Source organism: Talpa occidentalis, unplaced genomic scaffold, assembly GCF_014898055.3.
Source record: "Talpa occidentalis isolate TD23 unplaced genomic scaffold, MPIMG_talOcc4v2.1 talOcc4.13, whole genome shotgun sequence".
NCBI lineage: Eukaryota > Metazoa > Chordata > Mammalia > Eulipotyphla > Talpidae > Talpa > Talpa occidentalis.
This window is the reverse complement of record NW_023601322.1, coordinates 30,943,715-31,232,072: the sequence shown is the minus strand read 5'-3', so window position 1 is coordinate 31,232,072 and position 288,358 is coordinate 30,943,715. Positions and strand designations below refer to the sequence as shown.

Here is a 288,358-nt window from a genome sequence, read left to right as displayed (position 1 = left end):
TAAAACTGCTTCAGGTTTTTCCTCTCAAAATAAGCCATAGATCATTTCCAGAAAGTTAGGGGAGTTATTCCCATTAAAGGCAAGTAGCAGTCATATTAGTTAATAAAATGAGAATAGAAATTGAGTAGTTAGAATTTTCTCTTTCTGTGTCTGTCTCGCTCACACACACACATACACAACTACAGACGTCAGTTAATGTGATACTATTTAAAAATAGACTAGAATGTATAATTAGAGTGTATACTAAGTAAGCTAACTCACTCTAAGTCACTTGATTTAGATAACATGTCATTTACATAAATCAAATTATTTTCAGGAAACAAAGAGTAGAGACAAGATGGAGATGACATTTTACAAAATATTGTAAGAGTGAAAATCCTAAAGTGTAGGAGTTATATGCCTTTGTTTTCTTTATTTCTCAAGTATTTATCAAGAACCCATCCTAATGAATAAATTACTAACAAAGATATTTTGTTAGGTTCTGCACAGTGCTCTCTAAAAGTGCACCATGGGGAAGCCATCTTTAGTCAAAACTACAAAATCTTTTGGGCCTTCCTGGTGGCGCAAGGGGTTAAGCACCATACTATGAAGCAATCTGCAGCCTCTGCAGCACGAGTTCCATCCCCAGCCTGCCAGGAAGCAACCCACGTGGCGCAGCAGACCTCTCAGGAGAGGACTCGCCCCCTGCTCCCCTCAGCAGTGTACTTCAGTCAATCTGCCTGTTCTGTTCACCACTGTCTGTCCCCCTCTGGTGAATCCTCTCACCCCCTGCATCTCTGACCTGTACCCCAGCTCTTGTATGCATAAATAAATAAATCTTTAAAAAAAAGCCAAAAACTACAAAATCTTTTAAAATGAAATCTTAAGTACTTTAGCTTATGCCCAGGGACTTAAATCTGAGGTCACAGAAACTCAAACCAGGAATCTTTTCGTTTCTTCCCCATGTCAGGCCACAGACTCCGGAACTTAAGCAAAAACCTTTCACAAATTCAGCATTTGTAAATTTGTCCCATTTTTCTCAGGGTCTTCCTATGTCATAGGCTAGTTAACTGGGGAGATTAATTCCAGCTGTGAGTTGGTAAAATCCCATAATACTATGCTTATTAAATTGCACTCTGGGCTGGGAGGGCAGCCAAAGCCACAAGACAGATATGAAGCATTACCATTGATTTTAAACTCTCAAAATACCTTCATAAACATAATTTCATATTTTGCCCTAGAAAAATTCTGTGAAAGACCTTATCTTTCTTAAAAACCTGAATTCAAGCTTTTTACCTTAAATATAATGCATTGATATTTGTCTTTGAAATATTCATGTATTACAAGCTGGGAACCAAAATTATTTCAAGAAATTATGAAAGTGATATTTAGAAAAAAAATTCTTATTATTTAAAAAAATAAGATATTATGTGATGAGGTAACTGAATTATGGGTAAAAATTTATTTATTCTAAGAATATCAGGAGTGACTACCGGATTTCACCCTATGTTAAACCAGTTTGAGTGATTACTCAAAATCCCATTGAAAGAAAAAATACTAAAATAATGTTTACTGAAAACTGATGATATTTATAAAGTAGACAATCTCTATTCCATTAATATTTTTTACAGAATCATTGTGTTCCATGAGTATAAATAATTTTAAATTTTGCAGGAAAAATATACACCTAATGTTTTTCCACATTCAAAGACCTAAGTAACGAATTTGGATAGTTTTGAACTGTCTTGAAGGTCCATCTAATCACAGCATGGTTCATTAAATAGATTGTACCACGTTAAGATGGACTCAGAAACTAAATCAACTGAAAAACAGCTGATTTGCTGATATGGTTGGTCACAGCCTAAAAAAGTATTGTAATTTTGCCCCAGATTTTTATAGGACTATTTCATTTAATAGAACTTTGATAATCCAAATATATAAATAATTTTTTACTAAAACTCAGACTTCTCCATTATCTGTGAGGAAAGAAGAAGGCTAAGCAATTCACATGTGAAGGATATCCCAGAAATGTTTAATATCTTTGCTATTGTTTTCAAAAACTGTAGTAATAACCATTTGTACTAAAGCAATTTATGCACTAATTACAGATAAATGGACACTTCTCTATCCTTAGAGTCAGCAAGGCCCCCATTTGGCAGAGCTTTTTACTTAGTTTGAAGAACTGAATGTACTTAGACAGAAGATTGCATTTTTTTAACAAACAAGAAAAACTCCAATTTCATATGGCTGATTATTCCCCAAATTTGGGTATCTCACTCATCAAATTCACACTATGAAATGCAACAGCTGTCTGGCATAAAGCTCTGTTGCAACATAATTATAAATTGAAAAAACAGGTGTAGCTCCTACTTTTTCCAGTCTTTAGTCTGGTTGTTAAAAAAGAAACTCAACTGATTTATAATTCAAATATACCAGTTCCCTCATTGGTTAAATTTTACCAAACTTAGCTATGTAATGGGAAAATTGTATGTAGTATTTGAAAGTGATGAATTATTGATTTTTAATCTAAACAAACTCAGAAGGAGCATACGATAAAGAATCTAGGAGAGATATTTGAGGGTGTTTTCTTTTTTAATACTGCTGCCATTTCTGTTTACAGTTTTTGACAGTCTGCACAGTTTTCTTCTAGTCATATGACATTTTATTCTAACAGTCATAGTTGTAATGCATGCTGAGAGCTACATCTGCATTAATTCAACATGATCCAAAATTTTGTTTTCCTCTTCACTGAGCACCACCAAAATCTTATTTACTCACCAGACCTCTTTAATTCTTTTTAACTGCATATCTAACACACAATTCCATTTTCCTTCTACATTTTCAGATGTGTTAGACCTAAATCTAAAATTCTCCTTGATTCCCATTTTCAGTGCTACATCTTCTCCCATTCCAAGACATAACAAATAGCAACTCTTTGGTGCTTATTTCCTTTTTTTTTTTTTTTTTTTAATCCTTCAGTTTAGTAGGTGCATATTTGTGCTGTTTCAAATTATTGTTGTGCCTGTTTTTATTTGGTGTTTTCATATTGTATTGTACTGTATGATATATAACTTTTAGAGTCCTTTGTGTTTAAGCCTGTGGATTGTGTATTTTAATTCATAAACAGTATTTCATAAAATGTACATTCTGTGTTTGATTTAAACTTCTTTTGGAAAGACATTAAGTTTGCTTCAATGTTTTGATAATTTATATAATGCTTCCGTGAACATTCTTTTGCACTCAAACACAGATATCTAGAATTAAAATTGTAAGTTCACAGATTCAGAAAATTTATTTTTAATTGTAGTTCTGAATTTCTGTCTGAAGTAAGTAAATCTATGTATTAATTCTCTAAAAATAGTTTCAGAAGGAACCAATTTTCCACATTTAATTGGCATTTTTTTAATTGTCATTTTTTAATTATTTTTTTCTTTTGTAGAGTTGTAAAAATAATTTCATTTTTTGTTTTTGTATACATTTCTCTGATTAACAAGCAACTATAAACCAGAGACACACTACGGGGGCGGGGGGGGTGGGGAGGGAAGGAAGGACTAGAGTCAAAATAAGGGGGAGGGGGTGCAATTGTATGGGGAATATAACCAAAATGAAAATGCATACATTGTGCAAAGATGAAAAAAGATGTAAGAATTATATAAAATAAAATATTTTAAAACAAACAAAAAAACCCAGTCATTTATATTTCTGTTACTGTGCAAACAGACTTTTATTCTCTATTTTATTTTCTTTTCTTACTCATGAAAAATAAGAAAGCTAATTTTTTTATGGGGAATTTTATCCAATGAAATTACTAAGCCCATTGTTTAATTGTTGGTTCTCTCAAATATTCTAGGAAGACCATCGCCATTCCAATTACAGCCATTGTTTTACTGTGTTAGCTTGAATCTCTAGCATAATGTTAAATAATAGTGATGATAGATATTTTGTTCTTATTTCTAACATTACTGAGAATATTTCTAATATTTAATTATTAAATAGTGTATTTGTGTAAGTTTTATCAGCTAAATTTTAATAGGTTAAGCAAAATATCTTTTTATTATTTATCATTTTTGAGTTACCTTGAATATGCTAGATTTTTATAAAATTCTTAATTAACATCCATTTAAATAATCATACAGCTTTCTCCTTTAGTCTGTTAACAAAGATAATTACCCTGATAGATTTTCTCATATTGATTCATCTTTTCAAAACGTGCATATAAATCCTGATAGCTGTTTCAGTTAGGAATTGTATTCAATGACTCATAAGAGAGACCTGGATAAAACACACAAGAGTTTATTTTTCTGAAGTCATCATCTGTAGTTGCTGATATTGGCTTAGCAATTTATGAATAGAAAGAAGAAAGTATCAGTCTTCCCTTTGTTTTCTTTATATTCCCAAGATTACCACATTAGTCTTCCATCCTCCAAAAGAATGAGAGGAGTGTAAAATTTTTAGTTCATCATATTTGTCAGTGTATTAAAATTAGAATTTTGTTACTAGCAAATAACTCTGAGTATTAAGTAATCACCTATTATCCTCACCACAGTCATCCTATATTGCTGTATTGATTAATTGCTTCATTTGAATGGCTAATATTTTATTTGTAATTCTGCATTGTCATCATTGCTATAGCCTGTGAACTTATTAAGATTTCACAATTTGTATATGAACTTATTTGTGTGTGTGGAAAAAGGGGATCTAATTCTGTAATTCTTTCACAGTTATCAGTAACCACTGCCATGATCAAGATATGTTGTTGTGGGCCTCCCCAGTGGCACAGCGGTTGAGCTCTGGGTTGCAAAGCTGCAGCGCTGGTTCGATCCCCGGCCACTGGGTGAGGGGCCCACATGGCACACAGAACTCTCCTGCCGCCCGCTGCTCCCCTCAGCAGTGTACTTCGTCAGTCTGCCTGCTTTGCTCTCTGCTCTGACTCTGGTGAATTCTCTCACCCACCCGCGCTTCTGACTACCCAGTGCTTGTATAAATTAAAAAAAAAAAAAAAAAAAAAAGGATACGTTGGTGTTCCATCACCACAAATCTCCTTCATGCTATTTCTTTACAACCACACTAATTCCAGAGTCTCCATCCCATCCCTCAGCAATTGAAAATCCATTTTACATCTCTGTAACTGTGTCATTGTACAGATGTATGTGGATAGAATCACACAGCTTATAAACTTTTGATATAAACCCTTTCTGTCAGCATAATTCACTAGGTTCTTGGAAGTTGTTGTGTTTCAATTGATTGTTGACTTTTTATTCCTGAGTAGTATTCTATGACACAAAGGTATCATGTTTCATTAACCATTTACTCACTGAAGGGCATTTGGAGCCTTCCTGGCTTTTGACTAGAATAATAAAGCTGCTAACAATATTTATGTACAAGGTTCTGACAGAAAATAAATTTTCATTACTTTGGCATATATACACAAGAGTGCAATTTATGGACCATATGGTAAGTCTGTTTTTAGTTTGAAAAGGAACTACCGCACTATTTTCCAGACTGCCTGAGAGACATTTTGTATTCCCACCAGTGAAATAAGAATGATCTGGTTTTCCATATCTTCACCAGCATTTCATATTATTACATTTTTTATTTGATTATTTCAATTCTTAAATATTAATGTCCCATTATAGTTTTAATTTGCATTCATTTATTGACTAATGATGCTGAACACACTTTTATGTGCTTATTTTCCATCTGTATTTGCTCTTGAGTGAAAAGTAAGCTCATCTTTTCTTCTGAATATTGTTTCAAATTTAATTTTGATATTGAAATTCTTGAGTTCTTTATATATTCTCACTGTGTGGCTTATTTTGTTATTCATAGCAATAATAATAGAGAAAATGTTTAATTTTGATGATTTTCAACTGTTATTTTTTTCATCTTAATAGGTAATACATTTTTTATTTCAAATCTAATAACTATTTTCTGGGTGATAGCAGTAATGGTACAGAAAGGACTTCTTATCATCCTCTCCCCTATACAAAATTATCAAAATAAAAATTTTCAGACGTGTGGAAATTAACCAAAAATACTCAACAATCTGGAGAGTATTTATTCAGGAAAACTGGCTGAATCTTGAAAAGAACAGTGAACTCTACTGTTTTTAATTCTCCTGGTTTCATTCAAGACCCTCTCAGCCCCAGGGTAAACTTGAAAACCAGCAACTCCACAATGATGCTGACAATGACCCCTTTTCTGCGTTTGTTTTCTTCATCGAATGTGGGGAAAGATTTGTTGGACTGATACAATTCATTTGGAATTTAGTGCTCTTCCAGATCTTATTATGTTCTCCCAACCCCGCTGGCTCCTTCTCCTTCCTTCAGTCTATCTATTTAAATCATATTGATTTCCATCTGCCTGAACTCAGACTAGGTGTTCATGTCTAACTCTAGAACATGTCTGAGCATTATGCTCACTATAAAAGGTTTATTTCTTATTTGCTGGTAGCTATTGCTGTTGGTATTATCATGGAAGCAAAGGTGTATCACAAACTTCCTACATGCTAATCAGAAGCATGTTTATCTATTTGTTTTCTAATATGTATATTTAAATTCTGCATTTCCCTGTGACCCGCAATATCCCACCTGCATTGATATATAGCAGTTAGCTGTCAGTTAGTTTAAATCTAAATATTAACAATTTCTACTTTGACATCGTATTTGACCCATTACTTATTTTTTTCCCATATTCATTGACCGAAATTGCTATTAGGCAATAAAAATTTATTTTGCTGTCTACTTTTATATTTATTGCATTTTGGCCACTATGTATATTGCATAGGAGGGCCTCCCCGGTGGAGCAGCGGTTGAGCGCTGGGTTGCGAAGCTGCCCGCAGCCTCTGCGGCGCCGGTTCTATCCCCGGCTGCTCCCCAGCCAAAGGAGGAGGGTCCCACATGGCGCGCAGACCTCTCCTGCCGCCCGCTGCTCCCCTCAGCAGTGTACTTCAGTCCTTCTGCCTGCTCTGCTCCCCACTCTGGCTCTGGTGAATTCTCTCACCCTCCCGCGCTTCTGACTGTACCCAGTGCTTAGATAGATAGATAGATAGATAGATAGATAGATAGATAGATAGATAGATAGATAGATAGATATTGCATAGGTTATGTTGCAATTCTTAGAGATTAGTTCAAGCTTCTATGATTATAGTATACAGTTACTTGTATTTATTTATTTTTAATGGAGGTAACATTTGTTCACAACATTGTAAATGATGCAGAGGTATCATGTTACCAAACCACAGTATTTTTGTCTTTCACAGTTCTTGAGTGTTTCAAAAAAGTATAACCTCTATTTTGTGTGCAAATAATGCTGTAACTAACAACTACTTAGATCAAACTCGTTTATGAGATCTAAACCTTCTAGAATTTTATTTGATTTGTGGCTACTAACCTGAGAGAGCTATTTTAAAATCTCTCAATATTATTGGATTTGTATTTTGTTCATTGAGTTTTACTAGTTTGGGTATTTTGTAGGGATCATGACTATTAGATTATTTTGAGGAAGAGGGTTCCTTTTATTTAAAAAAAAAAAAACTCTCTTCAATCTTTTAATGTTCTATGTTTTGAATTCTGAATATTGTTGATAGAGTTAAAGTATTTTCTTTTCATTGGTATTTGCTAGAATATTTCCTCCTGTCTTTACTTTCCATCATCCTATGTTACCTTGTTTGTTTCTAGCAAATAAAATATTGCCCTATTTTTAATACAAAGAATTAGCATACTTTAATTCCTATTTAGTGTTATCCTAATTTATTTGATTGTACTACTACCATATTATTTGGTGTTCCATATTGATACTTTCTTTTTACTCTTTTAAATATTTCTAACTATTATTGGCCTGCTTACACTTACTTCTCTATATGTATAGACGTTTTACAATCTATGTCTAGAATAGTGATTTGTCTTGAATTTTAAATAAATATTCAGGATCAGATTTTTTAATAGCATAGTGTTTAATCTGTTTTTTGTCTTCCCCATACACATAGTGGGCCATCTTGAAACCAGATGTCTTTCCCAGATATGTGAAGTTATACTTTGCTGAACTTTTGGGGGGAGGTACATTTTACTCATATGTCAGTAATCACTTATGCCTTGAAAATTTCTCTTCTCCAGATCTGCATTTCAGTTCCCAACACTTTGATGAGTCCTTGCCCTAATAAAAAATGACAGTGAGACAAGGAAAATTTCCCACCAACCTAGAGAGAAAGGGATTCAGTCAGAATTATGACAATTAAAAACTTGAAAGAAATTTACTCTCTAATTTTCTTTCAATTTTATTAAATGTCATTTTTTTTTGTTCTCACACAGTTCTGGAGAGGGGGTGGTTAACATAATTCCTTGATACATGCTTAAAATTCAACAGGAAAATATTTCAGGAAAAATATACCTTGCATATAAGTTGTATATAGATGCATCATCCCTAAAATTATAAGAAGCAGTACAAAACTCAGAGATTGAAAATATATTTACTGAGTACCTATGATGGCCCAAGGAATGTGCTAGGGTTTCTATACAGAAGTAAACAAAAAAAAAAAAACATGATTTGAAGTCTTTAAATAAATAAACCCACAAATAACTGTATTTGTATCAATAGTCCCCAACAGAGATGAATGCTTTCATTTCTTCTCTTTTACATAGAGAGACGTATCAAAAAAAAAAACATAATAGAATAATGGAACAAAATCTTACCGCCTCTACAGAATAAATTTAGGGACCCTAGAAGCAATCAATATGTTATTCAATTCACATGTCTAGGGTAACTTTAAAAATTTTAATTTTTTACTCTAAGGTTTGAGAAAAACAATGTTTTACCTTCAAGGAGTGGATTTCCCAGAAACAATGTTTAAATATATATAATTCTGTATTTTTCACCTGCTCTTCCTCCCATAACAAATGTGTATTCATCTGAGTTACTGGAAGTACTTATCACTAATGGAGTTGATAGTTATGCATATTTAGGCAATATTTACTAAATGTAATTCCTTTGGAAATATTTAGACTTAAAGCTTCCTAATGAAAAGCTGAAAACAAAATGGATACAGCACTATTTAGAGAGCATCAAATTAGCAAATCAGTACAATAGGAAATGGTGATGGGTGGACCATGCCTTGATAAAAGTTCTGCTTTCTGAATGAGATTATGAAAAGCTGTGAAAACAGGAATTATGTATTTGTCGACACGAACAATTAATTAAACTAGTGTCATTAGAAAATAATTAAACCAGGAAAACTAAAGCCAAGTTAATTAATCATTTTAAATTAATTGTGGCAATGATGTTAATAACAATTTGGCATTTGCATTTGCATGAACATTTTACAAAGGAAATATCTGTATATCAGAGAATTAGGAACAGTAGCTCTCAAGATATAACATGAATCATTATCTTCTGGGAGTGTAAACTTGTTAAAACTATAAATTATTGGATCTCACTCTGAGAAATTTAAATTTATTAGTGGTGAAAAGGACCCATGAACCTGGATTTAACAACTTCTCCCCACCAAACACACATAAACACACACACACACACACAGAAAAGAGCATTCTGATGCATGTAACAGGCTATATAACACTTGAAAAACATTGCTCAAAAAGTGAAACACTGATAAAAATAAAATGTGTTATTATGTATTGAATATATATAAATATATAATTATATATATATTTAAATAGTTATTCCATTGTTAGATAATGAGGTTTATTTTGAGTACATTTATAAACTAATAGCATTATTACAAAAAATAAGCTAATATAATTAAGAGGAGTTTTAGATCTGTAGTCTGGTAAGATGCTAAAATGCCATGGTATTTGACTCTCTCCTCCAAGGATAACCACAGAGAAACACAGAGAAAATACAAAGATAAGAAAAAAGCTGTAAAAGTTCTCTTTTTCTTCTGAAGTAGTAGGGGCATTGTTTTTGGAACTATATATTTTGGAGGGGATCAATTTTAGACTTTAGTCAGGACAAGGGTGGAAATGGGTTATTGTGAGAGGAAAACATTGGAAATCTATAGCTAGATTTCTGCTTTTGCTTCTTCCCCACCACTGCCTTGATACAATAAGTGTCTGCCCACAGCAGGAGTGATAGAGAATTCTGGTGCAGGCATCTGCAGAAGGAAGTTCCCACATGGGAAATAGTAGAACTTTAGGTTTTCAAATTAGCTACCGTATCAAAAGTGGAGACAGTGGAGCCACAATAAATGGCACATTTGCTGAATTTTGAAGCTATGTGGGATAGGAAGCAAATGAACTATAACGGAAAACAGAGGTGAATTGTATGTAATCTCAGGAAACAAAGACCTTGAGAAGTGACTCCTGTGAATATACTAGGACCAGTGAACTGATAATCTGAAACCAATTTTACCAGGGGGATATTTTAATGATTTGGGAAGGTTTGGCACTATGGACTGAGACTAGTGGCTTCTCAGAATAGAGGGATTCTTCAGGGAAGGCACAGGTTTCACTCAGCAAACAGGATTGGAGAGGCAAAGCTACAAAAGTGGTACTGCAAATGAAGAAGTTGTTCCCTTTCATACATATACATAATTCTGAGGTGCTTTTGTATCAGAAAACCAAAAAGTTAATCCGCAAAAAATCCCTCAAAGCAGCATACAATTTTATGTTATCTTATGATGCTGACAGGACAAAGGTTGATTAGCAGGAGGGGCCTTGAACCACAAAAGCATACTCTCCTTGAAAAGTCCCAGAAGGGGGCCTCCCTGGTGGCACAAGGGCATGTGAAGCTAACCACAGCCTCTGCAGCATGATTTAATCCCCGGCCAGCCAGGGAGCTACCCACATGGCGCTGCCTTCCTCTCCTGTCTTGCCTGCTGCTCCCCTCAGCAGTGTATTTCAGTAGATCTGCCTGTTCAGCTCCCCAGTCTGCCTCTAGTGAATCTTCTCACCCCCACACTACACTTCTGGCCTGTACCCCAGTTCTTCTATGCATAACGAAATTTAAAAAAAAAGAAAAGTCTCAAATTTTGGGCCTCCCTGGTGGTGTAAAGGGTTAAGCACAGCAATATGAAGCGATCAGCAGTCTCTGCAGCATGAGTTTTATCGTGGGCTGGCCAGGAAGCTGCCCACATGGCACAGCAAACCTCTCCTGTCTGGCCAGCTGCTCCCCTCAGCAGTGTATTTCAGTCAGTCTGACTGTTCTGCTCCCCACTCTGTCTCTGGTGAATCTTCTCACATCCCCCTCACCTCTGGCCTGTACCCCAGTTCTTGTATGCATAAATAAATAAATCTTTTTTAAAAAAAGGTCACCCAAGCACACAACTCCATCTGCCTATCATTAGAAAGAGAAAATACTCTCAGAACATGGTAATCCCCTCAGAAAGATTCAATAAAAAATTATTAGCTCTGGCAAGAGACAAGATAATAACACAAATCAAAGGAGGAATGAATAGACAATAATAAAAAAAAATGTAGTTCAGATGTTAGACGTAGCAAGCAAACACTTCAAAATAATAAAATTGATCTATTCAGGAGAATAGGAAAAAAATAGAAAAAACAATGAAAATATTGACAGCTTTACAGACACTTCACCAACACAAGAAAAATACATACATAAAACTGAGATTTTAGAATTTAAAATATATCTAAAACCAGAAATTTATCTAACAGATATAAAAACTAGTTAGCAATAGCAGAAGATGGGATTAGTAAACTGAAGTACAGATAAATAGAATCCCAAACTGAAGCACAAGAAGCAGCATATCCAATGTGTAATAAGAGTGTCAGAAAAATAGAAGAAAGAATAGACAAGATGCGGACCTCCCCGGTGGTACAGCAGTTGAGCGCTGGGCTGCGAAGCTGCCCACAGCCTCTGCAGCGCCAGTTCAATCCCCGGCCACCGGCGAGGGTCTCACAAGGCATGCAGACCTCTCCTGTCTGGCTCGCTGTTCCCCTCAGCAGTGTACTTCATCAGTCTGCCTGTTCTGTTCCCTGCTCTGGCTCTGGTGGGTTCTCTCACCCTCCTGCGCTTCTGACTGTACCCAGTGCTTGTATAAATAAATAAATAACTCTTAAAAGAAAAAAAAGAATAGACAAGATGTAATGCTTGAAAAAATCATGGATGAGCATCTTCAAAAATCCTAGGCATTCCCTAGAAGGATAAATCTAAAGCTAACCTGTCCTATGCCATAGTAAAATCTGGACAACAAATGGCAAAGGGAAAATCCTAAAAGCAGCAGCAAGAGGGTAGAAAAACACATTACCTTCAAAGGAGGAATAAAAAAACTTTTCATGGAAGCTGGAACACAATGGAATGACACAATTAAGGAATTAAAAAAAAAACAAAACTGTCAACCTGGAATTATTTACCAAGTAAAAATGTTATTCAATATACTCCAAAAGGTAAAGAGGCCTTTAGATGAGCAGAACCCACGAGAATATCTTGCTTACAAGCCAGAACTAATTAAAGCAATTAAAATTCTAAGTCCCAGTAACAGTACTATTACATAGATACGAGACATTCAGGAGTAGAGTAGGAGAGCAGAACACAAGCATGTGGAGGACAGCACAATGAATTATGGTGGAGGACCACAGGTGCTTGGTGGGAAACCACAGACCACAACAGAGGGAGAAAGCCTACATTGTGAAAAAATAAACAAGGAAGTTTAAAAAAGATTTTAAGTTGAACAAAAATGTCAGTAAAAGAGTAATAATATCAAACTCATTTTTAAATTTACATGACAACACATAGGGAAATATTGCAAATTCTATCGAAAAAGAACATTTATTTTTTAAAGATTTATTTATTTATGCATACAAGAACTGGGGTACAAGCCAGAGGTGTTTGGGGGAGGTGAGAGGATTCACCAGAGACAGAGTGGGGAGCAGAATAGGCAGACTGACTGAAATACACTGCTGAGGGGAGCAGCAGGCAAGACAGGAGAGTTCTGCTGTGCCATGTGGGTAGCTCCCTGGCTGGGGATCGAACTCGTGCTGCAGTGGCTGCGGATAGCTTCAAAAGTTGCATCTTAACCCCTTGCACCACCCAGGAGGCCCAACACAGAACACTGAAAGATAAAGAAAGAAGCCGTGTCACCAACAGTACTTGGGGACATGTGATAATGAAAAGGAGACCATCTATCAGATAGATGTAAAAATCCTAAGTTTATGTTCACACAACTACATATTTGAAAATATATCAAACAAAACCTAACAAAACTAACGGATGACTTAAACAAATCTGCAAACACTTAGATTTTAATGTGCCTCCTTCAATAGTTAAGAAAACAATATAAGGATTCATCCCTCTTAATTTAACTTGTCCCCAAAGGAATAAACTTGAAACTCTTCTAAGAAATATTTTCCCAAATGAAAGGTGATTATTTGTGGTTTTCTGGTGTCTGGGCCTCTGTGACCACAGATCATATCCATTCTCCTCCCTTGGAACTTACCGGGATTTATAATTTGAGACCTGATCTCCCTTTCTCATTTTACAGTATATTTGATACCTCTAGAAGGAAATGTCCTCACAGAATGAAATTACAAGATATTTGAAAAGAACAACTATTTGCAAAGAAAAAGAACACATGGGATAAAAATATTTCAGAAACAGAAACATTAAAAAACCAAAAATTTTAAATAAATTGAATAAAAATCTATAACATATTAAGAGGTAAGCAACACATTTTAAATGTAAAGCAGAATAAGAACACATTAAAAGAGAGGAAATTGATGTAAAAATAAGGTAATTAGAATAAAGGGTACAATAGTAATAGAAATGTGAATTGATATAACTGAGTTATAAACTACTAATGAAAGACCACTTGAGCAAATGTCCATGTGAAGGAAGTAAATGTAAATAAAAAGAAAAAAATTATTAAATGTTAAGCAGTATGACAATTAGAATGAAAGTAGTCTTTTATAAAACACAGATAACAGAACCCCAGAAGGAAAATATAAATGAAACTTAAAGGAGAAAATATTAAGGAAATAATGGATAAAAATTTCCTAGAATTAAAAAATATATGAATTGGTTCACATTCTAAGGGTCAATAGGGTGTTAAAGTGAATAATCAGTGTGGGAGAAAAATGCCTGGGAAATAAAGAATATGTCAAAGGCAATAGACATATTTCTAAAAACTTCAGGAAAAAGGAGCAGATAAGGAACATGATCAGATCAACAATATATTTTCAACATGGCTAGAAACAAAATGAAGATGGAACAGTGTTTTGAAGGTAAGAAAGAAATTTAAGCATAGTTGTTTTGATCCGGCCAAATTACTTCAAATATTAAAGCATGATTAATAATACTCAGGTGAATTCAAGACTTCGATTTTTTCCCAAAATAGACTCTCATTGAAAATAGTTTTAAGGGGCCTGGTGGCACAAGTGGTTAAGCACAGCACTGTCAAGCTATCCACAGCCTCTGCAGCACAAGTTCCATCCCCAGCCAGCCAGGTTGCTGACCCACATGGCACAGTAGACCTCTACTGCCTCACCTGCTGCTCCCCTCAGCAGTGTATTTCAGTATATCTCCCAGTTCTGCTCCCCACTCTGTCTTTGGTGAATCCTCTCACCCTCCCCACCCCATACCTCTGGCCTACACCCCAGCTCTTGTATGCATAAATAAATAGATTTTTTAAAAAAGTTTTAAATGATTTTCAATGTCATTTTAAAAGTGATATTTTTATCTTTCAAGAAATTTCTGAGAGGCCACAAGAAATATAAAGATATTAGCTATGTCACTAAGGTTTGTTTTCTTTAAAAACACAGTGACTATCAGAGAAAAGGAAATAATATGAATATATTATGCCAGAACATCAAACAGTTAAGTGTGAAAAGATGGCATGGTAGAGAAATTAGGAGGAATAGTAAATATATTAGCCTATTATTAGAGATGAGAGATAGATATCAGTTGAAGATAAAAAATAAAACAAGTTTTCAATAAACATAAGGCATGGGGTGAGATAACAAGCCAAAATATTAAAATTCAATATAAATATATTCAGAAGTGGACTAAATGCAAATTTTCTAAATGCACTATTTTTTTAAAAGACCCATTTTTACTTATACAAGAACTGGGGCACAGGCCAGAGGCGTGGGAGGGTGAGAGGATTCACCAGAGACAGAGTGGGGAGCAGAACAGGCAGACAGATTGAAGACACTGCTGAGGGGAGCAGAAGGCGTGACAGGAGAGGTCTGCTGCGCCATGTGGGTATCTCCCTGGCTGGCCTGGAATCAAACCCACTCTGCAGAGGCTACGGACAGCTTCACTGCATTGCGCTCAACCTGCTGCATCACCAGGAAGGCCCCAAATATTGAATTTCTGAGAAAAAGACTTTCACAAGAACACTCTCCCCTAAACAGCATCAATGGTAAATTCTATGAAATGTTTCATAAGAAATAATATCATTCCTATAAAAAATCCTACAGAAAATAGAGGAAAATGGAACAAGTGCCAACTCATTTAATAAAAAAGAATTGCCCTGATATCAAAACTATTAAAAAAAAAAGAAAATTACAGCCCAATCACCCTGACTGATAGTTCAGGGACACTTTCCCAAAACTATATTGTCTCTTTCAAAGTTGATGTTTTCAGAACAATGTGAAAGATTCTGAATGTTGAAATGTAGGTGAGAGAAAATTCAACATAATTTTAAAGAAATAGTATGTGTCAATATTTGTGATCAAGAAATTGATATCCTTAAAATTTGCTTTCTGCACTCCCAAACTGCAGTTCTCCAATGAGATTTCAAAGATTGGTTTTATTTTTGTTTTGTCTGTTCCTTTGTTTTTTTTTTTTTCTTTATATTTCACACATGAGTAAAATCATCAGTTATTTGCCTTCCTCCTTCTGACTCAACTGAAATCAATTTTAAAATGTTGATTCATTGGATTGATTTTTCAGTACTGCATACATAGTGGTTCTGCCATTTCAAATAGAAATCAAGAACATTTTTTAACTTGAAAACACATACCACACCACTTCTTTGAAACTGCAACCTCAGTGCCAACAAAGTTCCTTGGGGGCTTTAAAAACATCAATCAGTTTCACAGTTGGAGATAAAGTACTTTGTTAGAGACCAGTTTTAGCCGAAAGAAGAATAGGCTTTTTCATTTTCAAAGGCAAAGAATGAGTTAAATTTAAGACTTGCAAGAAATAGCTTTTGATTCACAACTGACTTTATTTGAAGAAAAAAAGGGTAGGCAAAGTGACTAGAAATCTTACATCCCACTAAAGTCTCAGGCTGGAGATGGTGAACTGTGGGATGCCCATGGGATGGCCTGGGCCTGAGTTCTATTTCACTCTAGTCCTACAGAAAAACCTAGATGTAATCGTGCTAAGACAAAAGCTCTTTATGATGTCTACTTTTCCTTGCAGTTAAGTCCCAGTTCTGAACATTGGCAGAAAAAGAAATACAAAATCTCAAATGAAAGCATTGCCCTTTACTTAGTTTACAACTTGTGTTTTATTTACCTTTCACTAAGACTACACTGCTTGTACTCACAAATATAACATAGAAATTTCATTTATAAAATAATATCTATTATAATTTTATCTTCAAACATTCATTACGGTTATTATTAGTTCATTTTGGCAGAATGTGGTCGTGAATTAATTGTATCTTCCTGGCATTTACTAAGAAAACAGTTTTCTTTATGGGTAATTATCTGACATACCTAATAAAGCTTGCTTGAGAGTAACTTTATTTTTACAAGTATTTCAAATAGGATAATTTCATTCCTTATGTCATTGTCATAATATTTTGATCACTATGCAGAAGAATCAAGGGATACTTTTAGCAATTAAAATAAATGTGAAAGTGTACATTTGAAAAGACTTGTTCATTTTTTTATTAGTTCATACATATGAAAGATAACTACCATGCTTATGTAACAATTGAGCTGTTGCTTTTTTATGTTTATAAATCTTTGTGAAAAAATGCATTTATTTTTGTGATTAAAACATGAAAGAATAATTTGATAACAATTAATTTCACCAAACAATTGTTTTAATAAACTTCAGAGATTTTCCTCAGAAAAATCTATCAAGCTTAGAAGCAAAGAAGAAAGCTTTATTTCTTTATAATTTTAATTAGCTTTTATGTCTGAAAATGGGGGAAATATCACCAATTGTGAAGATGGATTAATAATAAAATCAAGTGAAACCAACAATTTTATGTTTAATGTATAGGATAAATTTATGACTAATAAGAACTCAAGTATACATGGAAGAACTTGAAACTTCCTTCTCTATTGAAGATGTTTACTCATATCATTTGTCTTGTGTTATTTGTTCTGACTGGCTATAGTCTTTGAAATTATCCATTTTATCCAGAATTTATTTGCTAGAATTATCTTTAAAATTCTCATGTGCTATTATCGCTAACATTTATTTGGATAGTTTACTTTTTTCCATTAACAAAGAAAATATGGGCTAAATTGGAAAAAAGAGAATCTGATGGTGAGTGGGGAGCCAGTGAGAACGGTCAGGAGGAATAGCAAATATTATAAAGAAGGAAAGCATTAGTTGAGCATCTAATGAAATTATTTGGGGACTTCATTTTTAACCCTCACAAATGTGTTGTCAGCTCATTATCACTTTGCAGTTTTTATAAATAAGAGAATTGGGGATCAAGAAGTTTAGGTAACTTGCCCCAGATCAGTTAAAATGCAGAACTATGGCATGCAAAGACATATTTGCAGCTAATTTCAAAGTCTAGGAGATAATTAGTACAATGCTCTGCTCCTTCAGAATTGAGTAGAATTGAGCAAGAACTTTCTCCAGTAAAAATTGAAATGGACAAAACTTTGATGTAGTGTCTCAAGGATTTTTAATGCTTCAATTCCTATTCTAAACTCCAAATGCAAATATATCCATTCAAGTTCAACCCTGGAGATATCAGTAATGCTCTCCTACAGCTTCCACGTCTTCCTCACTGTTCTTCATTATCTAATCATCTAATTTCTTATGCATTCATGTATACATTCATTACCAACTTTTCAATGTTCACTCTGCTAGCCACAGTTTGGCATTGAGTACACATATGAACTAGGGGAACCCCAACTAGAGGAATCTCACCATCTGAGAATAACCTTATAGACATAATCTAACTTCACAAACAGGAAGTACTTAAGAAAAGCTCCTATACCTCTAAATCACAAACAACTTTGTAAATCAATGTTACCTCAATAAAAATAAAATTACAGTTACACCTCTGTTCTCCCCATCTTTATCATCAACTCCAATCTATATTATTTTATAAGAAACAATCTAAAATCTAAAAAACTCAAATAAAACGTACATATGGCCATTTTATCCTGCCACATTCTCATAAAACTTCAGATACCAACTGAAAGAAGGGACAGGACACATATAAAGAGGGATCTCTGAAGGAAGACAAGAAAGACAATATTAACCAAAGGAGCAAAAAGAAATTGAAAATGCATAGATGATTAGTCAGACCTGATGGAAAAGGACAGAAATATAGAGAGCCTAGAGAATTGGATTAAGAAGAGTCCTGACTGGCAAAATGAGCTGTGTACCGTCTGTCTCTGTGCAAGACCATAAACCCCTAGAGAAGGAATCTGGGTCTTATTTCTTACTTGTATAGCATGACCACATCATTTTGTCTTGCATATAGTATGCATTCTGTAGTATTTGTGGAATGAAAGGGAGAAAACCCTGTATTGGCCTAAACTGACTTATTAATATTAAACACTAGGGATAACTGGTAGGCAAGTTAAGATTTTATAACTCTATGCCTCTGACTCCCACAGTAACAGTGACTTTGGTGATCTGCTTGTGGCATTTAACTCCTTGACCTGTTTTCTACAATAATAGCAAAGTCCATGCCTAAGTCAGGGCTAAGAATTTTAGTTGTGAATTCAGCAGAATTCACATATTCATAAATTTCCATATCCATAAATTTGCAAATACGTAAAGTTTATAACTGACACTGTAGACTCCTGATCCTTTGTCATGGTCCCCTCAAACTTTCTATATATCCAGCTGGGATGCAATGCTTTCAAGTTAGGGTGATCCCACTCAAAGGGGAAGAAATTTCTTAAACATGATCATTTTTTCAACAGCCTCTACTGCCCTGCACTAATCCAATACACTCCTGATTTCTCAACTTTTGACTTGGCCTCTTCTATCTAGACCCATGCTCAAACTCTGATCATGATAGAATTCAAGCCTCATCTTTGGATCTCAGTACTCTCTAAATCTGGGCTTGAATTCATTCGTCAGTACTTCTTATTATCAGTTGCTTTGGATAACCATAGCATGTAAGCCAACACCCTTCCTGGTGCCACATTTCATTCAGCATGACCTGATATTCTTCTCAGGTCTATGTTATCTCCTCAAGAAGAGGAGTTAAATTTTCACTTGCCTAGACCTCTTTGAAGTTCGTGACTATGTGGATGAATCGTTTGAATCTTGAACTTAGCTTGGATTCCTTTTCATCTTGTTCCCATTATCTCTTCAGGTTTGGCTTAATTCTTTCTTTTTTTTTTTTTTGCCTTTTTAAAATTTTATTTTATATTTTTTTACATCATTTTTCATTTTTGCACAATGTATGCATCAGCACAAGAACATGTTTTTGGATTTACTCAGAATTTTTTGCTGCCATGTATTCCTTTGCCTTCTGAAAATTTTTGTCCTAACATCCTATAAAAATATTTGGAAAACCAATTGATTCTCTAGTTGGGTTGATTATAGTTGACTGATAGAATTCTTATGCCTCTAATAATTTCAGACTTTCCTCATCTATCTAGAATTTTCAAGAAGCTCCAAATAAGTGAGGTCAACACCGTCAGTATAACTACCACATCTTGAACATTTACCCCAATTATCCTAGAAAAATATCTAGCAAGAGATGGTCAGTGTGTCCTAGATTTTAGAACAATTTTAGAATACGAGGGGTTGACTCTAGAAAACTGACTGACTACTAGAGGAAAAAATATAAGCCCTGTGTTGTCTCTTCTCAGATGGCATTTCGTAATTGTGATTTTTTTTTTAAAGATTTATTTATTTATGCATACAAGAACTGGGGTACAGGCCAGATGTGTAGGGGGTGAGAGAATGCACCAGAGACTGACTGTACCAGGAGAGGTCTGCTGTGCCATGTGGGTAGTTCCCTGGCTGGGATCAAACTCAAGCTGCAGTGGCTGCAGATAGCTTCATAGGTTGCATCTTAACCCCTTGCCTCTCCAGGGAGACCCTGTAATTCTGAAATTTAAAAGGATGTAAGAGAAGCCCAGGGATTATCTCCTTCATGACTGTTGGTATTGGTCTAAATGTCTGTACCCATTTTTTTTTATCATTTCTCTTTCCTTGGGGTACAGGAAATGGAACATATTGACTCTTTAGGTATTATTTACTTTACTAGTGAGGCTAGTATAAATTTATTAAGGTGAAAAAAAGTATTTTAGCTCCAATTGGTGTCAAATTAAAATATTTGAATATTTATTTAATTGAAGGACTTTATCAATTAAGATGTATTTGCCTAAAAGAAAAAAAATAAATGCACCTAAGTTTATGCAAGGGAATCTTTCATTTTTTATTCCAGAATATCATTGTGCCAGTATGCAAGTTACCATTTTTTCAATAAATATACAAAAATACATAAATATTTATTTATTTATTGTGTAAGAGGAATGTTGTATCTTTTTTTCCATTGAATAAATGAGTATTTAGTTGTGTTTATAGAGGAATAGAAGAACATTTGGGCAGAAAAAAAGGAGGGTACTCAAGGGCAAGTGTGACTTTCTGACCTGAGATTTATGTTCTCTCCTTGATGTGGAGACAGTTATGTGCATAAATCTTTGTGCACTAAGAAGTGAATCTATTCCCCATCCTCTGTTAGGGTGGGGGTAAAGAGCCCAGCAAGAACAGATGTGGTCATTTGCTCAGTTAGCCGATGAAAACAAATAATTGCCAGGGCAACTACAGATTATGGGGGACAAAAACTGATCTCTAAGACTCACAGTGCTTTATGCTATAGGAGTTATATATATATACTTATGATGTAGATTTCCTTCCTATATAAGAGTACTACAGTGGTAAAAGAATTACATTTTTTGTTCTTCCTCTGATACCTTCTATATTAGTTTTATTTTTGATCCAAAAGTGAACAAACTGGAAAGAATACATAGCCCTTGATGTCAGACTATAAAATGTACTATTAAAATATGTAAATAAATGGTGAACTACCATAAAAGATGAAAGATGAAAGACCCCTATTTACAAACAGCTCAAGGAAGAAAATGCTAAGGCTATATTTGAAACCATTTCAGCTACATCCCAACTCAACACTGTATTATTAGTTGTATTTTTTCAATCCCTGTACTGGCCACAGTTTCTTTAGTTGTATAAGTAACGACAGAACTAAATGGATAAACTGATTCCTATAACAAGTAGATGTATAAATATAATGTTCATACTCTAAAGATAGAAGTATATTTAGTGCTTTTCCAGTTACAGGAAATTGTTGTAAGCATTGACTCAAACAGGATAATTACAGTGTACTTACTCTGTGATTAACATTCTCTGTATTATACACAATAGCCAACACTTAAGTTTTGTATGCAGAAACCTGGGATTATTTCAGGCTTTACTAGAGAATTTCTCTGACTATGAAAGCAACTTTACAGGGGCTGAAATTGGTAAAACTACATATGTGGCGCATATGCACACTAGCACTTTTCTTTAGTTTATTTGTGAAAAGGACCAATTTAATAATGTTCTTACCTTCCACTATTACAAAGAAAGTTGGTGGTATTTAAATTCTGAGTGCTGACTCATTTCTGGAAGGAAAGGAAACATGCTAGTGAGAAATAGTCATAACTTTTGGGGCCTCCCTGGTGGTGCAAAGGGTTAAGCACAGCATTGTGAAGCTATCCACAGACACTGCAGTAGGAGTTAGAGTTCAATCCCTGGCCTGCCAGGGAGCTCTCCACATGGCACAGCAGACCTCTCCTGTCTTGCCTACTATCCCCTCAGCAGTGTGTTTCAGTCAGTCTGCCTGTTCTGTTCCCCCACTCTGTCTCTGGTGAATCTTCTCTCCCCCTGCATCACTGGCCTGTACCCCAGTTCTTTGCATAAATAAATATTTTTTTTTAAAAAAGAAATATTCATAACTTTTATTCTGAAATGTGAAATGTATCTACTGACTTTGATTTTTGAAGCTGCTTTGATTGTGGGTCAGTGAAAACAATTCTGAACAAGGAACAGAAGATGAGTCTGTCTGTGTGTTCCCCATGGTGATTGTGCCTTTGGCCACACATTCCTGGCCTTTAGTTCTATTATTTCTAAAGTGAAAAAAGATAAGCTTCAAGGTTCCTTTCAGTGCCAAAATATAACAACTTTGTGAAACTAATCAGTACTATATAGTTGCTTATCTTCTAGGAATTCAAAGCTCATTGATGTCATTCACAGAAGAAGAATAATTATAGTATATATTCCCAAAAAGGTTATTCTTTCACCTACATTTTTTTCAAAGATTTATTTATTCATTCATACAAGAACCGGGGTACAGGCCAGATGTGCGGGAGGGTGAGAGGATTCACCAGAGATAGAGCAGGGAGCAGAACAGGCAGACAACTGAAAACACTGCTGAGGGGAGCAGTGGGAGTTAACAGGAGAGGTCTGCTGTGCCATGTGGGTATCTCTCCGGCCGGCCCGGATCGAACTTGTGCTGAAGAGGCTATAGACAGCTTCACAGTGCTGCGCTCAGCCGCCTGTGCCACCAGGGAGGCCCTCAACTACATTTTTTAATAAAAATTAAAATATTGCTTTTCAACCTAGATGTTAAATTGAAATTATAAGTTAAAAATAACTGGAATAATATACTGATATTATACTTTCAGGATCAATCAGATAATCTATAATTTTAAGAATTAAAATTAAGCAAGTCATATATATGTATATATAGACACATACATATATACATGCACACACACCTACACTCACACACAATAATCCATATTAAAAGTTAAGTAACATACAAAAAGATGTTTGCAACTAGTAAAAAAAGATATTATGTATGCCTAGAATATCTAACAAATTTTTGAAGATAAATAAGAAGAAAGACAAAAGATACAGGAAACCAAAAAGAATATGACTGGGTAATTCACAGAGAGAAAAGTCTGAGTATCAGAAAACATGGATTATCATAATGAAATCTCTCACTTACTATGTTTGTAACAGTGCGATATCCATACAAAGAGTAGGTTCCAGTTTCCAGGTCCCACTTAAATAAGGGTGGAGCTACGCAGGGAGGTGAAGCTAGAAAAGAAGGCAATAGAAAGAAAGGAAGAAGGGCCTCCCCTGGTGGCGCAGCGGTTGAGCGCTGGGCTGTGAGGCTGCCCACAGCCTCTGCAGCGCCGGTTCGTTCTCCGGCTGCCGGCGGTGAGGGTCCCACCAAAAAAAAAAAAAAAAAGAAAGGAAGAAGAAGACCTGGAGGAGGCACATGGAGCAAAAAGAGATGTGAAGAAGCTGCTCTTGCTTCTCCACCTTGGACCTGCATCAGGGAACTTGGGGGACTCGGAAAGAGATGCTTCAAAGAGACAGAAATGTGGGTGAGACCCGTGGGGAGGCTGACAATGGCAGTCTTTATCTTGACTTGTATTTTGATTATGCTCTTGTTCTTCCACGCTTGCCTGGCCTCTTCTGCTCAATGAACCATATGTCCCCAAGGAACAAGTCACAAGCTGCCTTAGATTTGTAACAAACTTTTGGGCCTCAGTGGCTCTGCGTTGGATCAAATTGTTTGACAAGGCGTTTACCCATGAGAAGATGGATAACTTTGGGCATTTCATTGAGAAGCTATTTTTTTTTTTTTTTTTTATTTATTTTTTTTTAATAGAGGCATGTTTTTCTTTATTTGTTTGCTTGTTTGTTTTGTTTGTACATGCACTGGGTATAGTCAGAAGCGCGGGAGGGTGAGAGAATTCACCAGAGCCAGAGCGAGGGGCAGAGCAGGCAGAAGGACCGAAGCACACTGCCGAGGGGAGCAGCGGGCGGCAGGAGAGGTCTGCGCGCCATGTGGGACCCTCCTCGGGTGGCCGGGGAGCAGCCGGGGATCGAACCGGCACCGCAGAGGCCGCGGGCAGCCTCGCAACCCAGCGCTCCACCGCTGCGCCACCGGGGAGGCCCGAGAAGCTATTTAAACTATATTCTTTGGGGGCCTCCCCGGTGGCGCAGCGGTGGAGCGCTGGGTTGAGCGCTGGGTTGCGAAGCTGCCCGCAGCCTCTGCAGCGCCGGTTCGATCCCTGGCTGCTCCCCGGGCACCAGAGGAGGGTCCCACATGGTGCGCAGATCTCCCCTACTGCCTGCTGCTCCCCTCAGCAGTGTACTTCGGTCCTTCTGCCTGCTGTGCTCCCTGCTTTGGCTCTGGTGAATTCTCTCACCCTCCCGTGCTTCTGACTGTACCCAGTGCTTGAATAAACAAACAAATAAATAAATAAACAAACTATATTCTTTCTCTCCTCTTTATTGCATACTAATTCTCTATTACACACTAATTCTACTTAAGTGTTTTTCTATTGAAATTATTAGGCACTAACAGTATATTTTGTCTTTATGTAGAGGAAGACAGAACCCATTTAATGCATGCAGGATTGGGAGGGTTCTATGTGCCCCTCATTCTGCCTGCTAACATGTTGACAAATGCTAAATGTCTGACGTTATCACATATTGAATAATAAATAAGGAAACTGAAATTTCATTGACAACTGGTGGGAGTGTACATTGATACAGTCACTTTAGTCAACACTTTAATGGAATCTACCAACATTGAAAATTATCATAAGTTATGATCCAACAATTATCACTGTCTATAACAGAAAAATATCTACTACATGGTCATAAAAAGACATATACATGTTGTTAACTACAAAATTGCATAGAACAGCAAAAAACTGACTGTCAATAAGGAAATGGGTTAAACAATGTAGATTAGCAGAATAGAACAGTGTACAGCAGTAAATTAAATAAAGTAGGACAATATAACAGCAAGTAATAGAATGACTAAATAATATGCCATTTATATAAAATTTTTAAAATGCTTGAAAATTGTATTTTATTCATGGATGCCGATATACATTTGTGAAACTATAAAATAAAAACTAATAGAAAATAGATCATTTCATAATGAAAAACTAAATGAATATAAACAGTAGATAAAGGGATTTTTTGACAATGCAAATTTTAATTGCACTTGCAAATGTCCTTTTATTAAAGTTTATGAAGCAAATGGCACAGAATACTAGATTTATCCCCATGTGTGCATGTTATTGTTTATATTTCTTTGTAGTTTTCTATATTTTAATTATAATTTTAGAAATATGTTACTTATGCACATGCTTACATATAAATACTTACATATTTCAAATTACACAAATAAATCTTTAAGTGTCTAAAAATATGTTTAATTGAATCAGTCATAGAATATTTAACCACTTCTTATGTATTTACTCATACCATTATTTTTCTGATCCTACTCTTGATAGTCAAAACTAAAATGAACATACTGCCTTTTTACTTAAGTTAATGTGGGAGAGAATAATTTAATTCACAAAATTAGTGAGAATCAAATATAAGCTAGGGATACAAAAATCTAGAGTGCCAAGAAATGCAAATTGCTATGCCTTTCATAATAACCTGAATTATGTCTATTTAAGAAGTAAGAAAAATGAGCTGTACTTCTTTAAGAATGATAAACAAAAAATTTTGGTGGTTAGAGACTCTTTAAAGGACAGTTTTAAAGCTTTCTGGCTTTGAGAATTTACCCTCCAAATGTCATAAACCATTAAACAAACAGGAGGGGGGGAATTCCAGCAGATCTAGTTCTCAATAGGGTAAGGTTTTTATTTTCCTGATTATCTGAAACCAGAACCAATAATCTCATTAATTTTTAATGCTAGCAAGTGTTTCTCTGAATAAGATTAGTGCATTTACAAAAAGTGTACTTATCTGTGAAGGAGTATGCTTTCAAATGTGGATCTTAAAAGAGTATGTATGATGTTTCCATAACTGGAGCCAGTCAGTGCCTGACAAAAGAACTAGGATAAAACCAGAATAGCAAAAAGTGGTAGGATTAGAAAAAGAGAGAAGGGGAGAAATAAAATTTAAGTTAGGGTAAACTGGAGAGAAGTGATTTGGGAAAGAATCTAACCTGGAAAGAGAAGCAATAATATCTGGGAAAAAGATGTATCATTGTTTACTTTTGCCTTAGAGTTAGTCTAAAAAGACCCCTTACATCAAAGTTTTAGGCTAGGGATGCTAGCAGAAATTTCTGGAAAAATTCTCCTCACTCTTTATTAGCTGCAAAATAAACACCTCTCTAAACCCATGAAATCCAAAGCTACTTCTGCTGTGTTTAAAGTGGGATTAAATGTAGTTGAAGTGGCTTGGAAATCCTAGAGGATTCATGTAACTTTTTCTCAATAGAATGAGTTTATCCTGGAAGTACTGTATCACAGAGTTAGCAGCTTTAAAAGGGAAATAACATTTGAAGCTTTTGGTTAACATAGGAGCAAAAAATCATTCTAGATAAGGAAAAAAAATATCAAGAAAAATGTTCTCTATATTTCTTGAATCCAAATAGGGAAAGAAGAAGTAAAACTATAGCTATTGGCAGATGACGTGATAATATCATTAAAAATCACTAAAAAGATAACAGAAATAATAAATCAGTAAAGTAGCAGTTAAAAAATCAACATATAAAAATCAGTTGTGTTCCTATATGCAAATGCCCTGAAAAAGAAAGAAAGTGATTTCATTTATAATCACATCAAAAAGAATTAAATACCCAGGAGTAAACATAACAAAGGTGAAGGAACTGTACAATGAAAACTGTAAGACATTGTTAAAAGGGATAGGAGACTCAAATAAATGGAAAGATATTCCTTGCTAGTGGATTGGAGGAATTAACGTTATTAAAATCACCATTTTACACAAAGCAATATACAGATTCCTATCAAGGTCTCAATGGAATTTTCCAAAGAAATAAAACAAACTTTGCTGAAATTCATATGTACCACAAAGCCAAAGCAATCTTGGAAAGGAACAAGAAAGGTGGTGTAGTTCTCCTAGACTTCAAACGATGTTACAAACCTATAGTAATAAAGAAAAGTATGGTACTGGAATAAAAGAAAAGACAGACAAAAGAAACAGAATTGAGAGTCCAGAAATAAACCCACATATAGAGAGGTGGTTAATCTACAACAATGTAACCAATAGTCAACAAAGGAATGTCACCTCATCATATTGTTTTGGGAAAACTGGATAGCCACATACAAAAGAAGAAAGCAGACCACCATCTCACAATTTATATAAAAATTAACTCAAAATGGAGTAAAGATTTGGATGTAAGACCTAGAACTATAAGATGCATTGAAGACAACATAGGCAAAACACTGCAGTATTGACTTCACTTAAGTCTTGGTGGATTCATCTCTAATGGCAAGAGAAACAAAGAGAATGTAAACAAATGGGACACTAAACTAAAAAATTCCTGTACAGTGGAAAAAAAAAACTATCATTAAAACAAAAAGATACCCTGTTGAAAGTGAGAAGATATTTGTATATCATACATCTGACAAGCAATATATATAAAGAATTGATATACTGCAACAGAAAGAAAAAATAAACCAATCAAAAAAATTGGCAGAAGAGCTAAATAGACACTTCTCCAAAGAACACATACAGATGGCCAACAGGCAAATGAAAAAATGTTCATCATCATTTATCATTAGGGAAATGAAAATCAAAACCACAATGAGATACCATGTCCCAAGGACAGATGAGTGGATTAAGAGATGTTATATAAATATAGCATGGAACACTACTCAGCTATAAAAAAAAAAAAAAGAACTCTTGCCATTTGTGAAAATATGGATGGGTCTGCAGGGGATTATGCTAAGTGAAATAGAAGGAACAAGACAAATACTGGATTGTTTCATTTACATGTGGAATATAGAGAAACAAGACAAAGTGTCAGTCAAAACTAAACCAATACCAAACCCTAGAGAGCTGTCTGAAGGTTTAAAGTTGCTAGAGGAACTGGGGGCAGGTGGAGAGCAAACTGGGGGCAGGGGCAAGTGAACTATGGTGGAGTAATGATTAATGTTATCTTGGTGGTGGGTGTGGGTGGTGATATACAGCCGAAGAGGTGTGACACTATACTTCTGGATCACATATAGTATTGTAATGCAATTTTACCTCCAATACATAAATAAATAAAATAATTTGATTTAATAAACAAATGGGGATGAAATGGAAAGAACAAACTTCTTCAATATTAAAGATAATTCTCCTAAGACAATGATTTTTAAATCTGAGCCTGCATTAGCATCACCTGAAGACCTTATAAATCATAGATTCCTACATTCCATTTCTAAAATTTCTTATTCAGTAGATAACATGCAGGACAGAGAATCTGTTCCTATGTGCTACTATTTCTACTTCACAGATCTCCTTTGAAAACCATTGATCTATGAGATACACATAATGAAATGTTGCCAATTTTGTAAAGGACTGTCCAAGAATTTTACTAGATATTTTAACAGAATTTGGGTTTGTTTGCTTTTTTTCTAACCTTCCACTTTTTGGTGGTGGTGGTACAGAGAACTAGGGTGACATAGAAAGGACCGCATATTAGAAGGGATGAGTAATTTCTCCTCGTCGAAGGATGTTTCCCAATTTTTCAACACAAAAGAGCCCTCAGAGATGGCGAGAATATCCTCTTAGAGCAGATTCGTTTACGAGATCCTCCACAAAATTTTATCAACAAACCATTAAAAATTGCTGTGCACTGTCATTCTGACACCAGTATCTGGACAGACAGGGTCAGTTTTTAAAGATCATTAGTGGGCTTAAACAGGAGAGTGCCAGGTCACCCAGAGTCATGACTTAGAAGCAGTATTCCACACTGCTCCAAAACTAGTTTTAGTAAAATATGTTAAAAATACCAACTCCAGGGCCTCCCCGGTGGCGCAGCAGTTGAGCGCTGGGTTGCAAAGCTGCCCGCAGCCTCTGCAGCGCTGGTTCTATCCCTGGCAGCCGGGTGAGGGTCCCACATGGCGCCACAGACCTCTCCTGCTGCGCCCGCTGCTCCTCTCAGCAGTGTATTTCATCGGTCTGCCTGTTCTGTTCCCTGCTCTGACTCTGGTGAATTCTCTCACCCTCCTGTGCTTCTGACAGTACCCAGTGCTTGTATAAATAAACAAATAAATCTAAAAAAAAAAATACCAACTCCAGGGAAAATTCTAAATTAATCTCTATTTCTTCTATCACAAATAACTTACTGATGTGTTCAAAGAGAAAGGATACAAAACAGAAGACCTCAAAAATGGTTTTCAAGAGGATAAGCAGTTAGACATTTATTTCATTGAACCTGCACTTCTAATGCCTGCTCTTATGATGTGTATCATTTTACTTGTTTGACTTCTTGCTGCTAGACTGTAAGCCCCTGGAGAACAGAAAGCATGTCTAACATGTCTAATTTTTTGCCACGATCATATCTTAGCTCTGATTTGAGATGGAAATTCTATTCGTAGGATACAAGAAAGATCTCTTTTACCCACTCAAACTTAGATTATCTTGGATTTCTGTAGGCTCTTTTTCCTGTGGAAGAATTCTGACTAAATTTGTAGCTGAATGATTACTTCGTAGCTCTATTTCTGAATGTTTTCTGTTAAAATGAGTACGGGGGAAGCAGGAAGTTTTCATCTATTTTTACATGCTTCAGATTTAAACTGGTTATGGATTAGGTGAAAATATCAAGTGACCCAGGTAAGAAACAAAGGCTAACCTAAATCTAAAAGTATATGCTCAACTACCCTTCTCTTATCGCTGCTTTCAGACTTTTAGAGATTAAAGGCAAATTCCAACCTGTGCTATACTAGGGTTGAATTACTCTGGCCCATAGGATGCAATTGTTCACATTTCTTCTCAATTCTGTGTTCAGTGACAATCATATTGGAAGCTTGAAATCAGCCATGGTGAGAATATTTCCAGAAAACAGCTATCAAAATCAACAATTCAGTACTCCTGGTCTTCTGGAGAGCCAACTATTAAATATTTGCCAGCATGCCTGGCTTCTAACTTAAAACAAAATTATAGTATGTGTTTGTAGAAAGTCAACAAGTTTACTGACTGATTATCCAGAGTATGTTACCATTTCTTATCTGTGTAGAACAGTTCGTGAAGTTTGGTGAAAGTATTCCAATTAGCACACTACTGAGAACTACCCAGGCAGAGAACTTTAAGAAATATCTGGAAAATTTCTCACTGAAGCATGTGTGGATTCTGCAAAGGGTTGATAGATTATCTAAATCAAAGAAGCTAATGTCAGATGTTTGTTTTATGCAATCTGACTCGACAACTTATGGAATACACTTTATTTTACATAGGAATGCTGTATTTTATAGGAAAGACTCAGCAATATCAGAATAGTTTCTTCTTATTTTTTTTTTTAAAGATTTATTCATTCATACAAGCACTGGGTACAGTCAGAAACACAAGAGGATGAGAGAATTCACCAGAGCCAGAGAGGGGAGCAGAACAGGCAGACTGACGAAATACACTGCTGAGGGGAGCAGTGGGCCCAGCAGGAGAGGTCTGTCATGCCATGTGGGACCCTCACCACTGGCCGGGGATCCAACTGGCGCCACACAGGCTGTGGGCAGCTTCGCAGCCCAGCCTCAACTGCTGCACCACCAGGGGAGGCCCAGTTTCTTATGTTTTTTAACCTCTCTTAGAACCTTTGTTTTCTCATCTTGAAAATAGAATAAAATATTTTATCAAGAATCAAGAGATATGTGTGTAAAAGTACCATATAAAATTTATATTGTTATACAAATATTTAGTGTGAAAGACCTTTCTTAGAAGTTGGAATGATAGTCATGCATTCCTCTTTAATTCACATTTTAATAGTAACACATATATTCCCATAGGTAATGTAAGTTAAAAATGCTGTCTTTCAATTTTAGGATACTATTTGGATTAAGGATACCATTAAGATCATATACCAGCATCACATACTATTCTCATATATATATATATATATAAATATATATATATATATATATATGATTTAAAGAATTGACTGAAATCATCTTGGAGCAAAATAGCAATAAAAAAACAAATTTATTAATCTGATAATTAGGGAAAGAAAGAAGTGATTAACATCAGCAGTATACATTTTCACTTGAGGAATTTCAAAATACTTTGTAAACAATAAAATTACTCACACCTTACAGTATTTACTCTGTTTATTCTCTTCCAACTTGCCTCATTTAATGAAATAAGCCACTTTACTTCCTAGTGCACTTCATTAAATTAACTCTAAAATGTCTTGTTAGAGGTAATTTAGCCAAGAAAAAGCTCAATATTGTATTCATTAACATCCATTTAGTCAAAGAGACTGTGGTGGATTTACCCATAGATTAGTCCAGAATGTGTAGAAGAACTTCAAAGACAGAGCTGTAAATTGATTAGGGGATGAGGGAAAGACATTTGTTTTTAAAACCTGAATCACCTGGCCAATTAACATAAAATCAGGATGTGGATATGACTTTTGTAATTAAGTAATTCTCAGTTCAATTTGCCAAAAGACAATTTTGCCTAAAGTTCGGTATTGTGAATTTATAGCACACTTAAATGTAATTCAAACAATGAAAATGTGTTTTCTTTAAAACTACCACAAGGATGATTCCATAGGAAAGATACACAATTATGACAAAATCATTTCAGAAATGAAGTGATAACTTGCTCTAATACCTCTAGATCTATACCATCGCTATGAAGTTAGTCACATTTTTTATATATTGGGGACACTGAATTTTCTTCATTTTTTCCTGTCATTAGTTTTGCCTCATTGTGTTTTTGTCATGCAAAGCTATTACTTCACTATAGTAAAATTTACCAAATTTTTAATTTTATGTCTGGATATTTAGAGAAACTCTTCTACACATAGGTTATTGAGGAATTTGTCTGCTTCCTTTTACTACTTGTATATCTTTTTTTGTATTTGTCTGATTCCATTTGGAGTTTTTTTCTTATATAGAGTGTGCGACAGGTAGCTGTCTTCCTCTTTTTCACTATGACTAACCAGATATCTTGGCAACATTTATTAAAAAGTTTCTCTTACAGGGTCTCCCTTGGTGGCACAGGCGGTTGAGCACAGCACTGTGAAGCTGTCCGCAGCCTCTGCAGCACCAGTTCGATAATGGCTGGCCAGTGAGGGTCCCACATGGCATGACAGACCTCTCCTGTCTCGCCCGCTGCTCCCCTCAGCAGTGTATTTCGTCAGTCTGTCTGTTTTGTTCCCTGCTCTGTCTCTGGTGAATCCTCTCCCTCTCCCATGCATCTGGTCTGTACCCCGGTTCTTGTATGAATAAATAAGTAAGTCTTAAAAAAAAAAAAGTTTTTCTTACAGTGTTGTAAACCTGTTGGGGGAAATGTAGGTCCTGAATGAATTCCACCCGCTCTCTTTTTTTTTTTTTAAGATTTATTTATTTATTCATACAAGCACTGGGTACAGTCAGAAGCGCGGGAGGGCGAGGGAATTCACCAGAGCCAGTGCAGGGAGTAGAGCAGGTACACTGCTGGGGGTAGCAGCGGGTGGAAGGAGGGGTCTGTGCACCTTGTGGGACCTCGCCGGGGGCCAGGGATCCGGCTGGTGTTGCAGAGGCTGTGGGCAGCTTCACAGCCCAGCGTTCAACCGCTGCGCCACCGGGGAGGCCCCCACCCTCTAATGTTTTGTGGACTCCACCTCCACTGCCTTGCCAAAAAGATCCCAGCTGCCTAGGACTACAACCATCAATCATGCCATGGATCTGCCATAACCCTTGACTTTTTAAAGGGGACTGCTCGGAAGGCAGAAGGGTGGGGTTAAGCAGCCATGCTTGATAGAAAAAGCAAGGTCATGGGGTTGGAGGGAGAGGTCCCAGCTCAGCAAACTTACTGATAGGATACATTGACCAATTGATCTCTCTCTTTCTCTCTCTTCTCCCTCTTTTCATTTTCCATACATAAATCTTTTATTAACTTTTCTATGTGTGCCTGCTCGTGTATCTTGTTCTGAGTTCTTTTTAGTACGTGGGTGAGGACTCACACCCAGGCCACCTATTTCCTGTTGGGGTTGGCCTGCAATAAACCAATGTTACCTCAATTTAAAAAATAATTTAATTAAAAATACATATATTTTTAAAGATTTATTCATGCATACAAGAACCAGGGTACAGGCCATATGTACGGGAGGGTGAGAGGATTCACCAGAGACAGAGTGGGGAACAGAACAGGCGACTGATGAAATACACTGCTGAATGAGAGGAGCAGTGGGTGAGACAGGAGAGGTCTGCTGTGCCATGTAGGTTATCTTGCCCCCTCCCCGGCCGAGATCGAACCTGTGCTGCAGAGGCTGCGGACAGCTTCACAGCGCAGCACTCAACAGCCTGCACCACCAGGGGAGGCCCTAATTAAAAACATTTTTACAAAACAAGTCTCTCTTTGTTCAATTATCCGTGATGCAAATTTTATTATACAATCTTTTAATTTTTATTATCTACCATGCATTTTCTTTATTGAAGTAATATTGGTTTACATTGTTGTTTGTGTTTTAGAAGAAAGGATCTCCACTCTCAGGTGTTGCTAAAACACTGCAGGCACCTTTTCTAAATACCTTGGCCTATTGCTGAAAATTCTATTATCCACTTATCTATTTATAAACCAATACTGTGCAGCTTTCATTTTACAAGTTATCTCATATGTTTTAATATCTTTTTTAAGAAGATTTATTTATGCATACAAGAACTGGGGTACGGGCCAGAGATGTGGGGGGTGAGAGCATTCACCACAGACAGAGATGGGAGCAGAACAGCAGACTGACCAAAATATACTGCTGAGGGGAGCAGCGGGCGAGGCAGGAGAGGTCTGCCACACCATGTGGGTTCCTCCCTGGCAGGCCGGGAATCGATGGTGCTGCAGTGGCTGCAGAGGCTGCAGACAGCTTCATAAGTTGCGTCTTAACCCCTTGGGCCACCAGGGAGGCCCCTATTTTAATATATTATGGGATTACTGTTATAGTTTCTTATTTTCTTTTTTTTAGTTATTAATGAAGCAGTATTTTGCCACATGAAACTTAGTGACAAGTTTTTTATTTATTTATTTATTTATTTTTAAATTTTCTAGAGGCATGTCTTATTTATTTATTTATTTGTTTGTTTGTTTGGTTTATACATGCACTGGGTACAGTCAGAAGCGCGGGAGGGTGAGAGAATTCACCAGAGCCAGAGCAGGGAGCAGAGCAGGCAGAAGGACCGAAGTACACCGCTGAGGGGAGCAGCGGGCGGCAGGAGAGGTCTGCGCACCATCTGGGACCCTCCTCCGGTGGCCGGGGAGCAGCCGGGGATCGAACCGGCACCGCAGTGGCCGCGGGCAGCTTCGCAACCCAGCGCTCAACCGCTGCGCCACCGGGGAGGCCCAGTGACAAGTTTTTTAATGGCCTAGAACTAGTTTATTGAGACTTTAAGTATAAAATTGTATCATATAACATTGAATTGTATAAAATTCACAAATTACTTTTGGGAGAACCGATATCATTTTTATGTTGATTTGTTCTATTGTAGAGTAAGGATGTGTTTTCTTTTTTTTTAATAAATCATGGTATGTTCTTTTTTTAAATTAATTTATTTATTTATACAAGCACTGGATACAGTCAGAAGCGCAGGAGGGTGAGAGGATTCACCAGAGCCAGAGCGGGGAGCAGAGCAGGCAGAAGGACCGAAGTACACTGCTGAGGGGAGCAGCGGGCGCAGCAGGAGAGGTCTGCGCACCATGTGGGACCCTCACCTGGGGCCGAAAATTCGAACCAGCGCTGAAGAGGCTGCGGGCAGCCTCCCAGCCCAGCGCTCAACTGCTGGGCCACCAGGGGAGGCCTAAGGATTTGTTTTCTTTTGTACAAACCTACATATTTGCTTTTTAGGAGCATTTTAAGCTTTTCTTTACATTGGTTTACTCATTTCCTGTTGAATTTATTTTTTAGTAATTTATTTTAATGATTAAAATAGGATTTTCACTAACATTTATCTTCTAATGAGAAGTTAAAATACAACTTACTTTTACAAATAAATTTATTAACTTTAAAATATAAAATAACATAATTTTTTTCTACCCTACTTATTTTTTATTGAATTGTAAAGGGCAGGACTGGCCACAGTGCAGGTTTTCTGATCCCATGCAGACCGGGTAAAGGAGGAGTCAGAGTCCTCAGTAGTTTTTTGCAGGTTTTTTATTTGGGGTTCACCAGGCATATGGCAGGCAGGGGTGCTGGCTGGGGGGCTGGGAGGCTGGCAGGCCTCCCAGCCCCCAGCAAGTCTTCACTCTATCTGGGCTCTCTAGCGTTCGTTCTGCTGCTTCTCGGCTTCTCTTTCGGCTTCTGCTTCGGCTTCTACTGCTGCTGCTGCTGCTGCTGCTGGCGTCCCCGTGACGCCAGCCTTAAAAAGCACAGTCTTAGCTCAGCTGAATCCCATCTACCTATGCCCACACCCTATTCCAGGTGCCCGCCATCAGGCATGCATTCAGGACAAGGATCCATCATCTATCCTGATGGCGGAAGGGCAGAAAAGCCTGACATTTTCTTTACCCTACAGTCCACCCTCTTAGGGTTTTCTGCCATATAGTCTATACATATATATACAATTTTCTAAGCAAATAAACAATGCAGCCATGACCCACAAAAGCAAATACATCAAATATAACAAAATAAAACAGAACACAAATAAGTCCAGGCAGGGCACCAACCTAGTGCAAAAGACAATTATTGGTTCCAGCAGATGAGCCACCAAATCTGCTGCCGAAGGCACTGCTCCTACGAGGGAGGGGAATCACTCATGGCATCTACTATATCACACTAGGAGCCGTCAGGCTTCCTGGCCTTCTCTGGCTGTAGTCTCGGCTACAAGGCACACACAACATCCACCCCCAGGATGCACTAGCTCTGGGATTGGTAATTTTATTCTGTTGGGGGTAATCACCAACCCTCAGGGTTTCTGTCTGCAGTCGCTCCAACACTCGGACTTCATGGCCACCCATGCGACTCACAGACCCCTGCACTCAGGCCAACCCACTGCACAATCACATGGGTCGGGGATCCAAACTCTGCATTCGGCTTGGGCTCCATCCCAAGCCACATTCCCCACCCATCCCCCAAAGACGGGTTCCTCAGTTCCTCACCCTCACTCAAGAATGAGCAGGGCATCACCCACAGGTGATTTTACGAGACTCGCAGGGCTTCAGCATACCCAGGCTGCTTAACAGCCGCTTAGGGCTTCTCAACTTAGCATCAGTACCAGCTTTTGCCTTCTTAGTCGGCTTTTCTCCTCCACCTGGCTGCTGGGCATGCACAGGCTGCTTTTGGCCATCAAGGCCCACTGGCCACCCCCAGATTCTCAAAAAAAAAAAAAAAAAAAAAAAAACCTGCCAAAGTCCTCCGCCTTCTGGCGGGATTGTCAGTCCAAGATCATCAGTTCATCAGTCTATCAGTCCAAGTCCATCAGTCCATCAGTCCATGTCCATTGGCCTCTCCCTGCTTCAGCAACGGCCTGCTGCCTCAGGGGTCATTGGCTGGTCCTTTCCGGTGTTGTTGGCTGGTCCTATCCGGTGTCGTTGCCTGGTCCTTTCGGGCGTCTCCTCCATGCGAGGTCTCATCCCGTAGCTCGTGGATGTTGTCCACCTTCTGTGCCACCATGGCGCCTCCAGCATCATCACAGGCAAACAGTCTGTTCTCCTTAGTCCCTCCAGGTCTTCGGAGGGCTCCAATACCCGTCTGCGTGGATCTTGCCGACTTATGCCAATTGTAAAGGGCAGGACTGGCCACAGTGCAGGTTTTCTGATCCCATGCAGACCGGGTAAAGGAGGAGTCAGAGACGTCAGTAGTTTTGCAGGTTTTTTATTTGGGGTTGACCAGGCATATGGCAGGCAGGGGTGCTGGCTGCAAGTCTTCACTGTATCTGGGCTCTCTAGCGTTCGGTCTGCTGCTTCATTGCCGCTGCTGCTACTGCTGGCGTCCCCGTGATGCCGCCCTTAAAAGCCCAGTCTCAGCCCAGGTGAATCCCATCTACCTATGCCCACACCCTATTCCAGGTGCCCGCCATCAGACATGCATTCAGGACAAGGATCCATCATCTATCCTGATGGTGGAAGGGCAGAAAAGCCTGACATTTTCTTTACCCTACATGAATACATAAAAATTGATTTTTCAGGTTTCTAGTTATACTGTTGTATCTTTTGCTAATAAGAGAATTTTTCTTCCTTCCTAATCCATGTGTGTCTCTCATTGATTTCTTCTATCTAATTCTTTTGGGATACCTCCAGGTACAGTGCTTATCAGAGGGGATACTGGAAGTATTTCCCTTTTCCTGATTAGATGCATTATAAAAGGATAACCAATTTCACATTCCTGAAATAATTACTACTTAATTGTCACTACATAGTTGGTTTTTGTCCATGTAGAGACAGAATGAGCACAGAACTGGTTCTTTATGATTCAGCAGACCAGGTAAAGGAGAGTCCTAGAGCCCTCGGTGGCTTTCTCAGGCTTTTATTGAGTCTTTACATGTAGTGCATTAACAAAGTACACCGCAGGCAGGGGTGCAGGGTTGGGGCGGGGACAGGAGACCTCCAGGTCCCTGGCAACTCTTCACTCTGGGCTTCTGCGGCTTTCTTTCTCCTTCTTTCTACTGCCTCTGTCTCCTGCTTCTGCTTCTCTTGGCAACTATCCCAGTACTGCAGTCATGGCCCATAGCAGTAAACAATACAGCTTACAGCAATGTAACAACTGCAGGTGCCCCATCAGGTGGGCAATCCTAATGGTGGGAGGGCAGAAAAGCCTGAAAACCATTTACCCTACAATCCACCCCCTCATGGTTTTCTGCTATACAGTCTATATATGTTATATACAATTTTCCCTTAACAAACATGAACTCTACAGCAATGGATCACAAAAGAAAATAGAATACAGCTGAATAATGAAACAATACAACAGAACACAAATAAGTCCAGGCAGGACACCAACTGTAGGGTAAAGAAAATGTCAGGCTTTTCTGCCCTTCCGCCATCAGGATAGATGATGGATCCTTGTCCTGAATGCATGCCTGATGGCGGGCACCTGGAATAGGGTGTGGGCATAGGTAGATGGGATTCAGCTGAGCTAAGACTGTGCTTTTTAAGGGCGGCATCACGGGGGGACGCCAGCAGCACCAATAGCAGCAGCCGCAGTAGCAGCAGTAGAAGCCAAAGCAGAAGCCGAGAAGCAGCAGAACGAACGCCAGAGAGTCCAGATAGAGTGAAGACTTGCTGGGGGCTGGGAGGCCTGCCAACCTTCCAGCCCCCCAGCCAGCACCCCTGCCTGCCATATGCCTGGTGAACCCCAAATAAAAAACCTGCAAAACTACTGAGGACTCTGACTCCTCCTTTACCCGGTCTGCATGGGATCAGAGAACCTGCACTGTGCCCAGTCCGGCCCCCTACAATTGGCGTAAGTCGGCAAGATCCATGCAGACGGGTATTGGAGCCCTCCAAAGACCTGGAGGGACTAAGGAGTAAAAGACTGCCTGTGACGACGCTGGAGGCGCCATGGCGGTATAGAAGATGGATACGTCCACGAGCTACAGGATGAGACCTGGCGTGAAGGAGACACCCGAAAGGACCAGCCAAAGACACCGGAAAGGACCAGCCAACGACACCGGAAAGGACCAGCCAATGACCCCTGAGGCAGCAGGCCGTTGCTGAAGTAGGGAGAGGCCAATGGACTTGGACTGATGGACTGATGAACTGATGATCTTGGACTGACAATCCCGCCAGAAGGCGGAGGACCTTGGCAGGTTATGTTTTTTTTTTTTTTTTTGAGAATCTGGGGGTGGCCAGTGGGCCTTGATGGCCAAAAGCAGCCTGTGCATGCCCAGCAGCCAGGTGGAGGAGAAAAGCCAACTAAGGCAGCAAAAGCTGGTGCTGATGCTAAGTTGAGAAGCCCTAAGCGGCTGTTAAGCAGCCTGGGTATGCTGAAGCCCTGTGAGTCTCGTAAAATCACCTGTGGGTGATGCCCTGCTCATTCTTGAGTGAGGGTGAGGAGCTGAGGAACCTGTCCTTGGGGGACGGGTGTGGAACGTGGCTTGGGGTGGAGCCCAAGCCGAATGCAGAGTTTGGATCCCGACCCATGTGATTGTGCAGTGGGTTGGCCTGAGTGCAGGGGTCTGCGAGTCGCATGGGTGGCCATGAAGGCCGAGTGTTGGAGCGACTGCAGACAGAAACCCTGAGGGTTGGCGATTACCCCCAACAGAATAAAATTGCCAATCCCAGAGCTAGTGCATCCTGGGGGTGGATGCTGTGTGTGCCTTGTAGCCGAGACTACAGCCAGAGAAGGCCCAGGAAGCCTTACGGCTCCTGGTGTGATATAGTAGATGCCGTGAGTGATTCCCCTCCCTCATATGAGCAGTGCCTTCGGCAGCAGATTTGGTGGCTTATCTGCTGGTACCAATAATTGTCTTTTGCGCTAGGTTGGTGCCCTGCCTGGACTTATTTGTGTTCTGTTGTATTTTGTTATATTGTATTTTGTTATATTTGATGTATTTGCTTTTGTGGGTCATGGCTGCATTGTTTGTTTGCTTAGAAAATTGTATATATATGTATAGACTGTATGGCAGAAAATCCTGAGGGGGTGGACTGTAGGGTAAAGAAAATGTCAGGCTTTTCTGCCCTTCCGCCATCAGGATAGATGATGGATCCTTGTCCTGAATGCATGCCTGATGGTGGGCACCTGGAATAGGGTGTGGGCATAGGTAGATGGGATTCAGCTGAGCTAAGACTGTGCTTTTTAAGGGGGGACGCCAGCAGCACCAGTAGCAGCAGCCGCAGTAGCAGAGTAGAAGCCAAAGCAGAAGCCGAGAAGCAGCAGAACGAACGCCAGAGAGTCCAGATAGAGTGAAGACTTGCTGGGGGCTGGGAGGCCTGCCAGCCTCCCAGCCAGCACCCCTGCCTGCCATATGCCTGGTGAACCCCAAATAAAAAACCTGCAAAACTACTGAGGACTCTGACTCCTCCTTTACCCGGTCTGCATGGGATCAGAGAACCTGCACTGTGCCCAGTCCGGCCCCCTACACCAACCTAGTGGCAAAAGATGATTAATGGCACCAGCAGGTGATCCACAGCTTCTGCTGCTGAAGGCACTGCTCATTCAAGGGGGGAACCATCCAACTGTTGCTCGGCCACAAGCCACACACAGCATCCACCCCAGGATGCACTCACTCTTGGATTTGGCGATTCTGTACTCTTTGGGGGCAATCACCCAACCCTCAGAGCTTATGTCTGCAGTGGCTCAAACACTGGGCTTTCACAGCCACAAATGCACACGCAGACCCCTGCACTGTGGCCACCCCTTTGCACAAGCACATGGGTCAGGGATCCGTGGATACAAGCTCCACATGCTTCCTCTCTTGGGTCCCCTCTTTGGCTGTGGGCTTCACCACAAGCCATGTTCCCCACCCATTCCCCAAGGACAGGTTCCTCAACTCCTCACCTTACTCAACAGTGAGCAGGGCCTCACTCAGGTGATTTTAAGAGACTCATTGGCCTTCTTTACTTAGTCTGCTTAACAGCTGCTCAGGGCTTCCCAATCTTAGCACCAGCTTTTGCCTTTCTAAGTTGGGTTTTTTCCTCTGCCTAGCTGTTGGGCAGTACATAGGCTGCTTTTGGCCACCGAGGCCCACTGTCCAACCCCAGATTTCCATCTCCTGGGGTGTACTAACAATACCATCCTCCCCAGGGTCCCAAAACATAACATTACCCTGCCAAAAGTCCTCCACCTTCTGGTGGGATTGTAAGTCCAAGTCCATCAGTCTTTTCCTGCATCAGCACTGAGCAAGCTCCAAATCATGGTCCTTTCTTCCCCGATGATTCTGCCACCTCAGGGGTCTCGGGCTGGTCCTCTTGGGACATCTCCTCCTCCACTTGAGGTCTCGTGCTGCAGCTCCCAGTCCTTGTCCACCTCCAGTGCTCCTACAGCATCTTTAGCTCTTCCCACAGCTCCTGGACTTTGGTCACTACCTGTGCTACCACGGCACTTCAAGTGTTGTCAAAGGTAAACACAGTCTGCTCCTCAATCCCTTCTGAGGTCTTCGGAGGGCTCCACACCCATCTGCATCGAAGAATCCTGCCAACTTGCACCAACTGTAGGGGCAGGATGGGCACAGGGCATGTTATGATTCAGCAGATTGGGTAAAGGAGAGTCCTAGAGCCCTCGGTGGCTTTCTCAGGCTTTTATTGAGCTTTTACATGTAGTGCAGCAACAAGGTATACTGCAGGCAGGGTTGCTGGCCTCCTGGCCCCAGCAAGTCTTCACTCCAGGCTTTTCTGGCGTTCTTCTTCTTTCTCCTACCTCTGTCTCCTGTTTCTGCTTCTCTTAACAACTATCGCAATATTGTAGTCATGGCCCACAGAAGTAAACAACACAGCTTACAACAATGTAACAATTGCAGGTGCCCCACCAAGCAGGGCAATCCTAATGGTGGGAGGGCAGAAGAGCCTGAAAATCACTTACCCTATGGTCCATGAATGTTTTAATTTTTGCTTTGTAGTGGTCATTATGTGCTATCTTTATTCAGTTAAATTACCTATTTTAAACTACCTTCAAAAAATTGGGGCATTTTTCATCACTTCACTTAAAACATTTTATATAACTTTGTGATTATATGTTCTTTACAATTTTGGTGTTTTTTTCTGGAAAAATAAGAACTGGGCCTGGTACTTCATTTTAAAGTAGTTTCTGAATAATTCTTAAAATTTCTTTAACAGTTAATATTATATATATCTAACTATATATATATATATATATATATATATTTTGAGGTAACATCAGTTTGCATCACTGCAAATGTTTAGGAGTATATTTTTTAAGCTGTCGATATTTTTTAAGCAGCTCTGTTTCACTGTCATTCACTTCATGTCATTTATTTGTGTTGTTTGCTCAACTTGTTTCTGAAATCAACTAGAAGTTTGAATGTTTTTTTATTTTTCAAAGAGCCAATTTATTTATTAGTTGTCACTTTTCATGCTTTACCCCTTTCATTTATTTTTCACCACTTTATTGAGGCACTATTGACATACAAAAGGCTAGATATATTTAACACATACAATTTGATGATTTTGAGAATAATATCTATATGTATGTGTATATACCAAAAAACCATAATATTCTATGCCATAAACATATCCAGCACCAGTAAACACTTCCTCCTACCTACCCTTTTTATTTATTATTGCTATTTTTTTTATTTTATTTTTGAGTAGAAGAACTGGGGTGTAGGCCAGGGGTGCTGGGGTGGTGACAAGATTCACAGAGACAGAGTGCGGAGCAAAACAGGCAGATCTGCTAAAGTACAGTGCTAAGGGGAGCATCTGGCAAAACAGGAGAGGTCTGCCAGGGGATTGAACTCAGGCTACATTGGTGATAGCACTGAAACTTAACCCCTAGGCCACCAGAGAAGTACCTTTACTACTGTTATTTTTGTAAGAAGAGCACTCAGTGTAAGAGCTACCCTCTTAACAAATGTTTAAGTGTGTAATTCAGTATTGTTAACTATTGGCAAAATGCTGCATAGTAAGTTTATTCATCTTGCATAATTGAAACTTTGTACCCTTTGACTAACACCTCCTGGGATACTCTGTCCCCTGTCCCTTGGCAAACATAGTTACATTGCATGGTGATCTTAATGTGTTATTTATAGCTCTTCTCTATAAAAATTAATGATATGGTTTGTGACCAAGTATAGGATTAATTTTTGCAAATGTTTATGTTTCAGTTTTATTCCATACTCATAGTGTAAATCTTTAATATATATGATATATATAAATAATATATATAGCTATACATACACACACAAACCTGTAAGATATACTAATTCATTACATTGTTTAGGTCTTCTGTATCCTAATTTATATTCTGTTCTTTTATTAAGAGTATTATGTTAAAAAAATCTCCTATTATTATTATCTATTTTTCTTTCTACTTTCTGTTTTTTAAAGGTGAATGCTGTGTTATTTGACCATAAATATTTGCCTTACATCTATATTGTAAAATGTGGCCTTTAGAATTAAAATGTGCTGTGGTTTAATACTTTTTTACTTGAATTCTCAACTCCTATCTTGTATTGTGTCACTCCTCACCTTTGCTTTTGTGTTAGATCTACAACCGTCTATGCTAAATGCTCACCACTAGTGTTTTTCTCAAGTTTTCCCAGTCAACCCTTAGACAATTTTGTGAAAGTATGAAGTTAAGTCAAGGTTCATTGTTTTGCCTAAGGACATCCAATTGCTCCAGCACCATTTAGTAGATAGAAATATTCTTCTTTCATTGCATTACTTTTGGAATTTTGTCAAAAATGAGTTACTTGGACTTTGAATTATTCCCTTTTTCTCTTGTCTGTTCCATTGATCTGTGTACCTATCCCTCTGTTAATACCACCTAGTCTTGATTAGTGTAGCTATGTATAATTTATAAAATCAAGTAGACTGTTTCCTTATGCTTGTTTCAAAATTTAGTAGACTAATGAATCTAATTCCTTACCTTTTCCATAAAAATTTTAGAATAATCTTTTGTATGTCAATAAAAAATATCATTTTTCATGCCTTCTTGGGGGCATTTAAACAGAAGAGTTCCATTTTGATTTATCTATAGTACTTTTAGTGTCTCTTTAGAGTTTTTTTAGTGATTGTTCTAGGCATTACATTATAGGTACATAACTTATCATAGTATACTAGTGTTGAAATTCCACTAGTTTAAGTAAAGTTATAAACATTACCTTCCTTTATGCATTTATATATAATAAATTTTCCTTCCTCCATTTATAATAAATTTTCTGTAATGTAGCTACCTACGTACATTGAGAAACATGAGACAATGTTATAATTTTTCACTAAATTGTAAAAATAATTTAGAAAACTCAATAGAAAGAAAGTTTATTATATTACCCATATTGTTGGATACTGTGTTCTCCCTTCCTGATATTCAAAGATTCTGTCTTTTATCATTTCCTTTTGTTTTGAGAACTTCCTTTAACCATTCATTTAGTGTAGGTATGTTGGCAACATATTGTCTTAGTTTTCCTTTATAGAGACTGTCTACTTGTGGATTTTTTGCTAGATATAGGATTCTGGGTTAATTATTCTGTTCTTTCAGCATTTTAAAAATGCTGTCACTTTCCTCTGGCCTCCATGGTCCTTGATGTGCGCTTTGCTGTTCTTTCAAATTGATGATCCCTATAAATAATATATTGATTCTGTGTCTGCTTTTCAAGAGTTTGTGTTTTTTGTTTTTTGGGTTTTTTACCTTTAGTTTTCTAAGTGTAACTATGACTTGCTTTAATGTGAATTCTTTAGGTTTATAGTTCACACAGCTTGAATCTATACATTTACTTTGGCCCAGTTTGGAAAGTTTTCAGCTTTTATTTCTTTGAGAACCTTTTCAATTCCACCTTAATTTTTCTCTTCTTTGGCAACTCTAGTACTAAATGTTAGGCCTTTAGCTAAACATACCCTTAAGCCTCTGTTCATTTTATTTCAGTCAATATCTCTATTTTTCTAGATTGTGTAATTTTTATTGTTCTATTATAGACTTCTCCATTTGGCTGTCAAAAGTTCATTCACAGGTCTTATTTTTTCAGTTAATATATTTTTGCTGAATATAATTGTTGTTTATTATTATTATATACCTACATTTTCCACAGCATTCTTATTTATATTTTTTATTTCTTCCTGACACCTCTTTTTATAATTTAGTCCATGTATTTTTAATTACTCATTAAATTAAAGCCTTTTTTGATGATTACATTAAAATCTTTGCCAGATAATTCTAACATCTGTGTCATCTCAGTGTAGACATCTATTCATTGTGTTTTCTTATTCAAGCTGAGACATCTTGGGTGTTTGTATGAATGATTTTTCATGGTTACTTGAACATTTTGGGTTGTGAGGCATTATGTTAAGAGACTGGATCTTATTTAAATCTTGTTCTTAACAGACTTCCTCCAACACTGCTTCTTTGGGAGGGGAGGGAGACAGAGCTTCCTTACTGGCAAAGTAAGTACTACCAGTGGCAGTATAGGGCCTCCATTCAATCTCCTTCAACACTCGGGAGGAGGGGAAGGATTACTTGTTACTGCTTGATAGCTTGGGAATATAGACTGTCTATATAACCTCCACCATGAGGGAGTGCCTATTATTTTTGAGCCCAGGTGAAAAGTCATTACTCTTCCTTAGGCCTCTATTTATACCACCTCGGCAGGGAAAGGAACAATTTCCTTGTTATCACCAGTTGAGAATAAAGGTCCAGGATACCTATGTGTTCTCTACTAACAGTGCAGAAGTATGGAATCTTCCAAATATCTGTCATGGATGGAAGTGCATGATCCCCATTCCAACTTTTCTGACAGTCCTGGCTTGTGTCAGAAGATGCAGGGGATACAAGAGCTTGATGTACTTCACTCATTACAAGCAAGCAAGAATGGAAGCACGGGCTACCCATCTTCTTACTGGCATGGGTGGAGATGCAGCCAGTTTTTTTTCTGGGGTTATTTGCCTGTAATAGCACACATAGCCTTTGTTGGAGCTTTGAGGGTTTATTTATTTATTTTGTGAAACTTTTACCTTTTCTAACTAGTTTACTTCTCCAATACCCTGTTTAAAATATGTGAGGCTGGACCTCCCTAGTGGCACAAGGGTTAAGAAGCAACACTGTGAAGCTATCCACAGCCACTGCAGCACAGGTTCTATCCCTGGCCAGGGAGGTGACCCACAAGTCATGGCAGACCTCTCCTGATTCGCTTGCTGCAGTGTATTTCAATACATCTGTCTGTTCTGCTCTCTACTCTGTCTCTGGTGAGTCCTCTCAGCCCCTCTGCATCTCTGGCCTGCACCCCAACTCTTGTATGCATAAATAAATAAATTTAAAAAAAAAGATATGTGAGGCAAAAACACCCCAAGGAATTTGTCATTGTGTTTCCAGGGGTCTCAAAGTTTCCAGCCAATCTTTTCCCTTTGCTTTACCTTCAGAGTTTTCTTGTATTTGTTTTCGTACAATGTCCAGGTTTTTTAGCTATAGGCGGAATAGGAAAAAGGATGTTTAATGCGCTCTATCTTTTCCAAATCTGCAGAGCCCTGAAGTATCTCTTCATTTTATAAATAGGTTCAGTGTGAGCTTAGATAGTTAATTTTAAAAATATAACCACTTTAAATAAGATGTATCAATTATTGAGACATTATAAGTATAATAACAATAGCTACCAGTTAGTAAGTACTTAGTGTATGTCAAACACTGTGTTAAAAACATAAAAATTAATCTATTTAATAATGGGAGAAAACCTACAAAGTAGCAATAAGAAATACGAGATTCATAATGGTTACACAACTTTCTTAGTCCACAAGGTAGTAAATGGTGGGATTTAATTCCAATCCTGATCAGAATCTGAGGTCCTTTTTATTCAGAGCCACTGTGACCATCTTTAAGAAAGCATAATGATAATATATTTGATAGATATAAACATTTTATAAAACAACTTAACAGTTACAATGAATATGACGTTTGAATGGGTTTGGTAGCTTTTACCATATTACTTTCCAATGGCTCGTAAACATTTTAGTAACGTCGGACAGAATGTTAGTGCATTTATTTTTCATATTGCAATGTCTTTTTCTTGTTACTTGTTTTTGTTTTTTTCCCGGTGGGCCACAGGCATAATCTCATACAAATTCAGAGCCAGTGCTGACAGGGGAAACAAGTGTATAGCACAGACCCTGTTATAAGATCCAATGGGTTATGTATAGTTAGTGTTATACCTTTGACTTAATGGCCTGCCATGACTACTGCCTTCCTTCATATCCCTTCACTTCTCTCCCATCAGACTTCTCCATTGTCTATTTGGGTACACCAGGGTAAACCCCACATGCACATGTGGCTCCAATTTCAGTACTACCAGCATGTTGATTTGCAACCTATGAGCTGTGGTGCAATACTCTGTTGTAGCAGGAATGACAATTTTTTGAATGACTATCCTTTCTCTTTCTTGATAGATTCCCCTTTCAAAAGGGCTAGATGTTAGACTGCTGGGTTTCTATCACTCCTGGCAGATATCCTGGAACTATTCCTTCGTGAGTCTTGATCCAGGGTAAGTCTTCGTGAAATAAATGTTCTTCAAGGCACATTATACCTACTGCTACTGAAGAATGCCTGAATCACACCCAAGTGTGAAATATCCTTTATATCTGTGGTGTCAAAAGATTAAAAAAAAAAAGAATGCACTATCTCAGGGAAGATATATGATCATGTATTGGTGAACTATCAACAGAAACAAATAGTAGGTTTTTCATGTTTGTAATTGTTTCTGAAAAAAAAAAAAAGAAGATAGAAAAAATACACACCTTCCCACTCCTTAGTACATAGAGCGATAATGTTATATATGCCATGAAGAGAGTGCCAGGTATCCTGAAGGAAGAGAAAAAAAGAAGTAGCAGGATATGAATGGCTTGGTTGTGACCCTCTAAATCATTGACTCAGCTTCAGTTCATTTAGGGTACTGTGAAGTATATATTATCTTAACTAAGAGAATCACAAAATACTTTGTAAAGAAATCAGTAGTAACCATGAAAATCTTTAGTATAATGCAGGAGTTTGAAGACTATTGAATAGGGAAGTACTTTAAAAAGTCATTGAAATATCTGATGAATTACACATTTCTTTTTTAACAAAGATACATTTGTTTCAATTTTTGAGACCTTTCCTGCGATAATAAATGGCTGTTAGTGGTATGATAATTAATAGGTTAGCTACAGTAAGCCAAAAAAAAAAATTCTCATTTATTGCTTTATGTAAGAGTTACTTTTTAAGCAATAGATGAGAAAATAACTACTTTTTCAAAAGAATCTCATAAACTACGAAAATATTGAAAATAGAAGTATGAAAATGTTGATTGTAAATTTTGTGTGATATATTAAGTACTTAAAGTCTAAGGAAAAGATTGTCATAGTTGGCTGATTTTTTTTTTTTAAATTTGAGAACGGAATTTTCTAATTTATCGATCTTACAAATGAAGAATTTCAGGAATTTATTTTTAGCCAGTTTGCTAGAATAATTAAAATGCAATATTTTCTGATTAGTTTGCTAGTGCAATTAATTGGTATTAGAGAAGATGAAATAGATTAACTGAAATGCAACAAAAAATCTTCCTTTATTGGTGAATGTAGTTGAAGAATGTGTATAAATATTTACTAAGTGTAATTGAAACTTTTCTTTCAGCTTTGGGTAGCTCTGTGAACTATCTTTTTTAATTCTATAGCCATTAGAAATAGGACTTGAAATTATTTAGAACTAAACTACCGTTATTTTTAATTTAAATAGGTAATTTGTAATGATTTAGAATTAAGCTAACTTAAAAAATACTTTTAATTACAGTAGTTCTCACTAAAAAGTACTACTGATTATTTGTTATTTCAATGAGAATGAATATATACCATTGATAAATTAAATGAAAAATAAATGTCTATTTAACCTTTTTAAAATTTGTGTTTTATTTATGTTTGATAGTGTGTAACTCTTTGTAACTGTCCAGTTCTCGCAATACCATTTATTGTAGAGTCTATCTTTTCCCATTGTATACTCTTGCTTCCTTTGTCATAAATTAATCAACCATACATGGATGGATTTATTTATGAATTCCCTATTCTGTACTCCTGATCCATGTATCTGTTTTTATGCCAATATCATATTGTTTTGATTACTATAGTTTCATAATATAGTTTTACATGAGGGAGCATTTTGCCTCTAGTTTTGTTCTCCTTTCTTAAAATGGCTTTGGCTCATCAGGACCTGCGGTGATTTCATATAAATCTAAGAATTTTTTATTCTATTTCTGTAAAAATTGTCTTTGAAATTTTGATAGGCATTGTATTAAATCTATGGATTGCTTGGATAATATGAACATTTTAACAATATTAATTCTTCTAATCTATAAGCACAAAACTACTTTTCAATTTCTTTGTTTCTTCACTGTCTTTCATTGGTGCTTATAGATTTCAGTGTGTAAGTCTTTTAACTCCTTAGTTATATTTTTCTAGGCATTTTATTCTTTTTGATACAATTGCAAATGGAATTTTTTTCTTAATTTCTTTTTGATCTTTTGCTGTTAGTATATAAAAACACAACATATATTTGCATGTTGATTTTGTACCCTACAGCTTCTCTGAATTTATCATGTACAGTTTGTATGTGTGTGTTTTTTTGTGTGTAGTCTACCATTTTCTGAATATGAAATAATTTTGCCCACAAATAGTGCAGTATTGCTTTTTCCTTTAAATTTGGATGCTTTTTCCCCCTCCATGTAATTACTCTATCTAGTATCTAGGAATTCAAATAGTGTGATGAACAAAAGACAAAAACGGAGTCAGTGCCCACAAACCCTGTTCATCAGAGAGCGCAGGAATTACTATGGCTCACACAGCAACTGTAGCAAGTCCACTCTATTGTACTAGCTGAGGCAGTGAGCCAAGGGATTGTCCACCAGGATAAGGACTTTTGGCCATCAATAAGACCTATGGAGTAACTGTATATGGTGACCTTGGGTTCCAACTCTGTGTCAGTGATGTACTATCTACCCTGACAAAGATGCTTCATGGTCAAAAGGCAGAACCCCAGCATCTGTGTCACTAACTGGACAAAGAAACTGCAGTTGCAATGGAGCTGACTTGGTGTTGAATGGACATCTTTGTCTTGTTTCTCATCTTAAAAGAAATGCTTTGAGAATTTTGCTCTTAGCAGGATGTTTGTTGGGCCACCAATTACATCATACACAAAAATTAACTCAAAGCAGATTAAAGATATGTAAGAACTGAAATCATAGAAATTCTGGAAGAAAATATAGGAAGTAAATGCTTTGATATTGGTATTGGTGGTGCTTTTTTTGAATATGACTCCAAAGTCAAGGACAACAAAACCAAAAATAAACAAATGGAACGACATTGAACTAAAAAGCTTCTTCACTGTGAAGGAAATGAACAAAATAAAAGGCAACCTACTGAATGGGAGAAGATATTTGCAAACCATGTATCTATAAAGGGTTAATATCTAATATATAAAGTACTCACACAACTCAATAATAAAAAGGCCAACTAATCCAATTTAAAAAATGGACACTGGATATAACAGACATTTTTCCAAAGAAGACAGAGATGGCCAATAGGCATGCAGAAAGATGTTTAGCATCACAAATCATAAAGAAATGTAAATCCAAACCAAAATGAGATATCACTCCATAGCAGTCAGAATGGATATTATAAAAGAACAAGAAATAAATAGTGTTTGTGAGGGTGTGGAGAAAAGGAAATCCTTGTGCACTGTTGCTGAAAATGTAAGTTGGTGAAGTCACTATGCAAACAAAATGGGACTTCCTTTAAAAAATTGGAAATACAAGTCATCTATGATACAGCATTTCTAATTCTAGGTATTTAATGGAAGAAAATAAAACGTCAATTTGAAAAGATGTGTCAACATTTTTGTTCATTGTAGCATGTGTACACACACACACACACACACACACACACGATACTACTCAGTCATAAAAAGGAATGGAATTTTACTATTTGCAACAATATGAATTGATGGACCTTGAGGGTATTAATCTAAGAGAAATAATTAAAGAAGACAAATACTATAGGATTTCATTTATATGTGGAATCTAAAAGTCAAAACAAAGCAAAACCAATCTCATAGGAATAGATTGGTGGTTTCCAGAGCAGGTCTGGGGACTGTGAAATAAGTGTAAGGCACCAAGAAGCACAGACTTCTAGTTATAAAATAAAATCAGTCACAGAAATGTAATATACAGCATAGGGACTAAAACCAATAATATTGTATTGCAAATTTGAGAACAGCTCAGAGAAAGCCATAAACAGACATATTGTGATCACTTCATAATGTATACAAATGCTGAATCACTATTTATACCTGAAACTAACATAATGCTATATGCCAATTACACTTCATAGAAGAAGAAATCATGAAAAGAAAAAAGTATGGTGTTACTATGCTATAATATACAGTAGCATAGTAACAAATGTAGTAGAATTTGATATATTTTTTAGCTCTGTGGGGTGTGCTTAAAAAATGTTATAAGACCATTTGCATTTCACCATGAAACTACTCTCTAGATTTTTCCTGAATATAATTGTACATTAGGATAGTTAAATAAGAACTTATCATCATAAATGTACAAATTCATAGTTTAAATATTTACACATAAAGACACACAATCACATAAAGCAAGTGCAAAAGTAAACATATATTAGCAGTAATTATTGAATCTAAATGGAAAATATAGGTGTTCATTCTTTAAGCGTTGACTGTTTAAACACTCTCAAGGTAAACAGTTTGCAGAATGAAAGCTCTTTTTTATACATCTACAGTATAAATAATTTTTCAATATTATTTTCTAAGTATTACTTCTAGTTAACAAATAATAATTGAACTTCTATTATGTGAAGACCCTTGCTTGAAAGGATATTTTCCTGATATTTGCCTTAATTTCCCACTTCATCCAACTTATGTGTATATATGATAAACATACTACATAAATATGATATTAGACATATATAGTGAAATATGGAGAATATGTGTAAATTGGATTTTATATATATATATATATATATATATATATATATATACACACACACACACACAATCCTTAGTTTCAACTACTGCTGGAGCAGAATCTTTGCTGTATAAGAAATATCAAGAAAGTACATGTTTCTTATAGTATAGTTCCAGTACATCAGCTATTCTAACACAGGATTCATTCTTGGCCGAATCCTTTCTACAGCTTCTGTTTATATTTACCCCATTTTAATATTTTCTTCATCAATTTGTAAACAGGAGGGCAGATAAAATAGATGAAAAACTCATGAGGTTTGATATCTGGAAAAAATATACTGAATCTTCTTCACCATGGGAACCATTCAAAAAACAAAAATGCACACAGATTTCCAGAATAGTCTTCCAAATCTTCAGTGACATTAAAGCTGAATTTTATATTTTCTCCCTCTATATATGTATAAACTGAGAATAGAAACTATTCCCTGTAAGGAGACTTCCATAAATATATCAAAGGATTTTGATGACATTGTAATAACCAGTAGAGTGGAGCTGGGGCAGTTTGTGATGAGTTTTGGAATCTCAAGACATTTACTTCCTGTAATAAAATATTAATGTAACAGCTGACAAACCAACAAAATTGTAAAGGAGCACAACTCACAGGAGAGAAATTTGTTGACACTGATGTGAGTTTTATGAACTAATAGTTATGGACATGCCTACTTCTACTTTGTGTTAATTGTGTATTCAAGGAAGAGATGCTGCACTTTCAAAAATGGACATCATCATAACTTCTTCCATTATTCAATGTATTTCAAAGTTATGGGGCAGGAGAGTACTTGGACTAGTGCTTTTAAATAGAAGTGGCTTATTTTGCAAAATGAATGTAGATATGTTTTTGTTATTTTACTATTAGTTGCTTGTGGTTTAAAATTTTTATGACTGCAAGAATTCCAAGGCTTGCTACTTTTTATTAGGAAGAAAAAATACATGATGATGATGATGATGATCAGAAGCACTTTCTGGGGAATGCTGTAGTATAGTACATGTAGATACAAACTTCCTAACTTCTGGAAGTTGAAAAGCTTTTAGATAATAATACATCCAGCAGCATTTAGGAAAACTGTCATAGACAAGGAGTTGTAGGAAACATGATGACTATGTAATATGATATCCTTGAAGGAATTCTGATACAGAAAATGGTATTAGGTAAGAACTACAAAAAACATGTATAAAGTATGGGCTATAGTTAATAACAATATATCAATATTAATTTGTGGATTGTTGGCAATGTACCAGAATAATGTAAGATTAATAAATTGAGAGATGCGTGTAGGGAACAGGGGATCTTCATATCTTTGCAGTTTTTCTATAAATCTAAATCTAAAATTGTTCTAAAAGGTTCATAGTGAAAGAAATTATCTCAAAGGTCCTAAGGAAGTTAAGCACATATTGTGTATGTTTCCTAAATAAATTACGTACAGACATGATAAAAACAGGGAGACATATGTTTCTTGTATAAATATATGAGGATAAAGGTTGCCAATAATTTAACTTATAGGGTATATTTGTGTATATATATGTATATATACTACAAAGAATCCTAGATATAATGAAAATACGTAGCCTTATTCTCTCTGCTTAATAAAAGGGGAAAGTCTTTAATAAGAGAAAAACTGTACACTGTTGTGCTGACCTATGCTTATTTGGAGTAAATTAAAGAAATTTTGAATCACTTTGACTAAAGTTTCATCTCAGCTCCGCCACTTGCAAGTGTATAACTTTCTCCCCTTAATCTCTCTGTATACTAGGTAAAGCAGCAACAGTAATCATGAAACTCTTAATATTCTTGTAAACAACAAGTAAGACAAGTACTTATGTCATTGTCTATGGCATAATAAATGCTTGATAAATGGTTATTTTTACAATTGGAACAACCCCAAGAACTATCCATTTTCACATATGTAATTTCTTAAGTTCGCAAATATTTGAATATATAAATATATGAATATATAATATACAATGAATATATAAACCACGTCAATAAGATGTCTCTAAATGTATCCTTGCAGAATTGAAGGTCAGATAATTCCATACAGATCATGTATGCATTGAAGGGGAGACTGGAACTGCATCTCCTCTCTTCTTCTATCTCTCCATTCCTTTTTCTCTCTTACTTTTTCCTTTTCCTCCTTGAATGGAATAAAAGTGATTATGAGAGAAATACAAAAACAAATACAGAAGTCATATTATATTAGAGTGTCCTGGCCTGAGATGATTAGACTTAATTGGGCAAGTCTGAGAATTAACCTAAACTGGTGGTATATAAACACCTATTTCTTTCTTTCTTTTTTTAAAACACCTATTTCTAACCAATGTAATAAAGTTGAGAGATACATAACGCAATCAAAATAGGTAGAACAAATATATGTAACTTAAAAACATATGTGTTAGTTCATTTAGATGTTGATTAACAACAATTTGGCCCCTGGCTAATTATGGTGCTATGCCACTGGCAATAAAGACATTACTCTTTTTTGTTAGTAAATACTAGTTAGTGGTGAGGATAGTGAGGATTAAATATATAAACCAAGTCATTTGAAGACATAATGGTTGAAACATTTCCAAGCCTGGTGAATACTATAAATTCAGAGAATACAAAAACTTTGGGAATAACAATTGGGTAGGCAAAGATTCATAGGCAACACTCAAAGATCTAATCAAAAAAGAATAAAATCACAAACTAGACCCATTAACTATACCAGATACCATAAAAAATGAATAGATAAGCCAAAGGCAAAAGAAAATATTTTAAAATTCTTATTAAGTTTTTTTTTTAATTTTCTTATAGTGTTGTTCATTTTTGTACAATATTTAATATCTTCCCTGAGGTGTAGTCCGCATAATTCTCCCATCACCACAGCACCCATCAACCCTCACCATAGTCCCTTCTGCTTTTCCCTTCCCTGTTTTGATCTCCTCCCTCAGATCTATGGTCTGCCTGCAAGTTTTGTCTTTTTCCTGACCCTTTGTTCAGTTTCCCTGTATTCTATGTATAAATGAAACCATCCAATATGTTTCTTTTTCCTTCTGATTTATTTCACTGAGCATAATCCCTTACAGCTCCATCCACGTTGCTGAAAATGGCATGAGTTTATCTTTTTTGATTGCTGAGTAGTATTCCCTTGTGTATTTATACCACATTTTCTTGACCCATTCATCTGTTTTGGGGCATTTAGTTTGTTTTCATGTCTTAGCTATTGTAAATAGTGCTACAACAACCATAGGAGTGAAGGTTTCATTTCAAATTAGTGTTTTGTGTCCTTTAGGTAGGTTCTAAGGAACTGAAGCCCTGGATCATAAGATAGATTTAGTATTTTGAGGATCTTCCACACGGCTTTCCACAGTGACTGGGCCAGTTTACATTCCCACTGGCAGTGTAAGAGGTTTCATTTTTCTCCACATCCTCACCAGCATTTGTTGTTTCCAGTTTTTTAATATGTGCCTTTCTCACCAGTGTGAGGTGGTATCTTATTGTAGTTTTGATTTGCATTTCCCTGATTATAAGTGATGTTGAACATATTTTCATATACCTATTGGCCATTTGAATTTCTTCTTTGGAGAAGTATCTTTTTAGTTTTCCTGCCCATGTTTTGACTGGGTTGTTTGCTTTCTTTTTGTTGAGTTGGGTAAGGTCTGTGTAGGTCTTTGATATCAGTCCCTCATCAGTTGTATGGTGTGCAAATATTTTCTCCCATTCAGCAGGGTGTCTCTTCATTTCGGTTACTGTCTCCTTTGCTGTACAGACAATTTTAGTTTGATATAGTCCCAGCTGTTTATCTTCTCCCTCATTTTCTTTGCTTCTGGTGATGAGTCCTCAAAAATATTTCTGAGGTGTATGTTATGGACTGTTTTACCTATGTTTTCTTCTATATATTTTATGATTTCAGGTCTTATATTCAAGTCTTATTCATTTTGAGTTGCTTTTTTATGTATTTATATGAGCTAGCAGTCTATTTTATTCTTTGCATGTGGCAGTCCTGTTTTCCCAGCACCATTTATTGAAGAGACTGTCCTTGCTCCAGTATATATTCTTTGCTCCTTTGTCATCGGTTAGTTGAGCGTATATATATATATATATATATATATATATATATATATAGCTTTATTTCTGGGTTTTCAATTCAGTTCCAGTGGTCTGTGCATCTGTTTTCATTCCCAGGCAAAAGAAAATGTTATTGGTCCATATACAGACTAAACTCATAATTGTGATTGAAATTTGAAGGTGGTTGTTTCTGTGAGGAGTGGAGAATGACTAGAAATGGCATAAGAAAACATTCTGGGGGTGAAAAAATATTCTGTATCTTGTGGATTATCACTACTGAGGTATATACAAGTTATGGAAAATCATCACATAGAACACTTGAGACCTGTGAATTTTATTTTTTGTTAATTTTACCTCAAGTGAAAAAGACTACAAATAAAAAAAATTTAAATATTTTTGCCAAAGAAAAGTACTCTTTCCCAGGGTAAAGAACTTCAAATAACTCCACATACAGAAAGAACAGAAATTAGTTTTATTAAATGAAAGTTAACTAAATGATTATGGGTTAGGTAAAAGACTTTTGGTATACACAGTCTGGATCTACTACATAGTTAATCACCTCTTGGTCTAAAAATGGGGAGAGTCTCTAGAGAAAAGAATTTTCTACTGAAAAATGAACATTGATCAAAATTCTTACCAGCAACTCAATTCAAGTATTGTTAAAATGCATGATTCATTATTTTGACATCTAAATGTCATAACTACCTTTGATCCTTTTCCTTGGGGATAACTTGCTTAAATGTGATAGAGTGGTAGAAAGTCAGGGGGAGTGGGTGAACAAGAATCTCTTTTTCTGGATATCTCTATTCTAACACAAAGGGTAAATATGATTAAATCTACCCATGCCCCAAGCCTCACTGGGGCTATAAAAATCCTGGACCGAATTCAGACACTGCGGGGTCATTATTTGCTTTTCAGACATATAGTCCTGCTGCCTTCAGACACTGGTAGGTGGGTCTCTGAGCAGAGGTGGCAATTCCTGCACATCCCCTTTCTCTTCTCCCATCACATAAAACAGTAGACAATTAGATGGCGTTTCTTTGGCCACAATGGGCTCCTAAGAGATCTTCCAGTTATTCCTGCTATTTAGTTAATCAATCATGTCACCCCATGGTTACTGGAAGCGTGTTGGCTAAGATGATCAGCCGTGTCCCCTGCAATAAAACTCAAAGGGAATGCAATAAGAATTCTTCAGTTACAAAAGGAACCCTATCTTCCCATCACCTCAATCCATCCTTGTAAAAGTTGCAGAATGGCCTTATGTCTTCCTTTGAGCCTGTGGTGCTATACATGGCAAGGAGAGGAAGTTCCACTTTTAGATTAATACCTACAGTGTAAACTTTATATTTCTTACTATATATAAAACTTAAAGTAACAGCTGGCTGAAAAATTACTGGGGGCAATTACTTGTTTGTAATTCTTCCAGAATTCTTTTTATGGGTCTCAATTGTAAAAGTTACCATTTTGGTAAACATGGAAATTGAGGCAAGCAGAATATCAGCAATATGGCCAAGATTCCTTTGAATTACAGTTTCTGAGACAGTAGTTATAATCAAAATTCTACTCTTTTCCTTTGTGAGATAAGAACATTCTTTCCACACAAAGATGAATTTAGCAGCATGTAATTTTCCTTCTTATCCACTAAATGTGGGATTGAATTAGAGTTTACCTAGAGAAATCTAATTTGTAGTTTTGAAAATAAGCAAAAAGCTGGTAGACTGCAATGTTGATATTCTGATCACATTATATGCATACGAAGATAGTATCAAGCAAAGCTTTATTTACATTTCCTAAGTGTTTTTTCACTTTGTATAAACTAATGAGTGGTGCTGTTAGAGAATATGTGTATCCCTCTTTGTGTAATGGATTAAGTGTGAGTCCTGTTAAACACTAGGTCATAAATCAGACTGTGTTCTCTATGCCTAATTAAGGGTTTAAAAGGGGAAAAGGTAAATTCTTGAATGAAGGGCTCTACTCAGAAGCAGAGTTTGTTATTTCACAAAGGAAGTAGATAAAGCAGAAAAAGAAGCAATTTAGGAAAGTGAAAAAGAAAACTATGAAGATATTTAGCTACTTTATTCTACTCAGATTTAAGGATGCTTGAGCTGCTAAAAGGTCTGGATGGAACTTAAAACTTTTTATTTTTCACTTAGACTACTGATATATAAAAACACAAAATGACCAAAAAATTAAAAATGAGTATCAAAATAGCTGTAATCAACTGAAAATTTAAAATTATATACACGTAAAACACAAATAAATCAGTTACAAGAGGATTTGAAGAATAAAGTATTTTTTCTTTTTACCTATACAACTCTCTATAATTAGAGTATATTAAAATATTAAACTCATAGATTGCAAGTAAAAAGACAGTTAATCCAATTATCTCCTAGTTGTCATAAATGGAGATAAAATTAATCTCAGATAATATTATTTAGACATTTCTGTTTGTTTCTAGAGCATAGTGAATAATTAAATTCATGCTGTAAACTGACATTAAATGAAATGACTATATTAAGATACAAAGTTTGTCACTTAGCGTATATAGGATTAGAACAAAGGTGATATGTCAAAATTAATTGACAGGAGCATCATTTATTAATATCTAACTATACATAATTAATAACACTGTTATTTGGCTTTATTTCACTTTGTGTAACACATGAACTACTCAGTGAAATATAGGGAAGGGAAACTTTTGATACTAAGAGGAAAAGACTGATACTATGTCTTGATTGACTGGATGTTTATTGTATTTCCAAAAGAAGAGACCAATTTACTAACTTTCCAATCATTTGTTTTTCATTCAGTGAATATTTATTATGGCCTAAACTATGACAAAAAGTTTGCTTAGCACTAGCAACTTAGTGAGTTGGGCAGTGGGTGAAGGAGACAGGGTGACCACCTTTATGAAAGGTCTAATTAGATTCTAGTTGATCATTAACAAAAGGTATTAAAAAATAAAATTATTCAATGTTCATACTTGGCAGAATTCAGAGATTCTCAAGTTAAGCATAATAAATATTTTTCAGAAATAAAACTCACATTACAAGGTCATCAAGACCACCTAAAGATCTTTTCCATCTCCCGGGGCAATCATGTTTCCATCCTCTCTCCTCAACTTTTATTATTCCTTCCCCACCCCACCTTCTGCTCTGTGCTGGGCTTGCTGGTGGGCATGTGTGGGGGAAGGGTGGAAAACATTTCCATTCATTCCAGACTTTCACAGGCAAGGGCATATGGAATGGCTATGAAAGCAGTCCTAGTCCCTTACTCCTGCCCCAATCACCTAAACTTCCCCATATTCAATCAACATTAAGATACATTGTATCTTTATTTGCTGAGCAACTACTTGTGACAAAACAACTTCTGTCCCCAAATTCTTAAGTCTCTTTCTCTTAGTATTGGAGCCTCCTATGAACTTTAGCCCTTTTCCAGTGCACTGTCATCACTATTTTATTTTCTATAAATTGGCATTTATGACTATTTGGATTTGATCTGTATTGAGCATATACCAGTTGTTACATATTTAAAATATAAAATAAAGTAACACTGCAAGAGATAAAATTATCTGCAGGAACTGATGGAAGGAAATATGAACAATAAGAGTTTTAATGGTTAAATTCTGAACATAACGACAGAAATGGGAATAAAGCAAGCAGGGGAATGCAGCAAAGATGCTGATACATGCCAACCAAACTCTGGAGCTTCCTTTTTGTTAAATTGAGACAGAGATCTCAAAAAAGGAAGAATTTATAGGGCAGTTCTAAGCAGAACATGTACTCTTTGAATTATTCTTCTCTCCTCGTTTAAGGAAGGGTTTTTGAAATCATGTCATCTTATATGAAATTTAAATGAAAATTAGTAGTGCTTCATAGATGCCATTTATTCATTTGAGTATTTTCCTACTTTTAAATTGTCCTGACTTTTTCGGCACTCATATTTATAAAAGTTTCTCTTCATTTCTACAAATTTGAATGTTCAGATCCTATTAGCAGTCCTTCAAATCTTATTTCAAAGGATATCTGTTTTAAAACATATCTTTGCAACATAAATTATTTAATCTTTGCAACATTTTCCACATGATTTTACCTATATATACATATTTCTGGGGATATTTATGACCTTCTCTCATGGTTAAAAATATACTCATGTAATTTACTAAATTGTTAGAGAAAAGTTTATAATTGATTTATATATTTCCTACTCCCACCACACTTGGGAAGTTGAGTGAGTCTTAAGGGAAAGTATGACTGAATGTACACAGGATATACAAAGTAGAAGAAAAGCATTAATGTAACAACAGCAACAGCTTCTCTGTAATGATAACCCACCTCTATTCTAGTGCTGTGAAATATATGCCATTTTAGCATAGAATATTCACTAAGGCTTTAACCAGACTTACCTGCTATGGACTATTTATACTCAAATACACAAAAATAAAAGTAGAAGCTAGGAGTTCATTATTGTTTATTTTAAATTGACTCACCATCAAAGAATGGGTGCACAAACTGCTTTTAAAAAATATATACAATAGTTTACATATGCTTAATTTGGATGATATATTTCCTCTGCTCTAATACCTAGAATTGAACATTAAAGAATAATATCACTGGGAAGCAACTAAATATGTTTTCCTTTAGCTGGCTCTAAAACTTATTAATAAGCACTATTTCACAGTAAATAACAAATTATGTGTTACGGTTTGATTTCTTAAAATAGGTATTTTTGAGTAGAAGAGTAAACATGAGAATGAGAATACTTTGCAAATATATCAATTACTTTAGCCATAAAGAGAATTCTTGAAAATAAAAACAGATGTGTACGTGATTCAAATTTAATATATTTGAAATGTAAAGTAAAAATATAATACACCTGGATAGAATTATGCAAATTGCATGGGTAAATTTTCCCCTTAGGGATAACTTCACTGTGTTCTCTAAATCCATTTTAAAAAGAAAGAAAGAAAAAGTGGAAGTAATCTTTTGATATTTCCTTAAACTAATGCATAGCCTTTTCTTATTCTAATGAATTGATAGAGCAAATATTTTTAGAGAATTAACATAACCAGTTCTTTATGGTTATGTACTGCCTTTGCTTAATTTTGGTCATCAAACGTTTTTACTACTTCAGTCATTCCACAGTATTCTGAAAGGAATCACCTTACTATAATTGTTCTCATTCTTAGACATATGTCTTTTCATTGACTATAGGTGTTCATTTCTAGTTGAGTATTTATTTTTAAGCAGTGCAATTTAGAGTAATAGAAACAACATGGGATCAGGGTCAAAAGACTTGAGTTCAACTCTTAAAACCGATTTAGCAAAAAGACCTTGAATACAATGCAGTGTTTTTAATCTTCATTTCCTCATTTGTGTAAGAGAGGGGAACTACATGTTTAACTGGTCTCTTTTAAGGAACAAATGAAATGTAAATGCGAAAACACAAATTACTATTTACCTACCATTGTTATTACATACAGGAAATAACCTTATATAAATAATCCAGTAGGAGTGCCCTTATTGTTTTTTGTTTTTACTCAAGATAAATACGCAATAATTAACGTATAGCTCGTCCAGTCATTTCTTTCTTTGTTTAACCATAACTTTATTAACCGAAACGATTCACCAGCGATCTCCCAAGTTGGAAAGGGTACAATAAACTTTCAAGTCTTACCGCAGTTTTTGCTAGTTCGCTAACAAGGTTAACCATCCAACTCTCCCTGCATCCCGAACGTGGCAATTAAAAATAATTTTAAAATAAGCAAGCGTTCGCCCTGCAGCTGTTTACATATGCCTCACTATAGAACGGTGACGGCAAGCTATTTAAAAACAAATAGCTCCAAGGCACCGCACGGCATTGATTCACCACGGCACAGCTCTGTAGTGCTGCATTGTTTAAGACCACGTCGTGGCTCAATGTTATGTCAAGTTGCACGTTCAATATTAGTTATTCAGTGCATGGGAGAGGCTGGTTTTTTACCCTCAAGCAGGCGCTGGGAATCCACTGCAAGCGAAAAAGGGGTTAAAGTTGTCCACCAGAGGGAGTGAGTGTGTGAGTGCGTGTGTGTGTGAGTGTGTGTAAGTGTGAGCGCCCCGGACAGAGGCGTCGAGTTGGGAAGCGGACTCGTACCCAAGTTCCAAAGGCCGCGGTGTCCGCGGGGTCCGGCCCTGGCGGGCCCGGGCCCGGGCGGGCAGGGAAGGCTCGGCCTGCAGCGACCCCGCCGCGCCCCGTGGATTCCGGGGCCGGGGTCGGGGAGGGGGTGGGGGAGGGGTGTGGGGCGGGGGTGTCTCGCGAGGGTTCCAGGGCGTGGCCGGAGTGGGGGGCGCGCGGCGAGTGTGAGCGGGTGTGCGCGCGCGAGGGCGAGTGTGAGCGCGGCGAGTGTGCGGCCGCGTCGCCATTCCCCGTGACGTCAGAGTGTATTGTTGTGCGCGGGGCCGAGCGGAGCATCCCCGGAGCTGTCACCGCGGCGGCCGCGCCGGCGGCGCAGCCCGAGCCCCGCACGAGCGAGCCCGGCCGGCGCCGCCCCCGCCCCGTCCCCGTCCCCGGCCCCGCCGCCCCCGCCCCCGGCCCGCCCGCCGCGCGCCGCCGCCGCCCGCGCGCCCCCACCCAGCCCACCCCACCCCCTCGCTCCATCCCTCCCACCCGCCGCCGCCGCCCGCGCGCGCCTCCCCCCGCGGAGCGAGTGCGGGTCACCGGGTCACTGGGTCATTGTCTCCGCGCCCGAGCCCCGAGCACCCCGTGGAATCCCCCACGTCATCAGCAGAACCATCAATGAGATGCAAACATGAAAGACAAGAGGAAGAAGAAGGACCGCACCTGGGCCGAGGCTGCCCGCCTGGTACGTTCCGCCCCGCCCGCCGCCCGCGCCCGCCGCCCGCGCGTCCCGCCGGCCCCGCGGCTCGCCCCGCGCGGGTCTCCGCGGCGCCGACGGCCACTTCCAGCCCGAGCCGCCGCCCGCCCGCCGGCTCCGGCTCTTTGTTATTCTGCGGGAGTGGGCTAGCCCCGGGGCCCCTGTGTGTGTGTGTGTGTGTGTGTGCGCGTGTGAGTGTGTGTGTGTGCGTGCGCGCGCGGAGGGGCGCAGCGATTATCGCGGGGAGCTCCCCGCCGGCGCGCCCGGGACCGCCCGGGACACTTCCCCGGTACTTCTCTCTCCGGGCTCCGCTGTGCCTGCGCCACGGGTGAATTTCCGAGCGCTCGGCCCGGCTCGACTTCCCTCTCTGCCACTCCGGAGACCTTTTGTGTGGCAATTACCACTCCCTCCCAACCCCTCCACCCCCTGGAATTTCATCAATAACTCTGTGCACGGTCTGTGTGTATGTTCGGCGTTTGTGAGTTCATACATTTTACACGTGCATGCACGGTGTGTGTCCGACACGGACTTGTGGGGCGTGTGCATGTGGGCTAGGTCTGTGCGTGTCTGTGTGCCGTGTCGTGTGCATTGTGTATGCACACTGATACGTGCATGTTTTGTGTGGCTCAAGTTCGTTTGTGTTTGTAGGTATTGTGCTCTGCTCCGTATTTGTGTGTATATTCTGTGCACGTGTGTGCAATTTGTGAGTGTGTGTCGGGTGTGTGTGTGTTTGGTGAAGTTGGGTGGGTGTCATTTGTACTGGGAGGTGATTAAGAGTGTACAGCTAGGTGTGTTTTACTGCTGGCTTCCTGGGCGGTGTTACTTGGCAGCTTTTCCTTTTCTTGAACCTTTCCGCGGAGCTTACGTTTTAATCATCGAAAGAATGTCTCTATAGAAATGCTGGTTGGCGGAGGGGCGTCGGCGTCTTTGGTTTGATGCATGTGTATGTGTGGGTTTTTCTTTCTTCATCTTTTAAAGGACAGCTGTAAACGGATTTTTTAAAGGATATTTCTGTACAGTGTGTCTCTCGGGAACGCAAGACATTACATTTGAAGCTCAGCCTTTCAGGGATTTGGCTACCAAATTAAATATTTATTCACCAACTTACTGTTATAAATTGGCCAAAAGAAAGCAGATTGCATGCAGCATGGGGAGGGGGGGCTGGAGGGGGGTAGAGGGGGAGAGGCCCAGGGACGTGTTATTGGGTTGACTTTGTAAAGATTGTTTGACTATAACTGTGGTCTTTTTTTTTTTTTTTTTTAAAGCTTTTGAGTAACTACATCATGCCCAAGGAGAACATTTGTCAAAAGTAATTATCTGAGTTTGGTTGAAGGGCCTTGCTGGTATGTCTCCAGATTCTAGCAAAGGATTTTAGATAATTGGCCGGATTGCCCTGTGAAGAAGTGACAAAAGTCCTTGTTAATTGCAATCTAGTTATTGGTAGCAGAAATGGCCAGGCCCCTTTGCTTCATCTCTTAATTTGTAGTAGTGTTTGTTATGATTTCTCCCCTTATCTGTGATTGCGTTAATCACTAAATCACTCACTCTCTGTGGATGAATGGGCAGGTGATAGTCGTTCTCTAATGAACTGCATCTGGGAGAGGGAACTTATTTGTGAGGAATATGTGAAAAGTAAGCAGTAAGTGCTAAGTAGATGCCAGATTGATGCTATCACTGAATTTTTGCTAGAGCATAGTGCATTACTTATTGTTTGCTCAGTCATTAATTCAGAATTTGTGGGGGTGTGCAAAGCTTCTGAAAATGCATTATTCAGGCTCCGTGGAGTGGCAATCAAGTATTATTATAGAGTTTCAGTTTATGTATTTTAAATAAATGAACAATGAGTTGATTTATAAATATTTTAAAATAATGATTCATGAATTAGCCATATCTGCCTGCAGATAATAATTTAACAAATGACATGTTCTGATGGAATTCAAATCTAACCCTTTATATGCAATTAATGTATGTTACTATTCTTGAAAGTACTGTGCTTTATTTGATCTAATCATAATATGTCTCTATTGATACATCTTGAAATAGATTTCTGAGTCACAGTTTTTGTTAAAAGTTGCATTTTCCTCTTGCAAAGTTCATTGATGGGAAAAGACACACTAGTAGTCATCAACACAAAAGAATTAATGATAGACCAGATGTCTCTATTTTAACCAGACATATTGAACTAGTAGTTATGGTAATTTTTCAATTTGGTTCAAGTTATTTTTCCCCTGGTAGTTGTACAAATGTGTATGTATTAAAAATGTGACAGTTGAAATAAAATACTGAATAAAATAGAAAGTGATTGTACTGGAAATATCTTTTTCAGAAATTTGCATTAAAGTGACACGATCATTAGTAACTTATTTTGTGAATAACAGAGAAGCAGGTTTATTTGAGTAATGGTGACTTTTCATTTTTTATGATTGCATCAAAGTATACAGACTTAAACTCTCTTCCAAACTTGCTTGAAAAACATCTTTACTCTTTTAATTGACACTATTAATTTACATGTAATGGAAAAGGAATGCTTTTTCCTTAGCATTTCTATGATGTGTACTATTAGTTCGTATTTCATAGTGCCCTTGCTGATTTTGCTGTGGTTATTGTTGTTAAGGACTTTTAGCTTTTCTCTAGCAAATGTTAAACAAGATGTCTGATTTTAAAAGTAAAGACTGAAGGATGGAATGAAAATAAGCAACTTAGTATGTGGTTCTTGCAGTATGTGAACTAAAGAGTGTCCTATTAAGATTAACCTTCCAATTCCTAGTGTATAAATATTATATATATAAATAACATGTGTGAATATATGTTCTACTGGAGTGTGTGTATGTGTGTGCATGAGAGAGAGAGAGAGAGAGAGAGAGAGAGAGAGAGAGAGAAATTATTGATATCATATCAGCATAGAGGAAATGTAAGAAAGATTTCTTGTACTGTGACCAAAAGCTTATATTTAAATGTACCTTAGATTTCATTTTTAAGAAAAATATATATGAAAAAGGACAGTTCTTTCTAGAGTAAGAATTTCCAGTTAACAGCAGAATTTTTGTTTTCTTTCTTTGTGAGAAAAATGTCTGTCTTAAAATCTAAAACTCTGAGTGGCAACTCCAGGGATTTTGTTTTAAATAGAGATGCAGCTATCAAGCTCTACCAATTTTCTCATAGAAGTAGATAATGTTTGTATGTGGTGGACTTGCTTAGCTTAGGAAAGAAATGGTGCTGTAATTTTCCTGTGTTGTCAGGGAAGCAGTGATTATTAACAGGCTGCCATTTTAAAACAGTAATACTACATCTTTTCTTTCTTTTTTTTCTTTCTGCCCTGCATCAGTTGCAGAAATTTCAGCCTTCAACCTCTCCCCTCCCCCTAGGCCTTCTGCAGTTGTGGTTGTTACTTTGCGCATTGCCATTTAATATGGAGCCTGCTCCCAAACCAGATGCATTTTCATCTGTTTTATCTGCTCTTCTAAGGTTGTAGAGTCTCAGAGGATCCCACAATCACATGGAAGTATCTTCTGTCTTAATATTTGTAGACCACAATAAGAATAAAAATCAAAACCATAACTCATGTCGAGCTGGGGCTTTGACTTTAATCCTTTTGACTTTTATCTCAAGTCTTCACTCTGTTACTATAAATACAGTTTAAACCATTGTGAAAGGATCTTCATGCTTCTTTGTAAAAAATGGGGATTTGACAGGACTTTGTTTTACTGCACTAAGGGGTTTCTTTGTTACTGGCTTAACACAGAACATACTGTTATTTATATATTTATTCTAGCTTAATTCTTTTTTTGACATGCAAAAATGTTGTTGCTTTGAGAAGTGCTTTTTGATACTTTCATCACTTTGTTCTATAGGGAATGCTGCTGTTAAGATAATGATCCAAATGTATTAATTTGTTCCCTGAGTTTCCTTCTATTTGTTTTATTCCTTTCAATCTTTGTTTAGTCTTAGTGGCACCTGAAAATAAATCTTAACAATCTTCAATAGCTTTGGTAACATGGCTGATTTATTTGCTCATAGTTTAGGTACATTCACACCGATAATGAATGTCAGTGTTTTTTTTTTTTTTTTTTTTTTTTTTGGTAGTTCAAGGTGACCTTTGGAAAAAAAATAATGACAAATTTACCTCATTGTTGGAGAAAACAGGCACGTACCCCTTTATGTTACAGCAGGGTTACTGAAGGTTTTAAATAAATTGAGAATTTGTAAATCACAGTGTATTAAAAATTAAGTAATAGATTTACTAATTAAAGGAAATCTGTGAATTTTTGCACAGTGAAGATTCTTTTGCATAGTACATTATATTCTAAACAGTCTGCAAAGATTTCTATAAAATAAAGGTGAGTGGTATTGGTAGCTGTTCACATGGAAAGCAATTCATAATTGTTAAATGACTGGTTGCCTTGCCTTTTGTCTTTGTATTGTAGAAATAAATAGAATTTTTTTAGGAATGGAGATGGAGGGGAGAATATGAGGACTGCTTTTGGCATTTTCTCAGTATGCTAGTGATGCTTACATTTCAGATTATGATCAGATGTTAACAGTTGAGAACATTTTGACTTGTGATTTGGGATAAGTCCCAAAGGTACACATGAGCATAATTGTGACAATGCTTATTATAGGCTTTTATTTTCAATCACTTACATTCCAGTTGGTTTGATTCAGCTGGTTTCTGTGATCTAAACACAGTCTCTTCCATGTCTCCATTTCATCATCTGCTTTAGAGATGGAACCTAAATTTTCATTTTGTAGTTTGAAGGACCAAAAAGAGTTTATCTCTGTCTATTTAGGAAAAAAATCAGTTTGAAGTTGGAAAAATTTATTTGAAATAATGTGAAATATGAAATTAGACCTGATGTTAGCATTTGCTGATGTTCTATTTCCTGGTGATATGAATGGAATTTTAAGAATTAATTCTTTAATTTTTCTCTTCTTTGACAAAATCTTTGGTAGCAGATGATGCCTCAGCATGTCAGGAATAGACTCTTTTCTTGATATACTGTAACTTTTGACTTGTAATACCTGTAAAGGAATTTTGTCACAGGAACCTAACTCATAAAGTAATTACATTTAATATTTAATAATATCATAGTTTCAACTCTTAGACTGAAATGCATTGGAAATGTGAACTATGGTCCCAGACATTTTGTGGGCTCCTACATACAGGATTTAAATGCTGGAGAGCATACAAAGAAATATCCTCAATGAGTGTAGAGGAGGCAAGAAAGACTGGAGGGTGACTGAGCAGACACCATCTGTAGGTGTTACATGAATGATCAAGCAGGTGCTAGTTTACAGATTTACAGAAGGGAGAAACTGTGTGGTATGAGTAATTGTGCAAGGCTTAATGGAGTAGATGAAGCTTGGTTTGTCCTTGAAATATGAGTAAGATTAAACAGACAACAAGAGGACAGCAATGTAAGAAGAGAGAAATTCATGGGCAAAGGTGTAGTGTCAGGCAAGGGGAGGAATTCAGGGGTCAAAGAGAGTGAGTCTAGAAATATCAGAAGACTTGAGGGAGTAGGCATTGCCATAAAATTGAAAATTAAATTGTGATAACAATGGATAGGGATTTAAAAGTCTGTTGAAGGCAGTTGCACCTTTTGCTAATTGTAGCATGGGGCAGGTGGGGAAGGTGGTAGTAGAAACAATTAAAAAAAAAAACACAAAACAAAATGAATATCCCTTAGAGAGAGGGGCTACCAGTGGTCTGATTGCATCTCAAATGCTTCCATTACTTGGTAATAAAGAGTCTGGGAATAAAACTGATGTTAGAAATATTTTATTTTAAATAACACAATTTTACGCTGTCCATATCCTTGGCCAAATGAGGCAAAGTAAACATCAGTAAATAATGTACATAAAATCTGTAGAAAACACATAGCACTTTGCTTTTAAAACACTCTCTTGAGATCAGCAGGTAACTGGTGTTATCTCAGAAATTCCATCTCCCAGCATAGTGTCATTAATGATGTATCCAGCATCATCACCCTGACTATAAGGACAGCACCAGCATAAGATCTTTTTTAAAATTCGGCGCTTTCTGATGTTTAAAAAAATAATACAGACATTTTAACTGATAGGGATTTAGTAGAGTTGTTGCATGGAGGCCTAGGGAAGATCTTGCTTTGCAGAACGCCTGCTTTTCATTTCTCTCTCTCTTTTGAGTATCAAAAGTCTGCATGAAGTTGTTGTTAGTAATTTATAACTTAAATTCCCTCCCTCTCCTCCAAAGTTTTTCAGTAGCAGGTCCTGGCTCCCTCCCCGCAGGACTGGGAGGAGGGGCATCTGTAAAGAACCACTTTCAGCTATTTGCCAGCACTGAGTGCCCTGATTGTTCTGCTTTTGTCCCAGCACAGTTGGTAGCTGTGGAAATCTAGCCCTTACTAAAACTTTCCCTGAAGAGCCCTTGGGGAACAAATAGAAACATTATATGATTAGCCACATTGTTTTCATTATTAAACAAATCTACATAAAAGGGGAGCAATTAACAGCTTTATCATCCTGAACTTAGACACCTACCTCTCTTCTCCCCTCACTGTTATTCCCACTTGAAGTGGTAACAATTAACTCTAGCTAGTTTTAATGTCAGCAACTGACAACACTAAATTGACAATAAGCACTTCTCCTGGTTGATTGACATATAGCCCTCTGACACATTTTTATGTTGGTTTTTTAAAGCAGATTCCTGCCCTGGGGTTAGAGCCAAAGGGCTTGTCAGACATTGACTTTAATAGCTGAATTATATAACTTAAATGACATGCAAGACCTTAACTTTGGTAAAACTTTTAGAACTTGAGGAATTCTCCAGGGCAGTACAGTTTATACTTAGTGGACACACTTAGAAACTGCAAGATTTCTTAATATATAGGTGCATAACTTACTTTATGATAGTTATTTGCCAGGAGCTTGTTTTCCATTTCTTAAGCATAAAAGAACCTATGAAAAAGAGATGATTGAAAAAGATTTAACTCCACAAATTGGTATTTTTTGGCAAGTTTTCCTTTCTCTTTCGGTTATGCAGTGGTTGATTTCTGAATATATCTGTGATTTAAAATAAGGGGATAGGATGAACTCTTCATGTTATTCACAAGACATATGGCATTGCCAAATTTTTATTAACTATAATGTATTAGAACCTATTTTAATAATGTGAAGGAATTAGAAACTGAGATAACATCTTTGGCCTTGTTTTCCAATTCAGACTTAGAGAAGAGACACGCAAAAAGAACAGATAATCTTTTATTTTAAAAAGGGTTTGTCAGACAATCCCCTTCCTTTACAATATATTTCAAAACTTTGTAATCAGAAATTCTTTTAATGTCTTTCCTAAATCTTTTCTGTTTAGTTTGATTTCCTTTCTCTTTTAAATCAATCCTAGGAAACCAGTGAAAACATTTTACATCACACTTTTTCGATCTTTTCCTTGTTCTCTTTCAAGAACTTTTTTGTTTCTCCTCTTGCTTGCTCAGGGTCCCTTTCTCCTCTCAGTTTTCATTTTGGTGTTGATGTACTTCAGAATTCTGTTTGACCCTCTTTTTTATTCAATTTCCCCTACCTCTACACATATTCATACCCAATAGCAATTCTCCCTTGATGAGGACGCCACCTTGAATAATTCCCTAAATTTCAGGCTTACATTGATAATTCCTATTATTTATCTGTATATATGATAGCTGTTTCTAATAAATCAATTTAATTCTTTTAAATATTTATTGGATAACTCCCCCAAAACTGCCATACATTGAACACAAGAAGGAATGTGACAGCATTCCTGTTTTGGGGTTTATCTGAATGTACCTAAACACATGCTATCTGTGGAAAGTGGCAACTCTATTTCCTAAATATGGCTAATGTTTAGCTTCTCCTGTTTCCATTCACTATATTTTATATAGGTCTGCTCTTCCAACTAATTTTGTTTCTAATCTCTTTTTCAAATTTTACCTACTGAAGTTACATTTATTGTTTTACATCAGATCTTAATCTGACTGAATTATTTGTCTTAAAAATTTTTGTGATTACCTTTAAGACTAAGAGGTCAGGGGAGCCCCTCTGATATTGGCAGCACTTTTGAAAAAAGTAGAATATAGTTCTTTTTCATAAAAAATATGCAGAATTAAGGATGTTCTGTCCATTATATATCATACAAATCTTTCCATCTTGTAGTAATATCTATAGTCTTAGTTTTAGTTTATATGCTTCTAAAATTTGCAACAAAGACGTTTTTAACAGTAATTAAAATTATTAATAATTTATCAGCTTCCATGCAGCTTTCTTTTATCACATTCCCTCTTTCTAAATTTTTCTAAACCTCTTAACTATTTTTCTTTTTAAGTCAGGGTCACTGGGTTCATAAATACAGTCTTTGTATATCCAAACTGCTTTTTGGTTTGCTCACTCCATTAAAATATCAAATCTTTATATTTTGAGTTATAGATTTACATGAAGTTGTGAGAATAAAAAGTGAATGGACAACTGCACAGAGTCATTTATACCCTCTCCTTAAATCCTCCTATCTTCGTAAATTTTATCTGAATATTATCTAGATTGGGTATTCAAAAGTTGTCGAGAACACTTTGTAGGAAGCATAACGTCACCCCACCCCAATGTGTGGATTGCAGTTCAGAGATCTCTTTACATAGCTCATCACATCTTTTCATTTAAAAAAAAAAAAATGAAGAAACTTGCTAAGAGATCTCATGTTGCTCTCATCTTTGAATGATAGCTTAGCTAGTTATAAAAGTCTTAGTTGAACAACTTTTTACATAGGGATTGTTTCTTCATTACTTTTTGAGTCAATAATAGTGATTCCTTGTCTGAGGTGAGTTTAGTTGTTATTACTTAAGAGTTTATATGTGTTTTAATATCTGGGATTTGTTAGATTATTCTTTGTTCTTGAAATTCTGCAGTTTTAATATTCTGTTTTAAGTTGTTTATGAATGAATTTGTCTTTGTTTCTTACAGTATAATTATCTACAAAGTATACATAATCATTGCCTTTTTTATTGCATAAAATTTTAATCATGTTGTGCTGTAGAACCTCTTTGTTACATTGTATCCCCAGTTAAGTCTGAATTCAATTCTTGGACCTTTTCTAAGAGTTCCCTCAGCATCAGAAAACAACCTTTTGCAACAAGTAGAAAAGGAGGTTTTTTTTTTTTTTTTTTTAAGGTCATAAAGTAATTCATATAATCATCATGATGGATCTAGAATAGAAGCTGGAAAAAACAGCAGGGCAACAAAAACACACAAAGTCAAGCTACAACAATAGTCTAGTTAGAATATTGATGTGAGCATACTACCATCACTGAATGTCTGTTCCTGAGTCATATCACAGGTAGATGCAAATAATTGGCAGAACCTGATTCCCATATCTGTATCCTAGCTTGTAGAAACTGATAAGGAACTTTATAAAACCTCTTTATACTATAATGGAAATATCTCCCTTTTCATAGCAACCATAAAGTCAGCAAGATTAAACCTGAATGCCTCATTATTCCTAACGCCTACTCCTAGCATGTCTGCTTCCCCTTTCATCTTAGGAAAACCACTATCACCTCATAGTTTGTTCAAGTCAGAAACCGTCCTGTCAACATTAATGCCTTTTTCTATTTTTCCTTTTAGCTAGTAAATCACGGAGATCTGACAGTTTTATTTCCCTTTCTTCAAATCTTTATATCTTATATATAAAGACTTCCATTGTCATTTACCTTAACTGAGGTAGTGTATGGTCTAGAGAAAAGGGTATGTATAGTTTAATGATCGACTGCTTTGTATTTGAGTCCCAATTCTGACAACTTACTATGTATTTGACCTAACGCAAATGTTTTTTAACATCTCAACTTTATTTTCATGGTCTATTAAAAGAGAATAGTAGCATTAATGAGCTATTGGGACATTGAATAATTTAAAGTGTATAATGTATTCAGTATAATGTCTAAAATTAGAAGATCAGGTGGTGTTTTTGTCTGGTAGTTTCTATCTTCTTGTTGTTATAGCAGTAAGTTATAGATTACACATAACTAGTTTAAGCACCTTTAGACTTTCCTCCACACAGAATCATTCTCTTAATTGCTTTCAAAATGCTTCTTTAAAGGTATTACTGGTTCATGGTATCTTTAGTATGACTTTGTTCCAGTAGAAAACAGATGACATTATTACCAAGGAGTGATTAAATAAAGTTAATGTGCAGTAAGAAAAGCTCAGGGATAGTGAGACAAATAGGGATATCACCAGCAGAAAGCATTACCACCCTTAGACTTGCAGGGGCTAGAAGAGCAGGGAATGGCTACCACAATGACATGGGTTGTGATTGCAGGAGAAGGGTGTCTTGAATGCAGCTGAGGCAGGAGATAGTGGGTTGTAGCCAGTGGCAGCCTGCGCTCCATTTATAAAGGGAAGTTATGGACATCAGTTTTCTGATTCCTCTTTCCTTACTTTTATTTGTCTTCACTTGGTACTTTCTAATGGTTGAACTCATCTATAAGCCAGACTTTTCTGTTGAGGAAATTATAGATACAACTTACTGTATCACAGATCTGAGTGAAGGAAGGAAGTGAGTGAATTTGAAGTTGCCAGTGGAGAGGGGGGATATAAAAAATATCCCTTTTTCAAATAATGTTTAAAAGCTTCTCATTATTCTAAGAGTATAGTCCAGTAAGTTTCAAAATACTTTAGGTTTGTTTTCTGCATACTTCTCTACTTTCATTGCTTGATTCTCTTGCCATTGGCATTCTAAACTCCAGTCATATAAAAGTACAATTAGATCTTTGAATTTATCGTACTGTCCCATGTTTTGATTTGACTTATGTATGTTGTTCCTTCATTTGTAAACTCTTCTTCCCCCCAAGCCTGCCCTTCCCCCTACTATTCTCCCCCTCTTTTTAGCCTGCCCCCCCCACCCGCCTTTAGCCTGTTCATTCCTGGGCTTTCTTCAAATTTCAGCTTCCTTTGAGAAACTTTTGCATCTTCCCAAAGCACTTTGTAGTTGTGACAGTGTATTATAATTAATTTTTATCTTTTCTTTTTTTTGGTTTTTTGGGTGAGTGCTTAATACAGTACCTCATCTTAATTTGATGCTGATTATAGTTGAATAAGTGAGTGAGTCAAAGAAAATTTATCAAGGCAGCAGTTATCATCTAAGTCTTCAGAAGTTTTTCAACAGATCTGTAGACCATAAAATTTATATATTTTAGATTTATTTCTGAGTGTCATTGATGAATTGCCGCTAAAATTTAGAGAGGGGATCAGGTTTCCCAAAAATCAATTAGACAACTGGTAGATTTTGAATGTCATTTTCTGCTTTCAGTATGCTCAGTGACACCTTTTTATATCAGTACGATAATAATATGATAGTTATCCTGCTTAATAATACTGGAAAATACTCCTTCCTGTCATTAAATTGTTAGCTGCTATGTAAATGAAAAAAGATACCAACCCTGACCTTTGGGAAATTAACTTAAAAACAACTCTTAGGACCCAAATGAGCTACTTCTCTATAAATTTTAAGTTTTATAGTGTAGTAAAAATTCAATAACCTATAAGTAATCCTCTTTTGTGTTTGATTTTAATAAGATAAAATGATGATCTATAAAGGCTTGTTATGAGTTCCACACCAAAAGAATAATTATCTATTACATTAATTACAACACATATTGAACATGTTTACAAAATTAATAATCTCCTTTATAAATATATATAAAATACTTATAAGCTTAGTGTCAGAGCCTCTTTTTAGAGCTTAGGAATCTGATGTAATGTTGAATTAGTCTTAATGTATCAATTATCATAAAATATTACTATTTCTAAAGGGATATTAATAATAATGGCCAATAACAGGTGATACTGGGCCTGACACTACCGTAACTTGTTATATGCATTACATTATTTAATCCCAAAATCAAACCCACAAAACACATTGTAATTTTACTCACATTTCTAAGAAGACATTGAGATGTAGAGTGTTCATTAGTTGATTTTCTTTCAGTATTAAGTGAAGTAAATTTAATTCAAATTACTTTAAGCAAAGAGGTTTGTATAACTTGAGAAATCCAAGGGTGAAATTCATTTGTGAGTAAGTGTAGAGATTTAGAGAAAGTCATCAACATATTTGTTTTCTTCTCTCTCTCTCTCTCTCTTGTCTTTGTTTTTTCTTGCTTTCATACTGCAGGCAAGGGTTGATCCTTGATCCAAGTCTGGGGCAAAATTAGGTGGTGACTGGTTCCCCGGATCTGTGTTCTCCATGTTTGGCACACTAGCATAAGAAGAATCTCTATTTTATTTTTTCAAAATATGAATTGCAGGGAAGAATTCACATTGTGCTATGTGGCTAATATACTCACCCTTATCAGTGGCAATGGCCAGGATCAAGTAACATGGTTGCCACACAAGGATCACAAAGTACACAGGAAATATACACAAAACTATTGGTAACAGGCAATCAGAAAGTAGTTGGGGAAAAATTGTAAATACAATTGCCTTCTCTATAGAGAGGGTGAATTGTTGGACTACTAAGTGATGGAGCAGTGATGAAATCCCGTAGATAGTGTTTTATCCTTTTGACCATTGTTTTTCTGGTATTCATTTTACATTATAAAAAAAAAAAACCCTGAAAACTAAAGCAACCATTGCAAAGATTTAAAAATATTTCTTTGGTCTGTATCCTCTGAAACTTACTTTCCTGATAGAGGCTAGAAATTACAATCGGTACTTTCTTTCTATCCCTGCCCCCATCCTTGGCCCTGCACAGACTAATTTCTTTTACAATTATATATGGATGGTCCATATATGATATTTATAACATAGGTTTACACTCTTCAGTATCTGAATACACAGAATCTGTAATTCTGGATGAAACTCAGGTACTTTCTTGGTGTAAGTACATGTTTCTATTTGCTATCTAAATGATGCCAAGTTTTCTTCACAGGGTTGATTATGCTCCTTAGAAGATGTTAGTTGAGCAAAAGAGGACAAACTCTGCTCTTCCATCATATAAATGTTCACTCATTTCTCTGAATATTGTGACAAAGTCAGCATCAGATGATGATTTCTTATTTCATGTTGGAGTCTATGGATAGCTCAGTCTTAGTACCTCAGTCTTAATACTGTCAGTTCTTGTTTATCTAACAGCATTTTTCTTCTTCTACTGCCTAATTGAAACAGAAATAATGCTTCAGAAAATTTTGTCTTTTCCTTTTCTCTCTTTGTCCCTCAATCTTGTGAAAATTTACTTAGCCCTTTTCAGTTTGGAAGGTGGATGATGCTAAGAGTTGATATTTATTCATCATCAGCTCTGCAGAGATGCTCCTGTGTATAAACAGAAGAATGCATTTAGTCAACCAGGATCTTTAATAAGGAAATGATAAAAAAAAGGACCCTATTAAACATAAGCCTAAATTGTTATCTCTTGTTCTCATTCTTTCACTAATTTTTATATGTCTTGTCACTTTTTAGCTAACGCTATCTTCACAAACCAAGTTCCAGTAACTAAATAGGAACAGAGGGACTCTCAGCAGGGGAAGAAAAAAAAAATCACTGCAAAAACACAGATATTACATTTCCTCATAATCTTCTAATGACTCTGCTTTTTTTGTTCCTTTAAAGAATTCATTATTTACTGAGCTTAGCTCATGGTAAGAAATGCAGGATTCATGAAGATTGATTTTTTTTTTTATTTGTTAAAAGCTATAATGGAAATTGAGCTTTTTTCCCCTTAATTTGTTCAGTCTTCCCTCTCTATCTTTTCATGAAACTTTGTCTGTTGTTTTCTTTGTATTAGGTGATAGTGGTAGACACCTTTAGGAAGAGGAGCAATTTTAAATACATTAGATGTGACATCTAGAAAAATGACAAAGAAATAAATAATAAGGATTTAATATAGCTAGTTTTGTTAATTTTTTTCTGTTTGTGCTTATATCTTTATGTTGGATTGCATCCATAGAAAAAAAGATAGTTTTTTCTAAATTTTTAAAGTCTTGTCTTTAGTGCAAGATTGACTAGATGTTTCCTTTCAAGCACTAAGCTATGCAGTTTTTCCATATTTCCTCATTAGCGATGTGGTTCACTTGCACTTCTTTGCTCACTTATAGTCAGACATTATGGGAATAGATTTGTTCCCACTGGCCTGAAACTTTTAAGTCAGTGTTTGATTAAACTTATTTCTTTCCTGGCTGTGTTACTGATGACAAGATGATTTTCATCAATCTTGTTCTTGGTTGGACATATAGATGTGAATGGGAAATAAGCATTTGTTTTAATCCACTAGGATTTGGTTGGTTTTTACTGTTTCACATCCCTGCTTATCCTGACAGATACAATTCTCATAGCCAAACAGGTGTTTTCATTCCAGGCCACCTTTTGCCTTTGTTGGTGAGACACTAAATACATAATTACATGCTTGAGAAGCAAGTAAGGCAAACAAGCTTAAGTCCCTTTTTTTTCTTCTTCATTACATTAAGTTACTTTGTAAAATCTCCCTCTCCAGTATTTATGCTTTGCTATATTTAAATCCACTAACAAAAGAGAATTTTCATTACAGGGACCTTTTTTACATTCTATCTTAAAATAATTCTGTTTATATTTTTTGCCTTGTAAATTAATTACTTTTCCTTCCATCTGTCTACTGAGGAGGAAAGTTTTGTAACCAGAAAGAGTAGAACAATCATTATTGACTAGGGAATTGAATCCAAGATAGTTGCAGAGATAGAAAAGCACACCTGGACTTTAAAATGAGTTCAAGTTCCCAAGTTCAGAGAAACCGTTTCATAGAAAAGGTATAGGCCGACTTCCATACCATTGAGAGGATAGCAGACACAGTCACACACACACACACACACACACACACACACACACTCTCTCTCTCTCTCTCTCTCTCTCTCTCTCACACTCCATCTCTCCTCCTTCCCCCTCGCCCCCATCCTTTCCTTCCTCTCCTCCCATCCCTCCCAGAAATGCTTGTAGCGAGGAGCAACCCCACTAAAGGATTGTATTTCCCAGCCTGTCTCCAAGATTCCTGTCTACATTTCCCTTCCATTGAGGTCTCAGTCACCCTCGGGCTGTTTCCCACCAGTTTCCACTCTTTCTAAGAGACAGCACACAGAAACTCCTGACAGCTGACAGACTCCCCAGTGAGCCCTAGCCCTTCATGTAGGAAAAGGGAGGGGGCATGAAGAAAAGTTATCTTGAAAGCCGGCAGACTTTCATACCACAAGGAATGTGTTGACCATATGCATCCTAAACCAGATGAGCTGTGTTTGTGCAGCCTTTTACTCTCCAATGTGTCTGCTCCACACTCGAAAGGAAAACTCAAAACTAGATTTCCTAGAATTTTCCACCAGTCCTTTGTTTTAGTGGGGATGGAGTTGTCAATGCGCAGTCTCTTAACATATTAAATTACATATTTATTATGGCATAATTTCTACGTAGGGGACATTGCTTTTCACAGTCAATTCCGTATCTTCAAAATATTTTGGGCTCTAGATGGAATTATAGCAATTTAGTTGTAATTATAGGAAAAGCCCTTTCTGATTTGCTAGGGTCACAAAATAGAATTTCATCTTCTGAATTTAATTCCCAATAATATGGAGATGATATATTTTGTGTTTATATCCCCTTTGTTCCAGAGCATCCCAGTATTTGTTCCCCTAACATGTTCTCCATGCCTGAGGGCAGGCATCATTGTCTCTTAAACCTGAATGCCAAAGTAGTTACAGAACTCGCAAAACTTTTCCTACAGATGCTTCCATGGGAAAGGTTTGATTCCTTGTACCTATGGGATTTGATGCCTACTACCTATAGTTGAGTGAATATAAGAGAAAAACATCTTGCCTAATTTATCTTCAGGCATAACTCATTAATGGTATGTGGCAACCTCTGAGGAAAAGTCTTAGTAAGACTTTATGTAAGCACTAATTTAGAGTTGGTTAATACATAAATCTTATTTGTATTTCTTCCACATACATAGATATTTGATCATGTCAGCTAATAATATTTCTTCAGTTTAACATCTAACTGTGGTGTTACAATACAATGAGCTTCCAACCTGATTATATGCAGAGCTTAACTGGTAAAATCTGGACCTAAGAGGGCTTGAAAGCTGTAGGGACTATCTGATTTCATAAAGAATCTTTTGTTGGCAAAGTTAAGTTTTAATGCTTCATTGACTCCTTAAAAATACTCAGCCCATATTTCATATCATCAAATATTGACTGATTGAAACCAGTTCTGTTTGCTTTGTGTCCTGATAAATAAGGCCTTCATTCCTCTATTACATAGTTTAAGTAATAGAACTGGAGGAGAAGGTAGAGTAGGCATGGTTTGAAAGCTTGACTGAAATTAAGGTGGGTAGTACATTAATTAAGTAGAATATAAAAGTATATAATTGCCACAAGAATATATTTAGCATAAATATTGATGCAGATACTTTAATTTTATCATAATTACTTGAATACAGTAACTCTTATGGGAGCTCTTTGACTGGATTTTTAAATAAATATAGTGGATTTTTATTCATGACGTCAGTTAGAAACAGGGAAACACATAGCATATAAGCTTATTCGCCTAAGGACCCTAAGTCATATCGCTAAAATATTAGGACACCTGCTTTGTATTTTTAAAATGTTGGACTTCTTTCTGAAGTCTGAGAGTCAGATATTCTTTTAGCTATTACTCATCAAACTGGAGTTCTTACAAAGACCTCTTAACTATTAAAATTATTTATAGTATTACTTGGTGGATTTCTAATGTTAAAAAATTGTTAAATGTTTAAAATATTGTCTCTGACTGGATCAGAGTGCATATTTGAAAAAGTAAAACATTCTGCATTCCTAAATTTTATTTAATCAAAAATTTGGTTTGCTAGTGACGAGGAAATGAGTTTTACAGTTTTACAAATCTGAAGACTTCAGAAAAATTAAAATATGCATTAGAAACATTTATTATAAATCTTGCACTTTAAAAAAATAATCCTGTGAAAGGAACCAACTATGGGCTTCACAATTAGTATAATGAACACATTGGTCATGAACAGTATGGCTATCAATGACTGAAATTCAACTCTGATTCAGTGAGGAGGAGGATTTATAGGAAAACTCATAAACAAAAGCCAGGATAGGAGAGAAAGGCCCTAACACCTGCTAGGAAGGAGTGAATGTATCCAGGACTCACTTTGTTCTGTTCAGAACCTGTATTTTCAGAGCCTGGCTTCTTCCAGGTGTCTCTGAACTGACTTCCTCCAATCCTCAAGTCTCATCACTGGGAGTTCACCAGGAAGCAAACTGAAATGTGTTTTCATAACATATATGCTGGCAAAGGTTGATAATTCATCCTCCTTGTGTACCCCTCCCCTGTGCATCCCTCCATTCTTCAGATACTCTTCAGTATCTACAGGAATGTGACAACTCTCATTATATCAAAGTGGGAAAGGATTTTTTTTTTTTTTTTAGAATTTTTAAATTTATTTATACAAGCACTGGGTACAGTCAGAAGTGCGGGAGGGTGAGAGAATTCACCAGAGCCAGAGCAGGGAGCAGAACAGGCAGACTGATGAAATACACTGCTGAAAGGAGCAGCGGGCGCAGCAGGAGAGGTCTGTTGTGCCATGTGGGACCCTCGCTGGTGGCTGGGGATCGAACCGGTGCTGCAGAGGCTGCGGGCAGCTTCACAACCCAGCACTCAACCATGGTGCCACCAGAGAGGCCCAGAAAGGATATTTATTTATAATATAAAGAGTAGTGCAGAGAAAACAGAAAATTTAGTCCCATTTGTTTGTTTTCATTTACTGAACATTTTACTGACTGCCTCCAAAGTGCTAGAAATAAAGTGGTGGCCAAAAAGGAAAGAAATACCTTGATACTTTCATAGAGTCTGAATTATAATACCACCACTGGAAATTGGGTGGACAGAATTATTTACATGTAGAATAAATTAGCATTTTTGAAAGAGTGTGGAAGCCATATGGCTTGGTCTACTTGTTTTTATTTTAATTCCATTTCTAAGTAAATTAGATGTTTGCACCCGTCCCTCCTCATCTGGAGGATAAGTGTCTCCAGAGATGGTGAAGACATGTTTTATTGTCTTTCATTTTGGTATATGTGTATGCTTGGTAAATATTTGTTAAATCAATGAATTATTGAGGTGATGCTGTTGTCTAACTATAGTCAGCAGAGAGTTGTTATTAACTGTGACAAAACCAGCATCTTTATCTTTGTCATTCTTCAACATTTAAGTGGTCAGAATCAAATAATTCCACATAACAAAATCATTTTCTACAATTATCACAAGATATATTTTGCAACTAATTCCTTCTGGCAGTTACATCTGGATGCTGTGTCACTTCAGACTAGTCTTTGAGAATAACACTGAAGAATTTCCTGACTCAGATTGAATGCTGAGTAGTAGTGTTTGCTTTGGAAAAAATTCAATATACCTGTATTTTATTTTTGGCATTTTTGTTGTTTGAAAATTATTTTTAGGATGATTTGAAATTAGTTATGAAACATCTTATATTTTTGTATAAATTATAGATTGTATTAATGTACAGTTTAAAAATATGAAAGCAGTTTGTGCTTCTAAAGATGAAAGTATAAATATAAAAAAAGAATTTCCTCCTATAATTTTTTTCTTTTTTACCACTATTCAGTGTTAAGTGAGTTGTTAAGTGAGAATTTTCATGTGTTAAATATAATATGTATGAGAGGGGTTTGTGGTATGTGCATATGTAATCCACATATACTTAAATATGTGCTTCCTCTATATGTGTTGTTCTTCAACTTGCTTATTTTTACTCATCATTTTCTCATAGACATACGTCTATGTTACATGTCAGTACATATTTTCTTCGTAATGACTGTTTTATTTATGGTATGTTTTGCCTTCATTTTCCTTAACTGCCTCTCTTTTAGATTGTATCTTTCCCCCCCTCTATTAATGCTCCATTGCTCATTCAAGATGGACTATAGATTTCTGTAATAAAAGTCCTCAATGATGGGCTTGTTTCAACAAATGGAATGGCTTACCCTTTATATTTTAATAGTACTGCTAAATTGCTCTCCAAATAAGTTTTCACTGTTTATTACAAGGTAGTAAATTGTGACTGTGAAACATTTGGAATCCAATGGCGTGGGTTCAAGTCCTAGTTCTGTTTTTTTCTTAGGAATAACCTGAAATAGGGAACTCACTACTCAGATACAACATCTGCCTTTCTAGGGGATTGTGAAAATTAAATATTTTAACATAAGTCAAATTGTTGGGGGAAAGGATGTCCTGAACAAACTCCACAAACAGGCTTTATGGACTCCACCCCCATCCCAGACCAAAGAGATCCAAGACACCAAGGACTACAAATCCCATAATGTCACCACCGAAGTGAGGATTGCTGGGAACTAAGGGTGGAGTTAAGCATCCAGGGTTGGTATATAACCAGACCTGTGGGCCTTGGGGTCCTTGGTTTTTTCGCCAGCCTTCAGTGTGCTATTGGGGTTCCAGCTCAGCAGAACTGGTAGGACATTTACCAATCTCTCGTCTCTCTCTCTCTCTCCCTGAGTTACTCATTTATTCATTTTCCCTTTTTTGTAAATAAACTCTTTATTACCACTTTTTTGTGTGTACCTGCAGTTAAGTCTCATTATAAGTCCCTTTCAAGCACATGGGTGAGGACCCACAGTCAGGCCTACACATTTCACATTGGGATTGTCGTTTAACAAAATTTTTATAAAAGTGCCTAGCCTATTTTCATTATGAAATTCTTTTTGAACTTTGTATATGTACTTCCTGCTTTTATTAACATATGTACCTTGTAAGGATTCCCAAGATACGGAAACTTGGGGTCTCAACTAACTGCTGCTTCAGAATGTTATTCTGAGGAGAATGCTAATTTTGATCATAGATTTCTGTAGGGACAGGCATTTAGTCTCCCATCTGTGGGAAAAAAAATACACATTAATTACCTTAATTTTCATGACATTATTTTACTTTATTTCTTTAATCAAATTTTGTTAGCTTATCATTTGCTTACAGAACTATGTAATTTCAGGGCTATAGCTTCACCCCTCAATATGTGTATGTGCTTCACTCACCCACCACCAAAAAACCCTAGTGTCATTACACTCTCACATTTTTAAATCATTACACTATCACATTTTAAATCTTCCATCTTCAAGATTGGTTTTCAAAGTTACCTTGTCCATTCTTGGTAATGAAATATAAATGAACTCCCAAGTTACTGTCAGAGTGAATACTCACCTTAATCCTACAGGACCATCGGTAGTCTATCTACTTGGATTATTTCATGACACATTTCAATTATATTTTTATGTGATGTGTAGATTTTTATGGTATATTTCACAGAGTTTATATGTTTGTTTGCTTTGCTAAAACTCTCATGAATATATTATCCATTAGCACCCAGTGTCTCTATATAAATTTCCATATGAGACAGTTCTCTGAGCTAGGAAAAGGAAAATCGCTGTTTTGACAAACTGTGTCTTTCATTCAGCTAATGGCAGTTAACTTACCTTTGCGTCTGCATTTTAGCTGCTGTAGAATCAGTATAGTGTTTTTAATCAGAATCATGGTAACTATCATCAGGCATTATTTCTCATTTTTAAAACATTGTGTTGTATTTTTTTCTTTTAAACTAGTAAATATTTTTAAGAAGGTATGAGGAGAGTAACAGAAGTTATATTCATATGTCTTACATGAATAAGAAATGATGAAAACTGAGTTGATGATAAAGACTCTACAGATAAAATAAGAAGTTCTGATAATAATCATGGGGAAAATCACAGAGAAAGGGCAGTAATTGTCTCAATATTGAATCACCTGGATTTAAATCTTAGATCTACTTTGTAGCTGTGTGACTTTGGAAGAGTTAAATTAACAGTTACTTCATCTGTCACTATAATATGAGGGTAATAATAGTCCCTCTATGATAAGGCAATTGTTGTAAGGATTAAATGGATTTAGGTGCCTGTTAGAATAATGCTTGATGCAAAGTAACTGCTATGTAAACATTCACAAGTGTTAGCGTTATAAAAAGGGAATTTTTCAAATTAGTCTATTGAACTGTATTTCAACTCTGAGTAAAATCCTAGAGTGTATTATTAAACAGATGACTCTGTGCATTTAGTAATGGAAGGAGTGATCCCTGGAAGGCATTATGGATTCTCTAAGTTAATTCATGTCAAACCAAATTAATTTATTTTTGATAGGATTATTAGACTTATGCATCATGAGGATGCTCCTGTTGGAGCTGAATTTCAGCCATTCATTTCACACAGTGTACTGTGAAACTCTTAAAAGTGATAGACAAATATGAACTGGGTGACAGTATAACTGAATGAACCTGTAGCAGATTGAACATCTATAGACAAAGGATATTGATTGGTTAATCAGTATCTGTCTAAAAGGAGGTCCCAGTGACAGCCACAATGGTTTGTTGCTTTGTCTTCCATTCCCTTGTTCAGTTCTTAATGAATAACTTGGAGGAATATATCAAAGTCATGCTTGTCAAATATGTGACTATCACAAAATAAAAAGAGAAACCAAGCAGTTCGATAAGAGACTGATGATTCCAAAAGAACTTCATAAGCTTGAACAAATAACCTGCACCTAAAATGATGAAATTTAACTAGGATAAGTAACTTTTCACATTTGTGAAAGTTACAAAGTTTAATTACTGCCTTTGATGATTGGAATAATAAGATTTCAGAGGCTGAAAACATATACCGAAACAAACACTAGGGCATTAAAAAGTGTACATTGATGTTTGTCAAGTTTGAAAAATACGTGATAGAATTATGCATGTGATTTGAGAAGCAAATGTTGAAAGATTTGAAGTTTTACTTGATTGACAGTATGAAAACTACTGAAAGAGCAAGTGTCATATTAGTCTTTATTGTAATTATGGGAGCTAGAAAAGGGGAAGTAATAGTTTCACTCTATTACATTTTAATCAAAGTACGTTTAGGATACTTATCAATAAATAGTATTTAGCTAATTTATTTCAGCTAGTATGATTCTTAAAGTCGTGTTTTAAAAGTGACATTGGCAAAGTGAAGAATATTCAAGGAAGGGTGATTCAGAAGGTGTGGTGTCTGCAGACTCTTTTATGCGAGGATTGATGGAAAAACTGAGAATCCATTAGTCTGAAAATAAAAGGAGACTGGACCCCTAATAGTGCTTTCAAATAGGTGGCAATATATCATGTGAGTGACTTGCTAGATCCAATTTTGTAAATTCATATAACACACCAGACTTTAAGCTTACATGCTAGGAAAGTGCTTGTAATTTAAAATAAATAATAGTCACATTGAAAGGCAAAAATTATGACTATATAATAGAAGTAACAGGAAAGCAAAATCTTGACTTGGGTACAGATTAAAACTTTTTAATAATCAGTAGGTTCTGAATAGAGTAGACTGCCTGCAAATTTTCTGTGGTGGAAGGATTGCTTTTTCATTAAAAATATTTTACTTTTAAAACAGATTTCATATGTATTTAAATAGTTGGGTTTTTTTTTTTTTTACCTTTTACTATATTTTACGGTATGTTCTCATTTTCTGTTTTCTTTCTGTGTAACATAGAGAAAAGTTGCCAGATCCCAAAGGAAATTAGAATTAACTTTCAATAGCATAGCATTTTGCCTGAAAATTCAGGTAACATTCTTTTACCTCTTCTAGACCTCAGAAAGCCATCTTTTACTCTCAGCTGGGCTCAGGTTTTATGAAGATAGGCAACTAAAATAATTTTGCCCTAAGAAAGAATTTCTTTTGGATGGATATTCTATGACACTATATATCATAGTTGCTTGAAAGTTTGTCCAAGCATATATTGTTGGAAGTAAGTTGTTACTGTTGATATTCTATATTTTTTACTTGATTTGTATCACAGGTATGACAGGATAATTTGTCCCTGTAGTGTGCTATTCTTCCATATCAGAACCGTGTCTAAAAGAGTGTCATATTGTATAATCCCTCTTGATAAACACAAGGAAAAAACGCTGTATGATGAAACTAGACATGGTGTAGTGCTGATTCACTTGTGACTGTGCAGTGGAACACGTGAGACAGTGATGAGTGTTGGCAGTATGTGGTCAACATCATTTATAGAAGCCATATCTAATGTACAATTTTTAACTCTCTTCTTTATTTTGAAAAAATTCATATTTCTAGGCTGTTCTCAAAGTGGGCTTCCCTCCTTCCCTTGGAACAGTAGTATTAGTTCATGTTTATTAATGCATATTGCTGTAGACAGTCATTTGACATATCAGAATAATAAGTGCTTCACATTTATTATCTCATTTAGTGCTCACAACATTTTTATAGATGAGAAAATGAAGAAACTGATATTCAGAGAAGTTAAATATTTAAGATCAGACACCTGGTGAGTAGAGATTATTAGTTCAGCTGACTCTAAAGATCATAGCCTTATTTATTAATCTATAAAAATTCCCAGTATAATGACTCAAACATCTCCCAATATTGACTCATTCTTCATCAAAGCCTACTTAGTGGTGCTGTAGTCTGGGGATAAAGACGTAAATGAGAACCAGCATCTTTGTTCTCATGAGACTTGCAGTGTAGCAGGAAAAATATCATTAAATATCATTAAACTGATAATGCTAATTAAGGACAGTTTTAACAGGTGCCACCAAGGGAAAGTACAGTTTAAACCATTATCTGAAGTTCATTGAGACAGCTGATTATTTTTAAGGGTGAGATTGCCAAGGTGAGGATTCTGAGGTGGATACTGTGTGTGTGGGTCTTCAGTCTCTCTCAAGCTCCGGTACTCATGATCAGAAGAAATGTAACTTAGGAGGAATGAACTTCAGTGTCATAGCCTCTGTCAGTCGCTAGCTGCTGGAGTTTGGGGTCACTTTATCTTCCTGGAGGCTGGTTTTATTTTTCCCTGTAGGAATTAGACCCAGTGGCCTGTTTCGCAAAGCTAATATAGTGAGACTTTGTGTATCTTTTAAGTCAAATATGTGCACATGCTATTGCAGAGTGTAACTTTCCCATAAAAGGAAGCAAGTAAAATAGAAAATTGTATCATCATTAAGCTCTTAACTGGTAATCATATATGTTGGAATAGAGAATAACTCAGCTGAGCTGCAGATGCCAGGGACTTGGTGAGCGCTGTCACATTTTATGTGATCGTTTCCTCATCTGAATACTACCTAGTGATCCAAATTTTTGTTTCATCAAAATGACATGGACCTTTGAGGTTTCTCAAGGATAATGGGAATATGGAATGTTTCATTTATGAAGACTTAAATCTTTTGTAATATACAGAGAGTCCCCACAGACTTAGCAGGTGGCTAGTATGTATTTGCTGCTCTTAACTATATTTAAATATCTTCGGGGGCTGGGGGGAAGGAAAAAAATAAATATTTTCATCAACAGGACTAGCCTGTCCTTCTATTTAGTAACTTTATTATGTTGGGCCATTTACCTCAATATTGTGAATCTCAGAGAAAGTTAAACCTATTCCTCTTTACCTCTTACTGAGTTGCTACTGTTAGGGTCAAATAAAGTAAAATAGGTTATATGAAAGCAGACAAAACAGTATGTGTTGTGTGAAAGCTCTTCATAGCAAATTACTGTTCTAACCTCAAAATTATTTGTCTAAGACAAGAGGCATTAAACACCTAAACATTTTAATGAACTGCCAGTATAGACTCAGGGACAACATATTGTTAGAAAAAGGGAGAGAGCCTGGTGTGTGATGTACATTCCGCATACCAGTAATCTAAACATATATAATTGACATGATTCTCAAATTATTGAGTGCTTTTTATTTTGCAGTCAAATAAGTAAAGTCTCCTAGAAAATTTTATGTAGGGCTGATGGGCCAAGATTTTACCATTACATGAATAGTGGTCTAATATGCGTATCTTGGGGATACTTGAAATGATTTTTCTGTCTGAGAGACACCAAGAAAATCTTGAATAAGTCTTGAAGTGGTGTTCTTGGACCAGAAAATTGCTGAAAGACTGAATCTAAAACAGAAAAATGCATTTTTTTTTAGATTTTATATATTTATTTATTTGTTTATTTTAATATACATTCTTAACCTGAACTGTGGCCTCAATGATTTGTTATCTCTCCCCCTCTCTTAACTCTGTCATTATCCCTTTTTTTTTTTTTTTTTTTGCAGGCTTTTTTCTCCCTCCTCCTACTGAGATATATAGAAATCTGAGGTAGGAGGTGTGTGGAATAAGGCTGTTTTGCCTCAAAGTCGCCTGAGTATAGCTATCTTTGAAATAGGCCCTGATACAATCTGTAAAAGAGGTGAAATCCTGTGGTGCATTTGGTTTTTCTACACATCTTTGCATGTCCTTTAAAAATTCAAGAAATCTATTGCAGGAGGGTGGCTGATGGTGTGTATGTTTTGTGTCCCTAGCCATGAAAATTTCCCTTTTTAGAGAGTCTCGAATTTGAAATCTGTTGGAGAGTAACAGTGCAAAAGAAAGAAGGTGGTTAAGAACTGAAAGGACTTCAGTAGATGAGGTGTAAGACACAACTCTGAGTGAGAGAGAAGTGGAATCACAAGTATAGCTCTAAATACAGGAGAATCATAAAATCTGACAAAGAAGGAGAAGACATTTTATGTAAAGAGAGAACACTGTGACAGACTCTGATTTGTATAGAAGAGACAGTGCTATCTTGTCAGTGGTTTATAATTACAAGTTTCCCTTGGCAGTGCTAGTTCTAATGATTACAGATACAGATAGTCCTAGGGCAACTTGGCAAGTTAAAGGAACTTGTTTGGGGAAAAATAAATTATAAAACAGCTCAATTTTTAGCAAAAAAAATTGAAAGGGGATAGAAAAAATTAGTTTTTATTTAATACAAATAATGTATGAAGGAAAACAGCTATTAGAAAAGAGGCAAAATTAAAATTACTTGTAGAAAATAACGATTCTGTGCTTCTATACTGTTAGGTCTTTTAAGAAATCAATTAAGCTGTTCAGTAGAGAATTATCATAACTCAACAGTTTTGTATGCATTAGCAATAAAATAAATGTTATATGAAAAGTTTATTCATACTTGGAGCCAAACATATAAAACACATAATAAAAGAAGCTTATTACAGTTGATAAAATAAAACTTAAAGACATGGAATAATGTCTGTAAATTTCTTAAAAATTTAATTAGATATTCATTGAGTTCTATCTAAATTTCATCTAGAAATATAACGATGTGAACAATTAAAAATTTAAGAAGGAATAATGAGGGCAATGTCCTCTCCAGATAATGATGTGTATTGTAATATTATAGCAATTAAAGCAGTGTAACTGGAACCGTAACTGATTGAAAGATCAGGGAGACCTAGCAGGACCTCTGGATGAGCCCCAAGTACAGTGGTTTCAGTTTATCCCCGAACCCTGCAGACTCCCAGATGTGCCTTTTAGCTACAAGAGGGAATAAACTCTGGGGGCTCTGGGCATTCTCATCTTCACTTCAACAAGATCAACTCTACTTTTGTGCATTTTATATTTTGTGTTCCCATATTTACATATTGGTTCCACAATCAAAAAAGCTCGCATTGTCCTAGCTTTGATGTGTGGTAGAAGATGCCTCAGTAACTGGAAGTGGCTTATGAAACATTATGCTGGGAAAACTTCACTTACTAATGGGAGGTGGGGACTTAAGTGAGTGTTTCACTTTGGTACAGAAAGATAAAGTACAGATGAATTAAAAAATAAAGACATTAAAAAGACTTGAAAGGAATATTTGTAGACATTTGCTTGCTTTCTGAATTAAAGGAATTTATAAACATGAGCAGTAGAGTCACAATGGAAAAACCTGATGGAGTTGTTCATACAAACAAAGAAAACTGTGTATCTCCCTAACTATCCAAAGCATAATCAACAAAAGGAAAAATATCTATTATTACTATGCAAAACAATGAGCTTTTTACACACTAATAAGGAAAACTGAAATATCCTGTCATATCCTCATGTCCTATGTGACATCAATTTGGAAAAAAATCTTTAGCCTCGTTAATATTAAGCGTGTAATTAAAATAACAATGAGTAACTACTTATTTGACCTACCAAGCTGGCAAGTATTATTAATACTTGTGATGCTTAATACTTACGAAATTGTAGTGAGAGAGGCAGATTCATTTCTTGATGAGTGTAAATTGTTAAATTATTCTAGAAACAACTGGCAGTGTATCAAGAGACTCAATAGAGTTCACATTCTTTTGACTCAGTAATAATCTAAGAATATTACACTTAGTGTAGTCTTTGGAAAATTTATTTTTGTTAATTGAGCTTTTAAAATAATGCCAATGCTTATCCCCAGTGATGTGTTAGGATGTGTGTTTTGAAGAATTCAAATTACATGGAGAAAGATAAGATCCTTAACTATATACACATGTTCTTTATATAATTATATTAAAACTAATATGAATAAAAAGCTAGAAGGAAAACAAAAATATTAGCAGTGGCTTATTCTTGGGGGTAGGTTTGTGTGTACATTGTGTTTTCTATTGTATTATGTATGAGTTTGCATTTTCACAGTTTTCTCAGAAAGCAGTATTATTTCAGATATTCTCCATGGCAAACTTTAAATTTAATTTCCTATTTTATCATAATTACATAATCTTGCCCAAGCCAATGTGAGCCTATTTTGATTATCTAAAATATGCATTGGTCCTATTTTTAGAAAAATCTCACTATGGAAAATAATGTTAAAAAATGATTTCGCAGTGGGTATGGTACAGTGGCAGTACCTGGTTGGCGGGGTGGGGGTGGGGGTTTCCTAAGGCTACTTCAGTTAAAAGAATAAATAAATAAAAATTAAAAACAATTTTTAAAAAAGGAACAAAAATTGTGAGCTGTCCACTCCCTTCTCTACTCTAATGAATCCTTGACTCCAGTTGCTAAAGAGGTAGGTACAAGATAGAAAACAACTGGAGGAATGTATTAAAATTAAGCATTACGGGGCCTCCCCTGGTGGTGCAGTGGTTGAGCGCTGGGTTATGAGGCTGCCCGCAGCCTCTGCGCGCCAGTTCGATCCCCGGCCACAGGCGAGGGTCCCACAAAAAATAAATAAATAAATAAATAAATAAATAAAGAAAGAAAGAAATAAAATAATTAAGCATTACATAACCATAAAAACATTCAAATACTAGTTGAATCTGGTGAAGTCAAGAAGTGTAATGCAAAGAATAATTTTGGAGGGTGCATGAAACTGTACGCCTTTATAACCAAGTGGCTGTTGGGGTAAGGGGCAGTTACTCTAGAATCTAAAGTTTGGGTCTCGTAGTAGGATGCCATTTCACCCTGAATGTGGCTTCTTCCTGCTGTCATGTTTGCGTATGGCTGCCTGCGAGTCTGATTCACGTCTTTGCCATTTGTCACATTATTTTGATGGTATCGATGTTTTGTTCCGTGAAGGTATTTTCTCCCTATCTATTGTTCTATTAATGTTCACACAGTTAGTTCAGTGAAGCTCATTCACACCCAGGAACCTCTCCTTCTGTCTCCTTTCTCTGTCTTGCAGGAACTGAGGGTGGCTTCTGGTGTTTTGTGTGGCTTCATCATTTCCTTCCTGCCTCTCATCCACTTCATGATGTAATTCTTGGCACTTTTACTTCCTTTGTAGAGTAGGATGTGATGTCATAGAGAAGGGGACAGGGCTATCCAAATTCTCTCAATTGCTGGGAGGAGCTGCCCAGGTGTGCTGAGGGGCCTGTACTCAGGAAGAGAAACAGGGAATCCTCCACAGTGAGTAACCCCACTTTCGAGTGCACCCAAATTTCCATTAAAACGTTGCCTAGTACACTGGAATTTCCTCTTCGGCCCTTTCTAGATTTAATCAGTTTGTCTTTGGACATTCCCAGTTCAGCTCAATTTTCCTCCTTTTTCTCCCTTCTCTGCTGTCCCCCTCCTTCTGCCATCCTGTGCCTCTCCCTGCTAGTTTCCCTCTTCCTTGCTTGCTTACTTGTGTATGTTTGTGTCTATCGACCTTCTGCCCATGTCTTTTATGAGAGACCATTAGTGTTTCTAGCATTGCCTGTCATTTGGGGTGATGCCCACTCTCTATATACTCCATGTGACCACAGTATATCGCCTTTCAGTAATTCATGAGTATGCACTGTTCTACTTACAGTTCTTATTTTAAAAACGCTGTCAGCCTTTTTGTTTTCATGTCTATTTCTTTCTCGCCTTTCTTTGTGATCTAATCTTTTCCCCTTTTCAGCTCTATTATGCAGTTTCCTTCTTGCCTTTTTTTTTAACCAGTATTTTTACATGTTAGTCCTCTTCCCTATACAGCTATTGCCTATGTTTCTTTTTTTCCCCTTCCCCAGTTATAATTCAGCTCTCCAGCGCCCTCCTCTGTGGGGTCGTTTTTCCTTCTTTCCAACTGACGTATTTATTGCTGTATACCCTCTTTCTAGAGTAGCTCATTTTTCTATATTCTTTAAAGAACTTACCAGCTATGACTATGGGACTGATCCAGTCTGAGAAAATTGGAAGAGTGGAGGAAACAGATAGGAGGAGAACAGGAAAGTGGCCCTAATGGGGAGGGGGGACAGGCTGTATTTAAGGACTCTGAGGAACTAAACTTTTGCTAGTGAGCTAGTTGAAATTTGGCCATTAATAGTATAAGAGAGCAACACGTTTTTTGAACAGATGTGCAAGTATTTTCAATTTTTAGTTTTTAGAGTGACCCTGTTAATTCTAACTATGGTTATCCTAGTCAATAATCACAAATTAGAACTCTAGACTCTTTAAGTGGCGTGAGGCCATGACTTGTGCAAGAAGCTGCTGTACAAACAGCATCTTTAAGTAGGAGTCGTCTGCCCTTGGAGGAGGTCATTGTCTGTAGACTTGTTTTTGTACCCAAGGTGGTCCCTGTGGTCCATGTTGGTGAGCAGTGTGGACACTGTTGTTTCACTCTGTCCCTACTTGTAGTGAAGTCCCTGGGTAACTAAAGGAATGTCATTTCCAGGGCTGATGGTCTAATGCCTATGGAAATAATTAACTATATCCCAGGAATATCCCATACTTTGTTTAAAAGAATTCCCTTACAAAAAGCAGGACAGAAGGGGAGAGAAAGAAAATGGGACTCAGTTCATAAACTGAGATGGGCTGAATGGGAAGATGAAGGGGTTTATTGGAAGTTAATTGGAAAAGGCAAAAGAAAGGAAACTGAGCTGAACTGGAAAACACACTGTAATGAGTATGTTGGGCTTCTCTATGCTTCTTTCATATTTTGACCATGATGGATTTTTTTCCTCATTTTTTTTAAACAAAAGAGATTCATGGAAATACAAATCCAGTGAGGTTATTTCTGATGAGCAATTTGCCTTCTACTACTGATAGTATTCAGGCTCCATGTTTCCTAGGCCCTGGACATTTAGGAAACATGTTAACAGCCTGAAAAAGTCTCTAAATATAAAATATTAGTAATTTTTAATAAAGGGAAATTTTAACTTGGTTTCCTGGGTTTCACCTTTCCTCTTTTTTGGTGTGTGTATGCTTTTGTGATATTTTTGAAGAATGGCCCCCTATATGTTGCAGAAATTGCCATAAATGTCCAGGAAAAAAGTTGCATACTCACTTGGACACCTGAACTTTGTGATGGGACCTTATTTTGATATAACTACCCCTTCCCTTTAAAATTTTAAGAAACCATTGCATGATTCACATGCATATTCATCTTGTATGCTTCCATACAATAATCAAGGAATGTTATGTTTATCTTTATTTTTTAGGCACTAGAAAAGCACCCAAACTCACCAATGACAGCAAAGCAGATATTGGAAGTCATTCAGAAAGAAGGGTTAAAAGAAACAAGGTCAGTATTCATATTTACAGCATTTTCTGTTTGTATTGATTGATAATTGCCACTAATTGCAAAATACGGGTGTATCTAGATTTTTTGACTTGTGATTGGTTGAGAATTAAGTAACTACCTGAAAACTCTTTTGTGATTGCCAGACATTAGGGATACCAAAGATTTCCTTGGAATTATACATTTGCTTAATAAATTGCATTAGCTGAATTGATAGAGAATACAGTTTATTAACAAAGAACAGTACTATGGCCGTTGGCCCCTTGTTGGAGTTACTCCTGTCTCTCTTTCTCATAAGAGGGGATTGTATTTCTGAAAATGAGTACTGAAGGCAAAACACTTTAGCAGGCTTAAGAGATAAACCCCAGGATATAAATATGAGTTCACTGTGATAAAATTCACAGTGCCAGTGAATGTGGTTGGAAATTTAGTTATCTTATACTTAGACCTCCTCTGCATGGAGCATCATGAATCAGCTATGCAGCCCCCCCCCTTTTTTTTTTTTTACTAACAGCTTTATTGAGATATGATTCATATAATGTAAAGTTCACTCTTGTAAAATGTACAGTTCTGTGGTTTTATGTATTCACAAGTTGTTAATCATCACCATTATCTAATTTATAACACATCTCTAATTTTAGAACATTTTCATCACCTTAAAATGAAATCCTCTACCCATTAGCAGTCATTTCCCATACTCTTCCCACCCTTCCACCCCCCCAGCCTCTGGCAACCACTAACCTGCCTACTGTGGACAGTGCATAAACAATGCAGTGATAAAATATGTAGCCTTTCATAATTGGCTTCTTTAACTCAACATCATGTTTCCAAGGTAAATCCATGGTGCAGCATCAATCAGTACTTCATTTCTCTTTGTTGCCAAATGATATTCCATTGTGTGGATATACCATATTTTGTTTATTGATAATGATTCCTTATTTATTTATTTATTTATTTTTGGGTTTTGGCTTTAGCCAGAAATTTAGAGTCCTTAGATATTACTTGAGTGAAAAAGAGGTTTGTTACAATATAAAATAACCATGGACTTGTCACATATGCATACAATCATCCATGTTACCTAGAATATTTTCTTTGCATGAGGTTGTCTTCTTGCAAGCCATTGAGTATTCAGTGGTTACACGTGGTGAAAATTAAACCTTCTGAGCTATTTTTTGAATTTTGTTGACTGACATTCAATATACCTGGGGAGAGAAATGAATATTCATTTGACATGAGGCCAACTTTTCCTAAATAATTGGTATTGCCCATAATTCATGCCTGTCGAATGCAGATAACATCGCTTTCTAACTCTTTAAAGTACATCCTTTGCAAGTTTATTTTATGAACATCCTAATTTAGCGGAATGAAGGACACCTAGGATGAAATTTTCAGCTCTGGATGCATTTTCTACCTATTCTAAGGAAAGGATGTGAGATAATATAACTGCACTGTTTGTAATAATTGTTCCCCCACAAAGTGGAGGTAACAATGGAGAGGGAAGCTGCTGACAGAGCCCCACTGCTCCTTTAGAGAAGATTCTGTTCTTCTAAGCCAGATGTCAGTATGAAGAGTTAGGGAACAAAATGGGGACACCTGGAAATTACTTTTCTCCTTACTGTCTGTCAAAAGCCCTGAAAATATTTATACTATTTTGAAAGCACTGAAAATGTTTGTGCTGCAGAAAAAAGAAAAAAAGAGGGTAAAGAAACTTTGGATATCAACTCCCGTCGAATGTGGGCTCCATGCCAGAGGAATCTGCCAACGCAGAGATAAAAAGCATCTCCTCTAAGCAGACATTTGAAATTCATTCATTAAGATATTCTTCTCCACAGGAGTGACTGTGCTATCGGTTGTTATGTACCTTGAGATATAAAATTCCTGTACCATGGCTCTGAATAGCATTTTAATTACACTTATTATTGTAACAACATTTAATCTTTTTCAAAATGCTAGTCTTCCCAGAATGGTATATATTAGAGATCTTTAAGCATGTGTGGTAAACAAAACAAAATCCCTGTTTATTTAAAGAGAAAAGAACATTGAAATGAAAAACATAATCCCCTTTTCCTCTAAATATAACCCTCCCTCCCATCCATTAATAGATTCTTCTGTAAAGAAAAAGTGTTCACCATTACAAATACTGGTGAACCAGCCTCATATTATTAGTACCTGCAAGGAATCTCCAAGTTGAATAAGAGAAGGAAACGACAATGAAATTGACCATATTTCTATTTAAGTTCTTATCTGTCAAATCAGCTCTACATTGAAGGGTCTCAGACTACACATTTAGTGTTATCATTTCTTTTCACCTTTCTTTAAATCACCTCCTTCCTGTCAATCATTACTTGGAACTGGTGTACCTGTGACAAGTCTTGCCTTATAATTTAGTTCTAGTTTGCTTATCAGAATCATCTCTAAAATAAACATATATAAATTTTGAGTGAATTTCAAGCTTTCCTGTATATTAAGTATATTAGGGAGCATATGTTGACATTTATTTTGCCAAACCAATGTACTGTTTTGCTACCTTCCAAGTTCCTAAATGTTTTCCAAACATTTAAGGTAGCTAAGTTAATAAAGTGTAACTGTATCTGTTTTTAAGTTAGGTTACATTTAGAAATTCAATCTTTATAAGGTCAAGCACAGCTGTTTAATCTCTAGGTATTTATTAATGACTTGCTCTTCAAGAAATGCAGATTCATGATATAAGTGATTAAATGCAGGGGAGTGATTGTGAAGGTTACTAATGTAGCCACAACCTTCTGGTGATTTCCTTCAGTGGAAGCCTACCACTGTACTAGCATTTCTGGAAAAGTGAACATTGTATCCCTCATCATTCCCAACCTGGATGTAAATTCATACATTTATTTCAAGTACCATGGGGGTCCTTCGGTCTGTGTGCCAATAGATTTCCTTAACACTTACCTTATTATACTGTAATTTTGTCCTTGTTTGTCTTTGTGCCGCTCGCTCTAGAGCTCTTTAAGAGTAGGGTTCCTAGCTCTCCCGTACTCAGCCGATACTCAGTAAATATTTGTTGAGTAAATAATCTTCTTTCTCAAGATGTTAATTGGCTAGCACTTAGTGATGACTTTGGCTTTCATTTAGAGTTAGAAGCTTCTTTTTAAAATAGCATGTTGTATTTTTCACCCTATTCCAGTTTGCTTGTAATCAAAAGGATGTTGGGAATCCCATTAAATATTTGCTTGCTGGTAGTCGCTGCAGATTTTCTGTGAACAAGTAAGGTGATTGTACTGTTGCTTGTTTAAAAATGCTGTATGTGCCACTGGATTAAGCTTGTAACATAAAATAACAACTATACCAATAATTTTGGTAAAGTTGATGTGAATCCTTGATTGTGTTCTGTATATGAGATATTGCTAATTGAGATGAAGTTCCTGATATTTCAGGCTATCTTTTCAAGTAACCTGTAAATTATATAATTTCATGTAGACATGATAAAGATGACAACTTTCCTATACATTGTGTATCCTCATATTATTGATGAAATTTGTAGCGTGATTAAGGTTTATTGGAAAAGCCAGACTGAAATAAGTTTTTATGTGGTTTTTAAAAGGTATGTAAATAAAATAATACATTGTCAGAGGACATGTTTTGTTGAAAAAAATAATATGAACATGGCATGAATTCTAGAATTTTTTAATGAAAATGCATTAGGTAAGTTTTAATTCTCCTCTATACAATAGCATAGACGATTTTGTCAACATTTTTTTATTCTAGTCCAGCCATGTGCTTGCTTTACTGATTCTGAGTATTTTCAGGCTTCTGTTACTTTGTGCTTATCAGTTGTCAACAATTGATAAAACATAGTTGTTTGAAATGCTTTTCAGACCTGATAATCAGATAGCCATGTGCTTGTATAGAAGGGATTAAAATGTGCATATTACCATCAGCTGCTTTTGTGGGTGGATATTCCATATGCATGTGTGGACTGCTTGGCTAAACATTACCCCTGCCTCTGGGAGTTAGGATGCTGCTGTAGACCGTGGTCTTGTCTGCAGTATTTAAAAATATGTTCATAGAAAAAGAGGAGTAACGCCAATTACCAGATTGGTTTGGATGACTTTGGGGTTACCCTGATTCTGCTTTTCTGTTTTTGATTTGCTTATTCGGAAGTTATGAATCCATTACAAAGAGAACTGAGGAATATTTGATACCTGAGGATATGTGTTTCTCTGCTCATGTAATTTTTAAAGTGATACTTACAAAGAATTTGCTTTGTTTTCCTGACACGTAAAGGTGTGGCAAGGTCAAGAAGTGAGGCTTGTGGCACTTACCTAGGGAGAGCAGCATAGCCATTCATCAGTGAGGGAGAATTTCTTAATGTGCTTGGCACTCTTCATTACAAGGTACCTGCCATGAATGTGGCATGAACCTTGGTATAATTTTCATTTAATTTTTAATAGGTAAATAAATTTCTAATAGAGTTAAGCAGTCATAAAATATAGGCTTCCTCACTCCTCCACCCCAATACCTGACAATAAAATCTCTATTGGATTGGTGGCAAGGAATATTTACGAGATAGCTTTTTTACAATTTTACATATTTTTTAAAGATTATTTTTCTTTAAAAAATTCTGTTAGATTTCATCAACATTTACAGAATACTAGCCCCAATGTTATATATCACAGTAGGGACATTTGAAAAGTTTTATTAAAAAAATCTCTGTTTAATGTTACTCAGAATATGGACATATTTTCAGTTTCGCAATGTGGAACATGTAATTGCCAACATAAAACATGTAATTATTCTATTATCAATGAGAATTTTTCGTTCCCAATGAAAATTCATAGGATAAATTTGTTTTTAGTGACTTCCCTTAAGGCTTTTTAATGTTTTCTTGTTTTGCAATATTTCTTTTGATTTGCTGATGTTAGAATGTCCACTATGTACTGTGGTTTATTAACAACGTTGCATTTTTCTAAGGGGATAAAATGTCAGAAAATTCTATTACCTTGTATTGTGTCAAAAGATAAAATTTCTTGTCATTTCTCTTTGTGAGATCTACGTTTCTAATTAGTGCTATAGGAGATGATTCTTGCTGCTGAAATGTTTTGTCTAGAGATAAGAAAGAAATACAAATAATTTCTATTGAAAAATCAATTCTTATCGCCAGATTCCATGTTGGCATCATTCCTATCATACTGAAATGGTGGTCTAGTTTTGTTTATGTTGGACATTTTAGAATTGCAGTGTTAGCTCACAGTGTCATCCTTGCCATTTGCTAAATTCTAATTCATTGTGGAAGTGATACGCAGTCAGCTACAGAGAGAAAAATGTATGAAACAGTAGTGTCATTAAACAGAAACATAGGGAAGTCTGCACGTTTATATGTGCTGAGGTGTGTGTTCATGATTGTGTGTGTTCAGGATAGCCTCTAGAGTCATCTGTCTCATAGATGACAATATTTTACTTGTCATCATTACTCGGATTAGAGTGACTCTCAGAGTCATTTCTAACTCTCTTCTCCTATATAACCATGGCCAACTGGTTCCTGGGAAGTGTTCTGATTTCTAACTAAATCTTTCGTTCTCTGTATCCTCACTCTTTGCTGTTCATTCTTTGTACTTATAATTTCTTAATGACTATCACTAATTCCTATATAGTCTCTTTAACATCACTGCCCCTTTTAAAATCCATTTTAATCTCTCAAATACTGCTGTTTATAGTAGTATTTATTAACTGATAATGCACATTATCACAAATAATATATGATAGCTATTAAACAATGAGTCAAACGATCTTATCAGTAGTATTTTGGTACTAAGTAGATGGAATCAGAATGGTACTTGTTTTCCTAGTCACATTTTCTGAATATATGAATATATGCATGTTTAGGATATGAATAATGAAACCATGCCTTATACCTTCCATTTTGGTGAGACTTTGAACTCTAATCTGATCATTTTTATATATATTTGTTTCTTCCAAAATGTGTCACTTAAGATTTTTTTGCCATTATATGCTTTTTTTATACATAATCAGTTTCAATTTAAATAATATAAAATATGTTAAGTTAGAATGCATACTATACATGGATAACATTTAAAAATTAGAACATTTTTGTAATTAAATGATAACATTTGTAATCTGTCATAAATTAGTTTTTTTTAATACTTGCTTTTATAGTGACAGTGTGACAGTGTGTGAAATAATTCTTCAAGTGTATAATAAGATTATGTATTACTGTGGAAACATTTCCTGAGTTAAAACATAATTATATGAAAATACCCTAATAGACCAGGTTCTAACTCCTCAGAACACCCCTGGTCAGCCTCAGCTTGGGTAATTTTAAAGCCTTTGTAGTCAAGCATCTGAGGTTGTAAATGTAGTTAACTGCTTGCCTTTTGCTGTGAAATATCTTCCATTATCTTTTCATGCTTTGGAAAGTAGAATTGCAATCCACCCTGTAGGCATTCATGAACTGAGTGTGTGTGTGTGTGTGTGTGTGTGTGTATGTGTATGTGACAGAGAAGGAGGGGAGAGAGGGAGAGGAATGAGGAAACATGTGTGCTGAGTTATTTTCTGTTTCATAAGAACTCAGATTCTTTCAGAATAGGATGCCATCCTTATAACCTCATTCAAACTTAGATAACTCAGTTCCAAATGCCGACACCCTGGGGGCGGGGGTGGGGTGGGGCTTCAATATGTAATTTTGGGTGGACATAAACATTCAGTTCATAACGGTGATTCAGAATTTTGAACTTTACATTTCTAAAGTTAATGGTGTGCTATAGGAATATTTCTAGAATTTTGAGCATCTGATTCATCATCACAGGTATTCATAGCAATATGCTTAACACTGTACTAGCTTCATTCTTCCATACTCTGAATATGGGTTTTTGTAAGTCAGTCCTAACATATAAACCAATGCAGTACTTGGCTTAAGTTTCCTTTTCAAATATAATGTGTATATTCACATAACAAATTGATTTGGATTTTATTTGACGCCTTTGGTAAAAATAGCTGTGGTGACTGCATACAACCCTCAGGCATCAATATTCACTAAGGTATGCAATTATAGCTACGAAATGGCCATTTCTTAATACATCTTTTTATTCTGTCAAGCTTTCTTTCTCTATTCTTCCATATAATTGAACAAAAAAGGTAATTTAGGTGATTTCAGCTTTATCAAGATCTAGGTATAATTTACTCCAGAAATACTGTGAGCACTCTATAAATATTTCAGTGCAGAAATAGAACCAGAAATGGATACGAAATTACATTGTATGTGAGACTTTCTAAGCATCCTATGCAGGTGAAAATCTTGAGGGAGAAATAGGCATTTAATTTTTTTCTGAGTAGTGCTTTTCTCTTTATCTCTTCATTTCATTGCTTGTGCTCTTAATTGCCACATGCCTAAATGATTTTAGTTTTGCTTCCTTGTTTTGAACTTGACAACATAATTCAAATGCAAAACAGTTGATATGCTGACATGGGACTTCTTTTTATAGTTGATTTGTTTTCAGAGGAATAAAAATTATGACATTTTGTTAAGCCAGGTTTTCTGAAAGCTACAGTACAAAATTCCTGAGAATATGTCTTAGTTCTTTCAGGATAATTAAAGACTATTTATCCTTAAACCTCCTCAGACACCTAGACAAAACCAAATTGTAATTGTTGACTGAAATCTGTCTGACATTCGGGTGATTTCACTTAACTTTTTTTTTTTTTTTTTTTTTTAATTAAGGCCTGTTCTCAGGGTTTGCAAGCCTGGCATAAGGGCGCTGCCCTCGCTGCAGCCTGTCAGGAATTGTCTCTCAGGCATCTTAGTTCTCAGGTGTGTGGATGCAGAGCTGTGCCAAGTGCTTAGTAGTCAAATTAGAGGACATCAGAGAAATTAAAATAAAGTTGTGATGGGCCTCCCCTATGGCGCAGCGGGTTGAGTACAGTGCTGTGAAGCCTCTACAGTGTGGGCTCGATTCCCGGCCGGCTGGCCAGGGAGATTCCCACATGGCGCAGCAGATCTCTCCTGTCTCTCCCACTGCTCCCCTCAGCAGTGTACTTCAGTCCTTCTGCCTGTTCTGCTCCCTGCTCTGTCTCTGGTGAATTCTCTCACCCTCCCATGCCTCTGGCCTGTACCCCAGTTCTTGTGTGCATAAATAAATAAATCTTAAAAAAAAATAAAGTTGTGAAGATATATAGGGGCTCACTGTATAATATCCCAGGGCCTGTGAAATATTTAAAGCATATATTTATTCCGTTAACACTGAGTAAGCACATGCTGTCTTCTTGAGACTGTAGAAGTTGCCTTTGAGGACCTAACAGTGTGATTTTAGACCTGACTAAAATCTCACATCTTTGTATCCATTGATTTGTTTAGCATAGTGCACAGACAACATGCTTTATGCAATACATCAAGCACATTAATGAGTGGGGACTTGATGAAAAAAATACCTGCTATGTTTGGTCATTTACTTGTGTTAAGCCAAATGCTAAGGACTTTACATGAATTATGTATTAAAAGAACACTGAAGTAGGTATATATTATTATGTTTCACATTTTACGGATGGATGACCCTGAAGCCAGGGAGGTTAAGTAGCTTGAGAAAATTCATCTAGCTAGTAAGTGACAAACCTGGGATTTGATGTCTGATTCAGGACCAGTTGCACTTGACCTTTTAAGTACCCCTATCTTGACCCTAATAAAATTTTGATTAAAAATGTATTGGTTATATATTTCTATAAAGTAAATGTTCTTCACCCTCCACCCCCACCTTCTTCAGCTGAGCTTTTCTGGCTAATTATTGAGGGTCTCACATGTTACTGATATTGCAGTCTAGCTTTTGGAAGGTGACAGAAAACTCATTTTTTCCAATTTATAACCTAATTGTAAATAGGGTTGAAGGGGAAAAAAAGCATTTTTATACCCCATTTAGAGTTGGAGGATGCAATACCTGAAAGGAATTTAAGTTTGATGCTTGCCCAAGGTAAGGAGGATAATTTTGAGTGAACACTTGGGTTTATGGGCAACAACAGGACAAATCTGAAATGTCACCTGTTTGTTTTAGAAGATAATTTTGTGAGGGCAGAAAATACACTGTGATGTCTGGAGAACTAAGGATTCATAAGACTCTCACCTTCTTCTTGTTGACTTTGAATTTATAGATTGATAATCTTGTTTCTGGGGAGCTTGCTAACTGGGCAAAACATAGTTGTTAACAAAATGTACATAATCCAAAAGGCAGTTTTAGTTGGTGCAGTGCACTTATGGAACCATGGAATGAAAATAAATGGAATTGACTAAACTATGCTTAGCTAGGTGTAGGAGAGGCTAAGTTGTCAACACTGTTCTTTTCAAAAGTACATGTTAGGAATGAAAAGAAGGCTCAGATGAATAAGTGAGTACAGTTTTAGAAGCAGCATTAGTACATTCTTCAGGAAATTTTCTTAAGCAAAGAATAATCAGAGATATTTTAATGTTACTGGTAATCTGTATCATGACCACTTCATCCATCCATCCTCATCTCATCCATCTATGTATTCCCACTGGAAGATATAAAAGCACCAACCTTTCCTTTAAAAAAAAATTCCAAAAGATATATGTGACATTTCCAGACAGCCTTATCCTTTTGGGTCACTGCAGTAGCCTGAATATCATGACTCAGTTCTTGTCCAGCTTGTCTGCACTAGATACAATAATTTGCACAATGATTATTATTCAATTTGTTGCTTACGTTGTAGTCAATGTTGTATTCATTGAGAGTGACCTGCTACTTGCTAGGTATAGAAAAAAAGACATCCACAAAGATTTGATGGAACAAGTTGTTACAATCAACAAAAATTACTTGGAATCTCTTGTATGCCTCCCTCTCATCAAGAAAAGTGTTGAATCAGAAACATAGAATACACTATTTGGATATACTTGGAACAGTTTTTACTGTGCATTTCTTTCATCCATCTTTAATATTGGAAAGCTAACTTAATTTTTGAATTAGAATTTCTTTCATTTACTATTTTAGACAGCGTTCTTTTGAAATAGCCAGATTTTTAATCTTCAAAATTAGGTTGTCTATTAAATTTAGTGATACATTGTTATTTTCTTTTCTCATGAGAAAGTGATAAGGAATTGTAAAATAGTGTGTGAAGTATTTTGAGTAACTTGGAGCAGATAATTCTCTAAAATTTTAAATCTGGTATTTCCCTTACTCAGATTTCAACCATCTAGTCCCCAGGTGCTTTCTAGTCTTTATTAGAATTGTGCCTGTGATAAGAAAATAGTGGGCTGAATAATCTAAAAGCTGAGGAATTACAGCCTTTGGTAAAGACTAGACTAATATATACAAAGGATCAATTATTGTTGTTGTTATCCCAACTTTAAACTATGCTTTTAAGAATATATTTGTAAACAAACTTCTTTGGAAAAAAAAAACCTCTGTGTATTAGAGTGCAATCTATGATGCAAAAGAAATTTAACTCCAAACTAGGACATTTTGTTTCTGGTGAGGACTTTGCAGATCACATAGTCTCAAGCTTTTATTTTACAGATCAATAAACCAAAGCTAAGGAAGGTGAGTTATCTACCATAATAGAACTAGTAAATATTGAACTCATCCTTAAACTTGGAAGAGGCTAATAATTTCAGATACTTGAGAAGTTATGCAAAGCCCAGTAGAAAATAAAGACCAGACCATATAAAGAGAGGAAGATAAATCTTTTATTCTAAGGTACTATTAGTAGGGACATGTCTTTCAATTGATTTTCCTGAAATGATGGGTTTTCATTGATCCAGTCATCTTCTGTTACCTAATTTTATTTGCCTCCAGTAGTACATATTTGTAATGCTGTTGGCAGGAATTAAGGGTGTACAAGAAATTTTACTGTAATTTATACTTAAACTGGTTATCTAAAAGTTTTTATTCTGGCCTCATTGGCTCTTTGTTGCCATCAAGACCATGCCCAAAAGGAAGAGTATGAGAACAGGGGAAGTAGTTGTGGCTACCTTATGTTTCTGCCTTTGTGCCTGATGTAGAAAGCATTAAGTTTAAGTAAGTTTAGATGCCTTTAACTGAATATACTTATTCCAATTTTTCTTTGAGATGCCTGCAATATGAGGAAGAGCGATAGGAAGAAGGGAGAATGCATTTACTGTCGATAATTTAAGACAAACAGGTCATCCAACACCCTTTGTTCTTTTTTCATACTTTCCTTCTGGACTCTTGCAGACAACTCTCTCTTGTTTCTTCATTCGCTGTGATGTATATTTAAGTTCACATTACATTCTCCTCTATTCTCCATAAAATTAAAATGGGTAGCAAGTATTTAAATGTAATCACAATAAAATTGAGGAGTCTGAGTTGTTCAGTGGGTCAATGAAAACATTGTCTATTAATGTGAACTTATGGCAAAATCTAGTTTTGTTTTATGGATTCTTTTTATGGCATTAATAACACATTTGACTTTTCTTTAAAAGTGGATATTTTGTATATCAGTGCAGTAGGGAATATATGTAATGTTATTTTGCAGATTAAATTCAGTACAGTTGGTACTATCAAATACTTTTGTATTAATTTCTTGATATATTATCTTATTCTTCATTTATCATGATAATTATCTCTGAACTTTCTACTGCCTCAGTTAGTTATATGGATTGGAAGGCCTGTTAGAATTGTGTGCTGCTGACTTTATTAGACACTTTTCAACGTAAATATTTTTCTTAGGTTTTGAGAATTGAGATCCAACAAAGTACTTTGATTTCTATTTATATAAGCTAGTATGTAAGTTTTCACAAGTATTATGGAATACTATAATCCCAAAATAAGTAGTTTATCAAAAAGAAGTTGATTTCTCAGTGATAGTCTGAAGGTAGGACTGATGAGATAGTTTTGCTATACTAGAATATCCAGGGAGCTTGGGTCTGACTGTCTTGTTGCTCTGTTATCCCTGGATTTTGTCCCCATCCCCATTATCTAACATTATAGGCCACCAAATCCATGTTCCAAGCAGCAGACAGAGGTGTCTGTGCAATCTGTTTTTAGAAATATTCTGAAAGTTGAGTGCATTTGCTTTCCTTTTGCTCCACTGGTATATGCATAGTTGCACTTACTTGAAGAGGAAACTGGAGAATATAGTCTTTATCACAGGAGGCATGTTAAAATTAGGGAGTCTATCTTTGTGTCTGTCTTTAAGTGAGTCTTATTCTTGGGCTTCATTTAGGTTAAATATGTATTTTTTTGACATTTGAAAAAAAATTACCTCTATACATGACTTTATGCAGTTATCCCATATATTTTCAATTCTCTGACTGCTCAGCTTGCAATGACTATCATTTCTTGCCTCAACCCCCCAACTACAAAGTCCAATTCAAATGTCATATACCACCTCCACAGTGAAGAATTCTTTTTATTCCTCAGTGAAGAATTCTTTGACGCTGACTTCTATTCATCATTTTATCCTTGCTATTCCATTATACCATAATATGTGTGTTCCTTTATTGTAGTATCTAATAAACTCTTTCAAATTTTCTCTTGTTATAATAGGACTGCAATTTCCTTAATGGTAGAGTTCATGTCTCATTGATCCTTTTCTTCCCCATGGTGCCCTTCATATAATAGGCTCATAATATTTTCTGATTAAGTGACTAGAAATTTGAATTCAGCTTTATTTCTGCTTCTAACATTTTGTGTTATCCTGGATAAGTCACTCAGTCTTTTTTTGTTTGTTTTTCTTTACAGTAAGGTGAATGAAAATTGTAAAATAACCTACATAATCAGACTATTATGATAATAAAATAATTTGGAAAAGCTGTTGTCAGTTGTAAGATAATTATGAGATTTAGGTTTTGCTGCTATGTTATGAATATTGGAGAAATTAATCAAGATTGAAGGGATTATCCAGCTAAATTTGCACCCCTAAGATATTTGCAGTACTATTTTTGCATACTGATGTCAAAAATTTTATTATTCTTGGGCCTCCCCGGTGGCGCAGCGGTTGAGCGCTGGGCTGCGAAGCTGCCCGCAACCTCTGCGGCGCCGGTTCGATCCCCGGCTGCTCCCCGGCCACTGGAGGAGGGTCCCACATGGTGCGCAGACCTCTCCTGCCTCCCTCTGCTCCCCTCAGCAGTGTGCTTCGGTCCTTCCGTCTGCTCTGCTCTCCGCTCTGGCTCTGGTCAATTCTCTCACCCTCCTGCACTTCTGACTGTACCCAGTGCTTGTATAAACAAACAAACAAACAAATAAATAAATAAAACATGCCTCTATTAAAAAAATTATAAAAAATATTTCATTATTCTGTTAAGAAATATATAATAGGTAGGACTTCCTTTTGATCTGAAATTTCATGTGAAGTTAGAAAAGATTCTAGTTCCTCTTAACCCAGATTCAGTGATTAGATTAAAACTATTGTTTTAATAGTTTGTTGAAGCAGTGCCTGATTTGTTTTTAATATGACATATACCAATGATGTTATGACTGTAAGATCAGGAATTTTCCTCATTTACCATGTCCCAATTGGTGGATTACTTCTCATTAAATGAATGGTTTTTGGGACTCTTATTTCTAACTCAGAAAGTTTATTTCTTTAGCTCGTTTTCATAGTTAGGCTACTTTAACCTTTTGAATGTGCAATATTGTGCAGTATTTCCTCTGCGTCCTGCTCACCCAACATGTATGTGTTAACATGTACTATCCTAACATTGCTTCCATTAATTATCTACTAAGTATGCTTTTGGAGGACAAAGAATAGTTCTGTGTGTTTATGCTGTTACCCAAATTTTGTTTGAAATTATGACGCTTCAAATACACAAACTCAAATTTTGGAGAATAGACTTTCATGAATAAAATCACTTTGCTATCTTTGAAAAATATGCATATATATAGTAAATAATAAACTATTTAGAGAATTTATGTCATTATATATGTGTTTTAGTCATTAAGATTTTCACATTTTTTGGCTTGTTTAGTATTGACTGAATGTTCATGGTATGCTAGTTGTTTTCCATTATACTGATATAGTTTTGTCATCTGTAAATATATAGAATATATTGACAATATATTTTACTTTTGAGTAGTGACAGGAGTTCTCTATTTTTGTAAATTACATATATGCTGATGCATTGGCCTCATCACTGCCATTCTAATAGTTATCATTTAAGATGCACAGGATCTTTCCCCAGTGTTCCTAGCCAGAATTATGGTTCTTGTGTACTCCCAGGAAGATTTTTTTGTGTATCTTTTTCCCAGTTCTTTTTGATTGCTTGCCTTTTTCCCATTTAACCTATGAATTTCATAACTGGTGGCATTTCTTACTGTCTTTGTGTATCCCATAAGGTCCCTAGATCATAGCTGAAACATCAGCTAATGTTTATTTGACTGAACATATATTTATAGACATCTTAAAACAGTATCTGCATAAGGGATAGTTTGAGAAAGACCCATAGTTACTGCAGAGATGGTTAGATTTTCAGGTTATGCAGCAGAGGGCCATATGTTGAATATAAAGATTTAAATTTTTAGTAGGAAAGGTACAATACATTGCTAGGCACAAAGTGGACAGTAAGTTTGAGTTAAATAACCCAGTGGTCTGTCCTTTTCTGCATAATATTTTTTGAGTTCTTTGCCTAGGTTAGCCATGCATTCTTTGCATTATCCTTATGAAAGACTTGCCTTTTTTTAATGAGATACAGTGAAATTAGTCAAGAGAGTCCAGAAAGACATAGTATTGGTATAAATCTCGGGTCCATAACTGGCCAAAGGTCTCTGGTTATTTGAAATAAATGGAATAATTAACTTGGAAATCAGAGTATATATGAGGGGGTCAGGGAGACAGCATACAGATGGACATTTCCAAGTTTTTTTTATCTTAGTGAAGAGTGAATATAGCTGGCAAGTACGGAATGAACCTGGCCAGTGGAGCAAGTGAAATGGAAATTAGAAGACAGAATCCTATTAAACTTAAATGAAATTATATATGACAAGCATTCCTATAGCTAGCCATCCACTTGTTGCAAATAGTAATTTAGGTTAAGTGCATGGAAAATAATGATTAGTGATTTAATCCATTTAATTTCATTTTAGGTTCATTCTGAAAATAAACTTGGCAAAAATTTGTGCTGGGATTGAAAGTTTTAACTTTAGGTATTGTATTATTTTAGGAGAACAGTGCCAAAAAAAAAAGAAAATATATAGTTTTTGATCTTGTAATAAAGGTTTCAGTAACCAGTTTAATGCTTTGAATACTCTGTATGATATATATCACTTGGTTTCTAAAAAGCCTATTTGTTAAGATATGAGAATGAATATTGATTTTTAATTGTTTTTTTTCTTGTTCTTTAACATATACTAGCTCTTGTGGCTCCATTGATCATGACTTTATTATTCCTAATACTTGAAGTTGTATTCATTCATTCATTCAGAGTTCCCTGCTCCTGTCTGAATGATGAGCGAGTACAGTCAGTCTAGAGTTCCTTGTTCAGTGAGAGTCTAATAAGGCAGTAAGGTGATGGTAGGTAGGACTGTGAAAATGCTACCCACAGAATAGCATTCTGAGGAGGAAGGCATGTTTGGTAATGCCAAACGTAGTTTCAAGGGTTAATCTGGCATTGGTTTCCCATCTCATAAAAAAGCCAAGGTTTTAAATTTTTTTTGATTAAAAAAAAAAAAAGAGTAGTTTGATCCTATACACCAAGTTTGGAAGATTAGCCTCGGAAACCAATATTGTGTTTTCTCTCTTCCCTTCAGGACAAAGTATATTCCATTTTGGACCGCCTCAACTACCTTCCCAGGCAGCACCAGGTCTTCCTATACTTTCAGTTTACCTTCTACTATGGAAAGATCCTTTCTTTGAATGTTCATATTTTCACCTTGAGAAGGAAATATATATATATATGTATATACATACATATATACATATATATAGGATGGGTTAAGCAGCTGTAAATAAATATGACATAGTAGAAGAGTGGTTTGTGGGAGTTTTACTATATATACACATATATAATATTTTCCAGTCTGGTTTCAGACCCCGGCATGGCTTGGAGACAGCGTTGGTGTGTATGAAGGATCTTCCTCGAATGAAGGATTTGGGACAACTTTCCATGATGATTATATTAGAGCCTCAGCAGCTTTCGTGTTGGTCATGAGGTGATGCTGAACCGAATGCTTGAACTAGCAAGAGTGGATGGGATTGCATTGGAGTGGTTCCGTTCATTCCTTCCGGGTAGGTACCAGCTAGTGATGTTGGGTGAAAATGGACATTGAGGGTCTTCCCCTATGGAACCTCGTAGTTGTCTCTCATTCTCCTGTTCATGTCTAGTGGGTATGAGAAGACAACTGGACACCTGAAGGCAGCCAGTGTGATTTGAATGTTTGTGTAGAAGGTTATGAGAGTGATTCCCAGATTGATGTCGCTCACATATGTTACTTGTTTTGTCAGTGTGACAGTGCAGACTAGAATCGAAACTAAGAAAGTGCGAATTGTCAGAAAGTGAAAATTCCGGAGGCCCTGGTTTGCTTTCTGATTTCTCTGTCTAAATTACAGTTTGTGTAAACTGTGGCCATATTTTGACTACAAATTTATCGACACATGAAAATCCTATTGCAATACTAGCTAGAAATATTTTGTTTTCCTTTCTGGTATATATGCGGAGCCTTCTTCCCTGTGAACTTTGACTGCATCCCCATGACCTTTCTTGGTGAAGTTTAGTCTGCTTGTTCAACCTCTTGCTTGGGGCTCTGGTAAGCAGAGTAGCCTGACTACCTTAATAAATATTCTTGAGTGTTGTGGCTGATTTTTCCCAGTGAAGGTTTTGCTTTATCTTCACTGAGAACACTTCATTACACGTAACCCTGTGTTTACTAAGAATCAAATTGGGTCATACTTTTGAAGAATTTTACAGAATAAATATCACCTCTCTTTCTTAAACTGTTCAAGCATTTTAAGTTTTTATAGGAAATATATTAGAGTTTCTTTAATTTTGAATATGTTTCCTAGAAATTTGGTGCCTTTTCTTGGCTGTTATTTATGTAATATTACTTCACTTGTGTTCCTTTAGAGTAATTACAAGCTCAAGGAGTGTTGAACATGGAGAAAGTTTATTACTTCTAAGAGTAGAGTGCAGGTAAAGAACGGAAAAGAAGAGACAGAGACGAATGTGCCTATAAATATATTAGAACTGTCTGTTGAAAGAAATTTTGGCAAAAGGGCAGGAAACTAACATTTATACAATAACTGACCGGTGTCAGGCACTGAGCCAAGCAGTTTCTGTTTTTCAGTTTATGTGATCCTCACTGTAACATTGAGAAGTGGGTGTTACTTCGTCATTTCACCAGTGAGGAAACCGATGCCCGGAAAAGTTAGAAATTTTGCCTAACTTCACACAACTATAAGTGGAAGATCTGATATTTGAGTCTGGGTCTGACTGATTCCAAAACCCATTCTTTCTATCACAGAAAAATGTTAGGTCACAGGCAATGTTAGACTTGAAATAAAAAGAAGTAGGAATAATAAAGAAAGAATAAAGGAATAAAAGGAATAAAGAAGTAGTAGTGCCCAGTAGAAGGGATGAAGGAGAAATGGAGACATGGGTGTATACTAGCAAAAAAGTTTGTTTTGAAATTCCCAGAGTTTTCTTAAAACCCAATTCAGAAATCAAAGTGACAAAAGGAACAATTTTAGGATTATCAAGGTTTATCATTTAAAGAATGAACAGGTTTTGAATTTTAGAGTTTAGCTCAGTTTTTGGACTATTCATTCTTTTGAAAATGAAGTTATGATAACTCTGTATTGAAACCTAGGAAACCATAAGGATCAGTGCATAAAAGTAATCAGGTAGTTAGTAATTATCTGAAAAGGGAGACGTTGAAGACTGTATCAGTGTTTATTGTTTATAAAGATTTTTTTTCAATATGTTTGTGAAACTACTATGTAGAATCTCAGCTTATCAGTGCCTTTCATATATGACGTACTTATCAATGAAGATATAGGGAATTTTTGTGCTTTTGCATAAATAGTGATATATCTGGATTCCAGTAAATACTTGTTTTCATCTTTGGATAAAGTGTGGATCAATATTATCATTTTTCCTTTTTACACACATGGGTAGCTCTCTCCCGCCAACACAATAGATTCATTTCAGTCAGAGCTAGAAAGAATGTTGTTTCTCTGCTTACATACTGACATTTGGCAAAGGTACTACATCATACATTAAAGCAGTTATTGTTATCCTAATGTGACATGCCATTATTAATTATGCCTTAGAAAATAATCCAGTCTCCCCCCACCCAGAGGTAAATCTCTTTAACTGTAATGATTTAATGATTTTCAACTTCAAAGCTATGTTTTATCTACTAGCAGCTCATAAAGTATCAGTCATAACTGAATCCTACACCTTACCATTTTCTGTTTTAGCTTAGGTGAAATATTGATTTCATGGAATTAGATGGCAGGTACATTGAGGAACTATTTCCTGAAAGTTTTAAGTGGCTATATATAAAACCTTGAGAATATTAATTTGGGTTAATGGAATAGGTTGAAATTATGCTTGCTTAGCATTTGCCAAAATGACAGAAATCGTGATATCCTAAGTTATTTTTTATTAAAGTACTAAAAAATGAAGAAGGCAGAAGAACATTCCTGTTTTTGTTACATAAACATGGGTAGATCTCCATACTTTTAGCAACTGTTCAGTCAGTTACCATTTATTTGGTTGATTAAATATAAGGGCTCCAGATTTAAAATAATATTTCTTGAATTATTATGTTGACTCAACAATTCTCTACTTTCCCATCCTTTTTTGTTAGTGGAGTCATTGTGTGGATGGTCTCTGTATGCTTGGTTGTAACACTGATATTGCTGTAAAATAATATACAGGAAATCTTGTTTTGTCTAAAGATACATTTCTCCCCATGGGTCATCAAAATGCGCATTTTCCTAAGTAAGATGTTTATTTCAGAGGTACTGAATCAGAGTTAATACATATATAACATATTGCTGCTTTACTTTTGGAATTTATTAATATGTTTGTGTGTGTTATTTCATAGTTTTCAGAAACCACTAGCCTGAAACTATTATTTATTCTCTTTTAACATTTGCATTGATCCTAGCTATTCCTGTCTTCATTTTACTGATTTTTTTTTTCTTTTTGTATGGAAGAGTATTAATACAACTTGTAGCAAACATCAGCATTCCTGCAATCCCTGTTCCCAACATGTGTCTCTTATGAATCATATTTCCCTGAGGGTGAAATTAAAACAAGAACTAGGTATATTAAATTTCTGTAAGGCCTATTTCTGGATTCTTACATGTATTTTTAAGTGTCAAATACTAAGTTTGAAGAAGGGAAGGATGCTTACATTCACTGGTCTTTGTATTTATTTTCCTTTCTCCAAGCATATTGTTTCCATTAGAGAGCTTTACCTAGAAATTAGACCTTTTGTATAGTTTGTTTTTCCTTTATAATTCTATCTGATTTTTGCCAGATGTATATTATGCCATCCCAACAACTGTGAGTTGTTGAATTTCATAAAACTTCTATTTTATAGCAGAAAGCTGAGTTTATTAAACATCTCTCTATGGTCACACCTCTAATCAAAACAGAGAGTCACCACTGAACAAATTACCTCGAGATTTTAAGTGGACAAAGAAAGGGGAGGAGGAGAGAAGTAAGCTAAATTAAATTGACATTTGTCCTGTGGTATGAATGCCAAACTTAACAGTACTGGCCAGTATAGTTATTTTTAGACATTTCCTTTATCAAATATTTAAAGGTAAAAAAATTTCCCATAGCCAGCAAAACTCAGCTGATTTCTTTTGACATTTTGCTGATCAAGGAACTTCCAGTGAGTAGGCCCAGAGTCTTCTGCAGACCAGGAATAGGATGATGACTCAGAAATGAAAAAATGGACAAGGGAATTCCACTCTTCTTTCTAAATAGAAAGCCATTAAAATTGATAATTATTTATTGAGCATGTAGTGTGTTAGTTGCTTTATATTGAGGAAGATACAGACATGAATTTAAATGTGGAAAGCCATACCATTGGTAAAAAGTTGGGAAATAATTCATTTCTAACAATTAAACCACCTTTGGCAGGGAAATGACTTTTACAGTTGAAAGCTATAAAATAACCATTAAGGAAAAGATAGATATAATAGACTACATGAAATTGTATATGTCTGCATATCAAAAAGAAAACATTAATCAACAATAAAGAAAATGTTCTTAATACTTTAATTAATATTCTAGAGTAATTAAAGAGAAGTTTCAAATATCATTGTCAAAGGACATGAGTAAAGGCACTCCAGTGCATCAAACTAAGAACAAATATGTATGGGAATAAGCATTGGTATTTACTATTAATCAGAGAAATACAAGGTAAGGTAGCCACTGGAGGTTTTTTTTTTTTTTTTTTATTTTACTAGGTAAATCAATCAATCCATGTTCTTTACTCTGACTCCAAATAATGCTTCCTGTGTTTATGCTACTGATGGAAGAGTAAACCAGAACAACTCATTTGAAAAACTAGTTGGCATTGTTCACAAAAGGTCATTCATAATTTGTGTCTCATGAATTAATAATGCCACTTCTGCAAGCCTATCTAAAAATATTCTTGAATATAAGAAAAAAAAACTATTATCTATACGGAGAAATCTGCATCAGTGCTATTTCAGTTACAAATAAAGTACATAATTTAAATAAGTGGAGGAAATACCAGTGGTTCTCAAATTTGACAGTACATTAGAATCATTTGGAAAGATTTAGGAAAATATTGATGCCTGGGCCCCACCCAGAGATTTTTGAAAGATTTGATATTTCCTCAAAAATTGCATTTAAAAAATTGCCCCTCAAAATTTTAGTGTATATCCAGACTCAAAACCACTGACTTGAAACAAGTTGATAAAATATTTTTAATCATTTGGTAAGCTATTTAAGCTATTTTTGTTGTTTACATAGTAGCATGGAAAGTATATAATATAAAATGAGATATTGTGATTCACTCTTTAGATAAATTATAATTTAATAATGGGTAGCAGAACAATAGTCTGAAAGGAAGTTTGCAAAATACTGAGTTATTTTAATGATTGGGATTTTGATTAATTTCCCTCTTCTTTAGTAGATATTTAGTAATATTCTTATATTACATTTTAAAATAAAAATGGTATTTGAAAGATAGATTGCTGCCAGAAGATCTTCTAGGTAATTTCCTACTTATAGGTTATTTCTATCTACAATATAGAGATTTATGCTGACTTTTAAAATAATCATTCTGAAATTAGTTACAGATCATATTATTATGAAATTGTCCATAATATTCTTTTTTCCTATTTTTTATCTCAGAAATAGTTTCTCCTGTAGAATTTTTTGACTTTGGTAATATAATAAACTCATCACTCTTTTCCCCATCTTTTATTACTCTGTCTGTGCTTATCTGTTCTCACCTTTCTGAATACCCTGTATATTCTGATGACACCCCATTGTTTATCTCTAATCCAAACAACTCTGTGATGCATTATGTATTCAGATTTTAAAGGCATGTCTTTACTAAGTCCAGAACTATATTCACCACATTTTCCCCCAAACCTTTATTCTCTATATCTTAATAAATAATCCCACCATTCACCCTAGCTCCTGAAGCAATCTTAAGTTCCTACTTTTTCCTTATCTCACACCTCTTGCCAGTTTCTGTGTTTTACTGATGATCCCCTTCATTTCTTCTCACATGTTTCTGACTCTTTCTGCATATCCTTGTCCCACTATCATTGCCCTGGTGAGGTCTTTGTTATCCTCAGTGCAGACTCTTGATTTACCTGTCTTCTAAGTATGTCTCATTTTAGACTCGTACTTATGCTAATAGAGACACATGGATATTTCCCTCTTTAAATCATCTGGGGCCCTTCATTGTTGCATGCATGAAGTGCAGACCTCTTGACATGGGGTTAAAATGTGCCATCCATTTGTACCTTCCCTCTAGACTCTTGACCGAACTTTGCTCTACATCCTACTCGCTGCTCTGGAAATACCAAATAATCGTATTCCTGCAAGCCACATTTAGTCCTGTCCTTCTGTGTCAGCTCCACGCTGCTGCCTCCATCTGGAATGACTTCTTCACCTGCTCCCTCTGATTAGGCTAGTGAAAGCTGAAGAATTAATACTGTCCAATGTTGATGAGGATGGGGAAAATAGTTATTCTCTAGGAAAAGTAAATTGGAAGTTAAATGTCAGTCTTTTAAAAGCAACATTTTAATCTAAAAATTCTACCTTTTGCAGTCTATCCCAGTGAAATTGTTATATATATTGTCTTAATCTGTATGAGCTGCTGAAGCAGAATACCATAGGCTGAGTGGTGTAAACAGAAATTTCTCACAGTGTGAGAAGCTACAAAGGTCAAGGTGAAGGCACTGGCAGATTTGGAGTCAGGTGAGGGCACGCTTTCTGGTTCATAGATATTCCTCTGTTTGAGTCCTTAGATGGTAGAAAAGGGTGGAGAGAAATCTCTGTGTGATTTCTTTTATAATGGCGCTAATCCCATTGATGAGGGTGGTACCCATATATGCACACGCACACACATACACACACAAAATTGAATAGCACAGTATCGTGCTCTCTCTATATGTTTTGAAGTATATGCTGGATTCTATATTGCAGCAATATTTCAATGGGTCAAGTTAGATGCAAACTGAGTGTTCAATAAGAAAATTCTTAAAAATTAGTATATATCTACTCTGTAGAACATTAAAAGCATTATGTGAATGTTAAGAATATTAAATATTCTATAGAATATTAAGAGCAAAAAAAATGTTCTGTGGTAAAATCTCAGTCATATCATTAAGTTGAGTATTTTCAGTATGTACTAAATGCTCTCATTTGTGTTGAAAATAAATATCAAACCATAGAGTTGAATTATATGCATATATATATTAATGCAAATAGGGAAAAGCATGATCTTTAATAGTCATTACTTCTGAAGCTGTGTGTAAGGTTGGGGGCAAGTTAAGAGGGACTTAATATTATGCTGTTACACTTTCCATATAATTTTCTTGTATTTATTTGCTTCTATAAAATGTTTAATGAAGGAAGAATGAAGGAAGAATCTGATAGAATTTAAGAAAATTCAAATTGTGGGTAAGAGAACAAAACATCATTTTCTTTTGTTTTGGAACATTTTGAAAATATAATAAAGCATCATATACCAACATATAACAGCTAAATTTTACAGTTGTTGATATGCTGTCATAGTTGCTTCAGATTTCTTTCAAATAAAGTGTAGCAGAAAAGGCTGAATTTCCTTTGATTTCCTTTTCTTTGTCCTCAGAGGCAATCAGTATCATAGATTTGCTGTATGTTTCTGTAGTTCAGAACTTTATACCTTAAAATAAGTGGAAGAGTATCTGTGTTTATAGTTGCAAACGACTATATATGGACTATGGACTATGACTATGTGTGGACTGTTTTTCCCCTAAAACAAATAATGCTTGTTCATGCATGTGAATTTTTCTAGTGTTTATACCAACAAGTAGAATAGTTGACCTGTAGAGTGTGCACATTTCTTTTTTCCCCTATAGATATTACCTTGTGTCTTTCCAAATTAATTGTGTCAATTTGCATTCTCACTTGGAATAATTCATAGTTCATATTTCTGTATCCTTAGCCAATATTTGGTATTTCTAGACTTCAAGTTTTGTTCTACTTTATAAACTGTGAAATCTTGTGTTGGGGATCCTGCGGGGAATACAAAGAACCCTCATGCAGTTGGCATCCTTAAGGAGCTGGCTGTCCCTGAGAATATGGTGTTAGATTCTATAGAACCAAATCCCACAATTATAGGACAGGTTGTGATGCCTGTAGAGATTCAGAAACCATCACTATGGGTTGCAGAAGGAATTAACAGTTTTTAGAAGGCAAAGGCAATAAAACCGTGGCAAGTGAGTAGGAAGAAAGAACAGAGAGTGTTGAAGAGGAAGGGAGTATGATGGCAGGCAAGGCAGTTGGAATAAACAATAAGTCAACAGTCAAACCATTATTAATTGCCCTTAAGACCTATACCTGAAAGATATTAGTAGATCTTTAAAGCATACCTATTTTAAACTCATCATTTTACAAATGAGGATATTGAGGTCTAGAAAAATAAGGTCAGTTTCTATAAATCACTTAGCATCTCTGTTAGTGAAGAATAAAAAATAAATTAAGCAGGGCATTTACTAGCTTGTTAAACTTGGACATCCAACCAGGTGATCCTAACATAACTAGATAATGCAATTCAAATAACAATGTCTTTTTCCATTTTCTTTTCTTTGTATGTTTTGTTCTGTCTTCCTCTGATTAGCCATATTCTCAGTAGACTCATGTTTTTGTAGAGGCAGAGGTAGGCACCACTGATTTTTTTTTTAATTTATTTATTTATACAAGAACCAGGGTACCAGGCCAGATGCGCGGGAGGGTGATAGGATTCACCAGAGACAGAACAGAGAACAGAACAGGCAGAAGGACCTAAATACACTGCTGAGGGGAGCAGCGGGCCAGTCAGGAGAGGTCTGCTGCGCCATGTGGGACCCTTGCCGGCCGGCCAGGATTGAACCAGCGCTGCAGAGGCTGCGGACAGCTTCACAATGCAACGCTCAACCGCATGCGCCACTAGGGGAGGCCTGGCACCGCTAATCTTTTTTGTACTTTTATAGCTTATGTTCCTACTTTAAATAATGTATATACCTTTTCCCTTTATTTCTATGTCAGCCCCTTAAAATATGCTCAGATTCCCAACATTTTATCTGGTGGGAAATTCAGCATCTTGTTATCCATGGCTAAATGAAATCATGTTACTGAGGAAGGAGAAGTTCTTATAATAAAGAATATAGTGGCCACTGTAGCCTGTGTGGTGTGGAGGGTGTTTGACACACGGGATTGTAGTCATGAGTTTAATAGAATACAGATAATACTTTTTGCAGGTGGTTTAATGTCCAAAAATCTATAATTGTAAAAACTTTTATAGTAGTGATTAAATTCATTTGAAAACTTTTGAGTACATTGGCGTCACTTGCCAGGTAATACAAAGATAAATAAATATGTGTCTGTGCACTATGGGATATTCAAACTTGGAAATAGTAATGGCAGGAAGGTTAGAAGTATAAACAATTTTGATAAAAACAAACCAGGAGAGAGATGCAAAGTGTTGAGAATTTAAGAGAGGAAGGGAGATACCCCATGCTCACAAAAAGCATCACCATAAAATGGTAGTTAAACTTTGGGAGGGGTGAAATAAGTAGTAGGAGGCAATTCCAGTCAGAGAATCTCATGTGAACCAATGCAAAGAGACAGAAAACCATGAAGGCATGTAATTGTGGAAGTGGATTAGATTTTAAGAGAGGGGTCTTCTCAGAACTGGAAGACTCACCTGAGAGAGAAGATGCAGAATGAGGTATGTGTCAAGGCACCTGATACCAACCTGAGGAGTTTGTGCTTCCAGTGGTAGACAGTGAAAACTGCTGATTTAAGAAATTGATTCCAGTGTATAATATGACCTATGGAGTCTGAGCAATGTTTTGTGTTTGTCTTAATTTTTAATCAGAAAATTGCTTTGATGCTGGGATGTTGCCTAATTGAATTGGAATGGGGGATATTGAAGGCAAGGTTAGGGTTATGGGCTATAGAACTATGCTCTTGTATGTAAAGATTGTTTGCCTAGAATGTGAGGAATTAAAAAGACAAATTGAAAAATGACCCTTATTGAGGCAGATTACCTCAATAAAGCATTGAAAATGCTTCAATTTTGGGTGATGAGGGAAAGAAAATAGTACTCATCACTGAATGAGAGGAATAGGAAATCACAAGGCAGATCAACATTGGGGGGGAGTCTTTTAAAAGATTTTTGTATCACGGGCCTCCCCGGTGGCGCAGCGGTTGAGCGCTGGGTTGCAAAGCTGCCCGCAGCCTCTGCAGCGCCAGTTCGATCCCCGGCTGCTCCCCGGCCACCAGAGGAGGGTCCCGCATGGCGCGCAGACCTCTCCTGCCGCCCGCTGCTCCCCTCAGCAGTGTACTTCGGTCCTTCTGCCTCCTCTGCTCCCTGCTCTGGCTCTGGTGAATTCTCTCACCCTCCCGCGCTTCTGACTGTACCCAGTGCTTGTATAAATAAATAAATAAATCTTTAAAAAAAAAAAAAAAAAAAAAAAAAAATTTTTGTATCAGATGTGTGTAATTGTTGTATAATAAATTATTGCAAATACTAAGTGTTTTCAATTATATGTGGATATTATTTGTAAACTTTTCAATGCTATTTAAAGTTCCTATGTTTTTCAATTTATAAATTTTATAGGGATAAATAATCATCACATTGCATTTTTCCACAAAGAAATGCATTTTTAATTCACCTTTAAAATGATTTTTAGAGCTTTTGGCTAATAAAAATCAAACATTTCTGTGAATGTGACTGCTAGTTATTTTTTCCTAATAATAATTATAACTATAGCATAGCATTTCCCTAAGTATATATCTTGGCATACTAAAATAAAAGATGTTTCTAAACATCTTTTAGAATGGTGGGGAGTATTCTTCTATTAGGCATGCTTAGGAAACATGAGTTAAGAAGGTTTCTTGAGGTAAGTAGGATTTTGCAGAGATTTTAATACACATTGTTATTGTATATATTTGGTGAGTTTGCAAAAGGAGAATGAAGCATGCTGTTTTTCCCAAAACTCATTTGAAACATTTTTTGAGCATGTCTAGGGACTGATACCCATAGAATGCATTTTGGAAATGCTGCAGTATTAGCCATTACTAACAAGATGGGAGAGTATGAGTAGCTTCAAGTAGAATATAGATATTTATATTTTTATATGAAAAATTATCATACCAGATATAATGTATAATATCTTATATGAACGTCACTGTTTTGTTTCAAAAGATAGATTTTGTGGCCTCCTTGGGAATAAGCTCTTAGAGATGTCAGTGGTGAAAAGATGGAAGGAATATTGTCTGGGAGAATCACTCATGGCCATGGGTTGGCTATCTTTGCACTGGAATTGGTGACTTAAGAAATCCTCACCTGATACTATCTTAGTCATATCCTTGAAATAAACTAAGGATAATACTTAAATTCCAAATGTTTTTCCTTTAGTTGTACAGCATGCCTCCAGGCCCCTTGCTCCTGATTTCCTTGTCATTTCATATGTAGTCAGAGAATTCAGTTCAGTTCCACCAGCATTTCTATTATGCACAAAGCACTGTCAGAGTGCAAATTTATTTCAAGATTAGCTTGACATATATAATGTGCTCAATAAATGTTTGTTCAGTTAATGGATTGTGTTATTCTTTAATGATATGATTCTACAGAGCAGCGTCTCAATTATGTATCTGAATTCTCTACTGTATTCTCACAGTTTTTTCTTCCTTAGTATTCATAGGTAGCATTACCTGAGAAAGATAACCAATAATATCATGTTCTGCAAACCTGCTCTTTATTTTTAATATTTGAAATCTAGCCTATAGGAGTCATTGCTCTTCGGTGACATTGAGTGAAATTGGAGCCAACCATTTGTTGTTTGCCTGCATCTGGATTTTCTTTGTGTTTTCTTCTAGTGTTAAATTCTCTCTTTTAATATCCAAAGTTAATAAAGTGGAAGAAGCAATTGTGGTGGCAGAATGTAAAATAATGGAAAGTGCATGGACTTTCGAATCAGAGTAGAATTTTTATTTCAGCTGTTATCATATAGTTATTATTTGACAGTGATAATAACCCCTTAACATCAGTCATCTCTGTACAACTGGGAATTGTGACTACATGTTTTATGCTGTTTCCTATGAGAAATAGAGATAATAATTGTGAAAACTGAACCACATCAGAGATGATCAGTAAATGGCAACTATAATAATAGATATTATTACCATTGTCCTGTACTTTTGCAGAATCTTTTATTTTCAGAATAAGTGAATAAGTGTCATTCAGATGTGAAAGACTGTGGAATGGGAGTATATGAACACCCAGGTCTTCACTTATTTTTGCTAGTGAAATGAAAATGAAATTAGACAAATTCTTACCTGAGCTAGTTCTTTAGACAAGCTATGAAATACTTAACTTCTTTCCATTTTCTGTTCTTTGTAATTTAGATAATGATTAGTTTGAACATTTGTAGTAGTCATAATGGTAATTAGCTCACAATTTTTCAACATTTATAATAGTGAGACAGCGTCAAGCATTTATGTGTTGTAAATTCATTACATCTTCAGAATAATCCCCTATGAAATAGTGACTTTTATTGTCCACATTTTGTAATTTAGGAATCTGAGACCAGGAGAATTTAAAGTCCAAAGTCACACAGCTTGAATATAGTTTAGCTCAGTTGAACTCAGGTTGGCTGGACATAGTCCAAAGGCCTCCAGAAGCCATGGTCTACTCACTGTCATCTGTTACCTTTGAAAGTATAGTAGGGTTACCATCACATGTTGTAGAGAAACAGTTGTCAGTATTTAGCTAGGTTTGCGGCATGTTTTTTACTTCACATTCTATTATCAAAGATAATTATTTCACCTCCTATTTTAGTTGCGTGTCTTTAAAGGTTATAATTTAGATTTCATGGTTTGAGTTATAATTTTATAGGGCTATTTAGTTTCCTTATAGTTGCTATTCTAAAATAATCCTAAGCAAACTTTTTTCTTGCATTGTTTTGAATTCTTATCTCCTAAAACAAATGGTGAATTTCATGATTCTGACTGTATGAAGCACTATATATAGTCTGGTCTAGTAGTAGCTTGGTAGTGACAATGAGGTTGATATAAGATCTAAGTTCAAATGTTTGTTTATATTCCAAGAAGAATGTCCTTTAATGTTGTTCATCCAGTCAGACACATGAGTTTAGGTTTGGGCATCTGAAATTGCTTCCTAAATTTAAGAATTGAGTTGTACAAGATATGTCCTTTGGTAATTATTTCTAGCCCCAGTTTCCCCACCTAGTGAGTACTGGGATACATTTCTAACTTTACCTCAGGTTGAATATTGAAAATTGTGAGCATATTCTTCATATAAATATGTATTCTCTTACATATGGCCCATTTCTTGAATTAATCAGTTGTTCCTCTTTGTTTTGATATTTTAAAATCTTTAATGTGTTATTTCTCATGTCAGTGTTCAGTGACAATTTTCATTAGTCATCATCTTAGAGGGAGCATGGAGATTGGAACATTGCTCTTGGTTTCAAAATCAAATATTAAGGTAGCTGTAAGTCATTTTTGGCTGAATTTTATGTGCTGGGATTATGTAGGAAAAGTACAGAAAAGATTTTGGCTTTTGAGTTTGTACTTTTCAGTCATGTTAAGGGGCTCCAGACTAGCAATATTTCTCAAGAGCAAGAAGTTATTTTGGCCTTGATTTTTTTTTTTAAGATTTATTTACTTATGCATACAAGATCTGGGTACAGGCCAGAGGTGTGGGGGAGTGAGAAGATTCTCCAGACACAGAATGGGGAACAGAACAGGTGGATTAACAGAACAGGCAGATTAACCGAAGTACACTGCTAAGGGGAGCAGCGGGTGAGTCAGGAGAGGTCTGCTGCATCATGTGGGTTCCTCCCTGGCTGGCCGGGGATCGAACTCATCCTGCAGAGGCTGCAGATTGCTTCATAGTGCCATGCTTAACCCCTTGCGCCACCAGGAAGTTGGCCTTGATTTTTTAAGAGAACTTTTGATCACCTGGGTTTTTGATCACCTGATATGCACTGTCCTGTGTGCATTTTGGAGGTTTCTTCATTCATTGGTAGAAGCAGTTTATTCTATGTTAGTAGAGACATATCTGTTAAATACATGAATAACCACATCCATATTTGTATTTTTTAACATTTATAATTGTTTTGTGATGTGTAACATAGTTAAAAGCACAAAAGCTAAGTAAATAACTTAATTTTCACATAGTGAACACAAAGATCCTATGTCAAGAACTAATGTATTATCTGTACCACAGAGGCTCAGATATTTCCTCTTAAAATACATGTTCTTTGTAATTAAGATATTTTCTCTAAACTATCAACACTGGAAATACTTGAAAGGAGCTGTTATTAATGCATCTTTTGGAAGAAGAGAACATGTAATTGTTTCTATTAATTTATATTAATAGCACTCAGCACAAGATTGACTAATAATGCTGCTTAATGATTACTTATTGAATTTGTTGAAATTTTAGATTTATTTTGCTCAGGATATGAAAAATGAAATTTAAAAATGTTTTCAGGAAATAACTCATCTAAAATTTTAAACGAAGAGATACTTAATAATATTAAGTATGTTAAGATTTGAAACATTTAAATATTGTGTTTCAACACAGTATTACTTTATATATAAAGGAATGAATGACCACAATTATGATAGTTTATTTGTCATGCCTACAAATATTTTTCCGATTGCATTCCCCAGGTTTTATTCCTTGTTTTTAAATTTATTAAACTAGGCCATCCATTCCTTTCACTAAGTATACACCATTAGTAAAATTTCATGTGTTTTGTCAGCAATTTAATGTGATAAAGCAGTGATCTTTCTGTAGTTCACACAGCACTGGGCTCTGCAAAGTATCTCTGGGGGTTCTTTGATGTCTAGACAGTTTAAATTATGCCTGCTCTCCTGCCTCCAAATCCCACCCCTGTTCTGCTTCAGGGGGTGTGGGAAATGAAAACAAACGAGAAGGACTCCACAACCCTACAGTCTCAGGAGAAAAAACAAACAAGTAGAATAAGCTGTATACCTACCCTGGCAGGTATATCGGAGAGGACCCAATTACAGGGAATGGAAGAAAGAAAAGAATGGGTGACAAATAGTGTTCTGCTTACTTATTTTGTAATATATTTCTAATATGAATATGCAAATACATCGTTAACAAAATGGACACATTGTAGAAGTACAAGGGAAGAAAAAAGAAGTCACCTTTCTGGTTCTTTCCTCCCCACCAACAGCCAAATCTAAGAATTTGTGTGTTTCTTGTATAGTGCTATATTTATTGAATAGTAATATATGGAATTGTGTTTTTAGCTGGAAAAGCTAACTTCCTTTTCTTTTCTCTCTCTCTTTTTTTTTTTTTTTTGGTTCTCCTTCCGTAAATCGTAAATCGGGATGTCATGGTTCTTCCAACTCATCATTTTAGAAAGTAAGTAACTTGAAGTTTCAAGAAATGTTTTTGTTAAAACATTGGTGTTTTATGCATATACATATGTACATATCCTATTACAGAATTCCTATATTTTAAATTTTGAGATGATTGTCCCTTGCATCAAGTGAGGAAAATTTATTTCATTAATAGGAAATAGGAAATGTTACATAGAAGCATAGAATGTATTCCTGTTATCTAAGAATACAAAATTTTAGTGTACATTTCCCTCTTTTTTCATGCAGTTAATCATTGTGAAACATGTATCTTAAAACAAGCAAAGACATACTTGCTTGTTCTATTTTTTAATATAAAATACATAAATTACACTTATTTAACCTGTTCAATAGCTGCTAAGATATTCACTTCATCAGGAAAAGAAGTCCAGTTTTTTTTTTTTAGGTTTTATGGAATTGTTGAAAATACTAACAATAAGTAAATGGTATAAAAGTTTAAATGTTTTCTTATGCATATTCTGCATTGAATGAGTCACTTATATTTTAATAAGCATTTAACTCTTGATGTTAATTTTTTTAAAGAAAATGGACCATATAATTAGTTTTTTTTTCTCTGAAGAAATGCAAGTGACTTACTTAAAACTCAGTGCCTAATTCAGTGATTTTAGTTGTAAAACTGGATGTGCTTGCAAAATCCTAATTCTAAGATGTAAATCTAATACAGTTTTTAAAATAAAGCAAATTCCCTGTATAGTTGTTTTGGGAAAGATTTGGGAAAATTATAGTAGTCACTTTTGGGGATGTATGAATATGAGTTAAATATTTCTTAATATTTCTATAGTAAATACCAAGCTTATTGAGTTAATAAACTGTATAATTTGATAATATATTCATGCTCAACAGAGCTTATTATTTATGTGAAATTGTGTGCTCATCACTTATGTTTGTAGGAAGCACAACATCAAATTGTTATTTAATTGTCAATTTATCTCTACAATTATCTTCATTTACTATACCTTAGAAAGAAATGTAAATTACAGGGATGGTAAATAATATTTGTTCAGTATTTTTTAGTTGTCTTTAAATTCATGTTAGTCTTTAAGGATCTAAATTTGAATTTTCAGAGTTTGTGTCTATTAGGACTTCAGGAATAAAGAGCAGAATGTATGATGTTGGGTGGAAACATTATTGTTATTTTATTTTTAAAAGTCTAGATCATATAATTTTATGTATAGATCTCTCTTTTACTTGGAGTGTTAACATCTTCTTGCCAAGGCCCTGTAGAAAATATGTTCTGACATTCTTACTAAATTAAAATGCCACAAATCTACATAATAATTCACAGCTTCCACTTGTCTATGCTTTTGTCTGAAGAAAATGATAAAAAAAATATATTTTGCAGTAACATGTATAGCATTATTTATCTGGAATTTATTCATAGACAGGCATTTCTAGGGAGATGAATATATTTGACATTATAAGGTATGCCTGTCCCACTTTAACTATGAGGAAAAAAATCTTTTGTAAAAAAATAATGAAACGAGCTCTGTAAGCTTGCAGGATCCTCATGAAGAAAGATATTACATATATGCACAGTATTATTACCATGTGTACTTTGGTGTTATAACTGCATTGTTTTATGACCAAATTTATATTAGGGCTCTTACTTCCTGTCAAATCCAGTAGAATCATATTGATATGTTGGCACATAGAAACCACTTCCAAAAATAATGAGAATACTTATTATTATGATACTATAAGCCTTTATGACCATGATGTGTGTCTGTGCTGACTTATTATTAAGTGTGTGGTAGCAGCTCAGGAAATTTGACTTGTTCATTTTACTGGTGAGTTTCATAGTAAATGTGGGTTTACTTGGTTTTTAGAAAAATTAAATTTAGTAACCTAAAATTATGTCCCTGTCATAGATACTCAGACTTTTAAAATTTGTGTTTCTCTTGTCCCAGCATCTTTTGGATTAAATACCCAGAACCCCTAAGAGGCAAATGAGGTGGAATAGAGCTTCTAATCAATATTTATTTAACCAAATATTGATCTTTTAGCATATTATGAAGTGAAGTGTTTGTGGAAATATAAATGAATAAAAGTAACAATCTAGCTCTAAGTTCTAGTTTGTAGAAAATAATCAGTCTGCAACCAAAACACACAAAAAAGGCTAAATTCTCTTCCAAGAAATACATACATACTACATATTTCATAGACATCGTTCTAAGTATTTGTGTAAATTCAATGTTTATACATATGCATGTTCATATTTTCATCAATAATTTAATGCTGTTTGATTTATTTAAAAAGTGTGCTGATTTCATAGTTTAGTCACCTGCATCTTTGCTACAGAACACAATTAATTGGGCATAATTCCCAAACACGTTTCTTTACTTGACAATCTGAGGAAAAGATGTCATTTTAGAAGCGGTATCAAAGATATAAACTCAGATACAGGTTTTTCTTTGGCCATGTGAGAAATGCAATCCTGTGAGTAACTTAAATACTTGTAATTTCAAATCAGTTCTTCCCTGGTTTCTTATTATTCTTTTGTTAACTTTTCAACCTATAGGATGGAGCTGGCCTTGAACTTGGTTTATTTGATCATTCAAGTGCAACCATCAAGTTGTCTGTAATATTTAAAAGCTGAGACTTCATGTTATTATTTGTAAAATAACACCACATAAACGTTTGGGCTTTGGTTTCTTTGAAATATAGTGTTGGTTGCTCTATGAATAAAAACATAATTTCAATTCAGGAGACTTTTTGCCTGAAGCCTACAAGACAGATGCATCTGATTAAGTTTGTCGAAACTGGACTGGCCTGTTATTGTAATGTAGATGTTTTCTGGGTTGGGAGGATATTTTAGAAAGGCATGCAATGGTCTTTTTTTTTTTTTTTAAGAGACTGAGAGAACAGTTTTGCACAGAAGCTGTGTCTCAAACTGCTTTATCTTTGCACACTTTTATTTTCTAGTGGAACTTCTCCATTAGCCTGTTTGAATGCAATGCTTCACACTAACACTCGAATAGGGGATGGAACATTCTTCAAAATCCCTGGAAAGTCAGGCCTCTATGCTCTCAAAGTAAGTTGGATCGTTCTGCATATTATGTCTAAATTATTGCTATGTATCATGCATTTTTTTTCAGAAATTTGAAGGTAAACAAAATTAAATTTGCATAAGGAGTAGGAGAATGACCCCTATGCCTTTTAAATCTTTTCAGATGTCTTAACAATGATTTCATATTAAGAATAAACAATGACATTTTTCTTTAAGTAAAGCATATCTGTGGTTTTACTCCAACATATAGTAATGGAAAATAGTTGTGGCTTCCTTAAAATTCTTGATTCTTAGAAATTTGCATGGAAGAGTGCCATAGATCATCAGCCAAGAGTTTAAGATGATCACAGTTGCCATAAACTGTTTGACTTAATAACCATCAGTTGATATACAGGATTCACACCTGTATGCCTTTTCTCTTTCACAAAAATAAATTTTATTCTCATTCCTTGAAAACTTGCTGATTCAAATCAAGTATTCAGTTTTGAAACAAACAGTGATCTAAAGAAGTTTTACTGACAATGGTTACTTGTTTTGTGGGAAGCATAAAAAAATGAAACAAAGTCTTCAGATAACTGCATATTGTTTTAATGTAATTCCCATTCCCATCATCTAAAATAGGAAATGTTATCTCATGCAAAATTCCAGTGGACAAATACTGATGATCTACAAATAGTCATATAACTTGGGACAAGTAGAATCAGCATATTTCTTATAAATCACAAAGAAGTTACTGCTTTGATAAATGATGGGTTACATTTAAAATTTGTTATTTTCTATCATTAAGTTGCTTTTCATTTTTTAATGCTACTCATTAAACCTGGCAAAAAAGAGGGAATTATTAATGTCTAAGTATCAAGCTCTTGTCATTGTTTTAGAAAATAACACAGGTTATTCAACATAACTTGCATTGTTTCAATAGCTTTTTGTGGCTACTTGGTGTTTAATTTTCTAATTAAAATTGTGAGTTGTTAAGCCATTTCCTTACATAAGGAAGAATACCATGCGCCATTGGGAAAAAAACAAATGGCATATGTAAAATGGAAATTTCGGTTTTGTACAGAAATTGGCAATGGCCATGTGCTTTTCTCAGTTTTCCACCTCCCCAAGGAGTGATTTTGCTTTAAAAAAATAAATCACTATTGAAATTACAAATCAAAAGTAAGTGATAATATTTTATGACTCTGGAAATATGTTGAATGTTCTTAGTTGCTAATACGTCTCCATAAATCATTATTTTAAAAAACAATTCAGAAAGAGGAGTCATCAGGCCCCACAGATGGAACGTTGGATTTAGGCTGTGAGTCTGAACTGGATGGCACAGAAATGGCGGAGGCCAGTGCCAATGGAGAAGGAAATGGAGGTCAGTGTGATTATTTCACAGCTATAACTCTGTTCTCTTAAAATTTACCTAGACTTCTGATAATTCACTAATTTAACTCCCTACCACTGTAGAGAGGATTTTTCCTAAGTTTTTACCACATACTTGGATTTATAAATAAACAATTTTAATTCAAAAGATTTGTACCTAAGAAAATCATAATTATTTGCTTTTTTGTTTTATTTTCTTTTGTTTTTAATAATATAGATTTCCCTAGATAATGTTCTTGAGTGTTCTAAGTATATTTTCCCTGCAAGATGAGGAGGTTATGAGAATATCTAGTGGTTTTATACCTATATGAGGACTGAGAATACTAACGTTTTATTTCTGTTAATGCTGATTTTTCCTGTGATCACAAGTAATTTTATAATAGCTTTTCCCTTGGTTTGTTCTCAGTAAATTAAGCTTAGTGTTAATATTCCTCACAGTGAAACAAGGGTCTAAGTTATCTTCTTGTGAAATACTTTTGAAAAGTGAGCTATGCTTCCGAAATTCTAAGGAGCATTTTCCACCTTGAATTCTATCCATGCTGGTTCATTTTTATCTTTCTCAAGACATTTGCATTATTCTGTTGGTGCATTTAATTTTTGTACTGCAGAAAGATTTTGGCAAATCTTTGCTCAACAAATGCTGCTGTACTTTATCCACTTTATACTCTGGTTCCCACAAGTCAACTCAAATGATTTGAAAGGAAGGCTGTCATTAAAGTCACTATTGGTACTCCTGAAAATCAGTAAATTATCTTTAAACAAACAAACATCAAAGAATCCTTGAAGATGTATCATATTTCAGTAATAGTTCAAAATCACTCATTTTACTAATGGTCATAGGAGTCCCTTTGTATTCTGAGTGGACACCCTGGCCCTTGCAACTGAGGTGCTTTCTCACATGCCCAGTGAGATGGATTCTGCTTTAGAACCTATCTTTATTTTTTTTTTTTATAAAGGACTTTTTTTTAAAAAAAAAAATTTATTTGTTTATGCATACAAGAACTGGGGTCTAGGCCAGAGGTGCAGGGGGGTAGAGGATTCACCAGAGACAGAGTGGGGAACAGAACAGGCAGATTTACTGAAATACACTGCTGAGGAGAGCAGCAGGTGAGACAGGAGAGGTCTGCTGCGCCATGTGGGTCCACTCCCTGGCCTGGGGATCGAACTCATGCCACAGTGGCTGCTGATAGTTTGCTAGTGCTAAGACTTTAACCCCTGCGCCACCAGGAAGGCCCCCTGAGCGCCTATCTGTTTTGCAGCAGATATTGTGAATTAACATAAGAAACAGAATTTTGTCTTAGTAAAAGCCTGAAGTTGGCTTTGAGAACTTTTGTTTTTAAAACCAACTTTCATTTAATCTGATGTTCTTATTACTATATCTTTTGAAAACTCAATCTCCCCTTGTTGTGGTCTTGGTGAGAACTTCAGCAAATTCTTGTGTTAGAGAACAAGGTAGAGCCACAGTAATTTCTGGCTTTCTGGACAAACGTTGCTTCATGCCTCATGAGCCTGCTAGAGTGAGCACCCTCATGCACTCTCTCTACGTATGCATTGAGCGTCTACAGTTTGCCAGGTAATGTTTACATTGTTGCAGTTCCAATAGTGAAAAACAGGAACAAATGGTCACTTTGTATGGGATTTACATTGGTAGATAGAAAATAGCAAAATACATATAAAAACGCGATATGGTGTATCACCAAAGGTGTGTATAGTAATCACAAGTGACATGGAGCAAAATAAATAAGGAGATGAATGGGAGAGAGGAATGCATTTAAGAAAAACCCAAGGGGAGTGAGGTTGCTTAATGAGAGAGAGTCTAGGAAGGAGAAGCAGTGAGTGTAAAGTTCTTGAGTCAAAAGAGTGCCTGGAATATTTCAGAAACATAAAGAGGCCAGTGTGGTTGGGGTCAGAGAGCAAGGGAGAGTATGGTAAGATACACAGTTAAAGAAATATGGGGCCAGATTTTATATTGTCTTCATATCAGTTTTAGTTTTGTATAAGATGTTAAACCATTGTGGGATTTTGAGATATAGAGACAATGATATCACTTAGATTTTAGCAAAATATGAAGTTTCCTCTTTCCCTCCCTCTCCCTTCTTTCACCCCCTTTTCCTTCTTTCACCCCCCCCTTCTCTCTCCCTGGCATACATATTTATGTGTGTGTGTGTGTGTATGTATAAATGTTTCAGGTGCTCTACAGAAGCAGTAGGAAGTGTTAGGGTGTTTGAATACAAATGTAGGTGAGAACATGTGGAAGAGGCTTATGGAAGTTTATATTTTATTGCTTCCTTTGTCTCATTGTCTTGTCTTTCTTTGTCTCAATCCTTGTCTCATCAGTGGGGCATAAGGATAGAGGGGGTAATTTTATGTAGATTTAAAGAGATAAAAAATGTTTGTCTAGGGTCTGTAAGCAATAAGGATGTGCTTTAGATGGCTAATCATGAATTTAATTTGAGACCTGTGAGCATGGTGTACATTATTCTCCGGTCATGTTCAGAATCACTACAAGATCAGAGTAAGTAGAAAGGCAGATTTGCCTAGAGCTGCGGTTTTCCCAAGTGTGAATGATGAAGCAAGAGACAGACATGGGTACATGGAGTAGTTAATATCAATCTCCGTGGAATCTCAGCAGATTGTGGATGCGAGTGAGGACACAGGATTGTGTAAGGGGTGATGTGAATAGGCGATCTTCTTGGAATAGAAAGGTTATCTAATTTTCTACTAGGTAAATAAGTGAAGAATACGTGTTATAAGTGTGGTATGCATGGAGTTGAGTTTAGGCAATTGGAATATATGCCTGAAGTGAGAGGAAAATAGGAATCTATGTTCAAGGTTGTTGTGAACAGTTACACATTTGCGTACTTTTTAGAATGACCTGGCCGAGGAGTTCATCAGTGACTGAAATTCACAGTCCTCTCTGCCTAGCCTAGTGTCGTGGATTTGAGCAGGGTTGACCTGAAGGAAATGCTGCCTTAATTCTACAAAGTTATAAAGGCTAGTGTTGACCTTGACATAAAGATTAGAGAATTTTGTGTGTATATATTTGAACAGATAATTATTACAGAACTAGCCTTGAAAAGATACGACATTTTGGAACTAAAGGCTTTAAAAATGAAGGTGAATCCCTCAGGAGTTGATAATAAATACATTAAGAAGGAGTATCATCTGATGACATGAGATACAATGCTGAAAGTATCCAAGATGCAGTGGGGAGAAAAGAGGCCACCTGTCCTGTTTCAAAGCTCAGTAGTCAGTGGTACAGGGCGTATGGGACAAAAAAAATACAGGGCTACTGCTACCTGAGATGCTTCCAGGAGTAGTGTCCAGGACAGAGCCAATTTTTGCTGATCAAGGAGTGTTCAGAGAAAGGATGGAACTTTTGATAATGACTAATCCCGAATTCCAGAGGAAATAGTGGAAGGCCATTAGTGGTTGGGAAGAGGGAGGGGTCAGCATGAGAATACTTCTCTAATCATTAAAGAAGGGATAAGCAAAGTCTCCTAATTTGAAATGTCAGTAGATACTTTATAAAATAACATACCCACACTTCTTCGGCTAATGTCACCAAAACTAGATTTCCTGGCCTTTCCTTTGAAGTTGCATTAGGGAAATTGTTCTGGAGAATCACTGAAAGCATAGTAAATAGCTTATTTACTTGAGTATTCCTTGACTTATCCACTTTTGCATTTTAAGGACGACACAATTGCTTCTTGCAGGACAGTTATATTCCTATCCATGTAAAAACCATGTACTTTTGTGCATAGGCCATTAACGTATCTTTAGGACACATATTCAACCCTAGGTATTAAAGTGATGAGTGCTGACAATGTCAGCCGATATAGCAGTATATTCTTTAATCCTCCCAACAGTCCTGTAAAATAGAAAATTTCCTAGGCTTTGTTTTTTTTTAAATTTATTTTGATTCTAATTTATTCTCTGTTAATTTATTCTTTTTTGAATCTATTTAATTATTATTTTTAGCCAATAAGGAAACAAACTCAGAGAGGTTTAGACTCTTTCAAGTGGCAAGCCGAGGTAGATAAATATGGCACTAAGAATCAGAGCTCTGACCACTGCGATACTTTATCTGGATCACAAAGAATACCGTAAGCCAGTACTCATTGATCTACTCTGCCTTCCTAACATTTTCCCAAGACTTTTCTGACTACAAACATGAGAAAATGACAGAGGGAACCACTGGTTAATCCAAATAAAGTAGTGGGGGATGCCACATTATTTTGTACAAATCAATAATAAATTCCATGAAACTCAACTGGTTTAGGTGATTTCTTACTTACACTTGTGTTTAACACATATTTGAAGCAGAAGTTAGAATGGATATAATTTCCACACTTCCTACAGCTGTACAAATATACTTTGAAAATCTGATCAGAGAGAGAAGGTGGTAATGTGTACTTGTGGGAGGAAGGGGGGGCGAGGAAAGGAAGGGGGGAGGGTCTCACCATCTGTTTTTTATCTTTATTCCCCTCCTCTCCCGTTTCTCCTTTGGGCTGAAAAAGTGGGAAGTACTGAGGTGAATAATAACTATCAAGTAGTAGGATACCTTCAAGACAACCCAAAGCATAAACCACTGCTACTATAGAGTTATTTCAAATTAACAAAGATTAATTGACATTTGTAGCAGCATTAAAAGAGATAAGCAAAGAAGTGTTTGAGAAGAAAGCACTTAGAAAAACTGATAACAAGAAAGACATCTTAGCAGCTTGGTTCCTGTCAGTAACACTTGAGTCCTTAAGTAAAGTTAAGATAATAAAAATCATGTTTTAGTCCTGTTCTTGGAATCTGTTGGCCAGCAAAACAGATTCTTTTTAAGTGGGAGATGATTTGCCAAGATTTTTTTTTTTCAAGTTCTACTGAAAAATTTTACAGAGTGGAAAAAGTGGTATAATATTGATCATAGAATTTACAAAACTATATTTATGCATTACGTCTCACTGATTCTTAAACAGTTTTTCACATGAATAAGAATTTGACATACAAACTGAAGAAAGTAAACTCTTCAAATTTTACAGGCTTAGCTCTAGAGATCGAAGAGTGATTTAGGTGAATCACTTGATATATCTGTGTTGACAACCCATGACCATTTATGCCAATATAAGTATAGATCTATGTCACCCAAAGAAAATATTTTGAATTTTATGGGCTATTTTAGTCAGAGATTTATGGGTATGTTTGTGTCTAAGTTGTTTTCCAAACATAATACATTGGTATACCGTGAGTTTGCTCACACATATTAAATTGACTTACAGTGTGTTGCTGACTGCAGAACCCATACATATTTTATATAAAAATGATACTGTCAGTAAATAGACTTCACCCTCTTCAACTTTTATTTATAAATTGCTATTAATGAGAAGAAAATATTTTACTTTTTGTGTCTTTAATATATTTCATGTTTAAAATCAACAGCAATCATTCCTGGTTTTTTTGTTTTTTTGTCTTTAAAAAAAATTTGTTTTCTGGAGAATGTTCAGTTTTATCCACCGAGATCAAAAAAGTTTCTGCTTGTTATTAACCCAAATGACTCTCAGGGAGGAAGAAGCACTCTGGTGGGGGGAATAAGTATTTAAAAGTCGCTATTTAGGGGAAAATTATAAAGAACAGATATCCTATGTTTTAGTTCTTAGATCCCAGGGTAAGTAATGACTCCAACATTCAAAGAATTTTATATGGTCCCTTTTCATTATTCTTTATAGCCAGTTTTATAAGTGGGTTTCTGATTGTATGATTCTTGGCAGAATTGTGTTAACTTAATGAAACATTTTTCAGCTCACTCTTTGTTTTCATTGGCTCAGAGGCCACAGTTTGAGGGGTCTTTTTTTTTTTTTAAGTGCAAAGTGTTTTATGATGGCTTGAAAGTGTGTGGGTAGGATCTCTGCTGAGACATCAATTACATACAGATGAGGAGCTTTGTGGAGGAAGTGCGAAGTGTACTAATGAAGGTTTAGGCACCCTCAGGGAGTAGTTGCACTGACAGTTCATCAGGGGCAATTTCATACAAGGGTAGGAGGAAGGAATATGAGGGCACCCTGGGTTTGTGAAAGGAGTGTTTTGAGTTATTTTTGAAGATGTTGCCAACCTATTTAGGGGGTCTTTTCCCTTGGTGTTGTTATGTTGAAGGTTTTTCAGTAACTTTCGTGACTGTTCCAGTTTGAGTTTACATGGGATGGTGTGTGTTTCTTCATCTTTGTGTTCACAATCAATGTGTACCAGACAGCTATTCCTAAGAGTCCTGGAAGTAAGGGAAGGAAATTCTTTCTGTGACTGTACCAGCTCCCTTAACTTTTTCAGGTTAAGCAAATTTGTCTTTTATCCAACATTTGCTTGTTCACTGTTAGCTTTGCTAACTCATAGAGACACGTGCTCTATGTTGGTGGCCTAGAGAAACTTAAGGCTGTGAAAATTATGTTGTTTTAGTTACACATGGAAGAAAATACAGAAGAAAGACAATACTATTCAGTCAGAAATGACCATTGGCAGGATGTAAAACTTCCTCTGCCCACGTTCATTTTCCCTTCTTTCATCCCATTCTATAACTTTCACAGTTCAAATAAGTATGAGGAACTTCAAAAGTTCATGTAACAGCTGATCCTTTTTCTTGTCAGCATTTTTCTTAAACCAGTTGATTTAGTTAGACATTATTCTCATAGTACATGTCTAAAGGGATAGGAATCACACACTGTCCTTTATATTCATTTCTTCATGTTTTTGATAAACTTTATATCCAACTATTTTTCCATATGCTGAAATCTTCTGTGCTAAAAAAAATGGTATTTCTTATTGAGTTAACTGGTTTATATCACTATATATGACTTAGTGGTATAGATTCACACCTCTTCAAATGTATGTTACCACATGTGGAATCCTCCACCATAGTCCATTGGGACTTTCCTCCTTTACCTCACACCCTTACTCTGCCCTTCTAGGAGCCACAGTTCCACAGTCATATTTCTAGGCCTTCTTTTGGTTTAGTTTTGCCTGTTCCTTTTTTTTGTTCCTCTGTATTCCACACATGAATGAAATAATCTAGGATTTATCTTCCTCCTTCTAAGTGACTTATATCACTTAGCATAATCCCGTCTAGTTCTATCCACGTTGTCATGTTGTCACAAATGACAAAACTTCATCCTTTTTTATAATTGAGTAATGCCTGGATCATATGGAAGATCTGTTTTTATTATTGTGGGAAACCTCCCTGCTGTTTCACATGGGGGCTGTACCAGTCTCCATTCCCACTGACAGTGTACAAAGGTTCCCTTTCCTCCACACTCTTGCCAATGCATGTTGTTTCTGGCCTTTTGATAAGGGCCATTCTCACAGGTGTGAGGTGGTATCTTTTTGTTTCATGAACTATCATTAAAATGAAGGACACCCTGCTGAGTGAGAGAAAATATCTGTGTGTCTTATATCTGACATGGGGCTAATATCTCCGAAGTGGAAAGAGCTCACAGAACTCAACAAAAAGAAAACAACCCAATAATAAATGGGCAGAAGAGCTAAATGTACACTTGTCCAAAGAAGACATACAGATGGCTAATAGGCACGTGAAAAAATCTTTTGTGCTCTCAATTACATGGATTTTCTCTTTTTTGCCCCCCGATGATGGAGAACAACTGGAACCATCTAGATACCATCCCCTGCATCTTAACTTTTCTAAGTGACTTATCACATTCTTTCAGACATTACATACTGATGCTATTTTACATTTTTTAACCCGTTGGGGACCTCTTTTTCTTGTTTTCTCTTGAACTGTAAACTTTGTTCTTATGAAAATGGACTCTGTTCAATTTTAACAGACCAGAGTTATGGAAGAAAATATTTTTTTTAAGCACAGATAAAGTGACCCATTTAAGTGCACTTTTCCTGTTTTCTTATGCTATGGGAGAATTATGTCATAATATAGGGATAAAGATTGCAAAAAGTATGCTTTCATAGTAAAAACAAATTTCCTCTCAAAACCAAAATTAAAGGTACTTCCCTAATATTCAACTAGCCGAATTACTATTTGATTACTATACTCTGTGTTTAGGATACAGGAACAAGGGTGATTTCACTTATAACAGGAATATAAGGGAACCAAATAAGACATCAGTGTAAAAAAAATAGTAACAGTACAAAACACAACAAAGCAAAAACAGACAATTATATGGAGACATCCTGCAGGGGAGGAGGAGGGAGAGGGATCAGAGGGAGGGAGTGAGGAGCACAGGGGACTGTGGTGATGGTGCACGGGTGACTTGGGGAAGGAAATTCAACCTAAGGGGGTGAGGGGAAGCAAATATTGTTTAAAAAAAGGGGGAAAAAAGCATATAGGAACAAAATATCAATGTACTTAAAAAAAAAGAGTGCATTTTTCAGTGCATTTTTCATTGATGCCAAAAAATCTATTGTGTTTTTCCCCTTTAAAATGACAGTGTATGGGGCCTCAGCCTCTGCAGCCTCTGACCAAAGCCTCTGCAGTGCTGGTTTGTTCTCCAGCCACCAGGGAGGGTCCCACAAAATAAATAAATAAATAAATGAAAAAATAAAATGGCAGTGTATCATCATTTCTCAAATAGCACCTACATGCTTTAAGTAATTTCACATACTGTATATGGAAGTTGATAATTTCTATGTTGAAGTGTAATAATTAGTAGCGATACCCATGTGTGAAACACTTCCACCTGGGCCAACCATTTAATGATATTCTTCTTGCCGATTTCTGTTTTTTCATTTCTTAGGTCAATTACTTTATATGTATATGTCTCAGGAATCTGATGCGTGAGGTAGGATACAGGATCATAAGTACTGTGTCTGTATAAAAGACCTAGCTTCTTATGTGTGTCCCCTACACAATCAAGTTGTTGTGTTGTTAGTCTCCATAATTCCGAGAGAGGAATCTATAGAGGTTCTGTGGTAGAAGGTTAGGTGGCTTAAGGCTGATGCCTATGGAATATGCTTTCCCTATGAAATACTCTTATTCTGCCTGAATTTCACTTTGTCATCTGAGTTGGAAGGGCTACTTTTATGCATAACCAGATTTATTAGTGTAGTTAAATTCCCCTGGTGATTAATTGAGGTTTTGTAGGAGGCGTGCCTATGTCTTCAGTGTATAAAATGTTTCTTCTAGTTACTTATAGAGCTTCAGGACCCTGTCCAGTGCAAACCACAGTGTTTGTGAGCTATCTGTGGACATTGCAATGAAATTGCAGTATGGGATCATTCTCTGAAGTCCAGTGAAAATTGTTTGCATCATGTCACCAAGATTTTTAAAGTATCTGGCATGATTACATCTTACAGGAGCACGTTATTACCTGTATAGCTGATTCATCATTCCATTTGACTGACATGGCCTTTTTTTCTGTGTACTCTTCCAAATAAGAAGAGGGCTTTATTGGACTAGTGAGGTAGTCTATAATATATAGTGAAAATTTCAGTTCTGTTAGGTATATTTAATCATGATGATAGTGTTCAAAATATTATCTAGTATCAATACTTAAAATGTCTAGACACTTTCTCCCTTGAAAATTTCTCAGGGGAAAATTATTTCCATTGCTTTATTGCTAGTATTCTCCATATAATTTACTGGCCTTTCTTGGCATCTCATACCCATTGAATGTTTTATTTGAATACAACTTGGGAACTTGGCTCAATCCAAATATTTAGACCTCTCGGACTACTTTGAGAGAACAGTTCTCCTTTGTCTGGATCAAAAAAGAACTATGGAATTATCTTTCCTCTGAATTACGTAGAGTTAAGGGATGATTCAGTTGAGGGCAAGTGGGTTTCTCTGGTTGCCTTTTAGTCATTTTTAACAGTTTTGTGAATGTATTTCCAGAATATCTGATAATGCATAATTTCAAATGTAGGTAGTCCAATCCAATCATCACATCTCTTGTTTGTTTGCCATTTGGGGATACTTTCAATTATGTTTGTTTATTTTTTAAAAAAAAACTTTTTTTTTTTTTTAACATTCACACTTTAGTTGTCACTGCTGGGATTTCATAGACTTGGTTTTCCTCAGGTAGAACTAATAGTTCTGTATTATTGTCCCTTGAAAAAATGTACTTAAAAAACAATCCTGTGTTCTCAAAGTCATTTCTTGGGTATTTCCGCCTCTGAATTTTATGCAGTATTTCACATGAATGTGCTCAATAAAAATTTTGTGATCAAATGACTGATAGTAAGTAAATAAGTTCCTTTTAAGACTCACCTGCTAAAACTTAATTGAACAGTATTATCCCTAATAAACTCTGTTCTCTTTTATTTATAGACCTTGTATTAGTCCTATTGTGTATGTCAGGACAATTTCTACAGAAAACTGTTATGATTTGAAAACATTGAGTTTGATTGTTCAAAAAATGGAGAACTGATAGAAGTGGAATAATTGGTCAGAAGGCTGCTTTCCTCTGAGTGCTGAGCCAACCCTCAGCACCTGTCACCTCAGATTGCCTGTTCCTTGCTGTGTGGTTTAGTGGGACAAAAGCAATGGATAGTAGGGAATGTCCTGCTGCAGTGACTATATAAAGCCTGTATCCTGGTCTCAGTTGTGGCTCTGCCCCCACAGCTCCTGTCACTTGAAGTAAGCACTGGAATTTCTAATTTGGACTTTCAAATTATATTTATTTTTATTTCACTATGCAAAACCACCAAACTGTGACTTCCTTCCTAAAATAAGGCAATGAATAAGGAGAGCATAGGAAAATTTATCTACATTTAGTGATAGGCCGTACGGCTTCCCATTGGCTTGCATAGGACATTTGTGGTTTGGTTTTCATATCTCCCCTAGTTGACTTTAGGATGATTTAAATATATATAAAATAATGCCTCTATTTTTCAGATAAAACAATTAACCTTTTATATGTAATTTTCCATAATTAAAAAAGTATGCTTTGCTAACTTCCCCTTCCATAAATTCTTATTAAAAACAGCAGTTGAAAGTTAGCTTTAAAATGCTTTAAATTTAATGTAAATCCAATTCTATAGTTTAATAAACATTTATAGATTAACTGCTCTGAACCTGTCTTTGCACTTAAATAGGTCTCTGAGTTGCTGAACGCATGGGTAGTTAGGCAGACACAAACACCAACACGGAGGAAGCTGTCATGAGCTCAACACCGAGCTTCAAGGAAACATTAGTAGAAGCGGTTTGTCTACCTTAGAGATGAGCACCAAGAAAGCTTTTGTAGAAGCTGTTTGTGTTTGGTTTGCCAAGATGAGTTTGCTACACTAATTGATAGAGGAGGGTATTTGGATAAGGAGCAATCAAAGCAAGTGCAACAAATATAGCAAGAAAATACCAAAGTGTCTTGACTGGCTTGATCAGAGAGTTTTGGAGACCGGGAGGCAGGCAAATTTTTAGTCTAGAAATAGAGGCAAGGTCAAGATTGCATTCTGATTTCTCCATTCTTTGTGTCTTGTGTGACATGCCAAGCCTTTTTGCACTACTGTCTGTATATTAGTAATTAGATTGGATTTATGCGGAGGCTATTACCCATACTTCTCCAGAGCATTTCACTTTCAAACTAGTGGCTCTAGCCCATATTTTCTAGTTCCATCACATTTCAGGTTGAATGGTGAATAAAATGAGAGAGGGGAGAGGGACAGCTGCGGTTACTCAGAGAAAAGAGACTGAAATTTAGTCTTGCCAGAACATAGTCATCAGTTTCTCCAGCCTTCAAGACTATCTCGTGATCATCTACCATCATCCATCTCTCTTTACTCCCAAGACTTCTAAATAGAATGTTTTGGAGAAGGGTCTCGTTAATCTGAGTATGAGTGAGAATCATGGTAGATGAGCAGCAAATATTGAGAATTCCATTAACTGAATAACACTAGTAGATTAGCTTTTCTGTTTTTGGCTTGCCTGGTTTTGGCAGGGAAGCAAAATGTAGATTGAAATAGTATTTCTGTACCTTTTAAAAATGTTTGCTCATCTTCAATTTGTCCATTTACAAAAAGGTCAGGCAGTCTTATGGGGTTTCGAGGTATAAAATTCTGGCATTCAGTTTGTGATCTTGCCAGTGCAGAGGGGTAAAAAAAGCTCCTATTCTGTTCTGACTGCCAAGAAGATATAATTTTCTAAGCTGCATGTCAGTATTTGATATTTATTGGATAAAACATTTGTCCTAATTCTTCAGTTTCCTGGCTTCTGTTGTAATATCACATACCAAGATTTCCCTCTATCCTTACTTTAACAATTTTTCTTTGGCTTGTATTTTAGAGGCCAGACTCAGTCCCTTAGATAAATACCCAGGCAACATTTTTGAATGATTCCTGTACTATTTTTTGTCATATGATATTAAGAAAGCTGCAAGAAGAAAAATAAATCGTAGGTGTTTTGTCAGAATATGAATTTGCATGCACTGTACAATCCAGATATTCATTGTTTTCAGTTTAGTCACCCTCATCTTATACATGGCACAAGAATGAGTAAAATCACTCATATGCCCGTGTTAAGGATCAATAATTGTCAATACTACTTATCTACACTCACGCATGCACACACAGACACAGGCACACAGACTCTCTCTCTCTCTCTCTCTCTCTCTGTCTTACTATTTGAGTCTATAGATGCATTACTTGGGTTCCCCACTCTGTTTTGTTTCTGACTTTCTTTGCTTAAAACTAAGATTTTTGTTTTTAAACCCATTTACAGATTATATTTCCTATTACATTTACATTCTTTAAGATTTTATAATTACTTTATTAGAAATAAATAATTAGATAAAGATGGTTTGCCTCAGACATAGGTTCAAAGTCCATAAAGAGGATTGGGAGGAAAGTGACCGTTTAAGTAAAAGTATTCTCATGTTACTTCACTTGGGTCTAGGCTAGAAGATAAAGCAAAATAGACCTGGGTTAAAGGAAAGTGAATCAGCTTGAGAAAAAAGCTTCATAGTATTTCTTGATGCTGTTTCAACTTTACTGTCCTGCCCTCCCATTTGAAGTTCTGGACTCCACATTGAATAGAATCTTTCTGTTGGAAATACTGTATGTAAATACATGTGAGTTACTAGGAACACAGTACGGTCATGAATTTAAACTGAATAATGCAGGAAATACACTGCTCCTGACAGAAGTATCATCATACTGAGTTTCCTGGGTCAGAGAGAAAGAGAGAAAGTCATAGATTAAAGATCTAGGGTGCTCAGAAGGACAGTTGACTGTGTACTGCTTATTATAGGAGTCAAATACTACAAGGAAATTAAGGGCTTTGCATATTCACAGATTTGGTGTTTATTGTTTTTTGATCATGTTTTATTGAAGTTTGCCTTGTGAAGATTTATGAGTAAAATAAATTTCTAAGCAAATTGGTGAATTTATTCAGTTGTCTAGTATGCAGAAACATTCTCATTTTTTCCTTAAGTTCCCTAAAATCTATTTGGTTCTGTTTTATGGCTAGCTCATTAGTAAGTTTACATTTTTCCAAGTGGAAAGGCTACTCTAAAAATATGAAAGTAATAAAGCATTTACTAATTCATACTTTACTTCTGGTTGAGTTAGTATGATACCATTCACATCTGTCAATCATCATCCTATCGTTACCTTCTTCTTGTCTCCCCAGTTTGTTATATTTTATATAATATCTATGCAATCATAAACATATTTTTTTCCTTTGAGAATATAAACTGATGATTACTTTTGATAATTCTTGATAAGTAAACTTTAACAAAGTGTTAACAAATTAGTAACCCAAAGAAGAAGCTTAGGAGCTATAGATTATGCAAGTCATATTATAAAATGTTTCTTAACTAGCACATTTAAGGAAGACGTCATTGCGGAATAAAAAAAGTTCACATGATCTTTAATTCAAGAACTTCTCTCACTCTGTGAACAAATATTTAAACCGTAATATTCTTTGGGTCAGTCACTCTGCCCATAGTTCTCAATTTTTGCATTTTAGGTGAAAAATATCTTGTCTTCCCTGACCTCATTAACTCCAACATGATGTTAAATTAAGCTTCTTTAGGCACTGGATTTTCTGCAACAGTTCTTGGCTTACAGACCAAGTATTTTAAGTGGAAAATGATGGGCCTGCCCCTGGGTTCCAGCTCTACTGAGCATTAACTGTATAACAATGGCAAGTTACTGAGCTGCTGAAACTCTAGTTTTCTCTTTCCAATATGGAAATAATTCCTTTCCACCTCTAAGGAAGCTGCAAGGATGAGATGGAATTGTACATGTCAAGTGTCTGGCATTAATTACTGCCAATTATTCCATCTTCCATAACTTTCTCATTTTGGTTTCCTGATTACTTTCTGTATTAAAACAAAACTTGATTAACTCTTTTTCCCTAACATTCTCTTTCCTGAACTGCATTTTTGTTGTCGACCATCTGTGTTTGAGTCTATCTAAAGCAGCTTGAGTCTCTGCACGGTGCATGTGCCTGTGCTTCCATTTTTGACTAGTATAGTTTTCACTCTTCCTCCTTCCTTTAAATCTCAGGTCAGAATCCTCCTAAGTTACTGTTCATTGCAAAATTTTCTTGGATTTGTGTAACCTTGATGCCCTTAAAAAATCATATTTTGAGTCTTAACAGTATGTTCTGAAGTTTTTCTCTTGTATCTAACTTCCTCTTGCCTGCTGTCTTAGACATATGCCTCCATTCTACCATCACTCACAGCGATTCCTTGCTTTGATTTTCGCAGCAATTCCTTCTCTTCTAGAGTGCACAGGAAAGGGCCTGCACCTACATTCTGGCCCAGACACTCAGTGTTAGCCCTGGTGTCTCAGGTGGGATGTTTGAGATTAGAAAGTAGTGTTCTGACTCTAGCATGAATTTCATGGAGCAGAAAGTGAACATGGGTGAATTGCTGATCCATGTCAGCAAGGCATTGTTTATTCTAGAAAACAGACATTTTGAAGAAAATGTCTTCTATAAATAAATAGGCAAGAGAAAATCCTGACTCTGGTCAAAATGGACAGACTAAATTGTAATCTGCAGAGGATACAATTTTTGTGAAAAGACTTGTCTTATTTGACACCCAGCATCTTGAATTTCATTTTTTCTTTTCCCTTGCAATGTGACTTGATCCATAGCAGAAGATAAATATGCACCAGTAGATTCTATAGAAGGGTTATTGTTAGAGTAATCAATATACCTTTGGTATTGGTAGATTTAAACAAATTTCATTAATTTAGATGTCTTCAGAATACTATGCATTTTCCAATCTCTGTATTCAGATTCTTAAAGTGTCTGCTGTCTTTCAATTCTTGAGGCAGATCGTGTGTTATTTTTTTATGTCCGTACAATTGCCCCATGACTTAGAAATCATAATCAATTAATGGATAAGCAAACGGAGGCTTAGGGAGGTTAAATGTAACCGTGGCCACACAATTATTAAATGATCTCTTCAAATCTGGATCCTCTTCTTTTTATTGTGCTATTTTGCTTTATTTTAGGTATCCATTTTCACTTGGAGAAAAGCTCCAAGTGAGTTAATTACAGTGGATATAAAAAAGGAATTCAAATTAGTAATATCATTATCTCTCTCTGATTCTAGTTTGTGCAAAGCAGGTAACTGATGAAGCATCTTCCACTCGAGATTCAAGCCTTACTAACACAGCAGTGCAAAGCAAATTAGTGTCTTCCTTTCAGCAACACACCAAAAAGGCTCTTAAACAGGTAAGACAGCTAACATTCATTCTTTGTTTTGCAATTCTGCCTATATAAGGTGATGGATATTCTGTGGCTCTAGTAAAATAGGTAAGAACCTAGCAATCAGAAAGCAATAGAAATATCATGAATGCAACCACTTCCATAAAATCAAATACACTAATTTTAATCTGTGCTAAGCGTGAGGAGAGATTTGGCTGAGAACTTCATATGAAATAGAATAGGAAAAATGTGCTTGGAAACATAAAACAATTTCTATTAAGATTTGTGTGTATAATTCATAGTAAACATGCTGCACTAATAAATGCATTGCATATTTGGAAAATAATGTCTATTTATATGTTCATGTTTATCTGATAGTTGACCTAAAAAAACATACTTTTTTATCATTATGGAGATATATTAAGTTACAAATAGGAAAATCAGTAATTTTGGCTTACTTATATATGCAGTATATCCATCAGTGAGTGTTGCTTGGTGTTGAATGGAGGTTAACTTTGCAGTATCATCTCCACATTGCATAAGTAGTTGTGTCCTCTGTGTCTTTGCCCCTGAGGTGGTATCTGCTTGTTGGGGGGCAGGGAGCCATAAGTTATAAGGTCTTACATGCTCACACACACACACACACGTATATGTACATATATAATTCTGTAACCTTTTATATATATAAATATAACTTATAGAACATATGTGTGTTATATAATTATAAGATTCCCCTCTGAGTTGTGATACAACCAGGTTTGCATCATTGCTATTCACTGTGTGACTCCAAATAAGCCACTTTTCTTCCCTGAATCTCAATTTTCTTCTCTGGAAAATAATAGTACCTTTCACATGGGAGTGATCTGAGAATAAGCATGTGGTAGAGTGAGTGATTGGCTCATAATAATGCTCAATAAATGTTACCTACTGCTGCTGCACTGACAAATTCTGAACTGTGTAGGGAAAAATGGAAGAGATAATAATGGTTCAATGGGGACAGTGCAGGATGATAATACTAATGTCAAAAGTGGAAAACTCATATATTTAGCACTAAATTCCTGGTTTTCCCTCTTTGGCAGCATTCCTCTTATTTATTTATTTTTTTAAAATTTGATCTTTTTGTGACAATCCCCATCCATCCCACTCTTTGGTAACCCTATCAAACCCAGAAATTGAGGTAATATTCTGGTGATATATTTATAACAAGACACGAAAACTATGGTTTTTGAGTAAAGTTTAAATTGCTTTAAAAGCCCCACCAACCTGTAAAACTTCTAAGAGATTCATACCAATCTCCTAAACTTGGAGCTGTTCTACCAGTTTCTCTTTACTTCAAAAAAGGAAAGATAGGAAAGAAACTTAACATTTGTTTTACTGAATTATATTACTTTCCTGTATTTATTTTTGAAATTGCAGTATTTCCATTCATTGGCATTATATTTAGGATAATAACCATGCTTCATCCTACATCGGTCAAATAATCTTTGGTGAATTTGCTATTTATAGTATTGCCCTTGTGAAATGTTTCAGATGCCAAGAATAAAATTGAATTCAGTGTTGAGATCTTTTTTTAATTGTTGAAATAAAGGTTGGATAATGATATGGAAGCTGGGAAAAGGCTTATTCAGGTGGCAAATAGGATGCAGGTAATAAAATACTAATCAGCATAGAACAAAAGATGCAAAACTGGATACTGGTAGTTGTAGCATTTAAGAATCACAGATGGGATCATAAATGAAACTCATACTTCTGAAGAGCAGTGATTTAGAAAATGAGTACACCAGGAAATCTTCCTGTAAATGAATGTAAAGATAAAGACTCAAGTATCTATATTGACATGTCTCATTATTTTTTACTTTCTTCATTTTGATCTCATGGCATTTGAACATTTTTTACAATTGCTAGAATATTATACAACTTTGAGTTAGTGGCTGTTTAATTTTGTTTTGTGGTACAGCATGAGTTCATGGCAAGTACCATTTGCTTGCTTTAGGAAGTAAGCTTTGTTAAAAAGCCTGTCCTGTAAGCTTCTTAATGTCTCAAAAGAGATGTGTTTTCATTTCTTAACTTCCTATTGTATAACCTAGTAACAAATTAGTTACCAAGTGAATATAACATAATATATACCATATATGCTAATGTTTGATTAATAATCAAATTCATATTGGAAATACATTTAGAAGAAAAGCTGTTCTTGCAGAATTTTGCCCAGATTCCCTGTAATTGCTGAATTTCTTAAGACAGCATTTCAAAAATTGACTGAACATGCAGGATTTTAAATTGTAGCAGCCTCAGCAAATTTGCAGGTTTCTTTTCTTTTGGATAGTTTTGAATGACTATAACCATGTGGAATTCTAAATGTATTATGTACATATGTGTGCCCGTTCTGTGTTTGTTAATGTTTTATACATACACACAAACATCATAATCTTATGAATGTAAGGTCAGCTGAATGATCCTAATAATTACATTAGCTGACATTTACTTTTCTGAATTCTAGATATTCTGCTCTGCATTTTACATGTGCTGTGCCACTTAATCCTCATGCAAATTCTTTAAAGTATGTACTAGTTACCCCATTGTTCAAATGAGGAAACTAAGATAATTTGCCCAAGATCATCCAACAAATAATTTTTTGAGAGGACATTTGAAACCATAATCATAGTTTTAGATTCTGTTTTCTTAACTAATACTGCCTTTCTGTATATGGTATGTAAAGCAATAGACAAGTTTTTGACATTATCCAAGGAAATTTGCATTCTTAAATATTTGTATAAAGGAAAGGGATAGAGTATACTAATAAGAATATTATTTTTGATCACAGACTGCTTATATTCAGTATCAGAACATATTAATGGCAGGCACTTAAATATGTTTGCTCTTATCATATTTCTTTTTTTTTCTAAAGATTTACTTTTATTTTTATTTATGCAAGCACTGGGTACAGTCAGAAGCGTGGGAGGGTGAGAGAATTCACCAGAGCCAGAGCCGGGAGCAGAGCAGGCAGAAGGACCAAAGTACACTGCTAAGGGGGGCAGCGGGCGGCAGGAAAGGTCTGCGCGCCATGTGAGACCCTCCTCCGGTGACTGGGGAGCAGCCGGGGATCGAACTGGCGCTGCAGAGACTGCAGGCAACTTCGCAACCCAGCGCTCAACTGCTGCGCCACCGCCCTCTTATCATATTTCTAGAAATATATCCTGAATCAATAGGGCCTTAGAAGTTCAATTATATATTGGCCAGTGTAGATTCTTAGAAACAAGTAATTTAAATAAAAAAGCAAAGCTCAAAAGCTTTATAAGCATAAAGAAAGTGAAAAATAATAATTTGCAACAAATCTCCATGTAAAATATAACAGGTATAATTTTCCATATCTGAAGCTCCTACTCTCTACTCCCTTGCCCAACTAAAAGACAGCAATAGAAAGAGTATGTTCTTTTACTTCTCACTACTGTGGATTACAGTGCAATTATAGGCTGGACAATAATATAGATGGTATCATACCCCCATGGCTATTGCTATAGAATATTTACATTGTTCCAAAATATTTGGGTCCCTTTTACTTTGTGATCATCAAAAAGATCTTTGACATCATATGTTGGGTGTAATTGCATGAATAATAAATTGTTATTTCAGTAGGTTATTTTTTTCTAAGTAAGCATATTCAGAAGTCTCTGGAGAGCAGCAGATTGCTGATTATTACCCTGTTCCCAGGCTTCTTTCTGCCTTATTATTCTAGTTGTGATACTCCTAAAAAGAATAAAATGATTAGATTTTGAATTTCAAAGAAGAATAAGAAAGATTAAATTTTGAAATTTTTTAAATAACAGAATCGAATGATGAAAGAAGGATGAGCTCTATAATGATGGGAGGTAACATGGAGAATAAACCTTTCCATGTTGTTCCTGTTGGTTTATCTCACAGAATTAATTCATAAAGTCTTCATATCAAAAAGCATATATATTGTTGGTATTTTGTTTTCACTTTGTATGTTTGACCAACACTGAAATTCCAAAGGTTATGTTGCATGGTGGCAGTTTGAGAACATGGGCATTGACATTTATCATATTGCCAACAAAGCAGGTTGTTGCTGCCTGTTGTAGCCAGCGGTGTGATATGTGTGTACTTCTAATAATCTTAGTATTTGCAGCATGTGAAATTTTCATATTTTTCAGTAATGGACTTAAACTACATTCAGTGCATTAAGTTATATTGTTAGTCTTGTTGCTCTGAAAATAAAGCATGCCTTCTTTGCCCTATGCAAATTTCAAGTTAATACAAAACACTGTGATTTCAAATTTTTTTTTCCAGAAAAGAAATGAGAACCAATTCATATTTTTAGAATTCTGATCAACTTTCTGTTTAACAAATAAAATATCTATTTTTTTTTGTTTCTTTTTACAAAGGGAATATCACCATATGTCTCCAGAGAAAAGTGTGTTCAGTTAGCATCTTTTGATTTCTTTCTGTTCATTTATTTATTTATTTATTTTTAAGAAGCATGTATTTTTATTTATTTGTTTGTTTGTTTGTTTATTTATATATACACTGGGTACAGTCAGAAGCAAGGGAGGGTGAGAGAATTCACCAGAGCCAGAGCGGGGAGCAGAGCAGGCAGAAGGACCAAAATACACTGCTGAGGGGAGCAGCAGGCGGCAGGAGAGGTCTGCGTGCCATGTGGGACCCTCCTCCAGTGGCCAGAGAGCAGCCGGGGATAGAACCGGCGCGGCAGAGGCCGCGGGCAGCTTCGCAACCCAGCGCTTAACCGCTGCGCCACCGGGGAGGCCCTCTTTCTGTTCATTTAAAGCCAGAATTATAATTGATTTATGATATGATCTTTACTTTTTCTGTACTTACTTGACTCCTTTATATTTATTTTCTTACAAAATTAGTTATTTCCAGTTTCAAGCCTGTACATTTCTTTCATACCAAATAGTATGGCTATTAAACTTGATAAGTCCTGTACACTCTGTATTGGGGTGCTTGAAAATAACATTCCCTTATAATAGACTGAATTTATACTTACCATCTGCTTGTTTATTTAGGTTTTGATATTGCTTCTTTCTTCACCTGAAATTACAGTATTTAAAGTTGTTCAGTAAGGTATTCCAATTAGCTTTCCAGAGTATAGCTAAGATGAGTAGTTAGAGGTGTCTCATTATCCCTCTAAGATGAATTTAGACTAAAATAACGTTATATAATATCAGTGTCAAAATAAAACCGTGTTATAGCTTGATCAATAGGGACACAACTAGCTAATTAAGACCTTTGATGAAAAGTAGGAAAAAAGCACCCCCCCCTTAAGTTGTAACCTCTTTTCAGGATACCCTTGTGCAGAACAAACTTTCCGTGACCTTTGAAAGTAGCCCTCCTAATCCTACTTTCTTAATTTATTAAATCGATTTACATTTTTCAGCCTATGGGATATGCAAGTTTAGATGGTTACAAATGAAATAGCATCTATATTTTTAATATAATATGAAATAGGAATTGTCTTGTTCTCTTGGAATTTTAGTTAAAACTCAAAACTGAGACTAATGGACTATAAGCATAAGCTGTTGTAAACAGCAGTGCTAGCCATAGCCTCAAGAAGAGAAGGCCAATGGCCCATTGACCATCCTCCAACAACCTATGTAAAAAACAGCTCTGTGAATTTCCTATTTAAACATCTGGTAAGTATTAATACTCTAGTGTGTGTTTTACAGGAATATTTACTTACAAAATTTGCCCAACATTACTCAGCTAGCTAAGTCTTTCTGTGACTCTGTAGCCTCACCCTTCATCATGACTCCACAGTTACTAAGACCACTCTGGAGCAGCCCCATTTCTCTGAAGGGCAGCACATTAAAACAGGGAGGTTCTAATACCTTTCTCTGGCAGTAGTCTGACTCATTTATTTGAAAAGGTGAGGAGTGGTGGGAATGGTGTTTAGCAGATGTCAAAGATTTGTGTCCTTACTCTGAATCTGACTCAGTCTTATTTGTTCTGTCTGGCACAATATTTAAAAACACAAATACTCATCTAAAGTCCAGTTGTGTTTCTCTTGAGTTGTTACTGCCTTCTCCAATGAGGTGTGTGTTTTCCCACTCACTTCAGCATCCCCCTCTGTCACTGTTTACTCTTGCCAGTGTGTTCCAAAAATCATTGCATGTTTTCAAAGGATTGTGAAAAAGAGACTCAGCATTGTTTGAGTGGTTGATGTGTACGTAGTTGCAGAAATAGAATTGCACAGCCAACCAAAGTGCGGGGAACTAGCCTCTTTACTTGCAGCATGCATGCCCTACAATCAGAGACCAGGGATCACTGTGAGACAGAAATTGATAAAAGATCTGCTTTATTGACACAAATGCCAGAGTTCTCTTGTTTGGAACCAGCCCAAACTATCCTAAGCAACTCATTTGAGACAGCTTTGCTTCTCTTTTCCCCTCCACTTTCTGATCTGCTTGAAAGTGTGTCCCCGGTGTCCAGAATCCTACTTTCTAGAAAGTTAATTGGAATCTTCATGGTAACCTAAGATTACACCCTAACATGACTATGGATCTTGTAAATCCAATCAAGATACCCCTTCAAATAACTGAACTTTGAAATTCCTCAGAATTTTCCCTGTACCCTGAGGCTTTACTGCTGTAACTGGCGTCATAGTACATAAACACTTTCAAAGTTTGCTTATATACCCCTAAAAAAAAAGTTATTTGAAGTGAAATATATTGCTTTTTTTTACCAGAAGTAAAATTGCTTTAATATACTTAAAGCAATCTATTTCTTATATGATGGGCATAATTTTGGTCACCTGTAGGCACAAATGTTGCATTTAGTATCTCAAAAAAATATTGTATTAATATTGTTCAGGCTTTTGGAATAGGGGATACATATTATGAAAAGTTCATTGAGATGGAGTCAGTATTAACATTCCTTTATGCCTTCCCCATCTACAAAATTGATTCTTTAAAATCAAAAATAGCTTTGTTTATTATTGTCATCTTTATTACTACTACTGTTATTTTTTCTGTCATGCCTTCTTTGTCCAGCTACTTATTTTTCTGTGTACAGTTCTATCAACTCTAAAAATGGAGGACAAATATTTTGTAATTTAAATTATTTTATTACAGATGCTATAAAAGGCATGGCATCTTTGATTCCTGATTCCAGCTTCTAGGTCTATTGTTACTTCTTTTTCTTAACTGGTATTTTCCAAAATACATCTCCCTACACCAATATAAAGTAATTATTTTAAAATGCCCATTTGGGTTGTCAGGGGAATTCTCAAGGGAAATCTATGATGTGTGAACTTCTATTTTATAGCACACATGCTCTCATTGAATATTATTGACGACAGGCTAAAGATCAGGGGGATGGCATCTTACTCATCTTTGTATTTCTTGTCCCTCTACAGTGCCTGGTACTTTATAGTTGAAGGGAAGATTTCTTATCACTAGCCACAGTATCATTTGTAACAGAATTTTCAAGTCATGCACTTTCCCATCTGGTTTTAAATCTCATCTGAAAATGTCTTCTCTCATTTAAATGGTATTTAATTTTTCACTTCTATAATTATTCCATTACTAAATCTTCCAATCAACAAGTTGGACATTCAGTTAACTATCCTTTATAAATAAAATAGCACTGTTTCTGACAGCCATGGGTGTATAGTCAATGCAGTTTTTCAAGAGACTTTGACAACTGCTGGTTGAAAGCATTAATCACATAATTGGGATGTTATAGAATTGATAGAAATTACATAGAAACCAGAAACAGAAAAGTCTGAGACTGTCTGTGCCAGCCTTTTAACCTTTTGAGGAGTTTTAGCATTCCTATGACTGTGAACTTAATGGCCCTTCGGTTTCTTGTGCTTAAGACCCTTTTTATTACAGGTAATTTTCTGTGTAAAGCGATCAGCTAGATAAGCTGTATTTCAAAACTTTTAAATGTCTTTTATTGCATTATTATCACCATGGTTGATTCATTTATGAAACACAAAGCACTCCCATTTGGAGAGATTTATTCTCCTATCAGTTTTTTTTCCTGGATTTGCCAGAACGCCGTCATGTTCGTGTTCTGAAGGTTAATGTCCAAAGTCAAGCAGACAGAAGCCAAGTGCTGCAAGGTTTCCAAGATTAGGACTGATTCCCTTCACAGAAATAAATGATTCCTGCCATGTTCAGTGATTTTGTGCAGCGCTCCCCACGGCTGAGTGAGTGCATCAATACTGTAGTCCTTACCTGCTGTACATACTGATGACACTTGGTGTTAACTTGATTGACTGAGCAGTGCACTGGAGAGGACGCACCTGCAAGAGAAGTGCAGACACATATATTTTTATCCTGGTGTTGAAACATTTATTTTACATTTATTTTACTTGGGAGTCGTGGTTTCAAATTCATGGGCTTTCAAGCCACGCGGCTAAGGTAGAATAAACCTTTAAGTGCTGCTTTGTTTTCAGAATTATACTGAAAATTGTCTCAGATTTAGTCCCTCTGCCAAAACCTGATTTTATGTTTTTGGGGAAAAATGACATGAAGGTGACTATTAAAAATCCTGACAAATTAGTGATTCTTTGGAATTTAATTCTCTTAAAGAGGTTCTGTCTAATGATGGGCAAATGGATCATTTATTTCAATTATGAGAAATCATTTTGACTATATTTTTACATTTTATTATCATGTTTTATAGGCTTTGAGACAGCAGCAGAAAAGAAGAAATGGAGTTTCAATGATGGTAAACAAGACTGTTCCTCGTGTTGTTTTGACACCATTAAAGGTGTCTGATGAGCAGTCGGATTCGCCTTCAGGTAAAGAGTTAAAATATTGTATGCTTGGCCAGTTTCTTCCCAGAGGAGACGTCCTCACTGAGAGAGAAGTCACGAATTTTCTCTGAAACTGAGTAATAACTTCCATTTTTTCAGACCTTAGAATCTTTCAGTAATTCAAAAATAATAGGATAGTTTGCTCTTAAAAAAAAAAGGCAGCAGCTCACTCTTCATCAAAGGACTTCATTTGCTAATGTCAATAGGTGTAAGAAAATGTGTGGTAATGCTAGGTGGATTTTGTTGTTGTTGTTGCTTTGTCTTTTGTTTGAATGTTGAACTTTAATGGTGGACCACATGCTGATGTGTAATGCCATCAAAAGCAGTTCTTCTGGGAGTGTGAATTTGTTTTTCTGTATTCTGCCGCAGAATCAGCCATCCTTTATTAGGTTTTGTGTCCTGGCAACATTCTTCTCACCTCATTGCAGCCCTGACCTTTTCTTCTAACTTACCTTCTGTCACGTTATCTCTGCTATGTACCATTCTATTTATTATAGATTGATGTTTGCATTTTCTGTTCGTACATCAACATAGTTATTTATAAAAGTATGATGTCTTCCTCTCTGCAAGCCTCTCTTGTTCCTTCATCTTTCTGTCTCTGTCTTGCATCATCTCAAAATAGCATAGTATTGTTGAAGCTTATTCGTGTATTTTTACAAAAGATCTGAGTGTTTCTTTTTAAAAGCTATCAGATCAGTAAATGTGTTTTTGACTCCAGTATTAGACCATCTGTTCCTGTTTTTGTTCTGTTTGATTGATTTATTGGGCTTTTCGCTTTATATCCAGTAGAAGAATCAGATTGTGGCCAAAGGTAGTGTATCTTTTAGAAAAAGAGATTACATCTATGGTTTTAAAGACAATTTCAGATTTTTCTTTTCAAGGACAGCAAGAGGAAGATAATGACATAATAACTATTTCCTTTTTTAGGATCTGAATCTAAAAATGGTGAAGCAGACAGTTCAGATAAAGAAATGAAACATGGGCAAAAATCTCCCACTGGAAAACAAACAAGTCAGCACTTAAAACGATTAAAAAAGTCTGGTTTAGGTGAGTGTTCAACAGACTATGACATTTCACATATTTGAGATTTATATCTTTTCAAATGAAATTTTAGAAATTTCTTAGAACATGTTTTAATGGTTAAACAAGGAAATTTAAAAAGCTTTCCAATTTACCTCAACCCAGAAGGTGCTAAATAACAAAACAAAGTTACAGTGATCTCAAGTGTATTGCTAAGTATGTGAATGATATTGGATGAATAGAGGCTAAAGATTTAAAAATGACTTGTGTATTCGAGTAATCATCTGCCAAGTCATGATTCTACCTAAAATGCAATGTTTTGTTTCTGCAACTGGGTTTCACTTTATTAGAGTATAATGGATTGAGAGGAAAATCTTATAAAGGGTTTCTTGAGCTGGAGAGTACATTACCACTGGGGTCTGTTGTATAAAACTGCTTTGCCTTGCTTTTCATCCATGTTGCTTGAAATACTCAATAGGGCTTCTTTTCTGTAATTGCTAAGAAGTGTAGGAGACACAGTCCTTGGTGTTATAAGATGGTATCAGGTTTTCTTCTGAAAATGTCCCTCCTGATAATTTTCGATCAAAAATTCAACAGCAGCATTCAGGGGAAAAAGGAGTATGATAATAAAAAAGTTGCAAATAAAACCATCTTGTGCTAAGCATTACAATTCTTGACAGAATCTGCCTTGTAGGATAATACCTGGACCGAATTGTACTTCTCTCTCATAGTTATTACAACTCCAAATAAGGTAGCGGTTGTGACCTGGATCATTGTAACATTTTGTAAAACAGTTGGTACGAATTACAAATTTATGTACCTTAGCTTTAGTACTGGTTTGGCCACCTACTTACTTGACAAGTTAGGATAATTCTTATTGCAGTTTGCAAAATTCAAACAAGATTTTAACACATTTACTTTTTTTTTTTTAATTTCCATAGAGGCTTGTTGATTGCCTACTATATACCAGGCTGTTTGGTAAATCCTGGGAACGTGCTTTAATAAAAAGTTTTTGCGGTATTCATCATTGGTTTACAAAATTATTTAAACTTGGGGATTGAAACTTCACACCTTGATATATGTGTGTGTGTGTATATATGTGATATATATCTATATGTGATATATATATGTGTGTGTATATATATGTGTATGTCTCACCACACCCACCAAAGTTCTAGTGCCATTCCTACTATGAAATTACCTCTTCTACACTTTTCTCCTGCTCCCTTCATCTCTGGTAACTGCTATAGTTTTCACAGTCTGAGTTATTTTTGTTGGTCTTTGTTCATTTGTTTGCTTTGTTTATTCATGTTCCACATAGGAGAGATGCCATTCAGTGATTGCCTTTCACTTTGACTTATTGCTTAGCATAATCACCTCAAGTTCTAATCCTCAAGAAAGGCAACATGTCATCTTTTCAAATAATTGCGTAGTATTCCATTGAGTACATATATATATATATATATATGCTCCATTGAGTACATATATATATATATTCCATTGAGTATATATATATTCCATTGAGTACATATATATATATATACTGAAATTTCTCTATTTGGTCATTTATTGAAGACCTTTTTGGTTGTCTCCTTGTCTGGTTATTGTGAATTTTTTGTGAATTATTTTTGTGAATTTATAGCTATTTTCATAGGGGTAATCAATAAAAACTCTGAATAGGATTTATGTATTCCCAGATAAGATTGCTTTGGAGAAGCAGAATTTATTTTTTGCTTTAAATTCTTTAAATATAACAAATTACCTCTTTTGCATCACTTTCAAAGCTAAATACAATACATTTTGCCTAGAGCACAGTGGATGCATTTGTGTTTGTATATAATCAGTCTTACATATTTGCTTATGTGGATTTGTTCTACTCTTTTGGGTCTTATAAATGCTTTAATATGATTAGCTTCTGAAATAAAAAGAACTATTATGAGAGAGTAATAGATGAAGAAAGTACTGAAAAAAAATCCCCAACCCATCCAAAAAATAATTAGGTTTTATACCCTAAGCATATTAAGTCAGTTACTTTCAGTTAAAAAGTCTGTTACCATTCTCAGTAAACTTGATGCATATCATGTTTTAAGAAAATTCAAAGCACAGAACCTCTCTTAAATTGCTTAGCTAACTTTAGGCTGAACCTATATTTAGGTCTATCTGAATCTATATTTTGTTTTTAGGATCCTCTCCAGTGCTCAGGTCTTCAGTCAGGCTCTTTTATATTCTTACTGTTGTTATTACTTAGAAGTCCTGCATATCTCTAAGTATCTTACCTGCTAGAGTTTGTATTATCATAGCATTTTAATTGACTTCTTGGCAAATTTAAAGGTGATAAATGAGAACACCCTGTTTTTTTTTTTAAAGATTTATTTATTTATACAATAACCGGGGTACAGGCCAGATGTGAGGGAGGGTGAGAGGATTCACCAGAGACAGAGCGAGGAACAGAACAGGCAGACTGACGAAATACACTGCTGAGAGGAGACGGGGGGCGAGACAGGAGAGGTCTGCTATGCCATGTGGGATTCTCACTGGTCAGCCGGGATCAAACCTGCGCTGTAGAGGCTGTGGACAGCTTCACAGTGCAGCGCTCAACCGCCTGCACCACCAGGGAGGCCCCACCCTGTTCTTTTTAACCAGCTTTCCTTTCGGTTACAAAGTAGTAGAAATAATGAAGTCACTTTAATGAAGAAATGGAGAAGTGTAATCATATTCACTGACTAAATTTAATGGAATGTTCTAGGTATTTTTATATAATTTATCTCATTTAGTCCTTTTTCAGAAATGCAAAGTACAGTGATTTCCATTTGTAGCTGGAAAAACTGAGGCACAGAGGGTTAAGAAGGTTGCCCATAAATGATACAATTAAGATACAAGCCAAGATACAGTTAGTTCAAACCATTAATCTTAGATATGATCTGAATGTCAAATTAGATTATAGACTTGCAGGAACCTTCCAGGAGCAACATAACACTCCATGAAGTGATGTGTCTGCCATAGTTGTTAAAATGCAACTTCTAGTTACACAGAAGGAAGCTCGCAACTATAAAATTCCCTGGCTGATCTTGTATGGTGGGATTTAAAATGTCAATTAAGGTAAAACTCTGTTAAAAATAAACTGAAGGTGATAACTGGGAATAACTGTGACTGATTGACTACCCTAGCAAGCAGCAGAGTGGAATGTCTCATTTTGTGCATGTGAAGTCAATAGTACGTTTCTTTAAACAGATTTATTCATGCATACAAGAACTGGGGTATAGGCCAGAGGTGTGGGGGGCAAGATTATTCACCAGAGACAGAGTGGGGAACAGAATAGGCAGATTGACTGAAATACACTACTGAAGGGAAATTCAGGACAAGTCTGCTGTGCCATGTGGGTTATCTCCCTGGCCGGGAATTGAAGTTGTGCTGCAATGGCTGCGGATAGCTCCATAGTGCTGCAGTTGAACCCCTTGCACCACCAGGGAGGCCCAAAGTCGGTAGTACTTATTAAACCTCCAGTGTATGCCCAGCACTATACAATGAAAAATGAAAAATGGAAAAAAATAAAGCTTTAAAAGTAACCATGTCCAGGCAGTAATCCCTGTCTCTTTTTAGAATGTAATTGTTTTGATATTCTGTGACCTTAGGAGTCTTATGGAGTTAAAGTTTTCTATGTGCTATGAAGCATTTTAGAATCAGTATAGTGTTTGGTATTCTGCAAGGAATATTTATATGCATTTTTCTCCCCTCCTTTGCCATTAAGTTGTTAATTTCTGGGGAACAATGGCCTATCCATCTTCCTATTCCTTAATGTGTCCATTATATCATTCCTGTTGTGTAAGCGCTAAATAAGTCTTGAATTAATTATTTATATGTAACTGAATGGGTTAATAAGTTTGGATGAGGTAGCCTATAGGTTTTAGCGTAGTAGCACACCTACTTATATACCTCTGAATAAAAATGATCCCCGTGCTCTTGGGGAAGATCATTCTTTGTGAACCAATGTATAACTACAAACCAGTGCAAAGAAAGATGATCCCACACAAAAACCTATTGGCAGCGACAGGGAGAGCTTGTCCTCCCTCATCTTTTTTTTCCCCACCAAAGTCAGACATCTAATTCACACAGTTTCAGAAATGTTATTTTAACCATCTTTGCCTTTTATAGGGAGAGGTAACTGTATATTAGTACTCCCTGTTGAAGCCATTCTGAATTAAAACAACTGCTCTAAGATTGTTCTAACTTAAATTGGTAATTATGAAACTAAATCCTGTCAAAATCAGACTTTAGGGCTTTTTCCTCTGTGATATTTCTCTGACATGGTATAAAATACTTCTAATTATCCCTTAATTGTTTCCTTTTGCTCTCTGGCAATTTCTGACTGTAAGATATTCACTCTATTCTATGTATAGGTTTTACCTGGATCTTGGAATCTCAAGCACGTATAGCCCACTGCACAATGGACCACAGTGTGTTTCCTTGAGTATCCTGCAGTTAAGGGAACATTGCAGATGCCTCAGGTCCCTTCACATGACAGCTTCCTTGGAGAGGGTTAGGAGCACACAATTAAACAAAATTGAGCTTCGGCTTTCCTCAATCATTCTAGCTCTGATGGTGATTTAGGACTTCTTTTGAGAAACATGTCACTCTCAACTTGGCAGTCCATTATTTTAACATACTTCTTATTGTTTTGTTTGTTCTTGGTCAGGGTTATATATAAAAATTATGGGAATATTTTTCAGTAACTTTCCTATTGAAAAGACATGGTACCCTGGCAGCTAAGTGCATTTAAAATAAATAATGGAGCCAAAGAGTGTTTGTTGGATGGTGTTATAATACAAAAACAAACAAGAAACCTTGTTGGCACCTCTCCCATTTCTAAATCATGCATGATAGAAATCACGATTCTGATATGCATAAAAATAAATATTGCTGACAATATCTATAAGAGATCTTTTATTATCATAGGTCTTGAAAATTAGTGTAAGAGTAAGAGACCAGATATCCAGGCAGTATAAACCACATCCTGTGAGATGAAAGGTAGGTGTGGATGCAAGTGGAGTTTGAAGTACGTGGTTTTCTGCCTCATCAGTTATGTTGCCATCCTCTCTTCTTAACAAATGATGAAACTCATTTAAAATTAGTGGCTACCGGAAGGAGAGTGAGTAAATCAGAAAAAAAGGGACAGGGTGTGGAGGGTAGATTTAAATGTTAAGAGGCAAATTTAATGTAGTATATACATGTTGAATCGCCATCCATCATACCTGAAACTTAGATAATGTTGTAATGCAGCGTCACTTCAATATATTTTTAAAAATGTGATCAATAAAAAAATCATAATAAATTTAAAAAAACTCATTTAAAACCTCCCCTCTGGAATTTTTTGAGGTAATCCTAGTACATTAACCTCTCACTGTCTTCAGAACACTGAGAGGAAGGATTGTGAATATCTTGTTTTGTATTAATTTCTCACATTTTTCTCTAACCAAAATGTAATTTCCTTGAATTAGGGGTCATTGACCTAAAGTGGTTTTTAATTATACTTCTTCCTACACAATCACACAGTAGGCATTTAAAAAGTGCTTGCTAAACAAATCTTAGCTTCTAATGGATGTCTCTGAGGGGTTTTTAATAAATTTCCTCACTGAGTCCAACTTCTGGGATTCGTTCCAATGTATATTATTTGGTTTAATCTTTTGCAGTGAAGAATTACAACTTTGCTAGTTTCATAAAATGTTTCATACTTTTAAAATAAATTAATGCAGAAAAATAAAAACAAAATTTGAATAATAACTCTGAATCCTATCATCCAAGATAATTTTCCCCAGTGTTTTATAAACATTACTTGACATATCTTAATGTGGATCTATAACCAGAGAACATATTAAAAAAACTATATTATACCATTTTAATTAAAAGTACTGAATTTAATTAATTTTACACTGAGTAATAAAGAACAATGGATAAAACCAAAAAACAAAGCTGCTAAACATTGCCACAGATACATTCACACCTACAAGCCCTCTCACATGTTAGAAATATGGAAAATTATTTATTTCAATTTTGGACAGTATAAAGGATGGGGAAATAATTACACTCATAGTCCCTTCTACCTCCATGATTTTGCAAGTTATATTATCTTTTAAACAGGTTGATACAATTATATTGTGTTTTGAAATCATAATGCCTATAGTTTCTTTCACCCTGATACAATGTTTTAATGGATTCAGTGCTCCCCAGATTTTTTTTACATAGCTTCTTCCTTTGTGAAGTCTCCATAGATTCATATCACAGAGATTTACATTTTCCTCTGATAGTTTTTTTGGCCTTAAATTTTAATCTTTGAAACCCATTCTCTGAGGTCTTTCAGAATCATTTCTTGATAATTTCTTTGAGTAAATAAAAACTCTTTCACTTTGATTTCTCTCTGCATTTATTGGAACATAAGCCCTTTGTCTGCCTTTTGCATCTTCTCCTTCCTGGTGTATGAGTGTATGTCTGTGTGTTTACAGATTAATGCATCAATTCTATTTGGGTTCTCTTCTGGGAAAGAGAACCAGGCCAGAAGACTACCTACTTATCAGCAGGTCCTCCTAAGGCAGCCTTTACTCAGATTGGTGGTCTTTGAACTGCCTTTGGTCAAAATGATTTCCCTGACCCTGACTGGACACATTTATCATGATTTTCATCACGAGGTCAACCTAGTGTGGTCTTACATAGCATAGGCTCTCTTTGTGACAGTTTGGCAATTGCTGCTTCTCCTAGTTTCTCAACGTCAACTATTTTACTCTATTTGGTGTCCGGGAATTTAACACTAAAATGACTATATCTTTTTTTCTCTTTGGAGATCATAGGGAGATGAGGTACCAGCTTTAATGAGATAAGACAATCAAGTATAATTGGATTGTTCTTAAGCCAATTCAGAGTAAGTGTGTAAAGATAATTAAAATGGAATTAGACATCCTATGTAGCAACAGATTTAGCAGTAAGTTCATCGGCTCTGCCTATGTTCCAAAATTATAAGCCATATTTTTGTTTAGATGGACATCTTTGAAATAGATAACTTGTGACTTTGTCATAAAAGACTATGTCTTCTATTTTCTATGATATTCTTAAAGATTTTGACCCATACTAAATAGTAGCCAACAGCTTAATGTCTGCTTCTCACATTGCTCATAAAATTTTTAAAAAGTTTTGTAATTTTCTGCTTTCCCTATCACTCCCTCCCAGTTAGATTCATTCTCAGTAAATGACCCAAACACCTTCATATTGAAAGTAATTAGTCCATAGATAAAATGTAACCAAATTCCTTTACTTATTTGTTCAGTATTTCTGTCTCCAGGTTTTACTTTTTCTCTATTCCTAAGAAAATAAGCTTCCTAATTCTTATCTCCCTGGGTCTACTTTGTTTTTGTGAAATACTTCAAAGATAAAGAAAAATATAGGTGCTAATAAAGCACTTATATACAATCTCTTTGACTCAACACATTTTAGTTTATCAGATTTGCTTTAGATTTCTTTTAAAAAATCAATACAACTTTTGTGACCTTTTGTGTTCATGAGTGAGATTGGCCAGTAGATTTTCTCTTTCATACAGTACTTGTTTTAGAGTAACAATTAGATTAACTTTATAAGGTGAGTTAATGAGCTTGCATTCTTTACCTATTCTCTGGAATACATATAAAATGAAATGGTGGAAGTGCCTGGAGATATTGGTAAAATTCTTCAAGAAAGCTTTTTGTAAAATGTGCTTTGTGTGTGTGTATATATGGGAAGTTGACTCATTTTTTAATAAGTTTTTACAAATTTATCCAAGTTTTCTATTTGCAGCAAGATTAATAGAACTGGAGGGGATTATACTAAGCAGAATAAATCAGAGGGAGAAAGGTAACTTTAGAAATTTATGCTTTAATACTTTAGTTTATCTTCAAAGATATTGACAAAATAATAATGCTTTTAAAAATCTGGTGTTAGTTTATCTGCCTTGTAAATCTACACTTTATCTTAAATTATTTTGCTTGCTTTCATTCCTATTTGTTTATGCCATCTCTCACCAAAGGTTTATCAGTCGAATGAAGAAAAAAAAAACCTTTTTGTGGTGATAGTCATCTTTTACCTTTCCATTTCATGAATGTGTATTCTTAGTCCTATACTCTTCTCTTCCTTAGTTGCATTTTGTTTGATAGTGCATTTATTAAATTCTTGAGTTTTACACTTTACCCTTAATTTTTCAGTATTTTTCCTACTTCATACCTTTAAAAACAATTGAACTGCATTTTCCAAATTTTGGCCTTATCATTTAGAATGCTAATGTTTTGTAATTCCCATTTAAATATTTTGTTCACTTGTAAAACTCTTAGAAATGTGCTTTTGAATGTATAGCAATATTATGGGTATGGGATGCTTAAAAATTCTTCTGTCATTAATACCTAATTTCACTTCTTTATGGACAGAGAGACATGGTTTTATATTGTTGCTCACTGGTCAGTATTCCCCTTATGTTCTTCTTTAAAAAAAAAAAAAAAAAAAGATTTATTTATTTATTTATACAAGCACTGGGTATAGTCAGAAGTGCGGGAGGGTGAGAGAATTCACCAGATCTGTGGGACCCTTGCTGGTGACCGGGGATCACACTGGTGCTGTGGAGGCTGCAGGCAGCTTTGCAGCCCAGCGCTCAACCACTACACCACTGGGGAGGCCCCACCCCTTATGTTCTTCAGGTGCTGATGAAAAAATTTGCGCTCTCTGATGGATCACTGGAGTGCTTACGTTAAATTCATTGGTTCAAGATTGATTATTGGGTTGTTAAAGTATCCTTTGTTATTAAGACATGTCACATTTTTTGGTTTGATATCTCAGTTTTTGGCAAATATATATTAAGACTAGCATGTAATGCCAATTTCTTTTTTTAATTTTCTCAATTTAAAATTTTGAATGCAATGCCATTTAAGTAGATACAGGTTTAAGGTTACTCTGTTTTTCTAGTGAATTATATATCTTTACAACTAAGCAATTACCTTTCTCAACCTCAGTAAAGTTTTTTTTTTCCAATAATTTTTTTTAAAGATTTATTTATTTTTATACAAGAGCTGGGGTACAGGCCAGAGGCGAGGGAGGGTGAGAGGATTCACCAGAGACAGAGCAGGGAACAGAACAGGCAGACTGACCGAAATACACTGCTGAGGGGAGCAGTGGGCAAGACAGGAGAGGTCTGCTGCACCATGTGTGCATCTCCCCAGCCAGCTGGGAATCAAACCCATGCTGCAGAGGCTGCCGACAGCTTCACAGCGCAGCATTCAACCCGCTGCGCCACCAGGGAGGCCCAACCTCAGTAAAGTTTTTAACCTTTAGCTTGTCTGATGTTAATACTATAGTATTGCTCTTTTGTTTGTTGGGAATCATGGCCTAGCTTTAGTGTATCTTCTCATTTTGATCATCATATATGTATACATCATATCATACAAGCATCATATAACTGAATTCTGTACTACTAAATCTTTTAAAATGTAATATAAAAATGCATTTATATTAGAAATTAATTTTCTTGTTTTCTTTTATGCCTCCTCCATTTATTGAGTTTTCCTTTCATGCATTTATTTGGGAGTTATAATTATTTCTTGCTTCTTCTAATAGCCACCTGTAGAGTTTTAACAAAGTAAAGAACTAGTGTTATCACTCTTGTTTCCATAAACCTTGTGTAAATTTTTCTGTTCTTGTCTTCCAATTTGCTTTATCTTTTGTTAGTTATCAGTATCTTTTTTTTTAGTTAGTGTTCACTATGATTTACTCATATTTTTAGTATTTAGTTTAGAATGACCAGTTATTCTTTCATTGTCTTATTTTTTTTTTTGTTTGTTGGGAACATCTACTAGTAGTTATTTTAGCAAGAGCCTCAAGGGATAGAATTTCCATTTTGGATACTAAAAATGTTCTTATATTATTGTTGCCATTATTAGATTTTTAAAAACTTTGTTATTAATGAAACCCTAAATTGACACTTATTTTCTCTTGGTCTTTTGAAGTTATGCCACTGTGATATTACTTATTGATGATAGTTTCTTTGCTTTATTATCATCCAATTATAGATAATGTATTTTGTTCAAAATTGTAGATTTTTTAAAATTATTTTTATTTTGTCATATGAACACATTGGATGGAGAAATGGTAAATATTCCTTGAAATTTGGTGTATTGCTTTATCTGTGGACTCATTTCTTCAATTCTGGAAAATCTTTCAGCCCCTCAGATTGCTAAAATAGGATCATTTGTTAGCACTTCAAATATTGCCTCCCCTCCATCCTCTTTATTTGATTCTGACACTTCTATATATGTGCATTCTGCCTGTTGTAATCCCTGTATTTCTTTCTCTACCCTGTTTTTGACTCGTTATTTTTATGCTGCTTTCTAGGTATTTTCATTAACTCTCAATTTGTTTTTAAGTGATTTTTTTCCTATGCTCTGTACACTGAATTAAAAAAAAAATAAGCATAAATTTTCATTTTTCAAGTTCATTTGTGCCTGTTTTTGAAAAATCTTAGTGCCTTCTTTTTAATAATGAATTATGTGCCTTCTTTTGTCTTGATAGTATATACACACAGTGGAATACTTCTCAGCTCTAAAAAAAGATGAACTGTTACCATTTGTTGCAACAGGGATAGAACTGGAATGAATATGCTAAGCAATATAAGTTAAAAAGAAAAAGACAAATACCAGATGTTTTTACTTATATGTGGAATATAGAAACAAAACAAAGAGTCAGACAGTGCTATGCCTGACATGGGAACAAAACTATATCAATAATAGTCCTAGAAATCTGACTGTAGAATTGAGGCTGCCAGAGGGGTTGGGGGAGGTTGGGGATCAAAGTGTGAAGGGTGCCTAATAGGCTTTATGGTAGAGGAATATGAGTGTCTTGGTGGTGGTGCGGTGTGGTGACAGACATCTGAAGGAAAGTGATCCTAAATCATAAATAGTTTTGTATACCAATGTTACCACAATTAAAATAAAGCAAAATAAAACAAGGGTTGGCAACTGTTTTAGTCAAAGGCCAGATGATAAATCCTGTAGATTCTGCAGATCATGCAATTTCTCTCACAGCTATTCATCTCTGCATTGTAGTACTAAGGCAGACCTAGACATTATATAAACAATTGGCCATAACTATGATCTAGTAAAACTTTGTTTATCAAACCAGTCATTGACATGTATATAGGTCATGGACCATAGTTTGCAGTCCCTTGATTTAAAACATACTTTATTAAATGATATTTAAGTGATTTTCTTTAACTCAAGTAACTGAGGGTAGTAACTTTCTTGTTTTATGCTTCAGCTAGATGTTCCTTGTGGTGCATTCTTATGTGTACATTTTGAGTTATAAACCGTACAAACAACCTTGTGTTAGAGGTCAGTGTGCCTTTAAATTGTAATTATCCTTAAAAGCATTTGGCATTTCAGGACTTTCAGCTAATATTTTTATACAAAGGATTGTTTTTTAAATTATCTTTAAAATACTCTGAATGGTAATATTCTGAAATAATCCAGTACTTAGTGCTATGCCTGACATGAAAACACAACCATCATTATCTCTATCAAAATTAATGAAAATTAACTATCTTGTTATTGTTATCATAGACTAGAATCTATCCTAGTTCCTAGGTCTTACATAATCTACAAAAATTGTATTGATAACATTTATGTTCCCAAAGAAGTCTGCTTAATGAGATTATAATTAAAACACTTCCTTTATACCCAGTATATACTTTGAGTTCAAAATATAGCCAACACTGAATAAAGCATGCTTTGTGAAAATTAAGAGCAAGACAAAATCACACAAACTTCGTGAAGAACTTCTGAAATATATTTTTAAAAGAATGGAATTAAAGATTGCTGTGTATATATATTCAATGTTACCATTTATGTGTTTTTCACAATCTATAGTAAATTCATGTGTCTCAATTCTTTATTATAGGACACTTGAAATGGACCAAAGCTGAGGACATTGACATAGAAACTCCAGGATCTATTCTTGTCAATACTAACTTGAGGGCATTAATAAATAAACATACATTTGCTTCCTTACCTCAGCATTTTCAACAGTACCTCCTACTTTTGCTCCCAGAAGTGGATAGGCAGGTAAGTAGAAGTTTTAGACATTTGATGTTAGTCACCAGTTATATTATTATGAGTAGTACTGTTAATGGAGATGACAGACACATGGATGGATTGTTTTAAAATAATATGTTTGTGTAACTTATATACTTTTTTTTTGCTAGCATTTGTATATTTGTTTAATCTGCTAAACACAAAACCATTTTTTTATTGGTAGTGAGCCAATTCAGATTTTAAAATTCTGCACATTGCCATAGAATGCAAGCAACGACCTACCTATACAGGAAAGGGAAAACAAAGACATCATACATTCCATTATCAAATAAATCTTTGAAGGAGCTGCTCCTTTGCCCAGAGGGAATATTGAAGTGCAGCAATAAAAAGCCAGGGTTTCTAAGAAATTATGTAAATGTTTTTATTCTCAACTCTTTCTAAAAAGCATTTAAAATTTATGTTTGCATTTGCCTTGTGAGAGTCTATCATCATGAATATGATTGCCTATAAATAATCACCTTTTATCTTTTTTAGTATAACTAGAAATGCTGTAAGTGTATTTTTGTATTTTGAAAAGCCTCTAAAATAAGGAAATACAAATATAGCATCATAATAGCTGCCATCAATCATCTTCTAAAGTGATTTCCTTAGAAAAGAAAAGGAAAAAAAATACTTTATCATGGAAACTTTTATTAAATTCTGCAAAAATTATTAAATGATAAGTAGGAAACATTTCTCATGAGTCATATTTCAGTACACTTTGACACTATCTAATTTTCAGGTGAAGATCATAATGTGTGCTTGAATATTCATCTCAAAATCATAGGTACATCCTTAAGATTGATTCAGTATTTCCATATTTCTTTAAATAAATTTTCTTATTTACTTGATTTTGCTGTCTACTAATTTGCTCTTTTCATCCCTACTTAATATAAGATGAGCTACAGTTTCCTACCATTCTTATGTATCTCATTGATAGAGATTATTTGTTCATATTTAGAATAGTATTTTGACCTTAGGTACATTTTTGTTTGGGATTTTGCCTTTGTTTCACAGAATAATATTTAATATATTATGTGAATATGAAATGTTTTACCTGGATATGTTTTATACATCTCTGAAAAAATAGTAAGCACCTATTAAATATTTATTGAATCAGTGATAACATTCTAGTTAGATACATAAACCATGTTTGTGAATAATCAAAATATACAGAGCAACAAGCTTAGTAAATGGAAAAAGCACTAACAAAAGCATATTGAGCTTTCATATACAAAAGGGAAAAAATCAGAGGCAAAATTAACATTCTTAGATTGGGCCTTGAGATGTGTGAAGAATATGAATAGAATAGATGGAAAGTACCAAATGAAAGGCTCAATGATACAAAATCAAAAGCAAATATTGTAGGAGCCTGGATTATAGGAAGAACAGTACAAAAGATTCCTTGAATATTAGGCTAAAGAATCTGAGCACTGTTCTTCCTGTGTTTGCAGTGCAAACCCATGAGGGCTTTGGAGCAGAGCTATAATGTAATAAGATCAGTCCTTTTTAAGAAAATGCTTCTGGCAGTACTACAAGGGACTATTAGGGGTGGGAAGCAAGAAAGTAAGGAAGAGAAGTTAGAGGACAATTTTGGTTGTTCCGAAAAAGGCAAAAATGAAGGCTTGAATTTGAAGAATAGTGTAGAAATTAAAGAGAGGATAATGCAGATATCATCATCATCATCATCATCATCATCATCATCATCATCATCATCTTTCTCCTCCCCCTCCCCCTCCTCCATCCTCCTCCTCCCTCCTCTTCCCCCCTCCACCTTCTCCCTCCTCCACCCTCCTCCTGCTCCCTCCACCACCCTCCTCCCTCCTCTGCCCTCCTCCATCCTCTTCCTCCCTCTTCCCTCCTCTTCTCTCCTCCACCCTTGTCCTCCCTCCTCCCTCTTCCCCCCTCCTCCTCCTCCTCTTCTTCCTCCTGTAGTCATTTTACATTTTGTCAAATACTACTTAAAACAAATACAGGGACAAGACTGAATCTCAAGTTTGAAACCCGTGTGACTGAGACTAGAGGGCAGGCTTTGAAACTTTTTTTGGAGGGCACTGATATTAGCGGTACAACTATGTCTTCCACTTCAACATATATGTGCTTTATCTTGTTTACAGTTTTATCCCCAGCTCCTGGAATAAGACTTGGCATGTTTAAGGTACTCCCATCTTTTTTGGAATGAAGAAGTGTCATATTTTTCTAGGTTTAGCCAAATATTTCTGCAAACTAGAAGACCAGTTGAAGTCGAATATTTTATTCAACCTGGAACAGTTTCTGTTACTTAGTTTTTCTAATATTTGTGAGAAATACAGATGAATAAGGCACATTACCGACCTCCTAGCAAAAATAGTCCATTGGGGATATATTTATTCAAAAAATCTTTACTGAGCACATATGTGTGGAATATATTTAACTTTATTAAATATAGAGGATACAAGAGTGAATCTTAAGGGGATGCAACAGATAGAGGAGAAAGATGCAGGCTGAAATACAAGTCATTGCTCATTACTAGGAAAAAAAAATTAATACCAGAATAGATCCATACCACAGTTAAAGATTAGGCAGAATAATAGATGTCAAAATATAAGTATAAAGAAAGCTCTCTGAAGATATAGATGATAGATACTCTATCTGAAAGTATTTTTGGAGAGGATTTATGGTAGAAAGACCATTTATGTTGAAGACTAGAAAGACTGTAAGACTAGAAGGTTAGAAGGACTAACAGGGGTTTTGTAAATAGAATGAAGAGATGAATTTTGTAAAGGGAGAGCATGACACTTACAAAACTATGTTCCAGGAGATTCAGTAGTTCAGTACAACTGGACCATCTCCCAGGGGGAATTGGTGGGATGCTTTGCTAATGGCTCTGTGCTCTACAGCCTTGAAGACCTGGTTTCAGCTCTCTGAGGTTTTTCTAAAGCCAATGGGTACCATCAGAGATTCTTCAAATGAAAAATGGCACACAATAGAATAATTTAAACAAATATTTTAGTGCCTGGATAGGGGGAGGGGAAGAGTCAAATGATAAAAAAAAATGCAGAACTTATTTTCTCTTAGGATTCAGGAACCCTATGACTGATGGATTAGACAGGCAGAAAGATAAGACAGGGAGACTGGGGTAAGAGACAGTTGCAGTCATTGAGGTATGCGACAAGGCTTGACCTTGGGCATTAGCCTTGAAAATGAAAAGAAAGGACCAAATTCCAGGCATATTTTTAACACAGGTGAAGAAGAATTAATAACATACTGCTCAAGGGATGGATTTGTCAAAGATCTAGAAGGCAAATGGAAATCTTATCTAGGGTGACTTGGGAGGACAGAAAGGCTCTGTGGGCCTATTAATATTGGATACCAAGAAATGTTGAGCTCTCTTTCTCTGTGCCCTATGTTTTTTTAAATTATTCCACATAAAGGCAGGGAGGGAGACAAAGCTCTCTGATGCAACAAGCTACCAAAACTGTTGGCTCTTTCAGTCCAGTTTATAAATACCCAAATGAGGATGAACACCACTATTTTCTGAGGAGAATGAGTAGAAAACATCTGGAAGTGAATCTGATTACATAGTAATCAGTCGATCTCCAAAGGCAATTTCAGTTAGTAAAGGCACAAACAGGATTTATTCTGTAACAAAACAAAATGGGAAACTGGCAAAGGAATGCATTCATGGGGATACCACATGCATTTCCTCCTCCTTTTTCCCACTGACATATAGAACCTCTGAAAAGGCCCCCACAGTTCTGAATGGAAGAATGCTAGATATTAAGGGTTCTGCAGTCTTCTATCCCAGCGTGCATGGAACTCTCTAGTTCCTTAAACTTCATTTACTTAGGGATATAATACTAATGTGACAACAGATTTATTTGGACCAGTGGAATTCCCTATAAGTAGGTGAAATACCTAAGTTTCATTTTGTAAAATCTTATCCTCATATATTTTATAAAATTTTGTCCTCTTTTATTCCTACAAATTTGAAACTCCTAGCTTCTTCATCTCTTTGTTTGACTTCTCTAGATTTCTGGCTGTTTTCTTTCCTGAAGCAATCCTATAGGGCTTCATACTCTGGACCATGGAAAACCAGGGTTTGTTGCATTTTTACATCTTTAAAACATTGTGTTAGGTTCCCCATCTTTTCTTCTCAGAGTGAACTGTCAGTCTATCTGATATTTTGTCTTTTTATATTTGTCCTTTTTTTAGAGGTCTTTTTATCTTAGATTTTTTTTTTAACTTACTCCTGGTTGTTTTATAATATTGTCACATTTATTTTTATCTTTGGTTTTACTCTCCATTATACTGCAAGTGACAGAAAATCAAACTCAAACTGACTTAAATATACTGGAGATTTATCAGCTCAGGTAATTAGAAGGTAAACAGTAGACTTCTGCTTACTGGTCCTAGGATTCAGTAATCATCAAAGACAACTTGATTATTATTTAATGAATTTTTTTTTAAATGTTCTTTCCTGAATTTCTAAACCTGAATCTGGCAGAATGGCTACTTGAATCAGAAAATGGATACTTGTTTCTTGGTTTACATTCATGAAGAAAATACTTTTGAGCTAGTATTTATTTTCTCTTTTACTTTAGACTTTTTTATATTATATTTTTATTTTATTGAGGTGATATTGGGACAGTCCCATCAGGTATTACCACTATAGTGCACCCACCTCCAGCTAACCCATATTCCACTATCATAGATGATTGTGCTTCCTTCCCTCTTTGTGGAAGCATTCCCCAACCTCTGTCCTCCTTGCTCTTCAAGGAGGAAGTGATCACTCAAGGAGTGATCTATCAATGGTTAGTTTTTAAGCTTGTCTTTTTCTGACTCTTAGTTTAGTTACTTTATATTCCACATGTTAGTGACACCATCTGGTATTTAACTTCCCCTTCTTTTTTTAATAATAAATTTTATTTTTATATTCCCCATACAATTGCAACCCCCCCATTATGACCCGAATCCCTCCCCTCCCGCCCCCCATCCCCCCAAAGAGTGTCTCTGGTTCATAGATTTTTGTTGATTTTGATTTTCACTTTCTTATAGTTATTCATTTTCCTGGTCCCTTATTTAAGTTTTCTAGATTCCTGCTATGAGTGAGACCATCCGGTATTTTTCTTTTTCTTTCTGGCTTATTTCGCTGAGCATGATCCCTTCCAGCGCCATCCATGTTGCTGCAAATTGCATGTGTTTATCTTTTTTGAATGCTGAGTAATATTCCATGGTATATATGTACCACATCTTCTTGATCCAGTCATCTATTTTTGGGCATTTGGGCTGTTTCCAAAGCTTAGCTATTGTAAATAGTGCTGCTATAAACATAGGGGTGCAGGTGCTCTTTGGAATTGATGTTTCTGTGTCCTTTGGGTAAATACCTAGGAGTGAAATTGCTGGATCGTATGGAAGCTCTATGTTTAGTAGGTCCAGAAATCTCCACACAGCTCTCCACAGTGGTTGGACCAGTTTGCACTCCCACCAACAGTGCAGAAGAGTTCCTTTTTCTCCATACCCTCGCCAACATTTGTTGTTGCTAGTTTTTTTAATATGTGCCATTCTCACTGGTGTAAGATGGTATCTCATGGTAGTTTTGATTTGCATTTCCCTGATTACAAGTGATGTTGAACATTTTTTCATATGCCTGTTGGCCATTTGCATTTCCTCTTCAGAGATAACTTCCTCTTCTTGACTTATTTCACTTAGCATTATCCCTTCAGATTCCATTGATATTGCTGAAAATGAAATGAGTTATCTTTTTTTATCCCTGAGTAGTAGTCCATTGTGTATATATATGCTACATCTGTTCTCAGGCACTTAGGTTGTTTCCATAATTTAGTTATAGTAAATTGCACTTCAATAAACATGGGAATGCAAATTCTTTTCAAATTAGTGTTTTTCAATTTTTGGTAGATGTCTAGGAGTAGAATTATTGGGTGGAAACACAAATTCATTCTTAACATTTTGAGGCACCTCCATGCTGCTTTCCATAGGACTGGACCAGTTTTGTATTCCCACCAGCAGGTAGGAAGGTCCTGTTTTCTCCACGTCTTTGCCAGCGCTTATTGTTTCTGGTCTTTTTGAGATTGGCCATTCTTACCTGTGTGAGATAGTATCTTACTGTGGTCCTGACTGGCATTTCTCTAATAATAAGTGATTGTGAACATTTTTCTTGTGCCTGTTGGCCATTTGATTATCTTCTTTGGAAAAGTGTCTGTTTAGTTCTTTTGCCCATTGTATTGATTGGGTTGTTTTGTTTTTGTAGAGTTTTATAAATTGCCAGTGTTTCAAAGAGAGGAGCAAGATTTACATTTGATGTTACTACTTATAGCTCATGTGACCACTTCTTAATAATGCTAAACTAAGAAATGAGAGATGAAAATTGGTCTGAAATCAACCAAGCCTACTTATTTCTTGCCGCTTATAATGCTCACTGTCTCCTGAAATAATCTGATGCAATGTGGTACAGGTCAGGGATATTCTGAAAATCTAGTTTTTAGGAAGTTCAAACAGAGGATATGCAATGGGGGTGAGGCTGGAGGTTGCTTGGTAACAGTTCCCACTGAAGTAGATTAGGCATTGAATTTTGGTTTTCAACAATTGGGTTGATAGCTTCTTCTACATGAAATGTCCAGACGTGATTATATATACAATTTTTGAGATTTTAAAAGATGAAGTTAGTAATAACATCTACATAGCTTATATTGTCAGCTATGGGATTTGATAAGAGTTTTATATATCATAGTCAGTTATCTTAGAGGAATTCATATATTTGTGGAAAAGTATGGATAAAAAAAGAATATGGGAAGAATCCAGGGAATAGATAACAAAATTTATGACATCATTTATGTAGAGATTATATAGAGACAACAGTGTCAAATAGACATAAGGAGGTGATTGTGAAATAAGCAGAATGAATTTCTTTTATCCCTCTCTGTTCATCCTTTGTTCTTTTTTCACTCTACTTTGCTCTTGGTGGCTGACCTAGGTAAGACCAGTGCATCAGAAGGCACTATGCCTTCTGTCTTTTTAAAATTTTTTAAATCATAAACTTTCAGAAAATGTAAAGCTATATTAAACATGTTTCCAGCTTGATCCAGTTCCTCTCCTCCAGAGCCAATATATTATGTCTTAAAGTTGTATTTTCTATTAACAAGGACATGCTCTTACATAAGCACAATACAACCAGTCAAGATCAGAAAATTAACAGTGGCCATGTGATTCTTCAATTCTATTGAAGTTTAGCTAGTTGTCACAGTAATGTTTTAGCAACAAGATCCAGTACAGAAACTGTTGCTGTATTTAGTTATCCTGTCTCTTTAGTTTCTTTCATTTTAGATGAGTTCTTTAGTCCTGTTCTGACTTTCATGATTTTGATGTTTGTGAAGATTATAAGCTAATTTGAGGGCTTTTTTGGTGATGTTTCCTTGTTATTGTATATGATGCATTGGACGGAATATTATAAATTATGCTGTATCTTCTCCTTGCACCAGGTGGCACAAAATTTTGATTTGCCCCAATAGTGATGATATTACTCAATTATTTGATTAAAATATCTCCTCCAATCTTCTGCAGTATAAAGTTTCTTCTTCCCTCTTTGCAAGTAAATGATATTTTGTGAGGAGTTCTAAATTATATAAATATCTTGTTCCTCTTCAAACTGTCACCATCCATTTACTTATGTCTGTCTGTTTTCATTGTCTACTGTTATTTTCAGTTGTTTATGATACTCAGATCTTCCCAGATTTTGTTACTGATTTCTCTTCCAGCTTGCTCCAGTGTCTATTCACATGTCTCCATTATTCTTAGACCACTTCCTTATTTTGAAGCACATCAAAGTATTTTATGACATTTTACACTTTCACTGCCCCAGCCCTGTAATGAACCATTTCTCTAAGGTGCCATGTTTCTCCTAGTGGAAGATGGAAGTTAGAAATAAAGATCTTGCAATGGATGTGCTATTTGCTATTGGTGTATTACTTTTCCCAGAGGAAGTAGATTAAGGATGTAAACAAATTCTACTATTTTTGGGAAAGGATAGAGTACATAATTCATCCACTTAACCAATGTATATTTAACACCCGTTATGTGCTAGATAAAGTGCTGATGATACAAACATTAATAAGTCACAGTTCCCACCCCCAGGGATGTAATAGTTCTTGGAGAGGTAAGGGAGAAAAAGAGAAACAGGAGGAGGAGGGAGGGATTCATTCAGAGGGAAATGTGGTTGCTGAACAGCATTGAGGCCCCATTTGAGGTTAAATGGCAGTGGACACTCTTGGTCTAGTTATGTTTTTTTCACCTCACTGATACTCAATATTTGCTCATTGAGCTTTGCAATAGTTGTGCAAGAAGTTGGGTTTTACAAGGGTTCAAATTAAAGGAGCTGAGAGATCTTAGGGGACTTAAGAGATGCTTGCTGGAGTGGTTGATAATGGATCTAGGCTGGATAGGAAGAAAAAATTAGAGGAACTAGAGTAAGTGGAGTTTTTGGGGAGAGGAAAATGTGTTTCAAAAGAAGGGCAATAAATTGTTGAACTAAGTGTTAAAGAGTTTCAAACACATATGATATAATCAGATTTTGATAAACATTTGAGTCAAAAGTCATCTCATTGGCATTTTGTTTCAGAGAACAAATGGAAAGAATCAAGGGGTCAGAGCAGCATTGGTCAATATTAGTGAGTAGGCAGAATTGTAAGTAGTTCTTCATACAGTTCCAACATACAGATATTGACTTAATAAATTCCATGCTTGGATTTATAGCCAGATATGACTTTGTGCCTAGCTGTCTGCAAGATGTGTTAGGAGAATTTTTAGAACCTCGTTGAACATACAGAGCAGATCCTTCTTTTCTTCAAGAATTTTTTACTTTATAAACTGTGTCTACATAGAACAAATTTTGTGAACTTTTAAAAATATATGGCAGCTGGTGGAATAAATGTCAACTAAAGTGGAGTCATATTTAGGTTTTTATTACACTTTCAAATTGAACCTCACTGATGAATAGCTTGTTGTCATTTCTGTCATCTGTATCATTTTTAAGTGATGTTCATCTCTGCCTCCATTTGTTAGTGTTGGGACTACCAGGACTGTCTCTCCAAATACTTATGAGACCATCACCCAACCATTTCTAAATAAACTATGTCTGTTTTGGCCAAACGGTAATTGCAACATTTAAATCCATTCTTACTAATCTCTCTGTTTTGTTCTGCATTCATATCTGTGTGTCTGTGGTTTGTTAAATGACTAGCCAGTGAAGGATATATATACTGTGTAGTCTCTTTAAAATCCTATCTAGCTTTGTGCTCTTCAGGTTTTTGTGCTCACTGGCAATAATGCACATAATTTTAACAGTGGAGAATGCCATTAAACTAAAATGGAACATTTACACAGTCCTTTTTGCAGAGAATTTTGGACTGGGAAAATGAATGTGTGTGTCAGGCATTTTACAGCACACGAGAATGTGATTTATTGATTTCTGATGGCTCTGTTGGCATCAGTGTATATATTTAAAGAAGTCATGCAGCCTTTATAAATGCAAATGGGGGAAGGCTTTCCATCTTTTTCCTCTATGGAAATAGCTCATGCATTTGCAATAACTCAGGTTCCTCTTAGAGATTGCTCTATGTACTATATATATTGATTTAAAAATTATACTGTTATTTTATTCTACAAATAGCATATATAATGAAATGTCAATTTGCCTAACAGATTACAAAAATTCAAAAGTATTAAGTATGTGAAAAAATACTAGTATCTTAAGACTTTAGGTAAAATAAATGTGTACTTGAGATGTAATTATTTTAATGGAACTGGCACTATGGCTTTTTCCCTGCTTCTGAAAGCATATCTTAAAGTACTTAGAAAATCCAATATTCTTTCTAGCCCAAGTCACTTACTAGTGATAGTAAATCACACAAGGCCAAAGATATCCTTGCAGACCACGCCTGAATATTTCCTTTTGTGCAATTTGAGCTATATTTCAGAGGGTAGCAGTTTCATCTGGATATTATTTACCTATTAGCTAATGATTCCTGTTTATCAGTAACTGCTTCAGTATATGTCAAATACTGCATAGATTGAATTACAGATGTACAATTAATTGAACATAATAGGCCATCCAACAAATGTAGTTTACTTCAATCCCATGCATATGGCAGAAAGGAAATGTTTCCAGTTTAGATCTGCTGAGGAGTTGCTTTGTGTTCTGTCTGCAGCTGGCTGTTTTGCTAACTAATGAGTCGCATGGCCTCATTGATGTATCCTAAAATATATTGTTGACATTCTTTATTAAAGAATCAATCCCTATAGCTCCCAAATGCCAAACCTCGACTTTCACAGGCATCAACGAAGTAAACAGGCACATTTTCCTGATCTCTTCTGAGAGTCTAAAAAATGTATATGTGGTGCAACATAGTTTCTGACAGAAAGGATCTCAGTATCTATTACTGATCTGACACCTATTGGCCTCTCTTAGGATGAAAAGAGAGATCAATAATGACATAACCAGTTTAGAAAAGAGACCCAGAGTGATAATTCAGAGATCAAGGGTATGTTACTCTGTGTTGAAACAGTATAAAAATAGTTTTGAAAATATTTATTAATAAACTAAAAGTGATTCCAATGAATTCCATGATCTTTGCAAATATTAATTGAAATTTTAAGGTGGCCTATGCGATGTGTTAGATATTTGGGACATTAAATCACATGATATGTCATGCATCCTGACTTCATCAAACTTACATTCCAGCAGGAGAAAACAGCATAGCATGTAGTAAATGTACACCAAGCTCCCCAGGAACATAATTTTGAAGAAAGAGAAAGCTTCTGAGTGGGCCTAAGAGTAAGTTTAATGCCGTTTGTTGGAATCAGTTTGATACTTTGGAATCTGAAGAGATCTTAGGCAGAACCAGAGCAGTGCTCAGTCTATGGCAGGTATTTCCCCATTAGAGAGGCATCTGGTTTTCCAGTCTGAGGGTGGCAACAGGCATGGTGAGCTCAGAACCCTGTTATTTTCATTCATTTCACGTAGTTCTTGCCCAGCTTCTGGTTATTTTCTTCACACAGTGCCCTGATCAACACTCAGTGGAAGAACTCCAAAATTTTCTTTCTGTGATTCTGTTGTTCTCTTCGTTGGTTCTGTGATTCTCTTCCCATGATCTCCAACTGCCTTGGTTTCCTCTGATTCTCAGCTTAATGTTTTGTTAGCATGATAGAAGGACAGTGGTTCCACTTCCTGAGGTAGTTAAAACTGAAAGAAGAGCATGTTTTCAGTTTCAGATATGTTGAATCTTGAGGTTCATTTGAGAAATCTATGTGGAAATATTTATTAAAAACTTGTCTATATAGGCCTGAAGGTTAAATATCTATAAGCATTAGTTATAACCATGGATATAAATGACTAGAATGAGAAGAGGGCCCAAGATTAAGACTTGTGATTGCCACATCTTAATGACTGAATAAAAGTGATTGATTGAGCTTGCAAGGAGACTTAAGAGCAACATCCAGTAAAGTGTGAGGTGGGGGAAAATCAAGGGTGTGCATCACTGAAGTCGAGAGTGAAGATTGAAGCAGGATAGTATGATTTATTTAATACTTAAGTATATTGGATTAGGTGAGGATTGAGTTAACCATCAGATTTTATATGTGCAGTTCACTGGTGATCTTGACAAGAACAATTTTGAAGGCATGGTACAGAGGAAAAAGCAGTTTAAAGTGGCTTCAAAAGAGAATGGAAGGAGTGAGAATTTTGATTCAATTCCTTTCATCTTCCCCTACATGTATAGAGGAACAGAGAAGTGGATCACTAAATCTTAGAATTTCTTGTTGAATAACGAGGTCAATGTTCTTTTTTTTAGGAATTCTGTAAATGGGCTCTTTTTTAGTAGTTTTTGTGCATACGAAAGCTATAAAAATCTTTCTCAGATTAATAACTATTTTTCATGTTATGCTCCTGTGTTTCCCAGATAATTATATCCCTTATTAATACTGATAGCTTTTCTTTTTTTTCCCCTAATGTGTATGTTTTCTAGAAACATTTCATTCACCTTATAAAAAATAAAGCCAGGTTTGGAGTGGGATGAGGATTGAGTTAAAAATGAAAGGAAGGACAGAATTTAGACATGTCTTTTAAGAAATTTGACTGTAAAGGAGAAAACAGTTATAAATGTAACTGAACAGCATAACTTAAGGAGAAAAGTGGGAATTTGATTTACTTATTCTTATTTGGGAGCAGACTTAGTAGGCTTAGTGAGCAGAGAGACTAGAGGTCTAGTTGAGTAAAAACTGTACAGATGACAATGGAAATTAGTTGCTTACTGTAATGATTCTTTCAAAGGCAGGGATAGAGAAGGTAGTGCTAAAACACTGGTGGGAGGACTTTTCTTAAAAGGAGGCAAAGCACTATTTCTAGGAAAGTTGGAAGGTCGGTAGAGAGAGTGAGGAAGGTGTGCGTGAAATTTGGTAGTGTGGAGCCTAGGGATTTCCTTTCTGATACCCATGGGTTCTTTTTTCACTGGAGAAAGAAGTCAAACTCTTGGTCGCGTTTGATGGGTAGGATAAGAGTGGGAAGTAAGGAGAAAGCTTGAAGTGAGTGGAATTTGAAAAATTCATTGAAGAGTAAGAAAATGAGTTCAGTGAAAGAAGCCTAGCTGGAGAGAGACAGGGGCTCAGAGTTGAATATTTAATTGTCAAAAGAATATAGCAATCTCTAAGAGGAACCTGTTTTCTTAAAAGAGTAAATTTTTCCAGAAGTGCTCACGATAGAATGCTGGGTGTCACATGGAATTGGGCTTTTGTTGTATGTGAATGCACCCAAACGATAAGGGCAAGAATCTTGCAAGCATGATGAACCAGAATATCTAGACTTGGAAAGAAAGGGAATGGTCAAGGAGAGCAGAAGTGAACTAGGTGAATATAAAGGGGGTGAATGGATAGCAGGTCCTGTAGAGTCCGAGAAGTGTTATAGTTGGAGTTGTGAACAGTGAATTGGAGGGAATGATGTAGGTTGGCAAACTGTGGTGAAAAATTACAGTGATTGAGCAGTTTGGGACTTTATTCCCCAACCCTCAACACCCAAACAGCTATAGAATTTTGACTTTCTTTAGTTATTAGTAGTCCTAAAAAATTTTTGAATTTTCCATTATGATGTGAGGTTTGGTGTTGAGCTGAGAAATATATTCACTCCACCAGTATTGTACAAATAGCTTCCAAAGTATTCTGATATTTTTAAAAGTGTCTTACATATTTTCCCTTTAGATTTTTAGACGTCTAATCTGGAAACTAATTTCCAGATGAAACTTATGATCATTTCATCAATTTCTGTAAAGCCCAGCTGGGATTTTCATTGGAATTGTCTTAAAGCTGTACATATCTTTGAAGTATTTTGGCCTCTTAATAGTAAATCTTCAGATCAGTCAACATGGCATATATCTACTGATTCCTCCCACTCTTCCTCTTCAAAGGTTGTTTTTATTTATTTGTTTGTTTATTTATTTGATTAAAGACCTGGTAGTATTATTTTATTGAATGGGTTTTTCCTCACAGTGTGATACTTCTGATGTTGTTTGTCAAAGAGTATAGCTTTCTCCATGATTACTATCATATTGGAATATTCTTTGTCCCTATCTCATCTGTTTAACCATTAAAAATACGTATGTTAAATGTAGTATTTAAGGTATTTTTTTCCTTAAAGATAGTATTTCTTTTTATTATACCTTCATTTTATCATTGTTTACCATAATTTTAAAGTGTATGCTTATGTTAGCTTTGGGGAATGAGGTAATTTATATGAGGTTTTCAGTGATCACAATAAAATTACATTTGCCATTCAAAAACAGCATGAGCCTACTACTAAGTGTCCTGTCTCCTGGATAAGCAATAGGGATAGAATTAAATTGGTAGCTGTAATAACTTTTGGTCAAGAATTTTATAGTCTTGTTTGGCATCCTGCCCAGTCCTTTAGCTCCATTAATTTTGCTTGATTGCTTTATTGTTTTCAGCAATGCCCCCCCTTAATAAATTCCTCCACACTCTGATCCAGTTAAATTAGAGCCACTTTCTTGGGATGGTTTTGAGGCAACTTCAGGTTTTGGCCCCCGAAGGGCTGTTCTTAGGTGTATTTTCCCTGGTTCTCTCTGGTAGATAAAATGATCTGTGGTTTAGTTTGCTGTTCTCAAAGAGCTACCCTTCTTTTTTAATTGATCACCAGCAAAATCCCCCTTTGCACAAAGATGCACATGTTGTTTTAAATAAACGCAGTTCTTTTTGGAAGATCATAAATTTTCTGTTCTTATGGACTCTCTACCTGGGAAAAATCTAAATTGATAATTACAAAACTGCTACCATAACAACATTGGGTGGGGATGGTAGCCCCTAGTATTTTCATCTTGCCTTTAAAGGGATGGAACCTCCACCCAATGAGAGAACTAGAAGTAGAGCAGCCAGATCCCTGGTAATCTAGGCCTGCAACTCCTGGGTAGAGCCACCACCCGAGAGTGGTCACTAGTGGTAAAAAGGAGTTCCTGTCTCCTTGGTTATATTTGCTAGGGATTTATCCTTTGCAGCTCAAAGCAAGAGAAGATGAGAAATGCCTCTCCTCCATTGAGTTACCATATTCTATGACTGGCATTGAGAGGAGAAAGAGCTCCCTCTCTACTTGGCCACAAGCTATTGGAAAGGAACTTCCCTCCTAGGAACCAGTTGGGTAGTAAAAGTGGGTTGTCATTTAAGTAGCATAAACTCTTTATGGAGTTATCAAGATTTAGTAAATTTCTTGTATAAATGTTTCTTCATTTGCTGTAAGCCCTTATGACAAATTCCAGAAACTTTAAATGGCTGTTTGTTTTTATTTTTTTTTTTTTAATATAGTTTTCACCTTTATAATTGTTTTGTTGGGTAAGAGGTTCCAGAGCTCCTTACATTACCTCTCTGGGAGTAGAACTCTACAGCCTTTGAATTTTCTTATGTAAGTTTTGTATATGGTAATAAATACCGGTTTAAATTGTGTTTCTCTGATGGATTACCAAGTATGACAAAACCACTTACTAAGTAAACCACTTTTTTCCAAAGTGTCACATAAATAATGCATTTCCATTTATGCAGTAATGTAGTAGGTACTCAATAAATATCTTTTTTAGTGAAAATCAGATTACCATCATTGCTATGATAAAAACATCTCAAAAAGTGCTTTATGTTCTTCCTATTATCTTAGATTATATTTCATGTTCAGACTTCAGAAATAAAAATTGGGTTTGGCAAAGCTATTTTACATACATTATGGAAGTTTGTGAAGAGAGGGTTACAGTAATATACAGATCACCTGAAAAGCAACACAGTGAACTTGACAGCTTCCATTATTAATAAAATATATTAATTACCTATAGTAATTGTATAAAATAACTTTTTCTCAAAGGTGAATTTTTTTGCTATTGTACCTGTAACTTACCAATATTTTCCATGATTATGAAGTGTTTATATTTGCTTTGGAGAATGGGATAACTAAGTTATATTAGATTTCAGTGTTCATAGTGAAGTTGCATTTTGCAACTCAAACATTGAAGCTATATCTGAGTATCCTGTTTGTTTGGTAAGCAGAGGGAATAAATTAATGAGTAGATACTAGTACTCAAGGATTTTACAGTCTAGAATAAAAGTCAGATATGCAGTCTTCAAAAACAGTGTGGAAGTTGTAAAACAGACATGTCATTGAAATGTGAGCATTCAGAGGTGATAATGGTACTCAGAACTTATGTCTCATTTTCTTCGCTCCCTTAATTTTGCATCAAGCCCTTACACATTTATTTTAATTAATTAATATTTAGTGTCAGATTCTAGGTTATTTAAATCTGATGTTTTGTACATAGAGATACCTTTTTTTTTAAGATTTAGTTTATTTATTTATGCATCCAAGAGCTGGAGTACAGGGAGGTGAGAGAATTCACCAGAGATAGAGTGGGGAGCAGAACAGGCCGACTGACTTGAAATACACTGCTGAGGGGAGCAGGGGTTGAGACAGGAGAGGTCTGCTGCGCCATGTGGGTTAGCTCCCTGGCTGGGGAATGAACTCAGTGCTCAGTGCCTGCCCATAGCTTCATAGTGCTGAGACTTAACCCCTTGCACCACCAGGGAGGCCCACATAGAGATATCATTAAATAAATAGTGAGTGAAAGAAAGAATGCATTAATGGAAGATAAAGGAAATGCTCCCAAGTGGTCCGGTTTCCCCATTTTCTTTAATCTCCTCTTGGGATAGTTTCCAGAATGTTACTTTACTGTGTGTTCTCATTTAAATTATTCATCTAAGGTTTATCTATTTCCATTGAAAGGAAAAGAAGAAAAAAAATCCTCTACACTGGATTAAATAACCTCTGATTGATGATGCTATGATGCTATCTAGTTTGTTTAATAGCTCAGATATATTTATGATATTAACATATTGCAACACATTACTATATGATTCATTCTTAAATAAGGATGTTTTGCTTTTTTGATATATGAAAATATGCATGCATTTTATATTATAATAAAACAAGATAACTGTAGCAATAATGAAACTAGCATTTGTATTTTTATAATTGCTAGTTTCATTATTGCTACAGCTAAGACTATTCTTTCTTGGTGAAGAAAAAGTATTGGGATATCATCCCACCATATTTTCACACATCCATTTCCATACTTGAAGATACCCTGCAGTATTTTTTATTTAACTGAAAATATTTCCACTATACTAAAGTGTGTGATGATTTTATTTAAAATTTTAAAATGTTGCCAATTAACTTCTATAAGTTTTTAAATTGTATAAAAGGAACTTATATGTAATAACGAAATCAAGTTTAAACACTAATATTTTACTTTTTTATTTTACATTTTTTACATCATTTTCCATTTTTGCACAATGTATACATTTTCATCTTGATTATAGTCCCCAGACAATTCCCATCCCCCTTGTTTTGATCCTACTCCTTCCTCCCCCCACCCCTGTAGTGTGTCTCTGCCTTATTGTTGCTTGTTGATTTTGATTTTTAGTTTATTATAATTAGGTTTTTTTCTGGTCCCTTATTTAAGTTTTCTAAATTCCTGCTATAGTGAGACCATCTGGTATTTTTCTTTCTCTTTATGGCTTATTTGCTGAGCATGATCCCTTCCAGCTCCATCCATGTTGCTGCAAACTACATGAGTTTATCTTTTTGATTGCTGAGTAATATTCCATTGTGTATATGTACCACATCTTCTTGATCCAGTCATCTTATCTCTGGGCATTTGGGTTGTTTCCAAAGCTTAGCTATTGTAAATAGTGCTTCTATAAACATAGGGGTGCAGGTGCCCTTTTGAATTAATAAACACTAATATTTTAACAATTGCCAAACTGCAGGTAATTGCAGATCCTGCTAAATCTACATTATTTTTATATATCTCTCTTTTTAGTTAAGAAATATTTTAATTTTTTTAAATTTTTAAACTTTTTAATTTTCTTATATCATTTCAAGCAAGCCTCAAATATATCTTGACCCTTTCTGATTTTTTCAATAATGGGCCTTCCTCACTCATTATTTTTTAAATAATGGTTCTTCTTTCTTGCTGTTCTATCAGTCAGATAGTTCTTAAAATGTGTAAATAATGAGAGGAAAAATATAATTATTCCTTAATTTTTATGCAGATATTTTACTGAAGTGTAACATATTTATGTGCTTATCTGATAGTGGTATAGTTTAAGGATTTCTTTTCTTTGTTTTTTTTTAATGAACATACCCTCATACCTGGCATACAGATAAAAAAAAAAAAAAAGAGCAAGTATATATGCTAGCACCTGCGAACTCTTCCTTGACCTCTTCAGTTAACACTTACTCCGAGGAACCACTACCCTGTCTGTAATCACCATAAACTAATTTTATATGTTTTTTGTACTTTATATAAATGATATCACTCAGTATGTGACACCATTTGTTTAATTTAGCTAACTTTTGTATTTGTGAGATTCATACATTTTATTGTATATGGCAGTAATTTTTTTCCTTCATTGTTGTGTTAGTATTTCATTGGGTGACTACAGTACAATTTCCTTGCTAAGTTTCTTGATGGATATTGGGCTGTTTTCAGTTTGGAGTTATTTTGAGTAATACTTCTCTGAATTCTTTTTTAAAAAAGTCTGTGTATTTGTGTTTGCCTAAGTACAAATGTATTTGAGATATATGCCTATGGCTATCATTGCCAGATCATAGTTTGTGTATATTCAGTTGTTAAAAATAGCATTAAATTTTTTCATATGCCTGTTGGCCATTTGCATTTCCTCTTCAGAGAAGTTTCTTTTTAGCACTTCTGCCCATTTTTTGACTGGATTATTTTCTTTGTTGTTGTTGAGTCTCATCAGCTCTTTGCAGATTTTTGTGGTCAGTCCTTTATCATTAGTGTTGGGTGCAAAAATGTTCTCCCAGTTGATGGGGTTTCTCTTTGTTTTTGTTATTGTCTCTTTTGCTGTGCAGAAGCTCTTTAATTTGATGTAGTCCCAGCTGTTTATCTTTGCCTTCACTATCACTGCTTTGGGTGATGTGTCTGTAAAGATGTCTTTGATGTGCAAATCATGTAGAGTTTCGCCTATATTTCCTTCTATATATTTTATGGTTTCAGGTCTTATGTCTAGTTCTTTAATCCATTTTGAGTTGATTTTTGTGTATGGTGTGAGGTAGTGGTCAAGCTTCATTCTTTTGCATGTAGCGACCCAGTTTTCCCAGCACCATTTATTGAACAAACTTTCTTTGCTCCAATGCATAGTCTTTGCTCCTTTGTCAAAGATTAGTTGACCATAAATCTGTGGGTTTATAAAAATGTTCAACATCACTTGTCATCAGGGAAATGCAAATCAAAACTACCATGAGATACCATCTTACACCAGTGAGAATGGCACATATTAAAAAAACTAGCAACAACAAATGTTGGCGAGGGTGTGGAGAAAAAGGAACTCTTCTGCACTGTTGGTGGGAGTGCAAACTGGTCCAACCACTGTGGAGAGCTGTGTGGAGATTTCTGGACCTACTAAACATAGAGCTTCCATATGATCCAGCAATTCCACTCCTAGGTATTTACCCAAAGGACACAGAAACATCAATTCCAAAGAACACCTGCACCCCTATGTTTATAGCAGCACTGTTTACAATAGCTAAGCTTTGGAAACAGCCCAAATGCCCAAAAATAGATGACTGGATCAAGAAGATGTGGTACATATATACCATGGAATATTACTCAGCATTCAAAAAAGATAAACACATGCAATTTGCAGCAACATGGATGGCGCTGGAAGGAATCATGCTCAGCGAAATAAGCCAAAAAGAAAAAGAAAAATACCGGATGGTCTCACTCATAGCAGGAATCTAGAAAACTTAAATAAGGGACCAGGAAAATGAATAACTATAAGAAAGTAAAAATCAAAATCAACAAAAAACTATGAACCAGAGACACTTTTAGGGGGGCGGGGGCGGGAGGGGAGGGATTGGGGTCAGAATGGGGGGGCTGCAATTGTATGGGGAATATAAAAATAAAATTTATTATTTAAAAAAAATAGCATTAAATTGCTTCCCAAAGAAGTCACCCCAGTTCCACCAGGAGTATATGAACTTACAGACTCTTGCACATTCTTACAAGAACTGGGTATTGTTAGTGTTTATTCTGGTTTTAATTTGGATGTCTTTTGAATAATAAGGTTGAACTACATTTTGTGTTTTTCTAAATATTTGGTTATCTCCTTTGTTGAATTAGTAGTTCAAGTCCTTTAGGCCTCTTTTCCTTAATGATTTGTGCCAGTTTTTGTTGGTATCTTATCTTACATTTTCATTTTTCTTTTGGTTCTCTAAATGGTGATGAAGAGGAGTTTTGAACTTTAATTTACCCCCAATTAGTTGGATTTTGGAAACATACTAAGCCTTTTTTGTCATGATGAGAAATGTCCTTATTATACCCTTTAAAGATTTGCGAAGCACCTGGAGTTGTTGAAATTGAGTGTGATATGAGATACTGATTGTAATAAAGATGTAAACATTTAAAAAATAGAATTGTAATCATTATAGAGAACATCATTATGTATTCAGAGAATCGAAAAGAAACTTAGAATTTATATGTACTATATAAGTCAGCATATTTAGGGAATAATCAATATATAAAAAATTATTTCTAGGTCACCAACAAAAATAGAAACAATTTAGAATAGCAGCAAAAAAGATCTGCAGATATGTAGAAACAATCTTTTGAAAGATTAATAAGACTTTTCTTAAGGGAATTACAAATCATTATTGAGAGAAATTATAAAAGATATAAATATACGGGAGAAGCTGTATTAAGTTGGCCTATATATTACATGCATTCCCTAATGAAAATTCATGTGCTTTTATAGAAATTGATATTATTATTCCAAATTCCTTGTAACTAGGAACACTTTGAGTTTAAAAAAAAAATGCATCCACAATTGGAATGTCTTGAATTATTTGTTCATAATTAACTTTTTAAAATCTCATTTGATCAGAGTTTGCTTGAAGGGAGATCCCTGTAAGGTTCTGAATATATTGAAAGACACAAAATTAGACTTTCCCTGTTTGTTTTATTAAAGATATATATCAATACAGTCATCTTTTTAAGTAATATTGATTCCAACCAATGTAAATATTCCTTGTATTTTTGTCATTGACTTATCTAGTTTAAATTCCCTACTTATTTATATACAGACTTATTGGTAAAAATTTTAAAAATTTCCTTCTTTTTTCCCAAATATGAGCAATGACTTATTAAGAACAAATATTTATATGTAATAGTTACATATTGTATATTACTTATTATATTTTATATTATATTTAATATAAATAATCAAATTATTGTCATTAACCACAAAATAAAATATATAGGTTTTCAGTTTAGTGGCTATAATTGAATTTTTGATTCTATTTCTTTATTGTATATCAGGGAAGTTTTGTTTGATTGTTATGAGATAAATATTTTTATCTTATAAAATTCTTAATTTTATAAAATGTTTTTAAAATCTTATAAAATAAGTTAGTATGTAAAATAGTTAAGTCATGTCCATATTGCTGTTTTCGTTTTAATTTTTAACATATTTTTACTTTTTTCATTTTCCAGATTTATTTCATTTAAATTATTTAATTTCCTATGTTTTTGTCCAACAGAGCAATTAGAAGGAATGTAGATATGATTTTACTTGAATTGATTTCTAAATTAACTAAATTACATCTTATTTTATAAACAGATGTTTGAATATATTTTATTGCCATAACTTCTCCATTCCTTTTGGGGAAGTAGATCATTTTTAAATTTCTAATGTAGATGGCATTCACATTTGCTTTTTATGCCTTTATATGCAAATTTGATGAATATTCTTCCCATTTAATTTTTCATTTGTTTTTATGCCATATGTTTTAAACTGGCTTTCAAAATACACACGACCGGGCCTCCCCTGGTGGCGCAGCGGTTGAACGCTGGGCTGTGAGGCTGCACACAGCCTCTGCAGTGCTGGTTCGTTCCCTGGCCGCCGGCGAGGGTACCACAAAAAAAAAAAAAAAAAAAAAATTACACACGATCCTCCAGATTTGACTCTCCTCCCCCAACTGCATACAATATTTATATAACTATGTTTTCCTTGTCTATGAGATAAGAACCATACCATGAATGATCTGAATTCCAAATGGCTAATTGTTAACTTGTCCATGTATGGTTATCATTTAATTAAAATGAACCATTTTCCAGGTATTACGATAATGGTAACTGATTTTTAAATAGCTTAGAATTTTAAAAACCGTTTTTGTCCTATGTCAGTTGAATAAGATCCAGTTGACTTGATTGTTTGCACATAAGTCATTTCTGTCCTGTGGATGTGGGCATATGGCATCATTAGATCATTCTGTGCTTTCTGGGTGGGTGTGCCAGGCAGAAGCACCCCTACAGTTTGACAATACTGCTTCCTAAGAATTCCTTCAGAGTTCTCACATTCTCACATTATTTTGTCTAGTCACTTGTATATCATTCAGCAATAAAAAAAAGTTTTGTCCAAAAGTTTAAAATTCTACTCATTTCCTGCAGCTACTGGAAAAAAGTGTTGGTCATAAAATATGCAATCCTGTATTTCCTTGCATTTTCATGCTGCATGAGATTAATTAGTTACACATACTCCTGCATTTTCTAATTTTTATGGACAAGAGATTATTTTTCAGGGATTATTTGCTTGCTAAGATGAGAGAATTAAAGGGAGATAGTAATATTTTGACAAAAATTTGAGCTGTTGATTTTATAGTAGCTAAAATTTCAATGCTGAACTTCTTACATTATTTTTAAGTGGATTTGCTCGTAGTGGCTAATCATGAAGTGTGACTTTGGTTCATTGTTTTCTACCTCATATTTATTGTAGCATGTTTTCTTTAGAAATTCACCCCTTATTAATAACATGAAAAATTCTGATGGTATTTTAGTAATTTCTGCTATTTAAAGAAAAATCATATTATTAAAGTCTAAATTTTATATTTTATTTTTAAAGTCTAAATGATTGTTTCCCCTGGTATTTGCATTGACATACCTAAAAAAAGCCTTGTCCTTTCACCAAAATTACATACTTGCAGGCCTGAATATAGAGATAAGAGATATAGAAGAATATAGGTTATTAGAGAAAGCAATCATTTAATCATGCTTGCATATTTCAGAACGCTCTCCTGTTTAAACTGTATATTGCAGCATTAGTTGACAAAGTGACTAAAACAAAAGTTTCTCTTATCCTTTTGAAGCTAATTTTCCTAAGAGACTTTTTAATTACCCTCAACTATTAGAAAACTTTCAGCTTAAAGCACCAGGAAAAGTTTTAGGGATCTACGAACTTCCTGAGATTTTTGTACAGCAGTGTGTGTGTGTGTGTGTGTGTGTGTGTGTGTGTGTGTATGAGAGAGAGAGAGAGAGAAAGAGAGAGAGAGAGAGAGAGAGAGAGAGAGAAAGAGAGAGAGAGAGAGAGAGAGAGATATGCATTTTGTCTATTTCCAGAGTATATTAATCAAGGTGGAGGCTATGTTACTATACCAACAAGATCCAGAAAAGAACAGGTAAATCATAAAAACTGTTTTTCTCTCACTTGTGCACAAGTGGATAGCTGGTCAGTGGGGATTTGGCAACTCTACTCTTTAGAGTAGCTTCTTCCCAAGTGGGAGCTGGCATATTTATGTTCAGAGGTATGGCATGAAAGTGTACAGAAACCATGTGCCAGGCACTAACAGGCATTACATTTACTCACATTCCTTAGTTTAGAACCTAGCCTCATGGCCACATCTATCTGCTAGAGAATGTGGGAAATGTTATCTCTGATGCTGTGCAAACTCAGGGAAGTATTTTGTCTCATATAATAATGAAGAATGAAATGGATACTGGGAGACAGGTAATAGTCTGCCAAATAAGGTTTTCCTCCAAAGTTTTCTTAAAAGCGCCTCCCTGGTTTTGCAAGGGGTTAAGCTACCTACATGGTGCAGCAGACCTCTCCTGTCTTGCCCACTGCTCACCTCAGCAGTGTATTTCAACCAATCTGTCTGTCCTGTTTCATACTCTGTCTCTGGTGAATGCTTTCACCTCCCGCACCTCTGGCCTGTACCCCAGTTCTTGTATGCATAAATAAATATTTTTAAAAAGTTTTCATAAATAGAAAAGGCATTATGAAACCAAATGTTTAAAACCACATACGTAGGGTAAATTACATTCTTGGAAGCAAGACCCTAAATTTAGAGTGTATATTTTGAAAAGACTTTTACTGACTTAAAATAATGGTCACAGTAAAAGGTAGCTGTCCTACACATATTTTTAAAAAATATATAAATAACCTAATTATAACATACGAGGGAAAGATAAACATAACTTACTAATAAAACCTACTGCACAAACAGGGAGAAAGACGGTGATTGCCAGAGTTACAGTTTTAGACTCCAGGTTATCATTAGGCATTTGGCGTTAGCTTCAGTAATGCAACTTTCCATGAACAACTTCCATAAAAGTTTGGAACCCAGAAAATTGCAATATTCTCTCAAAATACACATGAATGTATTCCAATAAGCTAACACAGTATGTAATTTTCAGTCATTTGTAAGACATAGGGGTGCAAAGCTACTCTCCATGGTATGTGACTGACTGCACATGACTGAACCTTTGTATATTTCCCTTTTTCCCACTAAAGACCAGGAATATCCCTATAATTGTGAAAGATTATGTGTGCACACACACATTGCTAAAAACAATTCTTGTTTTAGAAAAATTTTCCCCTGAAGTCATCCTTGCCTTTTGCTCTTTCAGTTCTACAGTGATAACCCTGCACTCATGTACACACTCAGATTCTTTGCATCTCAGCATTGTCTGTTCACGGGTGTTAGTACAGTCACCTTTAAGTACTCAGACCACTTTCAGTGTAAATAGCTACCAGCCTATAGAACCCCACCACGGGTTGAACTTACTGCCACCTACTTTCTCCCTAACTCCATCTCCCCCTGTTTCCATTAACTGATACTTCTTTGAGCTTGCTCTTTGGAATCTTTGCATTTATTTTCCTTTCCTCTACCCATGTCATGAACATTGGTTCTGGGAGAAACATTAGAGATCTTCTATTAAATCACTTCACTTTATAGACCTTTTAAATGAGTTTCATATGGCTATAGTAACTCGCACAAGGACATGTGGTGATTCTAACTCTAAAGCAGGCCATGGGCATTTCTTATTGCTCCCATATTTCCTTTGAGAAACAAGCATCCTTTATATTCTGTCCAAGTTTCCCCTGAACTCATATATTGGCCACAACTTGTTTCTGTAGTTGGTAGTGTTCTCTAGACCCATGGTGTACAAACTTCCTGCCCCTCCCTCCCCTTAATCCCCTTCTCCTCTATGCTCACCCTCATCTAGACCCTTTTTTCTATGTCTCTCAAGGACCTGTGTCACCTCTGTTTTATTTGTTTGCTTAAAATTGCCTATTAGATTGAATCTATTTCTTGGTAGGGACTTTTAAAGCCATTGTCCATTCTTTTATGACTAAAGTTTAGAAATCAGTAAAGTTACATAGCTCGGAGAACTGAGTATAATACTTTGAAGTACAGAGAACATGAAGGAAGGTGGAGTGTCCTTCCAAATGGCAGCAGGCCCCTGTCTCCTTAGCATACCGCCAATAGTAAATAACTCAGGGCAGTGGCTTTGAAGGTCACGTGAGCTCTCAGTGTTTCACACTATTTTACTGTACTTCTTCCCAAAGAAGCACTACATAGTGTGCATACTCTGGGGTTGAGCACCATGTCGCAGAGTACTGTTTTGACACCCTGCTTGAGTTAATTCAACAAACAGGCTTAAAGCTGGTAGCAGACAGAATGTGGTCATGTTATCAGAAAAATCCCTGAGTGAAAGCCCTGGCTGTTGAGCACACAACTTATCTCAGAGATTCTTGAGATCAAAGGCAAAAAAGACAAATATTAAAAGTCCTCTAGACTTCATTTTTTAAAAAGGGAATCATTGATTTGCACATAGGAAGTACTAATAGTATTTGAATAATATTTCAGTGACTTTTTTTTTTAAGAGAGGGGATATACTTCACAAAGAACATTTCTTATTCTTACCTTTGGCAACAGATTGAGAGTTAATTAAATAGGAATTTACACAGATGTAGCAATTCAGGAATGATGATGGCTAGTCTAAGTCTTCATTTCTTTAGTGCTCTGGCTTGCTTGCTACAGTTTCGAGACTGTAAGGCAACATTTACAACAGTGAAGACAATCTCTAGAACATCAGTCTCACATATTCTATGGAGAAAAGTGTTGTGAGGCTTTCAGGAGTGTGTAAAATGTTGCACTCATTTACACTGTAAAGACTCCAAAGTGTAGTGAAGAAAATTGTTCACCTTCATGTAAACAGTGTTTCTCGAAGTTAATTGGTCACAAAATCCTTTATTTCCTTACGTACATCTCGAATTACTATTATAGAATGTATTTGGGGGAAATGAAGAAGTAAAAGTAAAGATTATCAGCAACTCAATAATCTGTGATACAAGTACTTCGACTATCAGGTGATAGACAGAGTCTTATCTTATGAAACTACCCAAATAGCATGCTAACAGTTGAACTGCTGGCTTGTTATTAATTTGCACTGCAGTTCGACTTTTTTCATGGTCTTTAACTTTCTTTGCAATTGGAATTTCCTTCTCCAGTGAACTGCACACTCTCTTCAAAGGAGAAAATGTTTAATAGATTACTCAGTGTAATACTTTTTAGTTGTATTAGTTTGGACTTGCTCAGATTGCAAAAAAATAGAGATCTGTTGAAAAAAATCTTTAAGTAATTGCAGGGGAAGGAAAGGGGGGGTTAAACCTATAGTGACCTCTTTCTGTTCTTTTGCTGTATGATTCTAGAGTATCTTTGCTCCTCTCACCATATCTCTGTCAGTATTTTAGACCTTATCTGTTTCCTTAAACAGGAAGGAGAGATGATTGATTATTTTAAGTCATAGGATATCTCTCTGTAACAAACAGTTTGGGCTCTGGCACTGATCTCTGGAGCAGTCACCTATGGCCATGGGTAAAAGGACTGATTGAGCTCAATGCTAATTACTTAGAAGGGGATGATAGAGATAGGTGAACAGCCAGCACTATGGCAGCAAAGCCTACTCCATACACCAGAATCTTCAGCTGTGATTTGAAAGTAAATTGCATAATTTAAAAGTAAATAACTATAAATTACAGACAATCTGCAGGGAAGGGGGAGGGAGAGGAGTCAAAACAAGGGAGGGAAGAGCACAAGGGACTATGGTGATGGTGCACAGGTGAATTGGTGGTGGGATTTCTATGGGCACTACACCTGAGAGGAGAAAGCAAACATTGTACAAAAGCAACAATGATGTAAAATATATGTAAATAAATTATATAAAAATAAAAGTAAATAGCCCTTCCTAATGCTGCGTCTTAGATATCATAATATCTGTGTTTGGTTGATGTAAATTTAAGAGGACATACTTGAGAATTCTAAGACTAAAAGATCACTAAGCAAGAAATGATGGTTTATATTTTATATATTAATCTTTTAAATTTTCACTAGGTTTTTTTTATATTATTTCCAATTAATGTAACAGCTATGCAAGTCAGTTTGCTTCTTCATTTTGAAAAATGAGGCAAAAACAAAAGAAAACAGACTCAAAGGGATTAAAAACTGGAGCATCTGTACAAAACTACAAAATTACAGAGCTCGATCAGCAGCTCAGTTTTGTAACTTTGTCTTGACCTCTTTCCACTGTTGCACACTGGGTTGCTTACCTATGGAGAATATCAAGAGAATGTCCTGCATATATCAGATTGTTGTTTTAGATTTCTCAGATGGTACTAGAGAAACCAGGGGATACACACACACACACACACACACACAATTTAAACCTAAGAAAAGTTCTCCTTCCTTTTTCTGGTTTGCACACAACTGATAGATTTAATTTGAATAGCTATATTACTCACATTTTGGAATGTTGTGTTAGAGTAACAACTGCAGACTGGAAAACTGAGGTGAAAGCTAAAATCCATTGTCTGCCATTTTCCTCTGTTACTTTACATCAGACAGTAACTAAAAGTAGCTTGTGCTATCTGGATGTTCCTTATAAAGTCAATTGTTCATGACTCCTAGAACAGTATCTTTGGGTCACATCATGAAAAAAATTGGATAGAGCTACATAAAGGATCCACATAGTGACACTCCTAAACCACAGAAAAATTCATTCATTCAACAATACTCAGTAAGCACCTGTTAGTCAAATGTGCAAATCCCTACCTGAATGGAGATTACATTCTTTATAGTTCATCTGCTTTGATAATATGTGGAGTCCTGCCTTTCCTCCTTTTCCCCCTAGACACATACACCACATATACATACATACACAATCACAAGCACACCCATCAATAGATCAGATTGTTCTCTTGACTGATAAAAGAGAAGCAGTCACATACATTTTCTTCACCTCCCTGTTAGTTCTCTGTGCTGTATAACACATTATTACAAATTGAGTAGCTTAAAATTGCACATATTATCTCCGTTTCCAGAGTCAGAACTCTGGAACAATGCAACTAGGCTGATTTTTCTATTCAGGCTGAAATCAGGATCTTGGCTAACTGCTTTTTCATTGGCAGCTTGAATCATCTTCCTAGCTCATTCAAATTGCAGAATTCATTCTTTCATAGCCAGGGAATTGAAGCCCTCAGCGACCAGAGGCCACTTTTCACCATAGGCAATTCACATCACGGTGGTTTGCTTTTTCAAGGCCAGTGGAAATGTTTCTGCCTTTCTTGGTTGAGAATGGAATCTTCCATGATATAATATAATCAAGAGAATGACAGCCCATCACTTTTCTGGTGTTCTATTGACTAGAAATAAGCCATAAGTTCCTCCCGCATGAAAGGAGAGGGAACTCTACAAGGGTATGACTCATTGAAGGTACCGTAGGTTGTATTTGGCACACCCCTTTTCCAAATTATAACAATTATTGTAGACAAACTTTTTGAGATCTTCCCCCAAACCAGTACTATTCAAGGCATTGTGTGTGTGTGTGTTGTTTTAATCCTTGCAAAAACTATATGAAATGATAGTTTATTACTCTTAGTTTACATATAGAGAAACTGAAACATGGAGTATTGTATTCTTTGCCACCAAAAGTACCCATTCTGACAAGGTAAACAGGCAAAAAGAACAAATCTTCATGCCACATGTTCTTTCAGCAACCACTTATTTACTTCATTTTTTCCTCATAACTAGACTCTGAACCTCCCTTTTAAGAGTTGTGGTGCCATCACCTGCTTTACTTATCCCAGACTCACTCCTCTCCATTCTTCACATTTATCTCTGCCCAGAAATTAATGCTTCAGTGATTTTTTCCTGCACATACATGTGCCTAAAACATCCTTTCATTGAACTTGTTTCTTTTCCTTCAGAGACCTTAACACAATTTATCATTACCAGTTTATTCTACAGGGACAGTGCCTTTTGCTTAATGTTGTATTCCTAGGGCCAAGCATAGAGATTTTGAGAGGAAGAATGAAAGTTTCATGTTAATTTAAAGGAATCACATTCTGGGCCTCCCTGGTGGCGCAGCGGTTGAGTGCTGGGTTGCGAAGCTGCCCGCGGCCTCTGCGGCGCTGGTTCGATCCCCGGCTGCTCCCCGGCCACCGGAGGAGGGTCCCACATGGCGCACAGACCTCTCCTGCCGCCCGCTGCTCCCCTCAGCAGTGTACTTCGGTCCTTCTGCCTGCTCTGCTCCCCGCTCTGGCTCTGGTGAATTCTCTCACCCTCCCGCGCTTCTGACTGTACCCAGTGCTTGTACAAACAAATAAATAAATAAAACATGCCTCTATTTAAAAAAAAAAAAATCACATTCTGTAATTGGAAAGGTATTTTTGGAAGTCAAATCCTGCTTCACTACTTACCTGCCTTCATGATTATTGCAGGTACTAAGTTACTGATAGTTTTATTAGCTGTAAATTATAGTTATTATTGACTTATAGTTTGATTGAGACCATTGTTTTACTGGAGGAGGAAAGAGGTACCTTAAGGTATAAATACTAATAAAATGCAAAGGGGAAATCAAAGGCATTCAAGGTAGCCAGCCCTGGGGCTTCTAATAGCATCTGTTCCTTCTCTGCTCACATATCATATTGCTTTAAGGGACATTACCCTTTTCTGTCTTACCCGAGGTACTGTGTTCATCTGGCAGCAGAAGTTGTCTGTCCATTTCAGTGTTCCTGGCAAGTGTCAGACATTTACAAAATGTTTGTTAAAGAAATAAGTGACTGATACTCATTTAAACACAGCTGTTCTGTTCGTTACAAGTGGAAATAGTGATTCATTGATTCCTGTCACATTATAATATGACCTTACTTTTTACGAGAACATGATCTGGATTTTCACTAAATAAAGCGTCAGTATTCTGTTTCTTGATAGGGTATATTAGAAGTTTCCTTTTTCACTTTTGTTCAACAGAGGGAACATTGATAAAAATGCAATGATAAGAGTGACTGTCTCTAAAGACATACAGACATTCTCATATTTGCTAAACTGCATTCAAATTTTATTTACCTACATTTGGATTTTTTAAAAAATTACTTGCCATTGAGGCCCATCAAATTCTTTCATATGTTGCAAAGGATCATTCACAATGTTTAATGAAGGAGGCAAATCATAACATCAAAAAGTATTTGTATAATTTTTAGAAGTTGATTCAGCTTATCTGTCAGTGATGTTACTTTTGCCTTTAGATGTTTTCTTTCATTATTCTCATCTATTTCATCACAGGCTACATTGGTTCTGAGCATACTGCTAAAGCTTTGAGACTTTATAGCATTTTGAAAAGAGATTCCTGCCTTTGAAATTTGAAAACAGAATATTGTTTTTGAAAGGTAGCAGAATTTAAAAATGTTGCTAATGTTACTAGAAAATGATTATTGTTTTAAATATAGGTTAATAGAAAATCTATGTAAGTATTGAAATTGAAATTTTTAAATAATCAATAATATTCGTAGCAGAAATTATAAGAAAATCTTTGTCTATTATTGCTAGGGAATTTCTTTCTCCCTTTAATTCAGCCTTGAGGAATTGCTTGCCAACATGTCCTGCTCTATGGGATGGATTCCCTAACCTCTGATTTAACATCTCCTCTGCAGACTTCTGCAGGTCATCTGGTAGAAGAGAGAATGGCTCTCTTGGGACATACAAGAAACTCATTGCAAAGGAAACTGTTGTCTTACCTAGGTTTCCAGAAGAAAAAGAAAGAATTATTTATATACATGTGTGAACACACACGTACATTACTTATACACACATTTATGTCTACATACACACTCATTTACAGATGTACGTTATGGGTATATGTATGCATAAATACACATTTAATGTGTGTACATATATATATATATATACTCACCCATACATAGATATAAATATATATATACATATATATGTTTATATATAAATTTTTAATGAGAGGGTACAGTCTATTCCCTCAAAACTAGCTATTATGTCATTTGACAACCTTTAGTTTTCAAAGTCCTATGCAATTTACATACTCAAAATCTCATTAAATAATTAAATGCTGCTATTTACTTCTCCTGCCCATTCCTTTGCCCGAAGAACTTCATTCCAGTTAAGAATGAACCTGGCATCATCTTAGAAGATGGAACTGCCATCTTCTAAGCCCCTCATGATGAACTGTAACCTTGTGATTGCTGTCCTAGTGCTCAGCAGGGATCTTCAAAATGGCAAGAAGTAGGAAGGGCAATCAATAGATTAGTTCAGAAACAAGCCTTTTATAACAAAATCTACTTTAAAGCCCCTTCCTAACAGTATAACACAAAAAGCCTTTCACTTCTTCAAATTTTGATTGTTTTAGTAATATTTTCTCTCTGAGATTTCTCTTTGTTCACTTTAGCTCAATTAATGCATATTATTTTAATTAAGTTGTGGGAAGATGAAAATAGTGTAGCATTGTTTTCTTTAACCTCACTATGATTCTAAATAATCTCGATTACAATTTATGACATAATTTTTAAAGAAAAGTTGTTATAAGTGTTATAAGTACTTATATTTGGATTATTTTTATTAAAGAAGGAATGTCAAATATGTTTCCTGCAGTAGACTTTAAACTTGAGGTTGTTTAGCCTTGTAGACTAGACTTACTACATGTTTTATGAGTTTTCACCATTTTGCTTATTTCCTTTGACTATTAGATTCCTGAAATGTACTGAAAATAATTATATATCCAGATATTAGAAATTTTGTTCATTTGTTCAACAAAGATTGAGTGAAAATTCATTGTGCTAGGTTTATCTCATTTCACTTCATTTGATAATACTTTCTCAACTCTTAATGCATCATTCCCTAAGCTATATTCTGGAGAACACTTGTTCCATGAGATATTGATACTTATTCTGTGAAGGATTGCAAGACTTAAAAGTTTGGGAAATATTTGCTGTCTTTCTATATATATACTATACATTTGTTCTTAGGGGGTTATAATAAATTCTAGCATACTGGAGAATACCTAAAGAAAATTAACCATATTTAGTAATTATGAGCTATATTTATTGAATGGAAAACAGTTTCTTTTTAGATAGATAATTCATTAATATTAAAATTTCCTGTTAAAATAAATATTTTGCAAAGCATAGTTTGGGAAATATTGTCCTAATAAAGTTTTGGAACTAGCACTCAAAATTATTGGTCAGATCATCTGTATGTTGTTGGTCCTGTCTCCCTTACTGAAAGCATTCCTTAGTACATAACAAATTCTATTTACACACATGAATAAAACTTAAGCATACTTGTAGAGTCCTCTGGACCATTGGAATCATACTCAATTATCAGGTAAAAAATGTAAAGTTACCCTTTCGAGAGAATAAAAACTGATTTTAATTTTTATCAGGGTAAAGAGTGCAGGAGTATTGGATGTTCAATCAGGATATAAGAGTGTCAGGGAATAACATCTTATATTTCACCTGTCCATTACTTTTTCATTATTGCATTGGACTCCTGATTGGTCTTTCACTACCTAGGTTGTCTTCTCACTTTAAATATCCTTCTTTTTATTGAATTTAATAGCTAACATGGACAATTACACCTGTTTTGACCTGATTAATTCTATGGGGATTGATAGATACTAGCACATACCTAATACAGATCATTTTCTTGAAACATTTTTTTTCTCTTCATTTATGGATGCTGCTTGCTCTGATTTCATCCTGCCTTTAGTTGCTTTCCCTCAGTCTTCCCAGAGGATCTACTATATCCTCTATATCTACTATATCCTCTATATCGGTGGATTAGGAAGATGTGGTACTTATACACAATGCAGTACAACTCCTCTAGAAAAAAAAAAAAGATGAACTTTTGAGATTTATGACATTGACAGAACTGGAGGTCGTAATACTAAGTCAAATAATTCAGAAGGAGAAAGGGCAAATAACAAATGGTTTCACTTATATATGAAATACAGAGAAACAAAGAAGAGTCAGACAAAACCGAACCAATGACAGACCTTAGAAATATGACTGTAGAACTGAGGCTACCAAAGAGGCTACCAAAGAGGGGATAGTGAAGAGCAGTGAGTGGAGGGGGGCCCAGTAGACAATAGTGGAGAACTGTGTGTGCCTTGGTGGTAGGTGTGGTGTGATAACATACATCTGAGTAGTGTGATCCTATGCCTGTGAATCATATACAGTGTTATAAACCAGTATTAGCTCAAATTAAATAAGAAGTAAATAAATAAGCCATTTTTCTTTTGGTAAATTTCTGTGTGTTCTCATCCATATCTTTGTTCAATAAAACTTTCTTTGCTAATAATACCCAGTTTTCTGTGTTCACTTCCTTCCCTCCATATGGAGCTTTTTGCCCTACTATCAGTTATTAGACATCTTTATTTAAATGCTTTACATCATATCCTTACTAACATTTCCAAAGTATAACCCATCTTCCTTTGTCCAAGATACTGCTCCACCTTGTGCCTTTTTCTGTCCTGATGTCTGCTGTTAGCATCTACACAGTTATTCAAGACTTATTCAGGGGAAGTAACTCTTACACCTTTAACTCATTCATCACATACAAACTCACTTAACCCCATCAGTTCTGATTCTTATACCTCTCCTGCATATGATCTCTTCTCTTTACTTTCACTGCTTGCCTGATTTAAGAACTTTCCATCATTTATTCTCCTTCTTTCTCTTGATTCTTCTTGATAAGATCCCTGTCTCTGCTTTGCCTGTGTCCAGGGCATCCTCTACACTGTATTTCAGAATGATATATCTTAAACATCTACATGGAATTATAATCTATCACAACAATAATTGGCTCAAAATCAGACCTCTTCTTCCCATAGTCTTCACCATTTTAATATCAATTCCATAATTTTAGTTATGGAAGAAGTCTTTAGTTATGGAAGAAGTCAGAAGTCTTTGGTGTCAACCTTGTCTGCTCTTTCTCCATTATCATTCATCCAACCCATCATCATATTCTATTTAGTCAACATTTAGGATTTAACCAGAACTCAGCCATTTCTCATCAACTCCTTTGCTGTCAACCTGGTTTAAGCTACAATCCTCTTTTTCCCTGGAGAATTATAATACATATGTCTCTCTCTTCCAAAACTCTAAACAGTAGCTGCTAGCCACCAGTGACTGTTGAGCTGAGCCTTACTGAGTTTTGTGTTATCAGATTATATGCCAGATATCAAAGAATGAGTGTACAAAGAATTAAATCTCTCTCATTAACAAGTTCTCATATAAACCATATGTTGAAATAATAATACTCATATAGAACAGATTAAATAAGTGTTAATAGAATTAATTTCACACGTTTCTTTTTACTTTTTCAGTGTGACTACCAGAAAAATTAAAATCACTTATGTGGCTCACATTTATATTACTATTGGATAGTACTACACTAAAGTCTTTTCTAAACACACCCATCAGAGCTTTTATTTAGAAATACCAAATCTTCTCATTCCTGAGGCCAAAATCCTGCAAAAATTCTCCTCACTCTAGAGAAAAGCCAGTCATTACTGTGGGCTACAGGCCAGTAGTATGATCCTGTCCCCTCAACTCCTGCGACTCAAAGCCTTACCTCATGGTCTCTGCATTTACATTCCTTTACTCAGCAAGGTCTTTCCCAGGTAACTGCCTGGTTTGCCTTCTCAATCTGCTAGATGTCTGCTCCAATGTCTCTTCAATAGCAAGACCCATTAGAAAGCCACTCTTGCTTATCTGCACACACTCAACATAAACCTCTCATGTTTTGGCTTCACTTTGAATGGTTCCACATTGACTGTAGAATTAAATCCAAATTCTTTAGTAGTTTTAGGAGCTCTGTTATTATTTGGTGACTTTGTATTTCTCCAGCACATTTTTCACTATTTGTGTAAGCGTACAACAGCCATACAGTCTGAATCACTTGTAAGGACCCAAAAGAAGAGAAAAAGGAATAAAGAATTTATTTGAGACTTAAAGGGTTATTAGCATAGATACATTATTGCACAGAAATAACATTCATCAATTTTTAAACATTGGATGATATGGAAGTAACAAAAACACTTGAATCCTTTGGATTCTACTAACATTCATCCTATAAAATGTGCCTTAATATAATCAATACCAAAGGCAGGTGATATACTCACTGGTGAAGTATTTGTAACACACTTTTATAAAGGGAACCTTTATATGAGTGTTTTCCTTTACTAATATTTCTTTCCCTCTGTAACAATTACTATGATCAGAATTTTTCTTCCTCTAATTAAAATGAAGCATAGTTTATCAATTACTTAGTCAGACATTTCATTAGAGGTTTTAGAATGAATGTTTCTATTGTGAAAAAGCAGAAAAACAAGAATTTATCAGCAATAAATAAACCTTTCAGAAATCTTTATTGTTCCAGCTCATTAAAATGTTAAGTCTTTTGGACAGTATATCTTAAAGGCCATAAAATTAATAGTGTATTTTAAAAGTTTTATTGGCATGTAATTTCTAAGTCTAATTTAGCCCCAGTGTTTAATTGTGCTGTGTCAAACAGGCTAGAAATCTGGTGTTAATGCTATTTTTCTGTTTTAAAAGAAAAACATTTTCTCCAAGGCTAAGTTCTGTATTTTTGAATGTATTTCACACTGCCTTGCATTTTTCATGCACTAAAATCTTAAGGCTCTGTTAGGGCTAATCTGGATTTGGTATTTCTTTGTGTCTCAAAATTATGCTGAAATTTCAGTAAATAACTAATCAATGCCCCTGGTCTGGCAGAACACACAAAACTAAAATCCTGCATATCAGTTACTGGAATTAAATTTTAAAGCTGTCATAACATAGCACAAGGACAGTGCAATAAACATTTACTGAGTGCCTGCAATGTACTAGGCATTGCACAGACTACAGATTACAAGGCACTGTGCATTTTTTTCAAATGAAACATTCTAATCTTTTTCACTGTGCCTTCTAAAATTGTCTTCATAGGAAACAAATTCCTTTACCTCTTCTGAGAATTTGCCTTCCTCTTACTAGTCCTAACTAAAACCTACGCAATAGGAATACCTCTACCCTTTGAATCTTCTGAAATAGAGTTGCTTTTTCTCAAGGTTCCCATACCACAAGAACTGATGCTTAGTGTCAATATTTACAGAGAATTTCAAACTTCTCAGAGCCATCACTTCAAATGGACTATCTTCTTATCCTTACTGTCTTTTTTAGGCTTCTTTGATAACAGTCTGTGAAGACTTGTACTCAAGCCCAGCTTCCTTTTTCATCCAGCTTTCTGCAAGAATCATTCTGAGCATTTTAGTGTCTCTTGAAGTACTCTTTCAAAGCCTTTGCCTTTTTCCTCCTAAAGATCTTCATCAGTCCTGAGTGTCTCTCAGATTTGCCTTTCTTTTATCATTTTTAATGGAAGTTTCCCATTACCTGGAGTAGTGCTTTTCCACTTTTCCTTTCCTCCCACCCCTCTTCATTGTTGCAAATATTGAAAAAGGCAATTAATATGTAGGGGAAAATTGTGGGGGAAAACTTGGACCTGGAGGCTACTATAATGAGCCCCTTGCCTATTCCAACCCTACCTCACGTTTCAGAATACTTTATGGTATCTTGACCAGCCACCCCCACCTAGAGGATAAAGCCAGTAGAAACCTCCCCTGTCCCTTCACTCCTAAAGTAGAGCCAGAACAAGAACTTGAGTAGAAATAGTTTGGAAGCAGAATTAACACTGTCAGTTAGACTGTGTTAGTCAAGGAGAGGAGAAATCCTCTGAACAACTGGGGTCCATGTCTACAGAGAAAATGTGAATGAACCCCATTGATTCTCTGCTGAGAACCTGGACTTCTGATCCCACATATTCAAGACCCTTAGAGACAGGAAAGATAGACTGCACATGGTTCTCTGGGAGTGAGAGTACAATGGTTATTCATACCACGTCTTGGTTCTAAGCCCTGTGTTTCTAGCTGTTGGGGATACAGCACCAAATGGTATCCATTGGTTCAGTGGATATACTGCATTCCAGAGGATAGTATTTAGAATTGTGAAAAGATGGGAAAGCTGGGACATTTAGCCACTCATATACTGGGGCTATGGTAAAACCACGAATTGGGACACTGGCCTGGTGATATAGCTGTACTTTATATCTGTGCTGAACTAGGGTAAATGGAAAGGCCAAAAATTTCTGCTATATCTAGAATATATTCAGTTTGTAAGGGCAGGAGCTTTTTACTTATTGCCAACATATTTCCAGCACCAGTACACATGCTGGGGATAAAGGTTCATATGAGTGGCTTAATAAATCCCTCTTGAATGAATAAACATAAAATAGTTGTAAATAAGCAATGAGTCAATGAATGAATAACACCTTGCCTGAATTGTTTCAAGTATATTGAATATTTGAGTGCTGTTATCAGTATCTTAGATGAAAAAAACAGGATCTTAATCTCTGGGCTCTTCCCCCCTCCATCATGTTTATTGAGGTAAAATAGGTTTACATTGTTATATCTGCTCTAGGGCTACAGGTGCAAACCTCCACTACTGTACACTTTCACACTCTGCCACACCAGTGCCCCAACAATCCTCACCATGTTCTGCTGGCCCCTTCCCTTGCCCACCCCCATCCTACCACCCTCCCCTCTGGTTGCCTCTTTATCGATGTGATGATGACAGCATATAGTGTATCTTGTATTTACCACAGAGTGTCTCTTTCCTGAATTGGACCACTGTCCAGTTTAGAGTAGTTAGTATATTTACTTTTAGATTCAGTATTCTCCAGTGCTCCTGAATGATGGCTTAGCTCACACATTCACAAAAGCATTTTTTTTGAGTTGTTTTTAAAAAAGGGATAGTATTTCTGTGGGTAAAAAGATGAAAGTGTAGAGAAGGCTGCCAAATATATATGAAACTGGTGATAAGAAATCAATCCCTGAGTGTGTTTTCAGGAAACAGTGACTAATTAGAGCTTCAGATATATAAAGTATGTCCATGGGGATAAGAGGCAATCTTTGAAAGTAAAATTGGAACTACAGTTTGCTGGGCTTTTAAATAACTGTATAAAATATCCTCATACTTTCATAAATCTTTTGGTTACTGATTTTTATGATGTCGTGCCTCAACAATAAAGTGTATGCTCTCTGACGCTATGTCACGTACTTTACCCTAAGGCTGTCTGTCAAAATCATGTCAATCTCTCAAGACCATGGACAAGTTCCACCTCTGGCATCAAATTCTTTACCAATCATCTCCACATAGATGTTTTTCCCTAGCCTTTATTTTTGTACTTCTTTTTTTTTAATTTTTTTTATTTTTTATAATAAATTTTATTTTTATATTCCCCATACAATTGCAACCCCCCCCATTCTGACCCCAATCCCTCCTGCCCCCCACCCCCCAAAAAGTGTCTCTGGTTCATAGTTTTTTGTTGATTTTGATTTTCACTTTCTTATAGTTATTCATTTTCCTGGTCCCTTATTTAAGTTTTCTAGATTCCTGCTATGAGTGAGACCATCCGGTATTTTTCTTTTTCTTTTTGGCTTATTTCACTGAGCATGATCCCTTCCAGTGCCATCCATGTTGCTGCAAATTGCATGTGTTTATCTTTTTTGAATGCTGAGTAATATTCCATGGTATATATGTACCACATCTTCTTGATCCAGTCATCTATTTTTGGGCATTTGGGCTGTTTCCAAAGCTTAGCTATTGTAAACAGTGCTGCTATAAACATAGGTGTGCAGGTGCTCTTTGGAATTGATGTTTCTGTGTCCTTTGGGTAAATACCTAGGAGTGGAATTGCTGGATCATATGGAAGCTCTATGTTTAGTAGGTCAAGAAATCTCCACACAGCTCTCCACAGTGGTTGGACCAGTTTGCACTCCCACCAACAGTGCAGGAGAGTTCCTTTTTCTCCACAACCTCGCCAACATTTGTTGTTGCTAGTTTTTTTTTAATATGTGCCATTCTCACTGGTGTAAGATGGTATCTCATGGTAGTTTTGATTTGCATTTCCCTGATTACAAGTGATGTTGAACATTTTTTCATATGCCTGTGGGCCATTTGCATTTCCTCTTCAGAGAAGTTTCTTTTTAGCTCTTCTGCCCATTTTTTGACTGGCTTATTTTCTTTGTTGTTGTTGAGTCTCATCAGCTCTTTGCAGATTTTTGTGATCAGTCCTTTATCATTAGTGTTGGGTGCAAAAATGTTCTCCCAGTCAGTGGGGCTTCTCTTTGATTTTGTTATTGTCTCTTTTGCTGTGCAGAAGCTCTTTAATTTGATGTAGTCCCAGCTGTTTATCTTTGCCTTCACTATCACTACTTTGGGTGATGTATCTGTAAAGATGTCTTTGATGTGCAAATCACGTAGTGTTTCGCCTATATTTCCTTCTATATATTTTATAGTTTCAGGTCTTATGTCTAGTTCTTTAATCCATTTTGAGTTGATTTTTGTGTATGGTGTGAGGTAGTGGTCAAGCTTCATTCTTTTGCATGTAGCAACCCAGTTTTCCCAGCACCATTTATTGAACAAACTTTCTTTGCTCCAATGCATAGTCTTTGCTCCTTTGTCAAAGATTAGTTGACCATAAATCTGTGGGTTTATTTCTGGATTTTCTATTCGATTCCGTTGGTCTGTATGTCTGTTCTTGTTCCAATACCATGCAGATTTGATGATTATGGCTTTGTAGTATAGTTTGAAGTCTGGGAGTGTGATGCCTCCATTCCCTTCTTTCTTTTTCAGGAGAGCTTTGGCAATTCAGGGGTTTTTTGTGATTCCATATGAATTTCATCAATAATTGTTCTATTTCTTTGAAGAATGACATTGAAATTTGATTGGAATAGCATTGAATCTGTATATTGCTTTTGGTAGGATGGCCATTTTAATAATGTTTATTCTTCCAATCCATGAGCGGGGATGTCTTTCCATTTCTTTGTGTCTTCTTCTATTTCTTTTAACAGTGTTTTATAGTTTTCTTTGTATAGGTCCTTTACCTCTTTTGTTAGATTTATTCCCAAATATTTGATTTATTTTGTTTTAATAATAAAAGGGATGTTTTTTTTTATTTCTTCTTCTTCAGATTTATTGTTTGTGTATAGGAAGGCTACTGACTTTTGTGTGTTGATTTTGTATCCTGCCACTTTACTGAACTGATTGATGAGTTGAATTAGTTTTTCTGTAGAGTTTTTGGGGTTCTCTATGTATATTATCATATCATCTGCAAATAGTGATAGTTTGACTTCTTCTTTTCCTATTTGGATTCCTTGGATGTCTTTCTCTTGTCTTATTGCTCTGGCTAGGACTTCCAGTATTATATTGAAAAGCAGTGGTGAGAGTGGGCATCCTTGTCTTGTTCCAGATCTTAATGGAATTGCTTTCAGCTTTTCACCATTGAGAATGATACTGGCTGTTGGCTTCTCATAGATGGCCTTTATGATGTTGAGGTATGTTCCTTGTATCCCAAGAATTTCAAGGGCTTTTATCATGAATGGGTGTTGCACTTTGTCGAAAGCTTTCTCAGCATCTATTGATATTATCATATGGTTTTTATATTTCTTTTTGTTGATGTGTTGGATAACGTTGATTGATTTTCGGATGTTGAACCATCCTTGTGTCCCTGGAATGAATCCTACTTGGTCGTTGTGAATTATCTTATGGATACATTGTTGGATTCTGATAGCTAAAATTTTGTTGAGAATTTTTGCATCAGTGTTCATTATGGAGATTGGCCTGTAGTTTTCCTTTTTTGTGTTGTCATTATTCAGTTTTGGTATTAGTGTAATGTTGGCTTCATAGAACGTGTTTGGTATTGTCTCTTCCTTCTCAATTTTTTGGAAGATTTTGTGAAGGATAGGCACCAATTCATCTCTGAATGTTTGGTAGAATTCGTTTGTAAATCCATCAGGTCCTGTGCTTTTGTTTTTGGGGAGGTTTTTGATTACCATTTCAATTTCGCTGCTTGTAATTGGTCTGTTTCAGTGTTCTATTTCTTCTTTATCTAGCTTTGGGTGATTGTAGAGTTGTAGGAATTTGTCCATCTCCTCTAGAGTGTTGAACTTGTTTCCATACAACTCTTCATAGTAGTTACTGATTATTCTTTTTATTTCTGCTGTGTCTGTTGTGATTTCTCCTCTTTCATTTCTGATCCTGTTTATTTGTGCTTTCTCCCTTTTTTCCTTTGTGAGCCTGGCTAGGGGTTTGTCTATTTTATTGATTTTTTTGAAGAACCAGCTCTTGGTTTCATTAATCTTTTGGATTGTTTTTTTAGTTTCAATTTCATTTATTTCTGCTTTGGTTTTTATTATTTCTTTTCTTCTACTGGTTTTGGGTTTTTTTTGTTGTTCTTTTTCTAGATCTTTGAGCTTCGAGATTAGGTTGTTTCTTTGAGTTCTTTCTTGTTTCTTGATGTGAGCTTCTATTGCTGTATATTTTCCTCTTATTACTTCTTTTGCTGCTTCCCATACATTTAGGATATTGGTGTCCTCCTTGTCATTCAATTCAAAGAATTTTTTAATTTCCTCTTTGATCTCCTCATTAGTCCAGTGGTCTTCCAGTAGTGTGGTTTTTAGTCTCCATGAGGTAGGAAAGTTCCTGGCCTTCTTTTTATGGTATTTCTAGCTTGATGCCTTCATGGTCAGAAAAGATGGTTGGTATGATTTCAATCTTGGTGTATCTGTTGATGTTTGTCTTGTGCCCAGTATGTGATCGATCCTGGAGAATGATCCGTGTGCGCTTGAGAAAAATGTGTACTCTGTTTTTGGGGGATTTAGTGTTCTATAGATGTCTGTTAAGCCCAAATGCTCTAGGTCCTTATTTAGAGCTTTAGTTTCTTTACTTATTTTTTGTCTTGTTGATCTATCCATTGTTGATAGTGGTGTGTTGAAGTCTCCCACTACATATGTGTTTTCTCTGATGTCTGTTTTCAGAGATGACAACAGTTGTCTGATATATTTTGGTGCTCCTTCGTTTGGTGAGTATATGTTAATTAGTGTTATTTCTTCTTGAATTATTGTCCCTTTGATCATAACGTAGTGACCGTTGGGATCCCTTTTTATTTTTTTGAGTTTGAAATCTGTTTTATCTGATATAAGTATAGCTGTTCCTGCTTTCTTTTTTGGTCCATTTTCTTGTACAATTGTTTTCTATCCTTTAACTTTGAGTCTATTTTTATCTTTTGTAGCTAAATGTGTTTCCTGGAGACAGCAAAAGGTTGGGTTTTGTTTCTTAATCCAGGCTGCAACTCTGTGTCTTTTTATTGAAGATTTTAGTCCATTTACATTTAGAGTTAGTATTGATATGTTAGCATCTGTATTTGCCATTGTGTTTGTCTTTCCTTTGATTTTATTTATTCTTTGGATATCTTTTTTTTCCCTTGCCTTCTTTCATTGTTATTCGTCCCTCTGAGGTTCTGGCTTTAGGATTCCTTGTAGTATTTTTTGGAGTGGGGGTTTATTGGTAATGAAGTTCCATAGTTTCTGTTTGTCTGGGAAGGTCCTTATTCTTTCTTCATAGAGGAAGGAAAGCTTTGCGGGATAGAGTATTCTTGGTTGACATCTGTTTTCTTGGAGTCTGTTGACTATGTCCTTCCACTCTCTCCTTGCCCGTAATGTTTCTTCAGAGAAGTCTGATGTCAGCCTTATTGGTTTTCCTTTGAATGTTATTTGTTTCTTCCCTCTTGTCAGCTTCATTATTTTTTCCTTGTCCTCGATTCTTGGGAGCTTCACTATTATGTGTCTTGCTGTATTTTTCCTTTCGTCATGGAAGCTTGGTGTTCTTCCTGCTTCTTGTATATCAATTTTCAGCTCCTTCTTCACATTTGGGAAGTTCTCTTCAATTATCTCCTGGAATATTTTCTCTGTTCCTACATCTCTCTCCTCTCCTTCTGGTATTCCTATAACTCTTATATTTCCTTTCCTCATGGTGTCAAGATAGTTCCCGAAGTCTTTCTTCATTCTTTTTCCTTCGTACTTCTCTTTCCTTTTCTGTTTTGGTTCTTTTTATTTCTGTGTCTTCAAGAGAACTTATTCGTTCTTCCATTTCATCTATTCTGATTTCATTGCTTTTCCCAGAATTCTTTAGTTCTTCCATTAATTCTTTGATCTCCTGCATTTCTTTTACTTCCCTCTTTAGGGACTCAATTTCATTCTTCTGATCGTTGATTATTTTTCCCTTATCATTGTTTTCCTTTATGAGTTCTGTCATTTTTTTAATCTTGGCAATTTTAAATTCTCTTTCTGGAAGGCTCAGAAGTTCTTCCAGGTTACTGTCATTGCAATCTGGGGGCTGGTTTTCTTTTTGTGGTGTGCTTCTTCGCTGAGGAGTTGCTATGTTGCGTGTGGTTCTTCTACTACCTACTGTGTGTTTTCTAATTTGCCATATGCGTGGGGACACTGTTGCTGGGACTGGCCGGCATCTTGGGTGAGCTTCTCTGCTCCCCTCTGGCTCCTCCGGGAGCCATCTGTCAGTTTCAAGCAGTCTTTACTGAAGAAAGGTCCCTGTTCTAAAATGCCGATGTGGGGACACACTCCCCTGTGCTCCTGGTCTGCCCCGGCGGTGGGTTCACTCTCCCCCTCTGGGCTTGGACTGCAGGCCAGAGGTGTTCTGGTGTGGGCGAACTTCCCCGGCTCACCGCTGGCTCCTGAGGGAGCCTTCTGCAGGCAGTCTTTACTGAAGAAATGTCCCTGTTCTAAAATGGCGATGCAGGACACACTCCCTGCGTGTCCAGTCTCAGGCACACTCTACTGCGCGCCTGGTCTGCCCCGGCTTTGGGTACTCGCTCCCCCTGTGGGCTCAGACTACTGGTCAGCAGGGGCCCCGCGTGGGCTAACTTCCCAGCTGGCCACTGGCTCCTCCAGGAGCCTCTGCTGGTTTCAAGTTGCTAGGTGGCGCCAGAGATCTCTCCTAGAGCCCTTGGGGAGCTGTTTTTTTTTTTTTTTCCTTTCTTTTTCTTTTCTTTTCTTTTTCTTTTCACCCCGTGGGACAGGAAACAGAGTGGGAATGGTAGGGTAAACCTCAACAGCTTTGGGGTGCTGTGTCTGCCTTGTGCCCCACCATCGTGGAGAACCCACGCCCCGAATTTTGTGCTCCAGATCTCAGTTCCAAAGCCCTCAGGTCCAGGACGCGGGCTGTAGCCCAGTTCAGTGTCCACAGAATGGCGTCTTTTGCACCCCGCTCCCGTGCCTGGGTGCCTGGTTCCTGGATACTCAGTGAGGGACTTTCACCTCAGTGAGGGTCTTCGCGCGCGTCTCCCTGTAAGCCTAGGTCGCAGGCGCGGGGACCTGGGCAGCCATGATCCCAATCCGCGTTTGCTTTTCAACCATGCTGCTTTTCCCGTGCTATCCCGATCCCGATCTGCGTTTGCTTTTCCAGTGCACCGCTTTTTGCGCAAGCTTACCGATCCCGATCTGCGTTTGCTTTTCCAGTGCACCGCTTTTTGCGCAAGCTTACCGGGCGGCCCGGGGCTGTGTGCTGGTGCTGGTCTCCTCCTGGGGGGCGGGGTCTCTCTTTAATGGCTCCCGGAGCTCACAGCCACAGCGAATCCTGCAGGGTTCTCCGCAGCTCCCGTTCACGGGGTGTGGTGGCTGCAATAGTTCCTTTCCACTCACAGTCCCACTTGCTGCGTAGTTTGTTCTTGTTGGTCGTTTTAGTGTGTTTTTTTCCTCCTCTCTGCCGGTCGGAGAGTGCCGACTCTGTGGGTGGGGGAGGGGAGCAGGGTTCTGCGCTTTCCTCCCTTCTAGTCCTCTTTTATGGCCACTTTCTTCTTCGGGCAGTTTGCTGGAGTCACCCGTTTATCTTCCGTGTCCCAGTTCTCACTGGGACCTGCCGCTTTTCCTCCCTATTAACTTTTTTTAATGGGAGATCTTACTCGCAGCGTCTCCTCGCCGCCATGTTGCTCTGCCCTCCCCTATTTTTGTACTTCTTTTTTTTTTTTTTTTTTTTTAAAGATTGATTTATTTATTTATTTATACAAGCACCGGGTACAGTCAGAAGTGCGGGAGGGTGAGAGAATTCACCAGAGCCAGAGTGGGGAGCAGAGCAGGCAGAAGGACTGAAGTACACTGCTGAGGGGAGCAGCGGGCGGCAGGAGAGGTCTGCGCGCCATGTGGGACCCTCCTCCGGTGGCCGGGGAGCAGCCAGGGATCAAACCACCGGTGCTGCAGAGGCTGCGGGCAGCTTCGCAACCCAGCGCTCAACCGCTGCGCCACCGGGGAGGCCCTATTTTTGTACTTCTTAATTCCCATTCACCTAATACTTGACATTGTTTAACATTTTGGTGTATTTTATTTTTACTTCTCAACTAAACAAGAAACCTGTCAAAGGCAACATTCCGCTCCCTTTTGTCATCTATTCCCACTGCCAGCAGCAGTGTACATGCACTAGAAGAGGCAGTAAGTGATTAGAGAGTTAAACGCATTCAGTTTGATGATGCTTACCTGAATCTTTTCTATACATGATTTTTTAAAGAGTATGTTTGAGGGAACACATTAGAGGTATAGATTTGCACGCGCACACGTGCACACACACACACACACACATAGAGATTTATTTTATTTTTATTGAAGTACTAATCTTTTACTTCCTTGCTAGTGTTTTGACAGGATAGGATTTTGACTCCCAGTGTAGTCACCATAGCCTTACCATCACCGAAGTGCCCATAGTCCTCCACCAACTCCATTATATATTTAAACTTTGCTGTATTCCTGGGGGGTTTTTGTTTGTTTTTGCTGTTGTTATACATTCAATGAGGTGAGAAGAGTAGAAGGAGGGATATGTATAATAATTTGGGTGTATTTGTTTTCATAAATTGTAGTGGTTTTTGTTGCCTAAATCTCAGACAACAAAAGAATCCAAGCTTTCAGACTGAATTTTTTTAGCCTTCACAAATTCTAGAAAATTTAATCAAGAAAACTTACTCCGAAGGGGCCTTCCCGGTGGCGCAGCGGTTGAGTGCTGGGTTGCGAAGCTGCCCGCAGCCTCTGCAGCGCTGGTTCGATCCCCGGCTGCTCCCCGGCCACCGGAGGAGGGTCCCACATGGCGCGCAGACCTCTCCTGCCGCCCGCTGCTCCCTTCAGCAGTGTACTTCGGTCCTTCTGCCTGCTCTGCTCCCTGCTCTGGCTCTGGTGAATTCTCTCACCCTCCCGTGCTTCTGACTGTACCCAGTGCTAGTATAAATAAATAAATGAATGAATGAATGAATAAATAAATAAATAAATAAATCTTTAAAAATAAAAAAAAAAAACCTTACTCTGAAGATTTAGAAGTGTTCAGTTTTAATTTGTTACCATTTAAGGGGCAGTAAAATGATGAAGATACCTTTTGGGTTTTTTTAAAGATTTATTTTACTTATTTTTTGCATACAAGAACTGGGGTGTATACCAGAGGTATGGAAGGAGTATATGGGGAGTGGTGAGTGTACACACCAGAGACAGAGTGGGCAGCGAAACAGGTGAATTGACTGAAATACACTGCTGAGGGGAGCAGCAGGCGAGTCAGGAGAGGTCTGCTGTGCCATGTGGGTAGCTCCCTGGCGGTGGATCAAACTCGTGCTGCAGTGGCTGCTCATAGCTTCATAGTGCTGACTTGACCCCTACCAATAGCAGAAAGGGCGTATAAAAGTTGATGTATTTTGTCATTAAAATAGACATTGCCAACATTGCAGTTTTTATACTGGGAGATTCATCTTTTGTTGGTTTCCTTTTCTTTCTTCTCTCTCTCCCCCTCCCCCTTCTTGTTTTCTGTCTTTCTCTCTCATACAACATACACACAACTCAGTTTTCACATCTTTCTTTCATAGTTTTACTTTGAATTTTTTCTTGATGGAATCTTGTTTTTGTCGGCTTATTTCTTAGATGGGAAGTGATGGAATTTTACGCCTCAGTACATCGGCTCTAAATAATGAATTCTTTGCATATGCAGCACAAGGATGGAAACAGAGACTGGCAGAAGGTAAATTTCTATTTTCCATTATTATTTGACATATTTGAGCATACATGCTACTGAGCTTTGTACCTTTCTCTGATTCCAAGTCTTTTTCCTACCACTGAAGAGTATTTTAATTTCATAAAAGTTCACACCCTCTTCCAAATAACTTCACTAATTCTTTTATTATATGGGTTTTTGATATCTGATATTTTTAAAGAAAGTGTGATGTTATCTGGGACATAATTAAAACATTTTGATACAAGAGTATTTTCTTTGGAATGTCCTTTGAATTACACTATTGTATGTGTTGTATATTAATATCCTGGAGCTTAAAGAATCATCTTTTAATGCATTCTGACCCTGAAACCACATTGTCTTTCTTTTTGATACAAAATTTCTTGAGAGACTAAATACCCAGTAGTACCACATTTTTACTCCCTCACCTCCTCAGGTTGGTATAGTTGAATGTGACTATGCACAACTGAAATAACCCCTACTAAGAGAAACACCTATGGTTTTCTAATGGCAGAATCTAGTTTGTTCTTCTCATCCTTACATTCCATGTTCCTTCTCCATGTTCCATTTGCTTTATACCCCATTCATTTAGAAATCATCTATTTTATAAAGATAGACATCCATAATACACTTTTAATTATTTCCAGGACTACATTTTGACAGTCATTTCTCAGCCCCTTTGAAGAGCTCTTCTTCCATCTGATGTGAAATGTTGATGTCTCCTCACTTTCTCTCCTGAAACTTTCTTCTGTAACTATATGTATTCTCTGAGCAACTTCACTCAGCATCTTGGTTTCATACAGAGAACTTCCAATCTAGCTCTTATTCCTCTTCCTAGTTATTTATATTAATATTCTATCCTAAATGTGTAGCAGTTTCACTAGCTCATATCAAGCACCTTTAAACCAGAATTTCAATATCTACTATTTATTCTACCTTCTCTCTTTCTGTTAATGTCACCACTGTTACATACATCCTCGCTCTAAAATCTTGATGATAGTTTTGATCCTCCTCCTCCTTCCCACATTCATTTGGTCAAGAGCTGGTAATTGTGCCATGAATCAGAATCCTCTACACAATGCCCCCAGCTACTGGCCAGACTGTAGTCTCCATCTCTCACCTATGCTATTCAGTAGCCTGCTATCTGGAGTCCTCCAGTTTCTTCACTCTGTTTCTGAGCTGCTTATGTGGCCATATGTCTCCTTCCTTGACCACCAGCACCTTCTTCAGTCTCTTCTAGGAAGAAATCAAAACTCTAAAACCTGCACTGGGTAATTGGCTTTGCTCTAGAGTTCCCATTTCATTTCATACCGTGCTGTACTCTTACCAGCCACTCAAAAGACAAAAAAATACATATTCATATCTCTGTGCTTGTGATTTAATGATGTGCTTGATCATCCCTCAAAAAGCAATTCAACAATCAGTTCTGAATATGTGGTTTTTCCTAATCAATTTAGGCAGAACTAAGTGCTTTTCCTTCTGTGCTTTTACTACCTTTATTCTTATGACTACAAAGGATGTTAAATTATAGTCAGTGGTGTTCCTTTTCTTCCACCAGGTTGACTTCAGTATGGGCAGTCAATATACACTTTGTATTTGCAAGTCCTACCTTGAAGTACACTTGCTAAATGTCTTAGAGATCCTCTATCACTAAGTCACGTTTTGAGGGATGTTTACAGAAAGAAGCTGTAGAATATTTTCAGTAATCTCTTACTTTTCAATGTCCATAAAAGTTTACAAAAAAAATAGTTTTTTTTTAATAATTGGCAAAAGGTAGTGACCACTTTTACTCAATTTATAATGTTGTCTTTCTAGGAGAATTTACTCCAGAAATGCAATTGCGAATAAGGCAAGAAATTGAGAAGGAAAAGAAAACGGAACCTTGGAAAGAAAAATTCTTTGAAAGGTTTTATGGAGAAAAGTAAGTACTAGAACATTTTTTCCTCATTTCTCTTAGAAGGAAATGAAAATGTAATTCTCTGCTTCACATAGCACACTCATATGCTGTAAAACTTAATAAGCATATGATAAAAGGCAATAGTCCCTCAGTGTAAGAAATTGCAGGTAAAATTATAGTGGCATATCAGCACTTAAATTTTAAAAAATGCATTTCAAGGGTTTATAACTTGTCCATGAAAATTCATTTTTGACTGAAAATAGCACATGAAATCCAATAGAAGTCATTTTTGGCTTTCTTAACTGGATCTTCATAAAAATCTCCTGCTTTTTTATCCTAGTACTTTCATTAATGAATACTTCAGAGATAAGTAGTTTTAGACACATATTCTCACATTTTCAAAATATGTTGACTGTGCACATACATTTGCTTAGTCCTTGATTTTTGGGAGAAGCTGCAAAATTATTACCCTCTATCTATGTTCTCCTTCAGGTGTAGCCTGATTGTAACATTTTCTTTTCACTTTTTATGTGTTTTTTTTTTTTTTAAATAATACCAGCCACACATAAATTTGGTAGTGACTGAACTCCACTGAAAATGGTTTCTCCTTTGCCCTGCAGTTAACAGTCACATATTGTATTTGGCAGGATTAGGTTTCCATAGGCCATCCATCCCTAAGAAAGGAGGAGGGACTTGAAGGCTGAAAATTGGTCTTTTCAGTAGGTCTTTCTTCATAGTAGAGCATTTATACTCTAACTGCCAGATACATAATTGATGCTTGAGTATAACTGTCGTGTATAGAAGACGCTGAGGTTGTTATAGGTAAAAAAATCTGTACCATTTGATCCAATTTCACAAACTTTCACCCATTAATGAAGAAAACCATGCAAGGAAGCTCGCATGAATGCTCCTCATGAAAAGGGATCACATTATTGATTAACAACCTGCTTTCTGAGAGTAAACCAGCCTTTGGTGTATCTCCCTAACTAGAGGTAGTTTCCATTAGAAAGGAAGGCTGAAGTTTAATGGCTATCCCAGGATTCCTGGGTACATGTACATATTTCAGGAAAATGAAAAAGGGGAAGTTACTATATTTTCTCAAAAGTTAAAGATGTTATATATATTTATATATAGTTGTGAGCAGAATAAACTCAAATCTGGTTGCATCAAAATCCTCACTGAAGCTTTTAAAATAGAGGTAAATTTCTGGGATCCACCCTAGGCACACTGAGAATTTCCAGTTGAATGTATTATTGGACACTTTCCAGGTGAAGTTGATGCCCAACAGGACTAAGAACCATGAAGAATGACACTGAAGATCATTCAGGAGGCTTCTCTCACCCTTTGCTGACAAAAGGGATGTTGGGAACAGTTTAAGTAATGACATAAGCATAACCAAATTAGTTACCCCCAAAGCACCGGTTCCTAACTGATCCCAACACCAGTCTCTTTGGCTGTGTGCTGGGTTCTTTTTTGAATTAATTCAACATTATTTACCTAACCTTTCCTCTATGATGAACACTGTAGAAGATGCCAGAGGTACAGTCATTTATAGGGCTTCCTAGACTCTTCCTGCAGAGAGCCCACATTCTAGAGACCATGCATTACATAGAGCGCCTCTTGATTCAGTACATAACCATTGAATATGCTCTGGCTCTGATAGATTTCTAGGAAGTGTGCAAACATTATTTCAGATGGGCACCATTATTATTCTTATATTTTAAAACAGTTTGGGAAACTGAGGTGCAATGAAACTGAGTTCCCCAGTTTTATACATGGTGTGGTTCATTAACTTGCTTGGGGTCTTAATCCAGCAAATCCTCCTCAGAAAAATTCATACATACACATGCACTCTCAATTTTTACGTGAATTTGTGGGCTTCACAGACTCCCTAGCATACCAAGTTCAGGGCTTCTGCCTGGAAGATGACAATTACAGTATTGTGACTACACTTCCCATCACCATCACCTAGTTCTGGATACAAATGGTTCTTTCACTCGGTCCTTTTCTTTCTGTACGTAGAATTATCAATAGAATTTTTGTCCCCTTAGGGCATTGGGCTTCTTACTTGTTTTGATTTATCTTTGATTATATTTTGGATGTCATATGTATTTTGAATGCTTCATTGACTTCTAATTTTGTTACTTTTGGATTATCTACATTCCTCCAGTAGGTACAGGATGTTTCTTAGCATCAGATAATTCATTCAGATCGACACTGTGTGACTCTTTTTTGCTCTAAGTTTCTCAAGAATGTTGCCATCCAACTTGCCTCTAATTAAGATATGTCTGACTTAGTCTTCTGGCCTTTGTTTGAAATCTTTGCCTTTATTGACTTACTCTGCATATAATATAGCACTGTTCTATGTTCAGTTTAGTTATTTAGAGATCGCCCTTATATATGCTAACTCAGAGTTATACGAGTTGATCTGTTTATTTGTGATCTAGACTTTGGAGTTCAGGATTTCCTTTGCATTGTAAGTGATGTACTGTTAGCATCTTCCTTCTGTGCTTTTTGTCATCTTAGATGTATTTTCCCATAAAAATAATAAAATATTGACATCATCATATTTTATGCATTGCTGTTTGCTATGATATATAATATACATATATATTTAACTGCATTAAATATATTTAATAATACCCTTATTAACTGTCAGAAATTTGACTGCTAGTGGATAGATTGTTGTATGTTCTACATCTAACCAAGTACTAGTGGTACCTCCACTTGACCTAACCCAAAGTATCAGCTAGCTAATTGTTTTGCTTTAAATTTATCTGTAAATTAGTTACTCTGCTTCTCTACTAATAGTATAGTTATAAATGATAGCTTAGTTTGAACCCATCTTAGGGAAAGTAGAAAGAAAAAAGACTAGGTGTGAAGGGCCTCCCTGGTGGCACAGCGGTTGAGCGCTGGATTGCGTCTGCAGCGCCGATTTGATCCCTGGCTGCTCCCCAACCACTGGAGGAGGGTCCCACATGGCACGCAGACCTCTCTTGCCGCCCGCTGCTCCCCTCAGCAGTGTACTTCGGTCCTTCTGCCTGCTCTGCTCCCTGCTCTGGCTCTGGTGAATTCTCTCACCCTCCCGTGCTTCTGACTGTACCCAGGGCTTGTATAAATAAATAAAAAATAAATCTTTAAAAAAGAAAAAAAAGACTAGGTGTGAAGGCAGTACCTTCTTATCTTCCCAGAGCTTTCTGAATTTTGGTAAAGAAGACCACAATCAAATATCTAAAAAGTTTGTTCAATTTTACTTCCCTTTCATTTTGAAGATTTAATTTAAGTGAAAGGCTGAAGTAGATTCCACTGAGGATTTTTCCTGCATTGATACTATTATATCCATATTTCTTCATTCAAATGTGTTTCCTTCTCAGGAATAATCTTTTTTCTGCTTATCTTTGTAATTGACAGTACTCTAATTTAATTTAGAACAACATAATTTTCTACTATCTAGTCCTGATTTTATAACTTGCTATTACAAGAAATAGTGATTTATAGTATCTTTGATATAATCCTGATTAATTTTGCTTTGTTACCTGAACATTTATTTCTTGATAGTCGTTGCTATTTTTAATGGAATATTTTTACAGTAAGAGATCTACATGAAAGAATTTACATTTTCTTCACACAAATGTAATCTAGTAGAATCAATTTGATAACCCCAAATGTGTTTTGTTATTCTTTTTTCTAAATATTCATTTATTTATGCATACAAGAACTGGGATACATGCCAGAGGTGTGGGGGGTGAAAGGATTCACTAGAGAGATTGGGAAGCAGAACAGGCAGATCTACTGAAATACACTGCTGAAGAGAGCAGCAGGTGAGACAGGAGAGGTCTGCTGTGCCATGTGGGTTGCTCCCTGGCTGGCTGGGGATCAAACTCTTGCTGCAGTGGCTGCTAATAGCTTGGTAGCACTGTCTTTTACCCCTGAGCCACTAGGGAGGCCCTATTTTGTTATTCTTTAGTGAAATTTCCATATTACGTTAGACACCTAGATACCAAAATAAGGAGATTGAGTAAAATGTCTTATATTTCTTTAAGAGAATTTGGAAGTCATTGGAAATCATTTAAATTTTAAGGTTTTACAACATATCCACCTTCCACTGATCTTAATTATTTGGTCATATTGCATCCTCTGAAGACTGTGTAATTTTCTGTATTGACGTCTTTCTACTTTTTGACTTTCAAAGTTATGTCTTATACATTATTTTGCTTTTCTGTCCATATTTTCTAATCTTTTATACTTTGTAACTATCTTATTCCTTTTACTAATACTTAGTAAGGTTCATATCTCCTTGAATATAGAATAAAACTCTATTCCTTTTTTAACCAGAAGTCAATTTTATCTTAGTATAAAAGCAATGGAAAACTAACTCCTCATAATCTAGTTTACGTAAACCAAGCTTGATTTACACAAACCAAGTGACTATAAAATTAATTTGATGCATTTGCGTCTACTGGGCACTTTGCAAGAGATTCAAGTTGTGTCCCACATTATTTGTGATTCAACAATAATTTAAAAATTCTAATTTCTCTTCAGGTTGGGCATGTCAAGAGAGGAATCTATAAAGCTTACTTCTGGACCAAACAATGATGGAGCTGAAAGTAGTTCCTCATGTGGGACGTCTGGGCTTCCAGGTCTTTCTGTACAGACTCCCTTGGAAGAACAACACCCAAAAGGCATGAAAAATCCAGCTTCTCCAGAGCCTGATTTCTGTGCCACACTTTGTCCTATGGTAGAAGTAGGTAAAGATGTAATGGTAGAATCAGAATCAGAGGATATCTTGATCTCTGAAGAATCTGTAATTCAGGAGGAAATTGCAGAAGAGGTAGAGACTAGTATCTGTGAATGCCAGGATGAAAATCATAAGACAATCCCTGAATTTTCTGAGGGGTCTGAAAGTCCTGCCAACTCTCATGAAGAACCCTCAATCGCACCTCCTGAAGATAATTTGGAATCCTGTGTTATAATGAATGATGTTTTAGAAACTTTGCCTCATATTGAAGTTAAGGTAGAAGAGAAATCAGAACCTCCCCAGGAAGAAATGTCAGTTGTTATCAATCAACTGGAAGTATGTGACTCTTTTATTCCTTCCACTTCGTCTGTAACTCATGTCAGTGACACAGAACATAAGGAGCCAGAAACTACAGTAGAGACCAGTACTCCAAAAATAAAACCAGGGTCATCTTCTTTAGAAGAACAGTTTCCAAATGAAGGAATTGCTGTAGATATGGAGCTACAGAGTGATCCTGATGAACATCTTTCTGAAAATGCTTGCATCTCGGAAACTTCCTTCTCTTCCGAGAGCCCAGCAGGAGCTTGTACCAGTCTGACATCCCCAGGAGGGGAAACCCAATCCACTTCAGAAGAATCATGTACTCCAGCCTCCCTTGAGACAACATTTTGTTCTGAGGTGTCCAGCACTGATAATACAGACAAATATAATCAGAGAAACCCCACTGATGAAAACCTTCATGTTTCTTTGATGTCAGAAATATCTCCAATATCTACTTCCCCTGAAATATCAGAAGCATCTTTAATGTCCAATTTACCTTTAACATCTGAAGCATCCCCAGTTTCAAATTTACCTTTAACATCAGAAACATCACCCATGTCTGATTTACCTTTGACATCAGAAACCTCTTCAGTGTCTTCCATGCTTCTCACAGCTGAGACCACTTTTGTATCCAGTTTGCCACTTCCTTCAGAAACATCTCCAATTTCTAATTCTTCCATGAATGAAAGAATGGTACATCAACAAAGAAAGTCACCTTCCATATCTGAAGAACCACTCTCGCCACAGAAAGAAGAATCTTCTCTCCCTTCTAAATCCCTTGGAGAGAGCCTTCACTCTCAGCAAAAGACTATATCAAACACTCCTGAAGTTATCAAGATGGGTTCTTCCAATACTGAGGCATTTCCATCTGAAGAATTACACAATAAGACCCTGAGTCAGCAGTCTTGTAAATCACATGTTGAAACTGAGAACTCTTACCCTGCTTCAATTGCAGAACTCCCTTCAATGGAAATGATAAAAGTTAAAAACCATAATGTCCTACAACGAACAGACAAGAAAGGGGTGTCCTCACCATTGGAATTATCTGTGTTTACTGAGGAGACAGAAAGTAAGGGAAGTGAGCTTCCATCAGTCAAATTACAGGATAAGCAATACGTTCCACCAGTGGATAAGCCTTCATTTTCAGAAGGCTCTAGGAATAAAACACATAAGCAAGGGAGCTCACAGAATCGATTGGACACCTCACATAATACCAAGTCTTCAGAGCCCTCCAAGTCACCCGATGGCATAAGAAATGAAAATAGAGAATCTGAAATATCAAAGAGGAAAACTGCAGAGCAGCACAGCTTTGGAATTTGTAAAGAAAAGAGGGCTAGGATAGAAGATGATCAGTCAGCCCGAAACTCATCATCCGGCAGCCCACCCGAGAAAGAACAGCCTCCACGAGAGGAGCCCAGGGTTCCACCCCTCAAGGTATGGTATTTTAAAAAAAGGCAAACCTATAAATAGGCTTTTCCTACTGAGATAATTTAGTTTAAAAAAAAAATCAATGTTTTGTTTCCCTTCCAGGTTTTATGTACCCATTTATAATTTAAGATTCCCAGTACCCAGTCTGCCATTCAGTTATTATTTCTAAGCCCCTGCTTTGAACTCAAATGTTAAGTTAAAGTATTCATTTTACATTTATTAATATATATTTGGACGTCAAAATTTAAAGAAAAAGAATGGGAGAGGGAGGGCCTCCCCCGTGGCGCAGCGGTTGAGCGCTGGGTTGCGAAGCTGCCCGCAGCCTCTGCAGTGCCGGTTCAATCCCCAGCTGCTCCCCTGCCACTGGAGGAGGGTCCCACATGGCGCGCAAACCTCTCCTGCCGCCCGCTGCTCCCCTCAGCAGTGTACTTCGGTCCTTCTGCCTGCTCTGCTCCCCGCTCTGGCTCTGGTGAATTCTCTCACCCTCCCATGTGCTTCTGAATGTACCCAGTGCATGTATAAACAAAAACAAAACAAAACAAATAAATAAAATAAAATAAAAGCATGCCTCTATTAAAAAAAAAATTAAAAAAAAAAAAGTTAAAAAAAAAAAAAAAGAATGGGAGAGGGAGCGCAGGACCTCTCCTTTGCTTGAGGATCCCAAGGTATGAGCAGAGACCTACATTAACTAGGGAAAATTTGAAAGATAATTTAGTGGCCTATAAAAGTTCTTTAGGACTAGGAAAGAGGTAGTCAGAAGCCAGAGATATACTCTAAAGAGATGAAGCTTCTTACTATTCCTTCATTTCCCCACAGGTAGCGAACACCAGCATTTCCTAGCACAGAGGGCCTGATTTATGGAAAATCCTCATTAAATATAACACCAATTATTCAATGAAATGGTATTATGAACTCTGAAGGAAAGTACTGTAGATATATATAGATATAAAAATCCAATTTTTTTATTTTCGAGAGTGAAGAAGTACATATTTAGCTTCACACATAGGGAAGCCTATATACAAACATCCTATTTATATGTTTTCTTTTGATCCCAGGTAGATTTGTATTCTCAGCAAACCTTTTATATGAATTGGCTTTGCCTAGGTAAATATGAAGAAAAGGTAAATTGAAAAGAAACTATCTGTTCAGTTTTTCTTTAAATCTACCAGTGTAATTTATATTTAGTTGTGCTTTTATCTCAGTCCATTTATATTGTACTACAATAAAATGGATTAATTCATCATAGGGTTGATCCAGAATAATAAACTTACTCAAGCTTTGTTTTTTCTTAATCTCTTCATTTTTTCTCTGCCCTGACATCTACTTCATATGTGAATCATGATGTCTTCAAGGTTGACATTTAAGAGTGTGGTTTTAGTTACTCTGTTTAATAAAGCAATCCCTACGAATAAGATTCTAGAGACGTAAAAGATAAACATCAAGTTCCAATTAAAAACCTCCGATGCATTTTAATTTCTAAAGCAATTAAAAGAAAAATACAAACATACTTTTTCATAGGCTATATTTCTAACAATACCAGTCAGATTTTTTTGTCAGAAGCTTCTTTTCAAAGTGATAGAGAATTTATTCACACTAGCCAAGATAGGGCATCAGCTTACATGTCCATTGACAGATGAATTAGATAAAGAGACTATGGAATATATGCTCAATGGAATGCCACTCAGCTATTTAAAAAGATGGAATAGTGGCTTTGGGACAAGATGGATATATCTTGAGGTGATTATCCAAAGTGATGTAAGTTAGAAAGTAAAAGACAATTGCCAGTTGGTTTCACTTATTTGTGAAATATAAATAGGCAATGGAAAACACTGACAAAGCACAACAAAATAACTCTTAAGTTCTGTGAAAAATATAGTTGTGCTCCGACAGCAGGGGTAGGAAGGAGGGAGGAGGGAAGGCAGACATTCCAGTGGCACCAGGAACATTTGGTGGAGAATGAGTGAAGCATGTGTGCATGTTGAGGTGTGAAATTGTTCTCCCCAAATTATATAGTTATGTGAACAAATGGCATATCAATAAAATTCCATTGAAAAATAAAATTAGGTGGACATGGTCAGCATACTAATATTCGGCCTTGAGGTCTTAAATATATCTAGGCTTAATTTTATTTTAAATGATTTTATTTTTAGACAAAGGGAAGTGTTTAAATAAAAACTTGAATGCCTTCTCTAAATTCATATTTTTTTGAGCCTTTGGTTTAAAAGGGAGATGTCACAGGCAGCTTGAAAATGAATAGTAAGAGAATTCAGAAAGGTAATTCTGTCTACCAATGTCCTAAAGCATAAGTCCAAATTGATAATTTTCTATAAATGCCCAGATATTTGAGTATACATGCATTGAGAAGAAACAAGTTTTCAAGGAAAAACTTTTTCTAAAGGGTAGGGACAGGGAGGGATAAGCAAAATATTTACCAACAGCACCAAATGAGGAAAACAGAGACTCTTGTCATTCACTAGTTATGTGATCCCAGGGAAGTCCATCTTCTAGGATCCATCTTATAGTTTAATCTCTCTAAGAATGTTCTCGATGACCAGCATACCCAGGCATTGTTCTGGGATGTTATTTGCTGGGACTTGTGCCTCATGAATTGTTGATCACTCCAAGAGTCTCTTAATTGGCATAGGTAAATGAACAGTGTGGGTTGGGATATTTATAAAATTTAACAAATCATGGATTATTGATACCAAAAGAAATTGCCAACCCATACTTGTTATTAGAGGCAGAAAACCAGAGTTGCCCTTATTTCATGAAAACATATTGACAATAAAATCCCTCTGGAAAGCAGAGCACTCACGAATATAGTTTTATTCCTTCTTTACAACAACTCTGGGAAGAAAAAGGCCAGAAATAACATTTTACAACTGAGTTTACAAACTTGTATTGTATGCTTATGACATACGTATAAAACAGCATTCTGGGTGGTAGGGAAGTATATAAAAACCATAGAGATTCTGGCTCAGGGAGGTTATCGGAGAAACTGAATTACAGAGATTTAGCTAGACTGACAAAGTTCCAGAATGAGAATGCTAGTCTCCTGATCTTTTGGCTAGCACAACTTCCTTGTGTCAAATTAAGACAGATAAACTCAAGTAGATTTAAGGTCCCATCTCTTCACTCAGCAAGGAAGGTAATTTAAAATCTAAGTATCTTTAAGTCTTTTGAGCTCACCTCATTTCAAATGAGCATGGATTTTGTTTTCATTTATATGAGGCACTATGAAGATGCTTCATTTCCATGCCAAATGAAGTCACTCGTTGATGTTTTTAGAGATTAAAAATAGAAATTTAAAAATTAATTTTCATATCCATGCTGCATTTATTGTCACCTTATACCCTCAAGACCCATGCAGGGATTTTAGGTGTAGTTGATTCCACACTATGAGCAAATACAGCTTCCTTCTCCAGAGACTTTCATCCTCCCATTCCACATGCCTCCTGTGATCATGTATGAAATGCTTCATCTTTTCATTCTCTCCTTCCTATAGATCCAGCTTTCCAAAATTGGGCCACCTTTTATTATCAAGAGTCAACCCATCTCCAAACCAGAGTCCCGAGCATCCCCTAGCACATCTGTCAGTGGTGGGAGGAACACAGGAGCCAGGACCCTGGCAGATATCAAGGCTCGAGCCCAGCAAGCAAGGGCCCAACGGGAGGCGGCAGCAGCGGCTGCTGTAGCTGCTGCAGCGAGCATCGTTTCTGGTGCCATGGGGAGCCCAGGAGAGGGTGGAAAGGCAAGGACCCTGGCACATATCAAAGAGCAGACAAAAGCCAAGCTCTTTGCAAAGCATCAAGCCCGAGTCCACCTCTTCCAGAACACTAAAGAGTCCCGATTGCCTCCACTCAGTTCAAAGGAAGGGCCTCCAAGCTTAGAAGTCTCTTCAACTCCTGAAACAAAAGTTGAAGGCTCAACTGGTGTCATCATTGCCAATCCAAACTGTCGATCTCCTACCAACAAGTCCATGCACCTCCGGGAGACCACCACTGTATTTCAGCAATCTCTTAATCCAGCTAAACTTCCAGAAACTGCCACTGATTTATCTGTGCATAGTTCTGACGAAACTATACCTGTGTCACATTTATCTGAGAAAATTATTTCATCTACCTCTTCTGAAAATAGCAGTGTGCCCATGCTTTTTAATAAAAATTCTGTCCCTGTGTCTGTTTGCAGCACTGCTATGTCGGGAGCAATTAAAGAACATCCCTTTGTGAGTTCTGTTGATAAATCCTCTGTTCTGATGTCTGTTGACAGTGCAAACACTACAATTTCTGCTTGTAATATAAGCATGTTAAAAACCATCCAGGGAACTGACACTCCATGCATAGCCATTATACCAAAATGTATTGAAAGCACTCCTATTCCCACCACTACAGAGGGCTCCGGTGTGTCGAACTCCATGGACGACAAGCAGTTGCTCATGTCAAGCAGCAGTGCCAGTAACATAGTCTCCAGTCAGTACACCTCTGTGCCAACTCCCTCCGTCGGAAATAGCTTGCCAAACCATCTCTCCACTAGCTCTGTCTTGATTCCCCCAACAGGAATTAACAGATTTCCTTCCGAGAAGATAACCATGCCCAAGAGTGAGGAGCAGGCCTCAGCATCCATGGGCACCACTGTGAGAGCAGCACTCAGCTGCAGGGATTCCGTCACCGTCACAGACACTCTGGTTGCACGCCCACCCATGGCAATGTTTACTGGAAGCATGCTAACAATAAACTCTTACGATAGTCCTCCCAAGTTAAGTGCTGAAAGCTTGGACAAAAATTCAGGGCCTCGCAACAGGGTGGACAATTCTGGGAAACCTCAGCAACCTCCCGGGGGCTTTGCACCAGCAGCCATAAATAGATCGATTCCTTGTAAAGTCATCGTTGACCACAGCGCCACGCTGACCTCCACTTTATCTCTGACAGTCTCCATTGAAAGTGCAGAAGCCAGCTTGGACCTCCAGAGCCGATCGGTGAGGACAGAAGCGCCCATACAGCCCATGGCATGTCCTCAGGTATCTGTCATTAGCAGGCCTGAGCCGGTTGTAAGTGAAGGCGTTGATCATGGTTCTGGTTTCATTGCTGTTTCTGCAGCAAAACAAGACTGTAAAACGATGCAGGCCACCTGCACCAGTCTCCGGGAAGTACCCCTTGTTGTTCCAGACAAATTAAATGAGGGGACTGCCCCTAGCAATAGCTTTGCTGAGCAGGCATGTGTCCCAACCACTTTCAAAAGTGAAGCAGACACAACCTGTAGCAATCAGTATAATCCAGGCAACCGGATTTGCTGGAATGATGAAGGGGTGAGGACCACAGGACAGCCTCTGGTCAGTCACTCGAGTTCAAGTAAACAGAAAGAATATCTAGAGCAGAGCTGTCCAAAGGCTATCAAAACCGAACATGCCAGCTACTCACACATGTCAGAACTTCATCCCAGGAATCTGATAACAAATGTCACTCTTCCTGTGAAATCCGAACCTCATGATGTGGACAAGGGCTTCAGAATGGACACTGAAGACTTCCCTGGCCCTGAGCTGCCTCCACCAGCTGCAGAGGCAGCCCCCAGTGTGCAGCAGACACCAAATGTGAAGGCTCCCACTTCTGGTCCGATGGAAGAGGCCATTTCCTTGGCTACAGACAACCTGAAAAGAGTCTCCAATGCAGGGAGCTCAAGCTGTCGTCTGTCCTCAGTGGAGGCTAACAATCCACTGGTGACACAGTTGCTGCAGGGCAACCTGCCTTTGGAAAAAGTGTTGCCACAGCCCAGGCTGGGAGCCAAACTCGAAATTAACAGGCTTCCTCTGCCTCTTCAAACTACCTCAGTGGGCAAAATAGCACCAGAGAGGAACATGGTTGAAATGCCTTCCAGCTCTCCAAATCCAGAAGGAAAGGGCTACTTGGCAGGGACTCTTGCACCCTTACAAATGAGAAAGAGAGAAAACCACCCCAAAAAGAGAGTAGCCCGGACTGTGGGGGAACACACTCAAGTGAAATGTGAACCAGGGAAATTGTTGGTGGACTCAGATGTTAAAGGGGTGCCTTGTGTCATCAACTCCGGCATGAATCAGCTGGGACATGGCCAACCATTTAAGCAAGAGTGGCTGAACAAGCACGCCATGCAGAACAGAATTGTTCACAGCCCTGAGGTCAAACAGCAGAAGCGACTGCTGCCCTCCTGTAGCTTCCAGCAGAACCTGTTTCACATTGACAAGAATGGCGGCTTCCACCCTGATGCTGGTACCTCACACAGACAGCAGTTTTACCAAATGCCTATGGCAGCCAGGGGCCCTATTCCTACTGCAGCTCTGTTGCAGGCCTCTGCCAAGACCCCAGTGGGCTGTAATGCATTTGCCTTCAATAGGCATCTTGAACAGAAGGGATTGGGAGAAGTCGGTCTCTCTTCAGCACCTCACCAGCTAAGGCTAAGCAACATGCTGTCCCCCAGTATACCCATTAAAGAAGGTGATGACGTGGGAGGGGCTGCACACCCAATGCCAAACAAAGCACTAGTGCATCCTCCACCCCCACCACCACCTCCCCCTCCACCCTTGGCTTTGCCCCCACCTCCCCCACCACCACCTCCACTACCTCCACCTCTTCCTAATGCAGAAGTCCCGTCCGATCAAAAACAACCGCCAGTTACCATGGAAACCACTAAGCGACTTAGTTGGCCACAGTCCACGGGCATATGTAGCAATATAAAATCGGAACCTCTTTCTTTTGAGGAAGGTTTAAGCAGCAGCTGTGAACTGGGCATGAAACAAGTTTCCTATGACCAGAATGAAATGAAAGAACAGTTAAAAGCATTTGCGCTAAAAAATGCAGATTTCTCTTCCTATTTGCTTTCTGAGCCACAAAAGCCTTTTACCCAATTAGCTGCTCAGAAAATGCAGGTGCAGCAACAACAGCAGCTCTGTGGAAATTATCCAACAATACACTTTGGTAGCACGAGCTTCAAAAGGGCAGCATCTGCAATTGAAAAGTCTATTGGGATTTTGGGAAGTGGCTCCAACCCTGCCACCGGCCTGCCTGGTCAGAACGCTCAGATGCCCGTCCAGAACTTTGCCGACAGCAGCAATGCGGATGAATTGGAACTGAAATGCTCTTGCCGGCTGAAAGCCATGATTGTGTGCAAAGGCTGTGGGGCCTTCTGCCACGATGACTGCATAGGTCCTTCAAAACTCTGTGTAGCTTGCCTGGTTGTGCGATAGGAGCTGAATGCAAGATGCAGTATCCCTTTTCAACATGGAAAAGCCAAACGGCATCAGCTGCAACAAATTGAATAACTCGGTGGTTTATAGCACGCTAATTTATTTTACTTTGGAACAGATTATCTTTTCTCTGTGGGATTATTATTTTCTTGCATTTCTCAGAAAAGGGAGATTGCATCTCAATTGAGTGGCTCACCAGCATGTTTTTTGCATACTTAGTTGCGGTTTCCAGCTTGGAAAATTTCTGTCCAAGGATATACAGTTCGCTAGCCCGTTCATCTTTTTTTAATCCAGGTGTAGGTAGGAAAGGACATTTTAATGACTTACTGCTAATCGAAATGAGGAGTGCTAGAAAGAGAATGGCAAAAGGGACCTAAGGTGGTTATGCGATCTTCTGCAAGTTGACTCTAACACAAAGGACCTACGGTCACCACAGTGATTAAATTGTATTTGGAGAGGGGAATCTGATTTAAATACGATTCCTCATATTTACTCGTCACAAAAGATGCATTAAAGGAGGCATGCCATTAATTAACCTCACTGTCCTTTTTCCCTTTCCTCCCATTTTTTCTCTTTCCAGAGGCTGGCAAAATTTCTAGGTCTGCCTTGGACATTGTACACACACTGTACTGAAACTGCAGTGTGAGCCTCTTGCCCAGTAATCTGGTCTGAGCGCTTTGACACCTGATATTGTTAAGATCCATTGGCCAGCAGAGAGCCACTGGCCTGGCAAATTGCAGAACTTCATGTGTGGCTTTTAAGAGCAAGTATGAAAAAAAAAAAAAGCCCCCAAATCAAAAGCAGGCAAGTAAAAGGCTTGTATGCCAATGCATAAACGGGTTGATAATAGAAATTGTAGTCCATTCTCTTCACTAATGCAGTTTGGGGGGAAATAATTGTAGTCCTTTATTGGTGACATTGCATTCTGGCTTCCAGTTCAGCAGAGTATGGACACCTCTTCCTAAAAGTGTCATTGCTGACAAAAAGGAACTACAGAAAGCTGAAGTGCGGACATTTTCCTCAACATATTTTTTCCATGATTCATGATCTATATATCATTATATTTGACTTTGAAATAGTCATTATTTTAAAAATCTTCCTAGGTATTGCATGTCTTCCTGCCCCTCAGGTGAATTTAGGACATTCTTCATATTTAGGGGAATAGAACTGTTTCTGAAAAAGGGATACTGCATCTTACAAATATTGTCAGTGTTTATCCTGTAAAGTCTGAGTGTGGAGTATTTGAGCTGCGTTTCCAGATACTTTGGCCAACCTCATGCCAGAGCAAAGTTGCCCTTCAGAAGGCTCTGTTCCCCAAGGCAAAGTGAAAAGCACATCCTCATTGTGGAAGATGAAAGACAACAGAACCCACGCCCATTTAACTTCAGATTACAGAGCACAAAATGTGGTTTGCCATTAATCCACTGATTCATGGTGGCTGGAGAACTAAAAAAAGGGGGGAGGGAAATCATCCACATCCAGGGTAAGAATGACAGATATTTTCACATGGGATTATCCTAATCAATGTACACTTTTAACATTCCCTTAAAATATGTCTTAAACATAAACTGGAATGAGCAGGAAATACATTCCTGGAAACCACATGATTTTTGATAGTAATCAACCATGGTATGTTGTTTTTCTCCATATTATTGTGATGCTGCCAAATTTCTTTAAGTGATGGACATGTCATTTTTTAAAACACATTACAGATAATGAAAGATTATCTTAAAAAAGGAAAGAAAAGCAAGGAAGGGCCAGCTTCTGTGGCCACAATTTGGTGCTTCAGTACAGTCACTTCTGTTCTTCACATTAAAATGATCAAAATAAATGACTAAGAAAATTAGCAATGCACTTAACCAGCCCTTCTTTCCCAAGGATGCAGCCTACGCCCAGCGGATCCTTGGTTCACTCTGTGCCGGGTTGTGATTGGGTGGAGTACTAGCCCGTTGTGTCTGTCTGGTCTGCTTCGCTCTGATATCATCTTGGTTCAGAAGATCATGCTTTTATCTCACAGAGGGACACCCCTAAAATACAGACACTTGTATGCCAACTCCTTCCAGATTTAGTCGCCGCTATACCAGTGTCAGATACTGTCTACACCAGCAGTTTCAAAACTACCATATTAGTAACTGACACTGTGTTGAAAGAAACTCTTGTCTACAGAACTTTTACACTCTGTATATGAGGTACAATTAAGGCAGATGTGCTGTTGAGCTCACTAACACTTCCATCATTTGGAACCTGCAATTTGCTTACTGGGAATAAAGAAAAGTGTCCTTCTGCATGTTTTGATTTTTCACCTATGTAGGTTTGGAGAATCAGTTCTTGATTATGCATGGATTCTAGCACCCAGGTCCAAAGAGCATAATTTTTCTGTACCCCTTTTTTTTCTTGCCCCAGTTTAAATTCCTAATGTTTGCATATAATACTGAAAAATTCCTATCTTTGGGCTAAAATATGGAAAGAAAGAAAAATTCAGAAGTAAAATATGGGTGGGCTGATTTACAATGGCCGCTTAATTTATATACACAAAACCATTAATTTTGCATTGGATGAGTAGGTTCTAAGTTTCCTGATTTTCACAGGTGTCGGCCTATGTGCAAAAGGTGTTTGTTATTTACTACATAGTCACTGTGGTGTAATGTGCAAATTTTAGTGTGTGCATTATCCTGATTATTGGACACTCTGTTATCCCTATCAGGAATAGAACTTGCACATGTAACATGTAATTTTTTTGTTGTTGTTATCACAAAGGATGTATTTCCCTAAGTAGCACTTTTGGAGCAGGGGAAGGAAGAAAACTGCTATTCCCTAACCCCCTCCTATGATATGATATGCATATGCCTGAGGTGTGTAAAGACATTTAGGTAGTTAATGGGCATGTTAATAAGAACGTTCTGATGCAAATTCATTTTCAAAATGAAAATGTTTCTCCTTCCCCAAAGTGAGAATAGCAGAACTGTCGGTGAACTGAGCACCATAGTTATATATATTTCCCTGCTAAGGTCTAGTTTGAAGAAAAAAACTTGAAAACAAACCTATGAGGTTGAGCCTGGTTGCTATAAAGACTTTGTGGTGGTGTGTGTTTTGGGGATGAGCTATAGAAGGTTTAGTTGGCGTCTAGACCTTGCGTATTCTTTCTTATTCAAAATAAACACAGAAACAAATGGTTTGGTGCATTTGGTGCTTCATAATATAGTCAAGAGTAAGAATACATGATGCTGCAGCCCCATTTCATTTACAAACACTCGCACAGTTTCAAAGGAGGAAGTTCCTGTGGCCTTGGTTTCCCAGCTCCCGCTTGGTCTGGTGAAGTCCCGGGTCACAGAAGCTGAAGCCGAGCTTAGGGTTGCATCGTCTCTCTGGTGTGGAGGCTGGCACCGCACTAGCTGCCTGGCGGGTGTGACCCCGCCGAACATACAGAGCTCAGAGTCGCTGTCCATCTGTGTTTCCAGAGAACAATGTGAAGAGTCCTAGGAAAGGAACTCAGCAGACTGTCAGGGGCCTATGTAGCCAAAATGTCACTGAATAGAAAAACCTTGTCGTCTTCAGTCCTCATGCTTTGTCACTGTAAAGCGAACAAAAAGCATTTTTACTATAATTTAAAGGAGCTGCTTTTTTATAGCACATACTATTTCGCTTTGTACTATATTTGATAGTAGCAGAATAATTTAGACTGTAGAGAAACTTTGTTGTATTTGTACTGTTCATGAATGTTTCAAAGAAAGTGCTTTACTTGGTTGCCATAATTTTCTTGTACTGCTGTATTTTTTCCCCCTGCTTCATGGAATCTTAATCTAATTCATATTTTCAGTACCTTTTTTTTAAAATGTGTTTGTGTATTTTTTTTTTTTTTTGGTCAGTATTCTGAATGTTTACATCTGTTTGACATTAGCCATTTAATGCCTTTTTTAAAGGTGGTATTACTCCTACAGTATAACAGCAAAATGTGAAATCAACCCAAACATAACATGCATGACAAACACAGATTGGGGGCAAAGACCCTGAACGTACATAGACATTTTATATCAGCATACAGAAAAGTAAAACCCTCCTTCAGTCCTCTACCAAAGAATATATTCTTCCCACAGGAAAAACTCAGAAAAGGTGTGTAAAATCCTCAGAAGGGGGAGCAGTTGATTCAGTGAGACTGCTACAATTTAATACTGTTATGCTTGCTTTGATACCTGACTAAATGTGACTGAGTGCAACAAGCATTGAAAAAATTTTTAGACAGTGTTTTGTTTAGAATTCAGGGATCATGCATTCTTTAATGGTGCTGTTTGTTTTTTATTTCTTCTTTTCTATAAAGAAAAAAAGTGTTGCCTACAAAAGTGACTGCTCACAATACCATAAGTTAAATGAAATGAAATGTTTGTCTCTTCATATTTCTGTTTTTCCCTTTCTCAAAGTAACAATTTGGGTTTCAATATTAAAATATGCTGGAGAAAATAAAGAAATTAAACATTAAATGGTTGTCATTTTTTATGAAATAGGTAAATATACATACATGACACACAAATAAGTACTCTGAAATTTTTAATTGTGGAAAAATACTTAGGGAAAACATGCTATACTATTAGATTAGCTGTGCTGCTTTTTGGTATGGTGAATTGTCAATGTGCAATTGCTGAAACAGTAAAAACCCAAAACAAATCTTTTGATTAACCATATGAATATTCTTATTTAAAAATTTATTTGGACCTTACTGTTTTCACAAAGATCTTGTGAATTCTTTATAACAAAAAATTCAGGTAAAAAATCATTACTGCCATATCTAATTTTAATTTTCAAAATGAATATACTTTCAAATTCTTTATTAACAGTTTTTATTGTTAGTTCTTATCTTGCATTAAATATTACAGTTGCGACTATTTGAATAAAATGCTCTGAACCATTAGAACAGAATTGTCAAAGTTATATTTACATTGATCTAAAAATAACCTTATTTTTACAGTAAGATGAATCAGAGAACATTAAAATCTAACTTCAACTGTGTTTTTATGGAAAGTGCGGTCTTTAGCCACCAGATGGCGAAAGAGGATATTTACTTTTGGAAGAAACAAAACATGCTTCTTACTCCTCCCAAAACACAAATGATTATAATAATGGAAGTCCAACTTATACAAGTAAGTCAGTGGAAAATAAATACTTCTAAGTTTCATTAAATTATTTTCACTGCAGTGATGACTTTCTCTTATGTTGTATTTTTTAAATGTTTACAAAATGCTTTCTTTTATGTAGAGTTGCATAATTTTTGTTTTCACTGCATTATTCAATAGACATCTATAGTTTTATGTTTTAATTCATACTAAATGGGTACAATTATACAATTATATATAACTATTCCATTATTCATAATAGTCTTATTAAAGTGGCCTAATTTGAGTAACGATCACTCTTAGAATCTAAAGTACTTATTTGTATCCATCATAGTTCTTATATATAAGAAAACCAGTTTTATCCAGTGACTCATCTGTTTTCATATAGTTTCTTCAATGTAATTGAAGGTAGTTACATATTTCAGAATCTTGCCAGGGCAGTGTTTATACAACAGATTCAGGCTTCATTCTGCAGACACAGTTGAACAGAAATCCTAGAAAGTGTTTTTCATAAAATAATTTGAAAATTTTATTACAGGTTATTTAGACTTAATATTTTAAGTTCAGAACATAGACATTTATCCATATAATATACAGAAATTGAAACTTGGATTACACCAATGTCACAGATAACCTGGATGTCTAAATTAAGCAGTGATCCTAGGTCTCCTCAATACCAAAATGTGTACCCAAGTTGCCAGAGCAAGTGATTTCCATGAATTCTCAGTAATGGAGGAAGGCCACCTGACTTACAAAGCAAAAGCTGAAATTTTTCCATTTTATTTTAAATAAATAAAACTATTTATAAAACACTTCAAGTGTTTCAACTATATTAGTATCCCTTTTGACATTTAACTGCAAGTAAACTATCTAAGATATCCTGGAAGGCACTGACCAAATCAATGCTGGACAAATTTTTAAAAATGGCCTTATAACAACAAATCAAAGAAGACTGATTGAATATCACTTATTTGAACAAAGGAGATCCCTGAATCTGCTTTATCAATAGTTAAAGATGTATATTTTATCCATTGCATTTATGGGAAATGTTTCTGAGATATTTTCTTTTGGCTACAATTTCCATCTGCTATCTATATTTAAATTGTTTAATATGGTTCAAAGTTGAACTTTAACCTAAACATAAGGTGTCCAGGAGATTCTCCTTTTTGCTTTTCCAAGTTCACCATTAAGGGGACACTCTCCATAAATATCCACTTGGCCAATGGGTGGGAGTATCAGCTGGTTTAACAGAAGGTCCTGGACACTTGAAATTTCACAGGATCACCTCATCTTCTGTAGGGTCATCACCAAGTATTAGTAGCTGGTAAATGGAAAATAGGTTTCACATTTTATCCAAACTTGTGTTACTAGTTTCAAGTGATTTTATTTCAGGAAAACAATATTCCAAATCTTCATTCTTCAGTGATGGAATATTGAGAAACTTCAGAGCATTACAGAACTAGTTGATGTATTTGACTTTTTAATATACATGATTCTGGGATGCCTTACACATTCCAGAGAGAGGGAAGAGTGGTTGGCCTCAGTGAGTGGAGAGACCACATGAATTCCAGTATGTTCTCTCCCTGAGTAAAGGCTGCAACATTTGTGTATGTACACTAATACACAAAAGACCTGAAATCTTTTTTTTTTTTTAAATGAAATCTTAATGTAACATAAAATTCACTTGCCAAGCAGTTTAAATATTAAAAAGAGGAGTCAAAGGCTTGATGTATTTGTGGAGACAGTTCTCCATGGTGGTTTCTAAAAGGAACCAATAAAATTTTATGCCTCTTTTTAATGTGTAGGCTCAATGATAATTTTTTTTTAGTACTATAATTTTTTGGGTAAAATAATCTTTTTACCTCCAGGGACTCAAAAACCTATGGAATATGAGTTGTTATCTTAAAAAGAAACATTTAGAATTCAAAAACTTTTAAAAACCACACTTAGGACTATGGATAATTTATTACCACTAATCTTCAAACACCTAATTTCCTTACTGCCAGAAGCCAGCTCGGAGCATACCACTCACCTTTTGATGTTGAGAATGACAGTGTGACGGTGGTAGCAGCTGGTTTCTTTTTCTTTTTTTTTCTCTTCATATTTTTACATTGGAAAGGTTCTTTGTGAAAACATCTTAGTCCAAAGAGCTTTGTTGAGAAGAAACTGGGAATAATTGAGGATGCCATCCTCTACAATTACAATTTTCTAATTCTTATTCTCTCAGTTAGAAACTAATCATTTTCAAGTCTTCAGTATTCATGATTTCAATTTGAAGGAAATAAATTCTTCATATAAATATTTTTTTAGAGATTTAACCATATGCTACACCAGATACCAGATACAGCAATTTTCAAAATTGTTCCAAAGGGCATGTTCTTTTTTAAAAATGAAAATACTTTTGAAATGCTATGTATTGAGTGCTGGGGAGCATTTTACTGGTATTAATTATAACATTTCTCCTTAGAAAAATTCTATCATGTAGGTACTGGTATATCAATGTGAAAATGAGGAAGTTGTGACTTAGTTTTGAGAATACACACTAAGGTCTGGGGTATTAAAGAAGATTTTTGACAGACCAAGGCCTGGTCTTTTTACTGGCTAGAAGACTTACAGTGGCTACTACACAGATGACAAGGTACAGGGAATTCTGAGAGCTTTCACAGGGCCCAAGCCTCGAGAAAGTTTAGGCTAGAGGGGAAAATGGTAATAAATTCTAAGAACTGGAAAACTTTCAGTGCCAAGATTTAGCCAATATTCAATGAGCAAATATATTTTTTTTTTTTGTTCACCATTTGTATGTTTGATGCTATATGATAGTGGATATAAAGTTTTATTTATGACTTGATTCCTCAAGAAAAATGAAGTCATCCAACATACCCTAAATGTGTTGTGCTTTAACATTAGACCACAAAACATTGCCATAAGGTATAGGGAATTTTCACAGAAATTCCCTATATACCTTTCCAGGAAATATCCTATTTCCCAGAACAGAATAGATGTGGATGGGATATTAATTGATGAGATGGAGATTTTGGATACATAAATCATTGAAATCATAATTTAATTACCTATCTGGATTCAGAGTAAAATATTTAGGCAATATAATATGAGAGGCAATATAGTTTTCTCTGCATTTTCTACTACAGGAATTATACTTTGTCACTTAAAATAGCAAATAAAAATAAACACTCATTTGTATGAAGAATGGATTGTCTTCAAATTTGGCTCATCTGGAGAAAGCAGCACAGATGGTCTGTTTTGCTTCAGGACTGTGGTTTCGTGCCCTGCATGATTCACCAGAGAAGGTAAATCAGCATCTGCTCATTTCATTTTGGGTTCCACTGTTGTAATAATAGGTAGTAATATGCATTAACATCCTTTTGTCACTAGACCTTAGCAGGAAAATGAATGTTACCTTCTAGCTAAATTAGGGATGATTTTTCCTACAGGTTTGCATTCAAATTAATGAGAGAATGCTTAAAAAAAAAAAAAAAGAAAAAGATCTAAGATGAGGACATAGAATGCTTTTTGGCTGAGATGTAGTAAATCATCTTTTTTTTTAAGTATAAAATTTATCAGATAGGAAAAACTGTTCTGCAGTTGGCTGTTATTATACATAGTCATTTATTAAAATATTTTCACAGGAAATATCTGTGTGTATAACTTGTGAGAATGGATAAATAGCATGCAGCACATAGATTTGATCTGTTTGTGTGATTCAAAATTGGCTCCTGTAAGTATTACTAAGTATGATTAATAACTTTAATAATGGGAAATCTGATTTCCTGACCCATAGTTCAGTAAATAGACTTATGCAAATCTAAAGAGGTGAACTCCTGCATGGGAAGTCAATGTCTCCCTGGGCTGTGCATAATACAGATTTCTAATTTCCTTTTTGACCATTTCCTGAGTTAGAGTTACAGAACTACCATATAACTAAAATGAAACCTACTGAAGAGCAGGTATAGAATCTCATCAATTTTGGTATCTCTAGCAGCTTTCATCACTCACAACATGGGATGATCCATTCTTGCACAACTTGTTCACTTTGTTGGCTTCCTCTCTGCCAGACTCTGTCATGGTTGCCTGAAGTACATAATGAACACTCAAAAGTGCTTGAATTTTTATTCTCATTGAGGAAGACAGGATATGCCATACCTAATATGTTTGAATATGGAAAGCACTATGAGGGAAAATAAAGCATCGGAAGGGCACAGGAAATATTGTAAATCTCCAAAGGAATTTGTAAATGTCCATAGGGTTCTCAGGGAGGTCTCACTGATAAATCTCACTGAGTAGGTATCACTGTGTAGGTCTCACTCTCCACCTACTCACCAGTTTTATATATTGAAGTCACTGAATGTGACTACGTTTGGAGATAAGCCATCTAAAGAGGTAATTAAGATAAAATGATATCATAATCAGGGTCCCAATACTATAGGATAAGTTTTCTAAAAAGGTATCAAATTTTCATATAGTATATACAGTTATCATCAAAATCACATTGTATAAGTATATATGTTGGGTAATTGTATATCTTTTTATTTCTACAGAAGACTAGTATATTTTAAAGTAAACCTAAATTCTGGCATCGCTTTAAATTAAAAAAAAAAAGATATCAAAGAGTGTATCCTCCCTCCTCTTCTCACTCTTTCTTTGCTGCATGTGGGCACAATGAGAATATGACACCTATGAATCAAAAAGGGCCTTATCAGTAACCAATTAGCAACATGTTGGTTTTGGGATTCCCAGTCTCCAGAATGGTGAGAAAATTTATAAATTTCTGTTGTTTAAGCCCCTCCTACCCCCATGCAAAGTATTTATCTCACTAACATAGGAAGTCACATTTGATAGAGAACTGGAAATAATGTGAGGGTAGAGGAGCATGCCTCATGGACATCGGATGATGAGACCTTCAGGGTAAAGGCAGAGTAAATGTAAGACCATGGGTCTCAGTAGGCAGAGGTAGATAATTTACATAAAATTGCCTCTAGTTTTCAAATGGCCCTTTAGAAAGGGTTGACAGTTACAGTAGGCAAATTAATGAACTTTCTAGGTCTCCCATTTACTAAAGTTCTTGCATAACTCATAGGATCAGCTATTTCCAAAGGTTCAATGAGAATTAAAGGTATCTTCTCCTGTAAATGTTTAAAATAAATTACTTTTGCTTTACCTATGTTATTGGATTTCTAATAAAAGTTGGATTATTTGTTCACTAAACTACATATTGAAAGTATCATGTATCATTTCATCTAGGGGCTTGCTAGGTCTAAAGCCACCTCTGAGTGGTAAGAAAGTGGCATGGCCCCCCATTTTCAGATAAGGAAAATTAGAGTCAAACATATAAAATCACCCAAAAAGAGCACCTGTCTCCAAAGGCCATGCCCTTTATAAACCATGCAGTTCCAGGTAAATGTCAGCATGCAAGAACTGCTCCTGAATTAGCTTTTCTGCCACTTCTAGTGTGAGTAGCTATAAATTTAGACAAACTTTAAGCAAGGGGTATATTTTTTGTCAGATGAAACATAGTACATTCAGACAAAAAGCTTTTGAACAGTATATACACTCTGTCTGACCCGTAGTTGATAATATGCTATCTAGAATGCAAAAGCTTAAAAAATTAAAATGAACAAGTTAATCCAGTGTTTGCATCTGGGTAAGCTCTATAAGGTATAACAGTATCAGCTCTGAAGTATTGCCTTGCAATTTCTAAGTAGTATAGGGAAGCTATCAGTAACCACCCAATGACTCTTTGCCAAATCAGAATCTTCACCTGTGTATCTGCACCAGTGACTTTCTCTTTATAGCCTGACAGGGAACTAGAGTTGAACAAACACAAGTCATAGCACCAGAAAGACTTCTTTGAGTTCTGATTCTGTAGTTGAAAAACAATGTTTCCTGGGTTAATTTACTTAACTCTCTGAACTTCTGAACTTATTCATAAAGATGGAATTATGGTAACCTGGCAAAATTATTGTAAGGTATAACAATACAAGTAAACCACTTAGCAGAATGGTTGCTGCATTAGTATGCTCACGATGAATGAGCTGTGGTATTTAAAGAGGCATATTCTTCACCACAATGTCTCCAATGCCTGCATTTTAAAATTGGAAATGGATACTTGATAAACACTAGTATTATCTTGACATCACTCTAACCTTAAGATTTATCATCATTTCCATTTAATAAAGAAAGAAATGGAAACAAATGAAATGTGAATGTTTTCTCCAGTTTGTGCATTTCCTATTAACATTATTGCTGAGGTTTCTGACTTTATAATTTTATTCAAAGTGCCAATGGTTCTGAAATTTCAGTGTTCATTAAAATAGTTCAGGTAGTTGTTAAACTGCAGAGATTTGGCTCTCAACCTTAAAGTTCTGATTTAAGATCAGTCCAAGTAATTCTAATTAGAAAATTCTAATCAGAAAGTTAGAAACACATTGTGCCAGAATCTCCCATTACATAAAATATCAATTTGTCACTTAACATTGGAAGGTTGAAAATGATCAGCTATCTAATCTTCAAAATTCACAGTTTTTTGTAAGAGTGAATGCTAGAAAAAATGGTAAATAATTGGTAAAATCTTAAAAAAATTGGTTGCAAAATTTGGCTAACTTTGAAGGAGTGTTATTCAGTTACAAAATATGATATTGTAAAAGGATATTTACTGGTATAAAGGAATAATAGGTACTATACTAAATTTAAATACAGTTTAAAATGTCATATATAACCTTATTGGCATTATTAAAAAACAAGTGTACATTTGGAAATATTAATATATACATTTATTTATATATATAATAGTAAATGATTCATTAGTTAATTTAGGTTTGGGGAGTTTGAGAAATTTTATCTTTGTCTTTACCGAATTCTTCAATGTTTTTTTCTTTGAATACATGACTTACATTAGCAGTTTTTTAAGCTATAAAAGGTAATGACAACTTTTACTATGCAGCGTGTGTCAATCTACAAGGTAATCTTGAGTAGTATTTTAAATTTATATTATGTTCATAGAATATGCTAACTTACACTGAAAAGATGAGTTAGATAAATGTTATCTATAAAAAGACATTTTACTGAAAATAATGTTGTCTTTTAGCAGACTAAACAAGTGGCAGAATGAAGCGCTGAGAAAGTATATTCAAACTATATATTTATCAAATTTCTGCTGCCACCCAGTGGCTACCCGATCTGTTTTACTGATACTGTTCACCAGCTAATTGACTAGTAAAGTTGCTCTTTAAGCCTGTCATCATAGGTAAAATGAACCTGCCCCCCAAAGCAGTGATTTTCTAGCTTTGAGAAAGACCAGTTGAACCATATCAAGAAATAGAAAAACCATTCAATAAAACAGCACTAAGATATTTTGGGACTACATGAGTAACTTGTCAACATGTTTTTCCCAGAAATTCTACAATCTCTTTCTAGTTAAAGGAGAGTCTTTCTTAAGCTAATATTCCATGAGTCTTATGTAAGGAACAGGTGTCACACAGTAGCAACCTCTAATACCTGCTCACTGAATTGGATCCAGTCACTACCTTTTTGCTGTCAGAGGAGAAAAGCTGAGGGTGAAGCCAAATTGCACTTGGACAACTCTGCAGCTCAATAGGAGCACAGCTAGACAAAAAGAACTAAAAGATCTGTTAATTTGTGAAATGAGGTCCCCATAGTAGGATTTAAAACAAGAATATGAAAAAACATATTTTAATCAGTGCAAAGAAATTTTTGAAAACAAGTCACAGCTGGAAAATCAAATGAAAGTGTAAAGGTCAAATAATATAAATCAATGATACAAAAAACTTGAATTAAAAGTAAATGTAAAAAATTTCAAAAAAATATACAAAAAAAAGTTATCATTGCTTACACCATGTAGGTGAAATAAAAGAGGAAAATGACTTTTCTCCAATATATTTTGAATCATTTCAGTGAATGTATGTAACAACATATATTTTTTAGAAACCCATGGAATATTTTTCGTGATAGGAAAAAAAAAAACACATGATAAGCACTGGTCTAGTGGTTTCTTCGAATGAGAGGATAGTGAAACAATAGAATTGTCTTCAGGGATATAAAGGGCTATTTTCCTTTTTTTAATATTTTATTTTATATAATTCTTACATCATTTTTCATTTTTGCAAATGTATGCATTTTCATTTTGGTTATATATCCCATACAATTGCAACCCCCCCCCTTATTTAGACCTTTATCCTTCCTCTCCCCACCCTCCCGCCCCCATAGTGATTTTGATTGTTACTTTATTATAATTATTCTTTTTCCTGGTCCCTTATTTAGGTTTTCTAAATCCCCGCTATGAGTGAGACCATCCGGTATTTTTCTTTTTTCTTTCTGGCTTATTTCGTTGAGCATCATTCCTTCTAGCTCCATCCATGTTGCTGCAAATTGCATGAGTTTATCTTTTTTTGATTGCTGAGTAATATTCCTTTGTGTGTATGTACCACATCTTCTTGATCCAGTCATCTATTTTTGGGCATTTGGGTTGATTCCATAGCTTAGCTATTGTAAATAGTGCTGCTATAAACATAGGGGTACAGGTGCCCTTTTGAATTAATGTTTCTGTGTCATTTGGGTAAATACCTAGGAGTGGAATTGCTGGATCATAGGGAAGCTCTATCATAGGGAAGCTCTTTAGTAGGCTGAGGAATCTCCACACAGCTCTCCATAGTGGTTGCCCCAGTTTACACTCCCACCAGCAGTGTAGGAGAGTTCCTTTTTCTCCACATCCTCGCCAACATTTATACCATATTACACCAGTGAGAATGGCACATATTTTAAAAAAACTAGCAACAACAAATGTTGGTAAAGGGCCATTTTCCCCAGTAAATCATGAACCTAAGAAAAGTGAGAGCTTGAGATGTTACAATACAAAGCAAGGCAGTTTGTTGCCCAAAGCAACCAGGTCAAACAAATGTAAAATAGAGACATCCTTTGATTGAAAGGCAACTTGCAAAGTTGAAGGCAATACTATTGCAACTAAAGGCAATAATTTAAAAACTAAAGGCAAATTAGTAAAAATGCACTTTTAGGAATTAATAGCACATTTGAAATTCTGATTGAGCCACAGTTTATTACAATGGTTACTTGGAATGGGGCAGACTTGAAAACACTTCAATAGTTGTGAAAATCATACTCATGACACATGCCTTATGGTTTTTAATTCTAGAACAGGAAGGTAGTCTTGGGAACATTTGGAGCATAGGGGCAGGATTAGTTGTTGTACAGATTTAGGTGCCAGTCTTTCATTCCTGCCTAGATCTTTTTTGATCTTTTTGGGGACCAAACATAGAGGGATAAGTATGATTTTTCCTTGTGGTTTTTTTTTTGTTTGTTTGTTTCATTTTAGTTTTGGGTGGTTCCAGGGCTCTTATCGCTTGGTTTGGCTTATCCCAGTCAGATTTTGGCTTTGGAAGGCTAAGACCTCAAAGATATATGGAGATCTGTTTTCTCTTCTCTTGTCTCGGTGAATTGCTCTTTATAAAATAAAAAGAGGTAAAGTTTTGTCTTCTGTTGACCAATGTAGGAATACAAGTGATTCATATTGTTAAATAAGAACATGTAAAATGTCTAATTTTAATAAAGTAAAAATCAAAATCAACAAGCAACTATAAGCCAGAGACACACTACAGGAGACGGGGGTAGGAGGGATTACAGTCAAAATAAGGGGGGGTGGGAATTGTATGGGGACTATAACCAAGATGAAAAAGCATACATTGTGCAAAAATGAAAAATGATGTAAAAATATATAAAATTATAAAAAATATGTAAAATGGCACATATGTTCAAAGTATGTGTCTCAACTGTTTGAAAATCAATTCATCTAAATTTATTAATTTCAGAACAGTAACAGTTGATATGTCTTTATATTACTGATGAAGCTACCAGTGTTGAGCAACCAACACAGGAAATACTTAAGACCAATTAAAGCATTTGTTTCTGTCTTCTATAAGATTAAATACATCCTTACTTCCTGTATACAATAGCCCCTCTCTTTCCTTTCCCATCTAATTGTTTTCTTTATGATTATCATTATAAAAGACAGAGCACAAAGTTTGAAGAACAGTCTGGGATTAAAATCTAAAGTAAAGCAATCACTTCAGCATGACACTTTAATATTTTCTTGGTCTGAAAATCAGCTTAAACATGAGATTCTGTCACTTTTTTAAAAAGGAAGAATTTTTTAAAAATACAAACTATCCAAATAACATTGAAATCCACTTGCCATTTGATTGATACTACTATTACTTAATTTGTATTAAGATATCCTCTGACATTCTCATTGAACTTTGTAAACAAATTCATGTATTAGCTTATTACACATGCATATCTTGTTTCAAATTTTAGTTCCTATTCAGTAGTGATTTCTCTTACACTGTAATCAATTATACTAATCTGAATCAAAGGTTTTTCAAGTATTAGTGTGCCGTTAATCAACATGGATGCCTGTTGAAAAGGTGTAGTTAAGTCTCTGCCATTAGAATTGCTGTATCAGGAATAGGATACAAAAATCTCTATGTGAAATAGGCAACTCAGGTGCTTCTGATATACATGGTCTAGAGATTTTGAGTATGTAATTATTGTCTACTTTTACTAACTCTGATATTTATTGTAACTCTAATAATTCCTTTAGAACTCATTACCTAGAGAAACATGACTGTAAAAGCCTTAATATGAATATTTCTAACAGGTAAGCTTATATCTAGGAAGATAATTTGTTGGACTTGTGAGAAAAGTATATGGGCTGGGACTTTGAAGATGTATAAGATAAGCTAGTACATAGTTTTGCACACAAATGATATTATTCCTTTCCCTTGCTTTTTTAATTTAGTGTCAGCTCCAGGGTTTCTGTCTTCTACCATGTTCCATTTATGTAAGAGTTTACTCCATGACTGTTTGCATTCACTCCATAACTGTTTGCACTTCAGCCATTTTTTAATTCACACTGCAATTACTAAAAGAAATTTTTACTAATGTTTGCCTTTGAAAATACTTCTACCAGTTCACAACTTAACAATAGTTTTTCTTTTCTGTTTTTCTGTCTTATTCATGCTCTGGATGCACTGATTGTCAAAATTTGCCAAGAGGCTATTCTAGATATTGAAAACTTAACTTCTGTGCTATTAAATATTGACTGTTATATAGTGAACTAATAACATTTTCTCTCATCTTCTGCATTACAAAATAGCAGGACCAATTTTTTTTTTTTTAAGATTTATCTATTTATTTATACAAGCACTGAGTATAGTCAGAAGCATGGGTGGGTGAGAGAATTCACCAGAGTCAGAGCAGAGAGCAGAGCAGGCAGACTGACGGAGTACATTGCTGAGGGGACCAGTGGGCGCGGCAGGAGAGGTCTGCGCCCATGTGGGACCCTCACCTGGCAGCCGGGGATCGAACTTGTGCTGCAGAGGCTGCGGGCAGCTTCGCAACCCAGCGCTCAGCCGCTGCGCCACCAGGGAGGCCCAAGACCAAACTTTTTATGAACATTTCAGCAAAAGTTTACTGTGTTGCTATCACAGGCAAGGCCTTTGGGTAATCTTTGGCAATAAACCATTAATTAAGATTAGTACTAAAAAGATCAGTGCACTTGAAGTCTTTTAGTTTAGGTAGGAAGATAGCATCAAAATAGGATTTCTAAATGTGATATAGGTGCTGATGAAACCACAAAGAATTTTCACTTAGGTCAGCTTTGAGATTAAAAATGGCTTTTGCTGAATCTGAATCTCTAATGTCCAAGTAGAACTTATCTAGAGAAAAATGGAGAAAAACATTCTAAGCAATTTAAGAGTGGGAAGATATATGAGACTATGGCATAGATAGAAAATTTTAAGCAATTTATTGTTCCTGGAAGTAGGAAACAGTGGCAGGATCTAGGCTGAAGGGGTAAATGGGAGCTGGGTCATGGAGGCCTCCCATGCCAGTAAAAGTAACCCAATGAAAACATTTTAGCAGGCTGAGATAATGGCTAGTTTTCTGTTTTGAATAAAGCACTCTGATACCAAGATAGAGAACAAGGAAAGCAAATAGAGTAAGACAGTAGATAAGCAAATTAAGAAAGATGAGAATCTGACCTGTAATAGCAGAAATAATAGGAGATGGATTTGGGAGATGTTTAAGAGATAAATAGGATTTGGAAATGTCCTTAAATAGTGTGTTATAGTAGGGAAAGGATGAATAAATGCCAGAATTGTCTTCAATATTGCATGGAAAATAGCACTGATATCTAAGTTATCAAAGGAAGGAGGAGAATTCATTTAGGGGAATAGTGTGAAATTCAGCTTGATGTATATTGCCTTTGGTGTGCTCATGAAACAGCAAATCTATAACTGTAAAAAAGCAATCAAATAAATATTCTGAGACTTTGGAAGACATGTGGACCAAAGATAAATATTAAAGTTTTATCAGCTTATAAATGATTGTTCTTGCTGTTAGAATTAATGAGACTTTTCCAGGAAATTGTGTAGAGAGAACAAAACCAGTGGCTTAAGGACAGAACTCTGGGAGCCCCTGTATAGATGAAGCAGTGAACATAGTCACTCTTAATGTGACTGAGAGGTAATGTCTGAGTGAGAAAAGGAGTTAGAAAAAATACAATGGGAGGCAAGTGGCAGCAGTATTCTGTGCAACTAACTCATTTATAGGAGGAATGTAGAGGATCCAAATAGGGAATCAGGGTTAAAAAGTTATTATAATCAAGTGAAAATCAAAAGCAACAGGCAACTATAAAACAGGGACATTCTGCAGGGGCGGAAGGGAGTAGAATCAAAACGGGGTGGGAAGAGCACAAGGGACTCTGGTGATGGTACACAGGTGAATTAGTGGTGGGAATTTCATGGGGACTATAACCGAAATGAGAAAGGAGACATTGTAAAAAAATGAAGAACGATGTAAAAAATATCTAAAATAAAATAATAACAATAAAAAAGGAAAATGAAAAAAAAAAACACAAGTGAAAGTCAGGATCTACAGATATGTTTATTTAGAATCATGAACTTTAAGCATTTTCCAAAGCATTTTGTAGTGCTCAATAAGTACTTATTATTTATTATTAAACATTTAATAATAAATAAATGAGTTAAAAAATACTATGATTCAAGTTTGTTTTTTTAAAACTGTTTGGCTAGTGGCCACAATGCAAGTGACTCAGGAATTAATTAAAAATGAGAACTGAACACAGTAAATTCTGAAAAAGCTTCCCAGAAAATTTAAAAAAAAAAAAAAGAAAGATAAGAGCAATAGCATAAGTGTGGCACAGAATGAAGATGTTTTGGTTTTGTTTCTTTTTTCTTTTTTAAAGGAAAGAGAGTTTAGCATTATTAGGGCTTGAATTTGTTTGCTTCAACAAGGGGGCGAGAGATTTGAAACTATATGGAAATTAGGATCTATTGGAGGGACAAAGAAAGAACTGGAGAAAGTGGTATAGAAGTAGGTTGAAAATATTGGACTTTGAAGAGACTAGGTTAGATAGGAAGAAGCTAGGAGAGCTGTCTCAAGAGAGATAATGCGCTGCCTGAAGAGAAAGCAATTCATTCGCTCCTGGGAAAAAAGCTCTTGGAAAAAAATTGTGCTCGGAGTAAAGGGCATTAAATGCATATGTAAATTTTTCATAAATCTTTCTAGGTAAGGATCATCTATTAAGCCATGCAATTAGAAATACTCATTGAATCAATACTTGATAGCTTTGTATTCTCAAAGATAACTCAGAATTAAAGCCTTTTAGCTGGATTGTCAGGCAGAAATATAAAAACAAGCAGTCATAATATTGACTTTCCTTCTGATTAACCTGCCCATATTGTTTTAGAGGAAGGAAGAAAATGTGCATTATGCTGCAGAGCTCTTTTGTCCATCATCCTCTGGGTTGTACTTACCATCTGTTTGTCTTCCTTCCTTCCCACTAGAGGCAGTGTGTACTGTAGTGGGGAGAGCTTTGGAACCCTGGAGGCTGCATTATAACTTACCCTTTCATACAGTATCTGAATGTCCTTGGGGAAAATTGCTTCATGCCTCTGAGACTCAGTGTTCTCATTTATAAAATACAGCTCCCAAACCCTGCCAAAATGTTTGATGCAAAACTCAAACTCTGAATGTCTTAGTCCCTGGATTCCTAGTTCTTAACACAGTAATAAATACAACATACACACACACTTAGAAAATATTGATTAATTGGTTGAACAAATAATAAATGAGTGAAGGAATTTCTACAGCTATTAGTAGTAGTATTTTGTATTGTAGTATTTTACAATTATAAAAGAAAATTTTAATGAGAAGACTACACACTGATTTGTTTTGAAGGTTTTTAAAGTCTGATCTCCCCTTGTTCCCAGCACAATGACATATAGTAACTTTTTTAAATATGTTAACTTTATGGTGTCACATAATTTAAACTAATATTTCATTCTTATTACATTTTTGGTACATTCTCTAGCAGAGTAGCTGATGAATAGTAATATGTAAAAAGAAAAATAAAACAGAGATTGTGCAAGTGTCACCCTAAATAACAAAGAATTGATAGTGTGTGTTTGTCTTTCCTTTTCTGTGTAATTTTTCTCATCAGTTTCCTTCCTAGCCTACTGGCTAGACCTAAAAACTTAACATACATAAGGATCAAGTGAAGTTCTCTGTTATCTTTGAAAAATTTCCCAAATACTATAAAAGAAGAATTGTAGGGGCCTCCCTGGTGGCATGGGGCTAAGTCTCAGTTCTATCATGCTGTGATCTGTGCCGCATGAGTTCAATCCCAGCCAGGGAGCTAACCCACATATGGTGCAGCACCCTCCTGTCTTGCCTGTTGCTCCTCTGCCTGTCTACTCCCACTCTGTCTCACCCCCCACACCTCTGGCCTACACTCCAGTTCTTGTATGCATAAATAAAAATAAAGCTTTGAAAAAAAAAACAAAACAGGAATTGTAAAGAAATTTGATTTAAAAACAGGTTGGTTAAAAGCTCCTGTTCTGGTTATAAAATAAATGACTGGGGGAAAACAATGTAAAAACTAGACTTTTTTAAAAAAAAGTTTCAGCCTGTGTTTCCATGGTTACATCTGATTTACTTATAAATGCTCTGTGTATGGAAACATATCTGTTACCGAGTGGTGGTCACTGTGTTTTTGATTCTGAGAGTGAGGCTGAGTGGGAAGGATGTGATATTACTCCTAGTGGCTTTGTCTGCTTGGATGGTTGGCAGCATTTGCCATTCCCCACTTCCCCAAGTGTGGACATACAAGAGAACTGAACTCTGTTATTCTCCTGCTCCCATTTGAGGAAGTCGGGTGGGATTGTCACCCACATCTTCCTCTCCAATCCTCTTCCCCCTTCCACCACCATTCAATTTGTTGCCTCAGTTTGCAATCAATTAGCCTGACATGCAAATCTACACTGCAGGGAAGATGTTGGAAGCAAGCTGTGAATCTTTGTTCAGAAGACCTCTTCCCCATAAGGGCCCACGGGAGCTTTTGAGCAGTATAGACTGAGATGGGCAAGCAGGGTAGAACAGAAAATCAAAGGAGATGTTTTTTCTATCCCAAACAGGATTGTTAATGGATTATTTAGGCTTTTTTCCATCTCTCTTATGTCATATGGTATCCCAGGGAGTGTTACCACATGGCCTTGTTTTAAGAAATTAAAAAAATTTTAATATAAATTATTTTATTTTATATAATTCTTACATCATTTTTCATTTTTGAATAATGCATGCATTTTCATTTTGGTTATATTCCCCATGCAATTCCCACCCCACCCCTCTATTCTGACCCTAAACCCTCTTCTCCTTCCCCCACCCCCCACTGTAGTGTACCTCTGGTTTATAGTTGCTTGTAAGAAATTTTATTTCGCTAATCCTAACTCTGCTCTGTACAGGAAAATAGTTAGGCAGTCACTGAGCAATAGTGTTTTGGCAGAAAATTTCTTTGAATGTTTTTAAAGATGGATTGATACTGTATTATAAAAAGAGGAAAGAACATCATTTAGTTTTGTTTTTTGTAGCCTATTGATCAGCAGAATTTGAAACTAAGATATACTTTTTAATGGTATTTAGAGAAAAAAAATTATCTCTGCATATAAGGACATCATTTATTTAAACATTGACTATTATTCTACCAGTTATCAGCTTTTCCTATTAACAAGACAAAAATACTTTCCTCTTTTGACTGTGTATTTTTTTCAAAACTTCTTTTATTTTGTTTAAGAGGTTTTCTTAATCGCGTTCACCATCAGGAAAGGAATTATTTACAATTTCAATCCAATTTCCTTGGTATTGATTTTAACCACTTCAGAAATGTAAAACTGGCTTCTCATTATCCTCAGATTCATTCTTTTCATGTATTATTGCACTGATTTTTTTCTTATTCATATTTTAATTTTTAGTAATTATTTTTATTTATTTTTTTAGTTTTTTTATTATAGCATTTATCATTATTTTACCTTTTTTAGACAATATTTGCTTCCCCCCACCCTCTCTCCATTACCATAATGAATGATAGTTGCTATGTGTTACTGAACATACACCCATAACATATCTAAGGGCCTTGCAGACATTCTCCTTTAACCCTCACAACAATTATGTAACACAGAATTGTCAGTATGCCTACTTTGCACACTCAGAGAAGTTTTGCACAGCTGCTGCATGCCAGCTTGGGGTTTATGGCCAAATAAAGAGGAAGGAAGCCCTTTCTACTCTTCTGAACTTTTTCATGCATTATAATTATTAAATATTTTAGAAGTCAAAAATTCTAGTCACAAAGAAAACTTCATTGAAGACAGATACACAGTCTTGAGGTCAACCAGTGTTGTGATTTGGTTCTGGAGCCCTTTTGTAGGGACTAGGTTAACTCAAAGTCAAACTAGTTGAAACTGTGGATGAACTGAGTCTAATTGGAGTACTAACCAAACTCTCAACCAGTTCAACTTCTGGTAAGACCAAATATTCAGTGCTGTGACAGCACATGAAGTGGGATTAAGTACAAAATGAGAGCTTTTAAATTCCTGTGTTTTTAATCTATTAAATTCCTGTTCTAATTCCAGTGCTATACTAGACAAATTAAAGGCACATCCCCATTCCAAAGCAGCACAAGCTGATTTGACCCTGTTTTCACACTAGCTATTAACATTAACAGAGGAAAATTGTGCTCTTTATTAAAAGAAAAGATATATGCATTTTTAGACATACTGTCCGACATAAAATAATAATTAAAAGGTCATGCACAGGGCCTCCCCTGGTGGCGCAGTTGAGTGCTGGGCTGCGAGGCTGCCCGCAACCTCTGCAGCGCCAGTTCGGTCCCTGGCCGCTGGGCGAGGGTCCCACATGGTGTGCAGACCTCTCCTGCCGCCCGCTGCTCCCCTCAGCAGTGTACTTCGGTCCTTCTGCCTGCTCTGCTCCCCGCTCTGGTTCTGGTGAATTCTCTCACCCTCCCGCACTGCTGACTGTACCCAGGGCTTGTATAAATAAATAAATAAATCTTTGGGGAAAAAAAAAAAAAGGTCATGCACAATGCCAGGATGACTCAGTTGAGTAAAATCAGTGCTAAAATGCATATATTCAGATGATAATGTAGGAATTATTAAACAAGATTTGAAACAGCTTTAATAAATATGTAAATAAGTCACAGAAAAACATGGATGTAATGAGTGAAGAGATGGAGAATTTCAGGAAATAATTTGAAGCCCTGCAAAGTTCCAAATGGAAACCCAAGAATTGGTGAATGTAATATTTGGAATAACAATATTTACTGGAGGGTGGCGATGGAGTTAACACCACACCAAACAGAAGAAAGGATCATTGAAATTCAAAACAGCTCAATAGAAATTATCCAAGTGGAAACAAAGATAGAAAAATATTGAAAACATAAGCACAGGGTCTCCATGGGATAATATCAAACAGTTCACCATGAGTGTAATTGAAATATGAGGGAGAAAGGAGAGAATGAAAGAGAAAAATGTTTAAGAATTTTCAATATGGATTGAGAATTACCTGATTTGATTTTAAAAGAAAACAGCAATCTCTGTATTCAGAATAAATACAAAGAATACTTCTAGGCACATGAAGCTTCAAAGGCATTGCTGAAAGCAAGTGATATGGAGAGATATTTTCAAAGTTGCCAGAGGAAAAAAAACAAAGACAATGTCCCAAACCCCTGCCTTACCCTCCAGAACTGTTTCAACTATTTTAGTTCCTTTGGCTTTCTCTAAACATTTTAAAATTAATTTATTGTTATCTATTTTTTTTAATCTGCTGTGATGGTTCTCATCAAGGCTCAGTCTTAAGCAGACACTGTCCCTAGGTCTTTTTAAAAATGTTTTATTTTATTAAGGTAACGTTCTTTTACAACACTGCATATGAATCAGAAATATAGAATCTCACTCCCTCAGGTGTATATTAGCACACCACACCCACCACAAAGGCATCCATATCATCCATATTTCTCTACAATAGTCCGTTGTGCACCATGTCATCCCTCCCCCTGCCACCCATAGTCTTGGTTTTACAGATTTCTAAAGGTTGTTTTAGTTTGGTGTTATCGGACTCTGTCTTGTTTCTCTATATTCCATATAAAAGCAAAATCATCCAGTATTTGTCTTTCTCCTTCTGCCTTGTTTTGTTTAGCATAATCCTCTCCATTCCCATCCATGTTATGGATGGCAAGAGTTCATCTTTTTTAATAGGTAAGTATTATCTATTGTATACTTGTACCATCTTCCTAATCCACTCATATGTCCTTGGGGACTTGGTTGTTTCCATAATTTAGCTATTGTAAAGAGTGCTGCAGTGACCATAGGAGTGCATCCATCCCTTCAAATTAGTGGTTTTTCATTCTTCAGGTAGATACTGGAGTGAAATTGCTGGGGTATATAGTTTCACGTTTTTAATATTTTGGTAAAGCTCCATACTATTTTCCATACTATTTTCCATAGGGACTGGACCAGTCTATACTTTCACCATCAGTATATGAGGGTTCCTTTTTCTGCACATCCAAATCAACACATATTTTTTCTGGACTTTTTGATATGAACCATACTCACCAGTGTGAGAAGGCATCTGATTTTCAGTGAGATGGTTTTGATTTTCACTTCCTTGATGATAAATGATGATGCACATTTTTCCATGTGCCCACTTGTCATCTGTATGTCTGCTTTTGAGAAATGTCTGTTTCGATCTTTGGCCCATTTTTTGATTGTGCTAGTTGTTTTCTATTTATTAAGTTGTAAGATATTTTTGTGGATCTTGGATATTAGCCCCTTGTCAGATATATAATGTGTAAGTATTTTCCAATTCAGTAGGGTGTCTTTTTGATTTTTTAATTAATTTTTAAATGAGGTAACATTTGTTTACAACACTGTATATGATCTAGAGGTATAAGATCATACCCTTTGGGTGTATGATTTTACCATACCACACCCATCACCAAGGTACCAAGACTCTGAAATTCTTCCACCATAGTTCATTATGAATACCCCCAACTTTAGTGTCCCCCCAGTACCTCCCCCTCTGGTAGCCTCAAGTCTACTGAATGTGGCTTCTCAGAGCTCCCATCTCTTGTTGAACTGTAATTCCAGACCCAGCAGTGTGTACCTGCCAGAGGTATTTTTGTTTCTGTCCCCAGCTATGAAAGGTTTTCTCCACTGCCCTAAAGGTATCAGCATTGACTGCCTCTCTCTACATCCAACATCCTTTGAAGATTGGGCCAGTGGGGAGATGAGAGAGAGGGTCTGGTTGCCATGCCTTTCTTGTAGCAGCTATTTTTTGATCCATATACTTCTTCCCAGACTTCCTTGTTACCAGTTTTCTAATCTTATTTCTTTTAAGTGCCTGACCATTCATCCCAATTATTAGTGACTACCCATGTATCATGCAGATCAGTAATCTGGCCTCTCAATCCAATCAGTGAATAAGCGAATGTATTGTTCAAAGTCCTGCCAATGGAGAAGACTTTCATACACTGATTTTTCCTCTGGATTCTTCATTCATGGTTACCCTGTGGAACTGGAATGCTATATTTATCCACTTTGAATTATTCCATTATATTGTGAAGACCCACTTGGAAACCAGGCTTGAGTGTTTTATTCTTCAGATAACTGGTCATAAGAAATAACCCAGCAAGTCTCAGATCTGGATTGAGTGGCAAAGCAATATTACTTAGTGTTGAAGGGGTTGGTGCCACCTGCTTAATGCAACTTACTTTTACCTTCCAGACCTGTCCAAAGGATCTTTATACCACTTTCATTTGATGATAAATTGCTTCTGCTGCCCAATCTTATGACTTTGTGTATTAGACAACCCAGTTCATGAAGAAGTACTCAAACTACACACTTATCTGCTATCCCACTGCTAGATATTTAGTCTCTACCAAGCCCCAAAAGAAATCTAGAAGCTGTTAGAAGCCATTTAGCTATTTCTTCAAAGGAGAATACCTTGCACATCTCTCTGTCTCTCTCTCTGTCTCTCTCTCTCTCTCTCTCTCTCGCTGCAGATATCCCAGAATCATCTTACAGAGGTACACTGTGATTTTCCCTTTTGGTGCTTTTCAGTCTCCATGCAGCATTAGTTGCACAATTCTGAGTATCATTACATGGGCTGAATCTAGGCCCCAAGTGACAGAGTACCTTGAACTACAGACTGAACTTGCATAGACTTCTCTTACACCCTACTCCAGGAGCCTGCCATTAGGCATGCATTCAGGACCACAGGGATCCATCATTAATGCTAATGGCAGGAAGGCAGAAAAGCCTGATAGTCACTTACCCTACAGATGGACTGAAGTCTGCACTAAAATGTGGTATAAGTTGCCTACAAATTTTTTTTAAAGATTTATTTATGTATACAAGAACTGGGGTATAGGCCAGAGGTGTGGAGGGTGAGAGGATTCACCAGAGACAAAGCGGGGAACAGAATAGGCAGACTAACTGAAATACACTGCTGATGGGAACAGCGGATGAGTCAGGAAAGGTCTGCTGCACCGTGTAGGTTGCTCCCTGGCTGGAGATCGAACTTGTGCTGCAGTAGCTGCAGAGAACTTCATAAGTTGCGTTTTTAACCCCTTGTGCCACCTGGGAGGCCCTGCCTACAAAATTTAAAAAGGTCTACTCTCGCATCATTTTTCATGGTGGATGAATGTGAGGTATGACAATGCATCTTTCACCTTGAAGAGATATGTCTATATTGGTCTCCGTTTAGCTGGTACCCTCTAAGTCACATATGTATTATTATGGCATCTATAATGCTTAACACTTCAGTTGATCATATCTAATTAGTGTAATATCATTAATATATTAGACTAGTTAAAATTTTTACTGAATAACAAAAATATCAAGGTCTTTGTAGACTATCCTGCTGCAGACACAGGAGATTGATGGACCTTCTGTCTCAATCATTTGCTAGCAGGGTCCATATTGTGCCAGTGAAGATATTGCAACTGGGACCGCAGCTTTAGTTTGCTAATATCACTCCTTATTAAGCTCACATTAGTCCATATTCATTGCTCTATATCCTCCTTATTTCTCCACTAATTGATTTTTTTTTTAAAGTGATTTTTATTTTTTTATTTTTAAGATTTATTTATTTACTTATTTATATAAGCACTGGGTACAGTCAGAAGTGTGGGAGGATGAGAGAATTCACCAGAGCCAGAGCAGGGAGCAGAGCAGGCAGAAGGACCAAAGTACACTGCTGAGGGGAGCAGCGGGTGGCAGGAGAGGTCTGCGCGCCATGTGGGACCCTCCTCCGGTGGCCGGGGAGCAGCCGGGGATCGAACCGGCGCCGCAGAGGCCGCGGGCAGCTTTGCAACCCAGCGCTCAACCGCTGCGCCACCGGGGAGGCCCACTAATTGATTTTTGATTAATGTAGGGATTACAGATTTTACCATGCCTGCTTCTTTCAAATTTTTGATGATGGAGCTAATATCTGAAATTCCTCTAGTGATTAGCTTTGCCTTTGATATTTTTTAATAGGGAGGGTGCAGTGTCGGGGCTTTCACTTAGCCCTTTCAATAATAATGGTTTAAACTCTATGAATCAAAGGGTCAATACTGAGGGTTGTCAGTATATGTATATTCTAATTATACATTAGGAGCTGGGTCTATAACCACAGGATTGGTCCGTGGACTGACTTGACTCACTGTATGTTGGACATTAGCTAATTATATATCTGGGAACCCATATTGGCATGTTGACTTCCCAGAAATTCAGAATCAATGTTCAGAAAGACTCCAAATGTTCAAGTAGTTCCACTTCCCTAATTCACATTAATTTTAGTAAGTTCTACTTCAAGATGCACATTAATTCTAGTAAATAGCCACAGATCCTTTTTCGGAATCTTTTTGTAAATATGTATAGTGTATAGCTATGGCAGTGGTGCCAGATACTTCTATATGTAGATCAGAATTTTTCTTCAATTAAAGGACTCTGAGTTTGTGAATTGACTCAACTAGAAAAAACACTCAGCAGTATATAGTAAACTAAGTTGTGTTTCTAGCAACATACCCTAATGGTTTGTGTTTTTTTTTTTCTTTCTGTTACTAAATTCATATCAGTCAGAGTGCAAGCAGAATACAGAAATCATACAGAAAGTTGAACAGGGAAAGTTTAATGTGTGGAATTAATTTCCTTTTACGAGGGATTTGAGTGATGAAGGAGACTGGTTTGAGTTTACAGAGAATATTGATTTTAAGAAATTTTATTAGTTTGTTTTCCTAGTTTTGAAAATATATTGCTCCATTTAAGTTTTAAAAGATTGCCACACATGGTATTTATGAAAAAATATTTTTCAATGTATCATTCTCCTTATATACCTCAAATACTTTATATATTTTCCAGGAATAACTGTACTACTCCTATCCTACTTTAATGCAGATCTATGATCTACTATAATCCATAAAACTTGCCCATTCTTTTTATTTTGAATATTTTAAATATCTTTTTATATTTTAAATATTTATTTTCAATTTCTTTTGATGTTATTGAAGATTTTAAAAGAAAAGCAGGAATAAGAGAAATAACTGGGAGTATTTTTTTCTACTGCTTTTGTCACACTTCATTTAAATTACTTATAGATCCTAGTTAAAATCATCTAATTGTTCTTTAAAACTTCAACAGGCTGGACTCAATGAGCCCCTAGGGACTTCCCCTGTAAATTTCTCAGTATCTTTCTTGCCATTTCTACACTACTAGTCTTTCTGTGATTAGTATGACCCAAGAGATAGTCCAAAAATGAAAATTACATTCTTTTCATTATAGAGCATTTATTATATATGAAGCATCATTTATATGTTGTGCCATTTAAAATACATGGATATATGTGTTTGATACAGCAAATTAAACAGCTGCTCCAAGTATGTCATAAAAAGTTAGTTGGTTTAAAAACAACTTTAGGGAGTTGATATATAATTCTTAGAAATAGAAAAGTGGAAAAAAACAGTATACTTTGATTTTTGCAGAAATGTTCTCTCAAATCAATAGTAATAAATAATTAACTTATATCATTGGAAAGATTCTTCAACCTCAGACTAGGTCACGGTTGCATTATTCTTTTTGATCAAAATGGCATAAACAAGCCACAGGCAAACACTCTGTTGGCTTTAGGATCCAAAACAGACTTTTGATCATTTGCCTTCAGGCCTATTCAATCTTTGTTCCACTAGGTTGAATTTTCTGTGTGCTTGTGATGAAAATGAAATAACATAAAACACTACTTGTTCTAGTATATTTCTACCCTTAGTTCATAATACTCTTTTTTCCTCCTCTCCTTCTCAAAACTCAGTTTATGTTGTATGTTTTTCTTGTGGAAAATGTACTACCTCTCTGATAAACTGAAGCCCTTTCCCTTACTGTATTTAGAAAACAATCAAATCACAAGGAGTCTTGTTTTGAGGATTACACTGCTTACAAAAACATACGTTCCAAAGCTCAATTCATCCTCATCTGCAGACTTTGAGATTGTGTAGTTATTTGTGCTATGAGTTAGCCATATGCACGTTGTCTTTCCCTACCTAGAAGTGTGTGTGTGTGTGTTTCTATCAAATAAATGCTTCATCTGGTAAAAAAAGACAGCGGCTTGTAGAAGTTGTTACCAAGGGGGAATTTCTCATGAATAGTCTAGAGCTGTGTTTCTCCCTTGCACTTGTTTCTCTATTTTTCTGACCTTTGTTTTCTAAAGTTTCAGCTTTGTTTTTTATTGAGCCACAGACTAGATCTTGCTAAAAATCTCAGAATAATGTAAAAATATAGATGGATGGTGAGGAAGGATATCAAGTGGGAGGCAGGGTTAAACCTGACTTCACATTTCTGCAGATAAAAACTAAACTGCTTTCACTTCATAATAAAGGGTAACCTATGTGAAGCTATAATATACTGGAAATTACCTTTTTTGAAAAAGTCAGCCAGGCTGTTTGTCTGCAATATATTTTATTGCATTCCAATTTTTCTGGTCATGGAGGCTGAAAGCTTGGATCTTTGAGTGGTGATTGGTGGAATGTTCATATGCCCCATACCCATCCTCCATTCTGGATTTTATAGGAATTGTTGACAACACAGAAAATGAAAAGTTAGAGCCAAATCATCTTATCATCTCCAAAAGAAGGCAGAGGAGGATTGGAGGGAGAACTAAAAAAAAATTTTCATTAGGTAAATTTAATTATTTCTACTTCATATGGAGGAACTAGATTAAATGCCCTCAAGAGGTAGCCAGGGTCAAATAACACATATCCAAAGGAAAGAATCAATACTGATGGACAGTCACTAGGCCACTTGCATTAGCACGGGCTGCCTGAGTTACCTGGGTGTCACCTCATTGGCCAATAGTAAGGTCAGGATTTTGCTCAGGCAGGTGCAAAACCTGTTGTTTACTTAACAATGTTGGCAGCAGCTGCTGCTTTTTGTGCTGTTTCAAAGCAATTAAAGAGTGTGCTATTTATTAGGTTGCCAGGTGCTGGCTTCCCTGTGTGCTGTGACAGGTGGGGCAAAATTTCATGAAAACACCTGCCAGCCTCCAAGACAGACCCTTGCTAACTGGCTATTATGTACATAGCATTTAATCTTGTGTGGGTTTAGCTGACAGGGCAGAAAGCATAGTTACAACTCTTCCACCCAGGGCTGAAGAGATGATATGTAAGCACTTTTTTTTGCTTGCCACTGTAGACAAGCGTATTTTGGATAGTATGAACAGTTTATGACTTTACATTTATCAGTTGTGTTCGAAGATCATAGAAAACTCATTCAACAACAGAATTATTTATGACAAATTGTATTATTCATTGTCATTACCAAAAATGATTTATGAAATTTAAATACTATCAATTCCCCCAGTGCTCGCAATCTCCTCATTGTCTTTCCCTTTGGTTACAGTTTTCTTCTTAGCATTAATCCATCTGATTTAATACTCATAAAATTCAAAGTTAGTTTTATTAAGCATATCAACCTTCATGTGACCTTCAAATTCACATTTCATCTGGCACAAACCTTCATTCATTGAGGTCAAAAGTACCTTAAGTATACTTACAGCTTTTGGGTTTATTTCTTGGAACATGTATGTGACTTGGTGTCTTTAGTTTCCCTTTTCACAAACAGTGGAAAGTTCTCATAGAAGAAATAGAAATTTAAAGATTTCCCAAAGGCTAGATAACTATTTTCTCCTAGGTAAGATAATTCCAGAGAACTAAGGAGACACATATAGACTCCCTTTTAAAACTTGCTTAGCCATCTATCAGGAAAAACCTTAGCCATCTATCAGGAAAAATTTTAGAGCTGAGGGAATTCAATAAAGAAGTTTAGTGATGATATCTACAGTGATGATATCTAAGTTTAGTGATGTATCATTTTTGTTCTTTATTTTTTTCATTGAAAATACAACCGATATTCTGCCTATAGACAAGGTAGCCACAGAGAGGTAACAGACTGTCATATTTGAAGTGTACCTTCAACTACCCCGCTACACCCCTTCTTCCATTACTTTCCTCTATTAAAGCTAGCTTCAAGAAAGATGTTTAAAATGTATTCATATTAAAGTATCAACAGCTGATAAGGCATATCCTGTTATCTGCCCCTAATTCTAAAATGTTAAAGATAAGCAAAGAGAGAGAGAGAGCATATTTTGGAAGCAAAGGAACTTCCAGTTTGAATGCACATGCTCACGACTGGCCCATTTCTGTCAATGTTTAATGCAGCCCACATGTTTCAGCAGAGGCTAAATGTTGGATGGGGCAGTAATTTAAATCACAGTCTCACTAATTTCCAGCTAAGTGTAGCATTTTAAGCTTCTGTTCTCTCATCTGTGAACATGATGATAGTCAACAGAAGGTTACTGAGGAAATTTCAATTAAATGACAGTATATGAAAACACCTAGGATAGTACTGGACACAGTGAAGCATTAGAGAAGTTGTGATTTTCTTCCTTTGCTTAAATTCAAATCTAGTTGAAGCTTCTTCAGTAAAGTTCATTTTAAGAGCACCTTTGCTTGTTCATATTCACTGAGGTCGAAAGTGGCCACATCTTGGCATTTAAAATTGTAGACTGATCAGCATATGATTTAATACTTTCCGTGGAAAAGGGTTTTGTGTGGAATGTGAGTCTTTGAAGTTCTCCCCATCTCTCAAGGAAATAGTTCATACCATCTGATTTAATGCTCATGAAATTCAAAGTTAGTTTTATTAAGTATATCAAGCTTCATGTGACCTTCAACTTCACATTTCATCTGGCACAAACCTTCATTAATGTCTACCATTGTGACTAAGATAGCATTTAAGAGCTGTCAAAGAATAATCTAGAGGTTATTATACCTGAGAAAAAAATAGGCCACCACTTTCAAGTCACTGCTAAGATATTAAATTGACTTCATGTTGAGAAACTGATTTTCTTTAAATCAGGAAAAGCATCAGGTGGAAAATATACATTTTATATAAAATAGAATTGACCTTTTGCCAGTTTTGAGCACAGGAAGAGAAGGATAAAAGTATGTGCAGTAGAAACAAATAGAATACACACAGCAAAAGAAAATTCTTTGCTGGGACAGTCTAAAGATATACCCCATCATGGATACTCGAAGAAGCTAGTGTTAGGGCCTCCTTGGTGGCACAAGGGGTTTAAGCACAGCACTGTGAAGCTAGCCACAGCCTCTGCAGCATGAGTTCTATCCCTGGCTGGCCAGGGAGCTACCCACATGGTGCAGCAGACCTCTTCTGGCTCGCCTGCTGCTCTCCTCAGCAGTGTATCTCAGTTAGTCTGCCTTTTCTGTTCCCCACTCTGTCTCTGGTGAATCCTCTCACCCCCCAACACCTCTGGCTTGTACCCCAATTCTTGTATGCATAAATAAATAAATGGGTAATTGTTCTTTCTTTACTTTAGAAAGCCTCAGTACTCTATGTTTTGTGTATGTTTATTTTTGAGACCCATATAACAATTTTCAGTTTCTTCATTGTTGTCTTTGTTTCACTAGAAGAAAATGGTGAATAAGGAATACTATGAGCGGGATACTGGCATATACTTGATATGAATAGGATATTGGAAGCAGTAATTATAAGACTGTATGGGCAAACTTGAGCTAAATACTGTGGCTTTGATTTCTTAGAATTCCAACTGTATGCCTGGGCCAGTTACTTTCCCTGCATATAAGTTTTGTCCTTAGTAAAGTGAGATTAAATTTTATACCTCTTAAGATTACTGAAAAGATTAAATAGATAATGAAAGTAAAGTATTTAAAATAGGGTCTGACTCTGTAAATAACACTAATTGACAACTGTTGTGATTAGCTATTAAGACTAGATTTTAACCCACTTATTTTTTAGGAGGTAATCTTCTTTGAAGAAATAATTTCTACAAAATGCATGACACACACAGTTCTTTTCTTTCTTGCTTACTTCCCGACCTCCAGAAAGAAAGTTTTATCTCCTTCTTAAGTAAAAATCCAAAAACTTCAGATTGCAAATATGCAATTTCATAATTGGTTTCCCCTAAGGTAGTAATCAATGATGATGAAATGGATTTATATTAGGATGGTATTGTCTTAATATTTTTGAATAATTTTGAACTTTCCATGGCATATAGTCAATGAAAAAAGGAAACAGATGCTGAGAAAAGCAATTAGAGTAATTAAAAGAATGATTTAATGATTAACCTGTAGGTATGGGTGAAAAAGAACAACCAATTAAAATAGACCTATTGTCTATTCATAAAGAAATTACTATTCAAGTGAGCTTAAATAGTTTTGACTTACAGAAGAAATAAATAATTTAAATGATGCTGTAATGATTTTGTTAGGATTGTCAAAGAACGGTGTTGTAAGAATTGGGCTCTGCTATTTACACTGTTATTTTTTATTTGTAATCAATAGGAAAAACCAGACCCAAAGATCTGAGTATGTTTCTGACTTGCAGAATAACACATGTAGTTATCTATTGATACACAAGGCAAACAGTTCATTTTCAATTTAAATGAAAATATTCTCCTTTCTGTATATTATGTGGACTACATTTGAAAAACAATGTTTTGCATGCCTCACGAAGATTAAATGTTCCTGGAAGTTGAAACAACAACTATTTAATATCGTAAAAAAAACAGACACTAAACTAACTTGCAATTCTCACTGAATATCTCCTAAAAATTATTGCTTCTTTTTAATATCATAACTAAGACCTAGCAAGAGATGGACCCTTCATAAATATGCCCTTTCTTTCCTTCTGATGTCTATTTTACTGTGCATTTGGTTTACTTTGACTCTATGATCATTGAATACAAATATTCTAATTTTTTCATCATAAAACTTTGAAATGTCACAGTACTGACAAATAATTTTTCCTTCAAATATATATAACTTTTTGGCCTATAGTTTATTTTAATTTTAATATACTGGATTCAAATTTTAAGGTTATAATCTCTATCTCTAAAATGTGAACATTAAATTCTTGTGAAATTTTAAATATTATGCTAAATCACTAAATTGCCCAAGAATGGAACCAAAATATTCCAGGGAATCTCCGTGCTTTTCTTAGGCAAATGCACAATGTGGAATCAATGCCAAGACTTTACAGTTTGGGACCACAAGCAAGCATTTGGGAAGTTCTCTTTAATATTTATTAACCAACTACAAAGGAAACAAACCTTTCTTAGGTGGCAAATTCCCTCCTTTAGAAGTCTACTTGAATGAGGCCTTCTGTCCGGAGCTGTCCGGAGCATGCGCCGTGTTGCGTATGCGTGCCATGAGTTAAGTTTTGCTTTACTTTTTCGCTTTCAGAGAACCATAGGTTTTTCCTGTAAATCACATGAGACTGGGAGGTACAGGGGGAGGAGCTACCAGGATATAAGGGGAGAACGCGCGGAAGAGAGAGGGAGAAGAAAAGAGATTTAAGAGGAGAACCACGAGAGAGGAAAGTGCTGCGAGAGGAGCAGAGAAAAGGCCCGGGAAGTAAGAAAGACAGGGAAAAGAAAGACATGGAAAAGTAAGAGAAGGAAAAGGAAAAATAAAGAAGCATGCGCTAGCGTCAGGGTGTCTCAAGCCCCTCATTTCATCCTCAGCCCTTCTCTTGTCGTGCCTACGAATCCCGCAGGTCAGGACAGCCTTCATTAATCATGTTTATGATTATACTGTGAAAATATGCATAAAAAAGAAAACCACTAAGCCTTTAATAAAGGCACTATAATGCTATTCCCAGAAATTTCTTTCCCTAAGAATTCATGTCTCTGGGTTCCTGAGCAGTCATTTCACTTTCAAAAGTGAAGGAGAAAGAAAGGCTTTCCTGGACAAACAAAATTGAGGAATTTATTGCCAGTGGACATGCTTGCAATAAATGTTAAAGAAATTCTTCAGAAAGAAGAAAAATAATTTAGGTCAGTGATTTAGAGCTACATGAAGGAAGGACAAATATGAGAATATCAGTAAATGCAAAAAAAAAGTCTTAATTGATCTAACATAACAATTTGTTTTAAAAACAATAACAGCAATATATCACTTAGGCACAAGTGATATTAATGGCAGCAATGCTATAAGGGATGGGAGAGGGTATCAGGAATATTTCATTACTATAAGTTGCTCACATTACCTGTGAAGTGGTATAGTGTTACTTGAAAGAGGATTTGGATTAGTTGCAAGTGTATTTTCAAACTCAAGAATAATCATTAATAGAAAGAAAAATAGCATAATTAGTCAAATACACATGGAAGGCAAAAGTAGGAACCTCCGTCTGCACAGAGTAAGGCAGAAAAGTTAAAAATAGTTCAGAAAACATGGAAAACTGATAATAACCAAAAACATTAACATTCTTATATTCTTCTACTTGCAAGAGCAATGCATGATGTATTCCGAATCTCTAATTTTTTCTCTAGGTATGCACTGGAATAAAAAAAAAAAAAAAAACATTTCCAAAAGCTGAAGGAATGGTGATGCCTGGGTATAAATTTCCTTCCAGGTAAACAAAGGAAAATAAATCTTGACTGATTGTTCTACCAATGTGTTACCAAATGCATGGCCAACTTAAGCTAACAATAATAAATATAAATATATTCTTCTTATAAAAAGAAAAAAGCAGCTATCATGGACCAAAAATGGTTATTGACACTCATTGCCTCTCTCAAAATAACCAAGTGCTTGAGGCAAGTGATTATTGTGAATGGAAATGTATTTTATTCACAATCAAATGAAATGAGGTGGGCCCAAAGCCAGAGAATATTCTTGATTGGACTCTTATTTTATTGTCCTAAATTTAACTAGCTGTATTTTGTAAAGTATCATTCTAAAATGGAAGCTTTGACATTTATCATAAAATCTCATTTGTGAGATATCATAAAACTATAATTATGCACACAGAAAACAGTCATTTCTGCATATAATATACATAGAATATAGTGAAGTCCTAAATTATTTTTTTGTTAACAGGTTGCCCTGGAGAAATCCAGACATAAGGATTTGGAACCTTGATGAGAGGAAGTGGGAAAAAAAACAAACTGTCATTTATATGTTGCCAGTGGTCTTAATTCTCTGTAGATAGAAGCGTCAACTCACATTTGAATCTAGTGATTAGATTGAGAGTATGCATTTTTGACAAGCCTATAACTGAAATGATGTGACTTTCTCAGTGTTTCATTACATCGCAAGGTATATGAGTTTGATATATCTTCTCAATAGTGATATTAACCTTGATCACTAAATCAACATTGTATCAGGTTTTCCACTTCCCAGTTTGCCACTCGAGAAATAGTCTCAAATTTTCCCTCATTGGTGGATCTTGCCTGCACTAAGTATTACTGTGACATTTCATGGTGATTTTTCTCTTATTCCTTCAACATTTATTAACTGAATTTCTGTAAGGAAGAGTTCTCCAAAAAGTCCTAATTTGATCACTCGTGATGTTTGTTTTGTTCTTTATATATTTAAAAAAAAATCACAATATCTGTGCTCCCAATCTAACACAAGATTCATTTTTATTTATTTGTAATTTTACAATAGTGAAAAGCCTGCCTCTTATTGTCTATACTATATTTACTTGTTTGTTCATCTCTAGTATATTGTAGCAGCAGGAATGGGGCACAGTGCAGGTTTTCTATGACCCAAACAGACCAGGTAAAGGAGAAGTCCTGGAGCCCTCAGTGGCTTTTCAGGCTTTTATTGGGATTTACCAGGTACATGGCTGGCAAGGGGTGCCAGGCTGTCAGGCCTCCCAGCCCCCAGCAAGTCTTCACTCTTTCTGGCCTCTCCGGTGTTCTGTGATGGTCTTGTTCTCTGCTGCTCTAGTGGTTCTTCTGGCATCCCCATGACGCCGCCCTTATAAGCCTAGTCTCTCAGCCCAGGTGAATCTCATCTACACATGCCCACACCCTACTCCAGGTGCCCGCCATCAGGCATGCATTCAGGACCGCAAGGATCCATCATCTATCCTGATGGCGGGAGGGCAGAAAGGCCTGATACTTTTTATTTTCCCTACATATACACATAGATTTCTGACCCACATCCCTGTGAGAAACACATATAATAATTAAAGCCCATTTGTTGTACACAGATACTTCTTTTTTCTCTCTTTTTTACTGCTGCTATTCCCATTATACATATGTTAACACTTTTTTTGTAGTTGGTCCATACTCCTTGGTTATCCTTTCCTGCATTTCTCAATCTTTGTTCTCTTTGCTTTTTGGTGTTCAAGGATGCAATTGATACCTCCTCAAACTAAGAGATTCTTTCCTTAGCCATGTCTGGCCTATTGTCTTTCTTTTCCTGTAAATTGTCTACTTTACCCATGTAGGGTAAATGATTTTCAGGCTTTTCTGCCCTCCCACCATTAGGATTACCCTGCCTGATGGGGCACCTGCATTTGTTACATTGTTGTAGTTGTGTTATTTACTTCTGTGGGCCATGGCTCCAGTATTGAGATATTGGCCAAGGGAAGCAAAAGCAGGAGAGGAGAGGGAGAGAGAAGGGGAGAAAGAAGGCAAGGAACCCAGAAGGCAAGGAACCCAGGGTGCCCCGGGTGCTTGGAGGCCTCCCACCCCAGGCACCCCTGCCTGCCTTGGACCTGGTTGCTGCACTACATGTAAAAGCTCAAAAAAAGCCTGAGAAATCCACGGAGGGCTCCAGGACTCTCCCTTACCTGTCTGGTCTGCTCCAATCATAAAAAACCTGCTCTTTGCCTTCCTGCCCCAACAACCCATTAAGCATCTTGGAGTATTTTTCATTATTGTTTTAAATTCTTGGTCTGATGATTCCGATCACCCTGCCATATCTAGTTCTGATGCTTGCTCTCTTTCTTTAACTTATTTCTGCCATTTGCTAATTTTGTCTTTTGTAATTTTTTCTTGGTATCTGGACAAGACTATCAGTGGAAGGAACTGCTATAAACAGGCCTTTAGTAATGTGGCAGTGAGGCATGGGGGAGGGGAAGGGTCCTATGGCCCTATAATTAGGTTGCAGTCCTTAGCGAGCACCTGTATCTAGACTGCGGGCATCAGGTGTGCTGCCAACTGCACCCAGAGTGGAATCGTATGGGAAGAGTGGGCTTGTGTGCGTAGAGTGGGCTCTGATTAAACTCCTTCCTGTCAGGCTGTGGTTAGATTCACCTGTTGGCACGACTCGTTAAAAAGAGAGGACGCGCTGGCTTGTTTCAAAATGGCTTGTTTTCCTCTTCCTCTGCAGATGCCGAAGACATTTTTTCCCTTTTTATTTCCTGGGGGCGAAGATTCATGCTGCCGGAGGTAAATCTCATGCGTTGTCAAACCTCCCCACCGCCCCGCGACTGGGCTTGTCTGGATTTTGTACCCTCAGACTTGCCCACACCGAGCCTCCAGCCCTTCCTCAGTCCCGGCCCTGGCTCTGGCCTAGATTTCTCCGGCTCGTCTCTGCTCTGGTGAGTTGTAATTCTTGTATTCCTGCCTCCGTTTCTCTCATCGTGGGGCAGCAGCTTGCTCTGTGCGCGCCATTGTCTTAGGGACCCCAGAGGAGCTGTTGTTTTTGTTTGGTTTGCTCGGCTTTTACTTATTATCCGGATGGAGTAGTGTCTTCCAAGGGCCTTACCTGAGGAAATGGATGCACACGGACTTGCACAAAAATCTTCCCTACAAAGTGTTAGTGGAGTGCAGTTCTATGGTGTGACGAATATATTATCCAGAACAGTTCTATCACCTCAAGAAATGATCTGGCCCTTGTAGTCAAAGCCAGCCCCACCCCTGGAAGCTGACGGCATCTTTTCCATCCTTAACGCTGTGCCTGGTACATGAAGGGCCCCGGGCCCTGTGTAGCCTTTGGGATGTGGCTTTTACTTAGCAAAATGCATTTAGGATTCTTCCCTGCTGTTGTGGGAACCAACGACTCTCTCCAGTTTAAGGCTGAGTATTTCATGTTATATAGTTTGTTTAGCCCTTCTTGGATATAAGGACATCGAAATTATTTCCAGGTTTTGGTAATTATGAAACTACAAAAACATTCACAAAGATTTTTGGGTGAACCTAATTTTTTTCTTTTATCAATAACCAGGAGTTGGGCTGCTCCGCCGTGTTATGTCTGTTTACTCTTATTTGAAACCTCCTAACCGCATTCCAGAGTAGCTGTACCATTTTGCTTTGCCACCAGCAGTTTCAGTTGCATGAATATTTGGTATTTGGATTTTTTCTCCCATAATTTTCACCATTTTGAAATTAGAATTGGCATAGAGTGGTATTCTTTTTTTATTTTTTAAATTTTTTAAAAAAAGATTTATTTATGCATACAAGAGCTGGGGTACAGGCCAGAGATTGAGGTGGGGTAAGAGGATTCATCAGAGACAGAGTGGGGAACAGAACAGGCAGACTGACTGAAATACACTGCTGAGGGGAGCAGTGGGCAAGTCAGCAGAGGCCTGCTGTGCCATATGGGTAGCTCCCTGGCTGGCCAGGGTTGGAACTGGTGCTGCAGAGGCTGTGGATTGCTTCATAGTGGGGTGCTTAACCCCTTGCGCCACCGGGGAGGCCCCTAGAATGGTATTCTATTGCGGGTGTGTATGTATTTTAAAAGGCAGGCTGAGGAATTGAGTGAAGAGCACTTTGAATGTCTCCAACGTACATAATAAAATAAAAAATTCCAATTTCCTCATTGATGGACCTGACAACCTGCAGTCCATGTCAGTGACCTTCCATTTTCCATGGTAGATGTGTTTCTGTACCTCTGTCCTGTTAAGCAACACTTTTTGTTCTTGCCAAAACAGCAGCTTTTTTCTCTCAAAGATACTGTAGTTAAATTATGTAGGTCATGTGACCTCACACAATTTCCATAGGCCAGGGCAAAATATGGTAAACAGTCTTCTGAGTCAGAAAGTAAAGCTTGCATTAGTCATGTCTTGTATAATTACAGGAAGCAGAGAAATGACTGGCAACATAAATATCAGAGGCATGAGTGTTTTGTTCTTACTTTTTCAATCTGAGCTCATCCCAGTAGAGAGCTATAACAAAAGCCCCAGATACAAATATTCATATGTCAGGAAGAAAAGCCCCTTCCCTGCTGCTTTCCTAATAATGCGTGTCAGCAGCCAGTGATTGCTGTTTAGCCCCAGCCCTTTCTCAAATGGCTGCTTTCACAAGCTGATGCTCTAGGTTGACAAGAAGCAGCTGTTGATCTTTTCTTGCCCTATCCCATCCCCTCCCCTTACTAATATCCAGAGAAAAAGAAGGGCATGTTCCTCATCTGGCTGGAGAAGCTGAAGGCTCTTGAATCTAAATTGGGGAGGGGGGAGGGGGGTGAGGGAGATCAGTTATTCTATTTTTAAAATCTGGTTCATCACAAGAGCACATTTTACATTTGTTGTACAGGTTCTCATGAGTACCTATTCCTCTAGGAATATAATTTCAAAAGGAGAGAATTAACCAAAGTAGTGGTAACTGTTTCTATTCTGTGATTTCCTTTCTGTTTCAAAGTAACAGTGATGATTCAAGGTATCATACTGGGACATTAGCAAAGTCAAAAAATCTTCTCTATCTGTGAGATTTAGCATTTGAGGTATTGGATACAAGTTTCCAGAAGTAATAGAGGGATGGCATTAAAAAAAAGGGAAATATTTTAATAAGAAAATACCCTCAATATTGATAGCAATGGTCAAAATTTCTTCACATGACCTACATAATACCAGGGATAATATTAAATTTGCCATTTATAGTGCTCAGTATTTTTAACTCAACCTAAATTTTCATCTTTATATGTCCATCACACACCATTGCTTCTGCCGTACCCCTCCCATCTCCAGTCCCTAGCCAGTATAGACTACTAAGTCTTCCTCTAAATAATTATTTTTTAAATTTCTTATCTTGATTATGCCTCTTCTTTGCCTTTCTCTTTTTCACCTATTTGTTAAAATGTTTTTCAGATATCAAGATATTTCATACAATGTTGAAATAGTCCCCATGTTAGTAAGATTACTTTCCCATCTTTTTACTTGTTACATTTTGTATATACTTCTATTTTATTATTTATCACTCTGTTCTGTTTTTTTTTTAAAGATTTATTTATTTATTCATACAAGCACTGGGTATAGTCAGAAGCGCGGAAGGGTGAGAGAATTCGCCAGAGCAGGGAGCAGAGCAGGCAGAAGGATCGAAGTACACTGCTGAGGGGAGCAGCAGGTGGCAGGAGAGGTCTGCGCTCCATGTGGGTCCCTCCTCCGGTGGCCGTGGAGCAGCCGGGGATCGAACCAGCACTGCAGAGGCTGCGGGCAGCTTCGCAACCCAGCGCTCAACCGCTGTGCCACTGGGGAGGCCCTATCACTCTGTTCTTTATAATAGTTTCTTGTAGAAAGTTCTTCCTGAACCTTCATCAGTATTAGAACTTGTAATTTTTTTATCAATGTATTTCTAAGCTATTATTGCCTCAAGGAGTAACTTTGTAGTTATTTCAAAGGGAAATAAGTAGAATTGATACATAAAATATCTATAAAATCTTATTGAATTGATACATTAAATATCCAGAAAATTTCATTAAAAATTTATGCCTTTTTCCTGTTATTGTTCAGAATGTACATGCAATGGCTGGTACAGTAGTAACTATGATGGGCTATGAGAGAAAAGAACCCATAGTTATATTCTACTTATATTTAATGAGACTATAATAAAAATTTGAGCCCCTACTTTAGGTTTTCTCTTTTTTGAGTTGAAACATAGCCAACACCCAGACTTTTGTAAACATATTTCTCTTCCAGCAGGTTGTGATTTTATGTCTTATGTTGTACTCATTTAAACCATTTCCTGGCAACTATCCCATCAAGTTTAAGTGAAATCATCAAAAAGAAATTTAATATAACATATATATCTCCTATTTACAGGGGAGAGACCCCTTATAATTGAGTAACTCAACCACGTCTTAAACAGTTTAGCTAAGATAGAAGGATTTTGTGAGGGACAGAGGGCCAGGAAAGGCACAATAGGCAATGATATATTTTGCCTTCTTCATTAGGGAAAAAAAAGTAGAGATTAAGTCTGCCCAGTACACATCCTTTCAGAACAAAGTAACTACCTTTGTCAAAAATAGCCTTCTTCCAGCCTTTTGCCAAGGACATATTTTGGAGTAGCAGATTTTTGCTTCCCTACTGTATTTGGAACTCCTCCAGAAGTTCTGCAGTTCAGAAGTTATTGTGTTTTTCATGCACCTGGTCTCTCTGTTCTACCAATAGATCCCTTGTGTCCAATTTCTGAAATCAGTCGTAGAGGTAGGTCCCAAAGTTAAACCTATATCAAGCATATACTAAGAAACTGTTTTATTTTATTTATTTTTTTTTAATATTAAATTTTATTTTTATATTCCCCCATACAATTGCAAACGCCCCATTCTGACTCCAAACCTTCCCCTCCCACCCCCCGCCCCCCAAAAAGTGTCTCTGGTTCATAGTTTTTTGTTGATTTTGATTTTCACTTTCTTATAGTTATTCATTTTCCTGGTCCCTTATTTAAGTTTTCTAGATTCCTGCTATGAGTGAGACCATCCGGTATTTTTCTTTTCTTTTTGGCTTATTTTGCTGAGCATGATCCCTTCCAGCGCCATCCATGTTGCTGCAAATTGCATGTGTTTATCTTTTTTGAATGCTGAGTAATATTCCATGGTATATATGTACCACATCTTCTTGATCCAGTCATCTATTTTTGGGCATTTGGGTTGTTTCCAAAGCTTAGCTATTGTAAACAGTGCTGCTATAAACATAGGGGTGCAGGTGCTCTTTGGAATTGATGTTTCTGTGTCCTTTGGGTAAATACCTAGGAGTGGAATTGCTGGATCATATGGAAGCTCTATGTTTAGTAGGTCCAGAAATCTCCACACAGCTCTCCATAGTGGTTGGACCAGTTTGCACTCCCACCAACAGTGCAGAAGAGTTCCTTTTTCTCCACATCCTCGCCAACATTTGTTGTTGCTAGTTTTTTTAATATGTGCCATTCTCACTGGTGTGAGATGGTATCTCATGGTAGTTTTGATTTGCATTTCCCTGATTACAAGTCATGTTGAACATTTTTTCATATGTCTGTTGGCCATTTGCATTTCCTCTTCAGAGAAGTTTCTTTTTAGCTCTTCTGCCCATTTTTTGACTGGATTATTTTCTTTGTTGTTGCTGAGTCTCATCAGCTCTTTGCAGATTTTTGTGATCAGTCCTTTATCATTAGTGTTGGGTGCAAAAATGTTCTCCCAGTTGGTGGGGTTTCTCTTTGTTTTTGTTATTGTCTCTTTTGCTGTGCAGAAGCTCTTTAATTTGATGTAGTCCCAGCTGTTTATCTTTCTCTTCACTATCACTGCTTTGGGTGATGTGTCTGTAAAGATGTCTTTGATGTGCAAATCCCGTAGTGTTTCGCCTATATTTCCTTCTATGTATTTTATGGTTTCAGGTCTTATGTCTAGTTCTTTAATCCATTTTGAGTTGATTTTTGTGTATGGTGTGAGGTAGTGGTCAAGCTTCATTCTTTTGCATGTAGCGACCCAGTTTTCCCAGCACCATTTATTGAACAAACTTTCTTTGCTCCAATGCATAGTCTTTGCTCCTTTGTCAAAGATTAGTTGACCATAAATCTGTGGGTTTATTTCTGGATTTTCTATTCAATTCCATTGGTCTGTATGTCTGTTCTTGTGCCAATACCATGCAGTTTTGATGATTATGGCTTTGTAGTAGAGTTTGAAGTCTGGGAGTGTGATGCCTCCATTTCCTTCTTTTTTTTTCAGTAGAGCTTTGGCTATTCGGGGTTTTTGGTGATTCCATATGAATTTCATCAATAATTGTTCTATTTCTTTGAAGAATGCCATTGAGATTTTGATTGGAATAGCATTGAATCTGTATATTGCTTTTGGTAGGATGGCCATTTTAATAATGTTTATTCTTCCAATCCATGAGCAGGGGATGTCTTTCCATTTCTTTGTGTCTTCTTCTATTTCTTTTAACAGTGTTTTATAGTTTTCTTTGTATAGGTCCTTTACCTCTTTTGTTAGATTTATTCCCAAATATTTGATTTTTTTTGTTTCGATAATAAAAGGGGTGGTTTTTTTGATTTCTTCTTCTTCAGATTTATTGTTTGTGTATAGGAAGGCTACTGACTTTTGCGTGTTGATTTTGTATCCTGCCACTTTACTGAATTGATTGATGAGTTGAATTAGTTTTTCTGTGGAGATTTTGGGGTTCTCTATGTATATTATCATATCATCTGCAAATAGTGATAGTTTGACTTCTTCTTTTCCTATTTGGATTCCTTGGATGTCTTTCTCTTGTCTTATTGCTCTGGCTAGGACTTCCAGTATTATATTGAAAAGCAGTGGTGAGAGTGGACATCCTTGTCTTGTTCCAGATCTTAATGGAATTGCTTTCAGCTTTTCACCATTGAGAATGATACTGGCTGTTGGCTTGTCATAGATGGCCTTTATGATGAGGTATGTTCCTTGTATCCCAAGAATTTCAAGGGCTTTTATCATGAATGGGTGTTGCACTTTGTCGAAAGCTTTCTCGGCATCTATTGATATTATCATATGGTTTTTATATTTCTTTTTGTTGATGTGTTGGATAACGTTGATTGATTTTCGGATGTTAAACCATCCTTGTGTGCCTGGAATGAATCCAACTTGGTCGTGGTGAATTATCTTATGGATACATTGTTGGATTCTGATAGCTAAAATTTTATTGAGGATTTTTGCATCAGTGTTCATTAGGGAGATTGGCCTGTAGTTTTCCTTTTTTGTGTTGTCCTTATTCGGTTTTGGTATTAGTGTAATATTGGCTTCATAGAACGTGTTTGGTATTGTCCCTTCCTTCTCAATTTTTTGGAAGAGTTTGTGAAGGATAGGCACTAATTCATCTCTGAATGTTTGGTAGAATTCATTTGTAAATCCATCAGGTCCTGGGCTTTTGTTTTTGGGGAGGTTTTTGATTACCATTTCAATTTCGCTGCTTGTAATTGGTCTGTTTAGGTGTTCTATTTCTAAGAAACTGTTTTAAAAATAATTTATTGATAGAATTCAGGGAGAAAATGTACTTCCAGCCATTTTCAATTATAAGGTGTGACTTGGAAAAATAGCAGACAATCAAAAGGTTCAGGAAAGCAGTCCTGTTCAGAACAGAAGACACATGAATAATGTGCTAAGGAAAGGGCTCATAGTCCACACATCTTATGCTGGACTATACTGAACAGAGATCAGTAGTAAGCACAGCTCTTGTCACTGAAAAGAGTATTTGTAGCAATTTTCAAGGAAGGCATGGTTTTACTGAGGTATATTTGTATATTCTAGCAATATAATTTTTGATATATCTGCTCTACTCAAATGCTACAACAGTTGATAGAAATAGGGTGGTAAATAGGTGTAGCCTTGCCCTCATGTACAGTCCAGTGAGTAAGGTTTTCTTTAACAACTCTCAACAACTGAAATTAAACCTATTTTATGGTATGTAATTTATAGTAATTCATGTTGCTCATAATATTTATCAAGCTAATAATATGCACATATTCCTATCATTTATAATTTAGAACTATAACAGTTCAGTGAACTATTTATGTTCTATAAGAGCTTTGTAGATAGAATTGGAAGACTTTGAGAGATAGTTTTGAAACAAAAGCTGCAGAGCTTGGTAATGAAATGGATATAGGGTTAAGGGAGAGAGAAATGTCAAGGATGATTTCCAGTTGCTAGGATGGTGTAACTAGAAGAATAGCTGTACCACTCACCAGTGAATAAAATGCTGGAAAAAGATAAAATTGGGTGGGCCTCCCCTGGTGGCACGTGGTTGAGCGCTGGGCTGCAAGGCTGTCCTCAGCCTCTGCAGCGCGGGTTCGTTCCCCGGCCGCCGGCGAGGGTCCCACAAATTAAAAAAAAAAAAAAAAAAAAAGATGGGGCATATATTTTGAGTTTGGTTTTGAACATAGTGATGTTAACGTGACCATAAAGCTTAAAGAAAATAATTTTACATTAGACTGTAGAAATGAAAATATTGGTCTGGAACCTTAGAAGTTATCTTTGAGTCATCTGTGTAGGGTGGTAATGGTCACTGTGGGGCTTAATAAAATTGCTTCTGGGGAGTCTAGAGAGAAAAAAAGGTTAGGACTTGTCATTAAAAAAAGGTAAATGATGATGACTCTGTGAAGGAGGCAAAAGGTAAATAAGTAGCTAAGGTATCAGAAGAAAGTGATATCCCAGTGGTTAAAGAAAATAAGGATCAAAAAATGGAGGAGGGAATACCTAATGCCAGTAAGATATTAAATAGTTGAGGACTAAAAAAAATTTACTAGAACTGTACCATAGAAGCCATTTTCATCTTTAGCAAATGGCCATTTTGGTGAAGATGAAGGCAGAATTAAGATTAAGATAAAATTGATGATGGAATGGGAAATGATAAAATGATGGATAATATAGTCACTTAAAAACATTTGACTATGAAAGGGAAGAAATGGTGATGTCGTGGGAAGTTCTGTGGAGGTTCAAGGTAAAATTGATTTTCCTTCCCTTTTTCTTTAAGGCAGCAATGTTTTAAACATGATGGAAAGAATGTTGCTTATGCAAAAATGGAGTGGGATAGATTGTATAACATTTCCCAGACAGTGGGAGTGGATAGGATCCAAATCATAGGAGAAGGGATTACATCTTAGATGGAGAGAGAATTTTTCCATAGAAACAAATGTTGATAGGATCTGTGTGACTATATCTGTTAAGAAATGCATGTAGCTACTAGTATCAAAGTTTGGAGCTAATTGTGGCTCAAGTAGAATAAAAATTATTTATGAAAATGATGTCTGGGGAGAGAGTTATCATTGTTAGCATGTTGCTTCCATTCTCCTGGTCATCTTAAGGCCTATATAGCAGCTGAACCTGAATCATAGTCATGTTCCAGGAGATGAATGAAAACCAAAAGGAACATTGCTACAGGTCAGTTAGCACTGTTTTGAAACAACACATGTATAGTCTTATCCAATGACTACTACTTACATCTCATTGGTCAAGGAGTGCCAGGGTAATTGTTGTGAACATAATCAGATTTTTGTTATAAAAGATTTAGAGGAAATAGGTGGATAGTGGATAGGGCACTAGCACTTTCTATCATAGAATTGTAGGCAATTTAATTTTAAGATCATATTGAGACAGGGAAAGAGACAAGGGAGTTCAAGATGGGTGGAGGGGAATTGTAGGGGGTGTGGGATGAGACTGTGCGGAGCTGGATTTTTTTTTTTTTTTTTTTGGAAGTAGTTATTGCGGAGAGTAGGAGAGTGAGTTTGTTCATGCTTTCCATGTTTTATACGCAGTTTTGAGTCCTTTTGAAGCCACCTTTCATGACCTGGTTATGGAGCATCTCTTCATTGCCTGTGGTTTTTTCCTCCATCAGCTCTTGGCTTCACTGATGCAGACTCAATGAAATCATATAGATATATTAGGGTTGGGGTTTTGCCCAATGGCTATGACAAAAAGAGAGACAGACAGTAACTTAGGTTTTTGTCAGGAAATTAGCTACATAAAAATCTTAGCTACATAAAAATAAAAAGGTAGAGGATGGAGGCTTGGAAAAAACTATAATGATCAATGAACTGGAAATCCTAATGAGTTCAAACAGTGACTGCTGTTTAATTGAACATGATAGGAAAACTGGGTGGATAGAGTAGGTGGTGACTGGTTGGAAAAATAGGGGGTGAGGTGGGGGAGAAAGATACTTGAATTTTATGATTTTTAGAGGAACACTGACATCTGGAAGAATACTGACAGATGGTGACAAGTCAGGCTGTGGCAATGGCCATTGGAATTTTAGGTGGAAGAAAGACAGTCTTGGATATGAAACAGTTAAGAACCAGCACTACTTAGGCATTTAGGATGTTAATGTCACTGAGGATGAGAGAATGTGAGAGTATGAAGGTGTTTAAGTCTAAAATACATGAGAAGACTGATTAGAACTTTGCTAGATAACCATAAGGATGAGAGAAAGATAAAGGATCAGAGTAGAAATTTGTGCATGTATGTGTTTTAGTCTAACCTTAAAATTACAAATGTTCTAGAAAGAACCATTAGAAGTTTGCTTATCAATTCCTCTTTAACTTCTATATAAGCATATGTAAAATAATTTTTATAAATACCAAGATGTGAAACTATCCCTTGACAAGTATTATCTTTAAATTATAATTATGGCTATAATTAGGAGCTCTGATTGTGAGTCTCCTTAGGGTCAAGAGTTGGAAATGTATTTGAAGGCTGAAGCTTGTTTTAATTTTCTATTTTTTCATTATTTTAAAACCTAAAATGGTTTTAAATACAAACACAGTAATTCTGCTAACTAAAACTTCTGCAACATATATCCTAGTATAAGACAAGATTTTGGACAGGAAAAGCAAACAATTAGCTGGGAAAAGAAGATTTGGAGATATTAACCTCCTTTTATAATGTTTATTGCCTGTATTTTTCCAATTATTTGCCCTTTTAATTTTTGGTGGTTATTTTTGGCAAAGTGTGATTTTTTTTTTTTTACCAAGTCCCTCTTTTTTCCTGTTCTTCTATAGTTTTCATTGTTAAAAAGTACTTGTTGGAGTAGACAAGTTTTAAAGTGATTGTCATAGACTCGGCCCCAGCCTGAAAACTGATTGAATTGATTATCTTCTCATGTTTGACCACAGCTGGCAAGGTTGAGCACTAGTCTTGAGGAAGAGAACTTTGGCTAACTCAAGACCTAAGCTAGGGGAAACATTAGCTTTCTTTGGCCTGGAACAGCCTCAGTGGATTACTGGTTATTAAATGAGCCTGCTTTTGATCTCAAGAGTGTCCTGCTTTACATGAGAAAGTATGAGCCATCTTCTTGATTAGTGTGACTAGACTCCAAAAATATGAGCTAAGTCATATTATCCTTTTCAAGAAATATGAGACAGTTTTTTCAGGTCATTTGCAAGGACTTGAGCTAGTAGTCCAGAAGATGACCAGTAAAGGTTTTGGGGATTAGAGCTCAAGGAATCTTGTCTAGAAAGAGAAAAATAACAGGTACACAAAGAATGCAAGAGGAAGAATGTGTAACCTTGGAAGGAAAGAGGTAAGACACTGGGCCTTATTTTTCAGTCCCCAATTATTTTCTTTGTAATAAACAGCTATATTTCATTTCCTGTTCATAGCTATATATGCAGATTTTCATAGTATACCAGACTATCATGCTGCCTTTTTGTGTAAGCTGATTGGATTCTTCATTTGTATGTGTCTTAGAAAATTGCCCACCTCAGTGTCAAATATACTCTAAAATTGTTTACTTCAAACTTCTTAGTTAAATACATTGGGATTTGTTTTGCATTATGTGAGGAAAGAGTGCTCCTTGATTGTTTCATAAATGTAGTTAATTATCAACATCTATTTAAAGATTGTTTCCCTATTTGTGAGGTTTCCTTTATTATTCCTTTTGCCTATAAACTAATTTGTACAGATTTAAAATTTTATAGAATGTGAAATTTAAAATTTAAAATTTTATGCAGAATGTGAAACATTTTCCTTTTGTTCAAAGACTTAAAAAATCTTTTATCAAATTCCATAGTCTTTTTCTTAAGTTATTTATATTTTAAGATATTTTAAATGATTTTATATATTTTAACTATTTTCCTCTATCATCTCTGGTTCATTTTCATGTAAGACATTAATAACTGATTTTTTTCTTGCTAGTGATCACATCATCTGCAAATTATAAATTTACCTCCTTTGCAATAATTATTTGAATTTTGTTCTTATTGATTTAAAATTTTTAATATTCAATAGTAAGAGTGATGTATAAGTGAGCATTTTCTCTTTTTTACTGATCTTAAGTCTAATACAACAGTTCCTGATATGCAGTCTATGGAACAAAATTTCTACAGTGTGATCTGTGAAAATGACATCTAAGCATTTCATATTTGGGAAGCACTTTATTGCTTCTGCTTGAAATAGCAATTTGATCTATATCTTTTCAAAATCCTTATCAAAAATCTTCTATAAAATGCATTATACTGGTAAATTATTTTGAACTTAACTTCATGAGGTTTTTCATTGTTTTGTCTAGGAAAGTAGATAAAAAATGAACTGACACTCTTCTGTAGGCCAGACAGAAAGAGCACACGGGGACAAATCTGGAGTCCCTGTCACTTTGAGATGATACCATACTGATTTCTTAAGTATCCAAGTAGGAAATAAGCTTTCATCCTCCCCTTTTTGCAGGCATCCTCAGTCTTTACGAGTGATTATTTTAAACAGCTCCTCTCACATGTTTTTTGGCTGAGGGAACGTGCGAGGAATATAGGCAGCCCAGCACTTGCCCATAGACAATGGTAGAGGACTGAAGATTTGTTTCTTTCTGTGCAAACCCTGGTCTTCTTATAGAACTTATGGGAAGTTGAAGGCAGCCAGAACTATTAAGGCCCTTTAATAAATCTAGGATGTCTAGAGCAATATGACTTGTATTTTTATAATTCTCATTAAAATAGCTGGAACTTTTTTCTCTTTTGCCCTCAGCTAAGCTCTAATAGCCATTTCCCAGGAATAGAAGATGTTTAGTGATCAAGATATTAAATGTTTTTAAGGTGCACTGAAATGTTTGCTGTAGATAAGGAAAGATTATTTTTGGTATGTAAATTAAAATATTACATATTCTATGTGAGTCTTTTTGAATAATGTGTAAAAACTGTAGGAGAACCTGCAGGGTTTTTGTGATTGGGGAATTTTGCAAAAATCATCAGCTGATAGCAAGGACTAGAACAAGTGATCTTTTGAAATAGATTCCAACTGTAGGACTATGTTTCTGTGAAATGACAAGTGTAAACCCCATCACAACAATCATCCTTGTTATTTTGCTGGCAGTTAATTAAAGCTTATCAGAAAGTGACAAGTACTGTAATGACCATGTGACATAAGAAAACTATATCAAAAAATAACAAACCCATAGTGACATTATTGCTCCTTTAGTGTGGTTCAAAGACAATTAGGAAACTACAAAGATAAATAACTTTGTGATTAAAAGGAAAAATGGCATTTGGTTCACTATTTAGTGATAGCTGTTCTAATATTCCTCAAGTGTACACTTAGAATAATACTGACTCATTTATTTGTTTCACTTAATCTTGTTTGAACATATTTTAAAGTAGTTTACAAAAGATCAACAGAGCATGATATAATAAAAAGTAAAAAAAAAAAAAAAAAAACAAACAGAGAAAATGAGGCTAAATGTGTTTGTGTAAGATTAATTCATGCTAGTATCCAGAAGGCATGCTATAACACAAAGAAAGAAACTAAAACTTTCAAGATAATTCCATAGTGTCCTGGCTTATTTCATGAATTTCTGTCTTTGATTTTCTTAATTTTAAGTATATATATATATGCCTACCTGTAGTTTTCCTTTTGATTAGTTTTCAGTTTACAAAAGTTTTAGCAAACAGTAAAACTGAGCAGAAACTAGAAATTTCCCATATATCCCTGGTATATAGACATGCAAATTGTCGCCCAAATCAAAGTCCCCTTTGTGTTAGTATGATAATTATAATGGATGACCTGCATTGACTCATCACCATCACCCAGAGTCCATAGTTGATATTAGAGTTCATACTTCAGTTTGAACATCCCTGTGGGTTTGGACAACTTTATATTGACATTGATCTACCATTATAATGCCATACAGAGTGGGTTTCCCTTTTAAAAATTACTAAAATTTCTCTGTGCTCCATCCATTCATGCTTCTCTTCCCCAAACCCCTCACAACCACTGACCTTCTTAGATTTCATAGCTTTGCTTTTTCCAGAAAGTCATAGTTGGAATCACACAGCTTTTAAAAAAAAAAAAAATTATACAAGAGCTGGAGTACAGGCCAGAGGCACAGAGGGTGGCAGAATTCACCACAGAATGGGGAGCAGAACAGACAGACGGACCGAAGACACTGCTGAAGGGAGCAGTGGGTTAGGCAGGAGAGGTCTGCTGCGCCATGTGGGTTGCTCCCTGGCTGGCTGGGAATTGAACCTGTGCTGCAGAGGCTGCAGACAGCTTCACAGCGCTGCGCTCAACCCACTGTGCCACCCAGGAGGCCCCAGAATGTAGCTTTTTCAGATTGCTTTTTCCACTTAGTGATAGGCATTTATGTTTCCTCACTCTTATTATGACTGGAAGGCTCATTTCCTTTTAGTACTGAATGATATTCCATTGTCTGGCTGTATCACAATTGATCTGTTCACCTACTAAAAGATATCTTGGTTCCTTCCAAATTTTGGCAGTTTTGAATAATGCTTCTGTAAACATCTAAGTAGGTTTATGCATGTTCTTAAGTTTTCATCTTCTTTGGGGCCTACCAGGAACATGATTGCTGGTTTCATGCAATGGTTTCATAGTTTTTTTTTTGTTTTTAAGATTGATTTATTTATACAAGAACTGGGGTATAGGCCAAATGCGCGGGATGGTGAGAGGATTCACCAGAGACAGAGAGGGGAACAGAGCAGGCAGACTGATGAAATACACTGCTGAGGGAAGCAGTGGGCGCAACAGGAGAGGTCTACAGCATCATGTGGGACCCTTGCTGGCCGGCTGGGATCGAACTGGTGCTGCAGAGGCTGTGGACAGCTTCACAGCATGGTGCTCAACCTCCTGCTCCACCAGAGGAGGCCCTGGTTTCATAGTTTTATAAGAGATTCCAATCTCTCTTCCTGAGTGACTGTACCTTTTTATATTCCCACCAGCTATGAATGAGAGTTCTATTGCTCATCCTTGCCAGTATTTGGTATTGTCAGTATTCAGAATTTTGGCCTCTATTAGGTACATAATAGTATTTCATTGTGTCTTTAATTTGCATTTTCCTGATGACAAACATGGAGCATTTTTTCATATGCTTGCTTACTTGGCATCTATCTGTATATCTTCTTTGGTGAAGAGTTTTAAATCTTTGACACATTTTTTTTAATTGGGTTATTTGTTTCATTATTGAGTTTATGAATTATTTGTATATTTTTGATAAGTCATTTATCTAGTATGACCTTTGCAAATATATTACCCTAGTTTGTGGGTTGTCTTTCAGTCTCTTGACAGTATTTTTCACGGAGCAGTAGTTTTTAATTTTTAATGATGTTGACTTATTTCTCCCGTGTATTGTGTCTTTGGTATTGTAGCTAAAATGTTATCACCATGCCTGAAGTTATCTAGGTTTTCTCCTTCATTATCTTTTAGGAGGTTTTAGTTTTGCATTTTAATATTATATCTGCATTCTATTTTAATTTAATGTTTGCAGAGATTGTAAGATCTGTTTCAAGGTTTTTTGTTTTTTTTTTTAACATGTTGATGTCCAGATGTTCTAGGTAGGGGAATACCACCTGTATTCCCCTTGCTGCTTTGCTTCTTTGTCAAAGATCAGCTGACTATATTTAGGAGTCTCTTTCTAGACTCTGTGTTCTGTCCATTGATTTTTTTGTCTGTTCTTTTGCTAAGACCACACTATATTTTTATTTTATTATGCCTTTGTTAATTTTTGGATAGTGTTAGATTTGTCCTCTTACGTGTAGTTCCTGTGGTTTTCCTACCACCATAGTACCCATGATCTGTCACCATAGCCCCAGCTCTTCCCTCACCTGCTGTATGACTCAGATCTAGGGTCAGCATGTACATTTTGTCTTTTTTCCCCTGACCTTTTGTTCAGTTTCTCTAGATTCCACATGCAAGTATAACCATCCAGTATTTCTCTTTCTGGCTCACTTTACTTAGAATAATTCCTTTCAGCTCCATCAATGCTGCTGCAAATGGCTTGAGTTTATCTTTTTTGACTCCTGAGTATTACGCCCATGTGTGTATATACTAAATCTTTTTTTATCTAATTGGTGGTTTGGGGCATTTAGGTTGTTTCCAAGTCTTGGCTGTTGTAACTAGTCTTGCAATAAATACAAGAGTGCAGGTTTTCTTTCATATTTGTGTTTTTGTAATCTTTGGGTAGATTACTGGGAATGGATCACCTATCTACATAAAGTAGATAACATTTTTAGTGTTTTGAGATACCGCCATACTGCTTTCCATTATGGCTAGACCAGTTTGTATTCCCACCAGCAGTGTAAGAGGGTTCGTTTTTCACCACATACTCGCCAGCATTTGTTGTTTCTGGTTTTCTTAATATGGGCCTTTCTCACAGGTGTGAGGTAGTATCTCACTATGGTTTTGATTTTCCCTGATAAGTGATATTGAACACTTTTTCATGTGCCTTTTGGCCATTTGCACTTCTTTGAAGAAGTGACTTTTAAGCTTTTCTGCCCATTTTTTGATTGGGTTGTTTTCTTTTGTTGTTGCTGTTGAATTGTGGAAGCTCTTTGTAGATCTTTGATATGTCTTTTATTAGATGTATGGTGTGCAAACATTTTCTCCCACTCAGTAGATCTCGCTTCAGATTGGTTGCTGTCTCTTTTGCTGTCAGAAACCTTTTAGTTTGATGTAGTCCCAACTGTTTATCTTCTTGTTTTTTTTGCTTCTGGAGATGAATCCTTAAAGCTATTTCTGAAGTTTGTCATAGAGTGTTTTGCCTGTTTTCTTCTATTTATTTTCAGGTCTTATATCCAAGTCTTTTATCCATTTTGATATGATTTCTGTGTATGGTAGGAAATTGTAGTCTAGTTTTTTTTTTTTTCTTTTTACGTGTTCAAAGAATTTACTTTTATTTATCTTTGTGTCTGATCTTATAAGAAAGCTTCAAGTTTCTCACCATACTTAAATATGTTACCTGTAGATTTTTGTAGTCTATCAAGTTGAAAAATTTTCCCTTTATTACTAGCTTACTGAGAGATTTTTATCATGAATGAGTGTTTGAATTTTGTCTAATGCTTTTCTACATCTATTGGTAGTCATGTGATTTTTCTTTAGTCTTGCCATGTGATGGATTACATTAATTCATTTTCAAGTGTTGAATCATACCTGACTAAACCCTGTTCATTACTGGTGTGTGTACTTTTGTTATACTGTTGGATTGATTTGCTAATATTTTGTTGACAATGTTTGGATCTAGTTCATGAGAGATATGTCTTTTCAATTTATGTCTTTATCTGCTTTTGATATTAATTTTTATAATTCTGGCATCACAGAATCAGTATGTATATACCCTGTAATTATATCTGAAAGAGAATATTGAGAATTTGTACAATTTCCATAATTATTTGGTTGAAGTCATCGGTGAACTCATATGGACCTTGTGCTTTCTTCTATGAAAAGTTTATAATAAACCCAAATTTCAAGACATATATATATATCAGATCATGCATTTCTTCCTATGAGTCTGAGCATAGTTTGTAATAGTTCATTAATAATGATATAACTTATTTTTGTCACTTGCAAACGCTATTTTTTAAAAGATTTAATTATGCAAACAAGAGCTGGGGTACAGGCCAGAGGTGTGGGGGTAAGAGGATTCACTAGAGACAGAGGGGGAAGCAGAACAGGCAGATTTATTGAAATACACTGCTGAAGGGAGCAGTGTACAAGTCAGGAGAGGTCTGCTGGGCCATGTGGGTCACCCCCCTGGCCAGGGATCGAACTCCTGCTGCAGTGCCTGGGGATTGCTTCATAGGTTGTGTCTTAACCCCTTGCACCACCAGGGAGGCCCCCCTGCAAGCCCTATTGATGTCCTTGGGATCTATAGTGAGGTTCCTTCCTTCATTTTTGTAAGATTTATTTTTACTTATGCATGCAAGAACTGGGGTGTAGGCCAGAGGTGCGGGGGGCGGGGGATGAGAGACTTCACCAGAGACAGAGTGGAGAGCAGAATCGGAGGATCTTCTGAAATGCACTGCTGAAGGGAGCAGTGTGCAAGACAGGAGAGGTCTGCCGTGCCATGTGGGTCAGCTCCCTGGTCAGGAATCAAACTCATGCTGCAGTGGCTATTTATAGCGTCACAGTGCTGAAACTTAACCATTTGCCCCACCAGGCAGCCCACTCCTTCCTTCATTTTTGATATTGTCTTATTAAAAAATTACCTGGGCTAAAGGTTTATTTTTTTTATTTCTTCAATCAACTGTCTTTTGGAGTTCCCTCCCCCCCCCTATTGATTTCCTCTTGTCAATTCCATTGCTTTCAACTGTAACTTTTATTTTCTTTCATTTATTTTGTATTTAATTTGGTCTTCTATTTTATTCTAGCATCCTTACATGAAATCCTAGATTTGAATCTTCTGAATGTATACATTAATGTTATAAATTTCACTATAAACATTGCTTCCACTGCATCCTACAAATTTTGACCCAAATTACCTTTTTAAAATTAAAAACGTAATTCAAAATGTTTAATTTCTTGATCTTTTTTGATTGCACTGATGCATTATTTAGAACCATTCTAATTTCTATCTTGGACTTTACAGCTATTTTTCTGTTATTTCTATTTTAATTCCACTGTGCACTGAAGCATACACTGTGTGATTGAAGTAAATATATAAAATATATGCATAGGTCCTCCCTGATGGCACAAGAGGTTAAGACACAACCTATGAAGCTAGCTGCAGCCACTACAGCACAAGTTCGATCCTCGGCCAGGGAGCTACCCACATGGCACAGCAGACCTCTCCTGACTCACCCGCTGCTCCCCTCAGCAGTGTATTTCAGTCATTCTGCCTGTTCTGTTCCCCACTCTGTCTCTGGTGAATCCTCTCACCCCTTCACGCCTCTGGCCTGTACTCCAGTTCTTGTATGTATAAATAAATAAATCTTTAAAAATATGTAGATGCATAATACTGTATATATACAGTATAATGCATATCTATATAGGTGTATATACATACCTATATACTGTAGGGGTGTGTGTGTGTGTGTGTGCATATGTTAAGGCGTGTTTTATGGCCTGAAATGTGGTCTATCTTGGTGAATGTTTAATATGAACTTAAGAAGATAGACTGTAATCTGGTGTTGTTGTGTGAAGTTGTGTTTAGATGGCAATGCTATCATTTGTTTGATGGTGCTAAAAATTTTAACCATGCCTTACTCATTTTCTGTATGCTGAATCTATCCATTGGTCACAGATTTATAAAACCACCAAGTGTCATAGTAAAATCATCTTTCTCTTTGGAGTTATGTCAATTTTTGTTTTAAGTAGTTTGGCACTCTGTTGTTATTCACATACACATTAAGGGTTTTTGTTCTCCTAGAGAATTGACCCCTTTAACAATATGTATCACCTTCTGTATCCCAGATAAAGATCTTTACCTTTCTCTGAATTTGTTCTTTTTGAAATATAGCTACTCCCGTTTTCTTTTGATTATTGATTATTGATGTTAAATTAATAGCTACCATATTTTTCCTCTTACTATATCTGTTGCCCTGATTCATTGTTTCTATTTTTGTCTCTTTTTCTGCCTTTGTGGTTCTAATGGAGCCTTTTATATTGCATTGTATCTCCTTTCTTAGCATATCAATGTTACCTCTTTGTTTAAAAAAAAATGTTGTGTTTGTCCTAGTGTTTGCAATACACATTTTCATCTAATCCAAATCCACTTTCAAATAACATATACCATTTCAGAGATAACCTGAGTATAATATCGAAATAATTCTCTTTATCTAGTCCTTTGTATCATTGTTCTCTCCACTTACACCTAAGTATATATATTTGAAAGCATTGTCACCATTACATTTTGAACAAATTTGTCAGATTAATTAAGAAAAATAAATGCTTTATAATTTTTTCCTACTTTCCTTCTCCAATGCTTTTCCTTTCTTTCTCATCTATATCATTTTCCTTCTCTGTAAAAAATATCTCTTAATTCTTATAAAGCATTCCAGTAGCAATTCCTTTAAATTTTGTTAGTCCAGGAAGGTCTTTATTCTTTCTCAATCGTGAAGAATAGTTTTTTATTGTACAGAATTATAGGTTGATGACTTTTTTTTTCTGGATAGTTTACATGTTTCAGTGTGCTCTCTTTTTTTCTTGGCATGATTTCTGAGAAGAAATTGAATATAATTCTTACACTTGTATCTATATAAATAGGGTATTTTCTCCTCTGGTATCTTTTAGGATTTTTCTTTTAATTTTTTATTATTTTTGTAGTCTGAAGATGATATACACAGTTGTAGTGTTTGGGCATTTTATTCTGCCTGGTCCCTAAGCTTGTATTTCTGTTTTGGTATTTGTCATTAATTTGGGAAAATTTTAAGCCATTCTTGTTTCATGTACTCTTTCTTCTTCTTAGTATTCCGATAATGTGTTTATTATACCTTTTGATATTGTCCCAAATCCTTGGACATTCTGTTATTTCAGCCTTTGTTTCCTCTGAATTTTGAATTTTGAGGATTCTGTTGCATGCTCTTCCAGCTCAGATTATTTCTTCAGTGATATCCAGTCTACAACAACAGATGCCATGTTTAATTCTGATGCTTGCTCTGTTTGTTCACACTGTTTGCCTTTTAGTGCATCTTAAATTTTTCTCAATAACTAAAAATTTGTTGGGTTAAAGGATCTCCCGTAAATAGGCCTTTTGTAATGTGGTAGTTGGAGTGAGGAATATTCTCTCAATTTATAATTAGATCTCAATCTTTTAGCTAGTATTTCTATATTGTGAAATTCACATGTATTTCTCAGATTTCTTCCCCCATGGATGGAATAGCATGACTGGTGTGAACTGGAATTGGATATTTCCCTTCCCCTTATTGCTGATAAAACCTGAGTAGGCTAGACTCTGATGACAGTTTCTCTTGCAGACAGATCTTAAGAACAGAGTGTTCTGATATATTTCAGAATGTTTTCCCCCTATCCCACATGCTGAAAGCACAAGAGATTATTGTCTGAAATTCATTATGAGGACTTGGTAGAACTCTTAGAGATGAAAGTTACAAAAATATGAAACCTCACCCACTATGACTGGACCTCCCTCCCCTTGGAGCATTAACTTTCAGACTTGTCCACAGTAAGCCTCTGCAATTCTTTAATTATAGTTCAGGTTTACCTTTCCAGACACTGGTTACTGCCTAGGCTCCTGCTCATAGTGCTTTGCTTCAGTAAGTTGTGATTTGCTGTATTAATTATTGGTGTTTTCAATTTTGGAGAGGTTTCATCTGTATCCAGGCTACTGATAGACAGCAAAAGCTTTCCCATTTCTCTGCTAGCATTGATTTTTTTCTTTTTATTTTTAGTTTCCATCTCTGTGTTTATATTACATATCTGGTCTTTCATGTTGTCTTTTTTTTTTTTTTATCCATTAGAACCATTAACGTCTTGATCATAGTTAGTAAAAATCCCGTATGATAATTTTAAACTTTGTGTTAAAATCTGAGTCTGGTTCTGATGCTTGCTTTGTTTCTTCAGATTTTTTTTCTTGCTGTTCTGCATGCCTTATGATTTTATTGTGAAATGGGAGCTGAAGCAAATAGGTTTTGAATGTGATGATTTATGTTCATGTGTATAAGTCTGAGCTATGTTTCATTTTTGTTGTAACTGTGTCATTGGTTTCAATTCCTGTCGTGTCTTATTTCCTCTTT

At 36.1% G+C, this 288,358-nt stretch overlaps 1 protein-coding gene across 1 annotated transcript; it reads left to right on the top strand.

Moving 5' to 3' along the window:
- The first annotated feature begins 62,396 nt into the window (after positions 1-62,396).
- On the top strand, positions 62,397-233,391 carry ASXL3 (ASXL transcriptional regulator 3). Its single transcript, XM_054694109.1, has 12 exons — positions 62,397-62,574; positions 93,313-93,395; positions 127,402-127,510; positions 128,741-128,849; positions 144,364-144,485; positions 153,126-153,243; positions 154,186-154,305; positions 166,231-166,394; positions 213,236-213,332; positions 215,139-215,244; positions 219,763-221,713; positions 225,213-233,391. The coding sequence occupies exons 1-12, from the start codon at positions 62,521-62,523 to the stop codon at positions 228,918-228,920; spliced, it is 6,741 nt and encodes a 2,246-aa protein (XP_054550084.1). The 5' UTR covers positions 62,397-62,520; the 3' UTR covers positions 228,921-233,391.
- Positions 233,392-288,358: the final 54,967 nt, after the last annotated feature.

What these genes read in the sequence shown, in the direction of transcription:
- ASXL3 (XM_054694109.1), top strand. Translation starts at nt 62,521, where the DNA reads ATGAAAGACAAGAGGAAGAAGAAGGACCGCACCTGGGCCGAGGCTGCC. An exon ending in GAAGGGTTAAAAGAAACAAG is followed by an intron (nt 93,396 to 127,401) that starts GTCAGTATTCAT and finishes TTTATTTTCTAG; the next exon opens with TGGAACTTCTCCATTAGCCT. An exon ending in CAATGGAGAAGGAAATGGAG is followed by an intron (nt 128,850 to 144,363) that starts GTCAGTGTGATT and finishes CTCTGATTCTAG; the next exon opens with TTTGTGCAAAGCAGGTAACT.